The 279,666-nt window shown below is 34.4% G+C and overlaps 1 long non-coding RNA gene and 1 pseudogene across 1 annotated transcript; both read left to right on the top strand.

The window, feature by feature from the left end:
• Nucleotides 1-60,672: 60,672 nt before the first annotated feature.
• Nucleotides 60,673-186,850, top strand: LOC119870629. The gene is made up of 3 exons (XR_005353015.1): nt 60,673-60,861; nt 185,963-186,055; nt 186,741-186,850. It is a non-coding gene; the product is annotated as an uncharacterized LOC119870629 (long non-coding RNA).
• A 79,650-nt stretch (nt 186,851-266,500) lies between these two features.
• LOC483947 lies at nt 266,501-267,490 on the top strand (annotated as a pseudogene).
• Nucleotides 267,491-279,666: the final 12,176 nt, after the last annotated feature.

The raw sequence follows: 279,666 nt of genomic DNA, 5'->3' as shown, positions 1-279,666 counted from the left end.
TGAGATCTACCTTAATAAACTCAAGCATCAATAAATACAGAGCTATAGTTATTTATTACATATTTATAGAACTTTTAAACTATAGATTTTTAATGAGCTTTGAAAATACTCTTTAAAATATTTTAGAACTTAAAAAATATCCATTAAAATTAAAGTTTTATAAACCAAACTCAGGTACAATTGGTTTTTGTCTTGTTATTTTTTTCTGTTAAAGTCATGTCATAAATGAAATAATACATGGTGGATCAAGTTAAATATCACACCATTTATTCCACTGATTAAAAACACAGTATTTTATAAAAGATCTTTTAAGTATTAAAAGATTATATGGCACTTTTTTGTACTAGTGAAAAAATATCCCAGTTTTTTTTTTTTTAAGATTTTATTATTTATTCATGAGAGACAGAGAGAGAGAGAGAGAGAGAGAGAGAGAGAGGCAGAGACACAGGCAGAGGGAGAAGCAGGCTCCATGCAGGGAGCCCGACGTGGGACTCGATCCCAGGTCTCCAGGATCACGCCCTCGGCCGAAGGTGGCGCTACACCGCTGAGCCACCTGGGCTGCCCAATATCCCAGTTTTTCTGAAATTCTTACGAAACCCATACATAGTAGAAAATGGGTGACTCTTCATTATTCAATGCCTGGGGAAAGGATGTTGTTGTCTGACTATGAGTTCTTTGGTAACACAACCTGTATTTTCTGGAGAAAAAAGCTCTCTCTAAACACAAACAAATTTGACTCCCATTTAATTTAAAATAATTGATTTTTTTTCAAAATGTTTTTGTTTATACTTTGTATGTGGATCTATATGATGACTAAAGGACTATATATATTTTTGACTATGTGTTTTACAAAATTTTCAGCCACTTTCTTGAAATTAGGAATTTGTTTTAGAGCAAAGAGCAATAGACTAGGATCAGAAATGGCATATTCTTGTGCCAGTTCTAAAGCTAGAATTTTGAGCAAATAATTGGCTCTTTGTTTTAGTATCTTTACTGGTGAGATCAAATTGCAGGGCCAAATGGAATCACAGGTACTTGGCAGTTTGAGCATTCTATATAAACAAAGACTTGTTTTCCTCCCTTCAAAGAATTGATCTTTTTGTTGTACCCATAGAGGCTGATGATTTCTATCTGGTATCAGGACTTTTCAATGTCCATAAGAATACTACTCATTTCCTCGTCTTAAAACTTTAAAAGTTAAATAAAAGTCATCAAGGTATCTACTGTAACATCATAAGATTAATTAAAATGCCATCATTTTAGAGTTGAGAATGGAATTATGTTACTCTGCAAGGTAATTATGGATCTACTAAGGCCAACTACAGGTTTTTCAGTTCCAGGCAGGCTTGATTTCCCAGCCACACCCTCACCTTCTCTTTGATCTCCGACTACCTACTGTAGTGGACTTTTATCAGTGCCAAGCTCCTCAGCCCACATTCTCCTGGAAAATTCTCCTCGTATCTTTCTAATGGGCAATTTGCTAGAAATGCTCCAGATCCTAGCTTAAATATCACTTGCTCAGCAAAGTTTATTATGAATAACCCAACATTATCTTGTCTCTCCACTGAGGAAATCAGTTTTATTGGTTTCTGGTCATTTGTTTCTTTTATTTTTTTTTTTTATTTACTTTTTAAAAAAGATATTTATTTGAGAGGGAGAGAGAGCACTTGAGCACGAGCAGGGGGAGGGGCAGAGGCAGCAAAGGAGAGAGTCTGGGGGCCTGCTGAGCATGGATCCTGAAGGGGGCTCAAAAACAAGCAGAATTGGGTACATATTTATATTGTTTTCCATTCTATTGTGCAGATAATTTCATCATTTTGTGCCTTGCTTATGCATTAACAAGCCTGGGGCTTTTTAAATGTCATACAGTTGTGCAGAGTAAATATAACACAGAAAGTTTCTGATTTTACTTATATGATTGCAAAACATTCCATTATAATGATATATCATCTTTCCAATATCATGTCTTGATATATAGACACTTGAAGTTTTCCCAGTCTCTTTCATAAAAAAAACAATGAAACACCTTGTACACAGATCATTTTGTATCAGGATATCACTGGCCTCAAACAATTGTTGGAAAATCTTCCCTCTCTTCCATTTATCTAATTGTTTTCTATTTACTCAAATAATTTGAATTGAAATGGTATTGTTACTCCATAATTCTTAGATATTCACCTAGAAAATATTTGAGAATGGAGATTTTTGTGGTTGTTGTTGGTTTTTGTTTGTTTGTCTTTTTGTGAGGAGGCTTTACCTATTAAATTTCCTTAAGAATATATGAGTCTTTGGATTGTCTCACTGAGTTGTGACATCTGTATCTTTTGAGAAATTTATAAATTTCATCCATCTTTTTGAAGCTGTTCCTTTAGAGTGTTGCATAGTGGTCTTTTAATACCTTTTTAATATTTTTAGATATTGATTATTACCCCTGTTCTAATCCTGACAGTAGTCTCCTCTCTCTCATCTTTATTTCTCTGTTTTCCTGTTTCTCTATTGTGATGTTTTTTTCTGTTTTATCTGTTACAGTTTCTGGTTACTTGAATTTTTAAAAAGCTCTAGCAGTAATTCTTGTCTGCATTTTGTCCACCTCCCAAACAAAAAAGAATAATAGTTTGTAAATGTGTCAGATATTTTCACAAACATAATTACCCGTGATGACAATGCATAGTGACTAATTTGGTGATTTGAAAAAGCTCTAAAAAATCAGATTTTGTTGATATTGGATGGTATCTGAAAGATGATCTAGAAATACTGCTTTATGGCACTAACCTGTTCAATATGCCAAATAAATATTTAAATAAGAACTTATTTTTTTTTTTTTTATTTTCTTTGTTATGGTCCTTCTTTCTATACTTTGGTTCCTGGACTCCTGTTATTTTATAGCTCACTGACTCAAGGATTAAAAGAGGCCATGGCTCTTATTTCTTTTGGATAGTAGATGTAATGATGATAGCCAGGTTATCTAGAACAGTGGTGAAGAATAAAGTAAAGCCAAGGGCTTATCCCAAAGAAATAAGCAGATGGTGGTGATTCTTATTTCAAATCCTGAAGTTACAAAGTATTAGAAACTTTTCTAATTCCTTGTAGCATTCCCACACAGTCATCTTTATTATTAAAAAAATACATATGTATGTGTATATATATATACATATATATATACACACATATACATACATACATACACACACATATTTCCAATTTCATAAAATATTTTATATCTGTTTTCTCCTGAAAAGAAATTACTATTGTATTGGTCCAATTAGGAGCTCTGTTTGTTCCTTTATTTGTATTGCTCTAATTACCCATTGATAAAAGTCTGTCAGTGGGTAATGCCTGAGAACATTATCAAATGGTTTGGTAATGAGTCATGCAGAGCAGTGATATCTTTCTTTATTTGCCTAATCAGTATCCCACTTTTCAGTTTGCCCAGATCATTACCTCTGGCCTGTCTCTCAATACCACTGGGGCCCAAGAATTTAGCTAAAAATTCTAAAATACAAAGCATCAGTTGCTGTCAAATTGTTCTTTTCTATCTGAACTACTGAAAAGATTAAAGTATAAACAGTATATAGTGGATGAATTTCTATCAAGAAGTTTAATCTCCTTGTAAAGAGTAAATGCTTTAGCAAGTGCTTCATAAAATTTAAAAGAATATTGCTAATATTCTAATACACATATTAGAATTATGTATTCTAATATTAGAATTATGTATATTCTAATTCTAGTATTAGAATTATGTATATTTTTTACATATAGGTAGAATAAAGTCAATTCCTGCATGGTATTTTTTATAATATCTTCACATACTTGAATTTTTCTTCAATGCTGAGTCCTAAGCAGTAATTGTTTTTATTACTAAAATATTGTTTGTTTATTTATCTGGTATATAACATGTTGGAACTGTAATAACATAGTAATGTAGGTGTAAAAGACTGTTTGGTGATGTATCATACAGGACATGCATTTAATGTATACTTCAGCCAATATTTTGTTGTTCTTCTTATAATTCTCCTTATATTTAAAAAATCATTCTAAAGAGATTAAATAAACTATTGGGCACGTACTACATGATATATACTGTCTTCCATGGTATTGATAACACCTTATTTTTATTAAGCACTGCTATGTCTCAGATAATGCTAACCATTTTAAGTGAATTTTCTAAATACATTATGATCCTATAATGTAGGTTCATTTTTAGCTCTTTATAGATGAAGAAGCAGAGGTTTATCCAGGATGAATGAGTTACCCTGAGGTTACACTTCTAGGATGTGGGAGAGTTAGGATTTGAATCAAGTCATTTAGATTACAGTGGTTAAGAGCTCAGCCACTACTTTAGCTGTTGAATTCACACAGCACACTCTTGGGAAATAATTTTCTAAACGCCACTACCTTATAGACACAGAACAGTTTAACGTGTTGATTCCATATTCCTCTTCTAATATATGTCCGTGGCCACAGCTAACAATGGAGAGAGGACATTTGTCTTTTGGACGGAGGGTACACTATTAGCAATAACTTCCTTGATTACAAGCCAAAAGAATCCCATTACACTGGCCTGTTAACTCCTCTCAGGCAGAGGTGCTAGTGAGTCAAGCAGATAGTTTATTTAATAATTGATAAAAGTCAACAGAAGAGGCCACAGATTTGCAATTCCCAAGAGCTTGCTTGAGCGGGCAAACTCAAGGCAACTTCCTTAATATAAGTTCTATTTTATCTCATGAGATGATCCTGTTCGTGGCAACATCCCTTCTAAAATGCTTCCCCAAGCTTTACTCAAGGTCACCATTGATATTTTCCATTCTGATTTTGCTTATTTCACTTACATTCTTCCCAAATGCAGGAGTGCCTACAGGAAACACCAACATAGGTCTCAGCAACATGTAATCAGTCTGTGCTCTAAAATTACGACATCTAAGTAAAATCCAGATAAGAATGACACTATGAATGAATGGGACAGGTTATCATCAGGTCCACCCACTCAACATCCAATGTTGGATCAAATTGAGGATAATCAGTACAGATACTTATGTTCAACAAAGCAGTAAATTGAGAGTCACTGATTCAGAGAAATTTAAAAAATCTATGTACACACTGCCAATTCCTTAATTAGGGTTTAGTTCAGTTCCCTGTGTTCATCATTCTCCCATGTCTTTGCCCTCTGTGCCCTTGGGGATGACTCTAAGTCATCTTTTCTTTTCCATAAAAAATATCCAGTCATAGATAAAAGTCAGATCCACATACATCATTGAGATAAGAATGTCTGTACCTTAAGATTCCTGTAAGACTATTGGGGCACCGAAGCTAAAAATGTAAAAAGCTTGTAGTTTTATAGACAGATCTAAGAGGCATGCCTTTGAGATATTTAGAGACTTTTTTTCTCTGCCTGAATAGTTCTCAAGGCATTGAGATCATGTATTTTTAAAAGTGCCCTGGAATTCATTTCTGCTAGGAAGTCAAATGTTAATGTTGTATCATTGTCATTTAAAGAGGCTGGGAAGGGCAGCCCGGGTGGCTCAGCGGTTTAGCACTGCCTTCAGCCCAGGGTGTGATCCTGGAGACCCGGGATCGAGTCCCGCGTCGGGCTCCCTGCATGGAGCCTGCTTCTCCCTCTGCCTGTGTCTCTGCCTCTCTCTCTCTCTCTCTGTGTCTCTCATGAATAAATAAATAAAATCTTTAAAAAAAATAAAAAATAAAAAAAAAATAAAGAGGCTGGGAAAAGTTAATGATTTTATCTTTGAACTTTGTGTGTGTGCATATTCATCAATTTTAAATGTACAGTACAGTAAAGTTTGAAGTATGTATATATATACAGGGAGGTAACCACCAATGCAATCATAATATAGAGCAATTCTGTTAATGCCAACTGTTTCCTCATGTATATTTGGACTCTAGGTACTCCACCAAACACTTACCCTAGCAACCACCTATCATTTTTTCCTATAGCTCTATAGCGTAGTTTCTCTCTCTCTCTCTCTCTCTCTGTGTGTGTGAGAAAGAGAGAGAGATTTTGTGTAAATGAAACTACATAGGTTGTTGTCATCTGTGTCTGGTTTCTTTTATATACCACAATCCTTGTGACACTTAACCAAGTTATTTTTTTTTTATCATTCGTTCTTTTGTTTTTATTGCTTAAGTGGCTTATCATTATATGCATGCACTATAATTTGTTTATTCCTTGAATAGATTTCACCTGAAATTAATATAATTTTAGTCATACTTCAATAAAAAATAGATGATGGGAAGGTTTGGATTATTATGAATTCATAGTTGTGTTATAACATTTGTTTAAGAGCAAACATACATTTTTATTTCTTTTGGTAAAATGGAATGGGATAAGTATGGTAATATGGAAAGTGTTTAACTTTTTAAGAAATTGCTAAATTGTTTTTGGGTGGCTGTAAAAATTGCAACCTGTATCAGGTGTATGAGAGTCTAGTTCTCAGCATCCTTGTTACACTTGGTATTACCTGACTTTTAAAATTGTAGCCATATCAATATCATTTTGCTTTTTTTCCAGTTTCATTGAGAAATAATTGAGATATATCATTGCATAAATTTAAGGTATGTTGGTTTGATTTACATATGGTATGAAATGACTGCCAGATAGGTGAGCTAACATTCATCTTCTCCTATCAATACAATAAAAAGAAAAGAAAGAAGAAAAAAAAGTCTCCTAATGATGAGAACTCTTAGTATATACTCTCTTAACCATTTTCCTATACATCATACAAAGTGTTAAGTTATAGTTATCATGTACATTATTACATCCCTAGTACTTATTTATTTTGTAACTAGAAGTTTGTACCTTTTAACCCCCTTTCTCCAAATACCCCTTCCCTGACCCTCCACATCTGGTAACCACAAGTCTGATCACCTTTTCTGTGAGTTTTTCTTTGAACATTTTATTGAGTGTTTAATTTGCATTTCTCTGATGAAAAATGGTGATGATCAATTTTTCCTGTTTATTGGTGTCTTGTTATTTTTATGACCTGTCTATTCAATCTTTTGCTCATTTTTCATTAAGTTGTCTTCTTATAATTTTGATATGAGTTCTGTATACATTATTGATACAAGACCTTTGACAGATATATATTTTATAAATATTTTTTCCTAGCCTACAGCTTGCCATTTAATTTTTTAAAATTTAAATTCAAGCTAATTAACATATAATGGTTTCAGGAGTAGAATTTAATGATTCCTCACTTACCTGTAATACCTAGTGTTCATCCCAGCAAGTGCCCTCCTTAATGCCCATCATCCATTTAGCCCATTTTTTAGTCCATTGCCCACACACCTCCCCTCCAGCAACCCTCAGTTTGTTCTCTATAGTTTAGACTCTCTTATGGTTGCCTCCCTCTCTGTTTTTATCTTATTTTATTTTTCCTTCTCTTCCCCTTTGTTCATCAGTTTTGTTTCCTAAATTTACATATGACTGGAATCATATGATATTTGCCTTTCTCTGACTTATTTTTCTTATCATAATACACTCTGGTTCCATCCATGTTGTTGTAAATGGCAAGACTTCATTCATTTTATTGGCCAAGTAATATTCCATTGTATGTACATACCACATCTTCTTTATCCATTTCTCAATTGATGGACATCTGTGCTCTTTCCATATTATGGCTATTGTGGACATTGCTGGTATAAATGTTGGGGTACATATGCTTCTTCATATCAGCTTTTTGTACCCTTTGGATAAATACCTAGTAGTGCACTTGCTGGGTTGTAGGCTAGTTTTATTTTTAACTTTTTGAGAAAACTTCATACTATTTTCAAGTGGCTGTACCAGTTTGCATTCCCACCAACTGTGCAAAAGGGTTCCCCTTTCTCTGCATCTTTGCCACCATCTGCTGTTTCCTGAGTTGTTAAATTTAGCCATTCTGATAGGTGTGAAGTGGTATCTCATTGTGTTTTTGATTAGTATTTCCCTGATTGTGAGCCATGCTAAGTGCCTTTTCAAGTGTCTGTTAGCCATCTGTATGTCTTCTGTGGAGAAATGTCTGTTCAGGGCAGCCCCGGTGGCGCAGCGGTTTGGCGCAGCCTGCAGCCCAGGGTGTGATCCTGGAGACCCGGGATCAAGTCCCACGTCGGGCTTCCTGCATGGAGCCTGCTTCTCCCTCTGCCTGTGTCTCTGCCTCTCTCTCGCTCTCTCTGAATGAATAAATAAATCTTAAAAAAAAAAAAAAAAGAAATGTCTGTTCATGTCTTCTGCCCATTTCTTAACTGGATTATTTATTTTATGGGTATTGATTTTGATGAGTTATTTATAGATTTTTTTTAATCCAATATGTCATTTGCAAATATCTTCTTCCATTACATCAGTTGTCTTTTAGTTTCATTGATTGTTTCCTTGCATGTGCAAAACTTTTTTTTTTTTAATCTTAATGAGATTCTTCCTAATAGTTCATTTTTTCTTTTGTTTCCCTTGCCTCTGGAGATATGTCTACAAAGAAGTTACTGTGGCCGAGGTCAAAGAGGTTGTTGCCTGTATTCTCTAGGACTTTGATGTTGTCCTGCTTATGTTTGTCTTTCATCTATTTTGAATTTATTTTTGTGTATGGTGTAATAAGAAAGCCATCCAGTTTCATTCTTCTGTGTGTCACTGTCCAGTTTTCCCAAGGCCATTTGTTGAAGAGACGCTTTTCAATTGGGTGTTCCTTCCTGTATTCCTATGATTAGTTGACCATATATTTGTGCATCTGTTTCTGGATTCTCTATTCTGTTCCACTGATCTACATGTCTGTTTTTGTACCAGTACCATACTGTATTGATGATTACAGCTTTGTAATACAGTTCGAAGTCTGGGATTGTGATTCCTCCTGCTTTGCTTTTCTTTTTTGCATTCCTTTGGCTATCTGGGGTCTTTTCTGGCTCTATACAAATTTTAAGATGGCCTATTCTAATATACTGGTGTTACTTTGATCAAAATTGCATTGAATGTATAGTTTGCCTTGGGTAGACATTTTAACAATATTTATTCTTTCAATCCATGATCATCATGGAATGTTTTTCCATTTATTTAAGTCTTCTTCAGTTTCTCTCATAAGTGTTCTGTAGTTTTCAGTGTATATATCTTTCACCTCTTTGGTTAGGTTTATTCCTAGGTATCTTATGCTTTTTGGTACAATTGTAAATGGGGTTGATTCCTTGATTTCTCTTTCTGCTGCTTAATTATCGGTGTATAGAAATGCAAAAGATTTCTGTTCATTGATTTTGTATCCTGTGACTTTGCTGAATTCAGATGTCAGTTCTAGCAATTTTTTGGTGGAGTCTTAGATTTTCTACAAATTATCAAGTCATCTGCAGAGAATGAAAATTTGACTTCTTTGCTGATTTGGATACTTTTTAAAAATTTTTTGTTGTCTGATTGCTAAGGCTAGGACTTCCAGTACTATGTTGAGCAACAGTGATAAGAGTAGACATCCCCATCATTTTTCTGACCTTAGGGGAAAAGCTCTGTATTAATCTTTCTTTTTTTAAAGATTTTGTTTATTTATTCATGAGAAAGAGAGAGGCAGAGACACAGGCAGAGGGAGAAGCAGGCTCCATCCAGGGAGTCTGATGTGGGGCTCGATCCCGGGACTCCAGGATCACACCCTGGGCCAAAGGCAGGTGCTAAACTGCTGAACCATCCAGGGATCCCCAAGTATTAATCTTTCTAAAATGTTTGGTAGAATTCCCTTGGGAAGCCATCTAGCCCTTGGACTCTTGCTTGTTGGGAGATTTTGGATTACTGATTCAATTTATTTGTTGGTTATGGGTCTGTTCAAATTTTCTATTTCTTCCTGATTCCATTTTGGTAGTTTGTGTTTCTAGGAATTTATCCATTTCTGCCAGTTTGCCCAAGTTGTTGGCATAAAATTGTTTATAATATTTTCTTATAATTGTGTTTCTGTGGTTTTGGGTGTGATCTCTGCCCTTTCATTCATTACTTTATTAATTTGAATTCTTTCTCTCTCTCTCTCTTTTTTTTTTTTTTGATAAGTCTGGCTGGGGGTTCATCAATCTCATTAATTCTTTAAAATAACCAGCTTCTAGTTTCATTCATCTGCTACTTTTTTTTTTTAATTTCTATATCGTTGACTTCTTCTCTAATCTTTACCATTTCCTTCCTTCTATTGGTTTTAGTTCTTGTTTATTGATCTTTTTCTAGCTCCTCTAGGTGTAAGGTTAGGTTATGTATTTGAGACTTTTTGTTTATTGAGGAAGACCTGTATTGCTATATACTTCCTACAGTCTTTGGACTGTCATGTTTCATTTTCATTTGCTTTCATGTATTTTTAAAAATTTTCTTCTTTAATTTCCTGGTTAGCCCATTCATTTTTTAACAGGCTGTTCTTTAACCTCCATGTATTTGTGGTCTTTTCAGTTTCATTGTGGTTGACTTTAAGTTTCATAGCATTGTCTTCGAAAATATGCATCGTATGATCTCAATCCTTTTGTACTGGTTGAGGCCTGATTTGTGTCCCAGTATGTAATATATTCCCAAGAATGTTCCATGTGCACTTGAAAAGAATGTGAATTCTGTTACTTTAGGGTGGAATGCTCTGAATATATGTTAAGACCATTTGGTCCAGTGTGTCATTCAAAACCATTGTTTTCTCATGGTTTTCTGCTTAGATGTTCCATCCATTGCTGTTAGAGGGGTCTAACTCTGTAGGAGGGGTCTCCTACTATTATCATATTATTGTCAATGAGTTTCTTTAAGTTTTTTATTAACTGATTTATATATTTGGCTGCTCCCACGTTGGGGACATAAATCTTTATAATTGTTAGATCTTCTTGTTGGATAGACCCCCTTTATTATGATATATCATCCTTTTTCATCTCTTTATTACAGTCATTTTTTAGTCATTTTTTTATTTTTATTTTTTAATTTTTTTATTTATTTTTTACAGTCATTTTTAAAAATCTAGTTTGTCTGACATAAGTACAGCTACTCCAACTTTCTTTTGATGTTTATTAGCATGGTAGATGGCCCCTTAGCCCCTTACTTTCAGTATGGAGGTGTCTTTGGGTCTGAAATGAGTCTCTTGTTAGCAGCATATTAGTGGTCTCGTTTTTTTTATCCATTCTGATACCCTGTGTCTTTTGACTAGAGCATTTAGTCCATTTACATTCAGAGTGATTATTGAAAGGTGTGAATTTAGTGCCATTGTATTTTCTGTGAATTTGCTGTTCCGGTACATTGTCTCTTTTCCTTTTAAGTCTTTGCTGCTTTTGGTCTCTCTTTCCCACTTAAAGGTCCCCTTTAATATTTCTTGCAGAGCTGGTTTAGTGTTCTTGAACTCCTTTAGATTTTCCTTGTCTTGGAAAATCCACCTTTACTTCTATTCTGAATGACTGTCTTCTGTATATGGTGTTCTTGGTTTATATTTTTCCCAGCAGACTTACTCTAGTAAAGATGCCCCTGCTGGGCACAGGGGGTGGGGTTTGGTGGGCCAGGGTGGTGGAAGATGGCATCACCCAGCCCTCTGTCCCTGAGGAGAGGAACTTTCACTGCCACTGTTCAGGAAAATTGAACAATCTCCCCCACTGTGTCTCAAGTTCCAGTTAGATTTCTGCCCTCAATTTGTCTGTGCCCAGGTCCTGGGCATACCAGGTACCACACTTCTGTGTTTTATCTCTGTTCCATGGCTAGGGTTCAAAGCTCCAAATATTAAAGGACCCAGGAAGCTGCAGCCTCACCCTCCTCCCTGAGAGGAGAGCCTTGCAGCTCCCCAGAACCATTCTGTCTCAGAAGAGCAGTCACATAGCCACGAGTCTATGGTGAAGCACAGCAAAAAATTGTGACCAAGTTATCTGTCCTCTGCACATGCCTCTGTGCCCTGCCGTTGAATGCTGCTTGGTGGCACACAACAGGCATCTTGTCCGTGAAGAGGCAAAATACCCTCTTCCAAATGTACTCCAGGAAGGGGGACTTCTCTCCCAGTGTGATCAGGGGATCCCCGCACAAGGGTGTCCTGTGCAATCCTAACACACTGCTCCATCTCCCTCTCTCTCCTCCTCTTCCTGACTGCTCCACCAAAAGGGCTCCCTTCCCTCTGTAGCATTGTGACTTTTATCTTCCCGAATCCACATCTCGGACTTTGCATCTGTCATATTCTCTCCCTCCAATTGTGCAGATTGTTTCCTTAATTCTCAGATCAATTTTTTAGTTTTCTTTTTAAGATTTTATTTATTTATTCATGAGAGACACAGATGGAGATGCAGAGACACAGGCAGAGGGAGAAGCAGGCTCCCAGTGGGGAACCCGATGTGGGACTTGATCCCAGGACCCCGGGATCACATCCTAAGCCAAAGGCAGATGCTCAAGCACTGAGCCACCCCGGTGCCCCAATTTCCTAGTTTTCAAAATGATTTGATGTTGATCTTTCTGTGTTCGAGAATTCAGAGTGATATTCAAGGCAAGTCCAGGGTCACCCCTACTCCTCTGCCATCTTAACTGTCATTTAATTTTTAATAGTATTTTGTTATTAGAAGCAGTGCTTGTTTTTCTTAATCCAAAATGGCTGAACTTTCTTTTCTGCCCACTGTCTTAAAACTTTCAAGTTTATAATTCATTAATGTTAATTATAGTCACCATGCTGTACATTTTATCCCCAGAAATCCTTCATCTTATAGCTGGAAGTTAGCAAAAGTTTTAAATTATTATGAAATCAAATTTAGTAGTTTTTATGATTTGCTATACGAAGAAAAATTTGTGTAACCCCAAATCAAAAGTTTCTGTACTATATTTTAATGATATTTATTCTATTAGTTGTTAAATTTACATCTGTGATCAATTTTGAGATAATTTTATGACATAAAATAGAGTTTATTTTTTAATAAAGATTTTTCACTTTTATTTCAGCAGCACTAGTTAAACAATTATTCATTTTCAGTGAATGGTTTTGGCATTTTTGTTAAGAATCAGTATATGTGTGACTCTATTTCTGGACTTCTTTTGGTTCTATATGATTGCATATGTGTATACATATATACCCTTTAAATCAAACCCACACTGTCTTCATTATTGATTGAGAATATATTGAATCTATAGATCCATTTGTGGAGCATTAATATAATAATATTGACTCTTCTCGTTAATGCACATAGTATATGTCTCCATTTATCTTAGCAATTTTTTGTACAGCCCCAGCAGATACTATGTTAAGTACAAAATTAATTTGTATGTTGATACTATTATAATTGGTATTTTTAAAATTTCAGTGTCCAATTGTTCATTGCTTTATTTTAGAAATACAATTAAAATTTTTATATTCTTCTTTCGTAACTTTCATATTCTCAACAATTTCATTTTCTTTTTTTTCTATTTTCAAAAGATATAATTGAAAAGACTGTCAGTCATTCTTAGCAAAGGTGAGATCATGGAATAATGATCTTCAACAATTTCTAATTTTGAGAATGATGTCTCTGCTGTTGCTACTGTTACTGTTGCTGTTGTTACTGCACTTTATTTTATTTTATTTTATTTTATTTTATTATTTTATTTTATTTATTTTTTTTATGATAGTCACACAGAGAGAGAGAGAGAGGCAGAGACACAGGCAGAGGGAGAAGCAGGCCCCATGCACCGGGAGCCCGACGTGGGATTCAATCCCGGGTCTCCAGGATCGCGCCCTGGGCCAAACGCAGGCGCCAAACCGCTGCGCCACCCAGGGATCCCCAGCACTATATTTTATAGATTGTGATACATTTCTGAAAAAAATTATTTCTAAGTATAAATATTAGACTGGCATGTGCTGATGATTCTTCCAGAAAATTACTTTAAATTATTTAACTTCATTTAAATTGGTTTCATGTAATTCTGAATAAAAAATAATTTAAAGTAATTGTAGATTTACATGCACTTGTAAGAAATAATACAAAGAGCTCCTAGATTCTACATACTCTTTACTGAGTTTCCTGCAATGATAACATCTATCATAAGTATACCACAATATCACAACTAGGAAATGGATTTTGATATGATTTACCAACTTCATTCAGATGTCACTGTTTTGCATGCACTCATTTGTGTGTGTGTTTATGTGTTTTTAACTCCATGCATATTTATCACAAGGCATAGAACCGTTTTATCACAAGGATTCCTTGCACTACCACTCTATAGCCATTCAGTCACGTCCTTGCTTCATCTTAGCAACCATTAATCTGTTCTCCAAATGTATAATATTGTCATTTCAAAAGATTCGTGCAGTATGTAACTGAGATTTTCCTTCTTAATCAGTATAATTCCTCTGAAATTAAAAATTGTGCATATTAATAAGTCACTCCCTCTTGTAGATAAGTAGCACAAGGTGTGTATGTATTAAATATAAAGTAAACATATATTACTATATATATTTATGAAATTCCTAAAATTTACAAAGTGACACCATTATTCATTTTTCATTTTCTCAGCAAATCAGTACAGCATATTCATGAGAATGATTAGCAGGTATTATTTTGCTTATTTTACAGAGGAAACAGTAGGTTTTTTTCAAGTGTTAAAGATTTATATGCAGCCATTTGGAGAGATGATGGAGGACCCCAAATGCAAGTATTTTTATTTTTCTCTCATTAAGTGAACTGAAATACAAACTGGGCATGATTTTTTTTTTTTCTCTAATGCTTTACTGGCATCAAGCAATGAAAAATTTGACATAAGGAAAGATGGGAGAAAAGTCTCATTCTAAAAGAACATGGATAAATAGTTACCTAGGATATATTTTGGTATTTAATTATTTCTAAGCCTAGGATATGTCTTGCATTTAGCAAATAAATTTTCTTTCCAAGTTTCTTAGTAAATTTTTATGAAAAGTATGATCAGTAATGAGCTCAGGAAGTCGAATGACATCATAAGATATATTTTAAATAATCTTACAAGCACTCTGATAAATCCTTTGTATTTATTCACACATTCCCTATGAAATGTGACAGAACTCCTGCTATTCTTTGAAGGAAATAAGAGCACTTATGGCAGGCAAGAGAAGAAAGGCAGACAAAAGAATGTGCAGAAAATCGTAATATAATGAACATTTATATAGGATTATATTTTATTCATCATGCTGTAGGGTCCAGAGGGTGGCTGAACATGGAGTGCAGTCAAAGCATATTACTAACTTCAGGGAGTTTCCAAGTTTCCCTAACAACTACTTGTTTGATTTTTTTTTGGTCCTATTTATATCCCCTATTATATTAGTTTAATGCAAGTTAAACTAACTTTACTAGTGGAATTTATCATTTATCATTTATCCTCATACCTTTAGCCACTAACAATCTGGCAAGCACTATTCCTCGGGTGGGAACACGGAAGGGTCAGTGTTTGTGTCAAAGCAGCCATGCTAAGGATGTTACCCGTCTTCTCATTACCTTCCCTAATTTAACTCAGGTGAAGAACTCAATGACTACCCTGAAGGGTGATTGATTGAAGCCTATCAACTAGCTAATTGATTGTAGTTCAGAATTTTCCTTTTTATTCCAGAAATAAAAATATAGATAAATGACCTAGATATAGAGATATCGGTGAATATTCTTTCTTAATTCACGTTGCTAATAATTTTAGGGTACATATTTTTTTATATTTTCTTTTGGATTTGCAGATTGAAACATATTGGAAAGATAAGGTTTGGTGTTATAATGAAGACCCAGTCTCCACATTTTTTGAAATAACACTCTTTTAATCAGATGTGATCTCCAGGGAAAATGGGTGCAAAGGTTAGACTTTAACACTGGGTTAATCAGGGTTTATTTTTTGCTGTTGGGTCTTTTTGTGGTTTGGGGACCACTTTCAAAGTTCAGGCAGTTAGCAGTTCTTCAACTTCTACTCTTTGCCTAATCAAAGCCTTCATGGTCTTTTGGGATGAGTAGATATGTAGCTAAGATACTCTGGCTTTTCTTCTCAGCCTATTCATAAATATTCAAAAGCAAGTTGCCTTCTACTCAAGGGGTACATGAAATCTCATTAATGCTCATTAGGACCATTTCACTCTCAGGTGTTTGCTAAATTTCTGGCTTTTCTCTCAGTTTTTTTTACTTGCCTCAAGCAGTATCACCACCTCAGGCTAGCTGTGTGTTGACTTTCCCAAATGATTTGTGATCTTTTTGGACTCTCTATTTCATTTTTGATCACACTTCTGTGAGATTTTCTATCCATCATACTTTAGCTCTACATCAAATCGGCCTGTCCTGCCCTGTAAAATTACTGCATTAGAGTTGGAGATGGGGCTGAAACGGAAGCATTCCCCTACAAAAATACAAACTTTCATGGTTCTTATTGGGAGTCAGTAGTCTCTTTGAATAAAGACTTCTCATTGTGGACTATGATTCTAATCAGTTTCCGGAAGAAGTTGTTTTTGACAAATTTATTTAATTTTATTCTTATTTTAGGAGAATTTGTGCTATCATTCACCTTTTCTAGAAGTCCCATCCAATATCTATAAGCCTCTGCAGTAGAGGAGAATAAATCTCTAAACATTAAAAAAAAATTGTTCTCTACAATTTTAAAAGAATATGCTTCTAGAGAATAAGACATATGTAAGCATGTGAAGAATGAAAAAATCCACTGATACAAATGTAGAGGTGTTATCTAAATATTGTCAATGCTCATTTAAATAGTTACATCTTTAATATGGAGCATTGAGATAGATCAGCCAATACATAATTTCTACTATTATTATATGCAATTGAACAAAGTGAACACATTTTAAAAGTGTGCGATGGAATATCCTGGTCATTATCCTTGTTATGAGAAATATGTTTGGTTGGTTTTGTTACCAACTTTTACATGATAAAGAAACATTTTATGATTAAAAAAAATAAAGACGATTAAGGTAAAAGGAAAAAATCATTTCCTACACATATTTATGCCCTTTTGGTTGTACTTACGTGGGAAGGTAATTTGGATTTTGCCCTGTCATACTTGTCTGAAACAAAATTAAAGAGAAACAAGTGACCTAAATAATTAGCTAGGACATAACTTTAGAAAAGTTATGACAAGTTAAGACAAATACTTTAGAAAACATATATGAACTACATTGTAATGAATGTTTTTAACAAATTAAAGAAAAAAAAATTGAAGACACTTTTCATGAATATTTTTATTTAATACAAGAAAAAATTATATTGTTGCCCTAATGCCCATTAGTTAACTTGATAACAAAATTTCTTTTCATATTCTATGTGCTGTATTTCAATAGTACAAAATGCTTTAGAAAGTACAAGGTTGTAGGTAAGAAATGTGTGCCAGAAGAAGATGCAAAATTCATGGCTATCTATCTACTGAATGTATTTGCTATTAATGAAAATGACTGAGATTTTTCTTATCCACATGACTATTAATCAGTCATTGCTTGAATCAGCAAATACTAATAATGTATAATTCACAAATTTTGTGTATATACATGAAGTTTCAGATTTCTTATTTTTTTATAAACAGGAATATTTCATTGTTTAAAATCTTTCATTTTCAATTTTTAAAACAAGTAAAAAGGTAAAAATTTTAAATTAAAAAAATACTTTTGTAAGTAAACACTCAATATTTCAGTTTTCTACTTTAATACAATTAAAAAAATTCAAATATTTCCACCTAAATTATATATTTTATGATTTAAAAATTTTGAGTTTGGGGAATATTACTGAAGAATTTGAGGGCTTATAATGAATAAAGATTGGCTACTGACTATTTCTTCTTTATAGGGATTATAGGTATGTTGTTAAATGGAAACATAGAAAGAGATTATTCAGCACAGTTGAAACTGCTCAGTATCATATAGTTGCAATTCCTAAGGAATCATAAACCATGTATACACACCATCACACATACATTCATCTCTAAAATTGGCAAATTACAAAATCATAAAGACATAAGTAGGTGCCAGTTTCTACTACTTTCTGTCGTCATATTTTGTCCTGGCATAATGTGGAGAGATGAGAGCAATCTTATCACCCTAAGATTGAGTCAGACAAGACAGTTAACATATAAAATGGCATAATAAAGTTAAATAACTGTTACCTCTAATGTATTAGTATTTGAAGCTTATTGAAGGTGTGCTTTAATGAATAAGGTCACATGTAAAAATCTTATATTTTTGGATTACAAACTGTACAGAATATGGGATAATATATTCACATTGATGTTTTTAATGAATCTGAGATTAATGCAATTGTTATTTATTTATTTTTAAAGATTTTATTTTATTTATTCATGAGAGGCACAGAGAGAGAGAGAGAGAGAGAGAGAGAGGCAGAGACACAGGCAGAGGGAGAAGCAGGCTCCATGTAGGGAGGCTGATGTGGGACTGGATCCCAGGTCTCCAGGATCATGCTCTGGGCTGAAGGCGGCGCTAAACCGCTGGGCCACTGGGGCTGCCCTGCAATTGTTATTTAAAGGAACATGAAGAAATGTACTTTCATTTTGACTTGGAAAGAAGCATTTTCTTTTTTTAATCTGTTATAAGACAGTTAACTATATTCAAAGTCTAGTTCATAAAAGTTTTTGATAATTATAGATCTCTAGATTTGATATTATGCGATAAAATAATAGAAATTATTTCTAAGGAAAAAACCTCTCAACTCCTTTTTTCTTACTTGTTCTTTGAGTTCAAGAACTTCCTCCTTCACTCTAGGTTCATGCTTTTCTGGCCTCATGTTTATTTCTACTTCAACACTTAAACACATTGTCCACATATATCTTTCTGTCTCAGCTGCTTGTAGATAAGTTGTTTTTAATTTCTGCGTCCACATTGGTTAACAAAATATTTAGTATAAAAATATTCACTGTATTTGTGTTTGATGAATTAATGTATCAATAAATGAATGAATGAATTAAAAATATTGGCAGAGACAAGAAATATAAAAATCACCAATAGTTGTCTATGGATGAAATTTATTGCAAATAATCAGATTAATATAATCTTAGAAATCTCTACAAATAATATTAGAAATTGGATTGTCGATTACTTTAATACCCATTTTGCTGTTAGGAAAACAGAGACATAAAGATCCAAAGGTTTTTTTCCTAGTGTTTTTATGGAGATAAATTTAAAGAGATGTGTCATTTCTTATTACATTTGGCCACCAGCCCTTTCTAAGATTACAGAAGCATACAGACTTTTATCAATTAGGGCAGATAAATGTCATGAAAAATATTTTTTCCTGTAGAGGAAGTCATATTATTGTTACACTTGTTAATTTAGTGCTATCTTCATTTTATTTTTAAGGAAAATTAATATGTTCAATTAATAGATTAATGGGATGATTTTTGGCTTCATTTTAATTTTTTCTTCAGTTATTTTTCAAGGAACTATAATGGCAGACAGTTATTGTTGTAGAACAATTACCTAACTCAGACTTGCTTTTACTACCCATCATATATAGCAAACCATATAATCTTACACCAGTATTCAAATGTAACATCTCACTGCCATATTGAACATTTTAAAATAGTTACATTTTAATTTAGATAAGTAAAAACAAATATTGTTTCTTTCATTATTTTACCCTAAAATCCCTGAAATTTCAAAATACCCTGAATTTTATGTCATCAGAATCATCGTGTGTACTTTTCTAGTATTCTTGTGATACACAATAGCTAATTTATTAATACATGGCAAATAATTACTAATTCCTTTTAAATCACACCACATCACTTCAACATGAATTACTATATTCATTAGACATAAATGTTTAGACATTATTAAGGAAAACTTTTTCATGCGTTTCCTCAGCCTGAAAAATTATATCAAAGGTTACTAATGTAATTATTCCTTGGTTTGACACAATATAATATGAACATATTATATAAGTGGCCTCAGACAGTTCTTTCTTGTTCCTTTTCATACAGATATGGGCTTTTGTGTTGTCAATATGGTAAACTGTTATCTTACAGTTCTTTGTGTGCTGTGTCAAAAGGAATATGTTTTAAAGGATAGTTATATACAATATTTTGCAATTTGTTTTCTTCTTTTTAAAATAAGTATATGCAGATTTGAAATCTAGCCCATGATATATTGTTATTTACTGAAGTTAAGATAAAATTTAATAATGGATATTAAAAGAAAGATCCAGGAGCTTGCATATAAGTAGAATTATCCCATGTTTTTTAAGGCAAAAAAGAAGAAAATTGGGCCTTGTTAGTCTTACATTTTACTTTTTTATCCAAAAGCATCCTAAATATTCTTTTGCCAACCAAGAAAAGTATATCAAAGTTAGATGATTCCAAACTATTTATTCTTATACTATGGATAAAATAATTAAATACTTTCAGTCCATTACTTTCTGCAAAATATTTTATAAATGTACTGTTTCAGTGGGAATATTCTAGTGATTAAAATTTCTCTTGTAATAGTAATTTCCTGTAGAAATAAATTTAGTTTAAATTTCAGAAATCTCATGAGTTAGTGTGTGAATTCACTTATTCTCATATTAAGGAAGATTAATTTTGGTCATTTATTTTTCCAAAAGAATAGAGAGAGAAATTTAAACTTGGAAAATCATTATTATCAGACTCTACTCTCTTCTCTTTTTAGAAGCTAAGCTTTGATACAAATAGGATTATCCAGCTATGTTTAATATAGTAAAAGTTCATTATATCAGCTATTAACAATGTCATTAACTGTAATTAAGATAATTTCTTTCTGTGGTAGAAGTTCTTATTGAGTGTCGATCTTCTTGACTTTTTCATTATTTCCCAATTGCATGTTTAAGTTCAAAAGAAGTTTCATTCTCAATTTATAATTAGATGATTTCCTTTGATCCTAACAATGCATAACCATCCCAATTATTTTATTGAAATTAATACACAGATTTTTTCTTATAATTCCCTGTTTACCAAAAGTACCATCTTCCTATGTTTATTTTATAAAGCTAGTTTTCTTGCTTCTATTTATGATAAAATTTTACTGATACCTGATTTGTTTAATTTTGAACTGTTACAACTATTTATATAACTCTATGAAGTGTTATATTGGCAATTGTTAAGTGAAAATAGTATGCTGACAAAAATAAATATTTTAAGTGTTCAGATTATTAATCATTATTGCTAGTTTTTATATATTCCTTTTTTAAAAAAGATTTATTTATTTATTTGAGAGAGAAGGAGGGGGAGTGAGCACATGGTTGGGAGGGACCAAGGGAGAGAGTCTTAAGCAGACTGCATTCTGAGTGTTCCATCTCAGGACACTGAGATCACAATGTGAGCCAAAACGGAGAATCAGATGCTTAACCAACTATGCCATCAGGCACCCCATTCTTTCTGTTTTTGTTTGTTTGAATTTAAACTAGTACCATAACTCTATCCCCATTTTCTTCACTTACTCTTCCTTCTTGTAGTGGTCTTGCTTTTAATGTAGTTAGTCACTCATTTCATACTATGACTTTGATCCTCGCTCTCCTAGGAGTTTTTCCTTTTTCCTGGTTCACATCTTTTCCTGTCCTTTCAACCTTTATGTCTCTACAACTGCTTTGGCAGAGGATACTCATGTTAAGTATAACTCATTTTGTTTATCTTTTCACCAGTCAGTTAATGGATGTTTGCATTGCTTTCACTTTGGGCAGTTATCAAAACTGCTACTATAGACATTAGTGTGCAGATCTGTGTGTGGATATATGATATTTTCACTTATCTAGTATGGATACCTAGGAATGGAATTTCTCAATTGTATGTTAAATTTATGTTTGACATTGTAAGAAACTTACAAACTGTTTCCATGATGGCTATATCATCATGGTATACGGTTTACACTCATACCAACAATATAAGTAGTTTCCAAGTTCTCCACATTCTCACTCATATTTGGTATTGTCTTCCTTTTTGATTATGGCCATGCTAAGAAGTATGATCAGATTATCTCAAGGTAGTTTTGGTTTGCATATTCCTAAAAACAAATTCTCTTGAGCATTTATCTTTCTTCTGATCAACAGCTATTTATATATTTTCATATGTTTTCTTTTTGGAAATGTCTTTTAACTCTACAGTGCATTTTTATATGTCTTCTTTGTCTTATTTATATAGTTTTTGCATTTGGTATATATTCTGATTACAAGTCCTTATTAATCTGGAGAAATTTTCTCTCATCTGTGACTTTTCAATTTTTAATTTATAGCTTTTGAGGGACGAAATTACTTAATTTTTTATAAAGTCCATTTGATCAAATTTTCTAATGTATATTATACTCTTGATGCCGTATCTAGAAAATTTTGCCTAAATTAAGGCTGGAAATATTGTATCTTATTTTTATGAAGAATTTTAATGTATTCTTTTTAGCTTTGTGATTTATTTATTTTTTTATTTGAGAGCGAGCAAGAGCGAGCAGGGGGAGGGGGAGAGGGAGAAGCTGAGCAGGGAGCCCTACAGTGAGGCAATCCTAGGATCCCGGGATTATGATCTGAGCCAAAGGCAGATGCTTAACCAACAGCTGCCCAGGCGCCCTCTGTGATTTATTTTGAATTATATTTTGGTATGATATGAGGTGTCTAGGTTTAAAAATTACTTAATTAAAATTTGCATATAGATCTCCAATTGTCCAGCATATTTTAAAAGACTATATTTTCCCTAATTGATTGCTTTGGCACTTTAGATGGAAACAGTTGAATATTGGTGTGAGTTTATATTTTGAATATCTATTCTACTCCATTGTTCTACAGGTTCATCTGTATGTATCAGTGTCTTAATTAGTGTAGCTTTATTGTAAGACTTCAAATTGGGCAGCATAAATCTTGAAAGTTTAGATAGTGTTTTTATTTTCATTGACTTATCAATTTTCCTCATCCTGTTGTGACTCAGTCAGAAGTGTGTGTGTGTGTGTGTGTGTGTGTGTGTGTGTGTGTGAGAGTATGTATTTCTGACCCGACCCCACCCCACCCCCCCAGGACCAAAGAGCCTGAAAGGAAACTGAGCCAATTTATTGTCTTTATCCATATTTGATTAATTTATTTAGAAATTTCTGTTTTTTGAAGGTACTATGCTAGATGTGTTGGAAATTAAAAATAATCAATTAGATATAGCTTCTGCCACCTAGGAACTTAATATTGCTCAAAATTTGAAAAAAAAATAGGTTAGCTAAAAAAATGGTAATGTATTTTAGGCCTCTACAAGAAGCATGGGATATTCGTTTTGTATTTTAGAAAGCCATCCAGCTAGTAAGAGGATTACATATTTTCATTTTTAAAACTATGTTCAGGGCAGCCCGGGTGGCTCAGTGGTTTGGCGCTGCCTTCAGCCCAGGGTGTGGTCCTGGAGTCCCAGGATCAAGTCCTATGTTGGGACTGCATGGAGCCTGCTTCTCCCTCTGCCTCTCATGAATAAATAAATAAAATTTAAAAAACAAAATAAAAATAAAACAATAAAAAATAGAATTAAAGCTATGATCAAAAGAACTGTAAATATAGCTAATAAAACTACATATACATTTTTTAACATAGCATTGGCACATTTGGGGTTTTGCTATGAAGATAAACCTTTAACAATATAAAATTCACATGTATATGGTTATTTATTAAAGTTTATAATTGCAAATATGTGGACATATCATAAATGCATATACATGGGAGAGTTGCTGAATATTCCATGGTGCATCCATATAGGGGAATACTATGCAGTTATACAAATGAGGAAAAAATACACAAATAGAAATGGAGTAACTCCCATGGTATATTGTTAAAGGGAAAATGTGAAAAAGAGTATCTATAGCATGATGGCTTTTATGTAAGAGAATGAAGAAATAAAATATAAACATAGGTCTTCTTTTGTTTGTGATCACCTAAAACAAAGGAAGAATGAGCCAATAAGCCAATAATTTGGTTACCTCTAAGTAGGGATTAGGAACAAGATAGAAAGGATTACAGGAGAAACATGATATTGAGTATACTTTTTCTGTATTTTTGACTTTTGGGACCATGCTGTTTTATATACTCAATAAATAGGTAAATAAAAATCAATAAAGATGTGGAGGATCACAAATGCAATAAAAAATGACAAAAAATAATAGCCTAAATTATAAATGAGAAGCATAACAATATTGATAAATTGTGTGGGTAAGAAACCAACCAAAGTAGTTTTGAACACAGTATTTTGACAATATAATCTAAATTGACAAATAATAAACAATGTTGTATTATAGATAATGAACATTTTTTTGATAGTATCATGGGTTTGCAACTCTTTATAGTCTAAGCTTGATCAAATAAATAAATATATGGTTGATAATGAAAGGTTTCCAATGTCAGGAAGGAGAATTACTAATATGGAAATTGGAGAAGCTAGAATAAATACTGCAGTGTTAGACAGGAATAATAAGTATTAGGTTGAAAGCATAGGGTTTAACAATATAGATAGATTGATGTAGAAACAGGTATAAATGTGCATTAGTGAATGTTTTTACACATTTGTGCGTCTATTTTTATATGTGTGTATACACATATCTATCCATGTCTATAGATAAAGATACTTCACTTGTCTCTATAAGCCAAGTGCACCAGGAAGCAGTCGTGCCATATAGGCATGAGCACACTAGTATCCACACTCTCGTTTCCACATACTGTCCTGCAATAATAAGAAACAGAGTTCCTTAGAGAAATGCCTGAACCAAAGCTTGGGCAGGAAAAGTGGCTTTGAGCATCTTGTTGTGAAATGGTAATATTCAAGGAATGTTGAGGAAGTGTCATAGGACACAGGGAACAGTTTAAAGGAACTTCCATTGTCCAAATGTGGAATGAACTAAGGAACAAAGAAAATGATGAGAGGAATGGATTAAACACATTAATCAAAAAGGGAAATTATGAATCCCAGATATACATGAATGAATGAATACATAAGTAAATGGAGTAAGGGAAAGTTATCCCTTACAATAGAATTCTAATAATAATGGAGGATTAATGGAACTAGAAAAGTTAGCAGCCACTCTAGTGTTCATTGTTTCAGGCAAGATCATCAATGGGTATCACAACTAGATGGTGAAAATAAGATGGGAAACAGAATATGTTTATGGCCTCAAAATTTTGTGCATAATAACAGAGGGGGAAACTAACTTTGCAGTGGGATTACTTTCCCTGTGTGGAACCCTGGCAGACAGCACTTTAATACACTGATCCAAGTTAACATCTCACTTATGAGATTCATAGCCATGATGTGCTAAGAACACAATGTCATTTCTTCTTTATTCCTTCCCCAAATTTGCAACCTGTACTGGACAAACCCAACTTGAGGGATATTCTGCAAAGTAAATGGTCTGTGCTCTTGAAAATACCCCAATGATAACCAAAGATGAGTGAACCACCCCCTATATATAGGAGACGAGAGACTGGATAGCTTAACGCACCTGGGTTACTATATGAGTTTCTGGACAAGCAGTGTTTGTTTTATAAAGTCAGGGGAATAACTAGGTAAAATTATAACACACTCACTCAGTAGATGAGGTAATTATATCGGGTCAGTATGAATTTCCTTATATTTATAATTGCACTGTAGTTACATGAAGGAATTTTCTTGTTTTAAAGAATTGTATACTAAAGAGATCAGAAGAAAAGGGATATTAGGCTGACAACTCATTTTCAAAAAATTCAGAAAAAATACACGTGTGTCTAATGGGCTGCATAAGTAAATTTATATGTATGTGTAAATATATATGTATGCACATGCATCTATAGATGGATGATAAGAGATCAACAGATGAATAGACAGATGTTAAAATAATGTAATTACGTGGCAATATTTGTAAAATTTATGGGAAGAATGCATGGAAATTCTTTGTACTATTTTTGCAGCTTATAAATCTGAAATTGTATCATAATACAAATTTTAAAAGTAATTAAAAATGTGATGGCTTTAGAAATTCTACATAAATATCTGCATAAAGTAAATGAAAATTTTATCAAATGTCTTAATATTGACCAAAATATTTCAACTCTTTAAAAGCATTTATTAAGAACTGAATCCTGAGTCAGGGACTGAGTAGTTAAAAACCCTTACATAATTTGAATGAATTAAAATTTTTGTGGATGTTGAAAAACATGCTGAAATAGAATAACTTTATTATTTTTATTTATCCCATACTCTTTTACTAAAAAAAAAAAAAAAAAAAAAATCTCTGAGTTGATATACCCAGAAAGATAATTATAGCAGAATGATGTTGAAGTAAACTGTGCCAACTTTGATTATACAAAACAACAAAGCAAAGTTGTTTTCTACATTCTTACATGATCATTATGGAAAGTACTATGTGCTAAGAAAACATTATGCTTTTGTCACTGCCAGAAAGCAAATAATTCTTTTAAACCATTGTTAGAATGATTATAAAATTGTGTTTACAAATCCTGTAAAAAAAGAAAAGTTTTAATCATTTTCCATTTAAACCTCTGCAGTTTGAATGGAAAACATTTCAGTGAGTAGAAGATGTAATACATAATATTATATATAGTTGTATGAAAATAAAGATGAACTCTTCCTGGTAATTTTATTTCTTTGTTATTTTATTTGTTTTGGCCACATATACATGAATAACATAAAGAAACTTTAGTCTAAATTTATGTTCTCATTCTTTCCACAGCACACAGAAAATGAAAATGTGCTGAATTCTATTCAGGATATTTCTTGAGATACCATGCTTTTACAGCACATGTGACTAACTTTTCTTCATTAGGCAAAATATAAAGATTTAATTCTACATATTATATAATGAAGTGAATTTCCTGACTTCATTCAACTGCCCTTCAGGAATTTACTAAATTGGCAAAATTGATGACCCCAATTTAAAAAGAAAGAAAGAAAAATAAAAGTAAGAAAGAAAAAGTGAATAAATAAAAAATAAATAAAAAGAAAGAAAGAAAGAAATTCTGTTATGGATCTGGGTCTTTCTTTAAGAAATTGGACAGAACAAAATGAAATCTAATAGAGAGAATGTGTTCTAGGTACATCTCATTTAAGCATATATTTGATGAGATTAAATATTTGTGAGAAATAGATTTGATTTTAAATATTTTTCTTCCATGAATTTCTTCCATGGGTAGGATAGCTACCCATGGTAGCTTGGGCACCATATCCAATAAAGCCATGACAGTCTGTCCCCTTACATCTTTTGAAAACCCCTGCCATACTTTGATGGGTGTGTATGCCTTTCTGCCCTACTTTATTTAAAACCATGATTGAGCACTGACCACTATTGTGTTGTCATATATATGATATAGTACAATTTTGAAAACCTTATATTAGCTTTATTATACTCTTTGATCTGAGTTATCAGTTTAATTGGGAAAAAAGACTGCTGAAAAGAGCATCAAAATACCTTTCAGAAAGTTCTTTTATCAGAAATTGCTTTTTTAAAATGTTTCAAACTATGACATTTGTAGGCGTTGAAAACAAATCTTAAGGGGAGGATGTTCTTTCTTTGTAAATGTTAAAAGAAATTTGGAGGCTTTCTATTACAGATAATATAGGTGTCTATATTCCAATATTTGTTATCAACACCAAATAAATAGAAAAGAAAGAAACATCTAAATCATCAGGAAAATATTGCTAACCTTTAAAAAAGCTTGCCACTACATTTTAAGAGTATAGAATATAATTTGTACCTATAGAAATAAACCTAGAATAATCAACATCAAGACATAGGCCAGCAAAGCTATTGGACTTTAACTATAAGGGAAAATTATAAAAACAAAAGTATGGGTATATACTGACCAAAAACAAAATAAACTCATATTCAAATTCTTGATCCAGAACAAAATATCAACATTTTATACTAGAAAATATTTTAAAAATCTCAATGAAGAAAATTCAAGGCAAGATTGTGTTTCTATTTAGATGTAACATCTTCAAATATGCACGTTAGCCTCAACTCAAGAATATGCAGTATTCAGAGATTTTTAACTCATGAGCCTTTCCAGGGTATCTGCTAGAAAATGCACATTGGACAACCTTGGATTGATTGGGTAAAATAAACTTCATAGGCTTGTGTACTGATGTATCTATTTACAGAATGAAAAATAAAAGATAAGTAATAAAGATTAAATGATGAAAATGTACAATGAAATTGTTATGTGTTCTGATAATGTAGAAATAATATAACATACCAAATGGGAAAATTTGGTTTTATCTGAGATGTAATACTTATATTGAAAAATCCTCTCTGTAAAGACATATGGCAAAAGTGCAAGATACATAGAGAAGCTGTTTGAAAACGTTGGAGCACAGTGGACACAGGCAAAAATTGAAAACCTCTTATTCCTGTAAAATGGAGAAGTCTTAATGAGCATGACACACACTAGTCTCTCTCCCTGAAGGTACTTACCAGTATGTGGCACTGATAGGAACCACTGGAAAGCTGCATCTCAGTAGGCTAAATAGATAGTTTGAAGGTCATGACTACCCAAACTGCTGAGTTGTGAGAGGCAAGTAAAGCTATTAAGAGGCTGAAGAGAAACCCAAACATCTGCATGGATTACCACTTCAAAGTTTTTTGCATGCTTTTGATAAGCATGCGTAGAGCATAATTCTAAGAAACCTGGAAAAAGTAACAGCTGGGAAACTGAAAAGCCAAGGAGAGCTTTCCTCATTCAGCCATGCAATACTGAGAGGAGATGTCAGAGTTCGGGTTTAGATTACACAAGGGCCACACTCAAGGTAAAAGACCTTAAAATTAAAGAAAAATCTGAAATAAATCAGCCTTACCAATGCCTACATCAACCTTGAACAGGATGAAGACGATGTCTTTTCTTTGCCCACCACCTTCCCAGTGGAAAAATGCTTACCACTTTTTGGGAGAATATACCATTATCCTGGACCTTGACAGACTTTCAAACACAATGTCACTCATTTGATAAAGCATGGACAAAAAAAGATGGCATAATCCCTGAAAACCAAGAGAATAGATGATAGGAAAAAAAAATAGATGCAAATACCAAGTGACTATACATTTTAGTTATTAGACAGGGACTTTAAAACAAATATGATTAATATGTTTTCAAAAGTATTTCAAAAGTCTGAAATATAAATGCAATATAATTTTTTAAATTTAATCAAGAATTAGATAGAATTTGGGGTGTCTGGATGGCTCAGTCCATTAAGCATCTGCCTTCTGCTCAAGAAATGATCTCAGGGTCCTGGGATTGAGCCCCAGGGCAGACTCCCTGCTCAGCCTGGAGACTGCTTATCCTTCTCCCTCTCTCTACCCTTCCCCTCTGCCTGTGCGTTTTCTCTTAAATAAATAAAATCTTAAAAAAAAAAAAAAGAATTAAATAGAGTGTAATAGCATAGGCAAAACAGATCAGAGGGTTAATGGACTGATCAACAGGAAATCTAGATTGAAGCACAGTGTTAAATTATTTAAACAGGGAGGCCAGTAGAGACTCCTCAGCCTGCTTAACCACCATGGTGACCTATGTAAGTAAACCAGAGTCTAAGCCTGTAAATGTTTCAAGAAACCTAAGGACAACTAATCATGAAGAGCCAAGTAGACTTAAGCTGTAGCCAGCCAATAACTTCTTTACTTTGCTTTCACGTTTTCTTTATCAAAGTCTGTCTCTGAGCTCTTGTGGAGAACTCCTAATCACTACCAGTGTGGATCTGCCCAATTTGAATCAATTTTTGCTCAAATTGGAAAAACAAATCATATACCTTAATTTATCTTTTAACAATAGCAAAACAAAAGGAAAAACACAAAAGAGAAAGAGAAAAACGAACATGGAGAACGTGACATGTATTTGTAAGTGGCGTTCAAGATAGAGAAGGTAGAGAGAATAGAGAAGACGTCATATTTGAAGAATACTTGCTAAGAATTTTCCATAGGTGATAAAAATATTAAATTATGGTTCAAAAAGCTTACAAACTCCATGCTGTACCTTAAAATTGGCTAAAATATTATATGTGGTTTGTTTTAGAAACAGTCTTGAATAATCAAATACAAAAATGTAATTTTGAGAAAATTGGGGAAATTTGATCATCAATAAGGGATTATATGATATCAGTAAATTATTATTGTTTTTGTTAAAAGTGATGATAGCATTCTGTCTACATGAAAGTATTCCTAGTTTTTTTTTTTTTTTTTTTTTTTTTTAGTGTGTAGTGGAACATGCGGGGTAAAATTATACAGTTTTCTGTGATTTTCTTTAAAGTATTTAATATTCTACAAACAAACATTTTGAAAACACAGATTCATAGCAGAAGTAGAAGCATTTCAGCTCTGAAACTCTCTCATTTATACTTATAATGGTTTCCAATCCACAGTTTCCTCGTAAGACTTGTTTTTTTAAATTACTCATCCATTTTGTCATGGTTAACTCAATTAAAATTAGACGATATTCTGCTTAATTAGATGTAATTAATTAAAATACATCACAAAACACTTAATTTGGAAGAGTCCCTAAGGCCATACTCACCCTCTCTGCATATGGTATCTCCATCAGTATGTTTCAAATATGTGAGTTGTTGCCGGACACTGAAATATAAGGACCAGATGATGGTATGATATGGAATCTCTGTATTATATAGTAGAAATGCTTGATGCCTCTTTGTAAATTTCATATATATATATATATATATATATATAATTTCTCTATAATATCATCTATGAAGAAAAATATATATACATATATAAAATTTATAATATCTCATTTCTGTACTCCATGCTCTTGCATCTTGACATAGATAAATGCACAATGCTTTGGAGAACATTGTTTTTTTTTCTTTTTTTATATTTTATTTATTTATTCATGAGAAATTCACAGAGAGAGAGAGAGAGAGAGAGAGGCAGAGACACAGGCAAAGGGAGAAGCAGGCTCCATGCAGGGAGCCCGATGTGATACTGGATCCTGGGACTCCAGGATCACTCCCCGGGCCAAAGGCAGGCGCTAAACCACTGAGCCACCCAGGGATCCCGATTGTTTTTTTCTAAGTAATCTCCAAGCCCAACATGGGGCTTGAACTCATGACCAGGAGATCAAGAGTCACACGCTCTACTGGCTAAGCCAGCCACGAACCCCATGGATAACTTTGATTTATATGGCAAAAATTGATTTAGTCAAATACTATTACATTTTGATATTAGGCATCTTGACACAGTCCCATAAACACATTTTCTACAATAAAATATCATCACTAGCTCATAATATAGACATATTGTTTTACAACATTTATTGAATGTATGACAACTGTGTCCTTTTGTGATACTTGTTTCCAAAGGTGCTGGTCTGAGGAACCTTCTTAAATGCTGAGTTGAATGAATTTGATTCAAAGATACCCTTTTGCTTTACTTGAGAAACCCTCTGCCTACTTCACTGCTCCAAGGACTTTTGTACTGCTTCCATAATTAAGGCCATCAATCTTGAACATTTTTATGGCTGATTGTGGTACAGGACTGCTTGGCTAAACCTCTGAAAAGTAAATGATTATGGAGTGGTAGTTTTCTATGGCAATTTCAGCTTTGACTTTGGTCTTTGGTTTCCACAGTCTGTTACCCATTACTGTGGATGAGACACTTATAAATAAAAACTTCGGTGGTTAATGTGAGAACTTAGAATGGCAGAAAATAAAGAAACAGAAATACAAAGCAAAACTCAGATTCCTGAGATGCAGTGTAATCACACCTGTAAGAAGTTATACTTACATCGTGGGTCTCTCACTTATTTCTAGATTGAGAATTATCTGTTTGTTTGTTTGTTTGTTTGTTTTTGTTTTTAACTATGGCCATTTTACTAATTTGGAAAAAAATCATTTTCTCCTCAAATAGCATAAAAGCAGTTTCTGTGTAGATTGTCTCCAGGTCCTAATCTCCTAACCACATAACTCATTCTCAGTAATTAGTACATTTTTTTAATTATAGAGAGAAAAATCTTATGGGAATAAAATTTGTTCAGTTTTGCACCAAAATTACTTGTTCCCTGCCAGTCATCCTTCCTTCCTTTTTTTTTCCTCTAGCAGTAAATAGTATTGCTTTTACTTCCATCCCCTCTAAATTGTCTCTCTCACCTTTATCTACATGGGAGCAACTCTGATGTTTCTTTGTTTTATAAAAAAGTATACACAAAGATATTTACCAGGATTGGGTGCTCCAGTGCCCAGTATCAAGTCTGTTAAATTGCTCCCTGTTCTGGCTGCTTTCAAGGTCTGGGCTGCTAACACTACTGATTTCATTGCCAGCTCAATAAACAAAACCCAGTGACTTAGGTAGTATTGCAGAAGTGCTACTTATTATCTCTTCTAGAATCCCTACATCTTCTCTGTTTCCCATCTCTTAAAAAACAAAGCAAAAAAAAAAAAGTATAATTTCCAGCGAGCCTAGGTTAGACATTGTAAATTCAGAAGGTTATAATAGGCAGGAAACAATTTCAGTGGGTAGATATAAAAATTATGATAACAGTTATTTTTACTAAAATATTTCCCATTCTATGGGGGCTCTGTACCCAATTCCAACATGTGTTGGGTAGAGGGGGGGGGAGGAGGGTGGATGAGGGGGTTTTCCTATAGCACCGAGCAATTCTCTGCTATTCTGTTTGTCCGATAAATCAACTTGATTCTGACACTACTTCTCAGTAGATAGTTTCAGATTCCACAGTTTGAGGGCTCAGTCTACAAGACTCCCCAACCCCACTCCTTACCTCCCCACCCATTTGCCTGAAACAGGCACACTTTAGGCACCAATTGAAATCTTGGGCTTCTGACAGACTAGCTATAGCTTGGAGATTCTAATGACCCCAATTTAGGCTTCTTTAATTTGCTTGAGTGGCTCATAGAACTCAGGGACATATTTTACTTACTATATCGCGAGTTTATTATGAAACTGTATAGCCCAGGAAGAGCCAAATGGAAGAGATGCCTAGGGCAAGGTATGGAGAAGGGGCATGGTACTTTGGTCCTTGCTCCAGGCACCTACTCTTCCCACATCTCCAAGTGTTCACCAACACAGAAGCTTTATAAACTCTGTCCTTTTGGATTTTTGTGGAAGCTTCATTACATACTCATGGCTGATTAAACCGTTGGCCATTGGAAATTGATTCAATCCCCAGCCCATTTCCCCTCCTCTGAGGTCAGGGGATGAGATTAAAAATTCCAACCCTATTATCACAGGATTGGTTTCCCTGGCAACCAGCCTCCATCCTTACGCAGTGTCCAAAAGTCATTTCATTAACATGACATCCTTATTACTGTCTTCACTTAGGAAATTCCAAGGGCATTATTAATTCTATGCCAGAAATGGAGATAGTGATCAAGTATACATTTCTAATTAGAAATCACAATATCACACATGCAAATACTCCATGCAATAATGCAAATAATGATTAAGTTCAAAATTGAAAAAAAGATAAATGTATCAGTGCTTTTCTTTAACTTCTACTGATTTGTCACTGAAAACCCAGCATCTCTCTTTTATAGAAATAGATCAATCTTAGTTTTTCAGTCCCTTAATGTTTGCATATTGTCATTTAGTGTTCAATTTTGTAATAACAATATCAATAGAAAATAGGTACCATTATCCCATGTTTTATTCTACAAAGTGTAGACATAGAGACTCTTTTTTTCTTTAATAATTTTTGGAATAATAATTTCAGTTTCACAGAAAATTTGCAAAGACAATATAGAAAATTTCAGAAGTTCCTACTGAATATTCAGAAACAGAATTTCAGTTTCCCCTAATGTTATCATCTTGTATTATCATGGTATCTTTGTCTAATCTAACTTTGACAGTTGTGAAGAGTACTCGGAGAGTATTTTAAAAGATGTTCTGTATTTAAACTTGATTTGAGTTCTTATGATCAGACTGGTGTTATGGGTCTTTGGAAGGAATACCACAGAAATGATGGCCATTCCCATCCCATCCAATCACATTACAGCAACAAGATAACCACATGACATCATTGGTTACTTTGACTTGGTCACTTGGTTGGGACTTCAGCGTTCATCTTCCGTGGAAGGTACTAATTTTCCCTTTCTCTGCAATGAAATCCATTTCACATGATGGATGGGAGAACTAACTCTTGGAACAGGAGTGTGTGCACATGTTATTTAGGATACTTCTGTAGGATTTGTCTCTTCTCCCATATTTACTTTTGCAGTCATACATTTATATCAGGAGATATTCACATATTTTTATTTTATATGTTGGGTTATAATCTCGAACTATGTTATTTATCTTGTTGCTAATATTATTCCAGATTTGGACATTGGGAACTCTTTAGGTTGACTCCTGGGTCCCTTTGACCTATGCCTATTCATTTTTTCTGTTGTTCTGCAAGAGCTCCAGGCTCATCTTGTATTTTGCTTGCCTGAGTCTAGAGTTAACAATTTCTCCAAGGAGTCCAGCTTTCTTTTATTGGAGATTGACATTTAGAAAAAAGATTTAAGTTTTGGCAGTGTTGTTTAGGCCAGTGTCATTTAGGCCAATGCTATTGGCGTTCATTGCTTCTAGGTGCTCTAGGCAGAAAGAACTAGATAGTACATGTATGAATACCAATCCATTTATATTCATATTTATAATAATTATTTCTGTATCTTCTGAGCTCTATGTATATATATATGTGTATATGTGAACACGTATGTCTATATTCATGCACACACGCACACACATAAACAGAAGTTCATACTGATGTTTCCACACTTTTCTGACAGTGAGAAAACTGAATCTTATCATTCACCATCCATTCACTTACTTGTTCAACCCCAATATGTATGAAAAGTAGTAGCAGAATTGTTAACCCATACCTTCCTGAAAAATAAACATACTGATAGCAATGTTCATGGTATTGTTCACTATGCCTTTAACTTACAATTTGCAGTCAAAACACCATTTTTCAAAGTTTCCATGTCTGCTTTTCCTCCCTTACCCCTTTTAGTGCTCTTAGGTCATAGATTTTTATGATAATCCCATTCAATTGTCATAGTCTGCATTCCATATTGGGATCCCTGACATCCTGGATTGTGATATTATTTATTTATTTATTTATTTATTTATTTATTTATTTATTTATTTTTATTGATATTATTTATTTTTGAGAGTTTATTTCATCATTTAAAAAAACCTGGCATACATTATAATTTTCCCTTTGTGGATGAACAGTTCTGTGTGTTTTGATGAATACAGTCATGTATCCACTACCCCAGTGCTATGTGAAATAGTTCTATCAGTTTAAAGTTCCCCTCTGTGTCCCCTTTGTAGAAAAGGCTTCCACCTCCAAACTCTTACATTTATCTCTTTTCTAGACCTACAGTTTTGCCTTTCATGGAATGTCATATGAATGGAGATCATATAATTTGTATCTTTTCAGATCTGGCTCCTTCATTATTAAAGGAAGATGTCCTGCATTTAAACTTGATCCATATTATTCCAGTTGGCTCCATATCCTTGTTAATATTTAGTATCATTAGGCTTTTTGTTTTGTTTTGTTTTTACATATTAGCCATTGAATAGATGTATAGTGTTATTCTGGTTGTAATTTGGATTTTCTTAGTATTTAGTATGTAAAATCTCAGTTTTTTGTCATCCATAAAATTTTAATACATATATTTTTAATCATTTTTAAATTGACTTTTTAAATCTTTTGATTATTCTTTATATGTTCTGGATATAAGTTCTTTATATGTGATTTGTAACCATTATTCCCTAACTTTGTATCTTGTCTTTTTATTCTTGTAAAAGTAAGTTTTGCAGAGCTAAGTATTTAATTTTGATAAAGACCCACCTTTTAATATTTCCAACCCAAGGTCACATAGATACTCTGTATTTTCTTTCAGAAATTATATTTTTATGTTCTGCCTTTATGGGCATGGATCAGTTTTAAGTTAATGTTTATATAGGTAGTGACATATGTGTCATGGTTCTTTTTTTTTATTTTATTTACTTGAGAGAGAGGGTAAGTGAGAGAGAGGGAAGGGGGAGAGGGAGAGAGAGAAGCAGACCCCCCACTGAGCAGGGATCCCAATGTGGGGCTCAATCCCAGGAACCCAGAACCATGACCAGAGCTGGAGGCAGATGCCCAACCAACTGAGCCCAGGTGCCCTGTGGTTCATGTTTTCAATCAATTTTATTTATATTTTCAAAGAACCAGATTTTGCTTCTCCCCTTCTCTCTACTACATCCTATTTTAAATTTTACTGTTTTCTGCTTTTATTTTAATCCTTCAGCTTCCTTTAGGTTTAATCTTTTTTTCTTTAGTTTCCTAAGGTGGGAGCTTAGGTTTTCCATCTTAAGTCTTTCCTCTTTTTTTACTATATGCATTTATGAAAAATAATAACCTTTAAGCACTGTTTTAGATGACTCTCACAAATGTTATTGTTTTCTAAAATTTTAATTTAGTTCAAAAGTTTATTTTTTATTGTTTACCTGATAGTTCCTCTTTGACCCATAGTTGCTTCTAAGTTTATTTTTAAATTTCCAAATATTTGCAGATTTTCCAGATATCCTTCAATTATTAGTGTCTGATTTAATTCTGAGAATGTATATTATATAATTGTCTGCAATTAAACTTATTGCCTCTTTAATTTAATAGTCTAAGGACATAGGGTAAATGTGTCTGGGTGGCTTTAGCCGTGACTGCTCTTCCCATCTGGTAGCTTGTGCCATTGTACGGGGGTAGAGTGGCAATCGGGGGAGGAATCCGCTTTCTCCTGATTTTTCAGGATTTTTCTCACTGACAGTCTGATGTGTTCCTGGAGGAAAATACAGTAAAGATATGGGGACTTCCTTATCCTTGTGTCACCTACTGACATTGCATTCTCCTGCTTGCCCAAACTCTGCCGCTAGCAATTTGTCAACACTTCCTTCCAGGTTTTGTAGCATCACCCAGACTTTATGGACTTTGGCACTTTTGCCCAGGTAAGCAAATGCTGAATTTTGGGTCTCACTAAAGTCTCAGGTCCAACTCTTGATTTTAGTATGGCAGTTTGCCTTTGGTTCTTAGTTTTCTTAGGGGCTCACAAGAAATCTGTGATGTGCAGACTTGTAAGGAATAGCAGGAATGACAGCTTTCCTGTTCTCTGTCTCTGAAATGAAAAAGAAATCTGCTACTTTTTAATATCCTTTTGCACTGTGTTTTAACAGTTTCCACTAGTAAGTTTTCATTCACACTCTATAATAATTGAGAAAAGTGAACTGGAAAATGTTAAGTCATAAAGGTTGAAATTAGATGATTTTCTTTAATCATCCGATCTTAAATCCACAATTTTTGGGAAAGTGGATCAGACCATCAATTTCATTTCTAATAAGGCGTTTAAGCATAGAAGGATGTCAGCAGTAGAATGAGTTTCCTAAAGTCTGTTTTACTACTATGAACTAATAAGATCATAATTTTTGTGTGTGGCGAAAATACTCAACAATTTAAACGAACCAAATTTCATCACAGAAGTATTTGCTGGTGAACTGACTTGGAAATGTTTTCTTGAATTATATAAATAGAATTGTTTATCAGGTGAAAAACAAAAGAAATAAAAAGGCTCCAACTACTCTAATACTAAGACTCCCAGCATGACATTATAAAGCAGTCTACTGTTAATACATCTAATTGCATGAGAAAATTATTGGAATTTCATTGATTCTAACATAGGCTCATATTCCTATTGTTAATAATTACTATGTTCATGATGAGGTCCTGACTTTTTTCTTTTAACTTTTTTTTCATGGTTTTTGAGTACAAAGCTATTCATGGTGAATTATGCAGTAAATACTGTATGTTCTCTATCTTTGCAAATAATGTATCTTTTTTTATTTCATACATAATCTGACATTGGCATTTTGACTGGAATTTTTCCCTCTAAATTATTTAACAAATCTCTATATCCATATCTATAAGTACTATGGATTCTGAGATAATGACTTTTTATTCTGTTTTCTTAGTCCTCATGTTTATTGCAATGGATTCTCATTTGATTGTATTGCTTTTTAAAGAAGAAATCTTTAAAAATATCTCAGTGACTATATTTATGTTAAAATCTAAACTACTTTCAATGACTTTTAAAATCCTTCATGATTTAGACCCTTTCTGTTAATGTTGTCGTGTACACTGTAGACCGTCTTCATTGTGTCTCAATAACACTTTCTTTTCTATCCTTAAATACACTAAACTTATTCCCAAATGAATACCTTCACACAAGCAAGGTGTTCATTCTTTCTGGAATATTGGTTTTCAACAGAGCCATGTGGATGGCGCCTTATCAGCATAAAATGCCCAACATAACTTTTACTTTTCTGGGAGACATTTCCTGCCCACATCTGAAATTATGTCTTTCTTGTTGATTTCCAACTAAAATGTAACTATCATGAATGCACATTCCTTTTCTTCACCATCCACAGTTGTATTCACCGTTCAAGGTTGTATTTATGGTTTCTAGAATAAGTCGTGACACACGTAAATATTCTGGAGTAAGTAGGTATTTTATCTCTGTTCAATTTGTTGAAATGATCAGGCTTTCATAAATAATAGTAATGGATATTATATTTATGAAATCTTATTTTAATAGAAAGACCAGTGAACATGGTGTTGGCCTTTGATTTGAAAACATGTATTTTTAAAAAGTTTTATGAAGATATCCTTGTATTTCTTATAAATTAAGAACTATAGTCTGTTATAGCCAAGTATCTGCCCATTGAGTCTAAGGCACCCTGCTGTTTGGTGCTTAGAAGTCACTGGTCCAGTAGTTAACATTGAATGTTCCTCCTGGCAAACTAAGAACATATGGCTTTCAAAAATCTATAGATAATATTATTTCTGTAAGAAAACATGTTCTGAATTTCAAACATCTGATTATCAGTAAATACTGGAACACAGAACTTTCATTCTCTCTCTCTCTCTCTCTCTCTCTCTCTCTCTCTCTCTTTCTCAGATAGTATCATCAGTTGTCAAGGAGAAGCAGAAAATTCACCAAAACAAGTGCGTCTTCAATGCATCATATGTATTAGAGTTCCTTTTTTAGAAACATTTATCTTGCGATACTAGCCAATTGGTAATTCACATTGCAATGCTAGATTTTGAAATTAATCATGCTTAGTTATGTCAGCACCAGAGATTAGATATTTTAAAGGGGATACAGAAAACATAAGGATTAGGGTAAATCAAGACAGAGATAGTGAAATCAAAGGAAATCTTTAAAATGTCTGTAGAGATGAGTTCTCATCTTCCAGGTGGTCTTCATTTTACTCGTCCTGGTTAATCATTATCTCTGGAAGAACTCCAGAGATAGTCCCTCCATTTGTTAATGCCTCCCAAATTATAAAAAAACATTTAATTTCATTGTTCCTATTTACTGAGGCCAAGAGCTTTAAAACAGAATTATTGAAAAGAGAAATTATGTAGAGCATATAGACTGTAGAAATGTTTATTTTCACAGAAAGCATTCTGAATATTGCTATATACTTAGATTTGGTAGCTTAAGTCTATTAGTCTTACTTATAAATTTCCCCCATTGCTGCTCATTTAACAACTGAGGTTTAAATATTTTGTATAATTGCCAACATTTCTGGTGAGAAGCATTTATAGCAAACATGTTTGCTCCCTCCCTTAAAGTTTACACCACCATGAGCCTGATGTACTATTGATTGGTTTACTGTGGTTACCAAAATCTTTCTGCTAGAGCAATTTCCTGTAATTGTACTTGTACCAAAAAGCTAGTGACATTTGGGGGAAGAGTGAGAATTAAATAGATAAAGAATTTTTGAAAATCTGAAGTATTCCTGAAGACTCGAATATTAGACTGATAGCATTAAAGCAAAACACGGTTTCCTAACTAAAAAAAATAAGCCTTTCTACTATAAGCTTGTTTATGAAGGCAGACATTGTCAATACTACTACTACTACTAATAATAAAAAGTATTTTGAGTGAAAAATCAAGGTTGATCTGCCTTTGCCCCCTTGTGCTCATGACACTACTACCCCCACTAGTGAAGTGATTCAGCAGTTAAGAATTTCTATGTATATTGTCTAGATGGAATAGATTATCTATACCATAAGTAAATAGATTATTTATTCTAAATGGAATAATCTTTTTTTTTTAATACTGAGTTCTAAAATAGAGTATCACAATGCGTGAGATAAAATCTCCACCTAAAAAGAAACTTAAATTCCAAGATCTAATATTATCAAATACTTATTTTTAATCCTATGGGCTGAGAATTTTGAAAAAAAGTCATACACAGAAATTTAGAATATAGAAAAAGGGATAATGCAGGATTATGTAAAGAAAGAAATCCCATCCTAAAAGAGGATTAAATTTCATCCAGTCAATGAGAATTGGATGGAATTTAACATGAATTTAAATGTGGGCGTAAAGTTTATAGCACTGGAGTCAGGAAGGAGAGGGAGAAAAAAAAAGAAAAAGAACCATCCATTTATGTTTTGAAACTTTAGAATACAGAAATTACTGGCTGCCTTCCAAGAATAGCCTCTAGGAAGATTGTCCTAGAGAGATATAAATGCCTCACAACAGCAGTGACTGAGCTAAGATTATAAATAATGGGCCTGAGGGGTTCTCAGAATTTTCTGAACCCTCAGTAGGAATTTGAACATATCTGCAGATGTGCCAGTAGACCTGGGTAAGATTTGGAGACAGGATTAGGAGACTATCAGGCAAATGCTTGAGATATGTAGCAAGAGAATATAAGGATACATGCATATTTTAGTGTAGATACAGCATGATACATGGCTCTTCTGATTATCTGCTGTTTTTGGCAAAGTTATAACTTAAAACAACATTAATTACTTATTCTGTTCACAAATCTGCAACTTGGGAAATGCCCAGATGGCAGCTCTTCTCTACTTCACATAGTGACAACCAAGGTGTGGCTCAAATGGGGCTATAAGATCTACTGTCAGTGTGGCTCACACATGGCACATTGATGCAGGTAGTTGACCAGTGACCCAGCTGGGACAATCAGCTGTATGATTCACTTTGTTTCCTTCTGGAGCTTTCCACTGAGCTACTTGGGCAAAGGCTTCTTCCGGTGGAATGATGGTTGGGTTCTGAGGATGAATGGTCCAAGAGGTCTAAGTTAAAGCCACAAACTTTCTTATAACTTAGCCTCAGAAGTCCCATATATCAGTCTCCACCATGCTGTTGGTCAAGTAAATCACTCCAGCCAGCCCCAGTCAAGATTAGCAGAACTTTATCACCGCCCTTGGTGAAAGGAGTAGCAAACAAAAAAAAAAAAAAAAAAAAAAAAAACCCCAAAAACTTTACAAAGTTTACTCTCTGGCCACAAATTAACTATATTACTTCTACATACAAATGCAGTCACCTCCCTAAAGCCTTGTAAAAGTTCAAAAAGACTCATCCTATTATTGGATTAGTGTGAAGCCCAGGATTTGTCATGTAAATCAGGTCTACATGTAGATGAGACCGGACAGTTACTATTCTTTAAATACTGTTCCCCCTGATTCACCTATTATATGACACCAAAAAGTAAGTTTTGTTTTTGAAGATTCTAAATTTTGGAACTCCAACTAAGTAATATAAGGTCTTCTCCAAAGTCAAAGTTCAGTTTGGTAAAGTTTAAAAAAAGAAAAATATGTCTTATCAGGATCTACAAAAGAATATTTTGGGTTCTATGAGTGCGTTCTCTACTTATTTTCCTTTATTCTTCTAGCTCCATAGGAAAAATAAAGGCCTCTTCCTCTTTAAGTACAATGAAGGTTGTCAATGAGATAAGTTGCTGATATATGTGTGTGTGATATGTGTTGATTTCACATATATGTATGTGTATGTGTTTATATGTGCACATGCATACAGTTTTGCTCCTTTTAAGGATCAGAGTTTGAATATCCATTAATGCATTTCAAACATATTGGAGAAACTTTTGTTAGCTTAATTTAAGGATCTTTCTTACTATAAATATCTGGATCCTATTAACATGGGCAGATTTTGACACCAACAAATCTGATTTAGTCTTCTTGACATTTTATTGTCACTTTTTTAAAGCATGTCATTTGCATTCTTACATTGTCATGGAAATAAGTTTTCAGGACAATCCAAGCACACTTTTAAATCTTGCTTTCAGACACTTTCTTCTCCTTTCACACATCTGTCTCTAGGCCTTTAATTCTCTTGCAATTTGCTTTTTTCCAATATCATGGATTAAAATCTTTCACCCAGCTGGACACACTGACCTTTATATTTGCATGTGTTTGAATGAAAACTTCTGTTAATTAAGAGATTTTTTACCAATTAGTTACATTCATATTTAGTCTATCACTGTATAATGACTACGGAATTTGAAGGACTTAGATATATGTATGCAAATTAAACCTATGGTTTACCTGGCTTTGTTAAATTTGTTTAACCAAATAAGTTTTTCTAGGGAAATTATCAACAACTGACACTTATAAAATGACAAAATATAATATTTTAGGATTATTAACAAACTTTAGAATTTTATTATTTAAAAATAAATTTTAAAATATTTAGCTAAGTTGTGAACTTCTTGATATAGTAACATAATTCAGAACTGAAATTTTGGTTCTAACTTCAGATATCTTAAAACTTTGAATAATAGGTAATTCTGTTGAGTTCCACAGTCACTGTTTAAAAGATACTGTAAGATGAATTTTAGATCCTATAGCACCAGACCTCAGTTTTGAGAATAGAAGGAAAATGTAGTTTGCTGGGTACATAAATAGGCTCACAAGTCTTTAAAAAATAATGTCTAATGGATACTGTTTTAAAGACTTGGAAATGAATACAAAATTCTTTTTTTAAAAAATCATAAAATTTTCTTGTTTATACATTTCACAGGGGCTCCATAGTTAATTCAAAATTGATATAACCACCATTTCATAAGTATAATCTGTTTTATTTTTTCTTTTGATAAATGACAGATGTGTCTTGGGGACTGATATATGCCCTTGTAATATCCAGATAAGTACATTTAAATATAATAATTAAAAGGAAAGCAATTAAATATAGATATTTCATGTTTATAAATAAAGTTATGATAAAATGTCTTATGAATTGAATCAAACATTTTAGTAGAAGAAATCGAATATTGCATATATAAAATAATTTAGAATTAAGTATTCTAATTATTACCAAAACATTTGAGTAAACACAAATTATTATTATGATTTTTTATTATGATTTTTTAAAGATTTTATTTATTTATTCATGAGAGACACACAGACAGGCAGAGACACAGGCAGAGGGAGAAGCAAGATCCCTGCAAGGAGCCTGATGTGAGACTCGATCCCAGGACTCCGGGATCATGCTCTGAGCTAAAGGCAGATGCTCAACCACTGAGCTACCCAGGCGTCCCAACACAAATCATTATTAATTGTCTCTAAAAGAAATAACCAATTTCTCTATAACTATATGTTATTTCAAGTCAATGTGTTCAAATAATGAAGAAATATACTAGGATACTTGTCTCAGAGGGACTAGAGTTTTATAGCATCTTTCTCATATATGTGCCATTAAAATGATCCTATCTCAGGGAGCCTGCGTGGTTCAGTAGGTTAAGCATGTGACTCTTGATTTCATCTCAGGGTGTGAGCTCAGGGTGATGAGATCAAGCCCCACATTGGGCAATAAACTTAGTGTGGACTCTGCTTGTTGCTCTCCCTTTGCCCCTCCCCCTACTCTCTCTCTCTCTCAAATAAATAAATAAATCTTTTTTAAAAATTTTAAATTGATTCTTTCTCTGAGATATTTCCACAGGTATTTAACATTTAATTTGTTCTTTTCTTTTAATTTTAAAGTTTCTTTGAGAATGCATTTGTAACAGTCAAAAGGAAGAGAGTAATAGTGACACAATTTTGATAGGTATTTTGGTATTGTACGCTAACAAAATTATTTAATCTAAAAATAACTAAAGATACAAATACTTTTTTGGTGAATGATGTAATGTATGAACAAACTACTGATGAATATATAATTTTCACAGACGTGCTTGTGAAAAAGAAGTTGTCTTCTAACACCAACTATCGTATATTCTATTCCTTTTTTTTTTAAGATTTTATTTATTTATTCATGAGAGACACAAAGAGAGGCAAAGACACAGGCAGAGAGGGGAGCAGGCTCCATGCAGGGAGCCCGATGTGGGACTCAATCTCGGACTCAATCTCGGGACTCCAGGATAACGCCCTAGGCTGAAGGGAGGCACTCAACCACTCAGCCACCCAGGTGTCCCAGTATATTCCATTCCATAGAGTCTTTATCAATATCACACCCAACCAGTATGCATCTCCTCTCCTGCTTCTCCCCCATAGTTGCTCTTGGATTCATTTCTCTGGGTTAACTTAGCAATTTATTCGCAGATCCTCTGTTATAGAATAAAATGAAAACATCATGCATTACTAGCTTTTACCTAAGTATGCTTTAATTTTTTTTTATCAAGTTAAACTGGCTACCTTTTGCCATAAGACACAGTATGTAACTTTTTTTATTCAGCCTATCAGTTGGTGAATTGAATGTCCATTTGCTTCCTGTAGTGCTGTATTTTTATCAATATTTAAATCTTACAGGAGTGTATACACATGCATCCGTATACCTTGACTTATTAATTTAGATTTTTGTCCTGTCTTTACAATTTTAATGAAATGAATTTTCATGTGATAAAAATGAAAAATGTATTGTAATGTATCCATTATAGTTTCACCATCACTGGTGATTTACAACACAGTATTAGTGTTGTTTGCATCTATAGATCATGTATATCTGAATAATATAATTGTGATAAGTTATATGAAGTTATATGTACTTTTTAATATAAATATGTATCAGTAATTTTCTAGAAAAAAATTCATAAATATAAATCTTGGTAATTTTATACTTCTTTTGGAACATGAAAAAATTACTCAGGTCAGTAACTTGTCCAAAATCTTATGGTGGTGACATAGTAGAACGTGTATTAATGTCCAAATCTTTCAAGTAGAGTGTTTTTTTCATAATATAATTTTTATTCCCCCCAAAACACAGTCATTTCCTGCAATAAAAATGTAGTGAAAACTAGACATGTGAGAATTACATGGGTATCTATGACATCAAACTCATTCAATATATCAATCTGAATAAATTATGTAATATTTAATAAGATAAAAAACGTCTTTGTATTTGGAAATATGTAAGAAATGAGTATCTGAGAAAATTTTTATCAATAGTTTGTGCTAAAAAAATACTTTCTTTCCAAAATGTGCAATGCCTAATTGACAAAATACAAAAGCATACTCTTGAGAACTTCTAGCTATCAGTGTAAATTATCATAGTTGAAGTGATAGTTAAGATAGATTTCTGTGACAGCTCTTCTTGATGAAGCTTTAGTCATATAATCATAATTTAGGAAAATAAATTTTAAAATAGTTTTAAGAATGCAAATCATATATAGAAGGAAGGTAAGTAAAATATTGATTTCTGGCAGCATAGTATATAAAAATATTAACCAACCTTTTTCTTTCCAATTGTACTCTTTGAACAGCTATTAACAGCTAGGTGGATGAGCAAACCAGCAAGAATCCTCATTAGAAAACAAAGATTAATTTTATGTTCCACAGCCACTATCTGGTTGTTAAACAGGATAAATTTAAAATGGGGACAAATGGAGACTAGGTCTTCTCACCCTCGCTTCTTTCTTATGCTAGATAAAATACTCTGAGCTGGCTAAAAGGAAGAGAATTTGAAACACAGGAAGCAAAAGAGAATTTGAACATTTAGAAGCCTGCACACCTACATGCAACATACATACATACATATATACATACATGCATACATACTGAGACAGAAGAAGGAAAGGGCCTGGTAGTAAGTGACACTTATCCCCCTTGAACTCTGCTAGTCACAGGCTTGCATAAGTCTAGAGTGAAATGTAGAGCTCAGATGCCACAAATAGTCTCAAATCTTCCATGGACCATGAGTTCTCTTATCTCCTGAGGAAAAAAAGGCAACTAAAACAATATTATAGGAGTGAATAATCTTGACAGCTAAGATGAGGGGACTCCATTGTGAGATATGTAGTGACTAGAGGGACTAGAGGTCCTGATGGACAACAAACACCTCAATAAAAGCCTGAGAAATAGAAAGGATAGGGGATCTCTGGGTGGCGCAGCGGTTTAGCGCCTGCCTTTGGCCCAGGGCGCGATCCTGGAGACCCGGGATCGAATCCCACGTCGGGCTCCCGGTGCATGGAGCCTGCTTCTCCCTCTGCCTATGTCTCTGCCTCTCTCTCTCTCTCACTGTGTGCCTATCATAAATAAAAAAATAAAAATAAATTAGAAAAAAGAAATAGAAAGGATAGAGGCTCACAATAATCACCAGTTAAACTGAGCTGGCTACATCATGGAGAAAGCAAAATATCAAATAATGACCAATAAAATGAGAACAAGAATTGACTTTTCCCATGTCCACCTGCCATCTAGCAATGAGTAAGTAGTAAAGGGTGCAGAACTCCTTAGGGAAGAATATGATGTGGAAACAAATGGGAAAGCATATGTCTGGGGTGGGGGGGAGACTCAGTAATTTTCCTGAATTCCATGTGAAAATGTTAAGTACAGTGATACAGGATACATAAACTTGGTCCCAAGGCCCTCTCACAATGGGAATTATAGGCATGTGAATACAGTCATGGTTAAATTGTAAGTCCTGGAAGCCCAACTGAAGCAGAATTTAGCAACTTGGTGAACAAATGCGTTCTCTTCCTTTATATTACGTGGGGGGCTGAGAGGGAAAGTTCAAGTAGAAGGCTTTGTGATTCTCCTTTCCTAGTAAAATAAAAAGCTAAGTGGCATCTATGAGGATATGATACAGATTAGTGTTATCTAAAGATAGCATTATCAACAATAGCCAAATTATGGAAAGAGCCTGAATGTCCATCCCCTGCTGAATGGATAAAGAAGAAGTGATATAGACAGTTAGATATAATGGAATATGGATCAGCCATCAAAAAAGAATAAACTCCTGCCATTTGCAATGACATGGATGGAGTTAGAGTGTATTATGCTAAGCGGATTAAGTCAGGCATAGATAGATAAATGCCATGTGATTTCACTCATATGTAAATTTATGAGACAAAACTAATGAACATAGGGGAAGTGACAAAAAAGGAAGCAAAACATCAGAGATTCTTAAATAAAAAGAACAAACTGAAGGTTGATGGAGGGGACATGGGCAGGGGATGGGCTAAATGGCTGATGGGTATTAAGCACAGCACCTATTGTGTTAAGTGCTGGGTGTTATATGTAAGTGATGAAATCAGCTAGGTTCTACTCCTGAAACCAATATAATATATTAACTAACTAGAATTTGAATAAAAATTTGAAGAAAAAATAAAATCAGTAGTGTTAAAAAAAAAAAAGAAAAAGATTAGGGGTAGATAATTTCTATTTTGTCACTGTAAAAATAGCCTGCCAGCTGATGAAAAATTATCTAAGATTTTGACAAGGAGAGGGGCACCTGGGTGGTCCAGGTGGTTAAGCCTTCAATTCTTTTCTTTTCTTCTTCTTATTTATTTATTTATTTTTTTAGTCTTCAACTCTTGATTTCAGCTTAGGTCATGATCTCAGGGTCTTGAGTTTGAGCCCTGTATGGGTCTCCATGCTCAGTGTGGAATCTGCTTGGGATTCTCCCCCTGTTCCTACCTCTGGTTTGTTCTCTCTCTCTCTCTCTCTCTCTCTTTCTCTCTCCCCCCCCAAAATAAATAAATAAAATCTTTACTTTTTTTTTTTTTTAAAGATCTTTAGCTTTTTTAAAGATTTTATTTAATTTGAGAGAGAGAGAGACGCCACAGGAGGAGCAGAGGGAGAGGGATGAGCAGAGCCCAACATGGGGCTTGATTCCATGACTTGGAGATTGCCACCTAAGCTGAAGTCAAGAGGCTGACACTTAACTGGCTGAGCCACTCAGGCGCCTCAATAAATAAAATCTTTAAAACAAACAAAGATTTTGACAATGAGATCACTTGGTGTCTCCAATCATACATACTCTTGTTAATGTACTCTCTCTATTAGAACAAATCATATGACCTTTGGCATCTGGCAAATACCCATCGCTAAGGAATCCACCAACTCTTTGCCAGACAGAAGGCCAGGCTTTTGAAAATACTGAAGCAACTAAGCATGCAGTTCTATAAATAAGCACCATTTAGGTTGTGTTTCACTTGATTTTTCACTATGCCAAATAAGCTCACCGAATAATTTAATCCAAACCACAAAAAAACATGTGAAATTAATAAAAAGATAAACTATATCTCAATGAAGTTAAACTTAAAAATGGGATACAGACTATACTAGATAGTAAGTTTTCAATTCCAGCTCTCTCTATGGGCATGGTCTTTACCATATGCAGTATTTAAAAAAATGTATCGTTAGGATACTCAGCCCCAAAAGACTATAAGAAAGCTAAACTTTAGCAAAATGAAGACGAAATTAAATACACAGCAAATTCTTCAGGTAAGAATTAACACATTTAGTAATTTAAGCAATTGAAAAAATAGATAAAGGAAGTAAAATTATTTCATTAAAGGAATCCTCTGTACTAAATATTGGGATACCTGCCAAAAAAGGCTATAGTTTGGAAGTTGTCATAAAGAAAGAAAAAATTAGACTATCTTTATTTAGTCCTCTCATAGTGTGCCTTGAACTCCTTCCATAACTTCTGTGACACCAGGCACCTGGGAGAAGGGAGTCTGTATCTAAAATATGCCTCTAATGTGCACAAAAGAAGTTGATGAACTATCTCTATGCTTAGTATTCTCAAATTTACAATTTATCATCACATTGAAATTAGTGCAAAATTCTGAAAAAAGCACATTTTATTATTTAATAATGGATTATTTAATCAAATTGTTTATCTTGTGATGATCTAAGACAACATTCTTTCCTTGTAGGAAAAAATTGAATCATGTATTTCGCTTAGAAACAGCATGATTATAAAAATACGCTTATAAAAATCACTTTAAAGTTTTTTTCTTTCAATTTTCAGTTAGGCAATTTTCTATGAATTTATGTAATTTTCTTTGTCTTTAAGCTTAGGGATTCACAATAATACATGTGTTCTTAATTGGCAGCCTGCAGTTTAATTATATCAATATAATAAACCATTCCCTAAGGTGTCTTTTTGTTTGTATTTGTTCTAAAATATGTATGAGCTCTCAAAGTTAATATTTGGATTAAACTTAACTGATAATTAAATGATCAGAATCAGTAATAATACATGCAATAACATAAACCACTTTGTTCCCTAACTGCAAAGAGATTATGAGACCAATTCAAGCTGCATAGATTTTATGAACTATTCACTATTTTCATCAAGGCATTATAGCTTTTTTTATAACGAACACATTGTTAACTGATAGGAAAAGCATTATGAAGTCAGGATTTTATATATGTGCTATAAAATAGAATTTATAATCATCAGTAATGAAAAGTTATAACTACCTTCTAAGAATTTGTTGACCTCCTAAGTAAATTATTGCAGAAAGTATCCTTTTTCAAACATTAAATTATATGACCACATCTACCATTTATTTTTAGGTACATCTGAGAGTCAGGGAATTTTCATTTAATCCTCTATTTGGAGAGTTATTTCGAAAAGCACAGAATATGGTAATATAAGACTTTTCCACTTTTATCATCAAGCTAGGTGGTGGGAAAAATGAGTTTTTGAAATGTAAAATCATTTTGAAAAAGCTGTTATACAAAATGAGAACATAAACTTAACGCTTTAAAGAAAGATGTACAAGGTTAAACATAAAACAGTTGAAGGCACATACATATTTCAGAAGCACTGGGAGAAAGAAGGACATTAAAATTTACCGAAAGCCAATAAGATGCCAAACACTGTGCAAGGAGGTACCACCTCTGTGATCTGGTTTAATTCTTATAAACAACCTCCAAGTAGGTTCAGTGTTCCACCATTGTAGGAAATGAGGTTTAGAAGCTCATGTCATTTGCCGAGATCCACAAATACAATAGAGTCAGATCCAGATATTAGCAGAGAGATGTCTGTTTCCAACATTCATAATCTTTTCGTTAAACAAAAATACACTGGTTAAGAGTATAGCTCTGGAGCTGAATGGCCTGAATCCAAATTTTTTTTTATCTGCTTTCCATTAGTCCTGTGACTAGAGAGAATTGCCTATTATTGTCTCAGTTTCTAATCTTTCGATTAAGTAGAACACATGACTATTAAATGCTATATTAACCTAGCAGAATGACATACATATAATAAATACTCAGTGAACATTAACCACATTTCTTTGTATTCAAGATCTAATAGCTAATTCCTGGCAAGTAGGGGCAAGAATTCTGGTCTTCACCTTCAGTCTAACATTGTGTTCAGTCACCTAGATACTATTTTACAAAACAAAGTAGGTAAATTTTTCAAGAATATTTCATAACAATGTATGACCTGTATGATCTGCTTTGGGGATATTACCTTACTTACATCATTTTGACAATGTGCAGGGATTCTAGAAGCAGTGAACACACACCAAAATAACCATACACTAATAAGTCAACCTGCCACAGTTCCATGGATGGTGACAAAAGATAAGAGATTCCTAGAGTCAGAGATAAAAACTGTATTAGTCATAGCATAGCAAGTGGCAGGAGCATCAGAATGTTTGTGCATGATTCCCATTCATGGGGCAATGCGATGAATCTAGATAGATGCTCGATATGCAGTGGGCAGTATCACAGCCGAGGAACCTAACACTTAAGGAATTTGCTTTCTGTAGCAGTGGTAAGAACGCATTTTTCTCTCCCAAAAGGGCAACCAAGTGCACACAGGAACTCCTACTCTATTTCTGCATTCTTTTCTTATTTTCAAAATTTCCAGCAGAATAAAATGATTTTGAGAACCGTTCTGGATGAAAGAACGATTAAGATTTTGTTATTTGGGCATACTAAAGAAGATTCATAGGATCAAGAGAAGTCCTTTTTGGACAGTCTTCTGCACAACATAGCCAAAACACAAACAGACTTGTGTGAAATTTGACATTATAAACTTCCACACTTTGCTTGGTACCTGTCTGTGAGTTATTTCCAAGGCAACATTTGGTTTGAATTATCTCACTCTCTTTGTATGGAGTAACATCTTATCCAGTACATAATACCTATTCTGTGGAAACAATTTTATCTTTGAAATAGAGATAAAGGTGAAATGGATGTCATTTGTCTTTTGTTACTCTTGATAAGACATTTCAACCACACCCTAGTTTAAATTAATGAGGTGATTTTTGGATAGCCCCTAGATAATCACAGGATAGTAGCTGGCTGCCAAGGAAACCAACCTTGTGGTTTGAGAATTGAATCATTCATCCCAACTCTACTACCTCCGGGAGGGTTGAGTGCTAGGGTGAAATTAACCACCAATTGCCAATGGTTTAATCACTTGTGCATGTGTAATGAAGCCTCCATAAAAACCCAAGAGAACAGGGTTTAGAGAGCAGCTTCTGAGTTGGTGAAGAACACATCTCTGTGGGATGCTGGGAGGGTGGCAAACTCAAACTCTGTGGGGACAGAGTCTGTTGTGTTCAGGACCCTTTTAGATCTCATCTGGCTGTTGATGCATATCTTTTTTGATAAACTGGTAATACAGTAAGTAATTTGTTTTTCTTAGTTCTGTAGTGTTAGCAAGCAATTGAACCTGAGGAAGGGGCCCTGAGGACCTCTGATCTATAAGTGGTTGGTCAGAAGCAGAGGTGATACCTGGTCTTGTGATTACCATCTGTGAGGGCAGTCTTGTGGGACTGCGCCCTTAACCTATGGAATCTGATGCTATCTCCAGGTGGATAGTATCAGAATGGAGTTAAAATGTAGGACACCCAGCTATATCTGAGAATCTATGAGTGTGAGAAAACCCCCACACATCTGGTGTCAGAAGGGAAGTTTTGAGACTAAAGGAGAAACAGAGGAGTTTTTGATACGATAGTTCTATTTCTCTGGAGAATCTTAATACCACCAATGAAGTGCCAACTATACATCAGATAAAATGTTAAGCCTTTTACACAAATTATTCGCTAAATATTCAAAACTGTATGATAAAATATACAATTGGTTAGTGGATATCCACTCTTCTCTCTGTAACTTCATGGGGGGAGTATACTTCTCTCCATTAATGTTTGGCTTAAAATGTTCATCAGCACATAGCTAAGAAGAAATGTCCTACAACTACAAGAAATTAAATTCTGCCAACAATCTGATCAAGAGTCATACTTTCTCAGCAGAGAGACACACAAGCTACCAACACCTTGATTTTATTCCTTGAAGACCAGTACAAGATTTCTAGTCTATAAAACTGTAAGATAACATTATGTTTTAAGTCCCTAAATGTTTTAAACTTGTTATGGCAGCAGTAGAAAACTAGTACAAAGCACACATATGGCAGACCTGGACAAATGTTTAGTTTTCAGACAGTCTTATTGTAAGATACCTATAGAATGTTGCTATTCTGAAGACACATGAGTAAGAAATAACTTCATGTGAGGTATAACACTGATTATTATTATTTTTTTTATTTTTTAACACTGATTATTAATGTCGTTTGTTATGTAGCATTTTGAGACAGTCTGATGTTGATGGATGCAAAGTTAAACTATCATGTTTTTCAATGTCGATTGCAAATGCCACACTGCCTCTTCAACATATCCCTTTTGTAAGATTAATATGGTTAACACTGAATAAGGTGTGTTTTTGTGGAAGTTAAGAAAAAGAAATAGGAAAAATATCAAGTTACTGAGGACATGAATTAGGGTGCATGCACTGAAATGAAAAAAAAAGCAAAAAGGGGAATATTATATTTTAAGATATTTTTAAAGAAAAATTGACTGGACTTTGCAATAAAGTAGAAAGATAAAATGAATGGGGAAAGGATGGTTATATAATTATGAGATCAAAGTTCTTGGTACAGTTGACTAAGAGGTATAATTACCTTCTGGAAATACTGACTTTTAAGCAAAAAAGAGTTTGACGTAAAGATGTGGGGGACCCACTCATACCATGCGCCATAAAGATGTGAAACTTTGTCTTTCATGGCTTTAGACATAAAAGAAGGGAAACTTCCTAAAGAATAGAAGAAAGAGCATCCCTATAATACTTCTGGCTAAAAGGGGTGCTTGTGGTACATATAGGTACTTCTAAATATTACTGTTTTCATTTACACACACATGTGCACACACATAAATAGAATGTGTGTGCCATCAGCCATCACCATCTTAGTTGAGACTTTTATTTTATCTCACTAGTTCCAGTGTTCCTGCCTCGTTACCTTGTTTTCCTTTCATCTCACCTACTGAAAATCACATTTAAATTAAGATTTGGATAACCTCAGTAACCTGAGGTATTTAACATTTTCTAGGGAATACATGTATCTCTTTAATGTATCTTTCATATCTCCCCCATTTTTGAACACAGATAACCTATTCAGAATTTTTTTACATCGTTTCCAAACGATGTAAGTACATTTTCTGAATTAATTTTTTTCTATACCCATTTCCACATTATCATTATATTCTAAAATATTTAGATTTGTTTTATTTATTGATTTATTGTTTATGTTTATATTTATTGTTTTATTTATGTTTACCTAAATAAACATTTAGGTTTATTTCTTATAAATTAACTATTAAAATACTTTTTTTTTGGTCCAATGTCAACTAACATGCTCTTTCCTCTGTGAAGTTTTCTTTGATTCCCTGAAGACCAACATATCCTCCTTTTCTCTAGAAAATAGCAATAACTTAATGGTCTCGCCTAGTCAATTAAGATACTCTCCCTTCTTATTGATTATAATTCTGTCTCTCCATACTCTATGCCTTGCAAGTTTCTTTAATAAAGATACAGATCTTATTTTTTGTATCTTTCACTCTGTAACAATGTTCTGCACACATAGTAGCCTCTCAGTATTTGTTTAATGGAACTAGATTGGTAATTAACAATATTTTTTTAATACCTGAAGATATGGTATATTTATTACAGAGGCTGCCCAACTGTGTGCGATTGAATGTATTCACATTTGTAAAAAAAATGTATTTTAAAATTGTTTCCAAAGTGGCTACTAAATGTTAATGATTAGCACCCTTTTTAATGAACAGATGGCATGAAACAATCATTGGAGCCAGAGGGAACCAGTTGAGCTAAGATGTTTTGAAAGGATAGCAGATAGTCTCAAATAGTAATAGGATTTTTTTTCTTTTTCCATTTTAGAAAGGTCTACTTTATGGTCTAGTTTCTTATTAGGCTTTCCAAGATGCTGCATTTGAATGATGCTGCAATGCAACACTGTATAGATTATTGGTTTGACAGTTACTAGAGACAAGTTACTATATGAAATGAGATGTCCTCTAGGTTCAGAGCAGTGTTCCAGAACTGAATTTTAGGTTTAGTACATTTTTATATAAATGAGTTGAATAAATAAGTAATTTAAATGCAGATGCTACCATTTTCTATGCTAGTGGGGATTGGTGAAAAGTTACAATCTGAGAAAAGATCTTTGCTGCTTCTAGATAACTTTATTTCAAAAAAGAATTTATAAAGAAGGGACAATATAACAACTGCATTTATTTTGGGTTAGAAAAACAAGAACATGTAATTAAAATATAAATGTTGAATCTTCAGAAGTTATACATGAAAACTGGTATTTAGGAATTTGTACATTTCATGGTAGCATGATTATTTGTCTCACAGTTTTAAAAAAAAATGGCTTAATGCTTAGCATTAGTAACCAGTAACCAGTAATCTTTCCTATATGCCTTATTGTGTAATGGTCAAACAATTTTAAAAACCTGATGAGCATGACATTTTGAATCATTAATTTGTTTTAATAGATAGAGGTGCCTTTAGCAAAAACAGTATTTATGTAAAATAAAAAACTGGGGGCACCTGGGTGGTTTAGTTGGTTAAGCATCTACCTTTGGCTCAGAGCATGATCCCAGGATCCTTGGATCAAGCCCTGCAAATCAGGGAGCCTCTTTCTCCCTCTCACTCAACCTGCTACTCCTCCTGCTTGTACTCTGTCAAATAAATAAATAAAGTCTTAAATAAAATAAAATCCAAAACTGGCCCACAAATGGGCCAGTAACAAAAAAGAAGTAACAAAAATTTATCTTAATATACTAAAGACTCTTTAATTTTTTTTTTATTTTTTTATCTCTTCATTTAAGAAATTAATAGAAAATGGAATTTTTGAAAAGTGAGAAATTCAAGCCTTTCAAAAGGTTTTGTCTGCTAGTCAAAATGTCAAATATGAGACTGAGTAGAGAACTAAGATACTAATATTTCTTTTAAGTTCTCATTCAGAGAAATAAAAAGAAGGTTGGAAAGTTTAGAATGGAGTTTCACATCAAAGAAATTGATGGGATTGAAAGTTATAGGGTCTTGGGACAGCTGGGGGCTCAGAGGTTAAGCATCTGTCTTCAGCTCAGGGAGTGATTCCGGGTCCAGGGATCAAGTCCTACATCAGGCTCCAGGCATAGAACCTGCTCCTCCCTCTGTTTATGTCTCTACCTCTGTCTCTGTGTCTCTCATGAATAAATAATATCTTTCAAAAAAAAGTTATGTGGTCTTATTAGCTATATAGAATCATAAAGCACCATTGGTGATAAAGAGACCTAGATACTGTATTTTGAACATAATTATTAACTATTTGATGTTCACAGTAAGTTGCTATTTGCAGTAGGGAATTTTTTTTTTTTTAACAGGAAAATATGTTAGCTTGTTGTCAACAATGCCGTAATAGGCTACTAAGGAGTAGATTTTAAAATAATGCTAGAGGGGTACCTGGGTGGCTCAGTGACTGAGCGTCTGACTTTGGCTCAGGTCATGATCCCGGGGCCATGGGATCAAGTCCCGCATTGGGGTGCTCGCAGGGAGCCTGCTTCTCCCTCTGACTATGTTTCTGTGTCTCTCATGAATAAGTAAATAAAAAAGAAAAAAGAACGGCAGAAAATAATGATATTGAACAAAGAACAAAAGGTGCATATCTTGAGTTGAATGAAAATAATGAGATTCGTATTAAATGCAATATTTTCAAGCTCACCTGTTATAGGTAAATAGAGTTAGAATCAAGGATATAAGATAAATTATCCCCTGAATGCAGGAAAGGAGTGAAAAAATATTCATAAGAACAATGAAAAGAGTTGAGAACAATAGAGATGTAGGAGCTTCTGTAATTTAACAATAACTGATCTAAATATTGTCCAGTAATCAAAGTGCTCATTGTCATCTCTCTCCCTGTTCCCTTTTCCATTTTCCTTCCTATTTGTATTGTTTTCTGATTTTTCTCACTCTTCTCTGTTTAAACCATGATGTCTATAATTTTATTTTATTATTTTTTAAGATTTTATTTATTTATTCATGAGAGACACAGAGAGAAAGAGAGAGAGAGAGAGAGAGAGAGAGAGAGAGAGGCAGAGACACAGGCAGAGGGAGAAGCAGGCTCCCTGTCAGGAACCTGACGTGGGACTCGATCCCGGATCCAGGATCATGCCCTGAGCGGAAGGCAGACGCACAACCTCTGAGCCACCCAGGTGTCCCTGTCTATAATCATTTTAACTCAATTTACAATATTCTCTAATTTCCCCTGTGATTTATTCTTGGATTCATAAGTTATTTAGAATTATATTGGTTAGTTTCCAAATATATTGAGAGTCACAATATTCAGAAGGTGGGAACAACCCTAATGTCTATCAACAAATGAATGGATCAATAAAATGTGGTATATGAAACAGATTGTTATTTAGCCTTAAAAATTAGTGAAGTAGTGATGCATGTTACAATACGAATGGACTTTGAAAATTCTATGTTAACGTGAAAGGAGCCGGACACTGAAAGCCACATGTCATATGATCCCTTTCACAGAAATGATCAGAATATATTAATCCATAAAGATAGAAAGAAGATTAGTATTTGTTAGGGTCTTAGGGAGGGGAAATGGATAGAATTACTTAATATGATATTTCCCTTTTAGATGATAAAAATTTTCTGGAATTAGACAATATTGAGGGTTGCAGAACATTGTGAATGCACTAAAAGCCATACAAGTGAATGTCCTAGAATAGTAAACATTATGACTTTTATATGAATTTTTCTTTAATAAAATGCAGTCTAAAGACATCAAATACAGTATCATCAAGCATAAACTACTTATTTAACAATATAATTAAGGCTTATGCATTGAATATTATAAACTATTAGATAATAAATGAAGAAATACTCCATTTTAATGGATCAGTACATTACAATATAACATTGTTAAGACTGATTCTTCCAAAATTGCTTTATAAATTCAAGACAAGTTTGATAAAATCAAAGCAGACCTAGGGTAGAGAGAATTATTTGCAAAAAGAGAACAAAGAGGACATAAGTGAGTAACTTCAATATATAATACAAAGCTTTCATACTCAAGATGGTATGGTAAAGATCAGTGAAACGGTGGATGTGAAGCAGTTACCTCCTAAATATATAATGAAATATTTTCTGATAAAGATGTCAGGATAATTAAATTGGAAAAGAAATGTACAACAACAAATGCACTAGAGCAGCAGATTATCTGTGGAGAAAAAAAGACCAGCATTGCCTCTTATCTCACACCATCTACAAATAAAACTCAACATATTAACTAAAAGATATGAACATTTGAAAGGATACATTAATGAGAATCTTCTCACTAGTGAGAATAAATGGGGTAAGCAAAGATTTTGTATAAAACAAAATTCACAAACAATAAAGAAAAAACTTGATAAATTAAACTTCACTGACATGAAATCCCCTTAGTCTGATAGGGTTAAGAAAATGAATAGTCAAGGCACAGACTGGGAGAAATATTTATAATATATAAATTAAAAAATGTAAATACCTCTAAAATTTTATAATGAGATAACTAATAACAAATCATCAGTGCTTTAACAGAAATTTCACACAGGAAAATACATGAGTCACCATTAAACACATGCATAATTGTTCAACATTGTTCCCAGATTGAAAATCACAAGGGGATACCAATCTCCACTCACTAAAATGTCTCAAAAAATAGACTGGTAATGCAAAGTATTTTTAAGAATACAATTCACTTAGAGCTCTCATACTTTAGTAGGGGTGATATAAAATGGCAAGACCACCTTTAATACATACTTACATATCATGTGGCAACTCTTTTAGGAATTTGAACAGGAAAAATGAAAGCACGTGTTATATGAAGGGTTGTGCATGATAGTTTTTGTAGCTGTTACAGGTTGAATTGTGTCCTAAAGGTATGTTGAAGTCCTAGCCTCTGATATCTGTGAATGTGATCTCATCTGAGAATCTGGTCTTTGCAGATGCAATCAAATTAAGACAAGGTCATTAGGGTGCATCCTAATCTAATATGACTGGTGTCCTTTTGAGAAGAGAAAGACACCATGTTAGGACACAGATGCACAAGGACACTGGAATGTGAAGATAGAGACAGAGCTTGGAGTGATGTATATGAAAACTAAGAAATGTCTGAAGACACCAAAAAATTGGAAGAAGCAAGAAAGGATTGTCTCCCAGAGACTGCAGAGGGAGGTTGGCCTTGCCAACGCCTTGATTTTAGACTTCTGAACTCTGATTTCTAGAGTGACTGCCCAGCTTGTGATACCTTGTTATAGTAGTTTTGGCAAACTATGCCTAGGACAGCCCGGGTGGCTCAGCAGTTTAGCGTGAGCCACCTTCGGCCCAGGGTGTGACCCTGGAGACCCGAGATCGAGTCCCACATAGGGCTCCCTGCATGGAGCCTGCTTCTCCCTCTACCTGTGTCTCTGCCTCTCTCTCTCTCTGTGTGTCTCTCATGAATAAATAAATAAAATCTTAAAAACAAAAACAAAAACTATGCCTAATGCCCAAACCGGAAACCATCAAAATGCTCCTTCACAACTAAAAGGATAAACAGTGTTCTGTTTTTACTGTAGAATACTATACAGCTAAAAGAAAAACAAGCAATTTGTGCACAAAAAGCCATTGATCAATCTCAAAAACATTATGGAAGGGAAGGGGATTCCTCACGGTGACCATGAGCAAACTTTATAAGCCTTTAGTTTGCAATTTAATAATCTGAAAAATGGAAGGCTGTTATTTGATAATCTGTAAAGTGTCACCAACTATAATATTGTATACATCAAGGACCATGTCCTAGATAAAAACTTACAATTTAAATTCAGCCTGTGATGGTTGAATTACTATTGTAGTAACAACCTATTAGAGATGGGAATAGATCCTTTTCCTTAATTGTGTTGGGTAGAAAAGAATGAGAAGTAGCTCATTGCAGTGAAGAAGGACTAGATCAGACATAAAGCTAAATACAGTGAAACAATTTAATGTAATTTTTTTTCCAGTTAAAATTAAATTCGTCCTAAGGAGCACAATTACCACTTCTCCTGACATTATCCCAAACAATAAAATAAAACAAAATGTGATAGTAATTTTAAAAACCTGCAAGTTATATAAAATTATTAAAGAATGAAAACTGTCAGTTACTATTTGTTATGTAGCTAGCCATTACTATTGCACTGCATTTCATTTTTAACTATTAGAGATGACAGTTGTGCTGCTTTATTTTTTCATGGAAGAATTTGATACAAAAAAAAAATTTGATACATGTACTTTTTTTTTTCTAAAAAGTCTGCCAAAGACTTTTATTGTATGCAGCATTTCACATTTTTTACCTATTTTTAACAGATTTTTATTTACACATCTTGTTAAAAACTTACAAAAGTTAAAAATTATTATGTATTTACCATGGCATGTGCTTGGAGTAGCACATGGTAGGTACTCATAAATAATTTGTAGAAATAGTGAATCAAATTATTCATAATAGGGCGACATAATGGCAAATAAGTTTCTGTCTTCGAGTATCTCAAAAAAAGTAGAGAAAGGACATAGGCATAATTGCTTAATACAGAATAGTTAAAATATGAATATTGTGGGGTTGTTTGTAGTCTTTAGACATACAAATGAAAATTGAATGGACTCCTAAGTAAATTGTTACTTAGTAACAATTGGTCACAAAGCTTATAACCTATTAAAGAGTTCCAACTCTATTTCAATTGTTTAATATACAGTATTTTCCCTCTGAGTGGGTTGAACTCACTATAATTATTCCATCCTTAGTCCTAAAACACTTTTTCCCTTAAAATAAAATCATTATTCACTACCGTTCTTTCTTAAAAAAAAAAAAAAAGGCAATTTGTATCTTGGTTGCAAGTATATCTGTGAAAAAGACATTTTAGCCTTTAACAGATGGACTTATTTCAAGTCATTGATTTCGGGATGTTAAAGAAAGCAGCAGAAAAGTCTTCTTGGTAATTTTTATTGAAAAGACTCCTATTAAAGATGGGAGGCATGGCAATAAATAACGGTAACCTTTGTGTAGTACAGCTTTAGGCGGTATTAAGGCCAAAAACTTCTCATGGGATTGAAGACAATTTTAGTGCTAATTACCCCTTTTTCTATATGAAATGTTAACTGTCGAAGAATTAATGGAACAAATCCTTTCAACTAATCTAATGTTTCAAGAGTTATGTCATCCTTAAATGTCTCCGTTGTTCAACGGTAATCAGTACATTCGCACCTCCTGTTAAGGCCTTGGGTCTGTTTCTTTTACACTCAAACTGTCAGACCTGCATGTGGAACTGCATTTTTTCTCCTCCTTGTACTTCTTAAGGGGTGCTCATCCAAGGGCACAATCTCACGTTAAAATGTTACTCAAGTTTGAGATTTGACTGACACAGCATTATAAAGCAGCTTGATCTTTCGACTCGCTTACAGAGCCATCAATCCTTGCACAAATGGACATTGAGATGAGACATCCAGACAAGCGTGGAAAATGGCACCTTGTCCCTGTCACAGCTGCAGTGAGTAGAGAGCCCTGAGAAAGTCTGCAGTCCTAGGTTATTCCCCTGAGCATGAGAGCTCTGCATCTGAGGCCAACCAAACCACAGTGTTGTTTAGAATCAGAAAAATCAGGTAATTTTCTTGCCTTTTTTCTTTCTTTTCTTTTCTTTTTTCTTTTCTTTTTTTTTTTTTTTTTTAATACTGGAGGCTGCTGTTTGCTACCATGATGAATGCTATCATTTGTCAAAAAATTAGTTTAAGTTGGAAGACTAAGCCTTAAGTTCTCCTCAGCAATTTAAACTTCACTGAACAATACACATCAGACAGTTTGGGAAAATACAGAACAATTCCACATTGTTACTAGTGTAGGGTAAGCCAAGCAATTCTAAATTTATCAAATTATTTGAAATGGTTTCCCACATTTATTCTGATTTAAAGAGAAAAGAGACCATACTTCTGTATTATAAAGCACAAATTTAAGTCAAATGATAGGAAAATATGCTATTTGAAAATTATATAAATGAGAATTTTAAGTCTCACAACTTGCATTAGCAAAATGAGCTGGAGAACACAGTTTACCTCCTAGCTTACAAGATTGTCGGGCCTTCTTAGTACCATGAAATACAGAGACTGGTTCAGAGATTTGTAGGAACAGAAAGTAGAGTTTGTTATTGCATCTGTTTTGATCTGGTTTCCATATTTAACTCACCCTGTTTTCTTCACAGGAGGCAAATATAGAAATCAAAATGCTAACTTACCAGTTTCATATGGAAACTAGACCAACAATAAAAAAGTCCCTGGTCACTAAAAAGAAAAAATCTAGATGGAAGTAAACTATAAAGTAGTTGCTTTGGAGAAAATATAATCCAGCTAGGGAGAATTAGTTGGGTCCTTTTAATGGCAATTGTCATCTCTTCAAATAGTTCTCTACTAGAGGGGTATGCTCGGCCATCATGCTAGAAATGCATAATACGCCTTCATCCCTCAGCAATGATGCTGACAAACTAATTTTTCTCTGACTCATATTTTCTTTAGCTACACACAGAATACTTCCTTCTGTATCTTGATTCCTTATTAAATTTAATATCATTTTAAAATTACAGTTTGATTTTAAAATTTGATAAAATATCAGATTTGTAAGTTTTGCTCTTTCTGCTTTTCATCTTGAAAATAACTCACATCTTGGGTAAGTTCCACTAATAACCTATCTAGTCCTTTCACAATAGATATAATTGATTACAACTATTTCTCAAAAAGTGGAACATGGACCAGGTGTTGAAAATTACATGAGGTTTTTTTTAAGATTCCTCACCTTCCCTCAATCATATTGAAAGTCTTGTTTCTGGGAGTAGGACCTAAAAAACAGTTTTTCATGAGCTCCCGAAACTATTACTCTGGATTCTAATGTTTGAGAGCCACTGGCCTGGAATATGTTTGTGGCCTAAACTTTAAAGGAAGTGAAATATGTTTGGCCTTTCCAACAATATCAAGTCACCAAACTCATATATTACATGTGATAGCCTGCTCCTAAATGTTTGCCACAAGAGAAGGTATGGAAAGAAATATTTTATAAAGTTTAAAAAGGTTTGGAAAGAAATAGTTTATAAAGTTTAAATTGTTATGCACAGAATTACTATCCAACTTCTTTGTCATTAAGTTCCTTTCAATATCAAATGCATCATCATGATGACATTAGCATAATGAAAGGCTTAGGGAAATCCTGGCAGATTGCTCTGGATGTTAGTGAGGAGAAAGGCCCTTTGAATGTATTTTCAAGGATAGAATGGAAGTATTCTTGGCACTAATTGACAAATGATGCATCACCTTCCCTATCAGGCAAATATCATCTGGAGTCTTTGGTTTTCTAATTTGCTATTTGGTTGTGTTTTATTTTTGCATCCAGAAGAAGAAATTGACAAGTATACAAAAAGGAAAAAAAAAAAAAAAAGCATAGAGAAATGATTTGTAAGACGTCTTCAAGAAAGTCCAAACCCGGTGTTAGAGAAGATGGCAGAGGAATAGGGTCTTCACCTCACCTGGCCCCACCAACTCACCTAGATACCTTGATGCCTTCCAAACCATCCTGAACCCCTTCGAATCTGACCTGAGATTTAAGGAGAGAACAGCTGGGATGCTACAGAGAGAAGGGTTTTTGTTTCTAATAAGGTAGGAAAGGGAAAACAAATTAAAAAGAATCCAGTGGGGGAGGCCCCCGCGGGGACCTGGGCTAAGGCCGCGGCCAGAGCCTCGGGACAGGAGAGCCCAGCCGAGGAGGAGCGGGAGCATCAAAGCCCTCACCGGGTTCTTCCCCCTGGAAAGGCCTCAGCAGGGAAGCCGGGGAGAACCGCAGGAGGGGCGGGGGGGCCTCCAGGCTCCCGGGGTCACCAGGAGAGGGGGGGCGCCCGGGGGAGAGCGCCCCACACCGGGGCCGGGCTCGGTAAAGGGCTGGAGCTCCCCGGCGGGGCCTCGGGGAGAAGCCGGTGGGTCAGGGGGGGCTCCGGGGGAGGGAGGGGGCTGCACCTGCTGCCTTCGGGGGCCCGGGACCAGAGTGCGATCCCAGCAGCGCAGGCCCCGGATCTCAGGGTGCCGGGGACACAGCTCAGGATCATGCGGTCCCCGGGACAGGTGGAGGCCGGGAGGGCACAGGACCGTGAGGAGCTCCTGCAGCCCCACGCCCCCAGCTGTGCAGGTCAGCGCCCCCCTCCCCAGGAGCATCCAGGCCCCTGTGGACTGGGATCTACGGGAGTTACTGCGGGAGTGGACTCCAGGGCTGGGGAGCTGGCCGCAGCCAGTGGGGTTGTTCCTCCTGGTGTCACCCTGTGCCTGGGAGGGGCGGGGCCGCAGGGGACAGAGGCCTCCCAGGGTCAACAGCTCCCACTGAGCCTGGCACCGGCAGGTAGCGGAGCATCTCCCCCAGGTGCACACACCTGAGAGCACAGCAGCCCCTCCCCCAGAAGACCAGCTGGAAGGACAGGGGAAGAGCAAGTTCTTGACCAAACAGTGCTGGAAAGCTCCAGGGGAAGTCGAGGGATTTACAGTCTATAGAACTAGAGGGGACCCCTCCTATTTTTTTTCTTCCTTTTTCCAGTACAACTCGTTTTTTATATCAGACTGTAAATTTCCAATTTGTTTTCTCCTTTCTCACCTTAACTCCAATATTTTACCAGCTCTTCATTTTTAAGATTCTTCCTTTTTGACTTTCACATTTCTACAATTACAAGTCCTAGGTATATTCTCCACTTCTAGATTGCCTTCAACAATTCAACTTAATTTTCGGAGATATACAGGTATGTTTTTTTGTTTTGTGTTTTTTGTTTTCTCTGCCTCACTTTATTGGCAGAAGTCAATACCTTTTAACACATGACCAGCATGCACCCAGACCAAGTGGTATACCATGCTGGTTCATTTTGTGAGATTCCTCATTCCCATTCCACCTCCCTCTTTTATCTCGTTTATGTTTTGGTAATCAATGTTGGGACATTCTACTAGTATTTCTGGTTTGTATAAATTTGGGACTGAGCATCTTCTCACATACAGAACTTAATATACACTGAACCAAGAGGATCAACCTCTAGGACCCCTCAGATAGACTACATTCTCCCTCCACTACAACTTCATTACCATCACCATCTCCCATTCCCCCTCTCTTTTATTTTTCTTATCTTTTTTTTTTTTTCTCTTCTTCTTTGGGATTCTTGGCCTTTTAATTTTTACTACTTTGTTTTAAAATTTGTTTTTCAATTTGAGTAGTCCTTTTTTTTCTTTAAATTTCTTTCTGATCTTTCTTTTCTTTTTTTTTTTTTTTTTTTCTGATCTTTGTTTTCAATTTCTGGTCTCTGACCTCATCAGAATCATCTATGGTGAAATTTACTTAGGTCGTAGTTGATACTCTTGAGTCAGCCTGCTCATACAGCCACTCTGCACTGAGCAAAATGACTAGAAGGAAGGACTCACCACAAAAGAAAGAATTAAAAACAGTACTCTCTGCCAGAGTTACAGAATTTTGATTACAATTCGATGTCAGAAAGCCAATTCAGAAGCACAATTATAAAGCTACTGGTGGCTCTGTAAAAAAGCATAAAGGAATCAAGAGACTTCATGACTGCAGAATTTAGATCTAATCAGGCCAAAATTAAAAATCAGTTAAATGAGATGCAATCCAAACTGGAGGTTCTAACGATGAGGGTTAATGAGGTAGAAGAAAGAGTGAGTGACATAGAAGACAAGCTGATGGCAAGGACGGAAGCTGAGGAAAAAAGAGACACACAATTAAAAGACCTTGAGGAAAGGTTAAGGGAAATAAATGATAGCCTCAGAAGGAAAAATCTGCTTATAATTGGGGTTCCAGAGAGCACCGAGAGGGACAGAGGGCCAGAAAGCATATTTGAACAAATCATAGCTGAGAACTTCCCTAATTTGGGGAGGGAAACAGGCATTCAGATCCAGGAGATGGAGATATTCCCCCCCCAAAATCAATAAAAACCATTCAACATCCCAACATTTAATAGTGAAACTCACAAATTTTAAAGATGGCAAAATCCTTAAAGCAGTGAGAGACAAGAGATCCGTAACTTATATGGGGGGAAATATTAGATTAACAGCAGACCTCTCCACAGGGACCTGGCAGGCCAGAAAGGGCTGGCAGGATATATTCAGGGTCCTAAATGAGAAGAACATGCAGCCAAGAATGCTTTATCCAGCAAGGCTCTCATTCAGAATAGAAGGAGAGATAAAGAGCTTCCAAGATAGGCAGAAACTGAAAGAATATGTGACCACCAAACCAGCTCTGCAAGAAATATTAAGGGGAACCCTGTAAAAGAAAGAGGAAGCCCAATTAAATAATCCACACAAACAAGGACTGAATATGTATTACAATGACACTATATTCATATCTTTCAATAGTAACTCTGAACATGAATGGACTAGATGATTCCAAAAGGACACAGGGTTTCAGACTGTATAAAAAAGCAGGACCCATCTATTTGTTGTCTATAAGAGACTCATTTTAGACAGAAGGACACCTCCAGCCTGAAAATAAAAGGTTTGGAAAACCATTTACCATTCAAATGGTCCTCAAAAGAAAGCTGGGGTACCAATCCTCATATGAGATAAATTAAATTTTATCCCAAAGACTGTAGTAAGAGATGAAGAGGGACACTATATCATAATTAAAAGGTCTATCCAACAAGAGGACCTAACAATCATGAATATTTATGCCCCTAATGTGGGAGCTGCCAAGTATATCAATTAATAACCAAAGTAAAGACATACTTAGATAATAATACACTAATAGTAGGGGACTTCAACATGGCACTTTCTGCAAATGACAGATCTTCTAAGCACAACATCTCCAAAGAAACAAGAGCTTTAAATGATACACTGGACCAGATGGATTTCACAGATATATACAGAACTTTGCATCCAAATGCAACTGAATACACATTCTTCTCAAGTGCACATGCAACTTTCTCCAGAATAGACCACATACTGGGTCACAAATCAGGTCTCAACTGATACCAAAAGATTGGGATTGTCCCCTGCATAGTTTCAGACCATAATGCTTTGAAACTAGAACTCAATCACAAGAAGAAATTTGGAAGAAACTCAAACACATGGAGGCTAAAGAACATCCTGCTAAAAGATGAATGGGTCAATCAGGAAATTAGAGAAGAATTAAAAAGATTCATGAAACTAATGAGAATGAAGATACAACCCTTCAAAATCTTTGGGATACAACACAAGCAGTCCTAAGAGGGAAATACATTGCAATACAAGCATCCCTGAAAAAGTTGGAAAAAATTCAAATACACAAGCTAACCTCTCACCTAAAAGAACTGGAGAAAGAACAGCAAATAAACCCTACACCAAGCAGAAGAAGAGAGTTAATAAAGATTTGAGCAGAACTCAATGAAATAGAGACCAGAAGAACTGTGGAACAGATCAACAAAACCAGGAGTTGGTTCTTTGAAAGAATTAATAAGATAAATGAACCATTAGCCAGCCTTATTAAAAAGAAGAGAGAAAAGACTCAAATTAATAAAATCATGAATGAAAAAGGAGAGATCACCACCAATACCAAGGAAATACATTCGAATTTTAAAACTCACTATGAGCAGCTATATGCCAATAAATTAGGCAATCTAGAAGAAATGGACGCATTTCTGGAAAACCACAAACTACCAAAACTGGAACAGGAAGAAATAGAAAACCTGAACAGACCGATAACCAGGGGGAAATTGAAGCAGTCATCAAAAACCTCCCAAGACACAAGAGTCCAGGGCCAGATGGCTTCCCAGGGGAATTCTATCAAACGTTTAAAGAAGAAACAATACCTATTCTACAAAAGCTGTTTGGAAAGATAGAAAGAGATGAAATACTTCCAAAGTCGTTCTATGAGGCAATCATCACCTTAATTCCAAAACCAGATAAAGACCCCACCAAAAAGGAGAGAATTATAGACCAATATCCCTGATGAACATGGGTGCAACAATTCTCAACAAGATCCTAGCCAATAGGATCCAACATTACATTAAGAAGATTATTCACCATGACCAAGTGGGATTTATCCCCGGATGCAAGGCTGGTTCAACACTCGTAAAGCAATCAATGTGATAGATCATATCAACAAGAGAAAAAACAAGAACCATATGATCCTCTCAATAGATGCAGAGAAAGCATTTGACAAAATACAGCCTCCATTCCTGATCAAAACTCTTCAGCGTGTAGGGATAGAGGGAACATTCCTCAACATCTTAAAAGCCATCCTCAAAAAGCCCACAGCAAATATCGTTCTCAATGGGGAAACACTGGGAGACTTTCCCCTAAGATCAGGAACACGACAGGGATGTCCACTCTCACCACTGCTATTCAACACAGTGCTAGAAGTCCTAGCCTCAGCAATCAGGCAACCAAAAGAAATACAATGCATTCAAATTGGCAAAGAAGAAGTCAAACTCTCCCTCTTCGCAGATGACATGATACTGTACCTAGAAAACCCAAAAGACTCCACCCCAAGATTTGTTAGAACTCATACAGCAATTCAGCAGTGTGGCAGGATACAAAATCAATGCCCAGAAATCAGTGGCATTTCTATACACTAACAATGAGACTGAAGAAAGAGAAATTAAGGAGTCAATCCCATTTACAATTGCAACCAGAAGCATAAGATACTTAGGAATAATCCTAACCAAAGAGGTAAAGGATCTATACCCTAAAAACTACAGAATACTTCTGAAAGAAATTGAGGGAGACCCAAAGAGATGGAAAAATATTCCATGCTCATAGACGAAGAATTAATATTGTGAAAGTGTCAATGCTACCCAGGGCCATTTACACATTTAATGCAATCCCTATCAAAATACCATGGACTTTCTTCATAGATTTGAAACAAATCATCTTAAGATTTGTGTGGAATCAGAAAAGACCCCAAATAGCCAGGGGAATTTTAAAAAAGAAAACCATATCTGGGGGCATCACAATGCCAGATTTCAGGTTGTACTACAAAGCTGTGGTCATCAAGACAGTGTGGTACTGGCACAAAAACAGACACATAGATCAATGGAACAGAATAGAGAACCCAGAAATGGGCCCTCAACTCTATGGCCAACTAATATTCAACCAAGCAGGAAAGACTATCCACTGGAAAAAGGACAGTCTCTTCAATAAATGGTGCTGGGAAAATTGGAGAGCCACATGCAGAAGAATGGAACTAGACCTTTCTCTTATACCAGACACAAAGATAAACTCAAAATGGATGAAAGATCTAAATGTGAGACAAGAATCTATCCAAATCCTAGAGGAGAACACAGGCAACACCCTTTTTCAACTTGGCCACAGCAACTTCTTTCAAGATCATCTATGAAGGCAAGGGAAACAAAAGCAAAAATGAACTATTGGGACTTAATCAGGTTAAAAGCTTCTGCCCAGCAAAAGAAACAGTCAACAAAACTAAAAGACAACCTACAGAATGGGAGAAGATATTTGCAAATGACGTATCAGATAAAGGGCTAGTATCCAAGACCTATAAAGAACTTACTAAACTCAACAGCAAAGAAATAAACAATCCAATCATGAAATGGGCAAAAGACATGAAGAGAAATCTCACAGAGGAAGACATAGACATGGCCAACATGCACATGAGAAAATGCTCTGCATCACTTGCCATCAGGGAAATACAAATCAAAACCACAATGAGATACCACCTGACACCAGTGAGAATGGGGCAAATTAACAAGGCAGGAAACAACAAATGTTGGAGAGGATGCGGAGAAAAGGGAACCCTCTTACACTGTTGGTGGGAATGTGAACTGGTGCAGCCTCTCTGGAAAACTGTGTGGAGGTTCCTCAAAGAGTTAAAAATAGACCTGCCCTACGACCCAGCAATTGCACTGCTGGGGATTTACCCCAAAGATACAGATGCAATGAAATGCCGGGACACCTGCACCCCAATGCTCATAGCAGCAGTGTCCACAATAGCCAAACTGTGGAAGGAGCCTCGATGTCCATCGAAAGATGAATGGATAAAGAAGATGTGGTTTATGTATACAATGGAATATTACTCAGCCATTAGATATGATGAATATCCACCATTTACTTTGACATGGATTGAACTGGAGTGTGTTATATTGAGTGAAGTAAGTCAATCAGAGAAGGACAAACATTATGTGGTCTCATTCATCTGGGGAATATAAAAAATAGTGAAAGGGATTAAAGGGGAAATTAAACTCATTTTCTAATGAGTGGGAAATATCAGAGAGGGAGACAGAACATTAGAGATTCCTAAGTCTGGGAAACAAACAAGGGGTAGTGGAAAGGGAGGTGGGTGGGGGGATGGGGTGACTGGGTGATGGGCACTGGGGGGGCACTTGACGGGACGAGCACTGGGTGTTATCCTATATGTTGGCGAATCGAACTCCAATAAAAAATAAACAAAAAAAAATCTTCAAATGATGACTTACATATGCTTGAAAATCAACAAACATCTTCTATTAAGAAATGTTTTAGCTTTAAAATAATGTTTTAGCTTTTAGCACAATATTAAATATAACCTTTAATGGTTCTTTCAACTTTTCTTCTCCCTGCTTCCTTTTACCCTGAACTTGATACAGAGGTGTGTTTGATACAGAGGAATATTTCTGTTACCTTGAGACTAGACTTTCCACGTTCTAATTAATGCCGGTCCTGCCTTCCAACTGCTCAGATTGAATGTTCCTCTTTCTCAAAGGCTTCCTGGATGCCTTTTCTATGCATCTTATAAATGTGTAGGCACTTTTCTTCCTATGACACCAGCATTTTCTGCACGGCTTAACAGTTATATGTACAAGTACCTTAGCTCCCTCTGTTGAGTACCGGTACTGCTTCAGGGGGTAGAAAATGGTTCCTTCACTCTCACTCCACATGCAATGACTACCAGACTACTTACTGCAATACCTGCACCTTTCAGGTGTACAATAATTTCTTAGTGTAGTAAGGAATGATTCAATAAAGGAATAAAAAGTGGGACTACTCAAAACCTGCTTAGAACCTTTCCTGGTGAACAACTCGACTTAAAAAAAATGAATGAAATTCAGTATTTTAAGGAGTATGTGTAAATGCATTCTACTTGTTTTCATACCTTCTACCTGGAATGTAACCTTCTTCACATTCTGTGTGTATACAGAACTCAGAGTAGCTACAGATTTTAAAGACAGCAATGTCCCGATACATCTGCTTTCCTCAAAATTTCCCTTCAAATGAGATCTTTATAAAATTTAATATAAACTAGATCCTCAATGGATCATATAACAGGAATATAATCAGGAAATACAATTTTCACATAACTTTAACATAAAGGCTTCGTGTGTGTCTTTGTGTGTCTAAGATCCATAGATCACACAGCACTGGGATCTAGTGATGCACCTAAATGACATTATTTTTAATGAGATTTCAGGAACGAATGAAAGTTATTACTGAGTAAGTGCAGTTTGCAATTTACTAAGGAAGGAAATACTTCATTGCTTTTTAGACTGGTTCTACAAATCAGTTTTAGACCTACTTGTGTCTTTTTCTCATACTTACTGTATGGCCACTTCTTTCTGCAGAATTTCATTTTCTTAATAGTTCCAGTGTTGTTGTTGTTGTTTTTAAGATTTATTTATTTATTTTAGAGAGAGAGGGCAAGTGCAAGGGGGGTGGGCAGGGGTAGAGGGAAAGGAAGAGAAGCAGGGAGCCTGCCACAGGGGTTGATCCCAGGACCCTTAGATCATGACCTAAGCTGAAATCAAGAGTCAGAGGCTTAATCAACTGAGCCCCCCAGGCGCCCCAAATCCCAGCATTTTTTTCACCTGAGTTTATTCCTCATATGTTAGTTTTATCTGTTATCTTGTTTCAGTTTGCTACCTAACTGCTGCTTTTTTTTTTTTTTTTCCCCCTAACTGATGCTTTGATCCATGTTATTTCACACATATCTCCAATCTATCCTGGTCAGGAAACTGACAGCCAAACGTGAACTTGGACTCTTTCTCTTGTTACCCAGAGCCTTGACACCATAATGCAAGGATATTAATCTAAGCCTCGTCCCTTCTCACCTGAAAGAGAGAATCCACATTTGGATTACTATGCATATAAGAGCATATAATTACCATTAACTGAATGCCAGTTCTGAATGTCTCACAGCTGCCATAGGCACTGGGTTACAAAATGAGCAAAAACTCATACAAAGGTCACTCTATTGGAACTTAGAGTCTACTTTGGGGAAAGTAGACAAAAGAACTAATACATAAGTAAAATATTAATTTTCATAAATCACATGGAGAACATAGAATATAGTCCATGGTTTGGGAAGGTGATATGAGATATGAGAAAATTTGGAAAAGCCTCATCTACAAACCATTGAGCTGAGAGGGCCAAGTCATGTTGATATCTGAAGGAAGAGGTGTCAGGTGGTTGAGGCAGCAAATTCAAACAGAGAAGACAATGGCTTCTCTTTTCAGAGAATCCACCATGTCCTGGCTGAGCCCCTGAAGTAATGTTGCTTGTTGATCTCACTAATGCTCTCCTTATGAGTTTCATATTTAACTTTGACTTGAATTATTATTATTCTTGAGTGCATCAATGTTTGTCTCTCACCTTGGTGATCTGTTGGAAGATAAGAGTTTTCTGCTTTGTAAGGATACTAATGGTTTTTGTTTTGAAGTGCTGTAAAACTAGTCTAGGTGTTCTTCAATACATTAAAAAGTATTCAAATTCTCTATGTAGACTTCTAGATGACAATATTGTTATAGATGCGCAGTTCCTGCCTGGGACATATTCATTCCATTCCCATAATCTGAGTGTCCACGTTTTGCATAATCCTAAACTCTGTTCAGCATGGGGCTTGTGGTTCCTACTCCCAGGTACACCAAATATAGCTGCAGGAAATGCAGAATGCCACATGCACCAGCACGTTTCATTTTATACTTAGTAGTTGTGTGCATAATAAACACATAGATTTAACAAATTCAAGGGCTGCTTCCAATAGCCCATGTTGCTAAAATCTTTCTTCCTTTTACTTAATTTTTTAAAAATTAACTCTAAAAAAAAAAAAAAATAAAAAAAAAAAAAAATAAAAAAAAATAAAAATTAACTCTATGCCCAGTGTGGGGCTTGAACTCAGGACCCCAAGACCAAATGTTGCATGGTTACTGAGTGAGCCATCCAGGCAACTCAAAATTCAATTGATTTTAGAGCTTATGTAATTATAATTTATGGAAATGTGTGTGATCAGATTATATGGAAAGTGACAGGTGAATTCGGTTTTGATTTAAAGATTATTAATAATATTTCAAGTTAGCTAAATCTTATGATTTTGTTTCCTAATAAGTAAAACTAAGATAATGTTGTTTAACTCACAAGATTGTTAGGAGGAATATAAATTATATATTTAAGAGTGTTTGTTGTGGCTGTTAGCAAAAGCTAATTATTCAATGATGTCAATACTTTTTCCTTTTAAAAAAATGCTAACTCAAGATTTATGTATAGCAAATGCAAAGAGTTCTGTGATCTGATTCCTGAACCAATGTATATAGCAATCATTTTTGTAAAAACATTCTCATAGCTGTGATTATGTATAAGTAACGAATGGGCAGATGAAACCTTTTTGGTTCTCTTACTTATATAAGAAGAAAAGTGTTTAAATATAGTAAGACTGTTGTTTTTTCATTCATTTCTAGGTTTTACTCTTAGCACATTAAAAATCATAATTATATAGTATCATAACATATTGTGAAAGAGGGATGATACTTTTTTAAATGCTTGCTAAAATTATCTTAATTTAAAAAGAAAACCAGGAATCAAAATTGGGTTTAGAGACTACATTAAGACTTTGAAAATTGTCCGTGATTTAAGGTTGGTATAACTGAAGAGTGTTATCTAAAAGTCTTCAAATATGATTGATAGTAACATTAAAGGAGTCTTTCATCTTGAACTTCAAATAAAATGGCACATTGAAAAAGAAGGTAGGGCATGAAGCTGTCCCTAGGGAATCAGAAATCCTCAACACTGTGAGCTCTTAACTTCACAAATGATTTAATAAAATCCATGACACAACACTCTTAATATTTGTGTAATTGGAATTACTAAGGGCTTTCTTTTCAGGGATGTGATGCTTAGACTTACATACCTTAAAACACATAATGGTCTTGAACCTGGCCCTAGTAAGGCAATGGTTCTGTTTTGTTTTGAAATTTTTTTTTTTTTTTGCTTTTTTCCCTCACCTAGAAACTTTTATTAATCTAGCACCCAAGGGATACAGTCTTTTTGATAATTTCTATTTGCTTCGCCTTTGTAAGCCTCACCAAATGAAAGTGCTTGTGATTAACAGTAAATATATCATCTCACTAGGTACAGAGCATGCCATTTTCCAATGTCATCTATCCTGGATAATAGTACAAACTAAGAAGGCTACTTTGATTACTGGTTTCTCAATGACTAATACAAAAACAAATCTGCACTAGAAGCAAAATGCTATTCTCTATCAAGCAGAGAGCCCAGTGAAGACAGTACCTTTAGCAAATTCTACCTAGAGGAAGTGACTGACTTAAACATTTTTTTTGATGAGCAAACCACTTGACTCTGTATGCAAGTGTGATACTCATGTTGGAGGCCTAAATTTAAGGGAAATACAAAAATTCTATCAATGTTATTTGCACCTTCTTGCCTGTAAAGTAAGTGTAATTTTCAAAATATTTAGAAATTCCAATTAGATCACAGAATAGCAATAATATAATATTAAATTTTTTTATTTGAACCAGGTCATTCAAGGAATGAATGTGTTCACATCATAGTATTAACCCCAAAAAGAGCACAATTGATTTTTTTTAAGCAATAGGTGAAGTCAGATCTTCACAGAAATGTGCCTCAAGTTTTAGTGAGACAGTCATGCCAATAGACAGAATAATATTGATTATATGATATTGTACCATGTCTATAGAGACCTCCCAATTAAGATTTGGGAGGATCTACCCAAATAAATATGGATCTACTAAACCAAACAACAAGTATTAATGAACTATCATTAAGCTGATGAGACTCAGGGAGTCCATAGGTTTTAACTCTTCTGATGATGTGCTTGGCTCTCCCTTGGGCTGGTTTTGTCATTTTGGTCTACATAAAAAAAAAAAAAAAATCTGGAAGTTTGTCAAATGTGTAGATTCTTATGACTGCTTTATAAGTATCCCAAGGATTCTGTTTCAAGTAACCTAAGTACAGTACCAGGAGTAACACCGACACAAGATGATGCTAGGCTGACTGTGGTAAATCCCACCTATTCCCCCCAGACAGCCCTTGACCTTTGGCATGTGATTTAACCTAAGTCTAGTTTTCTCACTGATAAAAGGGATGCACATCATAATATTATGATAAGGATCAAATAAGAATATTTTAATAGTGACTAATACATTTAATAGTCAATATATTGATTATTGACTTGTATATTAGTGATTAATAATAATACATTATTGACAATTAGCATGATATTAATATAAATTCATAGTTGATGTTACACGTTAATGCATCGTTATTAAACACCTGCTATGTATAACAAGGACTGTTCTTTTTTTCTCAGAATAAAATAGTGCAAAATTATCTTAGGGTTAATAAGCCTAGTTAATCAAGACTTAGTGACTACCACCAGTGAAGCATGTCTTGTTGGAGGAAATGAAAAGGTTAAGTAATGTTTTGAGAAGGGATTAATCAGTTTGCAGGCAGTGGTAGATAAAGAACAAGCTATATATTGCCTTTAGCAAAATCATTGAGGAACATTTATTTTACTGAGGATTCCAGAGCAACTGAAAACTGGAAATGCTTACATTATAATTTGATGTGAGCATGCAACATGTTTCTGTTAAAGCAGGGAATATACTTATCAGAAGCAATATTTTGAATTGGTACATGTAGTGAATTAATGGAAAACATTTAATTTAATTTTTCCCAGAAACCTTGATTCCTCTGTAGGAAATCAAGAATGATGAATGGACCTCGACTTCCTCATGAAATAATTCTCTTTCCCATGGCAGCAAAAAATGATATTTGAGCATTCATGTTACGGACTTACTTTCTATTATTTGTACTTCCTAAATCTTATACAACCTCATGCTCTCCATATTTCTTCTTAGGCTATTTCCCAAAATATGTCTGTTCTGTAATTTAGAAGCGACTTGATGTAAATCTTAATTGCCTTTACTTCCTAATTTGGTAAGAGGGGATTTCAAAGCCCTCATGACTTTGGAGCTTAAAATACTGTTCATTTTTCTTTCAGTAATTTCAAGAAATTTATCAGTTTCAGGTATCATTTGCATAATGTTGATTTCTAAATGTATATTTTAAACTGTGATCTCACTCTTGGGTTTCAGAAATGTATAGTCAAATGCTAATGCATGTATTTGACCAGTTTTTCCTTAATACCTTAGATATATCATGCTTGAAATCTAACTCATTATCACCTCTGTGAACTGTTTTTCTAACTTGCTTGATGTCCCAAATCAAATTTATTATAGAATCTTTTTCTTCTAACTCATTTCTCAAATTTCACCAGTTGTGCAATTTCTATTTTTCTGCCTTGGTTTAGAACTTCTTAATCTCTTATCTGAACTCTAACAACCTGCAAAAATATGCCAAATTTTTCCTCCTTACAGCATTTTCCCCTCAAATGTATGCTCTGAAACATATTGTGCTACTATGTATAAAGCCTTTTATATAAACTTTTAATAACTTCTTGACTATGACTGAAAATGTTTCAGGGACACTTCATCTGACCCTATATTCCCTTGTCTTCTCTCGACCACTCTCAACTTCTGCTTTGCACTCCAACCCAGTTGGTATTTTAGGTTTGTTTGATTATTTCACATTCCTCTTTTGTTTCTCTGCCTTTCTGATCATGAGCTGCCTTCCACCGTATCTCATGACCCCAGTATCTTCATTTGACCTATGCCTCCTTATTTTCAAGCCTTAGGCTACAAATTTCCTCTTCCGGGAAGCTTTTCCTTATTCAACCCAATAAGCCTTCCCTCATGTATCCGGGCATATAACTCTTTCCTTGTGTTCATTACATTGGTTTGTAATCATCAAAACAGAAAAAAAAAAAAAAAAAAAACTAGCTCTGTCACCAAATTAGCTTCAGAATGTTGTAGTCAAGTTACTTAAATGTTATAAGCCTCTTTTTCCAAATGAATAAGTAAGACTAATCACTCAAAATGTATATGGTCATTGTGAGGATTAAATAGGCTAATATATGAAAGACTTATCACAAAGTCTGGCTTATATTTTTTTCAAGGTTTTATTTGTTTATGTATTGAGAGAGAGCATGAGTTGGAGGGAGAGACAGAGGAAGAGGGAGGAGCAGACTCTGCTGAACAGAGAGCCTGGCATAGGCCTGATCCCAGGACCCTGGGATCACAACCTGAGCCAAAGGTAGTTGCTTAACCAACTGAGCCACCCAGGCACCTCAAAGTCTGACTTATACTACAGAGTCAGAAAATAATATATTGACGTAATGGTGAGTGAATGAATTCTGAGTCTGGTCACCATTCTTCGTTATTGGGCTAAATTCCTGTCCATCCCCTTTCTGATCATTAAGAAACCTGTTGAGTTTCTATCCCCAGAGAATCAGTTTTCCTTCTTCACTGAGCACAGTTGGAATCCCAAAACATTTCCCGAATTAGTACTACATGCTTTACTGGTGACACTTCATCTAATCCAGATAAAATTCCTCTCACCTGTATTCTTCAGCTACTTCCAACCAGAAATGATCATTGTGAGAATAGCGGTTTGATTTCTTGATTCAGTTATTTCACATTTCTATGGTACTGTAGATGTATTTTGTAAATATTATCTCATTTAGTTCTTGCAATAGTCATGTGGAACTTACTTATAGACAAAACATTAAAATCAACTGAGGCCTTAGAGAGAGACGATGATTTTTATAAATCACTAAATTAAAGAAAGAGTAGTGATTTCAACCAGCCTGAATGGGAAAGCCCATTAAGCCACATATTCCACTGTCGTCTTGTTTTTCTTCTACTTTCCCACTCAGGGAAGCTTTGAAAATATTTCGAGGAATAAGGGCTGGACATTTTGAAAAAGCTCACCAGGTGATTGTAATAGTGTCTCAAAACATCTTTCCAACACACTGAGATCACAGGGATTAACATTGGAGGGGAATTACTTACTCTTAATTAGAAGAAAAAAACAATTTCGTTAATCATGTTGGAGTTTTTGTGAATGAGTTATTCAATTTGCTTCTTTCCTATACAAATGTCTGTCAGTATAGTTTTAAAGTTAGGCTCAAAAATTAGCAAATGCAACATGTTCCCTCTTCCTACTGCTAGGGCTTATATAAATGACAGAGCTTTATTTATATAACCAGTCTCTTTAAACCAAATATGATGCTTAGAGGAGTCTATGTCACTGTGACCTCTTTTCTGCACATTTTTGGCTTGCCAAAAATTGTAGACAAACACAATTCCTGTGAAGAATGCAGTTCACTGTATGAAAACTACCTTTGTCGATAATGCGCAAGCAGTGCATATCACAATATGTATCAATCCCTGAGCAAAAAAAAAAAAAAAAAAAAAAAAAACAACCCTGAGCAATAAAAGAGAGATTTAGAAGTGTTGACTTGTCTATTTATTGATGTCTCTCTTTTTAAATAGCATACATATGAACTTCAATATTATTTTAAATTTTATTCCACTTTGGAAATTTACAAATAATGACAAATGATTGCCCTTCTGCTAGAGATTCTCTAGATGGACAGAGGGACAAAATTCTCATGACGATGTTTTTAAAGTAATGCAGATAAGTGATAAGTGGCTGATGACAAGCAGAATTTACAAGAAATGGGATTAGATATTCATTTAATAGGACTCTCATTTTCTTTTCTCATTCTTTATGTGGATATGCTGGGAAGTTTGTTGCATTTATGAAGAATGTATTGGTATGGAATATATAGACACAATCACATTAAAAGTAATGGAATGGGATTTCTTGTACCATTACTTTCAATGATATAATTCATTTTTACTTGATAAATAGATAATACTATTCTTGATATTTCCTGCTATATATACACACATGCACACATATTCTATAATCTACTATAGATTAAGCAGAAACATATGATGTGTATGGTAAGATAGATGCTTTTTGATCCCTTTTTTTTACAAGTCCAGATCCACAGCTTTTATTTATTCCTTCTTTGATGTGTTAAATGGGAAAGTAGAAACTGTTTACCTCAGATAAAGTATTTTAAATTACTGTTTGAAGATATTTCTTACTATATTATTTAGCTACGACATTTTATTCTTTTTATACTCTGTAGTGATTTCTTATGATAGGATATTCTCCTCTAGCTAACCTTTGAAGGCAAGCTGTCAAACAGTGATAGTCTTGCCTGTGCTTTGAGCTCTCCTTGAGTATGCAGAAGAGTCGAGGTTCCCTCAGAATTGCACATTTACTGCCATCTAGTGATTGAATAATAAATATATCCTGCATACTTAAGTTACTATTATCACTTTTTTTTTTTTTTTTACTGTAGTGATACTGAACCATGGAAAAATAATAAATCTGAATTTAGAAGTCCTGTGGATTGGTATAAGAAAAAAAACTGTCCCACAAAGATTAAAATCCCATCAATACTATGGGGTTGAACCAGGATTGATATCTGCTTTTCTGCTCTTTTTATATCCTCAATCAGTGTTTTTTTTATTTTTTTACCTCCACTCATCTCACCTTCTGATTTGAATAATTGTGCTATCTTTTCCTTAGCTATTTCATTTCAAAAGACTTAGAATGCAATTTTTTTTCTGTATTGTTGCTCTATAGAATGTCCACGAATTTATAAGCAATTTTCAATTATGAAGCAACAACCACAAACACAAGATTTTGAGTGAGTTTATATACTCAGCAAATATTTCAAATATATGTTATATTTAAAAAGATACAGTATAGCGGTGGGAATGACTAAGCTGACCCTTACTAGACTCCTACTAGACCCCTACTAGAGAGTAACTAGAGATACAATTTTAACTTATTTGGTACATAATTATTCTTGTAATGCTATGGTGAGGAATTTTCTTAAAGACAAAGCCTAGTTCTACATTAAGTGCCACTTGAAAAAAAAATCTAATTGATATAATACAGTTCATAGCAGATATTCTTACAAATATTTTTAAAATAAAATAAGTAATATGTTTAATCTGTGTATAAATGGATATTAGCTATAGGTACAAAATCGTGTTGTTTAGATAGATAGACATAGTATTTTAAAATTCTCTTGTCTTCACAATTTCACATATTCCTGTTCCTTAAGTCCTAAGCAAGTATTTCAAATTTCTTTATACCTCTCCATGTATTTGAAAAATGCATCTAATATATATTTGAAAAAGTGCCTGCCCATACAATTCATATAATCACCCTGCTTTCCCAGATTTCTTTGTTTGTTTTTTTTTTTCCAATAATCTGATTCTTTAGAAGTGAAGAGAATGACAACAAGCATCAGGATATCTGCTCCACTGGCAAGAAACTGGTAGCTTAAAGTAGCAGTGGTGTCTGGCAATTTTTCCCCCCAAACTGATTGAGGTAATTTTGTTGTTAATCATACAGCTCTCAGATGAAGTGGAGCTGCTGCAATATTTCACTGAATTTGTTTGCGGAATCAGCCATAGGCAAATCAGCGATGTAGAGTGATGATTCTTAAAGTATGTGTGGACTTGAATACACTGGAGATTTCAATAAATTCAGTGGATCTTGGGTAGAGTTCAATATTCTGGTTTTTACTAAGTGTCCTCAGAAATTCTGAAACAGTCCCTAAACCATATGTTTATAAAACACTATCATTGGACTTATTTTTTTTTTCAATTTGTCTGTTGGTTATCCATCCCCTAATGTCTCCCATGGTTTCTACATCTTAGGGGATGTGACCTGACAGCTTTTTTTCTCACAAAAGACAGTAACTGAGAATTATGTTTATATTATGGTGCTAGGGACTCAGAACTCCCAGAAATTATTGCAAAAGCAGAAGCTGAGAAGCCAGTTAAAAACACGATGTTCAAGGATGTAGACTCAAGATCCAAAACACTTTGGACCACTTTCATCCTCTGAAGCTCAGTTGGTGTGGGATATTGGGTAGGATGCATGGAACCTGTTTCCTCTACTATAAGTGCCTCTCAGAATGGTTTGGAGAATTAAATGAGTTAATATGCATAAGTGCTAGAACTACACACTGTTTTATTTACATTAAAACAGTATTTTAGTTAATTAGTTAAGGTGTAATTGGTGAATTAACATTTTCCTGACATTTATTTTATTTTAATTAAATCAAAATGTTTCTGAATTTGTTGTGTGACTGAATACAAACCAGTAGGTTTGGCTTTTGATTCTGTAGTGTAGAAGCCTGTGGTAGACTGTTTGAGGTCTCACCTGTGGGCCTAAATCATGGAAACTTTACATAGAGGTTGGCACCAAGTCCCTCTATCCTGCCCAGTCTAAGCTACTTCAGGCTCTAGATTTTACAGATTGTCTAATGAGTGCTCAGTTTGAAAATGCTTACAGGGGATGGTTTGGGAAGTTACATTGTAGTTGGTTTTCTTTCTTTCAAATATAAGAAATACATTTGATGTGATAATTCACTTTAAAAATTACTAGGTTAATGAGAATATTTGGAAGTTAAGTTTTGTTCTCCTATTCAGTGTTTATATATACTAAGCATGTGTATGAGCATATATACCTATGCCTATATAAAGCAAAATAGTGACTTCATGGGGCTTTCACAGATATTCTGGCTAATTCAAGAACCCAAAGACAACCAGATGCCTCTATCTGGAAAGGATTGCATTACCAGGATAATTGTAGGATAATCTTTAACTTTATTTTTGAAAAATATATGGCCTTTGTCAAAGCCATATCCAAGTAATCAGATGTTTTGCCAATAGCCCATTTGTTTTGAAGTATATAAGCCTAATATTACAAGATCAAAAGTCAATATGCTCCTGTTTTGTTTCACTATTTTATAAAATTGTTTTTTTTTCCTTGAGAAAAACACACTATGCAGGTCATATAATCTCAGTAATTGATTAAATTCAATGCAACTTAAATAGTGAACTTAGATATGTTATAGAGCAAAATGTCAAAGCATAAACAAATATCAAACAACTGTTGAAACTAAAACATGAGTATATTTTCATGTTTCCCACTGTCATAGGCACCCTGCCTGTCTCCTCAAAGCTATTCTCTTCCTTCTTCCTCAGTGACAAAGCCAAAACATTGCTTATGTTTATGCTTAGTTTTACAGGACATATATTTATTATTCTAGATTAATAGGCAAAAACATTTAGGAATGGACTTAGGATGTTGATGCACGGAGAGGTGATGCCTAACGTCACTGTTGCCATCCTGTGATATAGGCTTCTATCAGTGAAACCTGGATCTCAATGATGATGCTGAACCATGAATTAATCAAATCTCAACTAAATCTTTAGTTACTTGTGCTAAAAGATAATTTCTTTATTTTTTGAAAAACAACAACAACAGTATATTACTCATACTTTCTACTGGCACTCAGGAGTACTTAAGTACATATACATTATTCAATTGGATAATTACTGAAGTAAAATAATAGCTAGAATCACACCACCACCACTAATTCACGTATGGCAATCATTATTCCACACCAATATGAGCTTTACATATTTTTTAAAAGATTTATTTACTTATTTATTGGAGGAGGAGAGGTTGAGGGGGAGGGAAAGAGACAAGCAGATGCTGTGCTGAGTGTGAGCCGACATGGGACCTGATTCCATGACCTGACTGTGGAATTAAGACCTGAACCAAAATTAAGAGTTTATCACTCAATGGACTGAACCACCCAGATGTCCTGGTTTGCAAAATTTTAAAAACATACAGAAAACCACTGGACACACAAGTGTAACATTTTACATGTATTATATATATTTAGAGAATATGCATTATTTAATCCTGTGCGACCAACATAAAACTTTGTGTCTTAGGGGTCAGATTTTGATAATTCAAATGCTCCTATTACAAAATTTGGATTTTATTATTTAACTTGTGGTCATCTGAAAACTAATACTTGTTTCTACCTTTACTCGGTTATTTTCTATCTCACACTTTTATTTAAACTTTACAGAAGCTGGCCCGGGATATATCAATTAAAAAAAATGGGGGAATTAGTTGGTAGAGTGGTAAAACTATGAAAACTCATTATGATCAAACATTTTATTATGTGCTGGGCAAAATAATGGCCACCACAAGTTTTAACCTCTAGAACCTGGGAGTGTGTTAGGTTATACAGCAAAAGAGAATTAAGATAGCAGATGGAGGTAGGATCATGAACAGATGTCCGTTAAATAGGAACGTTGTCCTGGATGATCTGGATAAACCTACTGTCATCGCAAGGGCCCTTATAAGTGGGGAAGAGGCATAAAGAGAACCAGAGAGATGACAATGAGGAAAGGATTGGTGCTGAAAAGGAAAAAAAGAAGCCATAAGTGGAGGAAAGCAGGTGGCCTCTAGAAGAGGAAATGACAAGGAAATGGTTTCTGCTCTGACTTTGAAAGAAGGTCAGCCCTGCCAACATCTTGACTTTAACCCATGAGACCCACACTGAACTTCTGACCCCTAGAACTGTGAGATGATGAATTTATATTATTTAAACCACTAAGTTTGTGGTAATTTATTTATAAATACAACTCAGTCAAATCTACACATATTTGGTGAAAGATTGTTACAGTAGCAGTAGCTATGGTGTTTCTAAGACATCCTTTTGAAATTTATTACATATAGTATTTCAGTGACTTGCAAGATTGAAACTGCACAGCAAAACATGAATGTGGAAGGTATTTTATGGGAAATTTAGAAGAAGTATCTGACACTAGTGACAGATTAGGAAAAAGAAAAAGGAAAACAGGAGACCCGTGCTTACGATGACAATATACAATAATTCATTTTGATGGTTTGTAATTTGTAATTTATTTGTAATAGTGTTCTTATAAAAAAATACTAGACAACAGTGTCTAGAACCACAAATATTTTCATTGCTTATTTTATAGCAAAATCATTTTTTACATTGTCTCTCATTTTTAATTTGCAAATACTTTGCTTTTTCAAAGAATGTCTCTATGTATCATGTAGTTTCCAACAGATATTTGTTATCTCAATATAGAATAACTTATTTTATTAAAAAAACTCCTAATACTGTGATGTAGTAGCTGCTGATAGCCTTCTCTCTTGAGTACATTTTCTGAGCATATATAAGATAATAGAAAATTCTTCCAGTAATCAATTAAATATGTCTATTAACATGCATATTTCCCCAAAGTATTCACTGTGTAATTAGTGTTCGGGTCATGTAGAAAATAAGTCATTTCATTTCTGTGACTATTAAGCATGAAAACATTGATAAGATGATATTTACAGCTATAAATCACATGAATAATTTTCTTTAGAAGAATAGAGAAAGCCAAACACATTAAAAATGTAACTCGTATAATTTTAAAAATAACTCTTGAATTCCATTTACAAAATTGAAAATACTGACCCCTATAATAGGAAGTTAATCACTATCCATTAATCTTTTCTGTGGATTGCTGGAGGTAATCTTAAAATTGTAAAATGTCCTCTACTTTGAAATTCCAAACCTGACAAATATTTTAGCAGTTCAGCCTTCCTGACCTTAGGAGTATAAGGGCAATAACATGAAAATTAGCAATATGTATATTTAGGGTTGTCACTCCAAATGTATATTTGTTTTGTAATTACCTACAAAGTAGGTATTTCATAGTATTTCATAAACAAAAAAGTGGGGATGTGAGGCAAATTGACGGTTCATGTTTGTGATTGGGCAGCCCAATCACTGACCATAGGCAGTCTTTTCTCTGAGAAGCTGCACTAATTAATCTCTACTTGATGAGTGGTAAGTTGTGATATGATCTGAAGACATTTGGAAACTGCTTAGGAAACCTATTTTTTCTGTTCTTTCTTAACATGTAATTGTTAAAATCATTTTTAGCTTCCGGCTAGCACATTCTCTTCTGTCATTCCTTTTTATCCTCAACCTGATAAATGTTTTCTGTTTACTAAATTTTTCTGCAAAATGCATCACAAATATTGCTTTGGTGACACCTCATTAGTTCTTAAGTTTGGTAAATGAAAACGTCTTTAAATGTCAGAAATTAAATATTTGCAATATCATTTTGTTTCTGTTTTAATTTCCTTGTTGTACATTAATCAATAATAACATGCCTTTGTAAATTCTGGTTTCTTCAAGTACCTCTGTCTCTATTTATAAACAACATCTTTATTCATATGGCTCATTTGACATGCATAAGCTTTCCTCTCTAACCCACAATCTTGAAACAAAACTAAACTGTCAATATCTATGGAAGGAGGATATTGGTCCTATGAGTTAAATGGGTGGCTTGAATTTCTACAATAAAGAAACACTGCTATTCTTTCCAGGAAAATTATCTTGACTAAGATTTGAGTATTGATTATTGTATCCAATATCTTGTGAAAATAGGAAATTACACAATAAGAGGTATCATTTGTCTTCTATGTGAAAGTCACAAAATTATTTTTTTTTTTCCTACAGAAAATTTTCAGTGGAAATAAGAGATTTCTTTTCTTAAAAGATTTGTCCATTTCCTATATTCTTCTGTCCTTGGTATGTGTTACTCTGGTAAATGACATTCACAGGAAATTTCTAGCATTTTGCTACTAAGCAAAAGAGTGACTTTCTATAAACACTTAAAACAAAATTTTAAAGCAACAAGCCTAGAAGAATATGTCTTATGTGAAGTAGGAACAGGCAGGCAAAACAAAACATGTTGACTGTTACATTTGTTTCAGTTTTGGAATCGTTCTAGTTTATCGACTTCTTTCAGCATTGAAGGACACATTCTCAGAGAAGAACTTGCTCTTTAGATTTTCTGGAATTGCAATCCCTATAATGTAAATTTTCTTGATATCTGCTCAAACCTCTTCCTCTGCTATTTTTAGTGTTTTCACTCTACCATGTTATTAGAACAAAAAGCCAAACCTTGTATGAGGAGAAATAAACATCAAAAGGGTGAATGTACTCATTATAGCAAATCTGCTTAAGAAGTTATTAGAAAATTTAAGTTTTGTAGATATATCTACTTTTCTCCCAAAGTGATCGAATTACCAAATTTGCACATTTTCTAAAAAAATATGTACAAGCAGAATAAAACCCACACAGATTTGAAAGTAATAACTATTCCATATAATTTTATATGTGTGCTGTCATGCATATATATCTTTCCTGCTGTATTTCACTCTGTATCTGTATGTGCACAAATATCGGTATATGTGTATAAAAACTCTAGTATGGATGACTCTCTTTGATCTTCATGTCATACAGATAACTTTATTAAAAATGATTTTATTGCTTTATTTGAGAGAGAATGCATGCATGTGCACACAAGTTGGCGGGGTAGAGTGAGAGGGACCAGCATTCTGCTGAGTAGAGAGCTTGACATGAGGCTCTATCCCAAGACCCTGAGATCATGACCCAAACCGAAGTTAGTGGCTTAACTGAGCCACCCCAGTGCCTCAGATAACTTTTGAAAATTATAGATATATTTTATATTTGCAATACTTACTCTAAAAAATTGGTAAAAAATTTGGTGTATTTTGGAAAATACTAGTAATTTATATATATATATTTTTTTTAATTTTTATTTATTTATGATAGTCACAGAGAGAGAGAGAGAGAGAGAGGCAGAGACATAGGCAGAGGGAGAAGCAGGCTCCATGCACAGGGAGCCCGACGTGGAATTCGATCCCGGGTCTCCAGGATCGCGCCCTGGGCCAAAGGCAGGCGCCAAACCGCTGCGCCACCCAGGGATCCCTATAGATATATTTTATATTTGCAATACTTACTATAAAAAACTGGTAAAAAAAATTGGTGTGTTTTGGAAAGTTCTAGTAATTTGTAACCAGAAAATATCATGTGCAAATAGAGACTGCATATTGAAAAAAAAAAAAAAAGGTCAGCAACAGAAGATAAAATTAGTACCATCAGAAAATTGGTGTTAACTAAAACTGACTTTTAAAGCAAAATTTATTTGTAACACATGGCTACTTATACATCACCAACAAGTATTCATTGTTGTTATATAAGTGAGCCGAAGACTGCTCTATATATCGGCTCCTGGGTTTATTTCTTCGCTGCTGCTGAGACCTAGTAGCTCAAAAGCCTGCCTTGGGGATAATCCTATTTTTAAACATCAAATCATTTTTAAAAATCACTCAAACAAGGAAATGTTTAAATACTTGGAACCTACCTGCTTTTCACCTAATGGGAAACCTTACCCTGTATCTATAACCTACTAATAAAATAGTGCTTTGCAGTTATGAGGCTCTAAATGGCAGCTGTACTTTCGAGTCTCAAACCAGAAAAGTCTCCACCATGTTCCTGAGGGACATTGTCTAGACAGATAAGCCCACTCTTCAATTTTCCTCTCTTGGAAGCTCCATTAACTCCCTTCTCTTATGAGTAGCAGGGACCCCCCCACACACACACGCACACACCTCAGCCTCTGGACAGACCCCTGCTGTAGGTGATATTCCACATACACCATACTATTAAGCCGTTGCCCCATAAAGCTTGTGTATGTACTACTGCCATCTTGTCATGTTTCCCTGGACTGGCCCGCAAATTCCATGAACCCCTACATTTTCCTACAACATGTTACCAACAGACTCATTAGATCTTCTTCTTCAGTAACCCACAGTCAATGTCGAAAACAGATGCTCATTTTTCACTTGGACTATTTGTGGACCTTCTAATTCTTCCATTCCATGGCCATCCATACTACCTTTTAGTAAGAGATTTTTTTTCTCTGAAACACTCTAATATTGACACTTTATAAACTTCTTTGATGTCTGTGTATTGACTTTGGAAAGCATGAATATTTTTAAAAATCTGTAAAGCCTTCCGCATTGCCTTCCTGTTGATTTAACAGCCTCTTCTATGATCTCTCTTTTTCAGCTTTGGATCTCAGTATGTATGTAACACAGTATCTGGAACATACTTTTGAATAAATATCTGGTTTGAGGGTGAATAGTTATAACTATGAATAAAAACTTCATTAACTTTAGGCTTGATGTCTGGGCGATACGTACATGTGGGAGCCTGAGAAGTTGCTTTTTACCAAGATCCCGACAGATAATAGATTATATATTCCTGTGCTATTATGAAAATCACCTGTACTCTGTTAAAGCTTTCTCTATTTATTTAATCAAGCACCAACAGAATGAAGACCCCTCTGAGACAACATGGAATTTTTTTGTATTAAGGGATCAATAATTAGATGCTTCACTGCTATTAAATAAAATAAAAAATGAATTGGATAAAAATATTTTTACTGTTCGCTAGAAGGAAAGGAACAGAAAAATGAGAACAGGGAAAATATAAGACTAAGTTCCCTGGTGTATCATGAGTCATGCAAACCTACAAAGTGACAGTTAAATATCTGAATACACCTGGTGATTGTTGAGTGGCAAGAAGATTTATACAAGGTCAAGAGAGAAATCTCTCTCAGAGAAAGGCTTGGGAAACTGGATATATTTTTACATAAAAAGGACAACAGGGAACAAAGAGAACTTCTGAACAGTTGCTAAGTGTTATTTGGATTTATATATTCAAATATGTGTATGCATGCATATATAAAAATATGCATATAATTTCATTATATTCATGAAAATTATAGGGCTGCTAATTATAGAAGGTTTATGTGGCTAGGAGTAGGAGAGAATATATGATCAGCCGTCAGGAATACCATAACATTTATTCCCAGCTATAGTACCAGACAAAAAGGAGAATAACTGCAAAAATCCTTTAATCTAGATTGTCTCGGACAACCACAAAATGTGAAACACAGTTTTTAAAAATGCTTGTTTGTGTATTTGGGAAGGAATCTTGAATATAATTTCAACATAAGTAAAACCATCAAAAATTTGTTGTCTACCAAATAGTAAAGCCCAGAGGGTTTGATCCTGCAGAATGTCATCATTTTTGGAAGTGTGATAGTTTAGACGAACCCAGATGAGTTTCCAAAGCCAGGTTGTGACAGCCACTCTAATAAATTAGAGTTGCAAATTAAACTCTGGCTCTCAACCCCATCTCTTTAATGATAACACTGAACAGGAAGTGTGTAAAAGGTTGAGCACACTTAACCTCTGAATTTCCCATAGTCATCTTGTAGTTTCTGGTATGGATCTGTGTGACAGGGCACACATCTTTTACCTTTCAGTTTGCAGGTGGTGATCCTGGCACATTCTGCTGACCTCAGTTCTTTCTCCTTTTTCTCCTTTCTCTTTTGCCTGCAGCCCCTAACCCTTGATCTTCTTGATCAAGACATGTTCACTACTCCCTGTTGAACAAGATATCCATACTTAAATCATGTTCTTTCTTTTAGGATACTTCCTGCTGAATTATTTTCACACCTATCTTTCATTTAAAGACTTTAATTCATTCCTCAAAATCTTGACACAAAGTGAAAAGGTCTTTAATAGAAGAAAAGGGGCACCTGGGTGGCTTCATCATTTAAGCATCTGATTCTTGATCTCAGCTCAGTTCTTGATCTCAGGATTGTTAGTTCAAACCTCGTGTTGGGCTCTACACTGGACCGGAGGCTACTTAAAAAAATAAAATAGAAGAAAAAGAAAATAATCTCATTCATTTTAAAGGGGAAATGGTGTTGCATTCTATGGCAACCCTACATACTGAGGCAGTTTTCACAATCATTTACTGCACTATTAAGATAAGTTTATACATGTGAGAAATACCAATTTCAAAGGAAATACATTCAGATTTGCATGTAAAAATCAATATAAAGGTGTTTATTGGCTAGCCAAATGTGAGAGGGAGAAAACACTTGAGAGATTAAACAAGAGGCAGGGTGGGTATCATTCTTTGGGAGGTGTGATGGATTTTCAGGCTGGCACAGAAATTCCACATGAGAGTCAGTCAAGCCTGAGGATAATTTTCTTTTCATTGAAACTTTGACACATAGCATGAGTTCTGTTGCAGAAAGTTTGGGGATAACCATAAAGAGGCTAATTCTTTGGGTCAATAAAATGCAAGAATGATTTTCTTTTTTTGCCTTCTCAACATTTAAATTTATATACCTTTTAAAAACCACTTTGCATGACAATACAATTTCTCAGAATGTGTAATTGATTCAGAACCTGCTTTTATCTTTCTAATGGAAAAAAAAGCAGAAATTCAGGATGACTCAAAAGGTAGTTTAATATTATTTATTTTCTCTATATAAAGATAATTATATTTATCTTTTCCTTAATAGATAAAACCTTTCTTACTTTTTTTTTACTATTTATGAATTTTTTTTTGTCACATTGTGGGACTTTTGATTACCTTGTATATGGAATGCTCTCACACACCAGGTTATAATGCAGAAAACAATTAAGGGCAAAATAATGAGTAAATGCGAGACTCTTCAAACACAAAGACATAGCACATACACAAAAAACAAAAACAAAACTGAAGAGTTGAAGAAAATTATACTTCTTCCACTTTCTTCCTAGCATGTGTGAAGAGCAAATGATTTGGTTCATTCAAACATCAATTATTTTCATATATATATATGTATAAATACGTATAAGATCTAGATCTAATAACCAAGACTATTTTTTATTTAAAAAATATATACAATTTCATAAGAATGTTGTTGGCATAAACTGATGAGGGTGGCTTTGCTCACACTTAAAACATTAAAATGTTGAAGGTACCCCTTTTAGCACATTTGTTTTTATCCTGTGGTTTTAAGTAAAAATAAATTTTCATAAAAATAATCCCTGTTACTTGGACTGTGGCATATATTTTCAATACCTGTTATAACTAAAATTTAACTGAAGGCAAATCCATACTTCCTGTCCTCTCATCTTAGGGCTGAAGTTTTGTTTATTTTGTTTTGTTTTCATTTTTGGAGAATCCCAGGCCTACTCGAATGTGAACATGATTACTGGTTACTTGATCATAAGGATTACAGATTCCTTTTTTGCAGCAGTATCATGTGGTTGCTTTATTAGCTGTGTCCCTGTAATTATAAGTCCCTAAAAAACAACAACAAAAAAAGAGTTCCTTTGATATTTATTCTGCTGAATGAGTGGTTAGAAACTGAACTTGAAATTTCATATTCCTCATTAGGAGAATTGCCATACAGTTAATTTGACATCTTCAAAGAATGCTCTTTGGTCCTGAACAAATAAATGTAAATATGGATTAAGTAAGTAGGAGAGAATAGTTAATAAAAACTAATAAAGAGTTTGAAAATTCTTGGAGGAATGAATAGTATGAGCTCCAGTTAATTTACCAACTTGGAGCTAGTTGGTAACTGATAAAGGTGAAGAAAAACATCAAGTTTATATTTTGAGCACAGCTATCCTTCTCTTCCTTCTCTTGACCTGTATTGTGGAAATGATTCAAATGTAAAGGAATAAACTTAAGTTGATTAAAATGAGTGATGTATTTTTGTTAATAATTACCTTTTTTTAAATAAAAAAAAATATTGCTTATTTCATCCAGCAATTAATGAATCATTAATTCAGATCTTTAATTATTGCTCCTCTTGACAAAGTTTTTTTATTTTTCTACATTATATCAATTAATGGCTACTATGGCAAAATTGAGGAAATGAAGTTAGTCAATCATAATACTATATATATATATATGTATATATATATATGTATATATACAGGGTTTCATCTCTTGGCTCCCAAATTAATGTTATCAGCAGTTTTGCTCTGTTAAAGTACACACTTTAAATCATTATTCATAAATAATTTACTAACATTAAATGAAGCACAAACACCTTTCTTGAAATTTTTAAAATAGTATCTGGTTAATAGGCATAAACTACATTGCCCCAGAAATTAATAAATTCTTAATTCTAACTGGTGTTGGGTTACAGTTTCTGTGAATATATGTTTATTGATTTGTGTGTCAATTTCCAAAATAATTTTTTTTTGCATCACACGTCTTCTGTAAATGCTTCTGTTTTGAACATGTCTTAAGATTTTGGCATTATTTTAAGATACCTGATTTCTGTTCTGATTTTTAAAACATTTTGTCCAAAGGCATCTTTCTTCCATTAGAAATCCCTGTCATTGCAGATGAAGTACATATTTTCACTGTCTCACTGATTTTAAATGAAACACTGTCCCTTAGATAGTTGATGATTGCTTTAGCTCTGCCATCTACGATGCATGACATTCAAAATTGTTGCCTGCTTTGTAAGAAAATAAAATAGTTGCCACAGAATTTTTAAAATGAAAATATGTATGCAGAATTATTATTAGATTTAATTTTTGTGTGGGAAAGAAAAGGCTTCCAAGAGTTAAAACAGGATCTGATCTAGTCTAATTTCTGCCTGGCATATATGGTGTTCTCAATGTTCTTTTCTTCCCCTAAACTTACCTACAGTCCAAGTTTTTTTATTCCCCATGGTCTCCTTGGTGTCTTCACTTTACAGTCTATTGGAGAGCTTTTAACATTTTAACATGGCTTAGACTCTCATTCGTGAGAGCAGAAATAGCTGTGAGCTGTCACAAATAAAAAAAAAAAAAAAAACCTGAATAGTATCATTGGATGTGTGACAATTGCCTGCTCATGTGTTTAGGAAGCAGTGGGTGTGCCCTGCCCAGGTCTCTGCCAGTCACTGTGGTCCCCGGCGCTTGCTAATGGTCCCTGCTCTGGAGGATTGCCCTGTGCTCATGGAAAACCTCACTTTTATGGGAGGGATTTAATTATTATTTCCATTTCTCTGATGCATATAATAGTTTTCATTTTATCTATTTCTTCTTTGATGGCTTTTGGTAGTTTCTTTCAAGAAATTGGTCCATTTCATCTATATATCAAATCTGTAGGCATAAAGGTCTTTTTTTTTTTTTTTTTTTTTACATTTTAATGTCCATGAGGTTAGTAGCGCTGGTTCCTTTTCCTGATTTTGTTTTTTTTTGTTTGTTTGTTTTGTTTTTCTTGATTGGTTTGGTTAGAGTTTAATCAATTTCATTGTTATTTTTAAAGAACCAGCTTTGACTTTGGTCATTTGACTCAATTGTTTCTCCATTTTTCTTGAGTATAAGAATATTAATTTTATTTTGGACTATATTGAGTTATAATTGACAAGTAAGTTGTAAAATATTTAATGTGTACAACATGATGATTTTATATACTTATTGTGAAATGATTCCCACAATCAGGTTAATTAACACATCCATCACTATACAGAGTTATGTTTGTGTGGGTGAGAGAAAATGCTTAGCTACTTTTTAAAATTTCAAGTATAATTGCTCTACCTTGCTGTACATTAGACCTTCAGTACTTATCCATCATATACCTATGACCAACTTCTCTCCATTTCTCCCACTCCTCAACCCCTTGGAAATCACCATTATAGTCTGTTTCTATGAGATGACATTCATTTATTCATTCATTTTAAATTTCACATATAAGTGATAGCAAACTGTACAATTCTTTCTCTATCTGGCTTATTTCTGATATCTGCTCTGATGTTTACTATTGCCTTTTTTATGTGTAATTCTTCTTTCTTTAGTTTAATAAGATAGAAGCTTAGGTTATGGCTTTTATTTAATTCCTTTTTATTATTATTATATATTCATTTAATGCTTTCCCTCTAAGTACCACTTTATCAGCATTTCACCAGTTTTGTTAAGTTATATTTTTATTTCAATTCAGTTGAATTTTTAAAATGCCTTTTGAGACTATGTGTTTTATGAAAGTGTTTTGTTTAATTTCCAAATATAAGTGTTTTTCTCCCTAGCTACCCTTCTGTTATTGATTTCTGGAGTAATTCTACTATGGCCTAAGAACATACTTATAATTTCTTTTTAAAGACTATTCCATGGGTGCTTGAAAATAATGTGTTTTATGCTATTTTGGGGATGCTGTAAAATGTCAATGTGTGTGTGTGTGTTTGTGTATGTGTGGGTGACATATGTTCCATTTAATGATAGTAGAGCTTTCTAGATGCATACTTTAGTAAATTTTGTAAAGTTATTGGCCATTATTATTTCAAACATTTATTGTGCTCCATTTCTCATCTTTCTTCTCCTTTTAATATATTTTACATGTATATCTTTTGATATTTCCCAGGATTTGAGTATTTTGTTCTGTTTTTCTTTAGTATTTTTTCCTTTCGCATTTCAGTTTAGGATATTTCTCATTGATCTATCTTCATGATAGATCACGAACTTTCTGCTTGGTCATGCCATGCACATTGGTGAACACATTGAAGACAGTCTTCAGTTTGGTTCTAGTCTTTGGTTTCTAGCAGTTCCTTTTGATATTTTTCTTAGAGCTTACATCTTTCTGCATAGATTATTTACATATTCTGATATGGTTTTTACTTATCTTTACAGTACTTAACATATTAAAATAGGTTATTTAAAATTCCCTGTCTGATCATTCTAATATTTGTGTCATATCTGAGTCTGGCTCTGATGTTTACTTTGTGTCCTCATACTCATTTTCCCTTGTCTTTCATTAGCGTTGCAACGTTTTATTAAAGATGGAGCATGTTGCATGAGTTCATAGAAACTGAGTAAATAAGACTTTTGCATGAGGATTTAGGAGTCGGTTTACTTTTCATGTTTGTTGTGGTTCTAGGTAACAGAGGTTCCACATCCTCTAATTCCCTGTGTTTTCATCCCTCTTTCCTGTCTGGGCTTTCCTATATTTTGTTTCTAGGAGAGAGTCTGTGTATCGCAGTCCTTTTACTATATGGCATTGTTGTGATTTGGAGCCTTGTGATGTGGTTTTAAGATGTCAGGGATTATAGTTCTATGATATTCTGGTTAACCCAGTGTTTTAGAGGTTGTGCCTCAGCTAGGGACTTTACAAGTGTTTTCTTCACTTCTATAGTTTTGTGTCCCCTGCCTCCTGCTCTCTTAGCTGACTGCCATATTCCTAATTTATTTCTTAGCATCTCATTCCCTATCAAATACATCATGTTGTCCTCTGTCCTCTTTCATTTAGAGGATAGGAAGACTGGAGGAGGCCAGAGTGGGGAGACATTCTTTTCAGCTATCTGGGAAGATTTCAGAAGCATGCTGTGGTGAATCTGGCAAATTCTTTCCCCCTAGAGTACGTACATGTTTTTCCTGTGGAGAGGTTTCTAGGCATATTTCACAAAATGACTTTTCTTCTTCCTCTGTGAGGCCACAAAGGGAACTTTCTCACCTCATTGCCATGAGAACCTGGTGGGGTTCATGGAGGGAAACCCCAGGAGTCTGTAGGGGCTCTCCTAAGACGGTGACCTATAGAAATTTCTTATTTTCATGCTAACCCACACTCAGGCTCCATTAGTTTGTTAAAATTGCTATTTAGGTTTTTCTATCAATTTATTGCTCCAGTGACTTCCAATCCAGATAAACAGGTTTCAATCGCTGGCCTCTGTGGGTGTACCTGACTCGCAGATTTCAGGTTAGCAATTTGCCTTGCAAACTTATTTCTCTGATTGCTATAGGAAAGACATTGATTTTCAGTTTCTCCAGCTGTTTCTTGTTGTAATGATGGGAGCAAAAACTCCCTAGATCTTTACCTAGTTTGTAGCTGGAGCCAGAAGTCCTGAGCTATTTTCAAGCAGAACAGTTCTCTTTCGAAGACGTGATCATTCAACAGAGCCCTAGGGAGTCTCTGTTGATTCCCCAGTGGGTGTTTCCAGATACTAAATATATCTACCATCGTTCTGTATCTTGGATCACATGCCCAAGGTGTAATGCAGCTGGTACCATGGCTTGGAGTGTACCATTGGCTTCTCTTTTCCTGGTACCTATTTGAAATTGGCAGTTTCCTGAATCTGTCAAAAGTGGATCAAAGCTCCCCAAGTGTAACGTGTGTTGCCTTCAAACCACATGAAATTCCACCAAACTGTGTGCCTCATAATTTGTAATAGGTATTGAGGTACAGCATCTTAACGTCTATATAGATAGGCTGGCATGTCTTAGGAAACTGGACTCCTGAATACTTCACCAAATATGAGTCTTTTTTTTTTTTAAGATTTTTATTTATTTATTCATGAGAGACACAGAGAAAGAGAGAGGCAGAGACTCAGGCAGAGGGAGAAGCAGGCTCCATGCAGGGAGCCCGATGTGGGACTCGATCCTGAATCTCCAGGATCACGCCCCAGGCTTAAGGCGACGCCAAACCGCTGAGCCACCCGGCTGCCCCAAATATGTGTCTTATACCTTCCGACATTCATGTCTTATTGCTCATTCATATCCACCAGGTCTTATTAGCTTATTGCCATCTAAATATTAGCTAGCATGATGTTTTTCGAAAGTCATCATGATTAAGATGTCTTTATACCATATTAGTATGCAGAGTAGAACAATTAAGATATTCCTGAGTCCAGGCAGCAAAGATTTTCTTTTCTTGCCATGCAATGACTACATCTGGAACCTGCTTTTGATATGTCCTCTTCATGTGTACTAAGAAGAACATATTTACTAAAACAAAGGCTGTATGCCAGGTGTCTGAAGCATGCTTGTCTCCTCTGATAAGCAGACAGTATTCAATATGGCAACTACAATTGAGGTATGACCTGTTTATATTCATCATTGTCCACAACCATTGAGCATGATCTATCTGTTTTTGCAGTGTCCACAGAGATAAATTAAATAGGACTATGGTAGAACCTCTACCACCACATTTTTCAAATATTTGAAGGTGCGTTAATTTCTGCGACCTTACTTTTGATTTACTACCTATGTGAAGGGGGAGGGCAATTTCATGAGCTTTCACTTGATGTTTTGTGGCCCTTGTTTTTCATCCAGGGAATCAATGTGAAGTTCCTACTAGCTGCTAAGTATATCTAATCCATTATACTTTAAAAATGAAAGCAAAACAAACTGCAAAGAGGTTCTATTACTTTCTTATTGCTAGTGTAACTTAATTTGTGGTTTAAAACAATAACAAAATTAATATCTTACATTTCTGGATATCAGAAATTCAAAATGGATTTTACAAGACTAAAATTAACATGATGACCTCTGGTGAGTTCCTTTCTGAGGCTTTAGGGGAAAATCTCCTTTATTCTATTTCCACTGTGGCCCTCCTATCAGTTTTACCTCTACTAGCAATATCACCATTCTCTAACTCTGACTTTCCTGCTTCATTTTTCTCTTAGAGGGACATTTTGGATTACATGGAGCCCACACTGATAAACCAGGGTAATCTCACTATCCAAAACTTTTTAATCACATCAGATAAGCCCCCTCTGCCATCTATGGTCACATCTATGCAGATTGCAGAGATTAGGGCATAGGTTTTGGGAAGGGAACATTATTCCTACCACGGTAGCCATTGGATCCCTTGGATTTACTGATTTGTGCCAAAATTCCATTTACCACCTAGATTTTTCATTTCCACTCATTATAAAGGATGACAAAATTTCAGGCTCCCTGGTATTAGTTCTATATCAATCCTCCTATTGAAGAGAGCTGGAAAAATCTTGGGACTCTCCTTTTCTCAGTGACATTTGCCTTGGTGAGAAGATTCATAAGCTGGTTTGGAAGGAATGTGTACTGAATATATTTATGATCTATAATATCTCACCTCAAACTGATCTGGCCTTTTCTTCATCTTGGGTCAGTCAACTGACTAAATCTGAAACCTGTGTGAGAGGGCATAATATTTCAGTGTAGTAACTGATTCATTCACCTTCTGTGCCAACTTTTATTTTTGTTTTCATGTTTATATAAATAAATCAAGCAATACTGTCATTAATACTTTCTATCCCAATGCTAGTGACTCCAAAATTTCTATTAGCTGCTGCCATAAATAGTTGGAGATGAAGAGTTCCTGCTTGCTATTCAGGCCTTGCTGGTCATTTTGAAATTATGTCCACCTTTGCCTTAGTGTTACGTGCTGCCACCTTCCTCCCTGTCATTCTGGGATGGCTAGATGACATCTTTCCTACAGTTATTTGAGAGCCTACCTCTGTGGCAGGATATGTGGTTGACAGGGGAAAGCCATTCCCTACTTCTCAGGAATCCCAGCACTTTCCTCAGTAGGCCATTATTTTTGTCTTAATAAAAATAAGGTTCTCTGGACCATCCAAATAAATGTATCAGATGGTAGGTTCACAGGCCAAATGTGATAAATTAGGCCTAACATTCCCACTTCCAGGAATGTTATTCAACATAAGGAAGGAAGGAAGATAAGGAAGTTCTGGTTTCTCCAGAACTTTTAATTTAATTTATTTAATTTAATAAAGACCTTCACTGAATCCATGTTTTAAAATCCAAGAAACTATTGGTACCAACTGCAAGTGTCTTTACTAAAAAACATTCATGAATGAGTGTGCTTTCTTTTTTTTCTTTTTTTTCTTTCTTTCTTTCTTTCTTTCTTTCTTTCTTTCTTTCTTTCTTTCTATTTATTTATTTATTAGAGGATGAGGGGAGGGAATGTGCATGAACTGTGGGAGGAGGGAGCAGAGGGAGAAAGAGGATCTGAAGCAGACTCTGTGCTCAGCATGGAGCCCAACATGGGGCTAGATCTCAAGACTCTGAGATCAGGACTTAAGATGAAATCAAGAGACAAAGGTTTAACTGAGCCACCTGGTGACCTGAGTGAGTGCCTTTTCTATCAATATTGAATCCCCATGCAGTCCTTCTACTCTGCATTCGAAGTTCCTTTGGTGAATAGGTCATGTCTTCCTGGAGCAGGGTTTATTTTTCTCTGGTTTGGCTAAATTGAGCTACAAATGCTGGCATGTAGCAGCAAGGGAAGGAAAGTGATGGATTTTGAGGAGAACAAAGGTCATTTACAGGCTACTTATTTCAAGTGAGATTATGTGATTTAAAGGCAAGGAGCACTGTTTGACTCTGATAAAGGGAAAGACAATAATAGTTCAGGGAAATTTGGGAAAGCAACATTTTCAGGCAAAAGTATCCTGTAAACTGTGGCTTTGGGAGTCAATTTTATAAGCTTCCAACTGGAAAATGTGTAGAAGCAAGAGAAAACCATACTCTTAATTTTCCACAAAAATACATTGTATATAAATATACCTATTTAAAAACTAATATAAATTAATATAAAATAAATAGCATTTGGAGCTACTCTGAACAAAAAATTATGTATATATTCAATGATTTAAAGGAGATGTATATTTCTGATGATACAATTACCAGTAATAGAAAAATAATTTGGAATCATTTCTTCAGTATTAATAACAAACACTTCAGCATGTATTTTCTTGAAAAAATAGAAATTGTCTTTTGCAGAATCTTAATAAGATGAGAGAGGTCTGGAAGAGATGCAGATTAAACAGAATGAAATTTAAAGGCAAAGTGAGGAAACTCAGACAAAGGTATCATACAAAATAAGTAAAAAGCGTAAGTAGATAAATTATAACATTGAAGTAGAAAAACTTTCCTGGCTATAGCACAAAGAACAGGATTGCTGGTGGGAGAATTCAGTGGAGTAAAATGAACACAGAGTTGAAACTTTTCCACAGAGAAGAGGTTAAAGAGATTAAACAGCAAAGAAAGAAAAGTCAAAGATGTAGAGAAAAGTGAATAGATGTCAAGGTCAATTCTACATTTCCTAAGGTAGAAAGTAGATGAATATGAACTGATAATTAAACATTGTATCTGATGTAGTAGAAAAACATCTTTTTTGAATGGGAATAAGAACAACTATAGAGACTGGGAGAATTAGCTTTCTCTAAAAATTATTCGGAATTAATTCAATAAAAAAATGTTTTCATTTGGTTAGGTTAGCCACCTTAGAGAAAAGTTCAGTCATCACATTTGTTAATCAATGCTGACCCAAGATAGAATAACTTTGCTAAACATTTGAGCCAAAAATTGCAATTACTTGGTAAAAATCAAGTAGTTATTAGGCAACAACATCTCAAAAATGCCATGGATTTTTACAGATATCAATAGGCAGGAGAAAAAAGTGCTCAGTTACTAATTTATTGAATGATGTATTTTATTAATTTTTTTCTTCTTTTATTTTTTATTTTTGTTTTATTTTTTTCTGATGATTTTTGTTTTTATTTTCTAACTGCATCAGACTCTCTAAATGTTTTGGATTTGTGATAAAGACATTTGGAAAAATTCAATTGAAATTGCCAACATCTACATTATACCGTCGTATTTAATAATATATTTATATATCTAATTAAGTATCCTAACAAGTATTTTCAAAAATGCCTTGCAGAATAACAAAATCCAAGAAATGTATTAGTCACCATTTAGTCATTATATAATCTTGTCAACATTTTTTGGCCCCATTTGAATGAATATGATGACTGAATTTTTTTTTTTTTTTGGTTTACTGGAAATAACTGATAACATAAAAAAACTCTACAAACAAAAATATCTGAAGCGATAATCATCAAAATGTCTGCATATCAGTGTGTTAATTTGCATGATCAAGATGGTTAATTTGCATTATTATGAGATTAGAATATCTAAAACAGAATTGAATAGATTTGACTGAATCTGATTCAGTTCATTTTAAATTTTAAAAATAATAAAACTTTAATCAAAATACTGTCAGTTGTAGCCAACTATATTTTAGGTCAGATTACTCTCTCCCATTCATTTTGTGATAACAGTAATTATGTTAGTGTCTTTCAAAATAATATTGCTTTTCCATACTGTGGTTTGCTGGAAGAGCATTTATTATGATGCATCAAGGTTAATGTTATGACAATGACTTCTTTAAATTTATTGTTCTCTGAAGACATTTAAATAGCTTTAATAATTTGTATTGAGCTACAGTTAAGCATGGTGGTTGTGTTATTCTTTGTTGTATAGTAATATAGCTTTACAAACTTGAATGGCGTTGTATAAATCAGAAATGCACATTATGGACTGAAGGCATATAAAAATCCTGCCAGCTGATACTTATTAGGATTCCTAATCTTTAATTAAAGAAAGAGTAAACAAATTGGTATTCTGCATGCTTTTTTCAAATGACGATTTTTTTTAAGATTTAATTTATTTCTTCATGAGAGACACACACAGAGAGAGGAAGAGATATAGGCAAAGGGAGAAGCAGGCTCCCTCCAAGGAGCCTGATGCAAGACTCGATCTTGAACCCCTGGATCACAACCTGAGCTGAAGGCAGACACTCAAACACTGTGCCACACAGGTGTCCCTCAAATGCTGAATTTAACAGGGAGGACAAAGATGCTTGGGAGGATTGCTTTGATTTGTGTCTTTACCATTCTTCTTCTCTGCCTCCTTTCCTACATATTCTTCCTAAACCTCATTACATTCCCAGACTCTGCCTCTAATTTTTGTCTCTTTGCTAGCTTTTCTTCGTAATATTTCACACACCCAAAATTCCACTAGCATTTCTTGCATGACAAATTATCTATTTACATACCTGGTTCACCTGAGCTCTAAATCCAAGGTCTCCTGCCCTAATGGAAACTCCCTCCATGCTTTTGCAAATACCTTAACCCTCGTCCCCCATTTTAGTTCCTTCCAATATTATATCCTTTTAATTTATCCTGCAGAAACAAAAAGAAAAGCAGGCTAGCAGATTAATTTTCCTAAATGTATAATCATGTGCATTCCTTATTCATCTCTCCCATTAATTTCATGTCCATTTATTTATTTATTTATTTATTTATTTATTTATTTATTTTCCTTCAATTTAAATAGAGTTATGTCAACAAACCATTTAGCAGCCTCCATAATCTACACCAACACAATCTCTGAACATCACCTCTCATAGTTCAGTCTCAACCAGACTAAACATACTGAGTCAAATGTATACATTCATCTAGAAGCCAGATACATGTTGCTCCAGCTTGACTCTATGGATATAATGTAATTTCTCATAATCCAGTTTGTTTCATCTTTCTTCCCTAATAGACAAACAGTCATAGGAGAGAGTCCATTTTGGCATTCTATAAAGACTTAATGTTTTTCTTTTCATTAACAAACTGAGCAAAAGGGCCTGCCTGGGTGGCTCAGTCAGTTGAATGTGTGACTCTTGATTTCAGCTCAGGTCATGATCTCAGGGTTCTGGGATTGAGCCCTGGTCAGGCTTTGCACTCAGTGCAGAGTTGGCTTGTCCCTCTCTCCAACCTTCCCTCTAACCTTCTTTCAAGCTCTCTCTCCCTCAAATATATAAATAAATAAATAGTCTTTTAAAACAAAGCAAAACAACAACAAAATGAGCAAACTAAGAAAAATGATATCAAATTGAACTTGGCTAATTTTCATAGCATACTCAACATGAATGTGTGTGGAATTTAAGATAGTACGTATTTGAGAATGTGCATAAATTTGAAAATAGCAAAAAGCAAAAATACAGAATGCACAAGATCTTCCACTCATCAAACCAGAAAAGTTCATCAGTACTCTTGTGGGTTATATGTTACTCTTTCATTATTCCTATTGATATTATGTGGATTCATTTTATTGTTTTAACATTTTTTCTACATTTCTCATTTAATCAAAATTTTAGAATTTAAATTTTCACTGTTGTGGAAATTGATTTTCTATTGACTGTTGTATTTTCACAAATTTTCAATTTTTGGATGTGCATTCATTATAAATTGGAGGCTAAATTATTCAGGTTTCTATACTTTGAATTATATTCTTAATTATAATTAACAAGATAGATCTCCTAAAACTGTAGATTCAAATAACTATTAATTACATATTATTTCCTAATTTTATAGATTATGTGATTACAATTTAAAATTGTTTGCATTATGACAAATCATTTCTAAAATTTTCTGATGTATATATTCAATCCGCACATATTCATGGTTTTATTTTCTTCCGAGGTTTTTGAGGTATAATTCAAATACAACAGAAATCTATTTTTACTTTTATTTTTTATATTTAGATCTTACAGAATTGTGAATGTTCTATTCATTTAACATATCTAAAGCTAAGGCATCTAAGTCTGTATGGGCATTTAAAATGCATTAAAATTACAAATACGGCAAAAGTTCATTTTTTAAGTGTACAAATTGATTAGTTTGGGCATACATATCACCTTGTGAAGTCTGGCTTTGAAATATTTAGTGTTTGTGTGAGTGCTAAATGGTTGTTGCTAAAATACAGAGAAGGGCCAAATGCCAAATGCATAAGTATTTGTCCACTGCTGTGAAAGAGAGTGAGCACAAGGTATGCCAATTAGGTTCCTTGCTGTTTTTGAACATGTTTTCTGTTTGCTTACTGCCAAACTTTTGTTTATCCTGTTCCCTCTGTCAGAATCCTCCTACCACAATATCCAACTGTCAAAATGCTCTCTGTTGGTCAGTGTCTAGATCCAATCCCAGCTAGTCCTTAGAGCTCTGCGTTATATACTCATCAAGAAGTTCTATCATCCATTTTTAAACTCCTGTAATGTACTCGCATCCTCTTTTGTGTTACTTTTGAAGAGTTACCAAATACTGTTTTTGAAGGCAACAGTGATTTCATGGTCCTTTTCAATTGAACACATTTAGAAATTAGCTATAAAAGAACAACAGTTTAATTACATTTATGTACCATATTGTTTATGTAAATAAGTGCACACATAAGTTTATCAGTCAGCTTGGGCTACCCTAACAAAATCCTACAGGATGATTGTCTTAAACAGCAGACATTTACTTTCTCACAGTTCTGGAGACTAGGAATCCATAATCAGGTTGCTGGCAAATTTGGTTTCTGGTGATTGCTCTCTTCTTGGTTTGCAGATGGACACTTTCTCACCTTGATGACCTCTTTCCTATGTGCAGAGAGGGAGAGAGAGAGTGTTCAACGTGTCTCTTGCTCTTCTTATAAGCACTTCAGTTCTATAGGTTTAGGGCTTCAAACCAATGACCTCATTTGGCCTTAATTACCTCAATCAAGACTCTATCTCCAAATAATAGTCACATTCAGGTTAGGTGTTTAATATTTGAGTTTGGGGGTGGAGGGACACAATTTATCCCATAATAATCAGCAAAAGATTTATTCACCTCACCATGCATATTTATTTTTGGTTCAGAATTTTTTTTTTTTTGGTTCAGAATTTTTAAAAATAATTTAACCTTCTCTAAACAGAAAGTTATTAAATGAGAACATCCTTTGTTTACTGCTTGATCTATCACTGACGTAACAGATCTTGTTGGACTTCATGTCACACCTACTTAAAAAAATATTTTAGCTGAGACCACTAGTGATTAAAACATGCCTTATGGAATCCAGAAAGGCAAAAGATAAGGCAATAGTGGTATTCAGGAAATAATTGCTTGACATAAAGGAAACCCATGGTCTTAATTCACATAACTTATGATAGTGTGAGAATATTAAATTTGGCACTATGATAGCCTGAAGGAAGCTGATATCATTTATTTTTCATTACAGATATCTACTACTTCTTTAATTTTACTAAGTATTTCTGAAATTATTTTGGATATGCACAAAATATTCTTTTATTTTTTTTTAACCAGAAATTCCGGGAAGAAGGAAGTAGGTATGCCCCTCCCCTTATATATAAGTATTTGGCATATTTTTGTAAAAATACATATATGCTGTTACATAAACTGAATAAAACATAACTTGGTTATATTTTAGATAAATTCTAATGTCTCTAACACGAATGTGTTTTTTTCCTTTTAGTCACTAAATACTGAAATTGAAAACGTATAGTAGATTATAGAGCCCATTCACTCCATTGATACCAGTTTTAAGATAAGAAAACTGAGTCTATAGATATGTTTAAATGACTTGTACAAGGCCATATCATCTGGATAGTAGTAGCTCCCTGATGAAGCCAAAGGCACATCTCCAAAGGTTCACAATCTCCAAATCTTTTCATTTGGCTTCACTGTATCCCTGACGTGTGGGTAGTGGACTCTCTCAATAACTCCTCATCCAAAAATGATTGATCAAAGATACTTTCTGATATTTTATACATTCTTTAGAGAAAGGTTAATTAATCTTCAATTTAGATATGATCTTTAAGTTAGGGTCTTTAAAAAAATATGAGCAACTTTTATTTCTCTCCAGATTGGAGGAACAAAAGCTAGTTTTACCCTCCTAATCAAGGATTTGACACTGAAAGGAGGAAAATGTGGTGCGCTTTATAACATAATGGATGGAGAATTTCAAGGATGCAGAGCAGTAAAATGGGAACCAGAGAGATCCTGGCAGTTTTCCTGATTAGAGCAGATACAGTTAGGTGTTAGGACATGCCCCAACAACTGAAATTTGCAGGTTGAGTAATGCAGCAGAGGGGCTACAGGGAAAGACAGTTGGGAGATCTACACAAGGGTGCTCTTAAGTCTTCTGATGAATTCTGATCAGTGTATGCAGAGGAGAAAACTACCCAAGGCTAGATGGCTGCTTCTAAGAGAAAAGAGGCACCTTTCATTGAAAAGGAAAGAGGAAGCAATCCTCAGAGCTCACAAGTACCTGCGGTCTTCTTTGTTCCCAACAGCTGCAATTCATGAGGTATTTTTTTAGAATGGCATTGCATCAGTGGTGGGATGAAGACCTAAATTAAGGTTATTCTTTCCCCCTCCTGATGAAATTTAAAAATAAGATTTGAAAGGATCAAACTACAACCATGTGTTTTAATTGTGCACCAGAACAGATTTACAGAATATTAAGAGAAATACAAAACTAAGTGGAACTAAGCAAGGTAAAATTCACAATGCCAGGAAATCTAGTAAAAAAAAAAAAAAAAAAAAAAAGAAGAAAGAAAGAAAGAAAGAAAGAAAGAAAGAAAGAAAGAAAGAAAGAAAAAAAGGCCAAGCATACTTTTGTAGATAGATATGTTTTACCTGTCATTCTCTTCCTTGTTACAGATATAAAGAAATGTAATTGTTATTAGTATATTGACTTTTATCTTTTTACTGTGGTATTTTTCTAATTTTTCAAAAATAATCTTGCTTCAGGATTCCTGGTCCCCAGACATTTGCATGCCTCACTTCCTCACTTAATTCTTGTCTCTGTTCCAGTGTCACCTCCTCGAATGATACCTTCTTTAAAAAGTTTTAGTTGAATATAGGTCATGTCTCTGCTTTATTTTTTACTATAGCACTTATTACTTGATATATTATAAACTTATTTTTGTTTCTATAACCCACTAAACTATAAGTTCAATAAGGACAATAACTTTGTTTCCTTCTCCACTGAATTCTTCAGAGTCTAGTGCTGGAACATGACAAGGATACAGTGATTATTTGTTGATTGGATAAATCAGTCAGTAATTGGATGGCTGTGGTTTCTGTGGTCAGTTCAAAAACATACACAGAATGGTCTAATGATTTTAAGACTACCTGGAGTCAATTCTAAATAGTTTATAGAATTAAAAAAAAATAAATGAGATTTTCTATGTGTGAATTATAGAATTGCTTTTATAAAGTAATTCCAAGATCAAAAGACCCAGCTATTTATCTATTGATTCCAGATATAATCGAAAAGATGATCAAAGATGAATAAAGAATCCATCTAAGTAATCAAATATACACATGATATTAAAATAATATCTATTATGCAATAATAGATACAAATCTAAAATAAGCATATGAGATTTTTTTTAATTAGTCCAAATAAAAGTTTAAAATCATGAATTGAACAGTAACAAATATACATCTACATGCAGCCTATGGATGTATTTATATTTAAATATGTAAGAGTGTTGAGATAAAAGTAACAAATACAAGTGTCCAGTAAGATACCATAAAACAATATTAGAGAATAATGATCTGTAAAGTCATGTTCTTAAGAATATCTTTATGAGTTCCTACTTATAATACACCTAGGAGACAAGAATCCATTCTCTATTAAACATAACACCTATCCATCCATGAAGTATATAAAAAGAACTAAAAGCTTTGTGAATGACAATAGTCAAGAAATTCAAAGCAAAATGGACTAGTTGCTATAATTAAATTAGTTTCCAAAAATGATTGCATTTTTTTTTCAAAAATGCTTTGCATTTAGTAGTATTGATAAACTAGCAAAAATGAAAGCAAATAAATATTTGGTAGAATGGCAGTAGTAATAGAATGCATATTGGCTAATCAATCCAGATGTCTACTGTGGAGTTCCAGTTATATATGCATATGTATGTATTTCTGCATATTAGTAAATATGGCAACTGTGGTAAATGTGTTTCAGTAATAAGGTTGACACATTCATATAAGATTTTAGGAAGAATATTAACCTAATTTTATCCTTAATGACTTGAATCTATCAGAGAACACCAGGAATCCCTATTGTCAAAAATTAAATTAATGAAACTTTTAGCTATATTTTTCATCATCTAGAACCACTCCAATGTTAACAAGCATCAAAAGCTTCCTGAATATTGGACTGCTACTTAATATACTATCTGTCAAGGAAGATACTCTATTTCGGCTCTCCTCTAGACATATTTAGATATGATCAAAGAAAGCTCATTATAAAACCTGTAACCTTTCCGTTTTTTTTTTTTTTTTTTTTTTTACCTTTCCATTTTTAAAAGATATGTTTTTTTTTTTTTTAAAGATTTTATTTATTCATGATAGTCACACAGAGAGAGACAGAGAGGCAGAGACACAGGCAGAGGGAGAAGCAGGCTCCATGCACTGGGAGCCCGACATGGGATTCGATCCTGGGTCTCCAGGATCGCGCCCTGGGCCAAAGGCAGGTGCCAAACCGCTGCGCCACCCAGGGATCCCAAAAGATATGTTTTAACTTAAGTAGCAAAAACTCAAAATATGAGCCACAAAAGACATCCACTCCTGCTCATCAGAGATTAAAAATTCAAGAACTAAAACCTACATAATTATCTGATAGATATATTGTCCATGTAATCTAACACATTGCTATGTCTTTTTTTCCCATTTTTAAGCTTAAATCAAAACCAAGCTGGAATGAAATGAAATTACAGGTAAAACTATTGATAAATGACAGCCTAAGAAATATTAAATAAAAACACCATAAAAGATTAAAAATCAGATTAATTTCAAAAGCCTGAGAAATTCATATGTCAACAATTACAGAGATAAAAAAGTATGCAATTATCATACATATGAAACTAATACAACACTGTATGTTAACTAACTTGATTTAAGATAAGATTTTTTTAAATTATAAAAAAAGATACAGGGATGAATGGGGGAAAAGTATGCATTGCAATATTTAGCTTAAAATCTGCAATATTCTATTTATAACCTATTTCAACACATGCAGTAGTCTTTTTTTCTTTTTAAGATTGTTATTTATTTATTTGAAAGAGAGAGCAAGAGAACACAAGCAGAGGGAGCAGCAGAGGAAGAGGGAGAAGCAGGCTCCCCGCTGAGCAAGACCCCAGCATAATGACCCCCGAGCCAAAGGCAGACACCTAACCGACTGAGCCACCCAGGTGCCCCAAACACATGCAATAGTGTTGATATTTTTGTCAATTTATACAATATGTTTATATATGGATAATAATTTTTCCCTTAATAAAGAAATAGTAATACATTTAACCAAGTCACATATGGAAAATAAGTTACATTTACATAACCCTGACTATTTTAGAAATACAAATAATCTAAATTTGTTAGAAAATATTCATTAATATCAGCAGAAAAAATAAATTAGCATATTCCCTTTTTTGTGGCAATGCGTTCATTTTATTTTACTTTTATTTTTCTATTTTGGACATACACCTTTTTGCTCTGAAGTTTACCCTGATTTTCCTGAGAGCACAGCTTAACTTTGTCCTTGAACTTAGTGCCATCTCTATGTAAATGTATCTGTGCCGGCTCTGATTGATGAGTCATTGATGAGAGCTATTCACTGTAACCATGCAGCATCAAGATAATATCTTCTTGCCCATTTAATCCACACAGGAATTTTGATACCTAACATATGAATATTAGATCCAAGAGCGGGAAGGGCAGTAAGGTTAAACAGAGGCCCATAGACTCATTTTCTAGTTTTGTTTCATCCTGAACACCATTATTTTTCCCTAGGAAGAATTTATACAAAATAGATTTCTTTTTGGTTTTCGTGATCATGATTCTTTCTTTCTTTCTTACTCCTAATAATAAATAAAATTTTCATCAATTTTTATGTTTTTCATTCCTTGCTGGTCATTCTAATATTCATCTTAGAATGACTATGCACTCTGCAATTCTCATTCTTCTTTTTCTTTTTTAATGTTATTGTTTATTTTTTTGTGATCAAAAATATGATTCAAAGATCTTTTTATGAATCCAAAATTAGAATTAACATATTAAATCTTAGCAACTACAAAAAATGTTATGATTACACTATAAATGCTGAGATTTATAAGTATGAATTTAATGTTATGCAGTTTATTACTATTTTGCCAGATTCAAAGAAATGGAACTTTTGTATTATATTTAGTGTTATGATTCTTATTTGATTTTTAGGAAGCAGTTTTCAGAGACTGTGGCTTTAGTATTATAAAAGTTCTATTTCTCTAGGCTTTGCTGGGATTGTGTTTTAGTTCTAGAATCAATGTGATGTGTCAGTGGTAAGCTTTAAGAAGAATAAATATACTTTGAGTGTCAGCTCTCGCAATCAAAATGTGTTTGTTTCTTTTTTTTCTTTTTTATTTTTTCTTTCATAAAAAACAATAGGTACCTCTGCTTGAGACAAAGCTTGCTTTGGTAAACACTTATTTGTGAAATTTGAGTATTCAGGATTTGTTTCTCAGATTTGTTTTTATCTATCCAAATATTCCCATATTAAATATTAGGATCCCATTGGCTTGCAACAAATAACTACATGAGTAGATTGCACCTTTATAAAGTTTGCAACTCTAGGACCCTAATATCAGGTCCTGGGACTAATCTGTCACTGTAGTGAGTTCCCTCAGGTCAGCACACACAAACCCGTACAAGACTGGTTTTCTGTTTTTTGTTTTGTTTTGTTTTTTTCCTAGTAGTGCTTTGAGTTATGAGTTCATATACATACATTCATATATATATATTTATTTTATATATGATTTTTTTCCCTTTCCATGGCCACTTGACCTTCTAATGCCCTTCTTTCTAGTAGCCTAGTAACATGCCTTATTCTTACCAAGGTAAATGTGGATGATTGTGGTGACACCAGTGATACAGATTATTAGTATCACATTTCCACTCAGAAAAAAAAGTCTTCTCCTATGCCCATAATATATGTGAACAACCCAATCCAGAAATCCATCTTCAGGCTCCCTCTTGAGGCATCTATATTAATTATGGAAACCTCCATTTACTATTTATTTCTTGTAATACATTTGCCCCATTTTTGAATAAGGAGAGTTGCCTCTTTTTCCATTTACTGGAAGAGTTTGCAGATGATTGGTACTATTTTCTCATTAAATGCTTCTTAGGCTTACAGCAGTGCAGCCATCTGGGTCTGTGAGTTGTTTTTGTGGGATGGTGTTTATTAACAGATTCAAGTTATTCATAGATTATACATTATCTTTGAATTTATTATGAAATTATGTTTAATTATATGGTTTTCCAACAGAAATATAACAGTTAGCAATTATATTTTTCATACAGTTATACTTTTCAATAAGCAATATATATTTTTCTTTTAATCCTAAACCCAGAGTCCACCAATCATTTCATTTCAAAACTCCACAGTTTGAGTCTTAAGTTCTATTTTATTTTTCTACTGGCTGGATTAAATCTTCAAGTACAGTTTTTTAAAGAATGTATTTATTTATTTGAGAGAGTGAGAGAGAGAGAGTGAGCATGAGCAGAGGGAGGTGCATAGGGAGAGGGAGAAGCACACTCCATGCTGAGGGCAGAGCCCTAGGCAGGGTTCCATCCCAGGATCCTGAGACCATGACCCAAGTCAAAGTCAGCCCCCAACCCACTGAACCACCCAGGTGCCCTTCAAATACATTTTAAAAAGCTTCATAAATATTAAATTCCTACATTATGTAGATAGGTGAGAATGCTTTTCTATCTTGACATGTGAATAATATCTGGTAAATTATTTTGTTGTCATCCATAACCTAATACTACTAAAATTTCTCAAATTAGTATTTTATTTTACTTTATTATACTTTATTTTACTATGAAGCTGACCTCCTTTTTTTTTTAACTTGGTTACTTCAGGTTTATAAATGTTATTTATTAAAACATTTCACTCATAATGAATTCTCTCTCTTTTTCCCTGAACGTAAGGTTTTGTTTTGTTTTGTTTTGTTTTGTTCTTTGTATCTACAGATTTGGTAATCTGTTTAGAATGTATTTTTCTCTTGTGTTTTTATTTTCTATTTTATTAATTTCCTTGCTTCTCCAGAAATATAAATTATTCTCAAGGGGATTCTTCTTTATCTGTCCTTCTGACCCATCAATCATATTTGTGGCAGACAGTATCACTGCCCACTCCATATTCTTGAAGATTTTACCATTTTACTGTTTCTGTTCTCTTCCAGTGCTTCTGTAGGCTTTGGGAAGGCATGTCTGTACCTCCTCTTTGGAGCACTGCTTTGAGCCCCTGGTGCCATTTTATTAGTCAGCAAAGAGAACTGATATACCTAGGAATTTACCTCTTTCACCTCCTTTCCCTACTATACCTGGTCCCTAGGCAGCAGTTAACCAATGACTGCACTGTCCTTCCTTTTTTTTGGAAACCATAAGACATAATTTATACTCTACAGTTCTTCTGTTAGATTAAGTTCAGGTTAATCCCTCTGTAGGACTCTTAAGAGGACTCTTAACCTCTTAAGTACAGGTTCAGCCCTCTGTAGGACTCTTTCATGACACTCCATTCTGGCTGGCTTCATCCTCTCTTTCTTCTCTGGTTCCCTTTGAAGGTACTTCCTTTAATAAATTATCTGCCCACAGAACTCATTTTAATATATGCTTCTGGGACAAAAAAATGCAGCTGATCCTTTCCTATATCTGTATTATATTTGTCTCTTTCTATGTTCTCATCCCCATTATTCTGTGCCATTTTCTCTAGCCAGTCCACTCTATTAAAGTATGTATATGTAACATTTTCAATTATACTTCTTCATGTCTTTATGTTTTTTAAAGATTTTATTTATTCATGAGAGACACACACAAAGAGAGAGAGAGAGAGAGGTAGAAACACAGGCAGAGAGAGAAACAGGCTCCACACAGGGAGCTCGATTCGGGACTCGATTCTGGGACTCCAGGATCATACCCTGGGCCAAAGGCAGGCACTAAACTGCTGAGCCACCCAGGGATCCCCTTCTTCATGTCTTTAATACAGTTTTCTATTTTATAATAATTTATGTCAGTTATTCTTTTTGAGCTGCTCCCTCTATTTTAATGTGTTTCTATTATTTATGTCCATCTTTTCTTTGATTTATTCATCAGCTTTTGTCAAACTCTTGCTTAAAAGTTTATATAATATGGTTGTTGGGAGTGCATTTTCTCTAAAGAAAATATGTTACATTTGCAGGAATAGTTCTTGTAGTTTCTCCATTTTTGTATCATATCAATTCCTTACACTTGCTTTCCTTCTTGTTGTAGGTTTGCAAGGTGTATTTCTCCATGCTAGATTTTTTTTCTGGTTAGTATGCACTTTTGATTTGGAGTGCGTCTATCTAGGGGTGTTATCTAACCACCAAAAAAAAAAAAAAAAAAAAGCTTATTTTAATCACATTCTGTTCACCCTACTGGTGAGGAAGGAATTTGTGGCCTAGAGTTTTGAGAATGCTGGAATGCAATTCACTCAACTGGACCGACGAAATGTAGAGTACCCCTCCCCGTTATCTGTAGTTACAGTTACCCATAGTTTTAGTTACTTGCTCTCAACTGTGGTTCAAAGCATATGATCTTTCCTACAACATAATGTCCGAAGTTCATTAGTAGCTTAAGACTATGTTGCAATGCCTACGTCACTGACCTTTATTCATCTCATCACATAGACATTTTATCATCTTGCATCATCACAAGATGAAGAATACAGTATATTTAGAGAGACATTACATTCACATAACTTTTATTACAGTATCCTGTTATAGTTATCTTATTAGTAGTTATTATTGTTAATCTCTTACTGTGCCTAATTTATAAATTAACTTTATCATAGGTATGTATGGGAAAAAACATAGAGTATATAGGGTTTGGTACTGTGATCAGTTTCAGGCATCCTTTGGGTTGGATCATATCCCCAGTGCACAGGGGGGTTGCAATAAAAGAGGTAAGCAGTTAAGGTATCTTGGGCAGTGTAGTAACGGAGAAGATGTACAAAATGATTCAGTTCTAGGTGTATTTTATTTTTTTTATTTTTATTTTTATTTTTTATTTTTTTATTTTTTTTCTAGGTGTATTTTAAAGGTAGAACCAATAAGATTTGAGGACTTGCTGATAGCTTGGTAGTAAAGTGTTTGGAAGAAACAACAATAATTCCAAGTTTGTCTCCACACATAAACTAGAAGAATGTTGTTTTTAGTCATGGATTCTCACAATCTGTAGGATACCACACACCAGACAGAGTCACATGAGGATTGTATTTAAGAATAGTATAAACAGTTAGGGCTGTGGCAGATTTTGTCATATAAAGAGGGTGAAGTGACCCCTGGTTCCCATGGCTTGTTTTAATAATCCTGGAGCTGGCAGGTAATTGAAATCTGCTACTTAAGGATAATTAGTAGAGAGGGTAGTTTGGCTAGGGGGCTTTTGCATAGGAACAGAATAGGGAAGCACACTGTGGTGAAGCCATTCATAACCTTCCCAGTTTCACCAGATATCAAGATGGACATAATATCTTAATTTTACTGTCATAATTTTAAACCTTATACCAAATCTCTGAAGCTCTTTCCTAGTTAGCTGTTCAGTGAATTTCAAATGTTTAGCCTGTGTAATAAACCCATGAAATCCATGGGACAGTGTGAATGAAAGGTCTGCTCACTCCTATTTGAGGATTTCCAAAGACAATTTTCAGAGAGATTTCATGGTGTCCTCAAATAGAAAGAAAGTCTGGGGTTGTGAAATGTAAAGGAACTGAAGTTCTGTAATCTCACACCTTGGAAGGTGATCACTTCTCTCCAAATTCCTCTTTGTTTCTGAAATGCAATTCTATAGATAGTATTATTTTTTTTTTAATTCTGCATTTGTGTTCCTGTTTCCCATAGCAGAACTACGTGTCTTATCTGTGCCTATTCTAATACCACGTATATGCTAAAGATCAAATCACCAGATTTGAATAATTTTCCTCAGGTCAATCGACTACCTCTCATGAAAGAGACTCATTCATACAACTCATATACCCTGTAACTCCATATGACACCTCATAGAAATTTCATCCTCAACCTGCAACAAACCAAATAGAATCCACCACAAAACTGCTCTTTCTGCAGGATTTGGTTTTGGTAAGTGGTCGCTACATTTTTCTAGTTTATCTGTGGGGGCAAAACTTGGAGTTATTTTTTTTTCAAACACTTTACTACCAAGACTTCAGTAAGTCTTCAAATCCTACTGGATCTGTCTTCAAAATATATCTAGAACTGAATCATTCCAAACATTCTTCTCTGTTACTATGGTGCCCAAGATACCGTAACTACTCACCTTATTATAACCATCTTGTGAGAGTTCGCCCAGTTGTATAGAGTCTGTTATCTACACAGCAGTTGGAGGGTTAATTTTAAAGTGCATGGGTGATCGTATTATTCTTTTACTTGGAAATCTCATCTCATTCAGAATACAGTTCTTACTGTGTTCTACGTGGACCTAAAATACATGGTTTGTGATGATGTGTCCTACCAATCCCCACTAGCTAAAGTCCCTGGAGCTATAGTAGCTTCCTTGCTCTCCTGCAAATATTCCCCAAATGATCCATTCTAGTCACTTTGAACTTATTTTTTTCCTTCTGCTTAAGAGTTCCATTCCCCAATTATCTTCTTAGTTTACTGATCCTGATTGAATATCATCTCCTTAGAGAGACTTTTTCTTCCCACCCATCTAAAACAGCACTTGTCACCCATCACGTCCAATCTGATTTCTTGGTTTTATTTTTATTCATTGCATTTATTACCACCTGATACATTACACAGTTATTTTTTATTAACTACCACTAACGCTAAAGTGGAATGTGAGCCCTGATGAAGTCAAGGAATCTGTGTTGTCTCTTTCTGTTTGCCAATAATAGCATCTACTAGTGGCTCAGTTCATTCATTGAATGAATGAATGAATGAATGAATGAGAGAATAAGTGCATAATTACAACTAATTGGCCCAATTACATTTTAACTGATGCTTCTAGTATTTGGAAAGGTGTTAAATTTATTTTAAATATTTGAAGAATATACCACATTTCATTTTTAACCTTCCCTTAAAAAGCAAATGCTCTTTAAATATAAAACACCAAAAGAATATTTGGCTAAAGAATACTTTGAGGCACCATAATTTCTAAATTAACGTGGGTCAAACTACTGAAGTGTTCTCAATCTCACGCCATTCCTGCTCACTTTTGTTTGCTCCAGTGGGTTTTTGCCTTAAAGAATTATTCACAGTCATGTACTAATCAGGTACTTATCGATGACTTGGGAAAAATACAGCAGGGTCAGTTCCCTAATCATGTTCTTTGCATGCATGTTGAATTTCAGCAACTCATACAGTTTTGTCTACTGTAAACAAGATCAACCACATTGGACAGTAGTGGTATACTTTGCTTTTAAAGCAATTATGCTAAAAAAAAAAAAAAAAAAAAAAAAAAAAAAAAAAAAAAAAAAAAAAAAAAAAAAAAAAAAAAAAAAAAAATAAAGCAATTATGCTGATATGATAAAAATATCATATTAATTATAACAAGTAATATCTTGCTGTCTTTTTTCAAATTAAACTAATCTGTTTCACATCTGTAACATTCCTCATAATAGGTTTTTAAACAACACTTTCTTACAGTTTCTCTTTGATATTATGTGAAAGTCCCCTTTAGCATTTCTTAAATTATTAAGAATTCTGAGGTTAACAGGTTTACACTTTGTTATAATGCTTTGAAAGTAGATTCATGGTTGCAACATTGAGCTAGAGCTACTGTTGTTTACCTCACACGCTTTGTTCAAGATATTGTCCAAAACAAAGGGAAAGAAGTGAAAAGGGAAATGTCTTTCTTTATTTTAGGAAATTAAAAGGCATCACACATAGATTCATGGCTTTCTAAGTACCCCTCTTAGAGATCAGCAAGTTGTCCTAAGGGAATGTTCTCATCTGCCCAGCTGGTGATGTCGAGTGTTTAATAGAAATCATAGAACTTTAAAAATTGTTTCAATTTTAAGTTTTTTTTCTGAATTTAAAAATAGTTCTATTGTTTTTAGAGGTCATATTTGAATTCCTCACTTCCTTATGTGAAGTCAGTTTTACACTCACCACAGCTTTGACATTTTGTTCTTGGAACTGACATATATATATACAACGGACAAAGAAAGAATGTCTAAGAACAACAACAAAATATTTTTCAAGTACTTTTTTTCTTTCCAGTATTTCTTAATTTGTTTAATAAATATTTGTTACACTATGTCCAGGGACCATTGCTAATTGCTATGTGTTAATAGCACACACACACACACACACACACACACACACACACACCATTGCCCCTGCTTTTAATCTAATCTAAGTGATGGCTATTTGTAAAACAAAGAAAGACCTCTATGCTTAACATATATTAACTCATTAAATCCTAAAAAAAATATACCTATTGTAATTATCTCTATTTTAAATATGGGGAGACTGAGGAAAAAGGAAGTTAAATAATTTGCTCAAGTGAGATAGCTGGTAAATGGAGAGGACCGAATTTGATATTTGGCATATTTTCTAATCTCTTAACCATCACAGTGCATTTCTTCACTTAGATAGATGTTCTAAGACAGATGTGTGAATCCTCTTGGTGGCACAAGGCATTGTGTTCTGACTAGAAGGTGAATTCTTCTGATAGTCAGAAAATGTATGTGCTAAGGCTAAAAGATGTATATGTGGTTGGAAGTCATGGTGGGAGGACCTGGTTCATGTCATTCCAGAGAGAGAATCACTATGAACTAGCAAATGGAGGCTGGAATGTTCAGAGCAGTAAGTCACTCAGGAATGCCTAGGTACTGGGTAGATGAGAGCAGATGAAGTGCTGAGATTGGAAAGCCTGTGTAGCAAAAGATAACACTTTGCATGTACAGAGAGACACATAAGTGAGGGCCGTGCATGCCATGGTGAGAGGTTCAGTCTTTCTTATATAAGAACAGGGGAATCATGAAAGTTTGTTTTCAGTGTGTGTGATCGAGGGAGAGGTGATTAAGCAGGAGAATCACTTCAAAAATATTGTATGATTCAGCCATGATACCTGAACTCTAGGGTTCCTGCTGTGGGGAGAATGAAGGGGTGATGTCATTTGAGGAATGTTAAAATGAAAAAGTAGAATAGAGGAATTTAAGTAGAAGGACAATTCAGTAAGAGTTGCCAGATTCCTTTTTGTCTTGGTTGTATCTGCCTACACTAAATAAGAAAAAAAGTGAGCTAGAAGAAATGGTAAATATCAGGAAAAAAAGAAAGAGGAAATCATCCCATCTCACAAAAAGTTACAAATAATAAATTTATGAACAGATTTATCTGTTGAATGTATCAATACATTCAACAACTTAGATAAAGCAGAGAAATTTATTGAAAGATATAAATTATCAAAACTGAATCAAGATGAATTAGAAAACCTAAATAGCTTTATATCCATGAAATAAACTGAGTTTTTTATTAAAACAACCCCCTCCCCCAAAACAAACAAACAAAAACACCTCTACATAAAAACACCCAGTCCCAACTCAAAACACCGGTGAATTCCATCAATGTATTTTAGACAATAAAGGAGAAAGAAATTCCCAATCATCTTGTCAGGTAGATGTCACTCTGAGATGCAAACCAGGGAAAGACCACAAAAGGGAAAACTATAGGCCAATATATGAATAGCTTTAGATAGAACCAGTCTTAAGAACATTTTAGCAAATAGTGTATCTATTTTTTTCATATAAAATTTTATCTTGGATTTCTCTAAGAAATGCAAGGTCTGTTTAACAAATTTCACTAATTTATTTTCATTATATTAATAGAATAGAGGTGACAGATTAGACTGGCATCCCAGCATGTGAAGAAAAAAATCATCTGAGAAATCCTACCACCCATTTATGAAGTGAGAAAACAAGAAATCCAAAGAATTTCCTCCCCTGGATTTGCAAATATCCTATGTTGACATTGTACAGTAACAATTAATTCAATAAAAAGTCTTTGTCTCTATGTTTGGGTACTCTTGTCAGCTGATCACATTCATAATATATTTTATAGAATAAAATAAAGTTATAGAGACTTGTCAGTATCTTTAGTTTTGATACTCTGTTTTTACTGACAGGTTAATCACTGGCTAAATTATTTAAAATTAATTCTGTGTTATACTTCAATAGAAGATCCTATTCTCTTACTATGCAAAAATTTCATGGTTGATATCATCTGCAGCATTCATTAGGTATCCTGTGCTCTTTAGAGACCCTCCAACCTGCTTTTCAGAAATCAATTAACTGCATGCAGAGATCTGCATGCCTCAAGGGATGACAAGTGAGCTCACTCTGTAGATAACGTTCACCTTCCTCCTACACTTTGTGTCTAACTAATGTTCCACTTCTTAAACACCAGCCATTCGTCAATTGCCAGCTGCACACGTATGTATCTGGGTATATAAAGAAATTTTGAAAGATGTTTAGATAGTAAAACCCCTACTCCTCAAGCAGACCACATTTCTTAATACTTAAGTACTTCTACAATGACACAAATTTAAACTATTCACAATAGATCTCAGGAGGAGAATTGACTCCCTCTTTATACAAATTATGTGGCATAATTTTCCAAGAAAAGATAGAATAGTAAAATTATAAATGACCCTAAATAAGCCCTAGAAAACTGATTTGAAATCTTTAGCCAGAACTGGCATGGAACATTGCATTTACTCTTGCTTTCCTTCAGTTGGACAGGAAGGGGTATAATATCATCATACAGGTGGAATGATCTGTGCTCAGATACCTTAAAATGTACATGGATTTTTTTTTTTTTTTTTTACAATATCCCCCTGGACTTGGAGAATAATTTTGTCAGCTGGATTTGGGGATATATTAAAGTGACTTATTTTATCTTTTACAAGGACTAATCATTTTCCTTCTTGTAATTCCTTATATTGCAAAAAGCCAATACATTCTTTTTTTAAAGATTTGTTTATTTTTAAAGAAAGAGAGCAAAAGAACATGGGTGCCACCAGGGAGAGAGAATCCCAAGCAAACTCCTGCTGAGAATTGAGCCCAACCATGCGGAGCTCGATCTTACTACTCAGAGACCACAACCCAAGCTGAACCAAGAGTCAGACATTCAACCTACTGAGCCACCCACGTGCCCCAGGGCCAATGCATTCTTAGTTGACACCATACACACACTTTGCATCAGATCTTTTCACAAAGAGAATATCAGGAGCATTTTAACTTTTATGCTAGAGGCTTTTTCATTCATTCTCCTACCTCAGGTGAACTTGGCTGAACCATAAATAATTAATGAAAGATCTCTCTGCTAATACCAAACATCTGGCCACTCAAGGCCTTTAGCCTCAAACCTTGATGTTAGCCCTCTGAAGTTTCTCACTCAAATAGTAAGATATGAAAAGACAAATCAAAAAGAAGAAAATGCACTTCAAATTTCCAATTCATGGCATTCCTTCTGATGGCTTTCCTGGTTCTACTGGGCTTTCCAAATGCTTGGAACAGAATCCCAAGAATGAATAACACCAATGCAATCTTAATAGTCCATCACACTAGAAATGCCCTTAAATATAAATCAAAAATGGATAAAATAACACATGGAAAATGATCAATTTCTTTCTTATTCCCCAGGGACTCTCCATTATTTTATAGATGTTCTGACCTATATTAGAAACCTTCTCTAAAAATCAGTAGTGAGACATGGGAACTAGGGACACTGTGAATTAATTGATAACAAATGTTCAACTTTCATAACAAAGTTAGAAAAATATAGTTCTTAAAAAAAAAAAAGAAAAATATAGTTCTTAAACCAAACGTCTGCCTAATGAGCTTTCACTGAGCTACTAGAACTAATCTAAAATTTCAATTGAGCATTATCACACCTAGTCCTCATCTTTTCCAGTGTTCCTGGCATGTCAGTGCTCTTCTATGCAGTGCTATGAAGATTGGTGCGATAATGTATTTGTAATACTCTGAGTTCCTAAGGAGAGATTTAAGCAGGAAGTGGTAGTATTAGTTGTTAGATTGCTACTCATTTTTGCCTCATTTTTAGAATGAGATGGATGGCAGAAAGCTAAAAGACAGGAGGTATAATTAAATATGAGCTGCTTCATGAAAAGTTTTCAGGATTCTTTTCGACACTCTCAAATCCTTTGTATTTCACTGTTCTCTGAAGTGCATAGTGCCCCACACTTTCAGAGATTCTATTCCCTTTGAAGAAACAGCAAATATCATAAATATTAAAAAATCAATACCACCCTCAACCTCATTCATTGGGAATTTTGGATTCTGAATCACAATCTTCTTCATTGTTTTCTGAAACACATCTACTCTTCTCATCAATCCTCACCATCTTTACCTAGTCCAACCAAGATGCCATTATTATTTGTTTTTAATCTAAATGAGCCTCTACTGTGTGGGATATCATACAGTGTGCATGCAAAATGCACACACACACTTCCTATTTTAAACACTTTTATTAAAGACAAGAAATATTTCTCCTCTTCACCTATACCAGCCTGAATTTGCCTTGACACCTCTTTGCCACGTTAACTCTGAATACTCCTTCAGATACCAATTCAATCACCTGTTCCTTAAGAACGATTTTTTTACATTCTGGGTTTTGTTAATCCATTCTGTTGTATTATGTCATGGGCCAGGCATTTCTCATTCACAGAAGATACTACAAAGTCATTAATATCTTTAAGTGATGATTTAATTCATGCCAGCCTTACCACATGAGTAGATCCATAGGAAAAGAACTGATTATTTTAAAGCCATTTCATTTCCAGAAATTACCTTAAGTTTTTTGTTTGTTTGTTTGTTTATTTTTGTAGATCTCAGTTTCATTTCTCTAGGATAAATGCCCAGGGATATGATTGATGAGCCATAAGTAAGTGCATATTTAAATTTCAAAGAAACTGACAAAGTATTTTCCAGAGTGCCTGTACCATTTTACATTCCCATGGTTTAATTTTTATTTTATTTATAATATAAATATAAAATATTTATATGTTTAATTTTAATTTAATTTAATTTTATAATTGTTTAATTTTTATTTCCCTAAGGAAGAATGATTCTGAACATCTTTTCATGTAGTTTTTTGCCACACATACATCCTTTTTCGTGAAATGTCTCTTCACAGCTTTTGTCCATTTTCTATTTTTTTAATGTTGGATTTTGAGACTATACATTCTAGATCTGAATTCTACATTAATATATAGTTTGCAAATATTTCCTACTTTGTGGCTTGTTTTATTTTATTCTCTTAATAGGGCCTCAGAGCAAGTATTAAAAAATTACAATGAAGGGCATTTTTTTTTTCTTATACGGATTGCATTTTTGGTGTGATGCCTGAGAGCTCTTGGAGATTTTCTCCTGTGTTTCTTTCTAAAAGTTTTATGGCTGTCATTTATAAATAGGAAGAGTTTTTGTTTTTCTCTTCAATTATTATTTTCTTGCTTTCTCTTCTTCTATTATTGTCTAGTTGGGACTTCCAGTATGTGTTGAATTGAAGTAACAAAAATGTATATTCTCATCTTATTCCTAATGTCAGAGAGAAAAGAATTCAGTCTTTTGCCATGATGTGTAATGATAGCTATAGTTTTCATGTAGGTATTATTTATGAAATTGAGGAAGTTTCCCATTCCTAATTTCCTGAGTGGTTTATTGTGAATGGGTATCAAATTTTGTTAATTCTTTTCTGCATCAATTGATATAATCATATTATTTTCTTCTTAGCCTCCTGCTATTATGGTTGATTACAATTATTTTTTTTTTATATTGAATCAGTCTTATATCTTTAGGATAAATCCCAATTGATCATGGACGATAATTATTTTTATATGTTACTGAATTCAATTTGCTAAAATTTTGCTAAAGATTTTTGTATCTATTTTTATGAAGTATACTGTTTTGTGGATTTCTTCTTTGTTATTGCTCCTTCTTTTGTTATGGAATCAGAATAATATTGGATATTTATTTTTTGAGAATTTTAAATATATCAAATTCAACTTATTTGATAGTCATGGGGCTATTCAAAGCATTGAGTTATACTAGCTTGTGCTTTATGAAAAATTGACGCTTTTTATCTAAGTTGTCAAATGTATTTAAATACTTTTGTCAGAGTATTCTCTTACTAACTTTTTGTTATCTTCCGGGTCTGTGGGTGATATACCTTGTTTCATTCCTGATATTAGTATTTTGTTTCTTTCCTCCTTTTTTTCCTTTGTCAGGAAGTTTGCTAGAAGTTTGTCAATTGTATCAATCTTTTCAAAGAATGAATTTTATGTTTCATTTATTTTCTCTATTGTTTTTCTACTTTCAGTTTCTTTGATTTCTGCTCCTGTCTTTATTATTTCCTCTCTCTGTTTGTTTAGTGTTGATATTGCTCTTCCTTTTCTAGGTTCCTAAAGTAAGAGCTTAGATTATTTGAGTTTTTCTTTTTTCTAATGTATGCATTTAGTGCTATTAATTTATCTTCCAGCACTGCATTAGCTGCACCTAATAAATTTTAATGTCTTATAGTATATGTGTATATATATGTGTATATATATATACCCTGTAACATATGTAATAATACATATATATTGTATATATATGTAACTTATTTTGAGTCTTATTCATTGATAATTTTTATCTACATGTGTTCTTTAGTTTCCAGGATATTTTTCTATTATTGTTCTGTAATTGATTTCTAGGATTTTTTTTTCTCATTGTGATCAAAAAAACATTCTCTTCATGACTTTAATTGTTTCATGTTTCAATATATTGATATTTGTTTTAAAGCATAGGGTTTTTCTCTGCTTTGCAATTGGTGGCATTTGTTTTTTTTTTGTTTTTTTGTTTTTTTTTTTGTTTTTTTAGACCAATGAGTCTTTTTTTTTATCTCTATTGTGATAAGCACTTAGTTGTTATTTTTTTTCTCTATAATTGTATTTGTCAGCACTATAATTTTCGTTTGGTTCTTCTTTATACTTAAGTATTTGCTAAGATTTTATATTTTTCATTTGTTTCAAACTTCAAACTTGATCATTGAAACATTTATTATGGCTGATTTAAAATCTTTGTCAGTGAATTCCAACATCTGTGTCATCTTGGTGTTCACATCTGCTGATTTTCTTTTCTCCTTCAAGTAGATATTTTCCTGGATCTTGGCATAATGAATGATTTTTACATTGTATCCTGGAAATCTTGGGTATTATTTTTTTGTGACTGTGTCTTTTGTCTGAATATTTGTTTTAAAGTTTTCTTATACTACACCAGCAGGGGAAGGATGCACTTTTTCAATGCTGACAAATGGGTCAAAAATCTGTTTCTTACTAAACCACTACTGATATATCCTGTTTTTGAGGAGAAAGGTCACCTTGTCACTGCTCCCCATGTGGCTTATATTAACAACATGGAGATTGAGGACTTAGTTACCTCTGAGGAGTGGTGAAAATTCTGTCTTCCATTCAGCCTCCTCTGACACTACACAGAGGAGTAGTGAAAGAGGTGCCTTATTGCTGCTGATTGGATTTGAAAGTCAGGCTCCTCAAATAGTCTCCAGTAATATCATGCGTCTAGGGAGGGGGAATCTTGTTACCATTGGACAGGAAGAAATGTCCCGTTCCCCTTTGGAATTGCCTGATACCACACCAGTGAAGTATGCCTCATTAATGTCTCCTTGCAACTGGTCCTCAACTAACTTTTGCTGGCAGGGGTGGGGGTAGGACATTTTTTGTGGGGGCAGGGGAGATTGGCTGGAGTAGGGGCAATTATTACCTAAAGGTTTTCTGCTTTCCTCTACTTTCCCTTTCCCCAATATTCGACTAGAGAAAGCAGATTTTAATTTATTTTTCATCTTTATATTTTTGTCTGCGCTCACTGATGCTTCTGGGTTTCTGGCATCTTCAACTCTAAGTCTGGAGTGTATAAAAGGCCAGGGCACTATCTGCCTTGGTGTTCTGTGGTTGTCAATTTTACAAACCAGGCTTTTTATTTTCAAATTATAAAATGTTGGGCAGCCCGGGTGGCTCAGAGGTTTAGCGCAGCCTGCAGCCCCGGGTGTGATCCCAGAGACCTGGGACGGAGTTCTGCATCAAGCTCCCTGCATGGAGCCTGCTTCTCCCTCTGCGGGTGTCTCTGCCTCTCTCTCTCTGTGTCTCTCATGAAAAAAAAAAAAAAATATATATATATATAATATTTTCCTGTTATTATGTTATAGAATGTTTAGTTATATATAAATTATGTGCATAACATATAAAATACATAATTTTTATCTGTACTTAGAAGGATGAATAGGAAGACACATGGCTAATAGATTCATCCGTGGGGGGAATCTGCACCAGAATTTAATTTTGATATTCAGAAGAGTGAATCCTTCTGCTTGGTGTTTATTGAGTTTCTTATATCTGTGAGTTCTAATTTTCATACAATTTGAGTAATTCTCAGGTGGCCTTTCAAATATGTTTCTTCTCCTCTTGTCTTATTCTCAACTACAAATATATATATATATATTAGACTGATATTGCTCACAACACCTGAGATCCTGTTTTTTTTTTTTTTTTTGAGTTACCTCATTGATAGAACATTATTTCTCTTTTCTACATTTAGACATTTTCTTCTCTTTCTCACATGGATATTTATATTTAGAAAAGGCACTTGGTTGAAATGAACATATTCTATACACCAAATTTTAGAATGTAAATAGTAAGGAAAGTGAGAAGAAAAAGTAAGTGACCTTTCTTCTATGGTATAGTAAAACATATAAAGATCTTTCTTTATATAAAAAAATAAATAGGGATCCCTGGGTGGCGCAGCGGTTTGGCGCCTGCCTTTGGCCCAGGGCGCGATCCTGGAGACCCGGGATCGAATCCCACATCGGGCTCCCGGTGCATGGAGCCTGCTTCTCCCTCTGCCTGTGTCTCTGCCTCTCTCTCTCTCTGTGTGACTATCATAAATAAATAAAGATTTAAAAAATAAATAAATAAATAAATAAATAAATTATATATAAATGAATAAACCTTTAAAGAAAATAGGAGATGCTTGCAATGTCTTGAAATATGAAAGGACTTCTTAAATATAAAAACAATAGAAGAATTCAAGAAGGAAAATGGTGATTTTTTCCAAGTTAGAAAGTTAAAATTTTGAAAAACATACTAAAATTAAATTTATATTTAAAGCACGTTTATAGCATGGCTATAGCAAGCATCACAAGCAAAACAAAACAAAACAAAACAAAACAAAGAAACAAAAAACAAAACAAAAAAACAAAAAAACAAAAGCAAAAAAGGAATATCTCTATTACATCAGTAGCTTCTAAAAGGCTTGAGAAAAATCTACATATGTAGTGTATAGTAAATGAATAAATAATAATTATAAAAATGGCTGGTTGAACTAAAAATGTTAAACTTCTATTTTTTAAAGAATAATTTTTAACTTTGTTTTTTATCGCTTATACAGAATATACAGTTTTATCATCTCTTTGGGACCTAGTTCAGCAATTTTTGTATCACCTGACCTAGTTATACAACTTTATTCAAGTTATGTTATAGCGTAGTTATTAAGAAAACTAGCACTGGGGAGAGAGTCTTACCATCTAGTGTATGACATTGTGTAAGTTACTTTTCTGGTTTTGTCATCTATAAAGTAGAAATAATTTTACCTACATTATTGACAAGTGTTTTACTATAAAGAAAGCATATAGTATTCATCTACAAAATTACATTTCAAATGCTATATGATATGATTTAGCAAACATTTATTGTATAAAACCTTTATTCATTAAGTTCCAAGTTTATGATAAATATATACGAATGAGTTCTGTATAATGCCCAGGCAGCACACATAAACACGGAAAATGCATGCATTCACAATATGTTCTGTATTGTGTGATTAAAGGTCATTGTTATTTTCACTTTTATGTCTATTTCAAAGAATTTCCAAATATTTCCGTTTTCCAAAATATTCCACATGAGCATGTGTTACTTATTGAGTCAGGAAATAATAAAAGCAATCAATAAACTTTCCAAAAATTTCTCTTTGTTCTCGTCTTTGTTTTTTGTTTAGCAATTATATACTATGCCAAAACTAAAATTGCCTAGTGTTTTTTTATCATGGGGAGTCCATATTTACTTCTGCCATCTGGAAATGTGGTTTACACCATAGAGAGTCGCAGATCATAATACAATGAACTACCATATGTGACAGAATTCAATTTTGTTCCAAAATGTTGTATAGTAAAAATTTGATTGTATGCAGTATTATACCACCTGCATTGTCACAAAGAGGTATTTCCGTAGGTTTTGCAAGAACGCAACTGTTCATTGTTTTTTACTTTTACTTTTCCCATGGATATTAACACTATAATTCATATATTGTCTGGTTAATTGAACCAACATGCATTAAAATTAGTCTAAGATAATTACTCTTCCCTTCTACACAAAGGAACAATGTCATTACGTGCAATAGAAAATTGTATTCCTTAAAGCAATGCAATTCACTTCAGATTTGACTTTCTATTGTGTAATTGCACCATCACCAGAGGAAATGGAAAACATTTTTACAGATGTTTGCATATTATCAGATATCAGATTTGGAAGGTCGATTGGGAAAAATATTATACACTTTCAAAATTTCACATTACATGGTGATTTGTTTATAATTCAGAAAATATTTATCTACTTTCTCTTTGCTTTCATTAAAATATAGTTCTTTAGAGTGGATAATGATTTAAGATACAAAGTGGTCTTTTCTGAGAGTATAAACTAAAGGATCTGTGACCTTCAGCAACTGAATTATTGTCTTCTCTTTTCACCACTTCTTTTCTGATGTGAGTTGGTCAGCTTCTCATCATCTCAACCATTGCTTTATGGTAGGCTGTTAGTAGGTACACTTGAAAATACCCAAAGTAGACAATGAAAACCTCATAGACTTGTATTACAGGTATAAATAAGGAGACTTTACCCTGATCCTTACAACGAAAATTGTTTGTTTAATTGGAACATTAAGGCTTGGAAAATAGGCATTAAATTCGGTGGTATACCTTCCAGAAGAGCATAGTTATTCCTTCTAGTGTTAATGCACTGTTACGCGGTCCTCAAGTAGAAAAGGAATCAGTGGAGTATATTATCACTGCATCCACTACACATATGAAGCATTGATTATTAGCAGTTTCAGGAACAAACAATACTAAAAGCAATATTGAACTCAGACTAAACTCTGGTACTGAGATGTCTTTCTTGAAAAACCTACTAGCAGTAAATACAGCTATTGCTATTTGTAACCAATCTTTCTTTACAATTTGGGTATTTTTTTGCTTGTTTCCCACACTCTTTTCATCTCGGTCACCTCTATCAGATCTTATAGTGGGGTGGTGTCAAAAGTATTTCACAGGATGATCACATAAATTTTTAGCAGAATAAGACAATATATTATTGGAAGACATACTCCTCTGCATTTCTTTTTTCATTCTGTGATCCATTTCTCTTTGAGAGATGGCACTTATATTGTAAAAAAAAAAAATCTGGAATTTTATTAAGCAAACTATATAATAAGCTGAAATCCAAGCTTAGAAACAAATGTGCACATTACCTACTAGAAAATAAAGATTTTTAAAAACTCTCCAGCTATGAAAGGAAAATGGTCATGAATCAGGTGTAAATTTTGGCTCTCTGGGTCTCCTCAGCTCCACATTTTTTTTCAGAGGGCATTTAGCCCATCTGTTAACATTCATGTTAAATGTCAAATATTAACACTATATATACGTAGGATTTGCCTCTTATTTACTCTGTAAATGTTTGCTACCAAATATTTAACCTGCTGTGGTGGTACCCCCCACCCCATGTGCACATTGCTTCTGCTCAGTTGTTCTGTGAGTGGTAAACAGGTGGACTCCATGCTCTTGACATATTGTCTTTGTTTTATATATATATACTGGTGATAGCCAAAGTATTTTGTATTTCTTTTAGAAGAACATCGTTCTGAGCAGGTAGGAGTCAAATTTAAGACTAATTTGTCATTAGGAGAAATATGTATATCACATGTTGATATTAAGCACTTAGAATAATGTAAAATGTACATTAAAACTTATATTAGCTATTATTTCTCTATTGTCTCAAAGAGGATTTAGTTATCTGATTATAATTGATATGCAAATAATTTTTAAATTAAAAAATCCAAATATCCCTTTATTGAGAACATGAACTTATAGAGTGATTATAGTCAATACATGAAGGGAAGGCACACACAGATGCACACATCCACCTGTGTAGTATGGATATACCACAGTTGAGTTATCAGTTCATCAGTTGATGGGCATTTGGTTGTTTCCGAGTGTTGCCTTTAGTGAGTGGGTGACTATAAACATGTCCCCATAAAGGATTTTGTGACAGACATGTTTTATGTATTCCTGCATAAATATTTAGGAATGGAATAGCTGCTTTTATGATAAGTATATGTTTACCTTTGTCATTCTTAATTGAAGTCATAGGTACATTTTGCATTCTGATTAAAAGCATGAGTTTTGGTTTCTACAAATGCTTTTCCAGCATTTTTAATTATCTGTTTCTCTTGTTGTGTTTTTAGATTTTTGAACATATTAGCTATGTGGTTTTAAATTGATTTCCCCCTAATGACTAATTCTATTGAATATCTTTTTCTGGTGGTTTTCTTTCCTATACCTTCCTTAGTGAAGTTACCCAATTTTATGGAGGGTTGTCTTATTCCTGAATGATAAGAATTCATGACAGCTTTGTGTGTCCTGCAAACTTTGCTTCAGGATGTAACTAACATTTTCACTGTATGAATATTCTTTTTCAAAGAATGTAAGTTTTAAATTTTTATGAAGTTCAATTTATCAATCAGATTTATAAATTATAATTTATAAATCATATTTTTATGCCCTGCATGATTTCAGCCAAGCAAAAGTCACAAGGGATTTGCCCTGTATTTTCTACTATTGGATGAATTTCAGTTGTACACTTAGGCCTATAGTTTATGTTGCAAAGTATGTGTGCTGCCTCAGGATTTTATTCCCATAACACTATCCAGTTATTTCAGAACACTTTGTTGAAAATATCATCCTTCTCCCATTGATTTTTCTTGGCACTTTGGTCAAAAATTAGTTGGCCACACATGTCTGTCTTTATTTCTGGACTTCATGCATAGATCAACATACTGGCCCTAAAGGAATCTCTTTGTTCTGTCTAGAAGGATAACCTTACTGGAAACTAGCCAAATAATTTAATTATGTGGGATTCAGAGTTACAGAGTAATTCATTAAGACTTTCATGTAACTGTTAAAAGGAGGGATATGTCTCCAAAGTTATATTTCTTTTTTTTCCCAAAGTTATATTTCAAAACAATAAACATCTATAACTTGGGATGCTTAGATGGCTCAGTGATTGGGTATCTGCCTTTGGCTCAGGTTATGATCCCGGGGTCCTTGGATTGAGTCCTGCATCCGGTTCCCCACAGGGAGCCTTCTTCTCTCTCTGCCTATGCTCATGTCTCTCATGAATAAGTAAATACAATCTTTTTTTTTTAAGTCTGTAATTTGCTAGACTTGAGAACGTATTCTTTGCGCAGAGAAGTAAACCTTTAAAAAGTTGTTTTTTTCCATTTACTCGAAATATACATAGTAATAATTAACATAAGCAAACAGGCATATTAGTAAGAAAAATGTGACACGGTTGATTGGTAATTCTTTATCTGGAAAAGGATTCTGACTTTGCTATTGATTATTAAACTCTTTTCCTAGCATCAGGGGCCTGGTTGCTCATTGGGGCTGAAAAATCAGTCATATGAATTTAGCAAATATATTCAAAACATTGTTTGTTCAAAAAGTGATGAGGATCAAGCTAAATACTCCCAGATATGATGTAGAGCTGAGATCCAGAGAGCCATAATTTATGCCTGATTCCTGATGATTTTTCTGTCACACCTGACGAATTGTTTTTTAAATCTTTGTTTTTTAGTAGGTAATGAACACATTTGTTTCTAAGCTTAGGTTTTAACTTCTTATATGGTTTGCTTAATAAAGTTTGTGGATTTTTTTTTACAATATAAGCAACATCTTTCAAAGAAATGTATCACAAAAAATACAGTAGAAATGAGCCTGCCTTCAAATTGTACAATCATGTTAAAAAAAATGTTATCATTCTATGGAATACCTTTGATAACACCACACTGTAAAATCTGATAAATGTGACCCAATCAAGAGGAAAAAAATAAAAAGAGGAAAAAAAAAGAGTGAGGTAAATTAACAAAAAATACCCAGAACATCAGGAAAGATTGGTTATGAATAGTAATAACTGTATTTATTGCTAATAGATTTTTCAAGGAAGACAAATTCAGGGGAAAATGATAGCAAAGGGTCACCCTGATACATACAGAGGACAAAAACAGTTCAGGGTGTGCAAGAGCAGAGCAGCAGCACTAATTCCTGGACACAGCACATGAAGTCATACCAGGCAAAAACAAAGAGAATTACCTTTGCCACATATGGTTAAGTATTTTTGCCAATTGCTCAGCATTGAATGGATGTGACTATTTTGTATTTGCCAAGATTCAGTCACAGCAACTGCTTCATCTAGCTTAAACAGAAAGGGCCCTCTATAGGTTATTTGTTGGCTAACAGTTTTGGAGGGGCCAGGGAATCAAAGTTTATGACACACAGCCAGGACTTACTTATGTCCAAACTTAGCATACTTTTTTTTTCTTTTTTAACAAAAATTATTTGAACCACTGCACAGCACTAGATACTCAAAAAGCCAGAGGCCAGTACCAGACAGCCAGCATCTCTGCCAAAGAAAAAGTAATAATCTCCACAATGAATATAGCTAAGGGAGCTCAGAGCGCACTGAGTCTGCACCACAACTTTCAAATCTTCTTTGGAAGTATGTGCTGCTCTTTGCCCTGGCTTGTGGCAAGACATCCTGGGAAGCAGCGTTCTGATTCCACCTTGGCAATTCACAAGGTAGACAAATGCCAAATGAGGCTGTGGTCTGACACTTGACAGATATTGACTATAAAATAATATCATTTCTCGTTTGTGGCATGTGATCATGCCTGATCAAGTATTTGAATAAAGGACCTATTGTTCTAACCCTAGATAACAGAGCTTTCTTTCTTAACTAATTTAAGTGTATCTTCATGGACTCCAATATTCTTTGCATATATGATGTAGATAAATGGACTTGGTATACATGATCATAATTTTGCCTTCAAATTCAGCCACACTTACAAGGAAGCATAAAATAATGCCTGTCAGAGAAAGTACAGTTAACCAAGCTATTTCTATCTAGTTGAGTGAATTTTCACTGAAGCAGAATTTTTTCTTGTGAAATCTTAAAAGGAGGACTTCTATTTGAAAGTAGAAGCAGACATGTCTTAAGAAGTGGATTCTATCATGTTCTAGCTAAAACATGCACACAAATATTAGGAGGCTAAATATATGTAATATTAAGTAGTATTCTATAATATTTAATTATGATATATAACTATTATAGAATATATAATAATTATATGATATATGTAATATATTAGATATATATTTTTATATAAAAAGATAATTTATAGCATTACTATAAACCAAGACTGATAATCAAGCTGCATCTAGAATCTGGAAGGAATATAAATTAAAGTTTTTGGTTAATAGTGCTGAACTGGAGAATTGGAGTCTTTAGAGGTCTATCATGAAATAAGAGATTTCCATCCAACATGAATGACAGTGTAAATGTACTGTATTATTCTCTACTGTTGGAACTTCCCTGGCATTCTTTTTAGGATCCACATAATTAGGATCTAATTATCATTAGTATTACCTGTCATGTCTTACTAAAGATCCATATGATTAGAATCTCAGACATCCAGGAAATGTGACAAGCAAGTAAACAAAGAAAATTAATAGCAGGTTGTTTATTGCCTGATACTGTTTTCTCATCCTTTTACCAATAATAATATATACTTTTATTGTATTCACCTTGAAAAGTGCCAAGCCCTATTGCATCCAATGCTTTCTCCTCTCTGCACTTGGATAAGAGTAGTTGAAAGGAAGTACTGTTGTATATACTTTCACTCTAGTAGGAAACACTATACATCCAATTCCATTGCTTCATATATTATATTCATCCTGATGACTCTGGGAAAGAGTTAAGAACAGATTTCTTCTCTCCTGGGCACTCAAGAGGCAATGATGATCTCAGCAAAATCTACTTGTAAATATTGCAATGCGATTTATAGCAGCAGGATTATCTGAGGCAGTTCTTCCCTAAGAGTTTTTGAAAGCAGAGTATACCATTTGTCTATATCACTTATTGAAAATAAACCTGGAATTTAGAGATTTATGGGTCAAAGCTGGCTGGAGAATGAAAGTTAGCTGCATGGCCTGTCTACCTGTGTGAATGACTAATGGACTATAGAAACCAGGCCTTCATACTAAGGCTACTTCTTTTGAACTTAATTGCCCCATGCACAAAGTATCTATTCCTTTTTCCAAATTGAATACTCATCACGGGGTGGAAACATGTCTGGATTTGCTTTGCTCTGCTTTGTCTTGTTCTTTTGTTTTGCTCTGCTTTTATCTTATTTTGTCGTGGAAGCTGCATCAGCTGGGTTTGTGGTGATCTGAGAGACTAATATTATAAGGATGCAGTTGGCCTACTTTTTGGTTATATCTTTCACTAATAATTAGGAAAATTTAATGTTGAGTTATATTTATTATCTGTGTGCATCTGTTTTGACAATCCAGCCATGTGTGATACTACATCTACCAAATAACACTACCCTAGACTTTTTCCCTAAACTCTAACCTGCGTGTCCAATATACATGGATATATTAGAAGCATCTGAAATTCAAACTTTTAAAATATAACTCTTCTACACATTTCAGTATGTTTTTCCTATAGACTTCTCTATCTCAGGAGCCGTCAACTCCATTTGGTCCATTTGCCCAAGACAAAACTCTGGAGACACCCTGGACTCTTCTCTCTCCAGATCCAAACCCTTTGCAAAGGGTTGATTTTACCTGAAAAACCTCTCCTGTATTTCTTATGTTAGCTCCATTTTCTGCATCCCAATCCTCGTCCAAATCATCGTTATCTTTGGACAGATTCTAGCAATTACTTCTTAAGGAGTCTCCCTTGTATTTTAAAATTTGGCCATAAAATCTCTTTTAAGGAAATCAAATCAGGACATGTTTATTAATTCAACTATTATTTATTCAAATCTTATCAATGGTTTCCTTTCTTATTCAGAATAAAATCTAAAGCCCTTACAATATTTGGCCCTGGGTTATTTCTACACTAGTACTTTTTCTCTCTCAATTACTTTATTCTATGCCAATTTAGTTAATGTGATTGTTGTGCTACATTAGAGTAAAATTGCTTATGTGTCTGTTATTAATACAATGTGTTATCAAGTTTCCACAGGGTAGCATGTTTTGGTAGGTATTAGAATAAGAATGTAAGACCAAAGAAGTATGATTTTTGCCCACAAATATGGCATATTCAGCTACTCATCTGGTAACATGTTTTAAAGAAATATATGAGAGACATTTCCTTTATTCAGTTATTTATTTTCTATTAAACTTTATTTTGATGGGTCTCAAAATTTTGTGTCATAATTTTGGTCAAGTTGTGTCCCTGAAAAAAAATACTGATTTTAAAAACTAATAACTTAAAACTACCACACACAGAAAAGAATCAAATGTTCCTCAAAACATCTTTTCCTTTTGAAGGTTTTATGAGGCACTATTATTGTTAACAAGTATTTTATAATGAAACATTTGTGACCAATTGAGACACACAGGTGTAAGATAATTCTTCCACATTTAATTATGACTAGGATAGCTGGTATTAACGGTAACAATCACTTGGCCTTCTGGACTTTCAGGACAGACTCTAGGTGATCTTGCTAGCTCCAGTAACCTTTTTGCCAACTGCTTTGAAGACACCTACAGCCAGTTTGTCTCTTGTCCCAAAGAACAAAACAACCAATCAGAAAATCTCAGCTCACAGGAGCTTTCCAGGAACCATATCAATGATACAGCATCACCAGACTTCATGAATTTGAAGCTATCTTCTGTCTACTTCCCAGAAAAATGATCATTTTTTCCCCTTCAGATCACCAAACTTGCAAGCAGTGTGAGCCCTGTGACAATCCAGCACAGGTGTATAGCCAGCACTGACTTGGCCTGGATGGTTCAGAGCAATTACCTGAGTTGGGAAGCCAGCTGCTTGATTGATGGATCATTTTTGCTGGTACTAGCCAAGACGCCACAACAAACACCTTTGACAGACATGTTCTTGATTGAAGCCCACTGTCCCCAAGAAGAGCTTCACGGAGGTTTAGGGTATATTTCAATAACTGCATCAGTTGTAATATTGGTTGGAGTAAAGGTGACCACCATGCTAGGTTTGAGAATGCCAGTCTCCACTTGGTCCGCAAGGATATTAGCATTACCACCAGTTTTGTAGATGTCCTAGAGGGGCAGGTGCAAGGACTTGCCATTTGGATAAGTTGGTGGCAGGATGCAATCCAGAGCTTCAAGCAGTGTGGTTCCACTGGCATTGCTATCTATTGCTATCTATCTATTGCTATCTGAACAGGTGATTTTCCACCCTTTCAGCCAAGGTACATCCCTTTAGCACATTCCTGTAGCATGTTGTCCCAATTCCAGCCAGAAACTGGCATAAATGCTTCTGTTTTGGGGTTGTAGCCTATTTTGTTAATTTGGTGCTGACTTCCTTCATTTCCTATATCTCTTCTAGCTGTATCTGGTTCAAAGGAATATGTTTTGTTAAAACCATCAATTAGTTATTTCACATCTAGTGTGTAAGCCAAAAGGGCATGCTTACAGGTCTGCCCATTCTTGAAGATAGCGGCCTCAAATTCATGATGTCATAAATGGTAGGATTTTCTTGTTTTTGAAGGATGAATAACATTCCACTGTGTGTATGTGTCATATTTTTGTAATCCATTTGTCTGTCTTTGGACATTTATGTTGTTTTTATATCTTGGCTATTATGAACAATATTGCAATAAACACGGGCGTGTAGATCTCTTTCCTGATTTCAAATCTTTTGTGTTTATACCCAAAAAGTGGGGTTGCTGGATCATTGGTAGTTCTATTTTTAATTTTTTAAGGAACCTTCATACTGTTTTACATAGAAGCGATACCATTTTACATTTCCACTAACAGCATAAAAGTATTGCAGTTTCTCCAAAATCTCACCTCTAAGTCTTGGTGAGGTGTGGAGAAATTAAAATACAATTTGACCATTGCTTAAATGGTTAAACACAACTACTGTATGATCAAGTAATTCCACTCTATAGCTTATAGGCAGACGAATGGAAAACTTGTTTCTTAGCTGATCAATGGATAAACAAACTATGATATATTCATATACAGTAAAACTTTATTCAATCATGATAACTAATGGAATCCTTAAACATGCCATAGCATGGGTGAATCATAAAAGTATTATGCTAAGTGAAAAGAGTCAATCACGAATAGTCACATATTTCATTTATATGAAATGTTCAAATAAGTAAAAAATTACACACACAATAGATTAGCTGTTTCCAGAGTCTGATGGATGGGCATGAGAGGTGTTGAGGAATGGCTGGTAAAGGTAAACCGATGGGATTTGCATCTCATTTGTTACTGTAGTCGAACTTATACAAACTGACAAGTTTACAGATTTTTTCCTTTATTTCACAAAATAAAGAATATTTTAAAATTAGTTAAAAGTATATTGAAAGAAAATAATGTTTATGACTTCAGTAACACAAAGTTCCGGTATTATAAAATTTAAGACTCAAACATATTTTGAGGGACTTATGTTAGGCTCAAAGTTTTATCACTCCAAGATTGAATTCTAAATAGTTAGATTTTCCATTTTTATCTTATTTTTGGATGCTTTGATGATGTTCAATAAGCTGAGTTTAAGTAGGTCATTAGAACTTCACTGTATTGTTTGCACAATGGTCTATGATAACATAAAGAATAGATATATTTTTAACTTTGAATGGCAAATTCAGCCACTGAGATATTGATGTATTTTAATAGACATTTTTGAACATTCTCTAAAAATTTAAGAAATATTCTGATAGAAGAGTTAAAACTCAAATTGCCAGAATAATGTATTTTGCCACTACCTTAAAATGAACATTAACAGTAAAAGAGTGAGTTATTGGGGTTTGATAGTATACATCTTTTAAACAAATACAAAAAGAAGTGGATCTTCCCATTTCTTCCAAACTTTTGCATCATTTTTAACGCAATTTAATGTGAGATTCTAGACAAGCCTTTATCACACCCTAATTTCTCAAATACTTATATGAATAATTTTTATGTTATGGTTCTTCCTAGCTGAAAGACAAAAAAATGATTTTTTCTTAAAGATTATACTTATTTATTCATGAGAGACACACAGAGAGAGAGAGAGGGAGAGAGAGAGAGAAGAGAGAGAGAGAGAGAGGCAGAGACACAGGCAGAGGGAGAAACAGGCTTTGTGCAGGGAGCCCAACGTGGGACTCGATCCCAGATCTCCAGGATCAGGCCATGGGCTGAAGGCGGCGCTAAACCACTGAGCCACTGGGGCTGCCCAAAAAACTGATTTTTATACAAATCATGTCATTCACCATTCCTTATTTCAAATAACACATTGGATTCAATGCTCTTACAGTTTTCAAGTATGGAATTTACAGTAGGCACATGTTATCACCTTACAATTAAGGAGTACTTATTTGAGAAAATATCACATATACAGGAAGAAATACTTGATTAAAAAATAATCCTGCTGCTAAATAGGTTTGATCACTAGTGGCCTACATGGCAGACGGTTTTCATATGTTACAAGCATATGAAAATTTGGGGTACTGAGTAAAACATTAAAGTTTTCAGTATTACAAAGTAAATATAAGTTCAGTAAATATTAGATTGAAAAAATCTGCATCAAGAACAAATAATAAAGGCATATAAAGAGCTAAATTGATAAAAATGTATTTCAGGTACTATGTGAATGTAGATATAGACATATGAAAGACTTTTAACTTTAGAAAGTTATGTTATTAACATTATCAATGTGTTTAATTGAATGTAATAGCCATATGAATGAGATTTAGAATGTTAATAAAAATTAAAGCATACATCTTATTGTAATTGTTCATCTGTTACAATTACTTGCAGTTGTTCTTCTCAGCTCTTCTCAGAGAAGAAAACTATGTAACGTGATCTAGTTAGTAGGATATAAATATCTACAGAAAGCTGGAGTTTTAATGTGACTTTGTATTTATTCCATGTTCCTTTCTGATCTCTAGATTCTTTATCTGCACTGTGGAAATGACTGAGATACTTAAGAAAGTATTTAGTACATAGTTCATCTTGAGTCACTTTCTGGTAACAGAATACAGACTTTGAGGAGTTATAATGCAAACAAAGGATGTCAGTTTCTATGTTGTGAAATACTCAAATAAAAATACATGGATTCTTTAATATCTTCAAACTTAGTCTGATAACCAAGATTAATGACAAAAATTAATGTGGAGGAAGGCTGGTGTGGTGTAGTTGGTTAAGTGTCCGACTCTCGGTTTCAGCTCAGGTCTGATCTCAGGGTTGTGGGATCAAGCCCCACATGGGCTCTGCACATAGTGCGGAGTCTGCTTGAGATTCTCCTTCTCCTTCTGCCCCTCCCACTCATGCTTTCTCTCTTTCTCTCTAAAAATAAATAAATAGATATTTTTAAAAATCAATGTGAAAAAAATTCATCTATTTCTAAGATGAATTGTGTCATCACTACTGACTGTATAATTAGTGCGAAATGCTGTACTTTAGCTTTTTTAAAAAAGATTTTATTTATTTATTCATCAGAGACACACAGTAAGAGGGGCAGAGACACAGGCAGAGGGAGAAGCAGGCTCCCTGCAGGGAGCCCAATGTGGGACTCCATCCCAGGACCCTGGGATCATGCCCTGTGCCAAAGGCAGACACTCAAACACTGAGTTACCCAGGTGCCCCACCTAACTGTCTTTAAGGGAAAATAATATGATATAGGTATGGCTTTTGACTTAAAATTTGAATGTTTGTTTTCCCGTGTGCTATGTGGATTATCTTTGATTGTCAAAGGTAATTGAGGTGAACAGATTTGTGAGTTTAAGATGGAAGTTTCACCTGGTTTGGAATAACTTGGAAATCACTGCCTCATACTTTAAAATATTACATCCTTCAGGAGGACCTGCCTGTTATAGATGAATGATGTATTTGAAGCTTTGCATACAATGATCTAGAAACTTTAGGGGGGAAACACTTATATCACTCTTCTGTGTGATATACTTCAAGTATTTATAGCAAACTCCAGTTATTGATGTTGCAAATTGGTTCTAAAAGTGTCTCTTCACTTTTTCAAATTGATGAAGCACTCAAGTCTCAGGTTCTTGAAAATTATTTGAAAGAAAACTCAGCTCTCATCCATTTTGTCTGCAGGATGAATTAAGGCAATGTTTCCTCTATGTCATGATTGAAAATCCTCTTTGTAGTCTTGTGTTATTATGACTTTGTGAAAGGTCCTCATGGAAGGATTTTAGGAATTCCTTTGATTTAGTTTTCAAGGGTAACTTCTAGAAAAATACTTTGGAAAATTGTAATGTATATTATCTCTTCACTTACTTCAAAGAAGTGAGTAGATTATGTGGATCATTATGTCTTTACTTCCATCTGTACACAGTGATGAAGCTCATTCCTCCATTTCTAGCTATGAAGCCAAAGCACTTTAAAAAGCTAGAAGTATGAATGCCCAGGCCTCAGTTGTGCCTCATTTTCTATGTTATTGTATTGGTCAGCCAATGTCAAGCAACGTGACGCACCTAAGGATTAGTATCAGATGAACAAAGTAAACAAATACTGAGAATTAAATCTATTAATATTTGTAACGTAAGCATTTCTTACCTTAGCTGAATTTTAATGATTATATATAATTTATTTGAAGATTTAAGTGGCATGAAGGAAATAACATAAAACACTACTCATTTAGTTTTTAACAGGGAAAACTATTAACAATGAGTTTTGTCTTCAATGTTGAGAGGACACTCTAAGCAAGTTTTTTTTTTTTTTTTTCTATTTTCTTTTTTTTTTTTTTAATTAGTGTTCAATTTACTAACATACAGAATAACACCCAGTGCCCGTCACCCATTCACTCCCACCCCCCGCCCTCCTCCCCTTCTACCACCCCTAGTTCGTTTCCCAGAGTTAGCAGTCTTTACGTTCTGTCTCCCTTTCTGATATTTCCCACACATTTCTTCTCCCTTACCTTATTTTCCCTTTCACTATTATTTATATTCCCCAAATGAATGAGAACATATAATGTTTGTCCTTCTCTGACTGACTTACTTCACTCAGCATAATACCCTCCAGTTCCATCCACGTTGAAGCAAATGGTGGGTATTTGTCATTTCTAATAGCTGAGTAATATTCCATTGTATACATAAACCACATCTTCTTTATCCATTCATCTTTCGTTGGACACCGAGGCTCCTTCCACAGTTTGGCTATCGTGGCCATTGCTGCTAGAAACATCGGGGTGCAGGTGTCCCGGCGTTTCATTGCATTTGTATCTTTGGGGTAAATCCCCAACAGTGCAATTGCTGGGTCGTAGGGCAGGTCTATTTTTAACTCTTTGAGGAACCTCCACACAGTTTTCCAGAGTGGCTGCACCAGTTCACATTCCCACCAACAGTGTAAGAGGGTTCCCTTTTCTCCGCATCCTCTCCAACATTTGTTGTTTCCTGCCTTGTTAATTTTCCCCATTCTCACTGGTGTGAGGTGGTATCTCATTGTGGTTTTGATTTGTATTTCCCTGATGGCAAGTGATGCAGAGCATTTTCTCATATGCATGTTGGCCATGTCTATGTCTTCCTCTGTGAGGCTTCTGTTCATGTCTTTTGCCCATTTCATGATTGGATTGTTTGTTTCTTTGGTGTTGAGTTTAATAAGTTCTTTATAGATCTTGGAAACTAGCCCTTTGTCTGATATGTCATTTGCAAATATCTTCTCCCATTCTGTAGGTTGTCTTTGAGTTTTGTTGACTGTATCCTTTGCTGTGCAAAAGCTTCTTATCTTGATGAAGTCCCAATAGTTCATTTTTGCTTTTGTTTCTTTTGCCTTCGTGGATGTATCTTGCAAGAAGTTACTATGGCCGAGTTCAAAAAGGGTGTTGCCTGTGTTCTTCTCTAGGATTTTGATGGAATCTTATCTCACATTTAGATCTTTCATCCATTTTGAGTTTATCTTTGTGTATGGTGAAAGAGAGTGGTCTAGTTTCATTCTTCTGCATGTGGATGTCCAATTTTCCCAGCACCATTTATTGAAGAGACTGTCTTTCTTCCAATGGATAGTCTTTCCTCCTTTATCGAATATTAGTTGCCCATAAAGTTCAGGGTCCACTTCTGGATTCTCTATTCTGTTCCACTGATCTATGTGTCTGTTTTTGTGCCAGTACCACACTGTCTTGATGACCACAGCTTTGTAGTACAACCTGAAATCTGGCATTGTGATGCCCCCAGATATGGTTTTCTTTTTTAAAATTCCCCTGGCTATTCGGGGTCTTTTCTGATTCCACACAAATCTTAAAATAATTTGTTCTAACTCTCTGAAGAAAGTCCATGGTATTTTGATAGGGATTGCATTAAACGTGTATATTGCCCTGGGTAACATTGACATTTTCACAATATTAATTCTGCCAATCCATGAGCATGGAATATTTTTCCATCTCTTTGTGTCTTCCTCAATTTCTTTCAGAAGTGTTCTATAGTTTTGAGGGTATAGATCCTTTACATCTTTGGTGAGGTTTATTCCTAAGTATCTTATGCTTTTGGGTGCAATTGTAAATGGGATTGACTCCTTAATTTCTCTTTCTTCAGTCTCATTGTTAGTGTATAGAAATGCCACTGACTTCTGGGCATTGATTTTGTATCCTGCCACGCTACCGAATTGCTGTATGAGTTCTAGCAAAATTATTCACCATGACCAAGTAGGATTTATCCCTGGGACACAAGGCTGGTTCAACACCCGTAAAACAATCAATGTGATTCATCATATCAGCAAGAGAAAAACCAAGAACCATATGATCCTCTCATTGGATGCAGAGAAAGCATTTGACAAAATACAGCATCCATTCCTGATCAAAACTCTTCAGAGTGTAGGGATAGAGGGAACATTCCTCGACATCTTAAAAGCCATCTATGAAAAGCCCACAGCAAATATTCTCAATGGGGAAGCACTGGGAGCCTTTCCCCTAAGATCAGGAACAAGACAGGGATGTCCACTCTCACCACTGCTATTCAACATAGTACTGGAAGTCCTAGCCTCAGCAATCAGACAACAAAAAGACATTAAAGGCATTCAAATTGGCAAAGAAGAAGTCAAACTCTCCCTCTTCGCCGATGACATGATACTCTACATAGAAAACCCAAAAGTCTCCACCCCAAGATTGCTAGAACTCATACAGCAATTCGGTAGCGTGGCAGGATACAAAATCAATGCCCAGAAGCAAGTTTTGTCTAAATTTATATTCTATCTCCCCTTTCTTGGCTCAAGTCTAGATACTTGCCTTCTCTCCAATAATCCACTCTCTTTTCCTTACATTTTGATTTCTCTGCAATTCCATTTCTCTTTAATTTCCTCTTCTAGTCACCTAACATTTTCTATTATCCTTCACATTCATTCAGTGGTCCTTTAATTGTCATTTATAATATAAGCCTGTCAGGAAATTGAGGAAAGTAGTAACTTTTACAATCTATAAAAGCCTCTGATCTTACTGAGTTACATCTGAGATAAGTTTTCTCTTGTTATGAGAATGAATATAACTTGTCTCTCTTGTCGAAAGTATTTCTCTTAAAAAGAAATTAATTTTATCTTGGTACAAGCTAGCATTTAGAAAATGAATTATTTCCTATCTATTGTGATATATTAGAATATATACATAAAATACAGAAAATGAATAGAAGGTATATATTTGTGTATATGCATATATCATAAATATTTTATATACACACTTTCATGGGTGTACAAAGTGTTTACAATAACATATCTTTGAACACAATATTCAAATATATCATTTAGTATTCATTATTAGTTTGCTACCTCTAAATTGTATTCTGTCCAGAAAGATGAAATCTTTATGAATAACTGATGAACAGTGGAATTTATCAAAAGCAATACATGCGTTATTTATTGAGAATGGAAGCATAATTAATGGATGAATTTGATGTTTAATTCATCAAAAACTTTTATTCACAAAATAAGGAATAGCATATAATGACATATAAATACAAATTATTTATATATATGTATATATATAACATAAAAAGCACTATAAAATATGCCAGTTCTTTGTCAAATATGTACATTGACAACTGAAGAACTGAAACAAAATGAACATCTTTCATTTTGATTAAATCTAATTCAGTATGAATTTGTCTCAGATTGATTGTGAGTATTGCATTTTACAAGACTTTATCAGGGAGTCTGTTGCATCTCACTAGCCTGCTACCATTGACGCTAAGAAATTTCAATGAGCTCGAACATGAAGCATCAAGATTCCTGTTTTTACCCCCCACATACCTTGGGGTCTCTTCTATAAAATAGCTGTTACCTGCCACACCCAATATCACTGCTATTATGAACAAATGCAGTGTTAGGCATGAAAAAAACTATATATGAACTAGGGAAATACATAAATTGCATTGTTATTAAGCAAGTTCAAAAATGGATATTGCAGACACAAATCCTTTAGCTGATACAACATGAGCAATAATCAATTCAGAATTGACTGTGACTCTAACCAGATGGTATGATAGTTTTGTTCAGAAGCACTGAATATTACATTTTTTATATTCTTAAATTTAAATTGCTTGAAAAAAGATATCCTTGCAAATAAATTATCTTTAGCATTATTATTCCTTGAAAACTGTGCACACCTATGAAAGAAATTAGAATTCCACTTAGAAAACAGCACCATGTATTCCATACCTGTCAACACCTTTAACTGCTGTGATCTGTGAAAGCTAAGAAACTAACATAACTGTTGAAAATAGAAATTATTTGAAGCTCAGTTCAAATCATCAGACTGGGTTTCTTCTAACACATATTTGACCCTTCCTTGTGTAATATTTCTCCTTTTCTGACTTTGGAGAATGTGCATTTTAGTCCACTTCTCACGTAGCCCATTTGGGCTTAATAATCGGACATAAAGTCATGTATTTTTATTGTCATTTAGAAAACAATATTAGCCTCCCTGTAATAAAAGACTATCAGCTCCTGGCAGAGCAGTAACACCCCAGAGTTCAGGTTCGAAAGTGAACATGCTGGTTGGGTCTAAGATATCCTGCCCTGGTATCACATATATTTTACAAAGTATACCCACTTTTATGGATTAGGTGACAGTAAATACATGAATAAAAACATAAATGAAATATATATTTTCATATATACAGCTGATGTTACTTTAAAAATATGTTAATACCTTTAAAATTTGATCTCTGGTTGATATCCAAATATGCACTGAATATATAAAAGGAAACACTTTTTTTTTTTGACAATGCCAACACCCACTTTCTTCAAAAGCATAATTTTCACTGAATACATTGAAAATAGAAAATAAAATAATGTGATTTTTGAAGCATTGAAAACTTTTATACATTTGCATGTAATACTATATGGATAAAGCCTCTCAGGAGCCTAGAAGTATCACTTTCATCATCTATATATTTATTATTAAAATGCTCAGTTGAGACATTTTGTTAAGACACAAATATTTCATAAATTAAAAAGCCACCATTTTTCCTAATGGAATCTTCTTTACCTAAGTTTTCCAACACAGTATCATAACTTATGTATGAGTCCTTGCTCATGTACATTATCTTTTCATATCGAGGATATTTATCAAAAATATATTTAAAAACTTATATAGCTATATGTTCTTCACAGTATGTTCTCAATAATGAAGAGTTCTAAATGCAGTTTAGAAATTAAGTTCGCTTTTATAGGTATAATTCCGCTAGTTTTTAGCTATCTATTATTAAAAACCAAATATATGGCATGAACTTTTGAAAATAAATAAGAAGAAACATGCTTTCTAATACTATTTCATGGTCTCTAAATGTGGTTAAATCATCTTTTGATTTTACTGAAAAGTGAGAAGATAGGAATAACTCAATACATATGGAGAAACACATATCTAAAAATATACATCTAGAATCTAGAATTATATTTCCATATCTCTGTATCAGCTATCAATTTTTTTCATTTAAACTTTCGATCTTTACTTTTGTGACTTGCAGCAGATCCAAAGGCAGCAAGATGTCTAAATAGTAAAAACATCTTCTTAATATAAACATGATAGGGACGCCAGGGTGGCTCAGGCGTTGAGGGTCTGCCTTCGGCTCAGGGCATGATCCTGGAGTCCTGGGATCAAGCCCCACGTCGGGCTCCCTGCGAGAAGCCTGCTTCTCCCTCTGCCTGGGTCTCTGTCTCTGTCTCTGTCTCTCTGTCTCATGGATAAATAAATAAAATCTTTAAAAAAAATATAAGCATGATAATAGGGATTACCTGAATAATCTATTAATGGCTAAGTACAGTGAATGGGGCCCGGTTATTGCTTATTAGAACGAACTATTTTAATATTAATACAATTATTGACTTATTACTCCACTTTTAAGCTTAGATGTTTTGTCTCATCATTGACTAATTGTAATAAACTAAGAAAATTGTATTTGCATTCTTCCATTATTTCAACATTATAATTTCCAAGTGTGAATTTGACATTATATTCAGTCTTATTACTAAAAATTTTAAGAATATGTAATTATAGAACGCCTCTGGGATATAGTACTGTCTCTGTTAATAAATCTCTTTCATGAGTAGAAACAGAAAATATTGTTTTAATAATATATTCTCTCTAATCTTAAGGAAAAAAGTAATTTGTAAATAATGGTTTTCAAAAATAATAATTGTTTTTAAAAAAATACCAAGTATCAGTTACTCGTGTATTACCTCAGTTTCTTTGGAGAAATGTGTTTTTGTAATATGAAAACTTTTTTTTCTTTCTTTGTAATACCTAGAATTGTTATATTGAATCTATTACTACATATAATGCTATCAACTTCAATTTTTTTTTCATCTCAATGAAAAATGCTCATTTCTAAAATTATTTCGGTACCACCTTTTGGTGGTAGAAATAATTCAAAATACAAAATCCCATGCCAAATTCTGCAATAAATCATGATGTGGAAATATAATTACTGTATCATCCAGAGTGAAATACTGTGTATTTAGCTTTATAATGTACAAGATCTACATATCTATAGGTGTGATTCTACAAATGATATTTTTCATGAACATGTATAATATTAAACAATATATTTTCTGTCATAAATTTGATGACATGTACAGCAATTTTCCCATAATACTTCAAACTATATTTGCATTTATGTGGAAGGGAAGAGATTTGTATATTCAGGAAACCATAAACAAAAGAAGATAAGTTTTCAAGATAAACATATATACTTCTAAGTAGGGAAAGAATAAAAGAAGAATGCATTTAAGGAGTAAAATATATCTTGAGAAACTCATTTTTTTCTTGCCCCTATCATGTATTTCTCTATAGTTATCTTAGAATAGTAATCATAAATATATAAAAAAAAACACTTTTATTAGTGCTCTGTTTGGGTATTTATTTTATAAACTTTTTCTTCTCACCTTCTGTCTCCATTGATTTCTCCCATTTCTTACCTGTTCCTGGGCTTTCTGTTTTCTTTCTTTTTATTTTTATTTTTATTTATTTATTTGAGAGAGAGAAAGTGAGAGACTACAAGTGGATGGGGAGATAGTTATGGGGAGAAGCAGGCTCCCAGCTGAGCAGGGAGCGCAGTGTGGGCTGGAACTCGGGACCTGGGTTCATGACCTGAGCAAAAGGCAGATGCTTAACAAGTGAGCCACCTGGGTGCCCCTATTCTGGGATTTCTTTCTTCCTTTCTCTGTGTCTTAAAATGTGATTTAATTGTATCTTGAGGGAAAATCGGTTTTTGCAGCAATATATCTCCCATTTCATTGTGAAAATCAATTTGAAAGTGTAGCATATTATGTTAGAGTTTCCTTTATGGTTATTTTACATAAAATTCCTACTAATATTCTCCAAAGTGTAGCATATTATGTTAGAGTTTCCTTTATGGTTATTTTACATAAAATTCCTACTAATATTCTCCAGATATTGAAAGGGTGTTGTTACTAAGACAGTATTCAGAAATGCAATTAGAAACTTTTAATCATTCTATCATATTTTGTCAACTGCTAGAAAAAAGAATCTAATGCATAGGGATCAGGAAAAAGTGATCATATTGGACTTTATCTGGAGATTGAGCTAATGTATTTTATTAGTTTGCTAGGGTTACCAAAACAAAGTACTACAGAATAGCTGGCTTAAACAACAGAAATCTACTTTTCCACAGTTCTGGTGGTTGGAAATCCCAGAGCAAGGTGTCCATAGCTTTGGTTTGAAGATGGCTGCTTTCTCTCAATGTCCTCACATGTTTTGGCGTTGTTTTTGTGCTAATCTCAGCTTCTTTTAACATTAATCATACTGGGTTGGCATCTACCCATTTGACCTCCTTTTATGTTATTAGCTGTTTAAAGGCCTTATCTTCAAGGGGCTTAGGGCTTCGATGTATGAATTTTGAAGGGAAACCATTCAGCCTATAATATTTACATTTATAAATATAAACAGGTATTACCCAAACTTAGCTACTATGGTTATAAATATATATTGATTATTTAAAACTGTGATATCAGGTAGTGGAAAACATATCTTAATAATAGATTTATCATTGATTTCTGTCAGTTTTTCTGATATATATGAAATGTTCAGTAAGTTATGGTTGAATATATGGCTGAGTAGTGGAATACATGTATGAATGAATGAATGAATGAATGATCATGAGTCAACAAATACAACATGCAGAAATTATATGAATTTTAGAACATTATTACAATAAGTGAACTGATAAGTATACTAATAGTATACTATTAAGTCTACCAATAAATGTTAGGAGTATTGTAACCTTTCTACTAATAAAAACCTTGTTCAAATGTATTCCCTTCAGGAATCTAAGTGAGTCCTGCTCTGATTATTATACTATACTGCACTAGCTTAGCACTTGTGAATTGAGCTTGATCCATATGTTTGCTCACATCTGTTGGTATACTACTTAAAGTAATACTGAAATCTAAATGTGGTTATATTTTGTCTGTGCAAATTAATTTGTATGATCATCAAGGCCAGAGGCTGCACTTTCTATTTCCCCCATATAACACCTAAATAGGTTTTCTATACACAGTGGTAACCCAATAAATTTTGTGCTAAGTAATATATCACCCACTCATGAGTCTCCAGTTGATATTTTTTGTCTTTTGCTGCCTGCAAGTTGAAGTGTACATTTCAATTAGAGCTCCACTTACTGAAAAGACAGATTTGTCACAGAAACCAGAGTAAGCAATTTGTCATGTGGTTTTCATGAAGCCATAAAACAGTGTTTCAAACTTAAAGTGATATTTGGGGATTACTATGCCATATCCTGAAATTCATAAAATGAAATATACGTATGCATAACGGATGAAGTGCATTTCAAAAATGAAAATTATTGCAGTACACAGTTTGTAAATCAATTTGTGAAGCACTTCAGGATGAAAGGCACTATACAATAAATATAGGTTGTGCAAGATGCATATTTGTTGCATAAATACAAGCTTCTCTGCTTGAAAGTTTTTTAACCCCAGAACAATCTCCAAGACAAATTTTAAAACCTTTTTCCTTTGATGTAATTTGAACACATTTTTTTGAAAGAAAATAATCCTTGTTATGACAGACACTGATTTCCTCCTAACTTTTACTTCTGGTTTCACGTCACATAACCATGATTTAACTCAACTAGGATCTTTATACTCATGGTTTCTTCCTTCCTTCCTTCCTTCCTTCCTTCCTTCCTTCCTTCCTTCCTTCCTTCCTTCCTTCCTTCCTTCCTTTTCTTTCTTTCTTTCTTTCTTTCTTTCTTTCTTTCTTTCTTTCTTTCTTTCTTTCTTTCTTTTCTTTCTTTCTTTCTTTCTTTCTTCTTTCTTTCTTTCTTCTTCTTCTTTTTTTAAAAGATTTTATTTATCTATTTATGAGTGACACAGAGAGAGGCAGAGACATAGTCAGAGGGAGAAGCAGGCTCCTTGAGGGGAGCCTGATGTGGGAATCAATCCCAGGACCCCGGGATCATGTCCTAAGCAAAAGGCAGGTGCTCAACCACTGAGCCATCAAGGCATTCTCCAGAGTTTCTTCTTATCAAGTACTGGTTTTTATTTTCTGACTTGTCATTTAGACTTCCATAGTTGGCCTCACCTCAACAAGCATTTTTTTTATTATCAATGTTACACATGTAAAGAAGGCAAAGTGCATATGTAACACACATTTATCAAAATCTAAATGTTAAAAGTAACTCTTTATGTTTAGAATTACACATTTATATTTAAAAGTACAAACATTTCTTAGCAATGATTTCTCCAGAAATTGGCTATATTCATAAAGAAATACTGAATGATATAATGTGCAATATTTCAAGTATCTAAATAGTGCTTACTCAGTAAAATGCTCCATTAGAGTGTTTAGAGACTACTAACAAAATACTTACATCGGATACAATGTGAAGCATAATATACATGCTATTTTTCCAATGAAATGACCAAATATTTATAAAAGTTAACATGAAAATACAGCAGAACCCATATACACACTAATTTTTAACCCATTTTAATACAGTTTTATTTCCCTTACAATGATCTTTATATGTGTATATATTTGTTAAATATTTTTCAAGTGATATATATCCTTTGTGATTCGTTCTTTTACCTACAGATTATATAGAAATATGTTGTATAATATCAATATATTTGTAGCTTTTCTGGGTATATTTTTGTTATCAATTTGTAGTTTAATTCTGATATGGTCATATATAATGCTCTATGTAATTTCAAACCTTTTAAATTAAATGAGACTTGTTTAATGGTCCATCAATAACATGACCCATCTGGGACATCTAGGTGGCTCAGTGGTTGAGTGTCTGTCTTTGGCTCAGGGCATGATCCTGGGATTCCAGGATCAAGTCCTACATTGGGCTCCCTATTAGGAGCCTGCTTCTCCCTCTGCCTATGTCTCTGCCTCTCTCTCTCTATCATGAATAAATAAATAAAATCTTAAAAAAAAAAGAAAAAATAATATGGCCTATCTTTGGGCATTTAGAATATAAAGTAGAAAAAAATATGTATTCTTTTTTTTTGCAGAATTCTAAAAATACCAAATGGTCAATATTATTAATAATGTAATAATGCCTAATAATTATAATAATAATTAGTACTTATAATTATATCCTCCACAAATATATTGATTAAATTTGTTTAGGTTTTATAAGATGCTTCAGATCTATTTAGACTATGGAATTCTCTATTGCTCTTTTTAATTTTATCAATTTTTGTTTCATATGTTTGGGAACTTATTATTCATTGTTTATCTATTTATGACTGTAAGCTCTACTGATAGGCTCCTCTATCATTATTGCATGCCCTCCTTTTTTGTGGTAATTCCTTGATATCTATTATAATTGGAGGTAATATAGTTACCTTGACTTTCTCATGCTTATGGTTTACATGGCATAATTTTTTTCTGTCTAATTAGTTTAAACTTAATTGTGTACTTATATTTGAAGTGTATTTTTGGGCAGCCCAGGTGGCTCAGTGGTTTAGCATCACCTTCAGCCCAGAGCGTGATCCTGGAGACCCAGGATCGAGTCCCACGTCTGGCTCCCTGCATGGAGCCTGCTTCTCCCTCTGCCTGTGTCTCTGTCTCTGTCTCTCTCTGTGTGTCTCTCATGAATAAATAAATAAGATCTTTTTAAAAAAATGTATTTTTAGTAGAAAGCTCTTGTTGGATCTTGTTTATTCATCCATGATGATTAGCTCTGCTTTTTTACTATATAGGCCATTAACATTTAGTGTAATTGTTATTATTCGATTTCATTCTCTCGTGTTGATGTTTATTTTCTGTCAGTATACATTTTTGTTTGTTGGTTTGTTTTCCCTTTCCTGCATTCTTTTGGACTATTTTCTTAGAATTCCATTTGCAATCATTAACCGGAGTTTTTGGTTATGCTTCTTATCATTAAATTTTTAGTGGCTACTGTAGAGATTACAATACACATATTTATATTCATGATGAATTTGAAGTTAATATTCTACCCTTCCACTTAAACATGGGAAAACCTGCAATCTTATAAGTTTTCTAAATGCACCAAGCTTTATAACTATAAAATGTATTACTTCTACATACATTGTAAGCATACAAATCAATATTATTATGTTTGCTTAAAAAAGTAATATGCATTTTAATCAAGTTTGAGGAAAATATATTTTATATTTATCTGTATATTTGCCATTTCCAATATTTATGTATTTTTGGAAATCTTAGTAACCCTTGGTATTATTTTTCCTTCAGCATGAAGAACCTTCTTTGGCATGTTTTTTTAATGCAAATCTGCTATTGAAAAACTGACTTTCTCTTATCTGAAATGTATTTATTACTCCTTTATTTTGAGAGATATTCACCTTGAGTGTATGGATATATAATTGTGGATTGATTTTTTTGTCTTGTTTTGGTTTTTAGTTTTGGTATTTTGTTTGTTTTGTTTTTTTGCATTTTAAGTATGATGCGCCTTCTGGCCTCTAGTGTTTCTGATGTGTAGTACCTGATCTAAGACATTCTTTTCTTCCAGATTGTTTTGTCATTGGTTGCCTTCAAAGTTATCTCTTTATTTTTGGTTTACAACAGTTTAACTATGATGTATCCATGTGTGACTTCTCCATATTTATTATATTTGGATTTAATTGATTTTTATTAAAATATTATTAAAGCTGGTTAAGATAGGTGATTAACTTAAGTGTAATTAATTTTGAGTGGTAGCTTATATTAAGATTACTCTACTATTTCTAGTAGAAATTGGGTCAATTTCTAGAATTTGACTAGGGTCAAATTGACTAGGGTCAAATTCTAGTCTGCTTTAGAAATGCCTGGAAAAGAAAAAAACAATTTACGTATTCAAATACAACCAGGTGCACTGACTTTCAGCATGTGCTCTGCACACATATAGTGACTGCCCACCAAATGAAGAAAGCATGCTCATCAGGAGAGCTATAGTGATGAATGAGACTGCAAAGGTTTCTCCTCAGAGTATATGCAGTATATTCCAGAATGCAGATTCTTATAATTCAATCATTATATTGCTGTGAAAAGAGAAATACAAAATGCTTCATGTGTACATCTGTCAAAAATAGAGCTATGACTCAGGAGGAGACAGGTAGTCAAAGTTAGCTGTCCTGAAATAAATTGCAGTGAAGACAACATTTTTGCTAATTTGGATATTATTTGGTGAACACATAAAATCAGTGTTGAAGATCTCTGGATATTCATAACATGGTGAAAGCAATGCTTAGATGCTGAAGTAAATAATGTTTTTCCTTAAAATAATAATAATATTTAATTCCAGTAGAGAAAGGGAAACAAGCAAAGCTGACAAGAGATCAGGTAAATTCAGAAAAGCAAAAATCATAAAGAAACTGGAAGCTCATGATACCAATTCAGATTTCCACTTAATAAAACTGAAAAGTCATCTATAGATATCAGGCCTGATTAAATTTGTATTTTCATAAGATCTAATTTGTTGAAGAATGTGTTGGAAGGAGGTAAGGATAGATATAGGGAAAAAATGAAACTATTGTGGTATTCGTAGAGGAACTAGGGTGTCTCTACTATGGGTGGGGGAAAATGGACTGCTTCAAGAAAAAAATTAAAAGGTAAAGTTAAAATTTTGAAAGTCATTAGCTATTGGAATGGCACATATAGTGACAGGAAAAAAAGATACAAAGGCATATTCTCTTGTATGACTGGATTTTACAGCTATGTATGTTGCTGCTCCTTAGTAAAATAAGTAATGCTGGAGTAGGACCAATCTCTGGTTCATTATGGACCGTTTGAATTTAAAGTGTCTGCATGACATGCAAGAGATTTGAAGCATCAAGTTCTATATTTTGGGAGTACAGGCACAAAGCATAGTCCGATACCGTCAGGCTAGAGATGAATGATAAATGTGTTTAATGTTTGTTTCCTATTCTTGTAGAGTTAATTGCTACTGTTGACAACTCAATACATTTTTTGTTAGGGATAAATCCTATAAGTGACAAATAGTGTAAAAATTATCCTATTATTTCCATTTTTTCATCATTTATTGAGCTCCAATTCACTGTAACATCAACTACCTAAATCTTAGCCCAACAAAACCAAGCTTGAAAAGCAAAAGAATTAAAATAGGATATATTGAATCCCAGTCCCTATTTTTATTACAAGGTTACTGTGATAATGCAAAGATGAAGAAAGTATGTGGAATGCCTTATGAATATCTAAAGAGAGCCATTACCTCTCTTTGAATTGATTATGGAAATATCAAGAATGAGGTAGCATTTAAAATAGCTCATGAAAAATTAGTAAGACTCCTATACATAGAAATAGAGATGAAGCAAAACACCAGGCAGGCATTCAAGAACCAGAACTGTGATGTAAAGTGGAGGAAGATATGATTCTTGTACAGTATATATTCCATTCTGAGTGTAAGTATATAGAGAGAAGCAAAAGGAAAAATCTCTTATATAGTAATTCCTGAGTATGGAAGACCATGCAAGCTAGGCTGGGGAGTTGCCAGTGTACCAAGTTGTGGTTGGTCTGGAAAGTACTCATTACAGGTGTCTGATGAGGGAGTAAGGGTTTCACAGGAATATGGGAGGGACTGTGGCAGAAATTTGCAAAGTGTAGGTAGAATTACCAGAGAAATATCACTAACATTCCAGCTCCAAACATCAATGCAGGTGGAAAAGCCAGAGAGTACAGGAGAGTACCAGCGGGTCCTCATGGGAACCAGTTGTGACAGCAAAGTGGAGTATGGGTGAGCTTTAGTCAAATTTGCCTCAACTATGCCAAGAGCTCATGGAGCAGTGAGTAGAGAGCTGTGTGTAATTCAGAAGAACATTCAAGAATATTTCCTCTTCTTCACTTCCATCTTCCATATTCCATATGAGCTTCTCTTCTTGCAAACCACAGGGGAATAGGATTTTGAAAAGCATGACCAGTCACATACTAGGGTTCTAGTGTCACACCGACAAAAATCAGTCCTCCCTCAAACCAGTCATAATATGAATGAGACACTTTGAAGGTTATGTGTATCAGAGCAAAATGAATAAGCAGAACTTCAGAACAGCTAATGTATTGGTACATTTCAGCGTTATTTGGGATGCAGAGAACATAGAATAAAAAATAATTTTCACCTCTAAAGGAGGGGGAAATGAAAAAAAGGGGTAAATAGGAAAACTGTAACAGAGTAGTCAAAGACATTTAGTAGGAAGTATAGGAAATATATATCATACACACTTTTTCTTTCACATCCTATTTCTTATCAGATGTTTCATTTCTGTCAAGTTTAAAAGAACTATTGGCTGTTGAACTATTTATGCTATCAATACAATAAGTTTCTGAAAGCATTTGGGACATAACTGGTAGCAGTCATCAATACTGTTTAACAAATATTTACAGCTCTGTTCCCCAGCCTAATGGAGAAATTGAACTCTCCAGCACTCTTTAGAGTTTGTGGCAATCATGGGAATTGCTTTGGTCAATGCCATGTAAATAAAAATGTGCTCCTAACATGCCAGAACTTGAAGGACCAGGGTGCATTTTACCATATTCTCTTTCCACTGCTGTGGTGATACAGGAATCCCTCTGTTCACCAACAAGGGACATGGAACATGAGCAAGATAAAAATTTTCCTTATGCTGTGTTACTAAGATTAGCAGTTGTTTGATTCTACAGTGAAAGTTAGCCTCTCCCAACTAATACAATGATATTGTTAAGCGCGTGGCCATTAGAACAAGATTAACATGAATTTAGAACCTTTCTACACACATTTTCATGTGTGTGACTATAAGGAATTTGTGTAAACTCTGAATATCTGTTTTCTAAGAAGTCTTATTATTGGATGGAGATAATCCACACAAAACACCAAATGTGGAAGGTGTTCAATAAATTGTACCTGTTGTTAGAATTTGGTCTACAGCATAGAATTGAACTAATTCATCCAACAAAATTGGCTAGTATGTAGGAGAAAACGATACATACTTCTATGAACAGTGATATATTCTTTAGAAATCTGAAACGGGTCTAAGAAATTTTTAAAAAGACCTACTGTTTCCCTGGAGATTTGGTTTTCCAAAAACAAAGGTTAGCATTCTCTTCATTTATATTCACTTTTCAAGTAAACAATGGAAATTAAATGAAACAAAGTATAATAACTGTTTTCTCTACTAAAGTTGATACTAGTGTCCAGGGTGAGCAGTACTTAATGAATAACACATTGAATCATTAGCATATCAAAGAAGATTTCCTTCTGCTGTATTTCACCAACTGTCTGAGGTCTTTGATTTGAACTAAACGACATTTGGGCATGCTGTTACTTCACAAAGGATTAGCTAATGTACAGAACCTAATCTCCTATCATTTGGGACATTTTGTATTAATTCAGATACTTAGAAAACAAGTGCAGAAGTGAATGCTTTGCGAGAAATACTGCAGCTCCAATCTGTTTCTCTCATCCTTAAAATATGGACTTTTATTATGACCCACTTTAGATGAGGGATTTTTTTTTTGTCACAAACAATTTCATGGCTAGATACACATTTTGTTCAAAATTACATGGGAAATCAAGAAAGAGACACATTCCATGTAGAAAATTCTGCCAAGAAAAATAACACTGGGGAATGTGAGCCTAAGTCACTAATGCCTAAAGAAGTATTCATTTGTTCTTTTGTTCAGCCAACAGACTGCATTCCAACATCTGGGGATATGCTGATGCACAGGACACTGTACCTCCCCAGAGTTGTCTCATATGCTTTTTGAATATGACAGGTAAATAATTTACTAAAACACTATTGGACATGTGCGGCTGAGACAGGTGGCATAGGACATGGTACTCAGACAAAAATGGCAGACGGAGTTTTCTAAAGATGGCTTTACAGACAATTTACCCTTTAGACTGGATCTTACATTAAGGCAGGAAAAAAAAAGGGATGAAAAAAAGTGATGTAAGAGAGAAAAAGAGGTGAGGGGAAAGAGAGACAGAGGTGCATTTTGGGACAGAGGAGTAGTAAATGAAATGTACACTTATGTAAAGAAGAAAACATAGGATATACTGAAAATTACACAATATCTATTTTAGTTGAAAAGTTAGGTGCATTTGTTTGAATCAGATAAGAGAAGACAAAAAGTCTAATTGGAGGGCTGGACCAAAATTTATCTCGGATTCAATGCCAAGAATGGAATTTTTAATTCTGTGAGCAATGAAGTAGCAATAAAACTTCCAAGTGTTAAAAATGAGAGTAGATAGGAATTTTAGAAAGATCAGCTTGTATGGGAGCTAGCAAGATTATTTGTGCAACATGTAATAACTGGAAATCATTTCTAGTCTCCAGAAAAAGGACAAAAATTTAAAATTTTCTAATCAATTAAATTCTAGTTTAATTAAATTTTACAATTAATCTGTGAATAAATATTCATTGCAAAGAGATTGGAATTGGTGTATTTAAAACAGTATTGAGTATTTACAGTGAAAATAACTTGTAAAAGGTATTTTCCCATTCCTAGAATCTGAAATGAAAACATTATACAAAATGTATAAATGACTGCTAATGTTTGAAGTCAGGTTAAAATTAAATGGACATGTAATATGAAAAACTTTAATCTAGAGCATAATTTCTGGATGATTTTTTAAATGGTTGAGATTTCATTAGAATCTTGAGTTGAAACATATAATATTTATATATTACATAGTAATTTATTTTATTATATCCCAGTTTTTAAAAATTATCAAAATATAAGAGAAATGTTCTGTATCTTACTCAGAATTGTGTTAATATGAATGTAAAATACAAATCTATCAAATTATATACTTTAGGTTTGAATATTTTGTTTTGTATGAGTCACATATCAATAAACATAAAAATACACAAAGGAAAAAATAAATGCAATGAGACCTAAAAAATAGAACAAGAAGAGTGAAATAAATACATGCAAGTAAAGAACTCTCACCCATTAATGGAGAAACACATAAGCTTAGTAATAATTGTCTTTTTAAAATCTTTCTTTGCTATATTTTACACATGCATATTTGAAAAAAAGATCATCAATCTGCTACTTGTTCAAAAAAAAAAAAAAAAAAACAGGAAAAGAATAAAAGGAAGGAGAGATTGAGTCTTCCATAGCTGATAGATAAGACTCTGTACCTTGCACATGTGGAATAGAGTTGAATGAAAGATATTAAAAGAAGAAAGAAGGTAGAGGAAGAATAACATAATTAAAGGAACATGCCACTGAGGTTGTACTCGGTGACAGGGAAAAAGGAAAATTGATCCAGCACAAGGCTGAAAGTAGAGAAGGTAAGAATGCAGAGAACAGCACTGACCTGATGATAGTGTAGTTAGGAATTCCACAAGATGGCACTTAGCAGGTGCAGGAGGTGGGGAGGGAGAGGGATAGGAAGAGGGAGACCAGGGGGTGGGGAGGAAAGGAGCCCTTTATTCAGTGAAAAGAGGGCTTCATATAAGTGTTTTGACAAACAGAATATATGATGCTATTCCAACTTAATGAGACTAATTTAATGCAAGCGATTACCATAGCCAATTAGAAGTGGGAATTAAAGGAAGATAGTTGTTTTTTTTTAATGACCATTAGCAAGGAGATAAGACAGTGATATTACCTCTATCCATGCCTTCACATCTTGCACAGTCTATATGTGAGATAGGTTATAAACTAGCAGATTGAAGGTCTTTTATGTTTAATTTATGTGCGAGAATAAGTAGATAAGTAATAAGCTGTCTCAAAGCATGTGGTTCATCCCAGAATAATAAAAATGAGCATCATTATAGTGACAATAAAAACGACACTAATAAGAAGACCACTTATTGCATGATGGCTCCATGTCCCCAAGACTCTTCTAAATACCGTAATGGATTTTTTACATCTAATCCTCAAAATAATCCTTTAAACTGGAGGCACTGAACAATTGTTTCTAGGGCCTGAATTACCGTCCCAGATGCTACAGTGGGCAGTTCATGGGAACTCAGAGGCACATAGATAGTTTCTGCCTTTGACACGTACTAAACGTCTTTCAGCTTAGTGGGATTTAAACAAGAGTGGCAAATCTAGCAGATAAAGGTCCAGCTTCCCATTCCACAAATGGAAGATTCTGGAAGGCCCAATGCAAGTTTGTTCTTTCGTTCGTTCGTTCGTTCGTTCCTTCCTTCCTTCTTTCTCTTTCTTCCTCCCTCTCTCCCCCATCCCTTTCTTTTTTCCAATGGGAGTTTCTTACAAAGAGATCTTATGAAATCAGACACGCTCTGCTTATAACATTTTCTATTGGTTGCTTTCTATTCCTTACTCCACTCTCCTTACTCCCTCCCTCACTTCTTAGGATCTTCTAAATAAAACTGACCAAAAAATCCACTTTAAGATTTTCTTGGGGGGTACACAAATTAGGACACAACTGTTCTCCAATTGTCCATATAGAAAACACAAGGTTCAGATAGTTAAAGTAATTTACCACAGTTTGCCCCATTGAAGAGTGGCAAATGAAATGCATTCAATAGCCTACCACAACTTGAGAAGGCCTGGGGGAGGCAATAGATGCAAAAGTGGAAACTTATTCCCATTGGTGTGGAATAATTAGGGGACACATTTGAATCTGACTGAAGATCTAGGCCACCACAGACAGGGTTGTTCCTCTTGGAATACTCACTGGGGGTGCGGGTGGGGGGGTTGTTCATCAAAGCTTAGCTCAAGTGAGTTTTCAGCAGAAAAGATTCTCTGTGAGTGTACACATAGTAAAAACATTATCAGAGCCAATATTTGAACCCAGATTTTTTTACAATAATCCATACTTTCAATCAATGAACACATTTATTGTCTTTCCTGGAAAGATTATGACTTACTCAGTTCTATAAATTTTTTAACTCCCATATATACAACTCTATAAACTCCCCCTGCCAATAAATTGTTATCAAAAAGAATTGTAGGGCAGCCTGGGTAGCTCAGCGGTTTAGCTCCTGCCTTTGGCCCAGAGAAGGATCCTGGAGTTCCAGGATCGAGTACCACATTGGGCTTCCTGCATAGAGCTTGCTTCTCTCTCTGTCTGTGTCTCTGCCTCTCTCTCTCTCTCTGTGTCTCTCATGAATAAATAAATAAAATCTTAAAAAAAAGAATTGTATAGGAAAACGCAGTATTTTGCAAAACTGTGAAAGACAAGTGTCTTGGTGCATTTATTGTCAAATATTCAAAAACCCCAAAATATTGTACACAGTGCATAGTGCCACTACTCCTGATGTAAAAGTGCTTGTCTTTGACGCTACTGAGCATGGCTTATTTTCTAGTAAAATCTTTAGATTTCTTCTAAGAAGTTTTCAATAGCAGTTACCACTATGTAAATAAACTTTAACAAAATAACTTTTATTTGTAAAGTTTATTCAATACTAAGGCTATTTAACATCTCTGCTTAAAAGGGCCTGTAATCACTTTATGAAATACTGTGCTAGAGAGAGCCTCTGAAGCCAACAGTTCCTGTTCATTTAATTACAGTTCTGTTAATTTAATCACCTCAGTAGGGGATGTGTTACGTGGTGGGTGATATTTTCTTCACACCATGAGATGCACATCCACAGTGCTCGTCTCTATTAACTTAATGAAGAAATTACAATTAGAAAAAGAGCTATGCATCGAACATTTATTTGAACACAGGCAGAAAAGTGATGGGAAGCAAGCACGTGTGATGAGAACCTATTGTCTCTGTAAACCTTTCTGGATTACAAAATCAGCAGCTGGTCTTTCAGTTATTGTTCAAGGACTTTCTTAAAGTTTTTAACATTCTGTGCACATAATCTGAAATCAATGCCTGAAAGATTTTTAAAACATCTATGCACAAATGCACTGTTACTTTAAGAGTTTTCAAAGGATATGAGATATACGTATGAAAGACAACTTTCCACATTCCTTTGTTTTTACAAAAAATGGTTGAGACTATGTTTAATGAATGAGTGACATCTGCCTAATTCCATCGTGCTTTGACTTTTTTTTTCTCTCTCTTTAGGAAAAAACCCCAAATCTACTGTGTTCTTTCAAACGAGAGAAGTTATATGTTTATTCTTTGCAGCAGCCATTCTGAAATGCATCCCCGAAGGCAGATTTGCAATAATATCCAGATGTTAGTCAAACTCTACCCTAAAATGTTCATGCTAAACAATTGCATCAAAGCAGAACAGGGAGAAATACTAATTTTGATGTTTATGACAACTTTTCGAACACAAGTAATTTTTACTAGCAAACAGGAAGAGTTAACTCACACAGTTAAAGAGTAGATCAATTTGAATAAAGGGGTTAAGTGCAAGTTATTTAATAGACAGAGCCCACTGCAGGTTGACCCCAACATATTCCTTCAGAATATGAGTAGAGAGGAGGAAAATTCTCTCTCCTTGGGCTTGCCCTGTCACAACCTGCAGTCTCTCCACCCATGTTTCTCATGAAATGTAGTCCTTGGATTTTGGTACCAGTTTCTCATGAAATGTAGTCCTTGGATTTTGTGCCATCCTGATAATCTCTCCTGGTGACATGCACCTCACTGGGGCAGGAAGGGGAGGTGTCCTCCTCTCTACTGCTTCCCAAGAATGGCTCTTGATAACTTGGGGAGAGATTGGGTGAGGGCAAGCGCAGTGCAGGGTGGAATCCTGGGCCTGCTCCTGCGACCTTAGGGATGTGACTGCTGCTTCTCCTGTTCAGGTTGCTGCAGCAGGGGTCAGGTGAGTGCAGGCCATAGCTCCTAACGGGGGCCTATTTCTACTTTTATTTTGTATTTCTGGTCTGTGAAAAATCAGTATTTAATAAAGAGAACTGACTTTGGAAACCAAAAAAAAAAAAAAAGAAGTCCTTCATGGACCCTGTACTCAGCTAGCTTCTCTGATCTCTGCTTCTACTGGAGCCTTAGTATGCCCTTATTACGAGTCTAAAAGTGTGAATAAAACTTCATTAAATGTCTTATTTTTCTATATTGTGAGTTCCTAGGAGGCAAGAATAGAGACTTTGTCAGCATTTTATACACTGAGTCAAATAAACTGTGCTGAGCCTCAGGTATGTGAAAGGCAGACCTTACTTTATAATACAATAAAAGCATTTTATATGAGGAAATTAGCCTAAGTTTGCATTGATTTCAGGAAATTGCCCAACCTACAATCATCTAGGCTCTACTTGAATATTTTCTGTTAGAGAACTGAAGAGTATAATACAGTGTTCTCTTTTTTACACATTTTTATTTTAGAACCATTTTAAATTTAGGAAAAATTGCGAAGCTAATACAGACACTTCCCACATATTGAGCACTCAGTATCTCCCACCGTGAATATCTTACATGAATAGATTCCAGCTGTTACAATTAATGAAATAATATTAAAATATTATTAACAAAAGTCCATAGTTTTTATGTTTTTAAATTTCATTTGTCAATATCCTGATGTCCTTTTGCTGTGCCAGGATCTTATACAGACCACTACATCATACCTTATTGTCGTGTCTCTTTAGGCTCCTCTTGGCCATGGTCATTTTCAGACTTTCCTTCTTTTGGATGACCTTAGCTTTGAAGAGGACTGGTAAGACATTTTGTAGAATGTCCCTCAATTGGGATTTGTTTGACATTTATCTTATGGTTAGAAAAAGATTATATGATTTTTAATAGAAGACCATAGAAGTAAATGTCATTTTCATCACATCATATCAAGCATACCTTCCATTGACATGACATATCACTGTTCATGTTAATCTTGATCACTGGGCACAGTGGCATTTGTCATCCACTTAAAGTGATTCTTTCTCTTGCCCCACCCCACCATGCTATATTCGGTGGAAGGAAGTTGCTAAGACTTCCAGAGTCAGGAATTATAGTCAAACTCTTTGAAGGTTGAATATAATATGTATTATTTGGAATTCTGTGTGGGAAATTTTTCTAATGTCCTTCATTTACTCATTTACTCAATTATTTATTTATATCTATATGAACTCATGGATATTTATTTTATCCTCTGGGTATGTAACACAATGCGTATTTAGTATTATATTGTTGCTCAAAGTATTTCATCATTGGGTACATTTCCATTTTGTTCATTTGTTTCTTTGGCATATCTACATCATTGTGTGTATGTGGGTTTAACACTTCCTTACTCTTCAGCAGTCCAAATTGCTCCAGGCTCACCTTGTATGTTCCTTGGCCCTGTCGTAGATTGCCTGCTTTTAAAAGGAGCCCTGCTTCCTTTTATGGAAGAATGGTGCTTGAAACCAAGACGTATGTATTTGATATGTTCATTGCTACTGGGCCCGCTTAGCTGACAGAACAAGAAAATATGTGTTTATTTTATGGCTCATGTACAAAAAACATGTTTTTAAATATTTCTATATGGAACCGATTTACATCTATAGTAAGCTAAAAGGGAGTTCATATTGATGTGATATTGATCCATGACCACATAGATTATTCTAACCTCTGGCATTTATGTGTAAATTTTACTCCAGCAATGAGAAATACAGCTCTGACCTCCTTCCATCCATTTTCCTGATCATTGAATTCCAGTATACTTGCATAGCAGTGTCAAAATTGTTAACCTCCCATGAGAAAAAACAAAAACAAATTTTACCAGCTAGAGTGTAATGCTTATATTCCATTTCTTTGCCTTTAATTGTATAGATGCCACACATTTCCAAAGTTACTTAGATCAGCTCTTCTACTCCCTGCTGCTCAATTAGGTGAGATTGTTTCATGTATTTGTAGTAATATAGTTAGATTATTTTGTCATATTCTGAATTCCATTCTGGAATCCCCTATTTCTAGGTGATGTGTGAGAAATCATATATCAAGTTCCACTCTTTGCATTGTAAATCCTTGTGGCTTTTGAAAAATGTGTTATACTCTATCTGACAGACTTGTTTCTTTAAAATTCCCCATTTCTATTTTTTTTAAAGATTTATTTATTTATTTATGATAGACATAGGAGAGAGAGAGAGAGAGAGAGAGAGGCAGAGACACAGGAGGAGGGAGAAGCAGGCTCCACGCCGGTAGCCCGTGGGACTCCATCCCGGGACTCCAGGACCGTGCCCTGGGCCAAAGGCAGGCGCTAAACCGCTGAGCCACCCAGCCCCCTCCCCCCCATTTTTTTTGATGGCCGAGTAACATTCCATCACACCACCTCTTCTTTACCCATTCATTCATTGATGGACATCTGTGCCCTTTCCATGGTTTGGCTATTGTGGACATTGTTGCTCTAAACATTGGGTGCAGGTGCTCCTTCAAATCAGTATTTTTGAATCCCCTGAATAAATACCCAGCACTGTAATTGCTGGGCCATAGCGTAGCTCTATTTTTAACTTTTTGAGGAACCTCCATACTGTTTCCCAGAGTGGCTGCACCAGTTTCTATTCCTACAGTTTAAGAGGGTTCCCCTTTCTCCACATCTTCTCCAACATCTATTGTTTCCTGAGTTGTTAATTTTAGCCATTCTGACAGGTGTGGGGTGTTATTTGATTCATATTTCCCTGATGATGAGTGATGTTGGGCATTTTTTGTGTGTCTGTTGGCTATGTGTATGAAATCTTGTTATTTGCAATGATGTGAATGGAACTAGAGGGTATTATGCTAAATGAAGAAAATCAGTCAGAGAGACAAATACCATATGATTTCACTCCCATGTGGAATTTAAGAAACAAAACTGGTGAACATAAGGGAAGGGAAGGAAACATAAAATAGGATAAAAATAGAGAGCGAGACATACCATAAAAGATTTTTAACTATATAGAACACACTGAGGGTTGCTGGATGGGCGGTGGGTTGGGGATGGGGTAACTGGGTGATGGGCATTAAAGAGAGCGCTTGATATAATGAACACTGAGTGTTTTATGCTACTGATGAATCACCAAATTCTACCCTAAAATTAATAATACACTATATGTTAACTAACTTGGATTTAAATAAAACAAAAAAAATAAAAATTAAAAAATAATAAAATTCCTCATTTCACCTATATAAATCCTACTCCCAGCAACTAGCTATCACTGTTTTTCTGGGATCTATAGTTTTCTGTTTACAGATTATAGTTGGAATCATTTGATTTGTAGGCTTTCCAGACCGGCTTATTTTACTTAGCAATAGTCATTTAAGATTTATCCATATAGTTTTACAGCTTGATAGCTCATTATTTATTCCTGAATGATAATTCATTGTGCAATAAGAATAATATCTCAACATACAATAAAAATACATTGTACAAATGTACTAGCTTGTTAACAATTCACTTACTGAAAAACATCTTGATTGCTTCCAGGTTTTGTTGATTATAAGCTAATCTATAAACATTTGGGTACTACTTTTTATGTGAATATAAATTTAAAAATCAGTTAGTTAAATACATAGGAGTAGAGTTGCTGGATCATATAATAAAGTAATTTTTAGCTTTGTAAGAAACTGCAAATTATTTTCCAAAGTTCAGGTGCCATTTTGCATTTACACTGGCAGTGAAAGAGATATCTCTTGCTCTGCATTCTCTCTTTCTCATTTTTTAAAAAGATTTTATTTATTTATTCATGAGAGACAAAAGGAGAGGCAGAGGGAGAAGCAGGCTTCCCGCGGGGAGCCTGATGCAGGACTCGATCCTAGGACCCTGGGATCATGACCTCAGCCAAAGGCAGATGCCACCCAGTACCCCTCTTGCTCTGCATTCTCAATTTGATTGAGAATTTGATATTGTGAGGTATTTGGATATCAACCACTTTAATAATTGTCTCTTTGTTTTAATTTGATTTTCTCTTTGTTTTAATTTGATTTTCTCTCATGACAAAAAATGTTGAATATAATTGCCTATACTTATTTGTCATCCGTATCTTCTCTGGTGAGGTGTTTGCTCAGATTTTGTCTATTTTAATTTTTTGAAAATTCCTATGGTTTTAAAATATTTGTGTATATATAGATTTTTAAATATATTTTCAATATATGTGTTTACTCAGACATATCTTTGGCAAATTTAGTTTTTCAATATATGTCTTGTCTTTAATGGAATTATTTTTTTTAATTTTTATTTATTTATGATAGTAACAGAGAGAGAGAGAGAGAGAGGCAGAGACATAGGCAGAGGGAGAAGCAGGCTCCATGCACTGGGAGCCCTGACGTGGGATTCGATCCCGGGTCTCCAGGATCATGCCCTGGGGCCAAAGGCCCGCACCAAACTGCTGTGCCACCCAGGGATCCCTTTAATGGAATTATTTACAGAGCAAAAGATTTTAGTTTAATAAACTTAAAAATATCAATTTATCTTTCATGTTTTCCTCATGTGATGTATCACCAAACCTGAATTATACAGGGTTTTTTACCGGTTTTTCTTTAGGAAACTTATAATTTTGCATTTTATGATTGGGCCTTTGATCCATTTTGAGTTATTTTTTGAAAATTATAATATCAGTGTGCATATTCATTTTTTTATGCATTGATGTTCATTTTTTTATCACCATTTGTTGAAAAGAATATCCATTTTCCATTGAATTGCCTTTACTCTCTTGTCAAAGTTGAATTGATAATATTTACATGGGCTTCTATTGTATTCCATTGAAATATGTGTCTGTTTTTTCTCCAGTAAAAAGCTGTGTTGATCACAATAGTTTTTAAGTAAGTCTTGAAATCAGGCTATGTGAGTTCTCCAACTTTGTTCTTCCATACTGTGTTGGGTGTTTTAGGTCTTTTGACTTTCCTTATAAACTGTAGAACCAGTCTGCCAACATCTATAGGTATCTTACTGAAATTTTAATTGGACTTACATGAACCTATATTAGTTTGGAAATAAGTGACTTCTTGCCAGTGTTAGATCTTTCAATCCATAAACATGGAAATTCTCTCTATTTGTATAAATAAGTTTAAGTTTTATCTTTATTAGATTTTTTTACTTTTTCCTTATATATGCAATTGATCCTTAAACAACAGTAGTTTGAGCTTTGTGGATCTACTTATATACAAATTTTTTTCAATAAATATATTAGAAAAGGTTTATTTATTTTGTAAATAAATATGAATTTTTTTCACATTAACTTTTTATTTTTGATGTCTAGTGTTAGTAATACATATAACATCTACAATGTTTTGTATCGTATAAGACAATATTGATGTAGGTACTGACAGACAATTCATATTGTAAACAGATGACATAAAATGAGGATTATCAGTAAGTACAGTACAATACTGTAAATGTATTTTCTCTTTCTTATGATTTTCTTAATAACATTTTCTTTTCTCTAGCTTACTTTGTTGTAAGAATAGAGCCTATAACACACATTATATACAAAATATATGTTAATCAACTGTTTATGTTATCTATCTAACCAAAAGTAGGCTATTAGTACTGACCTTTTGGGGCAGTGAAAATTTGTTAGCAGAATCTTGACTGTGCAGGGTTTGGTTCCCCTAACCCATGCATTGTTCAAGGGTCAAGGGTGGTTTTACATATCTTGTAGATTTATACTTAAATATTTTGTTTTTCTTAGTGCTATTATAAGTGGCATTGTTTTAAGATTTCAAGTTCCAATTGTTGTTGTTTGCATAGGAAATCATTTGGTGTTTTATTTTTTTTATTTTTTTTTTATTGGTGTTCAATTTACTAACATACAGAATAACACCCAGTGCCCGTCACCCATTCACTCCCACCCCCCGCCCTCCTCCCCTTCTACCACCCCTAGTTCGTTTCCCAGAGTTAGCAGTCTTTACGTTCTGTCTCCCTTTCTGATATTTCCCACACATTTCTTCTCCCTTCCCTTATTTTCCCTTTCACTATTATTTATATTCCCCAAATGAATGAGAACATACAATGTTTGTCCTTCTCCGACTGACTTACTTCACTCAGCATAATACCCTCCAGTTCCATCCACGTTGAAGCAAATGGTGGGTATTTGTCATTTCTAATGGCTGAGTAATATTCCATTGTATACATAAACCACATCTTCTTTATCCATTCATCTTTCGTTGGACACCGAGGCTCCTTCCACAGTTTGGCTATAGTGGCCATTGCTGCTAGAAACATCGGGGTGCAGGTGTCCCGGCGTTTCATTGCATTTGGTGTTTTATATTAACCTTGTTTCATGTGAGCTTGCCATTAGTCGTATCAATTTTTTTGTCAGTTATTTGGAATTTCCTACATAGATAATCATGCCACCTATTATTTTTTAAGTTTCATGTATTTCTTTCAATCTGTATATCTTCTTTCTTTTTCTTGTCATTTTGCACCTTCAGTATGATGTTGAATAAGTGATGAAAGGGAAATCTTTTTCTTCTTCCTTGTCTCTGGGGGACAGCAGTTTCTCTTTATTATGCATAAAGTTATTTGCAAGTTTTTGTAAATTTGTTATCAAATTTAGGAAGTTACCACCTACTTATAATTTGCTGAGAGTTTTTATTTTGAGCAGATGTTGCATTTTGTTAAATGCTTTTTCTGCATTGATATTATATGTTTTTTTTTTCCTACTTTAACTTGTTAATGTGCTGGATTACATTAAGTTCACAATGTTGAACCAGCCTTCCATTTCTGGAATAAATCTCATTTGGTCATGATGTAAAATTATTTTTTCAATATTGTTGGATTTAAAGTGTCTGCTACAACTTTGGGTGCAGTCCAACAGGCATTGGATGTACTAGTGGCTTTTTTTTTTTCTTCATTGCATTTCATTTTAGGAGTTTCATCAAGCTAATTGAGTTTTTCATTGGCCATGCCCAGTATCAATGAGCTCATAAAAATTCAAACTTTTATTCTGTTGCAGAGTTTTATAGATTTCTAGCATTTTCTTCTGCATCTTTATATGTTTGTGTTTATGTTACCCATTTGTCATGGCATGTGGTTGATGAGCATTAGAGCCTTTAACATATCAATCATAGGTATTTTAAACTTTTTGTCTGGTAATTCTAACATCTATGTCACATCTTAGTCTGGTTCTGATGCTTGCTTTGTCTATTCAGACTGGTTTTTGTTTGTTTCTTTTTGACGTATTTTCTAATTTTTGGTTAAAAACTAGATATGTTGTATCAGATTGTAGGAAAATAATTAAACTCGACTTTAGTGCAAGGCAGTATGTTAATATACCTAGATACTTGGCTTTTTCAAATGTTTGCTGTAGCTGTGGTTGCTATATGCTTCCCATTTTTTTAGTGTCCTTGTTTTTCACTTTCCTTTTGACTTTGGGCTTCTCTTAGTGTTTGTCCATAGGAACAGGCTGTGCCTTTTAGCACTTTTCTTTTTAAGATTTTATTTATTTATTTGATAGAGAGAGAAAGAGAGAACATGAACAGGGGGCAGGGCAGAGGAGGAGGGAAAAGCAGACTCCCCACTGAGCAGAGTCAACATGACTGATTGATTCCAGGATCCCAAGATCATACCTGAGCTGAAGTCAGACCCAACTGAGCCACTGAGGGGCTCCACCTTTTAGCAGTTATTATACTGAAGTCCTACTGATGAGAAGATGCATTGTCCAGAAGTAGGATCTATGATCTTATGGTTAAATCTCAGACTTTTAATGGGTCTGAGTCCAGACTGTAAATATTTCTGCAGTCATATAACTCTCCCATCTGCCCCCCTTAAGTGAAATAAAAAAGCTATATTGAGCTGTAGTGTGAGGATACTTTCCCCACAGCTGGAATAGGCTTTGGTCTTTTCCCTGGAGACCAGGCTTTTGTGATGGAGAAAACTCTGGGTATATTCTACAAAATTAGTCTTCCACGATATTACTATTCCATATTACCCACTCCCTGCCAAAGACATAGGGGATTTTCTCTTATTTTATTTGCATGAAAATAGGGAATTCATGAAAGAAAGCCCCACAAAAGTGTGGGAGTCCTTCTGAGATTGTGGCCTTCAGTAGTTTCTTCCATTTTCAGCCACAAAATTATCAGTTAATTATCTACCAGTAGGGCTCAAGCAGTTTCTGGTCCAGGAAACAGATCTTCTTATGACTCTCTGGATTCTCCCATCTTTTTAGATTTGGAGGTGGTGGTTTATCATGGGAACATGGTTCTATGATATATTCAACAGAAGTTATTGATTTCCAATTTGTTCAGTTTTTCTCTTGTTGGAAGTATAGTAGTGACTGCTTCTAAGCTCAGAAATCAGTTGTCCACGTTTAATTAGTGAGAATTAAATTTTCTTAGTTGGTTTTTGTATTACATAGAAGATAATCTCTCTTAAATGGCATCGTTGATTGCATAACAAATCCCTAGACTCAGAATCAGGACAATTCTTTTCTCACATGAAGTCTCTCAAATATTTAGAGATGTTTCTCCCTCATCCCATCGCCACTACATCAAAGTTATTATTCCTACAGCTGTTGAGTTTGTATGTTTCTCTTTGTCTTTATTCCTATCCAGTAGCATTCTGGAGTTGACTAGACTGAAGTTGGCAGAGCAGATTGTTAAATTTTCAAGAATTTGGGGAACCTGATTTTTAAACACAGCCATTATTAACAATTAATATAAACTTAAAATTTAATAAATTACATTAAAATAAAAGCTGATAAATACACAAGATCCCTCACTTCTTAATTGCTTTGCTGCATTTTAATGTTATTTACATCTTCTCACTCTCTTTGGTAGAATACTATGAAATGATTCACTGATGTGCGTATTTTCTCAACTTTGCATTCAGTGACATCCACTGGGTATCTGGAAGTCAACCCCAGTCCCAGTATATATACTCAGAAGTTGACAAACACTACGTACCAGACTTGATTTTTTGTTTGCTAATGATCTACACTTAAATGTGATGGGAAAATGTTAAAAAGCTGTGCTTAATTAAGCTTAGACTTAAAAATTTATGTATCTATAGCTATTTTACTACAAATAGCATAATTAAGAAAATATCTGTGTTGAAAGCTGTTCACATTGTTAACAAACATCCATATTTATTTTTCATTTTCATATTATTCCTTGTATAAAGGAAAAAAAACCAACAACATTCATGTCACTCCTCTGCCTGTTTGTCAGTTGCAATTCTTGCTTGGACTTGGGCACAAATGTTCAGCAAAAAAAAAATGAATGAAAGTATTCTTTGGGAGCCAAATGAATTTATGACAAAGTGTAATAAATCTTTTATTATTATTTGTAAATTTTAGGAAATACTACCTTTGCATTAGTGAAATTTGTAATAAAATAATCTGTGTTAAATATATACATGCTCTTCTCATCAGGGAGACAATTAATTATGTATTTACACACCTCTAATTCTATCCCTGTACCATACATGCACTCTATTCAAGTGTCTTTATTTATATGAGATCTAACAAGAATAGTGAAAAAATTAGTATACCTTTTATTGCTAAATAAACAATTATAACTTTATGAAATGTGAGCCCTTTGAGAAAAGACTTAAATAAATTGACAGGGTCCACGAGTCCATTAGACTTATTTTTCAGAGAGCATTATTTGTATGTTTAGTTTTTTCTCTCTCTATGCAACCCTCAAATACACATGATACAGAATTGGCATAATACACTCAGGATGATCCAATCTTAACTGTAGAGAAGCAAAATGCACTGTTAGCTTTTTTGGTAGTATAGTTGAAATGATTTCCCCAAAGTTTAATTTTCAATGTTTGACACAAGTTCAAATATAGTAATTAGACCTCTAAGTGTAACCTATAATGTCTTGATAAATATCTGGAGAGAGTGATAACTAAAAAATATGTTATAATTTATCTCAGGACATATGTCCTTTAATTTTAAATATTTTTAGGACCCAATTGACTTTGCAAAGATGAAATTTCTATTAAATATTTAACTAATCTCTTTAAAATTCAAGTTTAGATTTTTTTTAGAATTCAGATTTATTTATTTCCCCTAACAGCAATCTTAGTCCAATCAAGCAGTCATAACCTGCTAGGTCATAACTGTCTTAAAGGTATGTGGAGGATTTGTCTTCACCTGCTTGGGCTGCTATACCAAAATACCACCATCAAGATGGCTGATAAACAGGGATATATTTCTTACAGTTCTGGAGACTGGAAGTTCAAGAACCAGGCTACAGACCACAGACCTTCTTGGGTTCTCACATGGTAAAAGAATGAGGGAGCTCTCTGGAGCTCTTTTATCACACACTAGTCTCATTCATGAGGGTCATCCCCTTGACTAAGCACTTCACAAAGGCCCCACCTCCTAATGCCATTATCTTTGGAGGTTGGGATTTCAACATATGAATTTTGGGAGAAGGACATAAACATTCAGACCACATAACAAGATTAAAACTTCCTTTTACCTCATTCAATTCTGGACTTACACTCAGCTGCTGTGTCTAGGACCTGGTGGTTGGTAAGGAGGATATTGTGAGCTCACTACTTGAGTTTGGCCATATTTGTCTGACCTTGGGTCCTGTTGATAGTAGCCTTGGTTAGATGCTATATAAGATGAATTTAATGAATTTGGTTCCAGCCACTGTTGGCAGATTATTGAGAGTGGTTGGTGACATACTCATGTTAAAATTCACGTTCATTCAAGAACCTGTCAGACCAAGGGATGGATTTTTGGGAGAAATGATCTGCCATGGATCTTGAATGCCCCTATATCTCCCTTCTTTCTGGGCGTGCCAAGAATGAGGTTCTGACTATTCCTTGTCTAGCCATTCCTCAGAATTTTATTTGCATTATATAAAGAGCAGGCTTGTTAATGACTCATCCAATAAAAGTGTTGGATTTCCCAAGCTCATAATTCCTTATCTGTAATACAAATACACTGCATTCACAGCATTTTTCTATGCTTTTCTGCATGGCATTCATGGGATTTGAGGAGTAATGAATCATGAAGAAACAACTCAAGATGAAACTCTTGGTATTTGCTGTGTCACAATTAATAAAATCATTTGTTTCTGACCCAAAAGTGTTTAGTTTTCTGCCAGTATCCATGATAGAATAACAGGCTAACCTTCAGGCTACAAGCAAGAGTTAAATACTTTCCATCTAAGAATTTTCCTTCAAGTGAAGAAACATGTAAGACTATTTCAGAGTCACAAGTACCCTATGCATAACAGAATAATGTCATAGAATATCATCAGAAGGGCACCTCCGACACTGTATCATAGGAAGAGCCTTTCTGAGAAATTTACATTTAATTTGAAATTTAATGTTGAGAAAGAGTTCTTTAAGACACATTCTAGGGGTATGCAATTGGACAAAGAGGGAACAGCATGGATGAAACATTAAGGTAGGAAGAGAACATGCTTGTAGAATAAAAAGAAAGATCACACAGTCAGGGTGAACAAATAGAAGAGAAGTATTATCCAATGCTTATTTCCAAGAGAGCACCTTACTTGCTATGCAAAAAAATGAATTACTCTGGGCTTAGGAGGCAGCTATTTTGGAAGATTTGGTTAAAAGATCTTCCTTTGCTCTTTGGCACTTACAGTTCAGATAGAAATATCTGAAATAAGATGCATTTTGGTGGTAGAGCTAAGAGCATTTATCAATGAATTGAATGTGCTGTGAGGAAAAGAGATAACTAATGATTAGTATGGAATGATTACCATAAGTACCTACTTGGATTTTTTTTAAAGATTTTAAAGATTTTATTTATTTATTCATGAGAGACACATAGAGAGAGGCAGAGACATTGGCAGAGGAAAAGAGATAATTAATGATTAGTATGGAATGATTACCATAAGTACCTACTTGGATTTTTTTTAAAGATTTTAAAGATTTTATTTATTTATTCATGAGAGACACATAGAGAGAGGCAGAGACATAGGCAGAGGGAGAAGCAGGCTCACCGCAAGGAGCCTGATGCGAGACTCCATCTCAGGACCCCGAGATCACGACCTGAGCCAACCTGGTTGGATTTTTATGTAATTTTCAAATGAGCAACACTCAAGGAGCAACAACAACAACAAAAATTCTTTAAAAAAACAAAAAGCAGAATCAGATCCATAAATACAGAGAATATGCTGAGGGTTGCCAGAGAGGAAGGGGTGGGAGGATGGGCAAAATGCGTGAATGGTAGTGGGAGATACAGTTTCCAGCTATAGAAAGAGTAAGTCAGGGGAATGAAAGGCACAGCATAAGGAATATAGTTAATGATACTCTAATAGTGTCAGATGGTGACAGATGGTAGGTAGACTTGTGGTAAGCACAGCATAATGTATAAACTTGTCAAATCACTGTGTTGTACACCTGAAACTGGTGTAATGCTGTGTGTCAATAATACTCAAATAAAAACATAAAGTAAAATAAAATAAAATAAAATCGTCACTAAAAAAAATCTCTGATTGTATTTCCCCAACTAAAACTGATGCTAAACTTCATAAGCGTTCTGGAGCAAGTTTTTAAATCACTGGCATCTTCATCTCAATTTTATAGTTAGACAATCAGGTAGGAAATTCATCATTTATTTTGTATGAAGGCACTAAGAAAAGAAGGAACAAACCATCGTAAAGGACCATTTTTCCCAGAGAATGTGTAAGAAATTTCCACATTGTTGCTTTCCTTCTAACCAAGAATCCTGTGAAATTTGTATTGTTAGCATTATTTCACTAACGGAGAAAAAGTTTCATAGCCTGACAATGGCTGATGATTTGTACTTTGTTCTTCTTTATTCCAAAACCTCTACTTTTTTCACTAAACTGTGTGTTTGCTGAGTTGTATGGATGGTGCCCAAAAGTTTCATTGTGTGGAGTACAGATGGAGACATAATTAATCACAGCAATGGAAGCCTGCTCTTGCTTTTTTTTTTAATTTTTTTTTAATTTTTTTTTTTTTTGCTCTTGCTTTTAAATGTCATTTTACACTACATATGTTTGTCCTCTTGGATTTTTTTCCTGCTTCCATATAATCTCAGGTCACATTATAAATGAGTAAGACGGACACTGTAACAAAGTGTATTATTTTGCCTCTATGTTTTCAACAGGTGGACGTTGAATTGGAGCTGAGCTTCTTCCCTCATCTAGGTGGGATGACTCTTTAGGGAAGCAGACCTTCTTTGCCATCGTGGTACAGTTCAAATATATGCTGAATAGACACGGATGCTGTTCAATGCACTTTTCAAGTTGCTCTTTTAGTGAATAAACCAATGAGACCCTGTGTGCTCTTTAATACTATAAATTAAAGGATTAAAAAAATGGCACACTGCCAGGGTTTTTTTCTTTCTGTTCTCTGTAAAGCCATTGTATTATCTAGCACTGTTCTTCCCTAGTCGTTGCATCATTATTTAGTGCTGAAAATGTGGCAAATCATAGGTGACAACACTTTTGTTACCAAAGCCAACGATTGACAATAGATGCTGTATATACTCATATTTGTCATTAGAAAGCCTTTACATTATCTAATGTAGCAGCACATACCCAACTTCACTCCATTGAACCAACAAGAAAATCTTTTAAGTGTCTTAATAAACACAATTTTATTAGACTGACAAATGCTTATGAGGTGCTGTGCTTCACATATTACAGTAAATTGTTGCATTATAGATATTTTCCCTACAATAACATCTGTGACTGAAAATAAGTAGTATTTTTCCTTTTAGAGTTATCTGAATGGATTATATTTGGAGGGGATAAATAAAAATATTTAAAGCATTATGTGGCATTAGGGTACTAGATAATTGTTTAGATGCTTACATCTTGGTTGGAATATTAAAGCTAGAGGTACTATGGGTCCACTAAATAGAAATAAAAGAGCTGACTTCAGCTAACGACTTACTTCTGAGCATGGCTCTTTGACAGTTTTTATTGGTAATTGAAAAAAATGGCAAAGCAATTTTATGACTGTACTTGAAAGAGAGAGACCAGTTCATAACAAGAAATCAGCCAGCAAAGCATTTCGCTAGGATCACCCCAAACCCCAAAGCAATAGGGCAATGAGTTCTTAAAAGTTTCCTTGTTATTTATTTATTTTTATACTTCACTGGAAAACATCGCAGTCCAGAGAAAACAAGATCCTGATCACACATCCATAATTAATCATTTCATCAGTTCAAAAGGAAAAAAGGAGTAAGGAATGCAACACACCAGTGTTTAAATACTTTACAAACACATTCAACATCAGGTTTATATGAGAAAGAGAGAGGCAGACAGTCAGAGACAGAAAGAGACACAGACAGGATTGCCTTATAGAGGACAGGGCAATTGAGTCATGTTTTTCCCTACACATATTTCAAAATGTATAATTATAGAGATTACAATGTTGGAGAAAAATTCAAGTTTAAGAGTAAGAAGAGCAATACTGAGGAAAATATGCGTTTATTTTGTATGCAATGGACCATTCTATTGTTTATATTAATTTACTACTTGGGTCATGCCTTGTGAACTTTTGTTTTGGACTTATGGGAGAAAGTTTTGCCTTTCACAGGATTTGGCATAGCATTTTACAAATACCTAAGAGCTCTAAAAATTTATTTACACATATCATTGTTCCAACAAAAACTCCCTATGATATTTTGGAATATGATTAAATGAACATTTTCAAATTCACAGAAATTTCACTGATATCAATAGCTGTTTCCATCCACCTTATTTACCATACTTTCTTTTTTTTCCTCAAAATCATTTTACAACTTTTTCTTTCCCCAAGTCCTCCTCTCTCCATGGTTTGTGCTTCTTTCTCAGGCCAAACAACGTTCACATCACCATTTACCTCACACCATCCTCTTCCTTGTATTTAAGTCATTGCAAATTTTTATTTTCAAAAATCTTTATGTGACAATTTTCCCATATGCTTTGGTTATCCATTTTTCCAAGCACATAACAATTTCATGGTCATTTTCTGGACTTCTATTTGTTTGTCCACTTTTTTATACAGAGTTCCAAAAAAGCCAAAAATATTGCCATAAACTTTAAATTACTGTTACATGAGCACTCCACTTCCAGAAACCATTTTTTGGATAGTTAGTTTTATCTCTTTAAAAATTAAGTCCAAATTCTATGGCTTTAAACACATTATTTATCACTCATGAAACTCAGGTTGGCTGGGGTCAGATGATCTAGGAAGAGCCTGGAATGGAGACTCTACCTTGAGCTGTGGATTTATTGGGTTTCTCTCATCTTTGAGTCTAGACTCAGATCTACTCCAAATGTGTATAATCTGGATCTCAGACTGGGTCCCAGGGAGCATCCCTAAAATAAGTTCTATGTCAAAGACAAAGACATTAAAGGACAAATGGAAACATATAATAATTCTTAAAGTCTAGCATCTTGACTAACTGATTTTCACCAAAAGCAATGGGTCACCATTGGATACTTTGGACAAGGGACAAGCAGACAGGAAGGTGAAGTATCATTTAGGGAAGATTAGCTGCTATGATATGGATCATTTATCAGTAATAAGGCTGCTGTTACACATTGGAGGCAGGGGAAAATATGTTTAGTTCATTTTGGTTCACTTGGATGTTCTTCATACACAGTTGTACACCTTTGATGATAAAAGGCAAGTGCAATAATCTTGGCCTGGGAATGGCTTAGGCTGAGGTTCAGGGAGACACCACCAGTTAAGGCACTGAGACTAGGAGAGGTATTTGTTAAGGCTGTAGGGATTCTAGAATGGATTGTAGGGAGAGGATATGAAGAGAAATGGTGAGATGATACATGAGAATGTGAACAAAATGGAGTTGTGGTAAATGCAATATGCCGTTCAAATCTTTCTTGAATTCTTGCACTTGTATTTTTAAGCTTACGTTTCAATGCTTTTCTTACTGTATATTTTTCTCTTTGAAAGATTGTTTTCCTTTGGGGCCGTCCATCCTATAAATGTGCAGAGGATAAAGTTATAGAGATGATTGCATAAAATATACCTCAGACTATGGTAATTTTCTCTAGGAAAGATACCATAACAAAGGTACCACAGCACAATATCTGCATTTGAAGCTACACCTTAGTTATGTTTATATAGAGTGACATGTGCTGCTACCTTTGTGGACGTAGTTAATGGTTTGGTTATTAATGTATTGGTGATGTTGTAAAGACGATTTAAGCAGTTTGTTGGAATTTTATACAGTTAGATAAATCAAATAGAAAATATTAATATACTTAACATTTATTTAGTCTTATGATGACTCAGGACCTGTGCTGTTTTCTATGTATTATACCGATTCACAAGTTTGTGCAACGCTTCCCAAAAGTCTTTAAAGACAGGCCTGATTTCTATCATACCTCCTAAGTTTTGATGTTGCTTTTTATTTACTATCTTAGTAGAAGGGGGAGAGTTTTAGAGGATTCCATCTGGCTATAAGAGAGTATTTTCTCAATTAAAAATATTATGGTCTACAGGAAGATTTAATTGAAGTTGTCAAGACTTCAAATTCTGTAACAATAAAATAAATCTTTGAAGTGATTAAGGACTTATTATTTTTCTTTAGTGCAAACAGATGCTATTTAATATTTTAAACAGAATATTATTTTAAATACTTCTGAATATAGCTATTTTATAGATCTACAAATATAATAAAATCAAGTCAGTTAATATACAATATGTCAGTTATTTGATTTAATTTGCATGACCTCATTTGCATTCTCAACAGTCCCTAATTTCTGAATGATATAGTATCACTACAGATCATGTACCTCTTCCTCAGTAAGATTTGCAACTTTTATTGGTATCAACTAAATAATTAGGAAGTAATAAGAGCCCTTAGAAAATACGTTATTAGTCACGAAATCACTATAATTCAGGCTCTAGCTTTACTTCCTTCCAAAACTACTTACCTTGATGAGTTTTCAAGGGCAGACTTTGATAGAAAGATCCAAAGCTTAATTTATGATCTTTAAAAATGATAAACTATCTTCCTTAAGTGACAGACTTGCTTAGATTAGTAAATTGCCATTAGAACTCCATACAAGCTTTCTTTTCTTTTCTTTTTTTTTTCTTTGCTTTCGTTTTTAAAATTTTTTCAGAAGCATTTCATCTTTATTACACTGCACTCCTAAAACTAATATACAAGTTTTCCTATCAAATTATCAGGGGCCTGTGTTTCTAATCCTGCATGTGCTTAAGAAACATAGATTTTAAACTCAAATTATTTATCACTCACCACTTGCTTCATTTATATAAAAATAGAAAAAATAGAGTATTAATTACTAATACATTATGCATTTGTTTAGCCTCCTGTGTTCCAGGCACTAAGCTAAATGTTTTCCATGTACTATGCTATGTACTAGCAAGCCATGAGATAGATGTTTTGTAACTGTTTCACAAATAAACATACTGAGGCAAGTTAAGTAGGATTTCCATGTCTCTAGATATAAAGAATGGCAAAGCTGGGCATCAGACACAGGACTTTGTTGTGATAGAGTCAGTGTTTGAGAAACTACAGCACTCTATTTCCCATTACAGCACAGTTTATTACCTGAAATACAACCTGAACATTCGACCAGTCTCTCCCCGCCCCACCTGCCCATGGTCAAACCACTATTGTTTGCTCTATGCTCTCTTCTTTTTAATTTGGTTTTGTGAAACCTTGCGTCCAGTTTGCAGTATTCTTTAGCCCCATGAATTGTCAGTGATCAAATCTGTGAGTAAAAAAATGCTAGCTCTAAGCAATTAATATCACTATTCATGAAATCACATGTGGCTGTGGTCTTGGAGGATTTCTGTGACAATATATTCTACCAGGCAAGTTTTAAAAATACTGACCTTACTTAGTTTACCCATTTGACATATTGACATAGACTGAAGAGTAATGATATCACTGCTGGATTCTGATCTGAGATCTATTACTAAGCTGATTAAAAACTAGCATAATCTCAAATTTTCTTTTCAGTTTTTTTAACTTGCATAAATGATTTAAATGTACAATTTCATGACTTATTTTTTTATTAAGTTTTAAATTTTAATTTCAGAATAGGTAACGTATAGTATTATATTAGTTTCAGTTGTACGATATAGTGATTCAACACTACCATATGTCACCTGGTGTTCATCATAAGTGCCCTCCTGAATCTCCAGCACCTATTACCCCCATCCCCTCCTGCCCATCTCCTCTCTGGCAACTCTCAGTTTGTTCTCTATACTTAAAAGTCTGTTTCTTGATATGCCTCTCTCTTTTTCTTTTCCTTTGCTTGTTCGTTTTGTTTCTTAAATGCCACACATGAGTGAAATCTATGGTATTTCATTATTTTTTTAATTTATTTTTTATTGGTGTTCAATTTACCAACATACAGGATAACCGCCAGTGCCTGTCACCCACTCACCCCCACCCCCCGCCCTCCTCCCCTTCTACCACCCCTAGTTCGTTTCCCAGAGTTAGGAGTCTTTACGTTCTGTCTCCCTTTCTGATATTTCCCACACATTTCTCCTCCCTTGCCTTATATTCCCTTTCACTATTATTTATATTCCTCAAATGAATGAGAACATATAATGTTTGTCCTTCTCCGATTGACTTACTTCACTCAGCATAATACCGTCCAGTTCCATCCACGTTGAAGCAAATGGTGGGTATTTGTCATTTCTAATAGCTGAGTAATATTCCATTGTATACATAGACCACATCTTCTTTATCCATTCATCTTTCGATGGACACCGAGGCTCCTTCCACAGTTTGGCTATCGTGGCCATTGCTGCTAGAAACATCGGGGTGCAGGTGTCCCTGCATTTCATTGCATCTGTATCTTTGGGGTAAAACCCCAACAGTGCAATGCTGGGTCGTAGGGCAGGTCTATTTTTAACTCTTTGAGGAACCTCCACACAGTTTTCCAGAGTGGCTGCACCAGTTCACATTCCCACCAACAGTGTAAGAGGGTTCCCTTTTCTCTGCATCCTCTCCAACATTTGTGGTTTCTTGCCTTGTTAATTTGCCCCATTCTCACTGGTGTGAGGTGGTATCTCATTGTGGTTTTGATTTGTATTTCCCTGATGGCAAGTGATGCAGAGCATTTTCTCATGTGCATGTTGGCCATGTCTATGTCTTCCTCTGTGAGATTTCTCTTCATGTCTTTTGCCCATTTCATGATTGGATTGTTTGTTTCTTTGGTGTTGAGTTTGATAAGTTCTTTATAGATCTTGGAAACTAGCCCTTTATCTGATACGTCATTTGCAAATATCTTCTCCCATTCTGTAGGTTGTCTTTGAGTTTTGTTGACTGTGTCCTTTGCTGTGCAAAAGCTTCTTATCTTGATGAAGTCCCAATAGTTCATTTTTGCTTTTGTTTCTTTTGCCTTCCTGGATGTATCTTGCAAGAAGTTACTGTGGCTGAGTTCAAAAAGGGTGTTGCCTGTGCTCTCCTCTAGGATTTTGGTGCAATCTTGTCTCACATTTAGATCTTTCATCCATTTTGAGTTTATATTTGTGTATGGTGAAAGAGAGTGGTCTAGTTTCATTCTTCTGCATGTGGATGTCCAATTTTCCCAGCAGCATTTATTGAAGAGACTGTCTTCCAATGGATAGTCTTTCCTCCTTTATCAAATATTAGTTGACCATAAAGTTCAGGGTCCACGTCTGGGTTCTCTATTCTGTTCCATTGATCTATGTGTCTGTTTTTGTGCCAGTACCACACTGTCTTGATGACCACAGCTTTGAAGTACAACCTGAAATCTGGCATTGTGATGTCCCCAGCTATGGTTTTCTTTTTTAAAATTCCCCTGGCTATTCGGGGTCTTTTCTGATTCCACACAAATCTTAAAATAATTTGTTCTAACTTTCTGAAGAAAGTCCATGGTATTTTGATAGGGATTGCATTAAACGTGTATATTGCCCTGGGTAACATTGACATTTTCACGATATTAATTCTGCCAATCCATGAGCATGGAATATTTTTCCATCTCTTTGTGTCTTCCTCAATTTCTTTCAGAAGTGTTCTATAGTTTTTAGGGTATAGGTCCTTTACATCTTTGGTGAGGTTTATTCCTAGGTATCTTATGCTTTTGGGTGCAATTGTAAATAGGATTGGCTCCTTAATTTCTCTTTCTTCAGTCTCATTGTTAGTGTATAGAAATGCCACTGATTTCTGGGCATTGATTTTGTATCCTGCCACACTGCCAAATTGCTGTATGAGTTCTAAGAATCTTGGGGTGGAGACTTTTGGGTTTTCTATGTAGAGTATCATGTCATCGGCGAAGAGGGAGAGTTTGACTTCTTCTTTGCCAATTTGAATGCCTTTAAATTAGGCAATCTAGAAGAAATGGATGCATTCCTGGAAAGCCACAAACTACCAAAACTGGAACAGGAAGAAATAGAAAACCTGAACAGGCCAATAACCAGGGAGGAAATTGAAGCAGTCATCAAAAACCTCCCAAGACACAAGAGTCCAGGGCCAGATGGCTTCCCAGGGGAATTCTATCAAAAGTTTAAAGAAGAAATCATACCTATTCTACTAAAGCTGTTTGGAAAGATAGAAAGAGATGGAGTACTTCCAAATTTGTTCTATGAGGCCAGCATCACCTTAATTCCAAAACCAGAAAAAGACCCCACCAAAAAGGAGAATTACAGACCAATATCCCTGATGAACATGGATGCAAAAATTCTCAACAAGATACTAGCCAATAGGATCCAACAGCACATTAAGAAAATTATTCACCACGACCAAGTAGGATTTATCCCCGGGACACAAGGCTGGTTCAACACTCGTAAAACAGTCAATGTGATTCATCATATCAGCAAAAGAAAAACCAAGAACCATATGATCCTCTCATTAGATGCAGAGAAAGCATTTGACAAAATACAGAATCCATTTCTGATCAAAACTCTTCAGAGTGTAGGGATAGAGGGAACATTCCTCGACATCTTAAAAGCCATCTACGAGAAGCCCACAGCAAATATCATTCTCAATGGGGAAGCACTGGGAGCCTTTCCCCTAAGATCAGGAACAAGACAGGGATGTCCACTCTCACCACTGCTATTCAACGTAGTACTGGAAGTCCTAGCCTCAGCAATCAGACAACAAAAAGACATTAAATGTATTTCATTAGTTATTTCTCAATACAGCATGCAGAATTTTTCATACACAATAAAGTAATAAATTTCAGTCAAAAGTATTCAGATGATTCACAAAATTTCATAACTGATGTTAGAAATGATGGATTGTTGCTATTGAGAGTTTAGTTTGTTGTTGTTGTTTCCCAAAGCTGGGTTTAATATTTCTTTTTCGGGCTGGGACCGATTGCACAAAGTCAATCAAAATTACTAAACTTAAGTCAGTAATGCTTTTGCTTTAATGCAAGTGAGTCTGCAGTAATCACCATAACTCATACAATGAATGATAAAAATTGACTGAGTCTAACTATGATGGAATTGTTTTTGACTTTCAAAAGTTAATCTTACTTTAAAAATAACTATATTTCTCACCTTTTATTAAAAATTTGCAATCTTTCTGCTGACATTATTCCATAATATGCCTTTCTATGAAGGCATCTTAAAAATTCAGTGCAATCTTTGGTCTTATCAAGTGGTACAGAATTTACAAAGAATATTAGTATCCATATGGCATGCACATGAATAAGCACATCTCATGTTTTATTTCTTCTTGTCATTTATTTTTACTTAGAGATTTGCATTGGATAACTTAAAGATCATGACTACAAGTCATTGAAATTAAGGTGCAGTAGCAAAAAGATTTTCATAATTGTTTCTGATTCTGTTGCTTATTTGTTCAACTTTCTTGCAAGTTTAAGACCTGCATGGCAACCTCATTAGCTGAATTTACTCTTCTTGTTTTGTCCCATATCACATGTTGTCTGTGAATATTGTGTATTTTTCCCCTAAAAAATTGATGTTCTTAAGATATCATATAATTGGTATTAATAATTGTTAGGAGAAAGGTCTAGGAAGATATTTCTTTTTAATTTACATGAAATAACCAATTCACATGAAACAACCAGATTCTGTTAAAAATATAATAATAAAAACTGTGTATCACTGAAGATCAAAGAGGCATCCTGTGTTTGTGGATAGAACACTGTTAAGGAAAAAAATTGGCTATCTAAAGGTCCTTTATAGGTTACCCAAAACTATGAATTCAGTCCCTACTAAATCATTGTAGGATATGCAAAATTTTAAGTCCTTTAGGATCAGAATCTCTACCTATTTTGCTATTGTATGTCTCATAGCTAACACAATACTTGGTGCATGCGCCCCAAGATTATTTGCTGAATGACCAATAGGAAATCAAAGAAAAACTAGAATTTTTGAGTATACATGGTAATATCATGTATCTATTGTACATACAATATTTTGTATTTGCAAGTAACTACCAATGTTCATCTCTATTTCAGAGAGATTCAGAAATGGTTGTTCTTTTTATTTTGTATGTTTTCCTACTAAGGCTTTTATGAAGTGAAATAATTTGTGAAATAAGTGAAAGTAAATGTTTTAAGATTCTAAATCTAACTTTTCTTCTTTTATGCCAAAATTTAGCAAACTATTTGTGTAGAACTCAGTAAATATTTCCAACTTTGGAGCCCAGGATTCTCTGGCAAAACTACTCAACTCTGACATTTTAGCATGAGAATGGCCACAGACAATGTATAAACAAATGGACATGGCTGTGTTTTAATAAGATTTTATTTTAAAAATTAGGCTGTCCAGTTATAGTTTGCTGACCTTGATGTACATTATGCCCTGTCTCTGACAATGCTGGGTTTATTTAATGTCTCAAGGATCATACAAGGAAGTACTTCTTGATTGAAAAATCTAGAGATGAAGGTCAAAAAAGATGTTAAGCTGAATTTCAAATATGAATGAAACTGTCTTCTTGAGTCTGATGTGTTTTAGTTGTTATTGTTACTTGTATAACACAAAGCCCACCTTGTCTTTCCTGAGAGCAGAGAGTGGTTAGATTCCCCCAAACTTTTATGCAGCCAGTTCAGTATACTCGGAGTTTCTGTGAAGTTGAGGATACTCCCTAGGAAAGGCGCTGACACTGCAAGCTGATGATATTTGTGGTGTGCTGACAATATGATTCACTCATTTGGAGACTGGGGATGGCTGCCTGCTGTTCTCACCTCCTGTTCCAAGATGTGTGGTGACTTTAAAAAGATAAAATCCAATTGACACAGCAACTGTAGATTAACCTGTGGATTTCTTTTGACCTGGGCTTTTGCTCCTCTTAGATCTTTATCTTCCACATTCTATCTGCCTTCCTTTCAGCTTGCAATATCTCCTCCCCCAGTATGAGAAATTGATGTCCTGGTTCTGGCACTTGGTTACTTAGCTCATTTTTTGCAATTCAAACAAACTCTTACTGTTTATAATATTCTGACTTCTAGGGCCAGAGTTTCCTGTACAGTAGTTTACCCATTCCTCTATTGCCTCTGAATTGATGTCTTGCCAATTATCTTATTAATTTATTTCAGTGTTTTATTTGACAAGCTTTATACTTTTTTTTACCAGTTATTAAAACACATGTATTCATCCATAAATTTTGGAAATAAGAAATACATATATGGCATAAGTTGGCCATCTAAGGGAGCACTCAAACTTGAAGTGGAATCTGCAGAGTATGACATGAAGATAATTCATAATTATGTAGCAGGCTTTTCCTGAGATGCCATGGCTTTGTAGCATTTAAAGTTATTTGGAAATTCATTCTAGTTAAATCAATTTAGTGGTTCCTTTGCATGGTATAGCAGAAAACTCGTTAACTTCCTTTTATTCTCCAGAATGTATCTTTCACTGATTTTATATCATCCAAATTATATTCATCCTTACTTGGCTATCACTTGCTAATTCGAGGCTTGATCAAAGGCAGATCCATTCAGAAACTACACCATAGTAAAAAATGATCTTCGTGTATAGTGACAAGATCTTACACAATTTCTTCTAGTTTCTGCACAATGAAACATACAACTGCATATGTGTATGATTCAAAAGTTAAAGGGCTGTTATATAAAGGGGCAGCATTTACGTATTTTATATATTCTATAACTTCAGCTACTGTGTGCCTTAAATACTTAATATAACTCTGGTTAAAATTTTAAAAATTGAGAATTCAGCCAACTCAACAGCATAATAAATTTGTCTCAGTGTGGAAATCAATTCTTAAATTAAAAATTTAACAATTTCCCTGGCAACAGTAGCTGGTGCTGGCAGATGCATTTAGCCACCAACTACTAGATGAAAACATGTATTCTTCACTACAAACTCTGGCACATATGGTTTATTTTTAAAAATAGGATAATATATGCTCAGTGCCTCTGGATTGGGAAGATAGCTGGATCTCAGGATACGGAAAATGAATATAGAAAAATGATATCATTTTCCATACACTTTTTCATATATCATTAAGAAATCCTTTAAAGTTGGATTGCTTTGCGGGGTGAGGGTAGAGGGGAGTACCTTCTGAAAAAGCAAAGCAAACAAATAATTTTATAACTAGAAAAAAACTAAAAAATATAATCTGTAAGGCAATAATTTTAGAAATGTATGTGAAAAGTACATGAATGTTTAAACTGCCCTTTGAAACAGGGTATGATATTTGTAAGCTTGTGTAATCAATACTGTGATAGAAAGAATAAGCCTTCACTTTGAAGAATTAATGAAGTCTCTGAGCCCCTTATAGTATCCACCATGAAACACAACATAAGAGTTAAATTGTGAGAGTGGGTTTTCTGTTTCCTTCTTTTTGCAGAATTGGATTACTTACAATGCATCTTTCTCTTTCTGGTCTACAGACTTATTTAATTTCCATTTCCTTATGGATATTCTTTTTTACTGTATATTTGGTTTAGTTTAATAATTCTATTTTTTCTAACTAGCATATTTATTTTGAAATCTTCTTAATTTATCTCATACTTTCTTGATGTTCAAAAACTCCTTTAGCTATTTTTTCTCCTAGATTTTGTCATGTTACAGATTGTTTTAAGTGCCCCACCCCCAATTTTGAAACTCTTTAAGTTTTTCTGTGATATTTTACAACAATTTCTTTTCAGATTATTTCTTCTATTTCTGAAATTCAGATATGAACCATGAAGACAATCTTGACCCTGAAGCTGCCCTCCTCCTTTATACTTAGGGAATTAAAACAAACAAACAAACAAACAAAAACAAACTGGAGACTTGCTCCCTAAACTACAAAATACACTGATGTTGCTTAGATCACAGGTGTCTCTAAGAATGACCGAAGTGTTTTTATATTTTTATTCCTTTCCTCATATTTCTCCTTGAATAAGTTAATAACAGTTTTGTTCTGTGTAAATAGTCCCAGTTAGGTAGACTAATTGCACCCTATCAGTCATCCTTTTTGTTGTTGTTGTTCTTTTTTTTTCTGCAGTAACATTCATCACTTACATATTCAGTCATCCTTTCTAAGTCAGATTTCAATTTGCCTCAGGTTTAAAAACCAGTCATTTTAGAATTTTATTTTCCCAGTTTTAAAAAAATATATGGTATCTTTACTTGAGTATCTTTCATACATATATTGATTCTAAAATAAAGTTAATGGGCATTTAAAAGAGATTTTGGACAGTTTATACCACTTACGTGCATTTAAAAACACAATGCACATACATCCATTTCAAAACTGCAGCTTTCAATCTACAAAATCTAGCTTTGGTTATGCCTTTGATGATTCACTGTTTTGTGTAAAATGTTTTTGTGCATGATATTGTATATTATTAAAGATTTGTTAATTATCATACCATATATAATTTTCATATACGTAAACTATATTTTCATTAAAAATGCAATATATATACTTACTTTTTCTGTAATGAGTTAGTTCTGTACTAATAACTTAGAAGTTTCTATGAAAAAGAAAATGTTGATTGGCATTTTGTTGTTGTTACTGTATTATTATCAGTGTATTATCAGCAGGTTATGTGTAATGCATATTTATAATTGAAAATGTAAGAAATTAACTGAAACTCTGAACTTTATTTTTAAACTTTCTTTAACTTTGAAGCATACTCCCATTATTCCAATGGGGATAGATTCATATTAACATTCTAGCCCATTTTAGTCCTTGTAATGAGCCTAAAATAGCTGCCAGCTTGCCGTGCTGGAATTAATGATAATTAAATGTAACACAAAATGTATTTCCATATTTTGTATTGCTCAGATGATTTCATCTCAGATGTAGTATGATTCTTTTTAGAGATGACTACTGCTATTTAATCTCTTTTTCAATTTTAATTTGAATTTCATATTGTTCCTGACTGTTTAATGAATATTTTGGGAGATGGCCATAGTGTTGTTAATTATACTGGAGACTGAGTATAATTAATTCTTTTGGACCCAAAGTCAGCTAGTTAATCGATTTCTGATGAAACTGGAGATTAAACACAGATAGTTCACCTCTTCCTTCATTCATTTTAATTCTTCTCTCTTCAATTCAATCAGATTACTTTGGGAAGTCATTGCTGGCAAATCAATTTGTGAAGCTGTTTTGGACATTATCCAGATGTTAATAAATGGGTGATCTTTCCCATCAAGGTAAAATTAAGAATTTTTAGTTTCAGTTATTGAAAATTAAAAGCCACCATTATTATTGATAATTCATATTTAAGTAATTTATAATTGTCTATTAACAATTGTCTCATGCAATCACACATACAAAAAGTTATTGGCATGGCACTCCTAAGAACCCTAAAATCGTAAAGAGGCAAAGGTTTACCATATTCCCAAATACATTTCCTACTGTATAGTATTTCTAATAATTGAGTTCATAACTCATGAAGACAAAACTGATTTCTTAAATAATTCAGTGCTCTTAGTATGGTTTGAATAACATAAGATGTATGGTAACAATTTTCAATGCTATATATAAGGATATATCATATTTTTATTCTATAAAATGCCTTTAATACAGTAACAACAATAAAAAATAAAATGAGATATAGTAAACTGACACCATTCCTACAGTCAAGGAATAAAGCTTTAAGGATCTTCTTCATATTTTTCATATCATTAGAGATAACTTTTAAACGTATTTTGTGAAACGCATATTGAAGCATTTAAATGGAGATATCCTCAAATAATATTTGTTACTGGCACTAAGTTTGATGAATTATTACCTCATCAAGTCAGTTTACTTAAGCTTGTTTCAGTAAAAATGAAGAGTCTCGCTTACTACAGGCATACCACATTGTATTGTGCTTTGCTTCATTGTGCTCTGTAGATATTGTGTTTTACAAATTCAAGATTTGTGGCAACCCTTACATACAGCGAGTCGACCAGGCCCAGTTTTCCTACAGCATTTGTTCACCTTCTGTTTCTTGTCACATTTTGGTAAGTTTCACAATATTTCAAGCTTTTTCATTATTATTTATTTGGCGATATGTGATCAATGATCTTTGATGTTATTGTAATTGTTTCGGGGCACCATAAACTGCACCAATATAAGACAGTGAGCTTAGCCAATAAATGTGGTGTGTGCTCTGACTGCTCCACTGACCAGCTATTCTTCTCTCTGCCTCTCCCTGGGTCTTCTTATTCCCTGAGAAACAAGGAAATCCACCTTAGGCCAACCAGTAACCCTTCAATGGCCTCTCAGTGTCAGGTGAAAGGAAGAGTCACACATCTCTCACTTTAAATCCAAAGCTCGGAATGATTAAGTTTAGTATGTCAAAAGCTGAGATTAGCAAAAACTAGGCCTCTTGTACCAAACAGTTAGAAAGTTGTGAACATAAGGGAAAAATTCTTGAAGGAAATTACAGTGCTACTCCAGCAAAAACATAAATGATAATAAAGCACAACAGCCTTGTTGCCAGTATGGAGAAAGTTGTTGTTGTTTTTCTTAAAGATTTTATTTATTTATTCATGAGAGACACAGAGATAGGCAGAGATACAAGGCAGAGGGAGAAGCAGGCAGAGCCTGACGTGGGACTCAATCTCGGGTCTCCAGGGCCACGCCCTGGGCCAAAGGAGGCACTGAACCGCTGAGCCACCTGGGCTGCCCTGAAGAAAGTTTTAGAGGTCTGGATAGAAGGTCAAACCAGCGAGGACATTCCCTTAACCCAAGGCCTAATCCAGAGCAAGATTCTAACGCTTCAGGTATATGAAAGTGGACAGGTGAGGAAGCTTCAGAGGAAAAGTTTGAAACTAGCAGAGGTTTTCATGAGATTTAAGGAAAGAAGCCATCTGTATAACATAAAAGTACAAAGTGAAACAGTATGTTTTGGTGTAGAACCTGGAGCAAGTTCTCCAGAAGGTCTAGCTAGGATAATGAATGAAGGTGGCTACACTAAACAGGCTTTCAAGGTAAATGTAACAGGCTTTTATTGGAAGAAGAAGCTATTTAAGACTCATAGCTAGTGGAGAAGTCAATGCCTGTCCTCAAAATTTTAAAAGACAGGCTGACCCTTTGGTAGAGGCGCCTGGAACTGGTGACTTTCAATTGAAGATAATGGTCATTTGCCATCCTGAAAATCTGATAGCCCTTAAGAAGTATGTTAATCCTACTCTGACTGTGCCCTATAAATGGAAGAGCAAAGGGGATAACCACATCTGTTCACAATATGGTTTGCCACATATTTTAAGCCTGCTGTTAAGACTTAACTGCTCAGAAAACAAAAAAGAAAAAAGAAAAACAACCAGAAAAAAAACCTCTTTCAAAACATTACTGCTCATTGACAATACACCCAGTCACCCAAGTGCTCTGACAGAAATGTACAATGAGATTAATGTTTTCACGTCTGCTAACACATCCATTCTGCAGTCCATGATAAAAGAAGTAATTTTCATTTTCAAGTCTTATGGTTTAAGAAGTACACTTTGTAAGCCTATAGTTGCCATAGATATGGATTCCTCTGATGGCTCTTGGCAAAGTAAATTGAAAGCCATCTGGAAAGGATCCACCATTCTAGATGCCATTAAGAACATTCATGGGAAGAGATCAAAATATCAACATTAACAGAAGTTTGGTAGAAGTTGATTCCAACCCTTGTGATGAGTTTGAGAGGTTTAAAACTTTAATGAAGGAAGTAAATGCAAGTATCTTGGAAATAGCAACAGAAGTGGAATTATAAGTAGAGCCTAAAGTTGTGACTTGAATTGCTATAATCTCATGATAAAAATTTGAATGAGGAGTTGTTTGACACGGAAATAAAATGGTTCCTTGAGATGGAATCTACTCCTGGGGAGGATGATGCGAAGATTGTTGAAGTGACAACAATGGATTTGGAATATTATATAAACTTAGTTGATAAAGTAGAAGGCAAAGTTTGAGAGTATTCACACAAATTTTGAAAGAAGTTCTACTGTTGGTAAAATGCTATCAAACAGAATCACATGCTTTAGAAGAAGTTGTGAAAGGAAGAGTCATTCTATGTGTGGCAAACTTTATCATTCTATTTTAAGAAATTGTCACAGCCACTCCAGCCTACGTCAGCCACCACCCTGATCAATCAGCGCCATCAAATTGAGGCTGTACCTCCCACCAGCAAAAAGATATGACTTGCTGAAAGCTCAGATAATAGTTAGCCTTTTTTAGCAATAATGTATTTTTAATTAAGGTAGGTACATTGTAAAGACATAATGCTATTGCACACTTAACAGACACAATATAGTGTAAACATAAATTTTATATGCCCTGGGAAACCAGAAAATTCATTTGACTCTCTTCATTGGGTTATTGACTATTTAGTGGTCTGGGACTGAACCTGCATTATCTCTGAGGTATGTCTGTATATTTCCCATACATTAGAAATTGAATTCTTATGACTACTTCTAATAGCTTTTGACTTCTGCATTGTTCCATTGAATTATGGGAAAACTCCAAAAACCTCATAATCTAACATTGATTGTACAAATGCAATTCTTTGTAATCTGACCTCTGAACTTGCAATTCTGTTACTAGACTTTATTGATGAAGATATCATATTGGCAAAATAAGGAATAGTTATATTTTAAGACTATCTAATTATGTATAGGTAGACCATTGGATATTGTTTCTTCTGAATCAAATAATTGTAGTTTGAATTTATTTACTTTTTTTAAAGATTTTATTTATTTATTCATGACAGACACAGAGAGAGAGGCAGAGACTCGATCCCAGGTCTCCAGGATCATACCCTGGGCCAAAGGCGGCGCCAAACCACTGGGCCATCCGGGCTGCCCTGTAGTTTGAATTTACACAGCCTTTTGTGAATGAGTAAGCATCTCGATAATGTTGTTTCATTACCATAAGAAAGCAAACTACATTTTAGACATCAAAGAATTTGAAGAGGAGTCAAACCATGTGATGTGAATTTTATTATTTAAGTAGATATTTTAAAGGCAAAATGACATTAAGTTCCTCCTTGTAATGAAGAATTTTATGGTGGTATTTGACTTCTATAAGCATAATAACATGGTTTAATATGCAAATCTTATCTCTCTCTATATATATATTCAATATATATATTCTCTCTCTATATATATATATATATATTCAAGCATATGTCATTCCTAAGTAACTTAAGCAATATCACATCTCCAGGACATGGTGGAGCCTAGATTTGAACCCAGGAAGTTTGGCTCAAAAGCCCTTAATTTTAAACTACAACTCTTAGAGAGGAACCAATTTCTAGTCTGACTTCAGAGTCTATACTCTAGATTCTACAGACAGTATCACATAAAACCTATCAATATTGTAAGATGTTACCCAGCAAAGCAACATCAAGATCATGTACATTCCAAACTGTCCTCTGCTTGATGTTCTGTCACTTTTCACAACACTCAAAACCACTTATGTTTTAAAAGAAACTTCGTATTCTAATATGAATATTCTTTCCATACTCCTTGTATATCCTCTTCGTTCAGTTCCTTGAAATAGCATTTTTTATTTATTTAAGTTTAAAGAATTACCATATAGCTTATTTAGTTTCAGAGGTAGAGTTTAGTGACTCATCAGTTGTTCATTACGTCAAGTGCTTTTCTATTTTTTTTTTAATTTTTATTTATTTATGATAGTCACACAGAGAGAGAGAGAGAGGCAGAGACATAGGCAGAGGGAGAAGCAGGCTCCATGCACCGGGAGCCCGATGTGGGATTCGATCCCGGGTCTCCAGGATCGCGCCCTGGGCCAAAGGCAGGCGCTAAACCGCTGCACCACCCAGGGATCCCTCAAGTGCTTTTCTTAATGCCCATCCCCCAATTATCCCATCCCTCCACCCACCTGCCTTCCAGCAACCCTTAGTGTGATTCCTATATTTAAGAGTCTCTTGTGATTTGTCTCCCTCTCTTGATTTCATCTGATTTTATTCTTTTTTAAAAGATTTTATTTATTTATTCATTTGAGACACAGAGAGAAAGGGGCAGACATAGGCAGAGGGAGAAGCAGGCTCCATGCAGGGAGCCCAACGTGGGACTCCATCCGGGAACTCCAGGATCACGCCCTGAACCAAAGACAGACGCCCAACTGCTGAGCCACCCAGGCATCCCTCAACTGATTTTATTCTTCCCTCCCTTCCCCTATGATCCTCTGTCTTGTTTCTTAACTTCCATATATGAGTAAAATCATATATTTGTCTTTCTCTGACTGACTTATTTCACTTAGCATAATACCTTTTAGTTCTATCCATGTTGTAAATGGGAAGATTTCATTCTTTTTTGATGGCTGAGTAATATTCCATTTTTTAAATCCATTCATCTGTTGATGGACATTGGGCTCTTTCCATATTTTGGCTATTGTGGACGTTGCTGGTATAAACATTGGGGGTGCAGGTACCCCTTTGGATCACTATGTTTGTGTCCTTGGGTAAATTCTAGTAGTGCGATTGCGGAGTCATAGGGTAGCTCTATTTTTAACTTTTTGAGGAACCTCCATACTGTTTCTCAAAGTGGCTGTATGAGACTACATTTCCACCAGCAGTGGAGGAGGGTTTCCCTTTCTCTGCATTCTCGCCAATATCTGTTGTTTCCTGATTTGTTAATTTTTGCCATTCTGACAGATTTGAGATGGTATCTCATTGTGTTTTTGATTTGTATTTCCTTGATGTTGTGTGATGTTGAGTATTTTCTCATGTGTCTGTTGATCATTTGTATGTCTTCTTTGGAGAAATGTCTGTTCATGTCTTCTTCCTGTTTTCTGACTGGATTGTGTTTTGGATGTTGGGTTTGGTAAGTTTTTTAGAGATTTTGGATACTAGCCCTTTATCTGATAAGACATTTGCCAATATATCCTCCCATTCTGTAGAATGTCTTTCGGTTTTGTTGATTGCTGTGCAGAAATTTTTTATCTTGATGAAGTCTCAGTAGTTCATTTTTGCTCTTGTTTTCCTTTCATTTGGAGACATGTTTAGCAAGAGGTTGCTGTGGCCAAGGGCAAAGAGGTTTCTGTCTATACTCTCCTTTAGGATTTTGATGGATTCTTGTCTCATATTTAGGTCTGTTATCCATTTGAGTCTGTTTTTGTCTGTGATGTAGGAAAATGGTCCAGCTTCATTCTTCTGCATGTGGCTGTCCAATTTTCCCAACACCATTTGTTGAACAAACTGCCTTTTCTCCATTGGATATTCTTTCTTGCTTTGTTGAAAATGAGTTGACCGTAGAGTTGAAGGTTCATTTCTGGATTCTCTATTTGGTTCCCTTGATCTATGTGTCTGTTTTTGTGCCAGTACCATACTGTCTTGATAATTACAGCTTTGTAATAGAGTTTGAAGTCCAGAATTATGATGCCACCAGCTTTGGTTTTCCTTTTCAAAATTCCTGTAGCTATTCGGGGTCTTTCCTGATTCCATAAAAAATTTAAGATTATTTGTTCCAGCTCTGTGAAAAATATTGATGGTATTTTGATAGGGATTGCATTAATTGTGTAAATTGCTTTAGGTAGCATAAATATTTTAACAATATTTGAAGAAGAAATAGTCTTTGTTTTTAGGTGTCTTGTCTGAGTCATTTCTTCTATGAAACCTAACAAGGTTAGGTTAAAAATTGACAAAATCCCTTCTTTATGATCCTATAGTAATTTAAAAATATTTTATAAAATATTTAATATAGTATTATACAATTGGTTATAAAAGTAGTTAGTTTAGGATTCCGTGATTTTTTAAAAAGATTTATTTATTTATTTGAGAGAGAGAGAGAGTAAATGAGGAGCAGGTCAAAGGAAGAAGAAAATAAATCCTCAAGCAGACTCCTTGCTGAGCCTGGAACCGCACTTGAGGCCAGTACCAGGCCACTGAGATCATGACCTGAGCTGAAACCAAGAGTTTACTGTTTAACCAACTGAGCCACGCAGGCACCCCAGAATTCCATAGATTTCTTAAAGTAGTGAGACTTTTGTTTTGTTTTGTTTTTTTATCTTTATCCCCACTCACTTAATACATTGCTTGTTAGATAGTTGGAATTAATTTTATATTTGTTGAATGAATGGTCTCACCTTAGAATAATGTAAATAAGAAGTTTGAGTTTATTATCTCATAAATACATGCACTATTGGCCTAATGATTCTATATTTATTTACTGTTTACTCTATGAAAAATTAAGTGAGATTTCACAGAATATCTTGGCAAAGGCAAAACTCTGGAATCCCATCAAGGTTGCATCCTTGTATGGGATATCTGTTTTCTAAGTTGGTTTGAGTCATTAACCTGACTTCCAATAAATTCTGGCACAGATGACTTTGTTATGCATAATGAAAACTGTTTCCATTCATTCAGACTGCTTTTACAGCAAACTGCAATGGTTCTCTGGTAAGCATAATAAGGACATAGTGATTTTAATTGAGGACATTACTAAGATTTATTGATCTGCATGTGCTAATGTTGGAATTTAAAGGTCAAGAAGCCACAACATTGACACAAAAATGTCAGTATAATGGATTTTCAGTGAGGCATAGGGTCATTTTAAAAAGATAGCCCTGATTACCCAAAATTTCCAGGTATAGTCACCATGAATTGTCTTCCTCCTACCATTATAAAAGTATCAGTCTCATTTCGTGTTGCTGTTTTATGAGATTAGAAACAACAGGATATTGCTATGAGTGGAATGAGACATTTTTTGGACACATCAAGAAAGAATATTATTAATTTTATGGTTGATGTTTTACAAAAACCACTCACCAATGGTTTGTGGTCAATATTCAATACAAGTCACTTATTCAAGTAGACAGGTGCTTATGTACCATGAGGCATGTTCATCCCTGTTTGTGTTAACTTAGTGCTGCTAAATGGCTAAGCTGTCTTTACTCCCATTCTATTTTCAAAACAAATGGGTTTGAGCTTTTATTTTATTAAAAAAAAATCAAGGATGACATATGTTTAAGGATATTAAAGATATTCTCCTTTTATAAATAAAGTGGTAGAAAATTTGTATAAATTATGTGTACATTATAAATAATGCTATTTATGAAGAAATCAGAGGTATAGAGGACGTAAAATTTTCATTTTTGTTTATTTCAAGATTTCTTCTCTTGCTCTTCTTTTCTCCCCACTTCTCTCTATGTGGAAATCTTCACAACTTCTAGCACAGGCATTGAGTTCCCTTAAACTTGTATTTCCTGCCTGCCTTCTAACCCTCAAATCCTTAATTTTAGACATTGTATCACACAGCAACATATAATGACAGAAAAAGCATCATTTCAGCCTATTTCAGTAATTGTTGTTCTTATGTTTTGCTTGAAAAACAATGAATAACATCTTTGTAAAAATGCATATAGTCCATTATGAGAGAGGTAGTTCAGTCATCTCATTCATATGTGTTTAAGTTCATGGAGAAATATTTATTTGGTACCAATATGTATCAGTAACTAAAGGAAAGAAATGGTCTCTAACTGTAAGTAATTGACAGTCCAGTATAAAAAAATGAAACGATCTATAGTATTCTGTTAGTATCAGGCATATTTCTATTATGATTGAAAACATAAGGCAAATTAAGAGATTTTATGATGTCCTCTTAATAAAACTCAGACCTGGAAGTCAGCAAATTAAATGGAATATAATTCAGGGATCACTTCATTAGGCAATCATTGATTTGTTATCTGCCCTGTGCCAAACTCCTTGGTAAGTATGGGGAATAAATAGTTGAATAAAGCATCCTTCCAATTCTTACCTCTATTAGAAAGACATACTCATTAACAGGTATTTTCCATTGCATGCAATGAGTTTTTATTAGCATTTGGCACCTAGTTCTAAAGAAACAGAATAGACAGACATTCAGCCACACCTGCACAAAGTCTCTCAGAGGAAATGAAATCTGAATTACAGCTTGAGGCAATATATAATCAGCTATGTCACAAGTGACATAAAATTATATTTAAAAATAATCTGCGGACTTTCAGATGTTGGAAATTACACGGCTCTTTGGGAATACCTGAAGATATTTCATAGATAGGATTATTTTGGAGGTAGCTCTTATTCAAAGGATTTCAATAATCGATGAAAGTTTAAAGGATTTCAGTAATCAATGCTATCATTTCCATTTTAGGATGAATAATATTTATGCAAATCTTCAATGGAATAACACTCAAAGAACTAAGTGCAAAAAGAAATTATTTCTTCACTTTGTAATGTCACTTTCCTGCTTTCTAGGAAAAAAAGGCCATCATGTGTAAGAATTGTGTATGTTGATTTAAGTTCAATGATTACAGATAAATTTATAAGAACAATTTAAAATGCCAAATATAATTGAGTTACAAAACTGTTATTAAAGAACTTCTATGGAGGGGGCCTGAGTGGCTTAGTTAGTTAAGCATCTGCCTTTGGCTCAGGCCATGATCCCAAGGTCTGGGATGGAGCCCCACATTAGGCTCCCTGCTCAGCTGGGGGTCTGTTTCTCCCTCTTCCTCTATTCCCTCTCTAGTGCTCGTTCCCACTTCCAAGTAGATAAATAAAATCTTAAAAAAAATAAATAGAGAACTCCTGTGTTTGTACCATAAATCATGCATAATAAGTAGATTGTACTCTTAAATGTGTGTGTGTGTGTGTGTGTGTGTGTGTGTGTGTGTGTGAGAGAGAGAGAGAGAGAGAGAGAGGCCACAGTATTGTTATCCTGAAGTTAGCTTAGTGGAATATGATACTTTAAAAGGTAACCCAAATAAATTAATAGAAAAAAAAAAAAACTTGAGAGAATTTTAAGACCAGTGAAATGAAAAACCAAAAAGCAGAGAAGCTGATAATCTTGAATCATTGGTACTGGATGTTTTTAAACTATTATTATGTGTACAGTTTTGTTGTATCTTTATGATAGTTATTTAACATGCAGAAAACAACATAAGAGAATTCAGGAAGACAGAAATAAAAAGTCTGATAGAAAAAAGTGAGCAGGACATTATGTCTGAAACATAGTTTCTTCTTTTTTTTTATTTATTTATGATAGTCACAGAGAGAGAGAGGCAGAGACACAGGCAGAGGGAGAAGCAGGCTCCGTGCACCGGGAGCCCGATGTGGGATTTGATCCCGAGTCTCCAGGATCGCGCCCTGGGCCAAAGGCAGGGGCCAAACCGCTGCGCCACCCAGGGATCCCTGAAACATAGTTTCTATAGGTCCACTAAGACAAAAGGCTGAAAAGTGGGTGGACTCTATAGCAAAAATAAACAAAGGAAATATTTCCTTATTGTAACTAACATATGAGATAAATTAGGTAGAATATGTATAAAGAAACTACTACAATAAACTAAAAGAGGAATAAAAAGGAAACCTCAGAAATGGTAATGGCAAAACAGACAGACGGACAAAGCCCACAATAATGTATTCCTTGATTCAACATTACATTGGTTCCAAAGTCCAGGCCGATGTTTGTTCATTGTGATAGTGTCAGCACATGGTACCTTACTTAGGCCACGATAGGCACTCAAAATGTTCGCTGAATGATGAAATCATTATAGAACAAATACTGTAACCAAAAATAAACATGGATATCTTCACAAAAGAGTGAATGTAATACACATCATAGATTTGAGGAAAGAGAACTTAGTCTAGATTTAGCTGTATGCAAGAATAAGAGGAAAAAAAAGGAGATAAAATATTTTCAAGAAAAACGTCTGCACCCCTGGAAGAAAAACCTAGAGATAAAAGAAAGTGATTTGATTAATATGTTGAGATAATTAGTTCAATATCTTTGCCAAATCTATCATACATGTATATTGAGACACCCAATGAGAAATTTAAGGGTGTTGAGTTGGTAAATGTTTATTAAAGGTGAAAGCTAAGGGAATTCTTGTAATATCCTACAAACTAGTATTGGTAGAACTTTAAAAAATTAGGTTTCCTTTGTTACTGCTGTCCTTCTAAAAATCATTACATGTAAGGGCCCTTCTATTCCAAATTTTCACATACATATATGTCTTGCACTTCTAACATCAGCAGCTTTCCTTCACTTTCAACTGTCACGATGACTCACTTTTGTAATCTCCAACCTGCTAGGTTCTGCTTCACAAAAGTACTTTGTATTTTTAAATTCTTCTTTTTATGAAAACTGTGATATTTTTTCCCCACATTACTCCCATTTCCTTAAAGGCTTTACGATTATGCTTACTGATTTATTTCTATGGTAGTGCATTTTAGCAACAGTTTTAGCAATTACTTCCTGTTAAAACTTTAATGGAGACAAGATTAACAGCAGGAGAGAGGTTTTGTTGTTTTACTTTTGTTTTTTAAGTAGGGAAACAATAAAATTACATGCATGTGAAAATTAGGACTTTGTTGTGATTATTCACTTCCAGCTCCTGGATTTAAAATGCAGCCTCTTATTAATAAGGAGGGCACTTTTTATAATGAGCACTGGGTGTTATATGTAAGTGATGAATCACTAAATTCAACTCTTGCAACCAATACTATACTATATGTTAACTAAATAGAATTTAAATAAAAATTTGAAACAAAACAAACAATGAAGCCCATAATGTAAATAAAATAAAATAAAATAAAATAAAATAAAATAAAATAAAATAAATAAAATAAAATAAAATAAAATAAAATAAAATAAAATAAAATAAAATAAAATATAGCTTTTACTGGATAGGATTTACCATTCCTAAATGAACTCTTGGAATTTAAAATTATCTTTTGGAAGGCTGTTTCATTTCATTTCATGTCAAGGATGTTATGGTTAAAACTAAGATAATTCTTTTGAATTAGTTTCTTCCTATCTTTTCCTCCTTTTTTAAAAAATAATTCTTTCCTTTTTCTTATTTTCTTTTAAATGACCAGTGTATGTTTAAAAAGAGTTGTGTAAAAAATAAAAATCACTTTCTGTGAGTCATGAATAAATAACATGGAATAAATCTTAATCCAACTGTTGTTGGCCAAATACCTGATTTATATAGCCATCATGAAGCCATAGTTTGTTATATGTTTGATGAACATTTGATTATATTTGAGTGACATTAATTTAAAATCATATCCAGATTATTAAATTGTTTATGCCATATGATTTCCTACTCAATGTTTTGGTATTATAGGGACATTATGACAACCTGCATGAAATATAGTTAACTTATGAATCATGTAGTTTTAGTCATGTTCACAATTGAAAAATAATGTATAATATGTTAGAAATTTCCTGTTTTCTCAGCATTTTAGAAAATAGTCCTTGTCATAGTAACTGTTGAATTAGGATTTACAATAAAGCAAAACCTTCATTTGTTAAGTAAGTAAAGTTTTTATTAGTCAAACAATATCCTAGACAAAAAACAAAAACAAAAACAAAAAAACCCAAGAAACAAAACAACCTCCCCCAAAACCTGACTAAATATTTAAGAGAAAAAATTCCAAGGAAGAGAAATTATGTTTTCTCTTACATCGGACGCTCAAAGATAATTTTAATAGCTATCTATTGACTCAATGATAGTTAAAATTCATAGATAGTTTCAAAAGTCAGAGCCAATAGGGATAATCTATTATTTTTCATGTAAATAAAAGTAGACAAATGTGGATGATTTACTAATGACTGTTCTTTTAAATTGCATTTATCCACTCACTAACCCATGCAAAACTGATTTCAAGGTACATATTACATTCTTTGTCAAAGAATTATATTGGGATCCAAAGCTGTTGCATCTACAATTTTAATTAATGTCTTCTTTCACAAATTGTATAGCTGTATCCTAAAAAGAACAAAATCCATTGCGGCCACTTTGATTAGTGACAGAGCAGCAGTATTTGATAAGAGCAGCAGCATTTGGTACAGTTTCTCTAAAAGTCTTTAAATTTCTCTTTGCTACACAGTAAGAATACAGATATATCTAAGAATGGTTAAATTGGATATTAACAAGATGATATTCAATACACTTTACTGTCTTCTACATAAGTAAGACATATATATATTTTTATTATTAAGTATAGTTCTCCCACTACTTAAAAAATAGATATCTGGATATTAGTTCTACTGGTCTTGTTAATAAAATTCCCTAAGATGAGATTTAACCAGAGAACAATTATGTTATCCTAATTAACACCAATATCAAATTTCCCTAGCCTTTCTTACTCATTCCTGCATTTTTTAAGATGTGCAAAAATTTTGCATTAAAACAGGTCTACAATGATAAATAAACTTCACAGTCAAAACAGCTTAAAAATAAGTATAAATATTTAAAAGTATTAAATATGTAATCAGCCTAAGTGATATGGCTTATATGGAAGGTTAACCTGTCACTCAGATATGTATCAATTTAAACCACATTTTCCAGTACATTGTTTCAAAAAGTATGCATTCTTATTCTCCTTTGCTGGGTAATATAAAAACTGATAAAATCAAAGTTAAGGAATTTATTATAAATACCTTCAACAAATCTAACTACCTAGTTGTCCTCTGTCCTTATATTATACAGAAACAAATGTCACTAATTTAGAGAAATTTAAAAAGTTATCTGAGTTTGATTTTGTAAACTAACTTCCAAGTGCAAATTACAAGTGCTTTGTACATTTAAAATTTTACAGAAACTTTATTTAAAATATTAGCCATTCTGTTTGCATCCTTAAATCTCCAAATCCCCAAACATTGTATAGATAAATTCATATGGGTGTAGTTGTGACTCTAACATAAATAAATGGTCAGCTATGTTAAAATGAAGGCCATATTGGGATGACTGTAGCTGTGTCATTTGTTTGCTCAAAAACATGTGCAATGTACCAAGTTCTAATGTTTTTGTACTATGAAACTATCTACATTTTATCATGTTTGAAGTATGTCTCCTATGAATACAAAGGCCACAAGAGCAACAATTTTCTTAGTTGAAACTGAGAGTTTTATTCCAGAAGAAAGATAAGTGAATACAAAAATATAGTCTTGTTACTTTGATTTGTGTCCAGCTACACTGACAATATAAGCAAAAATATTATAATAAAAAGAGTCTCAAATTGAATTATTTAGCACTGAAAAATCGGTCAGAACCTAGTTTTGATAAATCTAGGTAAAATATAGTTGGCATGATATATGCATAATGCCCAGGGCTTATTCCAAATTTGAAGATTTAAACCCAACTTTTACATGTAGGGATAGATATTAAAATGACACAGAGTAAAAATGATTATGATTGAGCTTTTTAGTAAGACATGAGTCTTACTATGAAATATGAAATATCTATGAAATATCACACCATAGTCTTTTAAACTAAGGATTAACCTTCCATGGGAACTGTTCTGTGGAAAGAAAGAAAATAATAAAAATTTTAGATGCATGTAGTGATGCCTAAAGTCCTGTTTTAATTCACATTATCAGTAACTCTGCAGTTCTTTCTCTCATGGCTAATGTATTCACTATTTCATAACATTGGACAAGAAGTGCAATTTATCGAACTAGAAACTCAATACGTCACACAATATTGAAATAGTATAGTAGTTCTGTCATAGAAACATCACCATTATATTATGCATTATGACATTTTAGACAACAGAAAATACTGCTTTTGTCTCCACAGATGCATAGTGCTTTCACTGCAGAAAGGCAACACTGTAAAAAAGATGCTTTTACCAATACTCTGTGGTTGTGGTGGTACTAACAGATTCAATTACAGTGCAAAGTAAAACAGCAAGTGCTTACTTTTTTCTCCTTTGAAATTGAATATCTTCCAAAGCAAGATTCTGAAATAGAAGCCATTTTCAGTTTTGATCTATTTACTCTTTTTTCGTTTATAATAATAAGAAAACATGATAAAATGGTACTATTCATAACCTCTTTAAAAAGAAAAATAAGTGCTCTCTAGAAAGAATACCTGAATACTCCAACATCATAACATCATAATTTTCAATAGGAGATAGGGAAAAAATATCTTCAATTGAAGTTATTTCATGTATTTTTACCATAGTTTAATTTTTTTATTAAGTATTCCTCAGGCAACCCGATTGCAGTTGTGAATCTTCCAACCTATCAGTCTGTTCTATTGATCTAGATAGTAATCTTTTGTGGTCACCAAGTACTTCTGTGAAATTCCTGCCAAAAGCTGTATCCTATTTTCATTGATCCAAAAATATTTGCCAGATGCTTATTCACAGAAAAGCCACTTTAAAAATGGCAACTAATAATAGTGAATGGAATTAAATATATCATGTTTAGTGGTTTCAAATTATCTCAAAAGTGGTAAGATACATTAAGATACAGGTAAGATAGAGTTATAATTTATTTTTATATGTATAATTTTATATGTCCAAATTTAACCACCAATGTATAGTTAATTTAAAATTGTATTTTAAAATACACTAAAAAAAAAAAAAAAACTACGCTAAAGGCAGATTTATGCTCAGTGATGCTCAGTGGTTGAGCATCTGCCTTTGGCCCAGGGTGTGATCCTGGAGCCCCCGGATGAAGTCCAACATCAGGCTCCCTGCATGAAGCCTGCTTCTCCCTCTGCCTATGTCTCTGCCTCTCTCTCTCTCTCTCTCTCTCTCTGTGTTTCTTATGAATAAATAAATAAAATCTAAAAAAAAATACTACAGTTAGGTTAACAATGAGCAAATGGAAAAGAAAGAAGAATGATTGATGAAAATATGTGAAAATATATAATTAATATTGAACACAGAATCTAAACTATTATGTGCCTGTATTTAGGAAAATATAAGAATTAGAAAAAAATAATATTTTAAGTATTAGAACATCCAACATGTTATGACCAGCTTCATTTTTATGAAGATACCTCAAGATAATTAAATAAGACACCAATACAGGCATGTTTGAAGTATGAGCAAGACAAAGTCATTTCATAACTATTAAGTTTCAAATTAAGAACCAGCTGACCTTCTAAGCAGGGCCAAACCACTAACATTTGTGCGATGTGCATATTCCTTTCAATATTTTTCTTAAGTAAGGATATTTTATAATGATCATTTTTTATCAGAACTATTTACATTAGAAATTTGACATACTGATTTTGAAGAAATGGTAAAAAACTTATTCTGAGGAATCTTAACTTGCTCAACCATAAGATAATAAAAATACACCCAATAAAAATATGGATAAAGAATGAAAATAAGTAAATTAAAAGAATGTCAAAATCAGTAGTCATTAGGGAAATTCATGTTGAAGCCACAAGAAGATACCTCTATGTAAACTATTATAAAGGCTAAAAATTAGAATGGTTAAAAACATGAAGCATATAAATTATTTGCGAGGATGTGGCAGGAGGGAAATCCTCATTCATTGTTGGTAAGAATATCAGATAGTACAACCATTTTGGAAAATAATTTTGCAGGGTGCCTGGGTGGTTTAGTAGGTTAAGCATTGGACTCTTGGTTTCATCTCAGGTCAAGATCTCAAGGTTCTTAGATCAACCCCCACCCCATGTAGGGCTCCAAGCTCAGCAGAGTCTGCTTGAGATTCTATATCCCTTCTCCTCTGTCCCTACCCAGCTCTTGTGCAGTTTCTCTCTCTCTAAACTAAATAAATAAAATCTTCAAAAATTTCAAAAAAAAAAAATTGCAATTTTTTTTAATGTTGCAATTTCTTAAAAAGAACTCGAACATATACATTCTGTGATTCAACTATTCTTCTCCTAAGTGTTACCCAAGAAATTAAAAGTATATATTCATTTAAAGTCTTGCACACAATTTTCATAATAGTTTTATTTGTAAAAGCCCCAGGGTAAAAATAACTTAAGTGTCCATCAATAGGGACACCTGAGTAGCTCAGCGGTTGAGCGTCTGCCTTTGGCCCAGGGCATGATCTCAGAGTTCTTGGATGGAGTTCCACATCAGGCTTCCTGTGAGGAGCTGCTTCTCCCTCTGCCTGTGCCTCTGCCTTCTCTCTGTGTCTCTCATGAATAAATAAATAAAATATTTTAAAAAGTGTCCATCAATAGAAAAATGGATAAACAATTATGATACATCCATACAACAACATATTACTCAACAGTAAATAAAAAAGAATTACCAAAACACACAACATTGATACATATCAGAATGATCATGGAGAGTGAAAGAAGGGAGACAAAAAAGTTATGTAGTGTATCATCCCACTTACAAATAAATTAAAATATGCAAGTAATCTACAGTGACAAAAAGCAGATCTATAAATGTCTGAAGGCAAGAGGAGATGTGTGGTAACAGAGCACAAGCCAAAGGACAAAGAAGGAACGTGGGTTAATGTGTGTGTGTTCATTATCTGATTGTAATGATGGTTACCGGGATCTACAGGAGTAAAAATTGAGCAACTTATATATTTTAAACGTGCAGTTTTGTTAGTCAGTTATCTCAATAAATATGCAAAAAAGTTTATATAAGTAAAATATTATATTACATATAAATCAAATACCAAGTAGGTGCTGTAGAAGAAAACATTAAGAAACCATGACCTATTGCCAGATATATCTCATCCTCCATCATTCACATTTTATTCTGTTTCAGGGCAAGGATGTAGAGGTGGATAGATTTTCAGCATTTCTGAGGGATCCATTATAACACTGAGTGTTGGGAGTAGTTAAGAGAATGCCATCCACTTATTTTAATCTCTTTCCTGTAGATACAAATAGTGATTACAATGAGATCTTCACCTCCTACCGTCCCCCCCAAGGGTATCTGTTATTCAAAGGCAATCTCCTAATTCTTAACTTGATAATTTGATACAAGAACTAAAAACTATTTGGATTACTAAAATGGAGAGTAAAAGGGCATCTTTTGTCTATACTTCCAAATATAGACGGTAACTTTTTTGGAACTTGTATTTTGGGCCATCTATAATAGTGGTTTTCAGTATGTTAAAATCTCTAGGGCAGCCTTGGTGGCTCAGTGGTTGAGCGCCTGCCTTTGGTCCAGGGCGTGATCCTGGAGACCCTGTTGATCAAGTCCCGTGTCGGGCTCCCTGCATGGAGCCTGCTTCTCCCTCTGCCTGTGTCTCTGCCTCTCTCTCTCTCTGTGTCTCTCATGAATAAATAAATAAAATCTTTTTAAAAAAATCTCTAATCAGAATGGTCTGCTTTTGATGGAATGCATAATTACTACTGTTGTGTTGTTGTAAATTATTGATAATTGGATTAATAGCTAAAATATGCTTTTCCATTTAACCTATCATTTATGACATACACAATTAACTATACTAAGAAAAATTTCTTGCATTGTCATTAGATGTAGACTAAAATTATAAGGGAGGGGTGTCATTTAACGAAAGCATAGTTCCCTCTATACTATCAAATGCTACAGGATAAAAGGTTATTTATCTTCTACCACTTACCAGGTACTGTTTTAAGTACTGGGAAATAAGCAGAAGAAAATGTACTATGCATTTTTTGGGAAATACACTACAAGTACTATATTCCTGAAATTCACATTAATCGTGGTTTTTTTTTTTTTTTTAATTTTCTAAATCTGGCAACCTGTGTCATCTGGTTCCTCTTTAGCTATGCCATGGGAGGCTCTAGTAGAAGATTAGAGCTTCTTGCCGCTTTGATCTATGCTTATCTGGATAATCAGACAGTTGCTTTCGGTACTCTCAGCAGGGCTAGCCTTAGCGCTCCCATTATAGGTTTCAACCTCACTCAAACAGCACCACCTCTGCAGTAAGAGAACCTCTTGTCCTTCTCCAATACCTGCTGTTCCTAAGTACCCTTCAGAGGATCTACAAATAGCCATGTGGTGATATCTACAAATTTAGAATTACCAGCCTCATAAGGGCCCTTATTCCAACCTTTTACTTTCTAAAAATACCATGTGTTTTTTTGTTTCCCCAGCCTTAAAGCAGCTACTGAACCCTAAAGATATTAAAGCCTGGGTTACCTCAGTTTCCTATTTTTGCCACTTGGCCCTCCAGCCTGTGTTTGAGAAATACCCTGTGTTTGAAACATGCAGTGTGATTTCCATTTTTCTGTCTTGGCATTAATGGAGTAAATGGTCACAATAAATCAAGCTGAAGATAATGATGGATGGGGCTAATGGAAGTAGCAATGAAATGGTGTAAATTGGTAGAATTCTGGATATCCTTTGAAGGTACAGCCATCAGGGATTGATGACTGATTGGTTGTAGATTATGAAAGAAAAAAGGAGATTGAAAAGGATGTCTCCTGTAGTTTTAGCCAATGCACGGGGAAGAATTGAGTTGGTACCTACAGGGCAAGAAGACAAGGAGAGAAATAAGCTTGAGAGAAAATACAAGAACTTGGTGACAGGATAGGTTTGAGACCGTTTTTTAGTAATCTCAAATTGATATGTGTGTCAGGAACTCAGGCATTTTACATAAAATATCTATGCTTTATTTATATGTTTGGAAAGAAATTAGCTTTTATTTTGTATTAAAAAATGAGACTGATAAGCTGACCAGAAGAGTGAGTGTATAGAGAAAATAGAGGAGTTTCAAGGACTAAAGCGCTGGCGATCCAGCATTTAGAGGTTGAGAGGAGAAAGAATCAGCAGAGGAGAGACTGGGTAGTAACAGCCAAACAGGTGGGGGGGTGAAGCAGGACACTGCAGTTATCAAGGAGAAGGGTATGATGTAATGAATCTAATGCCACTGATTGGTCAAAGCAAACGGCATCTAGGGCACATGAGTGGCTCAGGTGATCCTGGGGTCCTGGGGCCGAGTCCCCCATCCAACTCCCCGTGGGGAGCCTGCTTCTCCCTCTGCCTATGTCTCCGCCCTCTCTCTATCTCTCTGATGAATAAACAAATAAAATAAAATCTTTTTAAAAAAGAAAGGAGGGATCCCTGGGTGGCTCAGCGGTTTAGCGCCTGCCTTCAGCCCAGGGCATGATCCTGGAGACCCAGGATCGGGTCCCACATCAGGCTCCCTGCATGGAGCCTGCTTTTATCTCTGCCTTGGTCTCTGCCCCTCTCTCTCTCTCTTTCTCTCTCTTTGTGTCTCTCATGAATAAATAAATAAAATCTTAAAAAAAAAAAAAAGAAAGGAAATGGCATCTGACAAGGGGATCACATAATTGGGTAACGTTGTCCTTGATGACAGCTTTTTCAGTGCAGTGATGGAAGTAAATGCTTTTAGGATACAGATTCAATAGAGAATGTGAAAAGATATATGGAAACACAGAATGGAGATAACTTTTTAATAATTCTTGCTTGGAAGAGGAGAAAGCAGAGTAGTAGCTAGAGGGGAGAATAGGGCTACAAGATACAGCATGATTTTATACGATGGTCATGATCCAGTAGAGGCAAGACTTGATACTGGACTGAGAGAAAGATTTCCAGAACAATTACTTTGAGTAAGTAAGAAGGGATAATGCTACACTGGAGTGCAGATAGTCAAAAAGAGCAGTAAGATAAGTTATAGGCTGAGATGTAGGCAAGCAGTCAGACATGCTGGCAGGAACTGTGCAGAGTCTGCTGATTATTTGTGTTTCTCAGTCATCCACTGATAGCGATCACTGAGAAGATGGTGTTATAGGTTTATAGATGAAGTACATGTATAAAATATTCACCTCGAAGAGAAAGACAATAAATAAGCCTAATTAAACATAGTATAGTTCTTTGGAATCAATGAAATTCCACTTTGTATTATTGGTCATGAAATTAAAGTTAGACCTAAAATTATTTTTATAGTTCTCTCCAGAAATTTCTTATCAGGTTAATGTAGCTGCACAGGTTTAAGCACATGGTGAAAACACACAGATACATTAAGCCAGGTTTGTGATTTTTCTAAACCAGTATGGGAAATCCAGAGAGAGATAAAGGAATTGTTGCTGCATATAACTGATAATTATAATGACTTACCAGGAAATTCAGCTGGTTAAGGAAGGAATTGGAGACATGAGGAACAGTAAGTAATTTTGCAGATATGGTTGCAAATATGAATGGATTGCAAATCTCAGTGGGTCAGAGCTCAATAGGGAGTAATCTGGGATTATAGAAGGTAGAGAACACAGCAGGATTATAATGTGAAATAGTAATATCACATTCGAGGGTATGGAATCATAGAAATATCTGCCTCAAATTATGTGGGGGAAAGATCATAAGTAGATACAAGAAGGTCAAGAAATAAATATCAGATATTTAGAGTCATCTATGTGAAAAATTGAAATTATTAAGAATTTTCACAGAAATTACAAATGACAGTCTGTTAAGACCTAAAACATTTAAGAAATGATTCAGAGTAACCTCTTGATCACATTTGACTACAAAGAGAATGACTACATGATGGTGCAATCTGCGAAGAGATCTGATGGTGGGCATAAAAGGTGGTGTCTCACACATGCATTGTGTAGCAAAAAAGACACCTGTTCTATTACATCCATTATAATGTAGTGAAAGATTTTAGAATATGGAAAGAGGTGGGGAGAGGAGTCACAAATAGTTATGTAGAGTTTTATGGTCACTAAAATTTGCACATGAGGGATGCTCGGTAAGTCCTGTGTCTGTGGTGAACAACATGAGAACAGTGGTGCAGAGGGTAGCATGTACTGTCAGTGTTGAGCACAAAGAAGGTGGGGTGTGTTTTCTCAGGAACGTAGGATTCTATTTCCATTTAAATCTTTATCGCTTTAAACTACAGTCGATATTTCAGCTATGTTAGATAGTAAGTGAAACCCTATTCTTGTACGATTCATCCATGTGTTAGCCTCCAGTTTTATTTTTGATGAAGGTCGTAAGACTTTGAGATGGTGATTATGTGCTGAGCACAAGAGTTTCCTTTTGCATTCCTGTAGCTAGTCTTCATGCTTTTGGTTATAGTGAGACAAGGTATTTTTCATTTTTTAATGGCCATTTATATTTTTTCTTATGAATTGTTTTTACTTAAATCTTACATGGTGAGAACCTTATATTTTCTTAGTAAATCTATTGTTAAAAACTCTCCTTGTTTCCCTTTTTCAGTTACAAATTAACATATATTTATTCTATCCATTATTTCATCCTGAAATGTTTTTCTCCTACGTCACATTAGAATCTTACTCTTTTTTTCTCTTCTTTTATCTTCCCACACTTTGTTCTTTTGACTCACTGACTCCTGCCCCTTTTTTTCTTTCATAATTTTTTTTTCTTTTTTTTTCTTTTTTTTTTTCTTTCATAATTTTTAAGGGTGTGTCTCCCAATATTATCCATTATCTACCACAGAAAAACTTGTGTAGTTTATAGAATAAACTTACTCTTTTTTAAAGATTTATTTATTTATTAGAGAAAGAGAGATAGTGTGAGTTGGGGGGCGGGCAGAGGGAGTACAGTAAACTTACTCTTGATTAATCGTGACTAAAATCTAAGCCAGGGGATCCCTGGGTGGCTCAGCAGTTTAGCGCCTGCCTTTGGCCCAGGGCGTGATCCTGGAATCCTGGGATTCTGGGATCGAGTCCCACATCGGGCTTCCTGCATGGAGCCTGCTTCTCCCTCTGCCTGTGACTCTGCCTCTCTCTCTCTGTATCTCTCATGAATAAATGATCTTTAAAAATAAATAAATAAATAAAATAAAAATTTTAAAAAATCTAAGGCAGTAATAAAGATATAGTATGTTGCTTAAGTGGTGAAAAGGGGAATTATCTCTTATAGGAAAGCTAAGGAATTTGTTATGAAGGAGATGACCTTTAAGAGAAGAATAAGTATAATTTAATCATATGGAACCTGATAAAAGACAATTTATAAATAAAGGACAATATAGGGTTGCCTGGGTGGCTCAGTTGGTTAAGTGTCCAACTCTTGACTTCATCTCAGGTCATAATCTCATGGTCCTCAGATTAGGTCCATGACCAGCTCTATACTGGTTGTGGACCTGCTTGGGATTCTCCCTCCCTCTCCCTCAGCCCCTCCCTCCATCTCTAAAAAAATAAAATAAAGAATAATATAAATATACATGTATATAAATATTTTATATATTTACATTTTATATATATAATATTTACGAAAAGTTGAGATAACATTATCTAGCATTTTGTCAACCACTTTTCAAACTCATTGTAGAATGCTTTCCTTTTAGTGTTTTTGATTTTACACATTAAGTAAAAGGAAGACATAGCAAATTGAAATCACTCTCTAGATTAACAAAGACATTTTGTACAGCAGCTAGCTATGAACAATCTGTGGTTTTATTTTTTGACCTCTCTTCTATTATACCCATAATGATGATGTTGAGCAAGCAAAAATTTAAAAATATGAACTTAATGTACAAGTATGATATTTTCTGCTGAGATAGTTTTTAGAGCTAATGTAGACTACATTCTTAATACTAATCTTTAAAGTCATGTTGGAGCATGACCTACATAATAGCATGAAGGATGCTTTATACATTTCTAATGAATTCTATGCTCTAAAATATGAAGGTCTCATTGATACATTAATAGAAATGAAGCAAAGGTGAGAAGATCATCATTTTTATCATCTAATATGAATTATATGTAACCAAAGCTTTCAATCTCTATTTCTTATTATCCATTTAAATAATATCACATTTAGATTGACTTTTCTTCTTAGACAATTAAAATCTGGAAATTAACTTTTACTTACACATTCATACTAGGATATCTAGTAGGAATGCTGAAATATTTTTATTAAGTTTTAAAATTTTAATTTCAATATAGTTAAGATTATAGTGTTATATTAGTTTCAGGTGTATTATATAGTGATTCAACAATTCTATACATTAGTCAGTACTCATCATAATAAGAGTATTCTGTAATCCCCATCACCTATTTCACTTATCCCTCCACCCACTTCCCCTCTGCCAACCATCATTTTGTTCTCTGTAGTTAAGAGTCTGTTTCTTGGTTTGTCTCTCTCTCTCCCTTTTTCACCTTTGTTTTGTTTCTTAAATTCCACATATGAGTGAAATGATATGGTATTTTTCTTTCTCTGACTGATTTATTCCATTTAGCATTATACTCTCAGGTTCCATCCATGTAGTTGCAAATGGCAAGATTTCATTCCTTTTTATAATTGAATAATAGGAATGATGAAATATTAATGTATTCTGTATGCTAAGTTTTATTTTAATTGCTATGTTTCAAAAACTCATGTTTAGGAATAAAGTTATTCCTGTGAAATAAAAAATTAAATTATGTTACATGATTTATAATTTTTATTAATTATCCTAAATATCGCTATTATTTAATCACATTGATATTTTGTTATCAAGATGACATATCTCACAGCACATCAAGATGATTTTCTTATTTTTTTAAATTTCAGTATTTTTATAAGAAGGCATCTGAACTCACTTGTACCATTAGAATTTTATAGAACTCAAATTGAAATATTAGCACTCTATTATTGATGATTATATATTACAAAATGGCATTTCTATTTCCTAATTTTATTTATTTATTTATTTATTTATTTATTTATTTATTTATTTATTTAATTTTTTAAAAATTTATTTATGATAGGCACACAGTGAGAGAGAGAGGCAGAGACACAGGCAGAGGGAGAAGCAGGCTCCATGCACCGGGAGCCCGACATGGGATTCGATCCCGGATCTCCAGGATCACGCCCTGGCCAAAGGCAGGCGCCAAACCGCTGCCCCACCCAGGGATCCCTCTATTTCCTAATTTTAAATTAAATGGCAGAAATATATAGAAAAAGTCATTTAGTACATTTTCCTTTGGAACCATTCAACCTAATGAAAGTATAAATGGAAAGGTATACATTGAGAAAAAGGTTATTTGGAGATGATCATTTCTCAAATTGTACATAATAGCACAGAGGAAAGGTCTGAATCTAGTCATTTAATAAATGTACAGAGTACCTAAAATAAGCCACCTCTCCCTCGCAAGAATATATTTTTTAAAAGAAAAACCAAAATTTTAATTTGAGTGTGTATTTGCCCAAACATATTGAGAAAAGTCGCAACCTGAATTTTCTTAGAAAAAATCTGAATATTTTCTTGAATCATCAGAATTAAGGTAACATTTTGCAAACTGATATATGTGATTGTGAAATTGACACCAACCACATGGTATTTCAATAATACTGTAAATCTAGGAAAGTTATTTGGGGTGTGTTTTTTTTTTTTATCATTTTTATGCAAATGACAAGAACATCTCTGATACTAATTTTCATGATGTAGTATTAGATTTAATAATAATACAGAAGAAAACATCTTCTTTGGATTTCTGAATTTCTAGAAATTTGGATTTAAGACTAAATCAAAGCATGATAAAACAAGCAAACAAAACAATCAAATAAAAACTTCCCAATCTTGAGTGAAAAAAAATCATCAATAAGGAAATAAAAGAAATTGTTGATCTAGTTTAGTTTAGATTCCAAGTAAAGAATTAGGTTTCCTTTTTTTCCCCTTAGACTCCAATTTTTATAATTTTTTATAATTTTTTATTCCAATTTTCCAGAAATTATATTGCAAATGTACACGATGGTAAATTTTGTGTGTCGATTTGACTAAGCTAAGGGTTGCCCAGATATCTGGTGAAAAATTATTTCTGGATTTATTCATGTGGATGTTTGTGGAATAGATTCACATTCTAATTAGTAGACAGAGTAAGGATCTCCCTCCTCAATGTAGGTGATCATTATCAAATCTGGTAAGGGTCAGAATAGAACAAAAAGGTAGTCACTTTCTTCCTGAGCTGAGATGTCCATGTTCTCCTGCCCTTGAACACTGAATCTCCTCTTCTTGGACCTTTGGAATCCTGCACTTATACAAGAATTCTCCCTTAAAGTCCCACTTAATGATGTGTTCACATGTATTACATGCTTCTTTGTAATTTGTAAAAGGAAGATCATTTAATGGCAAGAGATTAGACCAATTGTGAATTCTAATTTGCCATCTATCATGCTTCCTTGATTGTTATGTTGTCAATGTAGTTTTTGCGGATCCAGGTAATAGAAATCTGAAATGGGGAGACATTTGGTTTATTTTCACTTTATCACATGTTTACATAAAACACCCTACTGTCATATATTCTCTTTCCCCTCTCTTATATTTCTTCATTATTCATATCATTTCTGACATGCTATGCCTTTATGTGTGTATTCGTTTCTCTATACAGTAGAATATACAAGTTCCAAGAAAACAAATGCTTTGTATTGTTTTTCCCACTTCTGTGATAGCAATATTCTATACATTAGAATATAGAATATCTGAAAACTAGTAGGTACTGCATGAATATATGTTAAGTAAGTGAAATAGTAATTAAAGTTTCTAGTATCTCACATGCTGTAGGTATGATAAATATGAAAGTTAAATATACACCTTCAGTTATTCCTTTCCATAATTATATTTCAATGACATTAGAACTTTTGGTTTAGGGAAGTATTTAATTCACATCCATAAACCTAGTAATGCACACAGCTGAATTGCACGATATAACAATGGGCTCCTTGCTGGTTGATTTTCTGTATGCCCTATGGAATTATTCTTTGGAAACAAATTCAAATATATTACCAGTGGAATGTTCATAAGTTTGATTAATTTTATCCAAAACTGTATTTAATATCTATTTTTTTATCCCTTCTATAAAAAAAAAAACACTATTTGAATAAATAGCAGAGCTAACCTTTTGAGTTTTTTTTTTTAATCACTGTATAATGGACAAAATAAGTTTACATTATGTTCAGGTACACAACACAATAATTTGAAATTTATATATATTATATATATTGTAAAATGATCAACACAATAAGTCTGGTTAACATATCTCACCATACATAGTTACTGTTTTTTTTTCTTGTGATGAGAACTTTTAAGATTTACTTTCTTAGTGACTTTCTAGTATGTAGTACATTATTATTAACTACAGTCACCATGATATACGTTCTATTCCCATGACTTATTTTTTAACTAGAAGTTTGTGTTATATGACATTCTTCATCCTTTTTCATCTACTCCTACAACCCATCTTTGACAAACCAGTTTGTTTTCTGTATCTAGAAGCTTGTTTGTTTACTTGTCTTTTAGATTCCATATATAAATGAGATAGCACAATATATGTCTTTCTCTGTCTTGTTTTCTTGTTTTACTTTACATAATGCCCTCGAGTTCCATCTAAGTTGTCACAAATGGCAAGATTTCCCTTTTTTATGTTTGAATTTTATATGTATACCACATTTTCTTTATCCATTCATCCATGATGGACAATTGGGTTGTTTCTATAACTTGACTGTTGAAAATAATACTGTAATGGGCATGAGGGTACATATAATCTTCTTAAGTTACTGTTTCCACTTTTTCAGATAAATATTTAGAAGTAGAATTGTGGAATCATATGGTAGTTCTATTTTTAATTTTGTGAGGAAATTCCATACTGTTTTCCATAGTGGCTATACCAATTTACATTCTCACTAACAGTGCACCAGAATTCCCTTTTCTCCATATCCTTGCCAACACTTGTTATCTCCTGTCGTTTTAATAGTAGCCATTCTAACAAGTATGAGATGATATCCCATTGTGGTTTTGATTTGCATTTCTCTGATGCTTAGTGATACTGAACATCTTCTTGTGCACTTTCTAAGGAAGCATGTTTCTTTAGATCCTGTGCCCATGTTTTAAAAAGATTTTGTTTTGTTTTGTTTTGTTTTGTTTTTGCCATTCAGTTGGATTATTGTATACTAACTGCTTAGCAGATATATGATTTGCAAATATTTCCCTCATTTCGTGGGTTCTCTTCTCATTTTGTTGATGGTTTCCTTTGCTATGCAAAAGCTTTTTAGTTTGAAGTAGTCCTGTGTATTCTTGTTTTTGTTGTCTTTGTTTTGGGGTCAAACTGAAAAATATCATTATAAAGACCAATGTCACATAGCTTACCCCCTATATATATTATTTTTCTTCTAGGATATTTGAAGATTTTATTTATTCATGAGACACACACACACACACACAGAGGGAGAGAGAGAGAGAGAGAGAGAGAGAGAGAGAGAGGCAGTCACAGGCAGAGGGAGAAGCAGGCTCCACGCAGGGAGCCCGACGTGGAACTCCATCCCGGGTCTCCAAGATCAGGCCCTGGGCTGAAGGCAGTGCTAAACTGCTGAGCTACCCGGACTGCCCTCTTCTAAAATATTTTGGTTTCGATCTTACATTCAAGTGTTTCATCCATTTTGAGTTAATTTTTGTTTATGGTTTAAGATACAGGTCTAGTTCGTCTCTTGTATGTAGTTGTCCAGTTGTGCCAACACCATTTATTGGGAAGACTATTCTTTTCCCATGGTATATTCTTAGCTCTTTCCTCATAAATTAATTGAACATACATGTGTGGGTTTATTTCTGGTCTCTATTCTCTTACATTGTTCTGTGTGTTTTTATGTCGATTCTATACTATTTTGATTACTATAGCTTTGTAATATAGTTTGAAATCAGAGAGTGTGACACCTGTAGCTTTGTGCTTCTTTCTCATGTTTGCTTGGCAACTCAGGGTTTTTGTGGTTCCATACAAACTTTAGAGTTGTATCTTCTATTTCTGTGAAAAATGTCATTGGGATTTTGACAGGAATTACAATGAATTTGTACACTGCTTTGGGTAGTATGTACATTTTAAAAAAGATTAATTCTTCCAATTTGTGAGCATGAAACAATTATTTTTCTAAGTTACAGATTACACTGAATTAGTTCAATGTTGGGAAAACAGGAGAAAGCATAATGATAAAGGATTTGAGAAGTCCTTTTATTTTATTGACTGCATTGAAGAGAAAATAGGAGAAATGGGACACATTTATTGAAGCCAGATATTATGCCCATCTATTAAATAACCTCTGTATTGTTGTTACATTGTTGATCTTACATGATAAAAACAATAAATATGAAAAAGAATATTTGAACCAAAACATAGAAAATGAAGCTAACTTTGCCAATTATTCTAGAAATCTAGCACATATATAAGAATGCAATTTTGTTAACAGCAACTAGGGGATTCCTAGCTTTTTACATTTTAATGTTCATAAACATCTTAAAGCCTATTGTATTTGTCTTCTATAAAAGCATATAAAACAGTATTTTTCAATTAATTTTATAGACAGACAAATTGATTCTGTATTATATTCTACTAGATGTGGCCAGGGACCAAATAAAACAAAACAAAACAACAACAACAACAACAACAAAATAAAAACAAAAAGAGTCAGTAAATCAGGTTAGGTACCTCAAATGGAGCTTCAATTAATTCCATTAAGTTGCACTTCAAATGCAATGTACCCTGAAGAAAAATCCCTACAAATATTTTCAATAAAGGCTGTTTATCAAAGTAATTATGTTTTCCTTGGGGAGTTTCTGGTATTTTCTTTTTCAGTATGTGAAGGTTAAAATAAAACAAACAGGCTTTATCTTTCAAACCTGCAAACTCCTTTGTTATGTTGAAACTCCACTGATAATTGAACCATATAATTGAATATATATTAGCACATCTAACTAATGAAATATTGCTCTCAAATTTTCCTCAATAATATAATCATTTTCCTTATAATAAAGTGGCAATTTATTAGTGTCATGTGTGTTAAACCTGGTTTTAGTTCATATTAGTATAATAGATCCTTAAACATATTGTTGGTTACTATAAATGCTTAGAAGTCACCTTTAACTTTACAAAAGATTCATAATTTTTCTCATTTATAGTCCCCAGTTTACTGTAAGAGAAATATGCACATTTTAAATTATTTACCCTTCACATTCAGTTTCAGCTAACCTTGGGCAATGCAGGACATGACCTCATGAATAAGATTTCTGGAAACTTTATTAACTGTGCAGTAAGCTAAATAATACTTCCCAAGAGAGCTGCATCTTAATCCTCAGAGGATGTGAATGTTACCTTATATGACAAAAAAGGCACTTTGCAGACTTGATTAACCTGGATTTCGGGTGGATCTGATGTAGTCACAAGTCTTCCTATAAGAGGGATGAAGATCACAGAATCAGAAAGCAGTGAGATAACAGAAGAAGAGGGGGAGAGAGACAGAGACAAAAACAGGGATAGACAGAGATGGGGGGGGGGGGCGTATTTTAAGATGCTGCACTGCTGGCTTTGAAGATGGGAAAGAAGCCAGGAGTTGAGGAATGCATTTCTAGAAGTTGAAATAGGCCAGGTAACAGATTGTACCACAGAACCTCCAGAGGGAGGTTGGTGAAAATGGTTTGGGACTGTGACTTCTCAAAAATCAATTTATGTTGTATAAATCTCCAAGTTTGCACTATTTTTTTTTTTTTACAGAAGCAGTGGAAACAAATACAGTTAATATTTACAAATTGATACAGATAATATTTTGTATTAAACTTAAGAAAAACTTGTTAAATTGTAGATTTACATCCACTTTGCAAGAAAAAAATACAGAGATTCAGAGTAGCTTTAACTCAGTTTCTCCCAGTAGTTACATTTTTCAATGTGGTACAATGTCACAACCAGTATACTGACATTGAGACAGCCTTGACATAGAGCATTATCACTGTAGTATTTCTCATGCTGGTCTTTAAAAGCCACATCCATTTTCCTGTCTCCCCCACCTCCTTCTGAACTCTGGCAGCCTCTAACCTGTTCCATTTCTAATATTTCATAATGTATAAAATATATAAACAGAATAATGCAGAGTGCAAAATTTTAGGATTTTTTTCACTCAGTTTTTGTTTGCAGTTCCTGGAGTATAGTATATTAAATATTTAGTTTTAAAAGAAATTGCGAGGGCAGCCCGGGGGCTCGGTGGTTTAGCGCCGCCTTCCACCCAGCGTGTGATCCTGGAGTCCCAGGATCGGGTCCCACATGGGGCTTCCTGCGAGGAGCCTGCTTCTCCCTTTGCCTATGTCTCTGCCTCTGTGTGTGTGTCTCTCATGAATAAATAAATAAAATCTTAAGAAAAATAAAATAAATTGCCAAACCATTTCTTGGTGTGATTGTGCCATTTTGCTTTGTCACCCATAATATATGAAATCATCTTTGTCAGCATTTGGTGTTGACATTTTTTTTTAAATTAGCCATTCTGATAGATGTGTTATGATATCTCACTGATTTTAGTTTGCATTTCCTAATGACTAACAATATTAAATATATTTCCATGTTCTTATTCACCATCTGTATACAATCATCAATGAAGTATCACATGTCTCTTGCTTATTTTCTAACTGGATTGCTTGTTTATTTTCCTTTTTCTTTTTCTTTTTTAAAGTGGACTCTAGGCCAACAGGAGGCTTGAACTCACCACCCTGAGATCAAGACTTGAGCTGAGATCCGGAATCAGATGCTTAACAAACTGAGTCTCCCCGACATTCCTGTTTTCCCTTTGAGTTTGAGTCTTTTATACATTCTAGAGACTAGTCCTTTTAAAGATATGTGGTTTGCAAAATATTTTCTCCTTTGTAATTTGTTTTTTCATTATTTCAATAGAAAATTTTGACACAACAAAAATTTTTAATTTTGGTCAAATCCAATTTATCAATGTTTATTTTTATGGATTGTGACCTTGCTATAGATTCTAAGTTTTTTTTAACCTATCTATAAGATCCTAAATATTTTCTCCTTTTTTTCTATATACTGTTTATAATCAATTTTCTGTTTCTTTCTGAGACACTTCTAGTTCTTTGCTAAGGCTCTCAATTTTCACCTGTTTTGAGCATGGTCATAATTGCTCATTGAACCATATTTATGAGGCTGTTTTAAAATAATTATAACAATTCTAACATATTTGTCTTCTTACTGTTGGTGTCTATTGATTCCCATTTTTCATTCAGTGTGTGACCTTACTGCTTCTTTGTATGAAGTATAATTTTTCAATTGAAATCTGTACCTTCTGGATATTACATTATGAAACTCTGAATCTTAGACAAAATTCTGTTTTAGCTATATAGTCAAAATGTACATATGCATCCACAATGTACAGAACTTATATAAGGAAAATATAAAATTGTGATGAAAGAAATTAAAGATCTAAGTAAAGAAAGTATATAGCCTGTGTTCAAGGATTGCAAGAATCAATATTGTTGAGATACCAGTCTTCCCAACTTTGTCTATAAATGCAATGCATTTCTAATGAAATACTAGTAAACTATTCTATAGAACGAACTGGTTCTAAAGTTTACATGAAAAATTGGTAGGTTGAATTTTGGTAAATTAATATAAACTGCTCTGTGAAATAAGCTAAGAAAGTCAATATGTAACCGATTGATGGAAAGAAAATATTTCTAGGAGACATGATAAAGTAATTGTGCACAAATTACAAAAAAAGAAATTTCACAACTAACAATAGGAAAAAAACACCTAGGTAAAAATAGGGCAAATATCTGAATAGATGCCTTGTCAAATATAGACAAATAGATGACAAAGCAGCATATGAAAAGATTCTCAACATTTGTGTTTAGAGAATTGAATATTGAAACAATGATAAAGAAGGGGTGCCTGGGTGGCTCAGTTGGTTTAACATCTGACTCTTGATTTCAGCTCAGGTCATGATCTTAGGGTTGTGGGACTGAGCCCTGCATCCAGTTTCTTTATACATTTCAGCTCTTGTCTCATCAGGGAGTCTGCTTGGAATTCTCTCTCTCCATCTCTCTCTGCCCCTCCCCCCTCTCAAACAAATATATAAATCTAAACAACACAATACAAAACAAACAAAAATGATAAAATGCCACTACACACAAATTACAAGGGTCAAATAATAACAAATTGTTAATACCAGTTGCTTTATAGGAGCTCACATCCATTGCTCATGGGAATACAAATGGTACAGCCACCTGGGAATATATTTGGACAGTTTCCTATGAAACTAAACATAGTCTTAGGATATGATTTCACCCTTCAGTATCTACTTAGTTAATTTCAATACTTAAGTCCCACAAAAGCCTACATGCTAGTAAGGAGCAGCTTACTCCTGATGGCTCCCCTAAAATACTGTGAAACATTCATGTAATGGGTAATTATTCAGTTATAGAAAGACAACCACACTATGTCATAAAAAGACATTAATAATCATAAGAGCACATTGCTAGGTAAAATAAGTCGATCTGATGAGGCTAAATTCTGTATGTTCCAACTATATGACATTGTGGAAAAAAATAAAACTACAGAGATAGTAAAAAGATTATTGTTTGCCATGAGTTCTTGGGGAGAAGTGGGAGGTTTGAGTACAGGCAACACAGAACTTTTTCAGAGTGATTTGTTTGTTGCATAATACTGTAATTGTGGATATACAACCCCGATTTGTTAAAGCCCATTTAAATTTTAAACAGGGGATCCCTGGGTGGCTCAGTGGTTTAGCGCCTGCCTTCAGCCCAGGACCTGATCCTGGAGACCCCAGATCGAGTCCCACGTCAGGTTCCCTGCATAGAGCCTGCTTCTCCCTCTGCCTGTGTCTCTGCCTCTCTCTCTGTGTGTCTGTCATGAATAAATAAATAAAATCTTAAAAATAAATAAATAAAGCCTTAAACAGAGTTATCCTTACTGTATGCAAAATTTAAAAAAAATCATGTAAGAAGTGGGTGATCCAAGGATGGAATGCAAAATATGACAAAATAGTCTAACATCATTACAAACATATAAGATAACTTTTTTGAATATGGTGGGAGTGGGGTGGAAATTGGCTGACCCGGGCAACTTTGGAAATGAGTGGAATATATAAATCTAAAAGAAATGAAAGTATACATAAGCACTGTGTATTAGTTGATAAAGCCTTCCTCCTCCCCCAGACAAATGGGTTACTCATTCTGCTCTTGCTATGCAGAATGATGGGAGCCAAGTTTCTCACTTTTAAGGTGTAAGAGTTTACAGATAAGCATAGTTAGAATGATATATATAGTAATGGTTGAAAGATACAGACTAGCATGAACTTGTAAATTTATTCATATATATGCAAATATTGCATGTTGAAATATATAAAGATATGTGGATATATGGATATATATGGATATATATATATATATATATATATATATATACACTCATACTTTTTTTTTTCTTTCTCAACTGAATGGGCCTTAGAAGCAATGGCATTCCACCAGCAATGAGCATGCTTAGCACACAGATCCTAGTTTTGAATACTATTCTACATAAAAGGATAAAAGTTTCATTAAAGAAATGTCTGCTTTTAGGATTGGGGCAAGAAGTATAAAAGATGAACCTGGACCATGTATTTTAGTGCTGGCATGTAAGATAATGTTAAACATGTATGCACACATACACACACCCGCGAGTTTATGTCAAAGGGACACAGGCCAAATGAAGGACTTCCAAATGGACAAAGCTGGAACTATTTTAACAACTAAATAAAGTATCACTGGATTATAAAATATAAAATACAAAATAAGCATCTATGGTTCTATATGGATATATATAAATGGTTGAATAAATAGGGGAGGGCAGACATTAGAGTTCATGCTTGGTGTTGCACATTCTCTGAGTTTGAACAAAAGTATAATGATATGTGGCCATCACCACAGTGTCACAGAGAGTATTTTTACTGCTCTTATAATCTTCTGTACTTCTCTGTCCATCTGTTCCACTGGCCAAAATCCCTGTCAAATACTGATATTTTTACTAATGCTTTCAGCTTTTCCAGAATGGAATACATTTGGAATCATACAGTGTATGGCCTTTAAAGACTGGCTTCTTTCACTTAATGATATATATTTGTTTCTTGTGTCTTTTCATTGATTGACAAATCATTTCTTTTTAGCACTGAATAATATTCCGTTGTCTAGATACCAGTTTGCTTATCCATTCGTCTGCTGAAGTGTATCTTGTTTATTTCCAAGTGTGACAATTGTATAAAAGCTGCTATAAAGATCCTTACAGAGGTTTCTGGACATAGGCTCTCAAATCTTTAACAAAGAACATGACTACCGAATCTTATGGTAAAATATGTTTAGTTCTGTAAGAAATTACTACAATTCTTCCTAATGTGTCTCTAATGTGGCTCAGACATTTTGAATTCCCACCAGCAATGAATTTCTGTTCCTTCACATCCTTCAAATGTTGGAAAGAACATTTGATGATGTCAGTGTTTGGGATTTGGGCCTTTCTAATAGATATGTAATGATATGTCACAGATTTATTTATTTTCTTTGATGACTTATCATGTGGAGCATCTTTTCATAAGTTTATTTGCCATCTATATGTCTTCTGTAATGAGGTTTCTGTTAAAAGCCTTTGCAAATTTCTTAACCAGGTTGTTTTCTTATTGTCGAGTTTTAAGAGTTCTTTTCACATATTAGATAGCAATCCTTTATCAGACGTGTCTTTTGCAAATATTTTCTCCCAGTCTGTGGCTAGTCTTCTCTTTCTCTTGACATTGTCCTTTGCAAAGCAGATGCTTTTAATTTTAATGAAGTCAGAGTATCAATTATTTCTTTTTTATAGATTGAGTTTCTGGTGTTGTATCTAAAAAGTCTTCCCATACCAAAGTTATCTAGAATTTTTCCAATGTTATGTTCTAGGAGTTTTATAGTTTTGTATTTTACATTTTGGTCTAAGATCTCTCTTCAGTTAATTTCTGTGAAGGGTATAAGGTGTGTCTAAATTGATTTTTTTGAATGAGAATATTGAGTTTTCCAACACCATTGATTGAAGAGATTATCTTTTCCCAATTGTATTGCCTTTCCTCCTTCCTCAAAAATTAGTTGACTCTGTATATGTGGGTTCTCTTTCTGGGCTCTCTAATTTTGTTTTACTGATCTATTTGCCTTTTTTTTTTTTTTTTTAATAATGCCACGCTACATTGATGTATTTCACCAATATTATACTGTCTTGATTGCTACACCTTCGTAGTAAGTCTTGAAGTTGGGTAGCATCAGCCCTACAACTTTTTCTTCAATATTGTCTTGGCTATCTGAGTCTCTTGCCTCTCCATATAAACTGTATAATCAGGCTGGTGATATCTGCCACATACCATGCTATGATATTGACTCCACAGACAAAGTTGAGAATAACTGACATTTTGATAATATTGAGTCTTCCGATCCATGAAAATGAAATACCTCTCTATTTAGTCCTTCTTTGATTTTATTCATAAAAATTTTTAATTTTCCTCATATTGGTCTTATGTATATTTTGTTAGACTTGTTTTATTGGACAATATGTAAATGTTATTCTGTTGTTAATATCAAAATCCATTTGTTCATTGCTGGCATATAAGAGAACATGGGCTTTATTATAATAAACTGTATATCTTTAACCTTGCTATAATTAATTATTAGTTTCAGGAGGTTTTTCTTTTTAGTTAATTCTTTAGAATATTTTACATAGACAATCATGCCAATTGCATGCTAAGTTTTATTTCTCCCTTCCCAATCGGTATTCAATATTGTTTTATTTTCTTGCATTAGCCAGTACTTCCAGAATATAGATAGTATTATTAAAAGAGACATATTTACCTTGTATTTTATTTAGTGGGAAAATTTTGAGTTTCTCAACACTAAGTATGATGTAAGATAGAGAATTTTTTTAGGTATTTCTCATCAAGTGGAGGAATATACTTTATTTTTAGTTTACTGAGAGGAGTTTTTATTATTAATGGGTGTTGGATTTTTAAAAGCATTTTTCTGTACCTCTTGATAGAGCCATGTGATTTATCTCTTGTGAATATAATGTATTACATAAATTGATTTTTGGATATTGAATCAGTCTCATACACCTGTGAAAAATCCCACTTGGCTGTGGCATATCATTTTTATACATTGTTGGATTTGATTTGCTAATATTTTGTCGAGGATTTTTGTATCTGTGTTTGGAAGATGTTGTTCTATAGTTTTCATGTATTGTCTCTGTCCATTTTCGGTATTAGGGTAATGTTGGCCTCATAAAATGAGTTATGAAGTATTTCCTCTCCTATTCTCTGAAAAAGATTGTAGAGAATTGGTATGATTTCTTCCTTGAATGTTGGTAGAATTCACCATTACCTGATCTGGGTCTAAGGCTTTCTGTTTGGGAAGGTTATTAATTATTGATTCAATTTATTTTATAGATATAGGCCTATTCAGGACATCAGTATCTTATTGTGTGATTTTGGGAGATGGTCTCTTCAAGGGATTGGTTCATTTCATTTAGATTATGACATGTATGATCATAAAGTAGTATAGTATTTATCATACTATAAATATATAGTATTTGTTTATTATCTCTTTACTGTCCATGGAATCTCTAGTGAAGTCCTCTCTCTCATTTCTTATATTAGTAATTTATGTACTCTCTTTTTTTCTTGTTTAGCCAGACTACAGGCTAATCAATGTTATCGATCTATTCAAAGAGCCAGCTTTATATTTCCTTGATTTTCTCTATTGATTTCCTATTTTTGATCTCATTGGTTTCTGCTCCAATTCTCATTTTTACTTTCCTTTTGATTAATTTTGTATTTTCTAGTTCTTAGGATAGAAATTTAGATGTTTGATTTTATATTTTTCTTCTTTTATATTTATTCAATATTATAAATTTCCCTCTAAGCTTCCCTCTGCTTTTTGGTTCCTTCTACAAATTTTATAAGTTGTATCTACATTTCCATTTAGCTCAAGATAGTTTTTAAGTTCTCAGAGTTTTCTTTTTTGAACCATATTTTATTTAAAACTGTACTGTTTAATCTCCACACATTTGAGGATTTTCCAGTTTTCCTCCTCCTATTATTTTCTAGTTTAATCCCACTGTATTTTAAGAGTAGACAGTGTATGGTTCAATCCTATTAAATTTGTTAAGGTATGTTTTATGGCCAGAAATTGACATGTCTTGGTAAATATTCCATGTGAACATGAAAAAAATAGGTATTTAGCTGCTGTTGGATGATGTAGTCTATTATTAATATATTAATTATATTCAGTTGATTCATGTTATTGTCCAGCTCAACTATGTCCTGATTGATTTTCTACCTTGTGGATCTGTCCTTTTCTGATAGAGGGGTATTGATGTCAACACTATATTAGTGGATTCATCTGTTTCTCTGTGCTATTCTGTTAGTTTTTGTCTCACTTAATTGGATGCAGTGTTGTTAGGTTCATACACGTTAAAGATTGTAATGTTTCATAGAAAAGTGACTCGTTATCATTGTATTATGTGTTTCCGCCTTTGTTCTTGTTTTCCTATTTTTTTTCTGCCTTTTGTGGTTTTAATTGAGTAATTTATATGATTCCATTTTCTCTACTTTATCATTGTATCAGTTATACTTTTTAAAAAATATTTATTTTAGTGGTTGTTTTAGGATTCGCAATATACATTTTTAGCTAAGCCAAGTCTGCTTTCAAACAACACTGTATTGTTTCACAGGTAGTATAAGTGCCTCTTATTTTCTTTTATTTTTTAGTACCTTTTAATAACAGAATAATTCTATTCTCTCTTCCCTCCTGCCCTTTGTATTACTGCTGTCATTCATTTCCCTGCTATAAGCATTCGAAAGAATAAATATGTTAAGTATAGATACACACCCACACACATATATACATATGTGCACAAGCATACATAATGTAATACATTTGTTGATGTTATTTTTTAAAAAAACTGTTATCTGTTAGATAAATTAAGAATAGGAAGGAATCACTTGTTTCTTGGTTGATACTCTTTCTTTCTATAGATCCAAGTTACTTACATATATATTTTTTTTTCTAACTAAAGACCCTTTAAAAAAAAATTCCTGCATAGCAGGTCTGCAGACCACAGATTTCCTCATTTTTGTTTGCTTGTTTGTTTGTTTTTGAAAAGTATTTTTCCTTCACTTTTGAAGGATAATTTTGAAAAGTACAGAATTCCAGGCTGGTGGGGCTTTTTTCTCTCACCATTTTTTTCTCAACACTTTAAATATTTTGTTTATTCTTTTCTTGTATGATATCTGAGGAGAAGTTTAATTCTTATCTTTGTTCTTTTATGGGAAGGTAATTTTCCCTCTAGCTTCTTTGAGGATTTTCCCTTGACTGTTGATTTTTTTTTTTTTTTTTTTTTTTTTTTTAGTTTGAAATGTATGCCTCAGTGTAATTGATTTTTTGTTTGTTCGTTTGTTTCAGAGAATTTTTTGGCATTTATTCTGCTTGGTGTTCTCTGATTTTTGTGGATCTGTGGTTTGGTGGTCTGACATCAATTTAGGAAAATTCTCAATCATTTTTGTTTCAATTTTTTTCTATTACTTTTTTATTTCTTCTCCTTTTAAAATCCCCATTGTATGTGTATATTACACCATTTGTAGTTTTCTCAAAGTTCTTGGATATTCTTGGATATTTTGTTCTTTTTGTTTTTTAAACAACCAGTTCTCTTTGCTTTTTAGTTTTTGAAGAATTCATTGATATATTCTCTAGCTCAGGATTTCTTTCCTCAACTATGTCCTGTCTACTAATAATACAGTTAAAGGAGTTTTTCACTTCTGTTACAGTGTTCTTGATTTTCTAGCATTTCTTTTTGGTTATTTCTTGGGATTTCTATCTCTTTGCTTACAATGTCCATCTGCTTTTGCATGCTGGCTATTCTATCCATTAGAACCTTAAACATTAATCATAGTTGTTTTAAATTGCTGCTCTTTCCAACATCTCTGCCATGTCTAGTTCTAATACTTGCTTGGTTTCTGTGAGATTTTGTTTGTTTAGCTTTTGGTATTTCTCTCATTTTTCTTTTTTCCTGATAATCAGATATGATAAACTGGTTAAAAGGAACTATTGCAAACAAATCTTTAGTCATATGGCATTGCAATATGGGAGAAAAGAAGTATTCTGTAGAATAGAATTAGATTAGATCTCAGAGTTTTAGTGAGCCTGTGCCTCTGGACTTTGAACTTCAGGAGTGTTTCTCCATGTTTTGTTTAATTTCCTTTGTCTTTCTTCTTACCCTTACAGGAGATAGGATTGCTAGAATGGGTTGGATCTTTTCCCTTCTCTTATGTGGAAGGCTAGAACTGCCTAGAGTTAGATACTTCCTGTTCCCAAGGACATTTAAATCCTCATAATAGCTCAGCAGGTTAGGCTCTGGTTAACTAGCTTTCCCTAAGGGCAGGCCTTGTTAAGAACATAGTACTATGATATATTTCAAAATTATTTCTTTTCCCTTCCTCTGTCAAAACCCAGGGGATTTTTCTGTGATATTGACTGTGGGAACATGGTTGAGCTCCTGGAGTTAATATTTCATAATATTGTGGTGACCTCCACATGATGACACCCCTCTACACACTGGAGTTTTTAACTCTCAGACTTGTCCATACTAAGCCTCCAATAATTTCAAAACACAGTTCAGGTCTTCCTACCCAGCACTGGTGACCACTAATATTCACTCTAGGGTAAGCTGCCATTCCCTGAATCTGCCTGTCTCATCCATCTTGACAGCAGGGGTTTGCCGCTGTGTTCTTCCTCTTTTATGAATCTTCAAAAAGAGGAGTTTTGATTTTTCAGTCTGTTCAGCTTCTTATTTGTTATTAGAGCAGAATGGTGATGGCCAAGCTACTTAAATGCTGGACCACAAATCCAAAGTCTTGACTCTATTTATAGTAATTTTTTCCTTTTTAAATTTACTTTACCATTGCACATGAAAATATGTGCATAGATTTGAAAAGGAGTGGTTTGGAAGAGTTGAAGAGAAGCTGAGGAATTTTTGCCAAGTTGGAGTTATTCATTTTCCAGAATTTCTGAGTGGGGAGTATGCTAATTAAATTGTCATACAACAAACACTGGCTCCCATTTGTAAAGCAGAATTGATATAATAGTTAAGAAATGTTTATTTAAAAAGGGATTTTTGTACTCGATATTTAAACTTGGCAGTAAAATTCGGCCTATAGTAAATCATGGAAATCTAGTCGAGTGATTTGTTAAGTATCTAGTCAATATTTAGATTGTGAATATACATTTCTTTTAACTTATTTTGAATTATTCTATATGACTTAGTCTGTTCAGTTTGCTATAACAGAACACCACAGACTAAGTGGCTTATAAACAATAGAAGTTTATTTCTTTCAGTCTGGAGAAAATGCAAGATCAAGATACCTCTGGTGAGATCCCACTGTTTCCTCACATGATAAAAGAGATAAGGGAGCTCTCTAAGGTGTCATTTATAAGGGTGCCAGTCTTATTCATGGGGCTCCATCCTCATGATCTAATCCTCTCCCAAAGGCCCCACCTCTTAATACCATAACACTGGGGATTAGGTGTCAATTTACAAATTTGCAGGCAAAACAAACATTTAGTCTACTGCATTATTGTTGATACTACTTTTATGCTTGTGGTTTTAAAAAGAGAGCACTTTAAAAAATTAAACTCAATTACCTTTCAAACATTAAAAAAAAATGTTTTTCTTAAAGTCTGTATTTTTGGAAAGTGGGGGAATTTCAACTTGTAAAACTCTTTTTCTCAAGCCAAGTTAAAGTGGTAGCAAGGGTAAAGACAAAACAAAACAAAACCTCTGAGTCAGCCTTCTTTTGTTCAATATAAAACAGAGAACCTTGGGGTAAAAGATTATTGCCTACTGGAGGAGAACTATATTAAATACTATCTACTCAATTAAAGTTGATATTGAAACTGGCTCTGAAAAGTGAAAGTAGAATTGCCCTTTTAGGCTCTGACATTCTAAGGCATGAATCAAAATCAGCGCTGAGCAAAAAGGTATATAAGCCAGTGACAGATCTGATCCCCAGAAGTGCAAGGAGTGAATGGTGTTTAGTGATTTGATTATCAAAAGGGCTTTGAAAAGCAGGTAAAAAAAAAAAAAATGAAGCTAGGAGGGAAATTGGAAATGGGGTACATGAAATAAAAGACTTGGTAAGAATTACATGGAGAAGATTGATTTTATCAGAGCTCTACTTAAGTATTTCAGATTTGAAGCAGCCACTGTATTCCACTGAGTAGCAATAGGTTTAGGGATATAATAATGTATTTCAATAGGTTTAGGGATATAATAATGTATTTTTCTAGTTTTAAAAACACATAGAAGTGATGAAGAAAGAGGGATTTTCCACCAAAAGCCACTAATTTCTAACAACTTAACAACATAAAATTTTTCTTTGAGTCTTCATCTTGGACTTGCTTAATTGGGAAAGGAAAATCACAATACCTGCCAAAGTGCATTTCTCCCCAAATACAAATAGCCTTTCTTCAGTGCCATTCTTCAATTATCTCAGAATTTATTTTTAAATAACTTTAATGGTATGGGTGGTATAATTATAAAAGAATTACTCATAAATAGTGAGACTTAGTTTATCAAATGAAGATACTATCATTAATAAAGTTAATAGATAAATATAAATTTATTCAGATTCTGTTTGCTATTTTTTTATTTTTTTCAGTCATTAAAGGAAAAAAGTAAAATTAACAAATAAGTTCAAATGGTTACTGCAGTATATGTGTTCTATTTGGTTTTATTCTCCTAATTATTTATGAAGCTCTGAATTTTAATAAGTTAATTAAAAAATCTTGAAACATTGTGCATAATAATTGTAATAAACCTACTAACTCCTAGTCTGCACTACTAGGTTATAAGATGCCACCTGAGTGGTTCAATTGGCTGAATGTCTGACCCTTGATCTCAGCTCAGATCTTGATCTGAGTCATTAATTCAAGCCCTGCACCTGCACTGGGCTCCATGCAAGGCTTAAACTAAAGCAAAATAAAATAAAATAAAATAAAATAAAATAAAATAAAATGAAATGAAATAAAATAAAATAAAATAAAGTAAAATAAAATAAAATAAAATAAATAAAATAGTAAAGTAAAGCAAAATAAAAAAAATGTTTCATGAACTGTTGCTACACTGTAATTGGAAAAAGAAGGGAAGTGACTAATGAGATAAAGACAAATTCCCCATGAGGTTATTATGATAATTAAACAAATGTGTGTGCACCTGTGTGTATAAACTCCTGAGAACATTGGCTAGTAGGTAAGTACACACTAAATGTATGGTATTATTGTTATTATGTAGTATAATTATTATCCTTGTTAGTTTTACTATTGCTATTTTAACAAGGATATTTGTGTATCATGCTTATAACATTATAAGTTTGATTCTTATTTATATTCTGTGTTTAAAGCCTGTGCTCCCTTTATTGTGTTATACTTGCAGTATATTGCATAAAAGTTCCATAAAGAAAATGATTTTAATAACTTCTGAGAATTAAATAACCAGGCAGCAAATGCACTAACTTCATTTAAAGAGAGATAGATTTCTTACCTCAAACTAATACTTTCCCATTTAAATTGTTCTTTCTTCTTTCTTTCTTTCTTTCTTTCTTTCTTTCTTTCTTTCTTTCTTTCAAGAGAAAGAGGGAGAGAGAGAGAATGTGTGTGTAGGGTTGGAAGGGGTAGAAGGAAAGAGAGATAAATTTTTTTGAGATTTTTTTACTTATTTAAGATAGTGTGTGCAAGGGGAGGGGAAGAGGGAGAGGGAGAGAGAGAGAGAGAGAAGCCTCAAGCAGACTCCCTGCTGAGCCTGGAGTCCTATGCAGGGCTTAATCCCAGGACACTGAGATCATGACCTGAGCCAAAATCAAGAGTATCCTGATTAACCCACTGAGCTACCCAGGCATCCCTAACATGTTTTTTCCATTAAGAATTTACTATGGATTAAACACCAATAGGAAACTCACGATTCAGATAGAATAGGGCCTCCACCTCATTCCTATAGGTGGTGTACTGCACAATTCCAAAGGCCATCATTCATGTCACTGTCAATGTATTTGACACTTATAAGAGACTTGTTTTTCATTAATTACAGCCACATGAAGTGATCTGGGTTAAAAGTTTTAATACTTATTATTCCTATGATAGTATGTAAACACACTACTAATTCTGGCCTATTAATACATATAGATTAAAATATTACCAACATTTAATAAATTAATTAATCTATGGCTATTTACTATAGTCATTGTGTCAAGAATATTCCTATCCAGCCCTTTTAATAACACTGAGTTTTAATTATGATGTATAAAATGAGAGTAAAAACCACCACTAGACAAATGGCTTTAAAAATCCATAATCATACAAAGACAAATGAACTAGAGAAGGTAACAGAATGCAAAAACTTGTGTAGTAACTAATTTTAACAAAGATGAGGAAATGGAATAGACTCTGTTGCCAGGATTACAGTGAAGACATGGAATACATTAGGCCACGTTCCCTGGGAAGACTTGGAACTGTACTATCTTTTGTTGAGTTTGTTTTTTCTTTATTGGTTTAAAAATGTATATATTTTATTTGCTTTCCAGCTGCAGTCTATCTTACTTGTATAGAAAATGCATGAACATTTTTAAAAATCAGTATAAAAAAAGTGAAATTATTAAATTTTATCTTTCATAATGCCCCAGAAAAGAGTAGAATGCCTCAACATAGTATGTTCTCCTCTTATCCCAATGTTCGGGGTTTGTTTTGGTTTCCTTCAAACACTCTAAAGCTTAAGTTTCAAATATCATTACTGTTTATATTTATTGCCTATATTTTCTATTTTTAAAAAAATTGTTATTTTATTAAACTTCATGATTTGTAATCAGTAAATGTGTAGACAGAAGTTTAAGCTTCCATTATTTGATTTTACCTAAATCATTTCATGTGAAATATTAAATTGAAAATTTCTCTCTGTCTGCAAGTACATATGAGCAATTTTATTATTTCACATTATTGTTTCTTTACACAGTGAACACGAGTAAGATTTCTTCTATGTTTGAGAATCTATTCCTTTAACCCTCACACATATATGATACTTGTCTGCACATAGAAATCTAGGGTCATAAATTTTCCATTGCTATTCATTGATTCTCTGGTTCTAAACATGTTTCCCTGCAGAAATGAAATACCAAGATGATGATGATGATGATGGTAATCATGGTTATTAACTATTTTTATGCTGTCTGATTTGAATACCTAATTATACCCATATGAATATTCTATTCATCATATTTTTAATTAATGTATTTTATTTTAGAGCATTTTAGTTTTTATTTTATTTTAATGATTTTATTTATTTATTAGACAGAGACAGAAAGCACAAGTAGGGGAAGGAACAGAGTAAAGAGAGAAGCAGACTCCCCTCAGGGAGCCCGATAAAAGACTCCATCCCAAGACCCCAAGATTATGACCTAAGCCGAAGATGCTTAACCAATGGAACCACCCAGGAGCCCCAATTTTAGAGGAAGAGCAATTTAAAGCAATATATTTTATTTTTACAGAAAAATTGAGGAACAAGTAAACAGATTTCTCATTTACTTTTTCCACTCTCCTCCCCCTTGCACTTATTGGGGTATATTTGTTGTAATTGATGAAGCAATACTTAATTAGAAACTTAACCAACCATCTTTGAACTGAAAATTGCAATATACTGATGGAAAGAGTAAAACAAATTATAAAAAATGAGGAAATGTGCTGTGTTTATGGAATGGAAGACTCAACATAATAAAAAATTATCTAAAGGTTTAGTGTGACTGCTATCAAACCCCAGAAGTGATTTGGGATCTGTCAATGTTATTCTAAAATTTATAGGGAAAGGAATAAGTTGTAGACTACCTAGAAAAATCTTGAAAAAGAAGGGTAAAGTAGGAAGAATCATTCAATAAAATATTAATAATCAAGACAGTATCATATTAGCACAGATACTGACACATGGTTTAATAAAACAGATTGGATAACCCGAAAGTAGACCTACATCTATATGGCCAACTGATTTTTTACAAAGATTAAAAAGCATTTCCGTGGAGGAAAGATTAGGAAAAAAGTTCTTAAACTTGACAACCAAACAATATCAATAAAAGGAAAAATTGATAAATTGCACTTCATCGAAGTGAAAACTATGTTTCATGAAAGTCCCCATTAAGAGAATGAAAAGACAAGCTACAGACTAGGAGAAAATATTTATAGGCTACATACCTGAAAAAGGATAAGTATTTAGGATGTCTAAAGAACTCTTGAAACTTAACAGTAAATAAATGGTCTAATTAGAAAATGGGCAAATGACATAAACATTTCAGTGAAGAGGATCTACAGATGGCAAATAAACACTTGAGAACATGTTCAATATCACTACCAATTAGGAAAATGCAAATTAAAACTGCAATGAGATATTACTACACACTTATCACAAAGGATAAAATTTAAAAATAGTGATAGCCTTATATTCTGACAAGGATACAGAGAAACTGAATCACATGTCCATTGCTGATGAAATTGTATGATGATATAGCCATTTTGAAAACTTTAGCAGTTTCTTATAAAAGTAAATACACAATTTCCACATAACCTGACAGTTACACTCTTGGGCATTTGACCCAGAAAAATTAAAATTTATTTTCAAACAAAAAAAGATCCTTTATGGGAATAGTTACAGCAGATTGATTCATTCCTTAGTTTCTTGTTGCTACTGTAACAAATGATCACAGACCTAGTAGCTTGAAACAACAGATATTTATTGTTTATCACAGTTCTAGAAGGCAGAAATCCTCTATCAGTATCATTTGGCCAAAGTCACAGTGTCAGCAGGCCACACTCCCTCTGGAGCCTCTAAGGAAAAGAGTCTGCTCCTTGCCATTTCCAGCCTCCATTAGGCTTCCAGTATTCCTTGTCTTGCATCCAGATCACTTTTTCTCCGTAATCTCCCTTCTTTCTCTCTTGTAAGGATACCTGTGATTGCATTTATTGGCCAACCAGGTGACAGGATGATCTTTCCATCTCAGAATGCCTTATTCAATCACTTATTTGAAGTCCTTGTTGTAGAAGATAACATTTGCAGATCAAGGGAATTCAGAGTTGTACATGTTGGGGGAGAAGGTGAGGATTATTCATCCAATCACATTAGTAATAGCCCCAGATTGGAAACAAATGAACTTCAGTGGATGAACATTATGCAGACTGTGATATAGAGATCCTTGGGATACTACCCAGAAATAAAAAGGAATTAAATTTTGGACCAATGTCCACAGCATTATGCTGATTGAAAGAAAACAAAATAAATTAAATTCCAATAGGTTGCATACTTCTCTAAAATTTTGTCATTTACACAATCATACAGAGAATAATTTAGTGGTTGCAAGGGGTTTGGGACAAGGGGCGTTGAATGCAGGAGAGACATGAGTTTTAATTATGAAGGGAAACTCCTTGCACTTTATACTGATGGTATTTTTTTTGTGTCTCTTCTGTGATGATGGATATACAAACCTACACATGACAAAACTTTATAGGATTAAACATATACACATACAAAACACACACATTTGCACAAGAAAACTGAGGAATCTGATAAGATCAGAGGATTGTATCAATGTCAGTGTCCTGGTTTTGATAGTTTTGAAGATGTTACCATTGGAGGTAACTAGAGAAAGTGTAAATGGGATTTCTCTATATTGCATAGTTTCTTTAACCTGCTGGAGAATCTATAATTATATTAATAATATATCCAATTCAAAAAAGCCATGCATAGAAAATTTATGAATCCAGTATATTTCTTTTGTTATTTGAAAGATAATTCAAATTTATCTGTGCCCTTAAAGAAACATTGTTGCACCTGACTACTGATGAGAGTATGAAGATGAATTTTAATAATTTAATACCAGATCACTAGTTTATTTTTTTAAGATTTTATTTATTTATTTGAGAGAGAGAGAGAGCGTGAGAGAGCAAGCACAAGCCAGGAGGTGGGCCAAAGGGAGAAACACGGGGCTAGATGTGAGGGGGACCCCAGGATCATGACCTGAGCTGAAGGCAGATGCTTAACCAACTGAGCCACCCAGGCACCTCTCAGATCACTAGTTTCATTTTCAATAAAGGTTAAAAATAAATATCTGCGTTTGCTCAACTTGCTTTAAAATTGGTCCTTCCATTTCTATCAACAGACCTCCACAAGACCAATTTCTCTGAGTGTTATAGACATAAAACACAGGAGTATTTTAAGTTACACTGTATTCCCTCTGAGTAGTGCTGTCAACAATCCAGTGTAGATGAGGCAAATCAATAAGGAAGGAGCCAGGAAAATCATCATATTCAAAATTTTAAAGACTGATTCATGGTGTTTTCTCTAGGTGTATCTATATGTAGGCACTTAATATAGTAAATCACAGTTTACAGAAACTTACAAAGATAAAAGTAATCATCTGTGATAGAGTTTATACAAGTGTACAAATTAGAAATCTTTTCCTTTATGCTATTGTTTGTTTTACTAATATTCATCGAGATATAATTTTGTATTTGTTGCTTTTCAAAAGCTGCCCAGTAGAGTCTGAAATCAAGAAACACTATACAAGACTGATGAATAATCACCAAGATTCCATCAACAATTATGTTGGCACTAATTTCATTTTACTGGCAAGTCTCTCCTTCCTCTCCAATCACTCTCTCTGTCTTCCTCCGCAGCACTTGCCCCCACCCCACCAAGCACACTTAGCTAATGAAGCACGTTGCTTTAGATGCGTGTGGGAAGAGGGTTCTTAGCAAAATGAAAAAGAAAGGGTCAGGCTGATAGATTTTCCTACAGTATTCACAGAACAACAGTCCCATTGGGCATTTGGATCTGTTAAAGAAAAAAGACCCAGCCACATTTGGCATGATCCTCAGGAATTCTAAATATGAATCCTGTACTTTTTTTTTTTTTTTTCCTGTTTAAGGGTATAGAGACATTGCTGTGAGGTTGCTATCTGGTTAGAATTGGATTACCAATAAAATTTAAGGAGGAATATACAATGGAAAAATAGTTCCTACTACGGGGTTTTATTCTAATGTATACAGTTGAAACTAGAATTATTTGCCATTTTCATGGTGAGAAAAATCACTTAGGTGTAGACTTTCTTCTACCTGGTTCTTTACATATGCTTGATACTACACTCAGTGATCAATAAAGATAAGTAAATTCAGGATTTGGGACCTGTTGCCTTGACATTCTATGTGTAGGACCCTGATACATGTTCCAAAACAAAATCATTCAGTGTACTACTCACTACCTGTTTCATTATCCATTTATACTACCAACCCCTTAATAAACTCTGGGTTCAGGGGACTTTCTTTTGCTTTCTTAAAATGCCCTTTCAAAAAAAAGAATGCCCTTTCATTTAATTCAAAGCTGTATATGTATTTTTTCTTTATCGAGTGCTCAAGAATTACCGTCTTTATCTATAATCTGATTCCTTTGTTTTCAGTACTCATGATCATATCTGATTTTCTGGTTCCTTGAAAGTATCTTTATTTGTTATTATGTTTTGTTAAAATGCCATGTATTTCTTTGGTTTTATATTATGACCTATTGGCAATGGAAAAATAATGTTTTATCCTATATTTTCCTCTTGAAATTGAATATTGGTATGTTTTATTTTATTTTCTCTTGAGTGAGTAGATGAGCTAATAATCATTATTATTATTGCTCTTTTTTAAAAAAACCAACAATTTTTTAAATATTTATTTATTCAGAGAGAGAGGCGCAGAGACACAAGCGAGGGAGAAGCAAGCTCCATGCAGGGAGCCCGACGTGGGACTCGATCCCTGGTCTCCAAGACCACACCCCAGGCTGCAGGCAGCGCTAAACTGCTGAGCCACCAGGGCTGCCCTATTATTGCTCTTTATTCAGTGCTTATTAATATAAGCCATTGTAGTAAAAACTCTATTATAGATTTGAGTCGTCACAAAAGTCCCATCAGGGAGCTAAAGTTATTTTCCCATTTTGTAGATGAGAAAGCTAAAGCACAAAAATGATGTGTTACTTTTCAAGTTACAGAGCAATAAGATGCACAACTAAGTTATAAAACTATACTGAATTACTTTGAGTCCACATATTAACTACTACAACCTAATGTTTCACTATATGCATTTTATATATGGTTTTTTATTAACCATATAAAATGTAATTGTCAGCCATTAATATTATTATAGGTTGTATAAAATCTTAATTTACAAAATATATTGTGAAAAATTACAAAAGGGAAAACATCATGCTAGATTCATTGTGACTATAATTTTAACTGTTCTCTCTGCTTGTCATTGAGGATCAATAAATTTATATAGCAAAGAATAATTGGCCTATTATGATGGAAAGAACTATGATAGGGAAAGTCTTTTAATTATTTAAAATAAATTACTTTTGTATTGCCAGTTTTAAATTAGCAACTGTGTTTAATTACTGGATGATGTCTATGCCACAATCCAGATTCATACACTCAGGGCAGGTTATCTGAGTAACATTAATGTCACAAATACTTTCCTTAACATCACTAAATATTTCATTTCTTCATCTTCTATCCAATCTTCCTATTATCTTGCTTTGCATTATCTTGTTTACCTAATCTATCTCGGTACTGCCAGAAATTCTGAAGGTCATTATTACATATGCTCTAGGAAATTGGGCTATTGATATATGTTTTTTAAATATTTATTTATTTATTTTGGAGAGAGAGAGAGAGCATGCATGGGGGAAATGGCAGAGGCCAAAGGAGAGAGAGAATTTCAAACAGACTCCCTGTTAAGTGCAGAGACCAAGGCAGGGGTCGATCCCAAGGCCCTGAGATCATGACCTGAGCAGAAATCAAGAGTCAGGTGCTTGACCAACTAAGTCACCCAGGGACTGTGAGCACTTGATATATTTTGAACACATTGGAATCAACTATAATCCTTATATTGAGAGTCAGTATTTATGATTTTGTGTTTATTTGGCCATTCACTTATTCAACAACATAAAAGAAACACTAACACTATGTGTAAAAGAAAGTTCTAATTTCTGAGCTAAATGAAAATGAGTATGATGCAGTCTCCATCATAATATATAATCCAGTGGAGGGGAAAACCTTATAAAACAGTAACTGTAATACCGGGTAAAATGAAAAATATAAATTATCATGCTGTTGTGGACAATGTGTAATAGGACAGAGATGAAAAATATATTCATCCAATTGAAGAAAATATGAAACACCAACAAAGTCTAAAACTCATATGAAAGGACATCCCCCCACTGGTGGGGGTGGGGGTGGGGGTGGGTCAGAAGGTATCTCTGAAAGTAAAACCAAAAACATAGAATGCACGTGGTTATCAAAGTATGTCATATTGATGTATGTTTGAAGAATAGATATGAAAATATATATTCAAAATAAATTAGGTGATATTTTTATACAGAGTTTTAAAAGATTTAGATATCCTGCAAAAGTTTGGCATTTATTGGCTATAATAATTTGTTGGCAATTGTTTGGCTACAGTAACTTGGACATAGAGCAAGTTAGAGTCTGATATGTATTTCTCAGAGAAACTTGCAGTTTGATTATACACAGCAGTCAGAGACACAACCTTTTTCAATTAAGAAATATTTAAACTGGAAATAGAAATGAGGGAAAATACCTTTTTTTAAAAAAGATTTTATTTATTTATTCATTCATGAAAGACACAGAAAGAGAGAGAAGCAGAGACACAGGCAGAGGGAGAAACAGGCTCCATGCAGGGAGTCTGACATGGGACTTGATCCCGGGACTCCAGGATCACGCCCTGGGCCAAAGGCGGGTGCTAAACCACTGAGCCACACAGGGATCCCCGGAAAATACCTTTTTTGAGATTTTGGTATATTCAGTTGTGTGCAAAAAAATGATTTTTGAGTCTGGCTTCATCAGTTTAGCACTCATTTGGGGATAAGTGCGGCTCTCAGCTCTTTCTGTCTACTAACTCATGTTGCTCAAAACAGCACTCTGAGGGCAGTAGGGGAAATGTAAGCATGGAAAGGCTAAATAACTGTCTAAGAGCATTACGAGGAAATCATTGAACTTGTTTACAAATCCAAGAAACCTGGCTCCAGAATCTGTGTTGCTAAATACCATGCTATGCTGCTTCACAAAAAAAAAATAATAATAATAAATGAAATAAAATAAAATAAAGGCATGCAAAGAAAACAGTTCCTTATTGTCATTTATATGTCACAAATACATATGTGAACCAAACAGAAGGGGAACAAAAAACTAACCCCAAAACTAAACAAGTTCTCTGCCCATATAAGACTTTAATTTCATGATAATAAATAAACACATTAAGGCACCAGATAGTTATAGATTTGGCTAAAGATAAAAAAGGAAGTTAATGGGTTAATAAGATAAATCATTGATTTCTAGTCTAACCTACTTGAAGATTGATTTAAGTACTGATAATAAATAGAGAAATTTACCTGATATTTACTTAAGTTAATGAGACTGGTCTATCACCTTCTTCCTAATACGTGAGTTGGTTTGACTCTATCTATAACTGAATTACTATAAAAATAAGCTCAGTTGTGTAAGAACAATGTTTTATAAGTATCTAAGAAAACATCTAATTAAATCTTCAATGTTTATTTTCTTTTCTCTAGCTTATTATTCAAGAGCTACCAAATACATTATTTCCTTTAATCTTCATAATACTAATGGATTCAAGCACTATTATCCCATTAAATTATTAAAATTTGAGTCTCAAATAAGTCATTGACTTGTCCAGATCACATAGCTAATCATATACATTAAGGCATCTCTGTTCCTTTCTCTGTTGTGGATTCATCTCGCTGGGGGGAATGCCTTCAACAGCATCAGATAAATGTCTACGCTAGTTCTTCTCATTTGCATTGCCAGCAAGCCACTCTTCCACTGCAAAGCAGACTGTGTTCTTGCAGCACAGTGACCTGGGAAACTTTTGTTAAACAAATACAGAAATATTCATTCTAAAATAATGTGAGCAAACAGAAGTCCATACAAATATTTATCACTACTTCAAACGGCATTCCAATCCATCTCTAAATTCCCAGAATGGATATATAACGCAGACTCTATTGTTACACCAATTTTTCAGATGAGAATTCTGGGGCTTAAGATTAAGTACTTTGCTTGTTACCTTACAGTTTATGGCAGAGTCAGAATTCAAACCCTAGTCATCTCACCTCAAAGCCTAAGCTCTTAATATCTCACATGATAGAGCACCTTTTCTTAAGCCACTAACTTGCATAAATTTGGTCAAGTCATTTAACCTATTTGTGCTTATGATCTCTTTCTGTTAAAGGAGCATAATATTCACTAACCAGCTTGTAAAAAGGGAAAGGAAACCATAAAGACTGGAATGTGCAAATAGTAAACAAGATGCAAAAATAAATTGTGAGTAGACTTTATAAACTCAATCACTGCAGCAGTAAAAAAAAAAAGTTATTATTAAAATGAAAATGCATTTAGCAGTTCAAAATCTTTTGCAGCAAATGCCAGAATGACTCTAGATGACAATTGACGTTTTCAGCATTGTCAAAAAGTGATAGGCAGTTGACCTTGAAGTCATTGAATGACTTGAATATTAAGTTTTTCTCTGTTCTCTTCTTAACTTCACTGTCAGCAATTCAGCTTAACTTAGTTTCTGTTTTATTAATTGGTTTAGCATAGTTAAAAGAGCCTGTGTATTTATACCTAAATCTTGATAAATGTGTCAGTGAAACTTACAAGGACATGAAAGATATTGAACTCATATACTCATGGTAGTAAATCTTTATTTCTTAAATTTCCTAATTTACTTCCCCTTCCTACTAATATTTATATAAAATGTTGCATGGGGTTATTAAAATTTATATTTTGCAGGCTTTAGAAATCATCAAACCCAATTTAGGGATGAGAAAATTAGTTCTCAGAGTAGTTAAGTGACTAATTCAAAGTAGTATATTTGAAGCAAAATTAACTCAAAGTTTTAAACCCATGCACATCTCTTCCTTAAGATTTTGCTTTCAAGTTTTGACTAATATACGTGTGGAACTTTTTAATTCATCTTTGAGTCATAGTGTTCTACTTTCTCAAAATCTGTCTTAACTGGCAGATTTCAAGAAAAATCTCCTAGTGCTATTACTTTTAATGATTTCAGGAATGCAGGAACCATAAACATAAACACAATTGATACACTTTAAGTATTTTCTCCCTCCCTTTTAGACTGTAGCGCATCACTCCTCATGTTTGAAGAAAACAGGAGGAGTGCACTTCTCACTTCATCCACTTGTTCACATAGCCACAACAGCATCTGTCACTTCTCCCATTCTAAAGGTGCTGTCAGGGAAGGCATTGGCAGGGTGATAGAACATAGCATCTTATGTCAAGAGCTTTATCATTCAGGATGAAATATGGTAGATCCTTTTGGCACATCTATAACAGCCGGGTTATTTTTGACAACGCAATTGAAAAGTGAGTTTCCACCATTAAACTGTAATATGAAAGGTGTCAGCAAAGTCTGTGATCTCTAACAATATAGAGTATCGAGTTGTAAACAATAGCTTTCACAGAAAACACAGAGAGTGAGGCAGTGCTGTAGTTTCTCTTTGGAAAGTTCTAGCAAGGATTATGACTAGGGAAGTGGGATTATACTCCCCCTATAAAGTTTGCTCCATGGGGAAATAAAAAGTCGTTTCTCTGGATTCCTCCTTTCCGCAAACCTCTGGCACAGATACCGTGTATCCTAGGTCTCCAGTTGCAACCAGCAGGCTTCATTACCCTAAATCCCTCTTCACACTGACTATCAGTCGTGCCTAGCCTGCACACCAGTGCCTTCCCACGTGGATACTGTGCATCAAGGCCCCAGACCACTAGCTGGGAAGAGCTGCGGGCTCTGGCTATCTCTGCACACTCACTGGCTCACTTGCCTTGGGTAGGCTGCCCTTGGGAACTGCCCCACACTTGGACCAACTCTGGCAGGGGAAACCCAGGACGTTGCATCTAGAGGGCTGCTACTACTTCTCCAGTGAAGTCTGAGTCCAAGCACTGGGAAAGAAGCCTGTTTCAGAGTATATTTCTTCCTCACCACTAAAGCAGCCATTCCTGTTCTCCTGACACAAGTATTATTTCTTCCCTGTTATAGGTAATAATTCTTACCAAACCATCTCTATCCTATGTATAGCTCGGTTTCCATTTCTTGTTTGGACATTGATGATATGATCAATAAACAGTAATTGCTAATATTTATTGAGGGCTTTTTATGTTCAAGAATATATACAAATACATATCTAAAAATAAATACTCATATATGTAGCCAAAAAGGAAACCAAGTATCAGAGAGTTTATGAAAGTTTATGTGTCTCGTCAAAGTGATAGAGTTGGATTGTAATGTGGAGAGTAAACTGAGAGCCCATGCTCACAATTTGACGTATATCACTTCCAAGAAATGATACGAAGTTGACCTTTCTGAAGTCGTTTCTCTAAATGTCTCTCTGTTGTTTCTAGAGCCATATTCATTACTCAGTGTCAAACAGCTTCCCTAATTTTTCTTTACTTTATAAAATACAGCTATAAGAACTTTCACTTGATTATTGACCTGATCGTTTTTATGCCATCACTTGAAATTCATTCCTCTCTAAAGCTTATGTTTTATGTGTGACTTTATCAAATAGTAGATTTCTTATAATTTACATGTTCTTTTTAATATATTTTTAAAGATTTTATTTATTTATTTATTTATTTATTTATTTATTTATTTATTTATTTATGAGAGACACAGAGACAGAGGCAGAGACACAGGCAGAGGGAGAAGCAGGCTCCCTGCGGGGAACCCGATGTGGGACTTGATCTCAGGACCCCGGGGGTCATGCCCTGAGCCAAAGGCAGATGCTCAACCGCTGAACCACCCAGACATCCCTCATTTACATATTTTTAATTGGAAAAATGATTTGAAGTAACTATTTAATTTTACCTTATCTCTGCAATATGTGTGGTCTTCTACATTGCTTTTTGATGTTTCAATTTTAAATTTTAGATACAAAGTCCAAAACAAAGTATTAGCAAATTAAACCTAATCATGTACATAAGAGATGATATATCAAAATTATATTTATGCCAAGGACACAGGGTTAGTATTTAAAATAAATAAATGGAAAAAAATTAAATAAATAAACGGAGAAGCACCTGGGTGGTTAAGTATCCCACTCTTGATTTTGGCTCAGGTCATGATCTCACAGTGGCAGGATCCAGCTCCATGTGGACTCCTGCTCACTTGAGAGTCTGCCTGAGATTCCCTCTCTCCCTCTTCCTCTTCCTCTGTCCCTTCCCCCGCTACGGACACTCTCTTAAATAAATAAATTAGTCTTTAAAAATAAATAAATAAATAAATAAATGAAATTAATAACCTCACCAAAGGAGAAAAATAACTGTGTATGTTAATTTCATGTGTTTGTCATAGACCCAGTAGAAAATAAATCACACATACAAATTTCTAAAATTTGTGGATGGGATGTAGGGAGATAAGAAGGGATAGTGTAGGAACTCAACTAACAAAACCGTATTATACTCCAATCGTAATAAATCAATATCTGGAGATAATATAGATAAGTAATACTAAAGATTTGTTATTACAGGTCTTAAAGAATAGATAAAAAAGGAATTTTTCTGAGGCCTTAATAAAATTATTTAAGGGGCACCTGAGTAGCAACAGCCTTTGGCTTGGGTTGTGATCCTGGGGTCCTGGGATCAAGTCCCACATCAGGGTCCCTGTAGGGAGCCTGCTTCTCCCTCCACCTATGTCTCTGCCTCTCTCTGTGTTTCTCATGAATAAATAAATAAAATCTTTTTTAAAAATTAAAAAACATATAATTTTTTTGAAATTTTATATGCAAGAATGGGGAGTCACTAAGGTCTAAAAAGCTTCTAATGAAAAGAGCTTGAGGTAAGGTAGAAGGGAGGTCGTCAGGAAAGATATCCAGGAACTATGAATCCAGAGTTAAAAGACATGCAGCATATCTCAGGACAGTGACCGCAGGATGTGAATAAATTTGAGTGCCATGAGAATGCTCACAAAGGACATCAACTGGAAAGAACAATCTAAATAGAAGGATCGATTTGCTTTATGAACATCAGCCAGCTTTGCCAGCTACCTGGTGACAGTCCATGGGCTGATGAAAAAAGAAGTTCTGGCTGTGGCCTGATAGTTATGCATGAGCCCAAGGAAAAGGAATATAACGGGGCTGAGGCTGATGGGCCTTGCCACCTGCTGAGCACCCCCCCACCCCCGCGCTTGACAACAGTGGTGACAAATGCTGTATTTTCCAAATGGCACTATTCCCAGAGGAATAGCCAAGCACCTGGTGGCATGTTGACTCTAATCCCTTCAGGCAGGAGCTGTGATGTTCTTCTTCCTTGGAACAAGGACTTACACTTTATATCAATTTGCTTCTGCCAGCGCCACCTGTGAACATGTAGAATATATTAGTGACTTTTATGATATTCCACGCAACACTGCTTCAACTAGGAACTATTTTCACACCAAAAAAACGTGAGGAATGAATGACCTTGTACCAATGGGATTCACTGATCTTCTTATGATATATTCCATCACCCTGGAGTATCTATCCTAATAGAAGGCAGGATGGCTTATTCAAGATCCAGTGAATGTGCTAGCTGTGTGACACCTGGTGGAACCGAGGTGCTTCCCTATATGTTGCAATGTATACTCAGAACACAGGATCGGCACACAAATAGAATACATGTGTCTGGGAGCTAAACACTCGATATGAGTGGTTTTTCTTGCTATTTCTCCATATGCACTTGCACAATTTTGGTTTTCCATTCCAGCGACTTTGGCTTTGCTTGGCTTGGATGTCTCAGTGCCCCCAAAACACACTAAGAGATACAAAGACCTCCCACCCAGTTGGAAGTCAATATATAATCCTCAGGCAATTCTGGGCTCATTGTGCCAATGAAGGACTAGGCAGAGAAAGTCTTACTGAATTTGTTGAATAATCCAGTTTCTCTAGAGGAAATAGAATAATAATATACAGTAAGGACAAGGCAGGGGGGAGCATATGTAAAATCCAATAATTATCTGAGTGCCTCGGATGTTCCCATGTCCAGGGGCAGAAGTTGATATTAATCCATAACAACTCAATAGAGAGGGAGCACACTAATCTTATAGATCCTTCATGAATCAAATAATGATCCTATGTCTTGGTAAATAACCAGAACAAGTGAAGGACTGGGTGAGCATGGCATGGTTTGTGGGGAAGAGAGCTGTAAATACCAAATACCACCATGTGACTAACAATGAGAAATGAGACATGAGAAGCTTTGCATATTTGCCATGTTTAGATGTGTACCCATATTTTCCTTTATACTATAACATGTAACCATATACGTGTAACCATATTTTCCTTTCTCTAGACCATTCTAATATAAGATGTGTTAAAAGGAGTTAAACATTATATTATTATATAAACACTTAATAACTATAATTGTATAAATATAATTAATGCTACATTTTATAAAATAATTCTATGTAATTTAGTGTTTAATTTCAGGATGTCAAAGGGAAATTGTGATTGAATTTATAAATAATGAATAAGACCCCATAATTACACAGTTACGGGATTGATTTAGCTTGCTGTTTTGGGGAAGAATAAGAGCAAGTCTAGTTATATGAGCATTACATTCAGTTAGTTTGAGGCATAACATCATTATTACTGCTGTTCAGATGATGAAATATAGGTTATAGGTAAATTTACAAAATAGCAGACTGTGCTAGATTGTCAAGTCAGTGTTATAAGGATTCTGAAGTCTAAATGTTACCTCTGTACCAAAGGGCAAGTTAGGGATTACTTTTTCTTGAATCAATTATGGAAACATTTCTACATTTTTAATAACATAATTCTTCCCACTAACCTACAAATAGGTTTCCATTACAGGGATAAATCAGTGGTAGAAAAATACCTCCCCTCACTGCCCACAAAACAAGTAAAATTCACAAATAATCGGGGTGGTGTCAATTTGGTAACTCTTTGAAGAATGTTTTAGGAGAATCAAAATTATGCACATTCAGTAATGAAGGTATACACAGCCATCTCTCACAGTCATTTAAAATTTTTCAATTGAAATTACATCTTTCATAGATAATGTAGCTGAAAATTAAAAACCGTAATTCAGCTAATCCAAAATCCACTGCTTAGAAAGCTCTTGTCAGATCGAAATTCTAAGCTGAGCTCATTTTCTTTCAAGTGTGCTTTTCTCATTAATCTCCGTAAAAGTGATGGGATGATTAGGAGCTGAGAATTGACAGGTTTCAGGGGTGTATAAACAGTGTGATGCCACTGCCCATTGTAAGGGAAAGGAACTTCCAGTAGATGACACCATGGCTCCCCAAGCATCTTGTTGATAGTTCTTTTGTATAACATGTGAATTCCTGTGCTTAATAGTAATAAATTGTGAAGTAGGCTGTTTTTCCTTCATACGCATTCAGACAATTTAGGTCATTTAGCAAGGATTTGCCCAAATGAGATAAAGCACTTGGATTTCTGAGGCTGGTTTAAATTTATTTTGATTAAGAATAATAACTCTGCTTTAAATTAAAAGCTGAAATACTTACAAACCTTGCTGGATTTAAATATTTACTTGTGATGTGAAAATTAGAATGCAAAATTTCTGGAGCGGTTCCTTTATTCAAGTTTATATGTTAATGTTAGTTTGTTCTGGTTTATGAAAATAATGTAAGTGTCTCTTGGTTATATAAGATCACGATTTTCTTATATTTGAATTGCCTGGTCTTAAGAGATTAATTTGTACAAAGTAATAGTTTGATCTTTTTTTATCCCCATTCCTAATATATCCTGCATACTTCCCACAAAATGAAATTAATAAGATGCAAATCTACTTAGAACTTTTCAGTGGCTTGTAGGATTGAGTACAAGCTTTATACTTGTCAAACACAGCTCTTCAGATATGACTCAACTTCATTCTCTACTCTGTCCTGCTACTACTTCACAATTTTTATTTGGATTTTATACTCCAGTGCTGCTTAACTACTTGATTCCCTTGTAGTTAAATCACATTTGCTGTTTGTATTGGTGATTATTAGAAGCAGAGGATATTGAGAAGAGAGAGAGAGATTAAACTCAAAGGCTGATCTGTAGTATACAATATAGATAGACAGATCTATCTAACCATCATCTATCAATTTATATAATCAATACATGGATTTAATGATTTGATCTTGAACGAATAAAAACAAATCCTTCACCTTGCATCTGCATTTCTCCCTGTTTGAGCAAGAGGCTGTATTAATGGAGAAACCTGTAAACAGAAGTAGAGAGTAGTGTTCTAAATTCTAATGTTTGATAAGTCTGCAACTGTGAGATATTATAGAAATTGTTCATGTCCTAAATCAAGCCGGGTATCACAAAGTGTAGACAGCCCAGATTGTTTAGCCAGAATTTCTCCTTTCAGTTTTACAGGAAAAAGTACATTCACACAAGTTATCCAAAGATTTCCGAGTCTCAAATATCCAAGAGACTTTCATCTCTGGATCATAAGTCCTGTGAGCAGGAATCAAGAATAATTTCTACCTAGAAAGCTTTTATTTTTCTAAATTCTGGATATATTTAACGTCTGCAGAGAAGACCATATCACTATCAAAACTAGCACGAATCTTATCTCTAATGGGAAGGCTTTCCTAATTTTTTTACACCACCCCTAATCCCATACCACCATCTCATGGATTTACCACTTCAAGAAAAAACAAAACAAACAAACAAAAAACTGAGCATTAATAACTTTGTGTTTTCTCTATGATGTATAACATTTATTACTGGGCCTCTCTACGTAATGTAAGATGAAAGACTCAACAAAATATCTAGACCCTCTTAAATCTGGAGTTTCATGACCCTAAGAAATTCTTTAGTGAAATATAATGTAGTTATTACAGTGTTTCATTACTTTTCAAAATATGAGAACCTTGATGGTAGGGGTTTAGCCATTATTTTGTTCCCAGCCCACATTGCTTACACCATCTCAATATAATTTGTTGACTTGAATGGAAACCGTGTGTAACAATATATTGAAAATAGTTTAGAACTCTACTGACTAATTTTCTGCTTATTTTCAAGTTGAGGTATAGGTACCAGCATCCAGCCTAGTGTCAGACCCTAAGTAGTTACTCAATTATAAGAATCATAATTTAAAAACCAAAATCCTCTCATCAAAATGTATTTCAGTGTGTACTTTATGAGATCTCAAAATAAACTTCATAGATAGATAGATATTTTAAATGAAAGAAGGAAAAAATAACAGAAAAAATATTTTTAAAGGATTTTAGGAGAGAGAGCATGACTGGGAAACATAAAGGGAAAGGTAGTGAGAACCTCAAACAGACTCCATGCTGAGCATGGAGCTCATCTCAGGGCTCAATCTCATGACCTCAAGATCACAACCCCAGCCACAACCAAGAGACTGTCTCAACTGACTGTGGCACCCAGGCACCCTGAAAAATTAAATTCAATGATAGTTTCAAAAAGTAAGACGTGAGCTAGTTCAAAATAAAAATAAAGCAAATGGATATTATTTGGAAAATAATTTCATTTGAAATGTGCAAAATTTATTTAAAGTAACTATAGAGGCTGAAAAAGATGCCGTCAAAATAAATATTAAAAGGAGAAACAAATCACTTATCAGTGTGTGGAACTATATGCTGATACAAAATGGAGAAGATTTTAGGAGACAAAGAATCATTTATTTATCATACCCCAAGTTAAATAAATTACTAGTAAGCAATGAACACTTACAGAGTATAGTTTGGGATTTCTCCCTGGCCCTCCTTTCTTCTACTTCCATAAACTCTTCCTGATATGAATGAATTAAGCAAACTCCCTAAATTTTAATTATGATAAGAAATCATGAGCTTTTTACCTTTATTTTCAGCCTACTCCTTCCTCAACATCCAGAGACTATATTTAGCTCCTTAATATTTCCTCCTAGATGAAGCCCAGTCACCTTTAACTAACACATCTAAAGCTAGTTGTACCACCATGGATTGAGTTACTTAAATCAGAGGGGACTTTTTAAAAAATTCTTCACCTATTATGAGTATTTTTAACAATTTTAGTCAACGTTATTTCTTACATAGCTGTCCCCTTTTTTTCTTACCATACCCATTTGATTATTTGGCTTACGACCTAATCATCTCTGGTATACAGGTACTATAGTGACAGGCTCCTAATTTGTTTTAAATCTCAAACCTTACTTTACCGCTTTCTGCCAAGCAGCAACTAGGAATCTTCTGTCTAAAATTAATATTATCTTCCTACTTTCTTACTTCAAATGCTTACTATGTAACAAATGTATGAAACATTCTAAACCTGTAAGATACATACATAATTTTTCTTCCTCAAATAACTGTCTTCAAACAAGCCACTATCAATTTCTTTCTTCCATGACTCATGTTTAAAATCTACTTCATGCATAGTCTATAAAACTTCAATAATTTTTAAGCACTAAAAATAATAGCTCAATCAACTGTAGCTTACTATTTCAATAACTCTCTCAACCTTTCTCCAGCTGAGGTTTATTCTATAACTTGAAAGATTTGCCACTGAGAATTGAAAGACGTGAATTCCCCTCTCATTCCTCCCTCATTTTCCATTCTACTGCTGCTGGCTGGAGTAGAGGGAGGTGGGTATTGCAGGAAAAGCAAAAGCTTTTTTTTTTTTTTTTTTTTTTTAATTTAATTGGAACTTTGTGGTCATATCTTGGCTGTATGTGAACTTAATTTGGCAGGTTCCAGATACTGGATCTCGTGTGGGGCATATATCTCTATTCTCTGAATAATTTATAGGCTCTTGATAAGAATTCACTATTATAAGGAATAGAGTTTCATATATAATAAATCAATAAGATCAATCTTGTTGTGTTTTTAGATCTTCTTTTTAACATTTGCCTACTTGATCTGTCCTGTACTGAGAATGCTATATTAAAATATCTAGTTAGTAATCAGTTTCTATTTGTCTTCTTGTATTTCCCATAGCTTTTTATTCCTAAAGGTGGTATATGAACATTGATGACTATCATTTTTTTCATTGTGGTTCTGGCTTTCTTTCTTAAAATTCTTTGTCATGCTGAATGGTCTAGGGTTTGAATTTCACTTTTACTGGTATCAGCACCTCTGTTCCCTTTTTGTTTCCAAATGCGTAATAGAATTTGTTCTTTTACTCTTTAGCCCTTCTGAATCGAATCGTTGTAGATTCTGTGGGTTTTTTTTTTTTTAAGATTTTATTTATTTATTCATGAGGGAGATAGAGAGGCAGAGACTTCCAGAGAGGGAGAAGCAGACTCCTCGCAGGGAGCCCGATGTGGGACTCGATCCTGGGACTCCAGTATCATGCTCTGGGTCGAAGGCAGGTACTCAACTGTTGAGCCACCCATGCATCCCTAGATTTTGTTTTGTAAGCCACGTAGGAAACTTTGTCTTTTAATATATAAGTTAAGGCCTTTAACATTTATTCTTATGACTTATATGTTTGTTTTCAACTTTGTCATATTCGTACAAGACTATAATATTTAAAATGCTATTATATATTATACATGGTATGTCATATATAAGATCTATAAAAATCCTATATGATTATAGTATTTTATAATTACATGTACTAAGTGATAATTCCCAGGATTCATTTGTGATATGTTCTATGATTCTTTATGAGATATACATGGTCTTTTATTTATTTAACTTCAGGTTAGGTAGTTTCTATCTGTATTCTGTGGTTATCTTTATATTCAGACCTTTTTACTGCTTTTAGGTCCCTATTTGCTTATTGAACATTTTGATATACGGCTTATAAATGTTACTTAGTACCCTTTAACCCATCTATTACCCATACAACAGTTCATTGTTCGCTACTTTATGCTTTGCCTATTTTTTCCCTGATTTTAGTTCCATCCTTTGTACTGTATTTTAACATATAGCATTTGTGTATTAGCTATCCATCCTTATTCCCATGTATTCTTTAGTCATATAAGGCCATCTGTATGTCTAGAAATGGTAACCGACATTCTTTTGCTCAATTTTTCCCAGTCGTCATTTGAGTGGATGAAGCTTGCTGATGGATGCAGAATTCCCTAAGTATGGACATATTAAATCCTGTTTTTCTGTAATGCTGATGTTTAAAAGAAAGATTGAAAAAAAAAAAGAAAGAAAGATTGACTTGATGTAGAATACTTGGTTTGCACTTCTTTTCTTTGATTTGTGTTTTAGTGTTACTCTTGTTGCTATGCTTGGTATGGTGGTTTTCAAAAGTCTGAGGTTAGTCCTATTCCTTTTGTATTTACTTGATTTGATCTTTTTTTCTGGGTGCTTTGAGGATTTTACCTTATATTTGGCATTTTGAAGCTTTAATAGGATGTCTCTGGGTTTAAATTCTTAATACGAAATTTTATTTCCTTTCTATTATTAGCACCTAAAAGTAAGGATTTTTCTTAGCTGCTGTAACTGCATCACAGAAGTTCAAATATATTGAATTTAATCACTATATTTTCTAATTTTCCTTGTCATTTTTTTAGCCCACAGGTTATTTGAATATATATTTTACATTTACTTTCCAAATATTTGGAGATTTTCTAAATGTTTTTTTCTGTTACTGACTCCTAATTAAGTCCCCCTGTGATTAGGGAGCATATTTTGTATGATTTCAATCCTTGTAACATTCATTGGGATTTGTTTTATGGCCTAGCATATGCTCTCTCCTGCAGATTGTTCTATGTATGCATACTTGAAAAGAATGTGCATTTGGCTATGGTTGGATGAAGTGTTACATAAGTGCTGGTTCAAGTTGAATGATAGTGTTATTCATGTCTTGTATAAAATTACTGATTTCCTCTTTTTTTTTTTTTTTGAGAGTGGCACGCTGAAATGTCTGCATATAATTGTAGAATTGTATGAGTCTCTTTCAGTGTTATCAGTTTTAGCTTCATATATTCTGAAGCTCTGTTATAATATGCATAGCCATTTATAATTTATGTGTTTGTCTAGCACCTAGGCTCTTTTATCACTATGAAATATATCTTTTGTTTCCAGTCATATTTCTTGTCCTGTAGCCTATTTTGCCTGATATTAATTTAGCCCCTCCAGCTCTAAGATTCCTGTTTGCATGGTATATTTTGTTCCATTTCTTTACCTTCAGACTATTTGTGTCTTTACATTTAAAGAGTTTCTAAGGTAGGCAGTATAGAGCAGGGATTTGCTGTTTCATACTGTCTGAATTATGTGTGGGGAGATGAATAGGGAATCAATTAATGTAAGAGTAATCCTGATTTCTGAGGAAGGCGTAAGAGGAAGAGAGTATGAGGAACCCAGTAAAAAAAAAAAAAGTTAGACCTAAGATGTTAATCACCTACAATGTATTGAAAAACATGGGAAGCTGCTGAGGAGCAAGAGAAAGATGCTATATGTCAAGAATCAGCAACTGAATCGTAGAGGTTACATTAAATTTGAAATTGCTTTCTTGGATGACATGAGATAATATTCCAATTATACCCATACATTTTGATAAAGATATTCTATACAATTGAATTTGGGGGACCCAGGAAAAGTAATGGCATGAGTGCGCAAAAGGTTAGCTAAGAAAAGGCTTTCGGAACCAAAAACTCAAACCAGCAATTAAGAGCGGGAACACAGGAGGAGTAACTTACAGACCTGCTGATTAGGAGAAAATTACATCCTAAACTTAGTTCCCATCTATTTCCCCACCAAAGCCCGGATTATCAGAGATCTCCAAAGCACATAAAGCAGTGCTTCAGGCCAGCGTCTCAGGACACTGTTGTAAAAGGTGACTCGGGGGACATTGGTGTCCATCCAGGAGTGTCACAATGGACAACATTAACAAACATGCCTTGTTTTGTGTAATATCTGCATTTCTGATTATAAACCATATACACTGATTATATAAGTGCTTTTGGTGGTGGAGGGGGCATTACCTCCCAACAGACCAAGAAGTTTATTTCAAAGATGTATTCAAATTTTAGAAGTCAAAAAAAAAAAAAAAAAAAAAAAAAAAAAAAAAAAAAAAAAAAAAAAAAAAAAAAAAAAAAAAAAAAAAAAAAACAAATTTTAGAAGTCTTAAAATGTTATATGTATGGTTTGAGGGATTTAAAAAAATGTGGTAGCTTTCTCTTACTCCTACATCTGGTTTTGGATTTTCAATATTTTATTAAATATTTATTATTATATTGATTTTATTAACAATATATGTTATATTAATATTGATTTTGATTTATTATTATATTAATAATAAATGTTATTAAATATTTATTTCAATATTTTATTAAAGTATGTTTGTCATGGGGCATCTGGTGGCTCAGGTAGGTAGTTGGGCATCAGACTCTTGCTTTCACCTTGGTTCTGGGTGGTGAGATGGAGCCCCTGTGTTGGGCTCCACGCTGGATGGGGAACCTGTTTGAGATTCTCCTTCTCCCTCTCTGCCTCTCTTTCTAATATATATGTTTGTCACATTTTGTGTTGTGAAGATTGTTTTATGTCTTTAGTATGAATAATTTGATGGTATTGCTAGAAAATTCTGAATTATTGTATGGCATAAATTTGAATCATTTTCATTATAGATATGGGACAATATTTCCAAACAGCTGTGGGAATGCTACAATGGAAAATAATAAAGCTGAATTGAGCAAAGGATTATTGATTTTTGAAATGAAAACAAAGTTAATGACAGAAAAATGGCACAGTCGTCAAAGAAATGAAGTCAAATGTCTCACACCAAAGGCTCCCGTGGTCTTTTAAGACATCAGCCTATAGTAGACTGCCGAATTAAATTCAGCTAATAAAAACTCATATTATCTTAACAAGGCACTAAGCAATTTTTTACTTGTTCATTTTTTTTCATTTGAAACACAAAGTTTTGCCATAACTCAGGAAACTTTCAACAACTGATTTCTCCATTTGACTGCAGCCAATCTGACAGATGGGAGTCATACAATAAGAATAATTTCAAGTTTGTCAGAATGTTAAAGTCTATGTATATCATTCTGAAACTGCCTCAGTTGTCTATTAATTTAGCTGCAAATAATGGCATAGTGTTAAAAGGTTTACAAGTTTAACCATCTTTACAGTTTCTTTAAATTTCTTTCAACTGTCATTTTCTCAGAAACTAAATAACCTTACTGATCAAAAGAGTCTTTCACTGTAGTGACATTAAAAACTCTTTTTTGAATTTCCATAAAGTCTTTGTTCTAGTTGTCACAAAAATGTCCATGAAATAGTTGATAGTTAGAGGTTTGTGGACTCATAGAAAGCAATTTACATGTTCCTTACGACTACTTTTTATATACATTTATTATGTGCATTCGTAAACACTTCTTTGTCATAAACTGAATTTAAAATTTAAAAATTTGCTATCTCTATGAAATTTTGTGATTTTTTTTCTTTCTCAGCAATGTAGGTTTCTAAGTACAAAGAGGCACTAAAGGGTGAGACAAACTTGATTTTCTCACAGATCAATAAAAATGGCAGAAAAAGGAAAATTAATTTCATATGCCTTAATATTTGCTGGGCTCTTACTATAAATTTTGCTTACATCATTTCATAGTGCTTAGTAAGCATTTTCCATATAGTTAATTTTTCATTTAATTTTTATGACAACCATGCAAGATACCTCCTAATGTTGCATTTTTACAGATGTTATAATAAAATGAAGAATATTATGTAGTTTGCTCAGGGGCCAAGTATCAGAATTCAATGTAGGCATATATTGCTCTGTATGTCAGTGTTGTATGTGCATGTGTGTGTGTATGTGTGTGTGGGAGGGTGGGTACCTGATGGATCTGACACATTAGTAAAGAGATGCATGTTCCTGTAAAGGAACTTGTCACATTCTTTATAGAAGCCTTATCCATTCTTATAAAGATTTTTCTTCAAATGCAGGAAAACAATTTTTCATGTACAGAAGTGTTCCATTATTCATTATTTTTAACCTTAAGAATTCCTTCTGGCCTCTCACCTGTTTTCCTTGCCCAAAACAATTTCCTCAGCTTAATACAGCTCAGGGTTCTCCTGGGAAACATTATTAAGTGGATGGAGAAGATTTATGGTTCTGGTTTACCACCATGTTATCTTTCTTCATTGATCTCGTGTAACAGAGGGTAGCCCTTTAACAATTTGCATGGCCTTTAAAACCATCCTACTAAAATAAAGTTTATCTCAAACTACGCTTCTGAGTTTTAATTAGCAATGAAGAAGCAGTTGTGTTCTCTTTACAAAACTCCCCCATCCAATTTATATATTAGCACCCATTCCATTTATCATGTGGGCTCACTAACAGCCTCTACTATGAAGAGCAAATACTGATATAGTCCCATATGCCTACTTTGCTCTCCTTCTTTTAGTATCATCTATATCAGTCCATATATGTTCTGTGATTTCTGTTTCTGATTCTCTATTTCCATCTTCCCCAATGCTTCATTTTACTCTTTTTTCCCTCAAATGGTTGATTTCTGAGGTTTGTTTTTGTTTTTGGTAAAGTCATTTCTATTCTTCTAGTTTATCTTTACTGCCCTTTATTGGTTTCATTGATGTTATTTTCATGATATTATTTTCAACTTGGTGATTAATGTCCTTTCTCCACTCATTCATCTACTCATACTTTCCCTAATAGTAATTAATCCTATATTAGGTGCTGAATAGTGAAAGTTGAAGAAATATATCAAACTTTGAGAGATTCGTTGGGAAGGAGACATGGATATAAACGAAATACAAAATTACAAAAGATGCAATCAGTGGTTTATTACAGGTGTTATAGAAACATGGAAGACAGATTGTCTGACTTAACCTGAACAATTAAGGAAGAGCTTCACCAAGATCACGAAACTTTTGCTGAATTGTGAAATGTCTAGTTTTAACCTAGGAGATAACAATAAAGCATGTTTCGGGCAGAAGGAATTTGTCCTCCCAACTTCATTTGGCCCCAGTAAAGGCATAAAGAAGGCAGGTAACCTCTGGAAAGTGGAGGTGAATGGAAGTTCATGTGCAAGCAGGGCAATAGAAGAGCTGGAGGAGTGGCTGAGGGACTCAGAATCTCACCCAGAGCTGTGGTGTGCCCCACCCCCCAACCATTATGATGAAAGGTGAGGCCTGCTCAATTTGAATATGTATTGTCATAAAGTGATGGTTAATTTTATGTGTCCACTTGACTGGCTATTGGATGCTGAAATTGCATATTATGTTTAGGCATCCCTGCAAGAGTGTTTTGGATGAGATTAGCATTTGAATTGATGAACTCCTTGACATAGATCACCTTCCACAATATGGACCTCATCCAATCAGTTGAAAGCCTGAATAGAACAAAAGGCAGAGGAAGGACACTTACCTCTTTTAATTCTTGCCTGATTACTTGCTGTGGTACATTGATTTTCTATTGTCTGTGGTGCTCCTCTTTTGCAGGACTTCAGACTTGAGCTCAATTATACCATCAGCCTTTCTGGGTCTCTAGCTTGCAGATGGCCAATCCTAGGACTTCTCAGCCTTAATATGGAGCAAATTCCTTATGATAAATCTCTCCCTTTATATTCCGCCCATTCACTCTGTTTCTCTGGAGAACGGTAATACACAAAATCTGGTTAATTTGTTCTTTAAAATCCTATGTCTTTGCTCAACTGCTTCAGCATTGTAAGAATGAGGAAACCATTAAAGGAATTGTCACCCATGTAATACATTTTACACATCTGGTTCACACAGGGAAATGTTTTCCTTAGACAATGACAATAGAAACACAGAGAATTAAGCCATTCAAAAATGTCCCATAAATTTCAATTTAATTATCTCGAATGCAGAGATAGCCTTCTGCATAACCTGAAAAAAGAAATTTCTACAATACCCATGTTCATTGGCATTAGATGTTGAAAGAAACCCATTAGTAAACTAGAAAAAGACCTAAGACTTTAGGGGGGAGAATACTGAAGTCAATAATTTTAGAACATTTTCTCAACTCCAAAAATACCAACTCTTAAAAGATATTTTAACTAACACATTTTGTTTCAATGACCTTTTAAATTGTTTTTATATATATTTTAATGTATTCACAAATGGTTTTCAGATATTTAGCCCTTGCACAGCCATTTTAACTTTTATACCAAATAAATACAGAATTTAGCAGCACTGGTGCAGAATATTTTTTGGAAATTGTCATTTTTGCATCAGTTAACTCATTATGATCCCCCAGCCCCCTTTCTGTTGTGCTTTCACAATTAGCTGGAAAAAAAGGAATGTAGAATCACTTTAAGTTACTCTGTTGATAGGACCCAATATAATCCTTAAATATGGTATCTACTTTTATAAAATCCAAATTTAAAAAAAAGTCTGGAAAGGGGCCATTAATTTATTTTTAACGAGGTGAGATTTTATCTTAGCAATTTTCAAGTTAACAATTTCTTTGGACATGGTAATCCCACACGTTTCTTAAGGTCAGTGTGGAATTCGCAACTGTTTTGGGCTAAGAAAACATCATCTACATACTTTATGTGATTTCACAGGAGGTCACATGATCTAGGGAGGCATTATCATTTCTAGTTGCAGGGAGTACTGCTATGCTTCCCTAGTGAAAAGGCAAAAACATCTTGGTCTTGTCCTTAAAATTGTGGGGCAAACCTGAACTGCTTCATAACATTATGGGCTACTCAGCATAAGAAGTTCTGACGCTGAGCCTTTGTTCTTTCCTCTTGAGGGTGCAAATTTTATTTCACTTAGACCCTTTCTGAACCCCTCTCTATTTCCTTAATTGCCCGGGTCATCACAGAGTTCACCAGATTATGTCAGATTTTTTTTCATTTGTGAATTCCTTTGTGGCTAGGCTGGGTTTGGGCCAGGAATGAGCAGAAACAGGAGACATGCGCCCCCTTGTGGGATTCAGCTCCTCACTTTCTGCTGCATCTGCTGGGATCCCACTGTCTCCTGCATCTCTCCCAGATTCTTTACATCCTCTGGATTAATATTTTTATTTATTTTTATTTTTATTTTTATTTATTTTTATTTATTTTTATTTTTATTTTTATTTTTATTTTTATTTTTTTGGATTAATTTGTTGAATACTTTTATTCCCTAAGTATTCTTGTGTATTAGAAATCTGTTTACCAAGACAGAAGGGGCAGTCTGTTGCCCTGTACACCTGCTCCCTATCTCAGTTCAGAAATGACAGAACCCGTGGCTGGCGACAAGCAGGATAGCAAACTAACATTAACTATTTCCTGCAAATCCTGAAATGTTGATGACTCTGAGAGTGAGGCTGGATTTTCTCTTTTTAGTTAAGAAGACCATTTTACTTAAGTAATAATCGTACATGAAATAGAAAAGGCAATCCGCTTGTTAAATTACCACAGATGAATTTTAAATTATTATATTAAGGGTACAAGATCATTCTGAAAATAGAAATTTTAGTCTGAATTTCTCCTACACATGTAATTCAGAGTGACCTGACTTACATAATCCAGATAACAGGAAAAAAAAAAAAAGTCCCTCATGATTTTTTTTTCCTAAGAAATTACTTCCTTTACTCTGTCAGTAAAAGTTTCAGATCTCATTTTAATACTACTTATTTTCTACTTGAAGGAGAATTGCCTTAAGTAAAGAAACACTTCTAGGTCTCTATGTTTAAAATTATTTTAATTTTACTTATTATCCAAAAATAGCATTCCTAGGAATGTTTTGCCTATGAAATAAATATTTACTAGACACAGTTCAAAGAAAATATACGCAGTTAAGAGTGGTGGTATTGCAGCCAGCGTAGGTATTATTCTTTAATATAATTTAAAATATGTTCTCAGTACTAATGTCACACACACATACACTACTGATCATTAGTATTATGAGAACTTGGGTGATTTTTCTTTTTCCTAGTAAGCTGCAAGCCCTGGATACAGGTTCTGTCCTCTTGTTTTGATATAATTAGATTTAATGAATAGTCTTTGCCATTCACCAGCTGTACACACCTAGGGGAGCCACCCAACATTGCTATGTTTTGTTTAATGATCCACAAAATGGAGGAAATAACAGTACTTAATTCACAAGGTTGTTCCAAGGACAAAATATGAGTCCTAAGCAGAGATCTCAGCATAGTGCTTGCCACTCAGCACATGCCAACAAACATCACCATCACCATCATCATCATCATCATGAGTATCCATATGCTTCCAATCAGCTCATTTTTTTTTTCTCACTCTAAGTACATAGCATTTTTCTGAGTCCAAATCAGAGCCTGGTTATTTTTTTCCTTTCTGAAATTAATATATAAAGGATCCAAGTAACCAAAGGAACATAGCTTTATTTTTCTTTTACTGGTTTTCAAAGGCTGGGGATCATAAAATAAACATTTCTAATTACAGCAGCTCTTGCCCGAGAGACATCAAAACTGACATCATGTTTCTGCGTAATAGGTTCTGATAAAGACCATGGACTTTATAGCCTCAGGATGTCCAACTCTTAGTTCACTTAAGACACTGTCCCACCCAGTGAACAAAAGGACTTGTTTTAACCAGCTTTGTACACACAGGACTAATTCTGTCTCATGCCAAATGCAATTTTTGAGAAAGGTTTGATTTGCAAAAATATTATTTGAAAGATTAATTTCAGAAGTTATTTTCAGACAATTCCCTTTTTTCCTTTTGTGGGAATCCTAAGCATGGTAAAGGAATACACCACTGTAGGGAGTGGAGTTTATGATTATGATAACAGAGTGTCTAAGAATGACGGAGACAAGCCAGAGTTTCAGATGGCCTGAAATCTTACCACCCTGTGCCTGCAAGAATATTCCTGTATGGCAATATGACATGTAAGGAGAGCCGTAAGCAATGGACCCTCAGTCAGGGTCAGGAATCAGAAGATTTAATGGGAAAAATAAGTCTTCTGAAAAAATTTCTTGAATAGAAAGAAATATTTCCATCCTAAAAAATAATTTGCTCAGGGGCACCTGGGTGGCTCAGTCGGTTGAGCAACTGGGTTTCTGCTCACATCATGAAATTTCCTGGGTTGTGGGATCCAGCCTGCCCCGCCCTTCACCTTAGGGGCTCCTCAGTCAAAGGACAAGCTACCTGAAAGATTCTCTCCTCTGCCCCTCCCCCTTCACTCTGTCTCTGTCTCTCTCTCTTTTTCACAAATTAAATATATAAATCTTTAAAAAATTACTTGCCCAATGTTATTGTTTAGACATAACCTCTTAATATTCAAATAATGCTTATACAAACTAACAGATACAAATATATGTTTGTGACCAATTCCACTCCCAAAACATTTAAAACTGATTGCACACTTCATAAATTAAGCTTTTGCAAGTCCAGCTCTTTATATGTTGCAAATATTAGAGTCTCTTACACATTTAAATCCTCTAAAAGTTAGGACACAATGATAATACTTGGCCCCCTCCAAAATGCAATGATAACAATGTTTGTTAAATACAGAATTATCACCATGGTTTTCCTTTTTATGTTAACCATTTAGCTTATTTCTTTTTTTCATTCTCAGCTGAGTTCCAACACCTCTGACTTTGTAAGCTTCAGCATCCATCCATTTTATTTTGTTAATCAGGAATCATTGCTTTCAGTTACTTTCTGTTTGCAGTTACTTTATTCTCTTACATCATCTATAAGTAATCTGCCCAGTTTTTTTTTTTTTTTTTTTTTTTTTTTAGCCCTCCACTGAGGGCTCCATCTCAGGACCCTGATATCATGACCTGAGCTGAAATCGAGTCTGACGCTTGATTCACTGAACCACCCACACTTCAGTAAGTGTGAATGACCTAAGTTGCCTGAATGTATAATTGCACTGGTAGATTTTATTTTCTTTCTTTATATTGAATGTCCTATCTGCCTTTCTTTTGTTGTTGTTTAAATGCATTAGCAGAATCATTCTTACCCTGTATCAAGCAGATGGAGGATGAGCTTAGCTATAGTTTCCTTACATCAATAAAAGAATGGCATTGCTCTGTACATCACCACTTCCCCTGCATGCTATCCCTTGGTACTTTTTTAATCCAGTGAGGGACAGAAGTATAAAGACAGAGAAGTGATATGGATCACTTTTCTCAAGTCATTGACAGGGCTGGAATAGCACAGTTTGGGGCTACTAAAATTGTCTTTACTCTTGTGGGGTATCCTGAATCGAAGTGGAGATATATCCAGAGGTGCCATGACTCGAATGGCCTAACAGAACCTACTGATACTAATAGAAATTATCCAAAGTAATACAATTCAAAACTAGTACCTTATTAAAACAGCAAGTGTGAATAAGTAAATACATAAATACATAAGTAAAATGTATGACTACATATTCAAAATGTCCTATATTCCAAAGAGTGCTTCTCCACCCACCTTCCCTCTCAGATATCTAGAACTTATGCCTAAGAGTATATCACCACATGTTCATATTGCAAGGTGGTGTATGTTGGAATGTGACTGTCTTAACTCAGAAATACAGAATGACCGTGATTGTACCTGCTGACCATGAGAGATATTATCTAAATACCAATGAGTTAAAACAACACAGATGGACATTTCCATGGCAACCATCACATTAAGGGGTCCTCCACCGTGCCAAGGATGTAGCTAATGGAAGATAAAAGAAAGAAAAAGAAAGTAACCCTTGCAAGCGCCCGGCTTGTGGTTGTGTGGCACACAGCTGGACCAAGGTGTTTCATATGGAAAACAGGTAATTTCATAAAACACTAACATCAGAGAAGAGCATCCTGTGACCACACTTAGAGTCAAAAACAAAACCATTTCACCATGGTGGAATCATATGCATAGGAAGAAAAAAAAAGAAGGAAAAGGAAATTCATATCCTACAGTTATCAAATTCTAAACTTAACATCCCCCATCATTTCAGATCAAGGATCAATCCAGATCACTGCGTAGGTGGATGCAGATGCAGATAATTGTAGAACTATGGAGAACATAAACCACTTCCATTCAAGAAACAGAAAGGATAGAGGGAAATCTTAGTCTCAGTTTCTTAATTTTGAGATGAAAAGTAGCATTTTAGTATATTACCAGAGCCATAATTAGAGTAAAGAAAATTCTACACTAAAAAATTAAAGCAAAACAAACAAAAAGTAAATAAAAAATAAAAAATTAAAGCAGAAATAGTACAATAAATAAAAACATATCTATATATTCATTTGTATTCTTTAAACTGGATTGTGTACATAACTCCCTTGAATATTTCAGGGTAATTTAGTTGATCAAATCATTTAAATTAAAATGGACTTTAAAATATTAGAATAGGAAAATAATGAAAATATGCACCTAACACTGTCAGTTTCTGAATTCTAACTGAGACAAAAATACATTTAAAATATATGAATTATTCATAATAATGTAAAATAACACTTCTTACAGATTACTAGAATGCTAAATTTTTACAGTGTGAAGCATGATTTTTCTCTCTAATGCAATAATATTTTAAAATCATAGCTATTGTTAAATAAAAATCTTAATATATATGACATTTCTGCAGATTACTGTGTTTATAATTTTAAAACTGAGCTGCTGCCAAACGAAATCTTTCAGCTCAATTTACATTTCTATTGTGGTTGCTTTTACCACTCACCCATGGCTTTCAGATGGCAAACATAATTCTCAATGTGAAGAAATGCACTCACTTCTGTTTTCCCTGAACAACAGGAAAAGTCATTGTGTGTTTTATTTTGAGAAGGGAATCATATTTTTGAGACACATGTTATTTGTACGGCCTCAAGTTTTGAGAGATAAAAAGCAAATACATATATTACATATGATAATGATATATACGAAATATATATTATATAATTATATGGAAGTAAACTATTTTACTCAAGGTGTTTCATTTTGGAAAACTGTTCAAAACCATTGAGGTCCTCAGTTTTTGGTTGTAGATGATGGAGATAGATTATCTTAACCTCAACCAGATAACAGATTATATTGAGTAACACACAATTAAAGGAAGGTTGAAGAAACAGGCTCCAGGTGAGGACAGTGACCATGGAGACAAGGGCCCAGAAAGGCAGTGAAATTGTATTTCATGACCGGTCAGCTGAGAGTGATATTGCTGCCACAGCTCAGAGCTGGGATGGTAGCTGGTGCCGCTGGACCCCTCATGAATGAATGCTTCCTTGTTTCTGGCCTCTTGGTCACTTGCTCTAGTTTCAAATTCCTCAGCAAAGCCATCTATATTAGTTTCCTAGGGCTGGAGTAGCAAATTATTCCAAGACTGAGGGCTAAACCAACAATTCTTTATCCTCTCATGGTTCTAGAAACCAGAGATCCAAAATTGGGGTGCTGGGAGTGCTACACTTCCCCCCAAGGATTCTAGGGAAGAATTCTTCTTGCCTCCTCCAGTTTTTCGTAGCCCACATGTATCGTGGGGCAAAAGTGGCTATTTTACAGCTTCATTTTAATTAGCTTAAAATGAAAAACTATTAAAAGACAGTCCCTCTATTGCACTAGCCATACGTCTTTTTTTTTTTTAATGAGGTATAATTAACGTGACATTATATTAGTTTTCAGGTGTAGCTCTTGTCCTTAATTTACAGATTATTTTAGGTTACTTGTTTTGAGAATTCCCTTTATTGGAGACAGTCAGGTTCAGGTTTTGCTTTTCTGGAATGGAATATTCTTCAACTTAGATTAATTATGGTGTTGGTCTGACCCATCTTGCTTTATATATTTCACATATTCATCACAATCTGCGTCTGTCCAAAATTCTATTCATGATCTTTTAATATCAGTATAAATTCATTTGTTGCAGTTGTTTAACTTTGTTCTGTTAAGTACTGCATTTGTTTCTTTTTTTAAGGGTAGAAGAGAATGTGGTATATTCTGCTTCTGCCATTAATGCAACATTTAAATTTTTTTTCAGGGTGCCTGGGTGGCTTAGCAGGTTTAAGCATCTACCCTTGGCTCAGGTCATGATCTCTGGGTCCTGGAATCCAGCCCCACATTGGGGTCTGTGCTCAGTGGGGAGCCTACTGCTCCTTCTCCCTCTGCTGCTCCTCTGCTGTGCCTTCCCTCTCTGCCAAATAAATAAATAACATTTAAAAAATACAATATTTTTCAAAATCAGTAATAATATGGAATTTTTTTTCTCTAATGAATTCCATGAGTTAATATTAGAGTTAAGAAATGCTTGATATTTCAACAATGCTCTTTTCCCATTTAGCATCAACAAATACATGTCATGGTATGTAATTTTCTAAAGTGAAGTTTCAAAGTAGTTCAAGTATGAAATAGTGCATCAGAGCTCAGCTATACATTTGGACATAAAAGTAAGTTTGAGTGGTTGTGAATCTTTTCTTTCACTATTATTAAAATGATTGCCTGGAAATTTTATTTATTTATTTATTTTTATTTGTTTTTAAGTAGGCTCCACACCCAACACGAAACTTGAACTCACAACCCTGAGATCAACAGCTGTGTGCTCTATGGATGAGCCCATCAGCTGCTCTGTTTGGAAATTTTTAAGGAAAAACAATACGGATATAAATTAAATATACTACTATTCCCAGACTTGGAAAGCCACCTACCTAGAGTAAGAACTCTTTCATCTAGCATACATTTCTTCTTAGTTCACTCAAATTGTATCATCTTTTAAAGTCCAGACATTTTAGAGTGTAGAGAGAATACTCCTGGGTAAGCAGTAGTGGGTTTGTTGTTAAGGATACGTAATGTCTCTGATTAAAAATTAGAGGATTCAGCAACTCTAATGTATCTCCAGTACATGTTCACTGATTAATAGCTGCATGTAGTTTACACAAAGGCCAAAACAAAGAAACTGGAATTTCTATGAAAGACACATTCATGATATATATATTAATGATGTAAATTGGTAGGTAAATAAATAGGTTTTGCCCTTTTTATGTTGTAGAATAGATTTAGGTGAAACATGCATTTTTGCAAGGAGGGGAAGATGGATCACGAAATGAAAATAAATGTAGTAATGTAATTTAGATGGCCTAATATGATGATCAGTTTTGCGGTAAATGTGATGGGTATTTTAATATTAAGTCAAATGTTGCATATCTATCTTTTTAAAAATATCTAGAAAAGGGGGAATATGAATATAGTGTGTCTTTTGTGATAAATGTATAACAATATGCTTTCCTTACTAATGTAGTGTCCTGTTTTTGTCTATTAAATACTTCAAATACGGAGAAGAATTTATAAGCTATGATTAAAATCCTTTGCTGAGAAAATAAGCCCTTTTATTGCTCAATGTGTTTAAGAACAAACAAAAAGTATGAAGTAGATATTTTGTCAGAGCATTTGTTGGATCATATTTACCTTATTAGCATATTATATATTGCTATATATAATAATAATTTCCACTTGAAGTGTTGATTGAATGATTGCTTAAAAAGAATCTTAAGGGGGGGATCCCTGGGTGGCGCAGCGGTTTGGCGCCTGCCTTTGGCCCAGGGCACGATCCTGGAGACCCGGGATCGAATCCCACGTCGGGCTCCCTGCATGGAGCCTGCTTCTCCCTCTGCCTGTGTCTCTGCCTCTCTGTCTCTCTCTCTCTGTGTGACTATCATGAATAAATAAATAAAATCTTTAAAAAAAAAAAAAAAAAAAAAAAAAAAAAAAAAAAAAAAAAAAAAAGAATCTTAAGGAAGAAAACATTTTAACTAATGGAAGATCAAATGAGATAATTAATAATCCATTTCCAGATTAAAGTTTTGTGATTGTACATTGTGGATCATATACCAATATACATACACCATCTGATTCATACCAAGCAGAACTCACTTAAAAGCATTGTTTCAGTAGTACGTGGAAAATGTCTACTAGTAGAAAAATTGCAGATTTCATCATACTGAATTAAGTGTTTATATATTTTTCCATTAAATAAAATGAGGAAGCAAATAAAAATAATCTCAATTTACAAGTAATAGTTACTATTTGGAAATGAATTTCACAAAGAGAATTACAAGTTAAATTCATTTCTTCTTATGCTATTGTGTTAAGGGAGTATAAGGGAAATATTTTCGTTCTTCTCAATTGAAAGAGTTTCTCTAGTTTAACTAAAATAAATTTATTGTGTCACTCCAGGTACCCATCTATGTTCAGATATCTTAGTGGCTACTACTAAAGGGATATCACTCCTTAACAAGAAGCTTTGTCTGAAATACACGGAGACACACTGACAGTAACACTGATATCCTCTAGTAAAAGATAAAAGCCAGATCTCATTTTAATGAAAAAAAATGATTAGAAAATATTGGAGCAAATGAGTTGCACAGAAATAGAGTCCAACAATGCCCCAACAGCCTAAAATATTCAAAAATTATTTACTCTGAACAGCTACAGGAGAAGTCTGAGATATTTTTCATAAAGAGTTATCTTAAGATGAACCGTGCCAACAAACATTATAAAAATAAGTTTCAAAGATTTATGAAGTATCACTTCAGTGTTCTCTCTCAGCTCTCAGTCTTGTTCCATTTGAACTAAGTGTAAATTTAATAAAGTTGGAGTTTTCAATAGGCAGTGCCATCCACATTATTTATTTAAAATGCCAACAATTAGAATTTTTTTGGTAGGTTATAAGATTGGTGTATCAAGAAAAATATTAATTATCAGCAACAAACATGTAAAGCCACCAGATGTTGTTGCCCATATATTTAACATTTCATGTAAAATTAATAAATCATTTTTCTATGTAAACAGAAACCTACACAAAGTATATATATTACAGTATTACTAGTCGTGTTTCCTTGCTCACTTACTCATTTATTTACTCATGTCAAATAATGTATTAAACCCTTACCTGTATCAGGAGCTATGCCTCTTACTGGGGTTCAAAACACTGAGAAAGCACAGTTACAACAACAACAAAGGCAGAAAATTTTGTAGCTGAATAATGATTCTTAGAGAATGAAAAGGTTAGAAATCTAAAATATTCTCCTACTCCTCCCATCTACTGGTGGATAAATTATATTAAAGATTATTTTCGGGATGCCTCGGTGGCTCAGCAGTTGAGTTTTTGCCTTTGACTCAGGGCGTGATCCCAGGGTCCTGGATGGAGTCCGACGTCAGGCTCCTTCAGAGAGCCTGCTTCTCCCTCTGCCTATGTCTCTGCCTCTTTCTCTGTTTCTCATAAATAAATAAATAAAATCTTAAAAAAAAAGATTATTTTCTATGATTTTGAAATCCAAAGAAAGCACAATTTTGAAAGGAACTGCTTCCTACACACACACACACACACACACACACACACACACAAAGTGTAAACAAACAGTAGGAGAAAAACCCAAGGCTATTGGTAAAAGAAAGTAATTGATTTGGAGAATTATCATGGGGCAAAACCCAAAAACCAGCCCTGAGGCCTGCAGAGTTGGAGAACCAATCTTGAGACACTTCTTACAGACGTTCCTCCCATAGAGGAAACTACAAGAATCAAAAGATAAGGCACAGAATGGAAGTCTTACGTGCAAATTTAAAAATGAATTTAAGGAGAGAGAATATAAAAAATTGGAGAGAGACAGTATGGCAGAAAGAAATGGATGACAATTTTTAGAATCAAAGAAGACATGATTCCACAGATCCAGAAGGCACAAGTTTTTTGAATTAAAACCAACTAAATGTACAACTAGACACATTTTATTAACAGAGCATATATTGAAGGCAAAACCTTAAACCTAAAAAGCCACCAGAGGGAAAAGAAAACAGTTACAAAGTCAAGAGATTTATTTTATTTTTATTTTAGAATTCTTTTTTTTTTTTTTTAATTTATCTTCTATAGTCACAGAGAGAGAGAGAGAGAGAGAGGCAGAGACACAGGCAGAGGGAGAAGCAGGCTCCATGCACTGGGAGCCCGACATGGGATTCGATCCTGGGTCTCCAGGATCGCGCCCTGGGCCAAAGGCAGGCGCCAAACCGCTACACCACCCAGGGATCCCCAAAGTCAAGAGATTTAGAAAGTTTTCTCAACAAGAAACATTAAAGCCAGAAGATGGTAATGTAATATCTTAATGTGCTGTGATAAATAATCTTCTCTGAATTGCATACCCAGAAAAACTATCTTTTTAGTCAAAGGTGAAAACATACATAGAAATAAGAACTTTAACCCCAATACAGAGAGCCGCATCTTCTGGTGCAGGGCCAGGTGCATCACTGAGACACAATGAAGATCAAAGTAAACGGATTTGGCCTTATTGGGTACCTCGTCACCAGGGCTGCTTTTAACTCCAGCAAAGTAGATATCGTCGCCATCGATGACCCCTTCATTGACCTCACCTACGTAGTCCATATGTTCCAGTATGATTCTACCCACAGCAAATTTAACAGCACAGTCATGAGTGAGAATGAGAAACTTGTCATCAATGGAAATCCCATCTCCATCTTCCAGGAGCAAGATCCTGTCAGCATCAAATGGGGTGATGCTAGTGCTGAGTATCTTGTGGAGTCCACTGGGGTCTTCACCATTATAGAGAAACCTGGGGCTCATTTGAAGAGTGGAGCTAAGAGGGTCATCATCTCTGGTCTTTCTGCTGAGGCCCCCATGTTTGTGATGGGCATGGACCATGGGAAGTAGGACAATTCCCTCATTACCAGCAATGCCTCGTGACCAACAACTGCTTGGCTTCTCTGCCAAGGTCATCCATGATAACTATGGCATGATGGAGGAATCATGACCACAGTTCGTGCCATCACTGCCACCCAGAAGACCAGTTTACCCTCCTGGAAACTGTGGCATGATGGCTGAGGGGCTGCCCAATACAGCATCCTTGCTTCTCCTACTGCTGCCAAGGCTATAGGCAAGATCATCCCTGAGCAAAATGGGAAGATCACTGGCATAGTCTTCCATATCCCTACACCTAATGTGTCAGTCATGGATCTGGAGTGCTGCCTAGAGAAAGCTGCCAAATATGATGACATTAAGAATATGGTGGAACAGGCATTGAAAGGTCTCCTTAAGGACATGCTCAGCTACACTGAAGACCAGGTTGTCTCCTGCTACTTCAACAGTGACATCCACTCTTCCACCTTCAATATTGGGCCTGGCATTGAACTCATTGACCACTGTGTCAAGTTCATATGTTGGTATGACAATGAATTTGGCTATAGCAACCGGGTGGTGGGCATTATAATCCACATGACTTCCGAAGAGTAAGAGCTCCTGGACCACCAGCCCCAATTAGAGCAAGAAAAAGAGAGAGGCCCTCAGTTGCTGGGGAGTCCTCATGCCCAAATCATTCGCCAACCCACTGAGAATCTCCTGACCTCTACACAGTTTCCATTCCAGACCCCCTGAAGAAGAGAAGAAGCTTGAGGAGCCCTACCTTGTCATGTACCTTCAATAAAGTGTACTGTACCCAGCTGGGGAAAAAAAATAATAAATAAATAATTAATTAAAAGACCTTTTGGCCTAATTAAGAATTGGTGAAAATTCCTAAATTGCTTGTTTGAAATGGCTTATTTTCTTCTGAAGTCTGGTAACATTACCACACAATAGAACAGTGTAAAGATTTTATCAAGCAGAATTGACAAAGCCTAACATTATGTGAAAATTGAAATCCTTTCAAGAGGTAAAAGCAAATATTAGATATGAACAGAAATCCATGTTATCCTTTTGTAACATGTTTTAGTGTAAGATTATTCAATGATGGTATTGTACAAAGTAACCTCTTGGTAAATGTTAGGTATCCTCATTTTCATCCTTACTCTTTTCACTTGTGGACTTACATTCTCTTGGATAATATAGATAAGCACACAGGAAACCAAGAGAGTAAAATCAAGATAACATCTCACAAAGCCTATGGAATAATATAGGATTGATGAATAATAAAATTTCAAGGAAACAGGAATATCTTTATGGAGGAACTTATATATAAGCCAAGATGTGAGGCCAAAAAAGTGAGAGAATCTGCATTCTTGAGTCTTCTGGCGATCAGCATAACTGGTGTGACAGTTAATTCTATGTATCAATAAGACTGGCTTTGCGGTACCCAGATTAAATGTTATTTAAATGTTATCTGTAACAATTTTTTCTAGATGAGATTAGGATTTGAACAGTGAACTAAGTAATGTAGAATGCCATACCCAATATGGGTGGGCCTCAACTAATCCATTGAAAGCCAACTACAACAAAAGATTAAGGAAGGGGAATTCCACTTCTCTTTTTCTGCCTCACTGATGGATCTGGAATGTTGCCTCTCATCTTCTCCAGTCCTTAGAATGAGATTTATGCCATTGACTCTTCTAGTCATTTATCATGAGACAACTTCTCATAATAAGTCTCTCTCTTTCTTTCTTTCTCAGTGTGTTTGTGTGTGTGTGTGTGTGTGTATATGTGTAGACAGTGAGATAGTGGTATCTTTTGGTATGTATTTTCTTTATTGATATGTCTTTTTCTCTGGAGAATCCTAATAATAGCTGATCATAGGTTCTTAATGTAGGTTTTCCAGTGGAACATTAACAATTGTGGGGCAAACAAAATATTATATGGGTATTTGGCTATAGGTAGTCAATAGATGTATGTGTTTTTCTATACGTGTACCAAGTTTTACTTCACATCTTAATCATAAAAAAATAAATAAGTAAAAAGTGTATCCTGTAGAACAAAATCAATACTTTGCAGACACCTGGGTGGCTCAGTTGGTTAAATGTCTGCCTTCAACAGCTCAGGTCATAATCCCAGAGTCCCAGGATCAAATCCCACATCAGTTTCCCTGCTCAGTAGAGAGTCTGCTTCTTCTTCCTCTACCCCCCACTTGTGCACATGTTCCCCTCTCTCTTTCTGTCTCTCTCTCTCAAATAAATACATAAAATCTTTTAAAAGATGGTAATAATACTTTGCTTTTGAGGTGATTAACTTCATTTTATTTACTGACTGTAATGTAAATCCCTAGAGGCTTAAAGTCGTGGTGAAATTTCTCTTTAATATACATTTTAAAAACTAGGGGAAAAGTTTATAGGCATCATAGTGCTAGTTCTTGGTAGTAATGAATCCTGTTACATTTATGACTGTGTTATCATACCAGTTAATGCATTTTCTGTGCAATGATGCGGTTCCACCCCCTACATCCATCAGCAAAAATGAACCATTTTTCAAGGTCTCTGCAGGAATACTAAATAAATCAATAGAAAATATGCAGAATCAAAATGTGAGAGATAAATCCATGTTAACCATCGCTTGACTGATACTGCTGTTAAACATTTTTATTTTGACATCTACATTTTCTCACATTGTAATATACAAGTACCTATTTTTCCAAAGTTAAACTCATTTTTATTTGAATCAGGCCTAATTTACCAGTTGAAATCATCAAATAAGTTATTGAATACTTTCAGAAGGAAGCAGGAACTATGACAGGACTTACGTATCTTTCCCCATACAGATGTGTTACTATTTAAATTCTTTATAACTATTAATTTGCATATAGTTCTATACCTTGTTAGCATGTATGCATGTTGCCAAGCATCAATGTTTTTCCCATCAAGATTGCTTTTCTACATTTGGTTTCTTTCTGGCAATGTCATTATGATGTTAATTACTGGTGTCAACATATCATTTTCATTTATCCCAGAAATATAGAAAAAGTAAAAAAATAAAAATAAAAATTTAAAAAAGCATGGGAAAGGTGGTTTACACTATGGAATTTCCAGGTGATATTACCCCACAGATAACTTTCCAGAATATTTTATTCTTTTCTCCCAAACTTCTTTTGATGAGATATTGACCTTGATATCATAAATATTTAACATATAGTTTGGGAACAGATCTCCCTGAGCATTCTTCTATCTGAAGCATGCATTACAAATTTCCTATGATTATTTTAAACACTTCAACTAGTATTTCTTATAGAATATATTATTCTATAATAAATACAATATATTTGTATTTGTATTTCTATAATATACAATATATATTCTATATTTCTTATAGAACATATTATTCTTATAATAAATACAATGGGATAGCCCAGTTGTAGTGATTCTTGTGATCATAGAATCTACTAAGAAGGTTTATTAAAATAGCATGATGACATTATTAAGTCTTACTTCATCTGTCATTTCAGCCTTACATGATAATTCAATTTCAAAGCAAAATGCTAATAGCAAAATGAGTCAACATATTATTTATGGTAATATATAACTGAATCAAAAAGATATTTGCTCAGAGACAACACTACTTAGAGTATTTTCATGCATCTACATTCTTAATTCTCAGATAAACCTACAAATTGTATATAATTATCATTCTGTATTTCCTACATGAGCAAATACACAGAGAAATGTGTTACACAAGTTCACACACATAGTGAGTTTTGCAGGGATAGTAGGTTTACTCAGGCACAGTTGGGCAGAGATGGTTTCTTATCCCTCACCTTCTCTTGATTCCTATCAACAGACTTCATGAAATTGGGAATAATGGTGGACAGAAGTGAATGCAAGTAAAAAACACATTGAGAAAGTTTAGCCATTATAAGTAACATTTGTAAATATCTTTATTATTTTTAGCATTTCCATAACTTTTTGACTTGGAATATTTCTTGGTTGCTTGCAGTGGGAATTAGTTACCAGTTATTATTCATTTCTCATGAACCCTGATCCCATATGTAGTTCCTAAGTAGCCATCAGCTCATTATCAACTTCCTGCTGGTGTAGTTTCCCTCTCATTCATGGTTGGAGTCAAGGTTTCAGGAAAACTGGAGATTCATTCTAATTAATTATATTTCAGTCATTTCTACTTTCAGTTTTTGCAAGGCCCAGGCATTGATACAAATATTTTCATATAAATTTGAACTTTATCTTTTATTGATGAAAGTTTTAAGAAAGGTAAGGTCATTTGGATTTAAATATAATTGTCTAAACAGACAAGTTCTTTTTTTTTTTTTTTTTTTTAAATTTTTATTTATTTATGATAGTCACAGAGAGAGAGAGAGGCAGAGACACAGGCAGAGGGAGAAGCAGGCTCCATGCACCGGGAGCCCGACGTGGGATTCGATCCCGGGTCTCCAGGATCGCGCCCTGGGCCAAAGGCAGGCGCCAAACCGCTGCGCCACCCAGGGATCCCAACAGACAAGTTCTTAAAACTGCAAAATATTAAATTGTTTTTTTCATTTAATGATTGTGCTCTCTGCAAAACATGCTATGTTTTAATATTTAGTTAAGATCCTCTAGAGACCCCCAGGTGGCTCAGTTTGTTGAATGTCTGACTTGATTTTGGCTCAGGTCATGATCTCGGGGTGCTATGATCAAGCCTTGAGTTTGGCTCCATGCTCAGCTTGGACTCTGCTTGAGATTCTCTCCCTCTGCCTCTGGCCCTCCCCCACTTGCACACGCACATGCTCTTGCTCCCTCTCTCAAAATAATTAAATAAAACCTTTAAAAACAATCCTCTAACTGATATGTCTTTTACAAAATCTATTTGACATATGTAACAATAAGGAAATTTATAATAATCATGTGATAGAATGTTATCCTAGAATTATTACATAGAAAATAAATCACAATACTGCAAAGTTATTGAAATTCCCAAATCGAAAATGGGTCCCCTAAAAGTAGTTTCATCACAATTTTACATGGGCTTTTATTTATTTTTTTATTTATTTATTTTTATTGGTGTTCAATTTACCAAATGATTTAAATGTACAATTTCATGACTTATTTTTTTTTATTAAGTTATAAATTTTAATTTCAGAATAGGTAACGTATAGTATTATATTAGTTTCAGTTGTACGATATAGTGATTCAACACTACCATATGTCACCTGGTGTTCATCATAAGTGCCCTCCTGAATCTCCAGCACCTATTACCCCCATCCCCTCCTGCCCATCTCCTCTCTGGCAACTCTCAGTTTGTTCTCTATACTTAAAAGTCTGTTTCTTGATATGCCTCTCTCTTTTTCTTTTCCTTTGCTTGTTCGTTTTGTTTCTTAAATGCCACACATGAGTGAAATCTATGGTATTTCATTATTTTTTTAATTTATTTTTTATTGGTGTTCAATTTACCAACATACAGGATAACCGCCAGTGCCACTCACCCCCACCCCCCGCCCTCCTCCCCTTCTACCACCCCTAGTTCATTTCCCAGAGTTAGGAGTCATTACGTTCTGTCTCCCTTTCTGATATTTCCCACACATTTCTCTTCCCTTGCCTTATATTCCCTTTCACTATTATTTATATTCCTCAAATGAATGAGAACATATAATGTTTGTCCTTCTCTGATTGACTTACTTCACTCAGCATAATACCCTCCAGTTCCATCCACGTTGAAGCAAATGGTGGGTATTTGTCGTTTCTAATAGCTGAGTAATATTCCATTGTATACATAGACCACATCTTTTTTATCCACTCATCTTTCGATGGACACCGAGGCTCCTTCCACAGTTTGGCTATTGTGGCCATTGCTGCTATAAACATCGGGGTGCAGGTGTCCCTGCGTTTCATTGCATCTGTATCTTTGGGGTAAATCCCCAACAGTGCAATGCTGGGTCGTAGGGCAGGTCTATTTTTAACTCTTTGAGGAACCTCCACACAGTTTTCCAGAGTGGCTGTACCAGTTCACATTCCCACCAACAGTGTAAGAGGGTTCCCTTTTCTCCGCATCCTCTCCAACATTTGTGGTTTCCTGCCTTGGTAATTTGCCCCATTCTCACTGGTGTGAGGTGGTATCTCATTGTGGTTTTGATTTGTATTTCCCTGATGGCAAGTGATGCGGAGCATTTTCTCATGTGCATGTTGGCCATGTCTATGTCTTCCTCTGTGAGATTTCTCTTCATGTCTTTTGCCCATTTCATGATTGGATTGTTTGTTTCTTTGGTGTTGAGTTTAAGAAGTTCTTTATAGATCTTGGAAACTAGCCCTTTATCTGATACGTCATTTGCAAATATCTTCTCCCATTCTGTAGGTTGTCTTTGAGTTTTGTTGACTGTATCCTTTGCTGTGCAAAAGCTTCTTATCTTGATGAAGTCCCAATAGTTCATTTTTGCTTTTGTTTCTTTTGCCTTCGTGGAGGTATCTTGCAAGAAGTTACTGTGGCTGAGTTCAAAAAGGGTGTTGCCTGTGTTCTTCTCTAGGATTTTAATGGAATCTTGTCTCACATTTAGATCTTTCATCCATTTTGAGTTTATCTTTGTGTCTGGTGCAAGAGAGTGGTCTAGTTCATTCTTCTGCATGTGGATGTCCAATTTTCCCAGCACCATTTATTGAAGAGACTGTCTTTCTTCCAGTGGATAGTCTTTCCTCCTTTATCGAATATTAGTTGACCATAAAGTTCAGGGTTCACTCCTGGATTCTCTATTCTGTTCCATTGATCTATGTGTCTGTTTTTGTGCCAGTACCACACTGTCTTGATGACCACAGCTTTGTAGTACAACCTGAAATCTGGCATTGTGATGCCCCCAGCTATGGTTTTCTTTTTTAAAATTCCCCTGGCTATTCGGGGTCTTTTCTGATTCCACACAAATCTTAAAATAATTTGTTCTAACTCTCTGAAGAAAGTCCATGGTATTTTGATAGGGATTGCATTAAATGTGTATATTGCCCTGGGTAACATTGACATTTTCACAATATTAATTCTGCCAATCCATGAGCATGGAATATTTTTCCATCTCTTTGTGTCTTCCTCAATTTCTCTCAGAAGTGTTCTATAGTTTTTAGGGTATAGATCCTTTACCTCTTTGGTTAGGTTTATTCCTAGGTATCTTATGCTTTTGGGTGCAATTGTAAATGGGAGTGACTCCTTAATTTCTCTTTCTTCAGTCTCATTGTTAGCGTATAGAAATGCCACTGATTTCTGGGCATTGATTTTGTATCCTGCCACGCTACCGAATTGCTGTATGAGTTCTAGCAATCTTGGGGTGGAGACTTTTGGGTTTTCTATGTAGAGTATCATGTCATCGGCGAAGAGGGAGAGTTTGACTTCTTCTTTGCCAATTTGAATTCCTTTAATGTCTTTTTGTTGTCTGATTGCTGAGGCTAGGACCTCCAGTACTATGTTGAATAGCAGTGGTGAGAGTGGTCATCCCTGTCTTGTTCCTGATCTTAGGGGGAAAGGCTCCCTGTGCTTCCCTATTGAGAATGATATTTACTGTGGGCTTTTCGTAGATGGCTTTTAAGATGTTGAGGAATGTTCCCTCTATCCCTACACTCTGAAGAGTTTTGATCAGAAATGGATGCTGTATTTTGTCAAATGCTTTCTCTGCATCTAATGAGAGGATCATATGGTTCTTGGTTTTTCTCTTGCTGATATGAGGAATCACATTGATTGTTTAACGAGTGTTGAACCAGCCTTGTGTCCCGGGGATAAATCCTACTTGGTCATGGTGAATAATTTTCTTAATGTACTGTTGGATCCTATTGGCCAGTATCTTGTTGAGAATATTTGCATCCCTGTTCATCAGGGATATTGGTCTGTAATTCTCCTTTTTGGTGGGGTCTTTGTCTGGTTTTGGAATTAAGGTGATGCTGGCCTCATAGAACGAATTTGGAAGTACTCCATCTCTTTCTATCTTTCCAAACAGCTTTAGGAGAATAGGTATGGTTTCTTCTTTAAACGTTTGATAGAATTCCCCTGGGAAGCCATCTGGCCCTGGACTCTTGTGTCTTGGGAGGTTTTTGATGACTGCTTCAATTTCCTCCCTGGTTATTGGCCTGTTAAGGTTTTCTATTTCTTCCTGTTCCAGTTTTGGTAGTTTGTGGCTTTCCAGGAATGCGTCCATTTCTTCTAGATTGCCTAATTTATTGACGTATAGCTGTTCATAATATGTTTTTAAAATCGTTTGTATTTCCTTGGTGTTGGTAGTGATCTCTCCTTTCTCATTCATGATTTTATTGATTTGAGTCTTCTCTCTCTTCTTTTTAATAAGGCTGGCTAATGATTTATCTATCTTATTAATTCTTTCAAAGAACCAACTCCTGGTTCTGTTGATCTGTTCCACAGTTCTTCTGGTCTCGATTTCATTGAGTTCTGCTCGAATCTTTATTAACTCTCTTCTTCTGCCTGGGCATAGGGATCCTATCTGCTGTTTTTTCTCTAGCTCCTTTATGTGTAAGGTTAGCTTTTGTATTTGCAGTTCTTTCCAGTTTTTGAATGGATGCTTGCATTGCGATGTATTTCCCCCTTAGGACTGCTTTTGCTGCATCCCAAAGATTTTGGATGGTTGTATCTTCATTCTCATTAGTTTCCATGAATCTTTTTAATTCTTCCTTAATTTCCTGGTTGACCCTTTCATCTTTCTAGCAGGATGGTCCTTAACCTCCACGTGCTTTGAAGGTCCTTCCAAACTTCTTATTGTGATTTAGTTCTAATTTCAAGGCATTATGGTCTGAGAATATGCAGGGGACGATCCCAATCTTTTGGTATCAGTTCAGACCCGATTTGTGACCCAGTACGTGGTCTATTCTGGAGAAAGTTCCATGTGCACTTGAGAAGAATGTGTATTCAGTTGAGTTTGGATGTAAAGTTCTGTAGATATCTGTGAAATCCATCTGGTCCCGTGTATCATTTAAAGCTCTCGTTTCTTCGGAGATGTTGTGCTTAGAAGACCTATCGAGGGTAGAAAGAGCTAAATTGAAGTCACCAAGTATAAGTGTATTATTATCTAAGTATTTCTTCACTTTGGTTAATAATTGATTTATATATTTGGCAGCTCCCACATTCGGGGCATATATATTGAGGATTGTTAAGTCCTCTTGTGGGATAGATCCTTTAAGTATGAGATAGTGTCCCTCTTCATCTCTCACTACATTTACCTCTTCGGGGTAAATTTTAGTTTATCTGATAGAAGGATGGCTACTCCTGCTTTCTTTTGAGGACCATTCGAATGGCAAATGGTTCTCCAAGCTTTTATTTTCAGGCTGTAGGTGGCCTGTCTAAAATGAGTCTCTTGTAGACAGCAAATAGATGGGTCCTGCTTTTTTATCCAGTCTGAAACCCTGCGCCTTTTGATGGGGTCATTAAGCCCGTTCACATTCAGAGTTACTATTGAGAGATATGAGTTTAGTGTCATCCATGATATCTATTCAGTCCTTGTTTTTGTGGACTGTTCCACTGAACTTCTTAAAGGGGAATTTTAAGAGTCCCCCTTAAAATTTCTTGCAGAGCTGGTTTGGAGGTCACATATTCTTTTAGTTGCTGCCTGTCTTGGAAGCTCTTTATCTCTCCTTCCATTTTGAATGAGAGCCTTGCTGGATAAAGTATTCTTGGTTGCATGTTCTTCTCATTTAGGACCTGAATATATCCTGCCAGCCCTTTCTGGCCTGCCAGGTCTCTGTGGAGAGGTCTGCTGTTACCCTAATACTCCTCCCCATAAAAGTCAGGGATTTCTTGTCTCTTGCTGCTTTAAAGATCTTCTCTTTATGTTTGGAATTTGCAAGCTTCACTATTAAATGTCGAGGTGTTGAACGGTTTTTATCGATTTTAGGGGGGCGGGGATCTCTGTATTTCCTGGATCTGAATGCCTGTTTCCCTTCCCAGATTAGGAAAGTTTTCAGCTAGGATTTGTTCAAATACATATTCTGGCCCTCTGGCCCTTTCGGCGCCCTCGGGAACCCCAATTAAACGTAAGTTTTTCTTCCTCAGGCTGTCGTTTATTTCCCTTAATCTATCCCTTGACTTCTCCTGGAACTTGTCCGTCTAGCTGGTCTTCTGGGGGAGGGGCCTGTTGTGCTGATTTTCAGGTGTTAGCACTTGGGGGAGCTGCTGTGCCCCCTGCGTGGTGCAAAGCTCAGTGGGGGTTGTTTACCCCGTGAGGCCCCAGGAGCCGAGTGGCGGGGCCAGCTCTGGAGCCCTGGATTCAGCTCCCGCAGTAGCTCCAGAGCTCTCCATCTGCAGGGCCTCGAGGCTCTGGGGCGGGGCCGCTGATCTGCTCAGCTGGGGCAGGAGCATCCTCGCTGTCCTGGGCCCTCCCAGCCTCTGCCTGTCCCGGGGGAGGCCGGATCCTGGGCTGTGTCCCGGCGCCCTGTGCTCCGGGGCCTGCGCTGTTGGATTCGCGCTCCCGGGCCGCGCAGCCCCCTCAGCGGAGCCGCCCCCGAGCCCCCCGAGCTGCTCCGGGTCCCCCCGTGCGCGCTGCAGCCCTTAGGGAGCTCGGCGCATCTCCCGGGGCGCAGGTGCCTGTTAGTGTCCCCGGGAGCCCGAGGGCATCCCCGCCCTCCTGGGTCCTGCTCCACCTCCCTGGAGCCCCTTTCCCCCGGGAAGGTCGGTGCAGCTCCTGCTCCTCCGGGACGGGGCTCTCCTGTCCTGGGGACACTCGCCCCGGCCTCAGCCCGGCTCCTCGCGGGGCCCTCCCCCTTGGAGGCCTTTTGTGTCTTTATTTCTCTTTCCCCGTCTTCCTACCTTGATAGAAGCGCGAACTCTTCTCACTGTAGCGTTCCAGCTGGTCTCTCTTTAAATCTCAGGCCGAATTCGTAGATTTTCAGGATGATTTGAAGGTTTTCTAGGTAATTTGGTGGAGACAGGTGATTTGGGGACCCTACTCTTCCGCCATCGTGCCCCTCCTCTTACATGGGCTTTTAAAGAAATTATGTCTGCCCTTTAAACTCATAGAAGGACAAGATATTGTGATTTAAACCTTTTTTAAAAGATTTTTTTAAAATAATTCCTAAGAGACACAGAGAGAGAGGCAGAGACATAGGCAGAGGGAGAAGCAGGCTCTGCATGGGGAGCCAGATGCGGGACTCGATCCCAGAACCTTGGGATCACGACTGAGCCAAAAGCAGACACAGTCAACCACTGAGTCACTCAGGTGTCCCTAAACCAAGTTTAATTATACATTTTTGAATGTTTCCTTTATTTTTCTTAATGAGTATATTATTTCTTAATTAGTATATTATTATTACTCCTCACTCAAATGCGCAGCATACTTTTGAATGCATAGATATTTTATAACACATTCCATAGCTTTAACTACAAGATCTATATGTAATAATGTGTGCCACTCAAATCTATAATCAGTTTATAGTGGATAAACATTCAATAGGATTATAATAATCATAACAAATGTGTACTAAACATTTATAGAATTTTCAAGTAGCAGTAGAAATGTTATTTTATTTATTCTTTACATGAGAAAAATAAATTCCATTCAACTAGGAAAATACTATGTTATATAACAATAAATGCACCTATGTGACTTAAAAACAAAAATGTAGTGAAGCCCGAAATGAAATAAAATAGTCCATTGAAGAAACAAATAAAAATCAAAAACACTGATACTGTTGGAAGTATTCCAAAGTTCAATGTAGAAATAAGTTTTCTGTACATTAGAGAATAAAGAAGTATTTGTAGAAAAAAATATTTTTCTTTAATGAATTACATTAACACCTTTCTCAAATCAACTGGTCATACATTCTTGAGCCTATTTCTGGACTCTCTGTATTAGGTGTAGAAACACACATCATAGCTGGCCTGTAACCTATTTTTTATGACCCACAGGTTAAAATTTTTTTTCACTTTTAAAGGAGGTATTAAACAAGATAAAGAACAAAAATAACAGAAGAATATGCAAAGGAAATTCTATGTGGCTGCAAAACCAAAAATAGTTACTCTCTTGTTCTATACAGAAATGTTGGGCCACTCTCATTCGATATTTTTTGGAAAATCTGCATGTCTTTATCTCATCAATGCTACACTCTAATAATTATTGTAGAATTAAGGTAAATATAGAAATTTGATTGTGTAATTTCTCTAACTTTGTTCTACTTTTTAAAAATTGTTTTGGTTAGTCTGGTTTATTTTGTAACAATAAATTATATAAACTGCTTGTGCATTTATAAATAAAACGCCTGCTGTAATTTCAAATGGGCTTAGTTTAACCTGTAGCTCACTTTTCAGGAAATCTATGCTTTAACAATATTGAGTCTTCTGGACCATTAATATTGTATAACTTTGTATTAATTTAGATAATATTTCATTTCAGTAGAATTGTACAGTACTCAGTGTACAAGTCTTGCACAAGTGTTATTAAATCTATCCCTAGTTGTTTTTATAAAATTGGGATAATACTTTTCTGTAATAGAAAATTGATTGGAAAGTATAGAGAGTTCCAATATACCACTGCCTACAATGCATGACCCCTTGGCCTATCAAATTACAGTACCAAAATGATACATTTGTTATATTTGATGAACCTATATTGATTCATCATCATCCCAAGTCCATAATTTATTTTTTATTATTTTTTAAAGATTTTATTTATTTATTCATGAGAGACAGAGAGAGAGAGAGAGGCAGAGACATAGGCTGAGGGAGAAGCAGGCTCCATGCAAGGAGCCCAATGTGAGACTCCATCCAGCATCCCAGGGTCACGCCCTGGGCCAAAGGTAAACAATCAACTGCTAAGC

Source organism: Canis lupus, chromosome 1 (genome assembly GCF_011100685.1).
Source record: "Canis lupus familiaris isolate Mischka breed German Shepherd chromosome 1, alternate assembly UU_Cfam_GSD_1.0, whole genome shotgun sequence".
Classification (NCBI taxonomy): Eukaryota; Metazoa; Chordata; class Mammalia; order Carnivora; family Canidae; genus Canis; species Canis lupus.
The sequence above is the reverse complement of the archived record's forward strand: the minus strand, read 5'-3'. Positions and strand labels throughout refer to the sequence as shown.